Consider the following 288,358-nt stretch of genomic DNA (forward strand, 5'->3'; position numbering starts at 1 on the left):
TCTTTCTTTACTTTGGAACCGGAATTCGTTACATCAACACATAATCAATGATGAACGTCGTTTAGAGATATGTAAATATATAATTATTTATGCTTTTGAGTTTTTAAAGGGAAATTCTGGAAACTCCGGCAGTAACTTTTAGGCTGGAAAGTAATCAAGATGCTCTTCGTTATTAGGTCAAATTTGGGGTCTCTCCTCCCACCAAAATCCTCTTGTTGAACTGAATTCTATATGTCAAAGGGTCTCAATCCTTATTATATTTTAATGTGTTTAAAAACAAAAAACCTCTATACACCTATTTTGTGTTCGCAGTCATGTGCCAGTTTACTCTTAATGGAGGCAGGGGGGCCAGAGGAGATCTCTGGCAGACTCTGCTTCAGTGAATGACTATCACTGCTGTGTGAAGGCGCAGGAGCGGTTATTAGGATGACTGTCGGGTACCTAAACGCCCAACAGTGGTCCTGTATAAAAGTACCCCATGGGCTCATTTACACAGTGAAAATTGACCAGTTTTCACTGCGTGTGCGTATTAACCGTGTGGTTTTACACGCATGTTGCATCTATATTCACGGCACTTTTTTTTTTTCTTCACGCGTGCAAGAAGGCCCTATGTTTTTCCTTTTTTTCCACTGGCAACGTGTAAAAATGCAGTAAATACCCATGCATATTTCCTGCATTTTTATGCTATGCCATTAACTTGAATGGGCGATTTTGGTCCGTATATACAGACAAAGATAGGAAGTGCTGCGTTGTTGTTGTGTTTTTCTACGCCCTTAATAAAACGCACGTCTGAATACACGAATGCAAATCAATGGTGTTGCATGCAGTCCGTAAAAATAAAAAAATATGGACAAAATACGCCCATGCGAATGGACCCTAAGGGCTATACATTGGCACACATTCTCTGCAGCTCTGAACTGTGGAGCCATAGGAAGGATGTGCTGCTGTATGGTAAACTATACAACCACTTCTTTACGAAGTATCCCCTCCCAATCAAAGCAATGCTTCTAGGGGTGTATAGCTTCAGAATATATTGTCTTTAAGCTTCAGTACACAATTTGAGGCCTACGGAGGTACAGTAAGACCCGCTCCATACAACTTGGTGGTTGGCCATGTGCATGAGCTCCATCTCAACTGTTGATTAGGTTGGCCATATTTTAAACCCAATAAACAATTGGTTTTTTTTACTTTTTTTTTTTTTTCTGCATTTACTGTGTATTTTTTTATTTATTTATTCATTCTTAATACAATACTATGGATTGAGCTCGATAGTATGCTCTACTCTTTCGCTTTACTATGGTCTATGGGACTACAAATGCTTTTTCTCCTTTTATTCTTCCTATTATGAGCAATGTATTTGATGTTCGAAATCTTGTTCATCTCTCTGTACCAAAATGTACTCTAATATAGAAAGGATGGCGCATTCTACTGTATTGAACAAAGGCGGACCTTTTACAGAAGAACTCTTTGTGACTATATCATGGGCTGGACTAAAATGATTGTAGACGCTCTCCAGATGTACATGTAAAGCTATGAAAGAACACTGCCTATGATGTGGAAATGTGGGCGATATGTACTCATGGGGGTAACGTCCCTTGTGACTCGGGCCCTTACTTGAGCAGATGTGCTATGTACCAGTGAATTGATCAACCAATCAAACTCAAAATGTGCTTTCATATTGAAAATAAAGGGATGCGTCTCAAAGGGAATTGGGTCTGGTATGTCATTCATCTCAATATCTGAGAATTTGTATGCACTAACTTTATTGTTGGGCTTGAATCACACATGCCGGTTCAGGTGCCAATTTTGATGGAGTTATTTCTATCCAACACAGAAGTGGATTCTAAAACTCTGTCTTTTATATTTTCCCTTACTATTGGATCTACTCCTGGCCTAGGCCTCTGGCACACTGGCCTCTTGGCCCGGGGTACATGCACACGGGCTATTTAAAAAGTTGCACCCAAGATTCTTGGGTGCAACTTGCATTGACATGTGCTATTCTTGGCCGAAAATCAAAGAAGAATATGACATAATGCTTTTTTTTTTTCATTGACTATTCGAGTTTAAAAAAATAAAATAAAATCCAGTGTTCATATACCCATTCAAATGAATGGGTGCTGTTTTTTCATATCAATTTTTCGGTCTAAAAATCGGTCACAACTATCATCCATGTACTCATAGTCTGACAAAAACTCAGCAAGTGTGATTCTAGCTCCAAGCTACCGATCTGTACCCTGCCTAGCCATTTTCTTGCCTCTTCTGGTATCGACTCTAGTTTCCAACGACTATGGAAGGCCTTTTACTCAGTTGCCCAATGAACTTTGTATTTGTTTTGGTAAGACATAACTGCTGTTAAACTGTCTTTAATAAACTCTGATCTTAAATTCTTTGTCTGTGTAGTAAAGCATTGCAGCGATGGGTTACAGCACTGATGATTTGCCCAATAATGATTATCTTTTAACTTTCCATTAACTAGCAAAATAGTTCAGTTTTTAGCTAAAACTTTGTGTTCAGACATGATCATCGCACACTCATCAGGGCAATATCTAACCCAGGTAATGCCATGGTCACTGGTAGAGATGGAGTGCTAAGTCTTGCTCGCATCAGTGACACAACACACTTGCTAAGTCCTTGTTTTTGGATAAGCCAAAGGACAAATACTTTGCTTAGGTGCCCTTTATATGCTATGCATTTAAAACTTTTCACTTTTTATAATTTTTTTTTTTCCCCTATCCTCTCCACGGCAGCACCAGCTGAGACTATCTTCCCCTGCTAGGACAGGAACCTACCGAGAGGTTTAATGATTCCCCACCCCCCTCTTTACCTTTCTCTGTATTCTTCCCATCCTGTCAGAGGAAGGACAGCGCAGAGGTGCTGGGAGCTCTCTAGGCTAGGGTACCTGGCATGTGGATGATGGATCGGAGTGGCTGGGATAAGAAGCAATCCTTCCTTCCTGTGAGCATTTCCTTCGGTTGGCTGTGTCATGTGGGCAGCCCTCCCAGGCCAGTTTCCTTCCCACCCTGGCCCCTAGTAAAGAGGGTCTAAGTGTGGGAGCCATACCTCGCCTCCTGTGCCTGCTCGCCAAGTCCGTTTCTTCCTGCCTGCTCGGCGGCGCATGGTGGCCAGCCCGACGCTTCTGGGTTCCATCATCACATGTGTCGGGGACAGGGTTTGGTGGTCAGGTCACGTGACAGACGCTGGATGGGGGGAGGGGGTATGGGAGGCCATTTTCTGTTTGTGTGAAAGTAAGCCTGACCTAGGATGAGTGCTCCAGTGTCTGAAACCCCTGTCTAGGCTGCGACGTCCGGAGTTGTAAGTAGCCCGTGGGGCACCACAAACACAGGATATGTTTTGTAGCACAGTGGATTTACTGCCTTATGTTTTACCAGGCAGATATATCCACAGTGGGATCCTCTAAGGCTAAACCCAAAAACTGTGCTTCCTGCATGGAGACCTCCGCAGAAATATGCTAAAATACTGTGCAAGATCTGTATAGCCCAGCTGGTTAGAGAGGAGTCAGTGGGCTTTATGGAGATATTAAAATGGTGCGATATGAAGTCCGGTCGGCCCTAGCCTCTCATAGTGCGGCTCCCTCCTCTATATCCACTTCTCGGGCGATTAAGAGACCTCATAGCAAAGGCGTAGATTTGGATTCTGAAGAAAGCTTTAGGTTTTTAGAAGGTGATTTAGAAGGGACAACTATAGCTTCCTCAGATGAGGAGGAATATAAAAAATTTATTTTTAGCTCTGAGGATATAGGAGAGCAAATCAGAGCACACATAACAAATAGCGCCACCAATGGGGGCATCCAGGGCTAAACGCCGGAGAAGGGTGTATAGCCCGGAAGACTTCAAATTCTGAAAGGAGCTCAATTGGGACAGAGCTGGAAGATCCAGCGCCCGAAGAGTCCTCAGAGTAGGAAGATTATAAAAAAATACATATTCCATCAGGAAGACTTAGCAGAGCTCATTAAATCAGTCAGAGCCAAGCTCACGATGGAGGAACCCAGAGAGCCACGCATTATACAGGACGAAAATTTGGGGGGATTAGGGGAGAGACGCAGACATACCTTCCCAGTCCATAGCAACATTTCCAAGCTGATTCAGAAAGAATGGAAAAAGCCCGACACGGGATCCTTCTCCTCTAGAGGGGTTAAAAGGCGATACCCGTTTGAAGAAGAGGTGTGCGCAAGCTGGGAAGAAATACCCAGAGTGGATGTCCCGGTGGCCAAGGTGGCTAAAAGAACAACTCTGCCCTTCGAGGACGCCACGCAACTAAGAGACCCGATGGATCAGAAGGCGGAGGGCCTCCTGAGAAGATCTTGGGAAGCAGCAGCTAGTACACTCAGACCAGGGGTCGCAGCCACGTGTGTCGCCAGGGCCCTAGGAGTGTGACTGGAGCGGCTGGCACTCCATGTAACTAACAAAACACCAAGGGAGCAAGTTGTAAACTCTCTCCCTATCCTAAAGATGGCCACAAATTTTCTGGCGGATGCGACAGCCCTGTCCAATTTAACCAGAAGAGTTCTATGGCTAAAGTCCTGGTCAGGCTTCCATTCCATGGCCAGTTTCTCTTTGGCCTAGATCTCGACAAAATTCTCGAGAAAGCATCCGACAGGAAGAAGGGATTCCCGGAGGAGAAACAGCAGAAGGGGAAGACTTTTTTCAGGCAGCAGCCAGAGTCGTATAGGGGCAAGGGCAAGACAGGCCGCTCGAGTTACCCCAAGGGGGGTAGAGGGAGGAATTTCCTCTTCAACCCCCACCAGGGGGATCCAACAAAACAGAAACCCTGACGCCATCCCAGTAGGAGCGAGGCTGGGGAACTTTGCGAATCGACGGGCCACGATTTGCGAGGGCTCATGGATCCCAGAGACCCTACAGCAAGGATACCAAATCGAACTGGTGTTCCTTTTCAGGAGGAAATATGTTACCACGGGAGGGTCAGCGCAAAAACTATGCCCACTCCAACAGAGAGTTCGGGATCTACTACATTCAAACGCAGTATCCTTTGTACCTCAGAACGAAGAGACCCGGGGTCACTACTCCAGACTCTTCCTGATAAGGAAACCATGCAGGAAGTCGCGCATGATAATAAACTTAAAGCCCCTGAATGCCTTTATCAAATATCAGAAGTTCAAGATGGAGTCGATCTCCTCAACAGTAAGGTTGATACCAAAGGGAGCCTATATGGCGTCGATAGATCTAAAAGACTTTCATGTGCCGATCCACAGGGATTCTCAGAAGTATCTGAGGTTTGCACTAGACATGGGCAGAAGAACAAGTCATCTTCAGTTCAGATGCCTCCCCTTCGGGATTTCCTCAGCGCCCCGTATTTTTACAAAAATCATGGCAGAGGTAGCAGCTTACCTAAGGCAAAGATCAATCCTGATAATACCTTATCTGCACGACATTCTGATTGTAGCGGGGTCCAGAGAGCTCTTAGCAGAACACCTGGCGACGGTGCTCAATCTGCTCCAATTCCTAGGATGGATCATAAACTGGGAGAAATCCGGCTAAGATCCCAGCAGAGAAAAGATATTCCTGGGCATAGCGCTCGACTCAGAGACTCGATGCTCCATTCTTCGCGAGATAAAAGAACAGAAGATCCGTCAGCTAGTCAGGACCTTTCTACGGAGACGGTCATGTACAGTTCAGGAGGCCATGTCCCTCCTAGGAAGCCTGACATTGTGCATCCCGGGGGTAGCATGGGCCCAAGCACATACCAGACCCCTGCAGATCGCAGTCCTTTCAGCCTCGGACAGAATTCAGTCCTCAATAGGAGCAAAGATGCACATCAAAAACTCAGTGAAAATATCTCTGCGTTGGTGGACATCCCCAGTGAACCTGCGAAGGGGAGTCCACTGGATACAGAACCCAGCCACACACGTCACGACAGATGCAAGTGCCTGGGGGTGGGGGGCACACGTGGGAGACCAACTTCTACAGGGTCCCTGGTCGCAGGAGATATGAGGTCAATCCTCAAACTACAGAGAACTCCAGGCGGTTTGAAAGGCCCTCCAACACCTCTGAGACTCAGTAAGAGATCAGCACATAAAATTCCTGTCGGACAACACCACAGCGGTTGCCCATATTCGGCGCCAAGGGGGCACAAGGTCACCAGCCCTGCAGAGCACCTCGCAAAAAATCTCCCGCTGGCCAGAGGGCCGAGTCCTCTCAATCTCGGCAACACATCTAAAAGGATGCCTGAACCACAGGGCAGATTTTCTCAGCCGAAGATGTATAGACCCAGGGGAGTGGTCTCTATCTCAAGAGGCATTCAAAATCCTGACAGCTAGACCTGTTTGCAACCAAAGGTGAAAAACTGCCTCAGACCAGAGGACCGGCCAACAGCGGTGGAAGCCCTGAGCCAGGATTGGGGAAGAAAGCTGGTGTATACCTTTCCTCCAATACTGTTGATTCCAAGAGTGTTGCAATACTTCAGGTTTCCAGGAGTCTCCACGAGAGCACACGTGCATTCCCCCCCAAAAAAGAAAAAAAAAAAAAACATATATATATATATATTGGAACAAGTACTAGGAGAAATTTACGGGATAGAATTCCCTTAGGCCTCATGTCCACTGGGAAAATAAGAATTAAAATCCGCTTTCCTGCACGCGGATCCGCTCCCCATAGGAATGCATTGACCACCCGCGGGTAGATAAATACCCGCGGATGGTAATTAAAAAAATTCTGGAGCATGAAAAAAAATGGACATGCTCCATTTAGGTGCAGATCACGCGTGCGGGAGCTCGTAGAGCACATAGCTCAATTGATCTCCCGCATGATAAATAAAAGACAATTACAGTGCATCCGCACAGCATCCGCAGCCCAAATCCGCGTTACAAATCCGCAGCGGATCTGATTTTCCCCGTGGACATGAGGCCTTAGGAAAAATATAGGTTAAAATACCAGTTAGGTAAAGATTTAGGGTAAACTCCTACCCCAGCAATTCGTTAGAATCCACTGAGGAAGGTGGGAAAGGGGGGAGCTTTTTAACCTCTTGGTGTGTTCCTGTCCAATCAGGAGGAGGCTATCTCAGATGGTGCTGTCGTGGAGACTCCTGGAAACCCGATTATCGGGTAAGTATAATCACCTTTTTTGCTCACTAGCTTTTCATCAGTTCATTTTTGGCCCGGACCTTGACAAAATTTTGGAAAAGGCCTCAGATAAAAAAAAGGGGGTTTTAAGGAGGAGAGTCCTCAGACTGAAGTCCTTTTTTTTTTTTTTTTTGAGGCCCCAGACAACAGGACAGTTATTGGGGCAAAGGGAACTCGGGCCGCTGGAGCTACCCGAATGGGGGGGAAGGGAAAAATTTTTCTCCTCAATCATGCCCAGTTGGATTTCCAGGGGTGTAGGCAATGACGCCATTCCTGTGGGGGCGACGTTACAGGCATTTTCAGAAAATTGGTCCTTGTTAAGTACCATTTTACAGTGTATCTCTGTCTCCACAGTCCCTTCAGACCACCGTAGGCCTGCCTGCCCAGTTGGCCTTGTTACATCAGGGGGTGAGGGACTTAAAGTTCAGAGCTATAGCATCTGTATCCCAGTATCAACGAAGGACGGGGCATTATTCCCATTTGTTTCTGATTTTAAAAAAACAAAAACAAATGGAGATTCCAGATTAATTGTGAACCTAAAACCATAGAACAAATTTGTGAGATACAGAAGGTTCAGAATGGAAACGGTAGGGTCAGTAGTAAAATTGATCAAAAAGGGTGCCTTTATGGCAAGCAAGAATTTGAATTGCATATCCCCATTCACCCTGACACTCAGAAGTATTTCAGATTCCCATCTTCATGGGAGGAAAAGAGAGGCATTTTCAGTACAGGTGGCTCCCTTTCGGGATCTCTTCAGTGCCATGGATCTTCACAAAGGTGATGACAGAGGTGGTGTCTATTCTAAGAGAAAGATCTATTATGATCGTTTCTTATTTAGACGTCATCCTTTATAGTAGTAGACTACAGGGATCTACTATTATCCCATGTCGCTATCACCACCCAACTGCTTCAGCAACTGGGTTGGCTGATAAGCTGGGAAAAGTCCAATATGGAACCATGTCAACAGAAAAAATTTCTAGGAATTGAGCTAGATTCAGTCCTTCAAAGTTGTTTCCCCCCGTTTCTCAGAGGCAGGATCTTTGGCTACGGATCTCTCAATTCCTGAGGCAGAGCTCATGTACCATCAGGGCAGCCATGTCTCTTCTGGGAAAACTGATTGCCTGCATTCCAGCAGTGGCATGGGCCCAGCACCATTCCAGAGTTCCTCAGAAGTTTGTGCTGACTGTTTAGGACAGAAAACAACTTTCTTTAGACAAAGGTTGTGTTGACAAGCACGGTAAAAAGCTCTCTTCGCTGGTGGCTGTAAGAAATCAATTAAGCGGGAGGAGTAGAATAGTATTACTCGATTACGGATTTTTTAAAATGTACTGAAAAACTTATAAACCTTTTTGAATAGGATAAACTGCAAAAAACAAAATTTGTGCAATTATACAACATTCACGGTGCAGTAAAAATAATATATGAACTTTATTCTCTTAGTCAGTACAACTACCAAATTTTGTGTGGTGGTGTGTGTGTTTTTTTTGTTTGTTTGTTTTTGTTAAACAAATTGCTTTTTGTCACCATATTCTGAGACCCACAACCTAGCTGTAGGTTTTATTAGTACCATTTTGGGGTACATGTTTTTGATTGTTTTTTTTATTTTATTTTTATTTTCTTTAAGCTATCCAGGGATAATTGGAATAAAATGCAATTTTGGCATTTTGCACTTTTTTCCCAGTTTTTACTGTGCAAGATATATTTTTATAAATTTGTGTTATATTTTTGTATGGTTTGGACCTCTTAGGAACACAGTAATTCCTAATATGTGGATTTTTTTTTATTGTTGGGGAGATTTTTTTTCTTTAAGCTTTATTTTTCTTATTTAGATTTTATTTTAGTCTCCATAGGGGACTTGAACTTTCAAACATTGGATCACTTGTACTATATACTCCAAAGTTTCCATTCATATCAATAGGAAGTTTGCCTGTAATACCAAGCCGGGCCACTGCAGTGAAAATGGAGCAGTCTGCTTCCTGCAGAAAATAGTTTTGTGCACTGGACCAGCAAACAGCTGATCAGGGAGTTTGCATGCAGCAGACCCCTGCTGATCTACTGTTGATGGCCTATCCTAAGAATAGGCTATCAGTAGTTTACAACTGGACAACCCCTTTTTTTAAGAAAAATTTGTCTCTTAACTTGCTTTGAACTCAATGGAAGCTGCGTTGGCCACTACACCGGGGTTCGGAGCAGAGACTTCGGCTCTGACCTGAGAATAGGTCATCATTAGTATTTTCCCCAGAAAACTTGTCATAATTATTTATAGATGACTAGGCTGTCATTCACTTGGCCTTGGAAGGGTCAGATTTTACCGCTATAGATCTGACACTTTATCAGTGGCATAGTTCTGCACGCAGGTTTAGCTCCAGCCAATGGGGCAACTCGGCGTACGATAGCCCGATGCAGATTTTGCATCAAGAATTCATGGGTCCATTTTAGGGGAAGGTTTTGTGTCTAGAGATGAGCGAGCACCAAAATGCTCGGGTGCTCCTTGCTCGAGTCAAGCTTTCCGCGATGCTCGAGAGTTCGTTTCATTGAAGTCAATGGGCGACTCGAGCATTTTTGTATATTGCCGATGCTCGCTAAGGTTTTCATTTGTGCAAATCTTCAAAACCTATGAAAGTGATGGAAACGACACAGATACGGATAGGGCAGGCGAGGGGCAACATGCAGGGCTGCATCTCAGGTTCCCAGGTCTCACTATTAAGCCACAATAGCGGCAAGAGTGCCCCCCCCCCCTCCCAACAATTTTTACTTCGGACAAACCCTCATTAGCAAGGCACACCTTAGCTAAGCACCACACTACCTGTAACCAAGCACAATCACTGCCTGTGGGATACACTGCTGCCTCTTCCCCTGGGTTACATGCTACCCAACCCCCCCCCCCCCCCTCCCCGCACGACCCTGTGTCCGCAGCGCACGGAAAATTGCCCCTGCGCAGCATTCAGCTGCCCTCATGCCACACGCTGGCCTCATAGCGACACCACCCTTATGTCAATTTATAAGTGCGTCTGCCATGTGGAGGAACCAGAGCCATACACTGCAGAGGGTTGGCAGGGCCAGGCAGCGACCCTCTTCGAAAGGGGGAGAGGGGGCTATAGTCGACAGTGCTGTTGAGAATTGATAATAGATAGACCTTCCATCTTCATTCTAATCCTTTGCCACCTCCGTCAGGAGCTGCAAACGTGGGCATAAACGGGACTCCGCTGCCAGCCCAGCACTTCTACACATCTCCTCAATGCAGCAATACTCGGTGTGGGAAGTATGTGAGCGGGCCCCTGGGACAGCCTCGGTCCCAGCAAACACCTTGTGTGGCCCAAGGTGCTGCGAGTGACATAACAATGGGGACTCCATGTGTCCACACACTACTCATTCTGTTTGGGTGTCGGATACCTCATGGACAACGCAAGGGGTAAACTATCTGCACTCTGCACCCTACCCAAGTCTGTCAGTGTTTTGGGGACAGACAGGTACAACTCTGCTATGGCAAGTCTGCGTGCACCCACAGCTTGGGTGGCTAGCAGGAACACACAGACGGTACATAAAGAAATCCCATTGCAGTGCCCCGCATAGCTGATGTTACGTGAGAGGAAATACATGTTGGCCGCGGCCCACACGCCATGCTCTAGACATTCTGTTTTTTTCAAAAGTCCCAGGCAGGTAAAACTCCGCTATGGCAAGTCTGTGTGCACCCACAGCATGGGTGGTTAGCAGGAACACATAGACGGTACATAAAGAAATCCCATTGCAGTGCCCCGGATAGCTGAGATTACGTGAGAGGAAATACATGTTGGCTGCGGCCCACACGCCATGCCCTAGACATTCTGGTTTTTTGGGGGGGCCAGATAGGTAGAACACCGCGATGGGAAGACTTAGTGCACCCATAGTATACACAGACCCCTGTAATATTCCTGTAGCAAAGGTATAAGCTGACCCCAGTAACAGTTATGTTGCAGAAGTCTAGGGAGACCCCATTAACATTTCTGTAGTAACAGTATAGACAGACCCCAGTAACATCCTTGTGGCAGCAGTATAGGAAGACCCCTGTAAGATTTACGTTGCAGAAGTATAGGCAGAGCCCTGTAACATTCAAGTGGCAGCAGTATAGGCAGACCCCTGTAACATGTAACTGGCAGCAGTATAGGCAGACCCCTGTAACTTTCTTGCAGCAGAAGTATAGGCAGACAGGCAGACCCCAGTAAAATTTCTGTAGTAATAGTATAGGCCAACCTCTGAAACATTTGCATACCATGAGCGTAGGCGAAGGCCGGAAAAATTAGTTGGATAAGAGTGTAGGCGTGGGCCCTAAAAATTAGTATACCAAGAGTACAAGTGTACCTCTGAAAAATTTATCAACTGAGAGGGCAGGTGAAACCCATAACCATTTTTTTTTTTTAAACAATAAATTTTTATTGGCATTTTCAGAACATACATCTTATGCAACATAGACGATATAGATTGTACATCATGAATTATGAGCATTGTATGTTACAACTTTGTGTGGTAGGGGGCTGGGGGGTAGGGGAAGTAAGAGGAGAAAGGACGAGGGGGTGAAGGGAGGTCCGAAGGGAAGCATGAACTAAGTTTCAGGCAGGTACCATAAACATGCTAAGTGTTAGTCTGTTGGTTCAGCGTCCTGGAGTCGTACTAGATTGGCTTGGTGGGTTCCTAATGTGAATGTTTGATCAGAGAGAGAGGAGATTCTGTTAGGCACTGGAGTTGTATCAAAAGTTAAGCCCCCGAAGTTTAGAGAGTATCGGAGGAGGACAGAGAAGAGGGGGGGGGCAGTGAAAATTAGTGGATAGAAAGCTTGTTAGGGATTAGTCGAACCCCATCGGCATTTTCATTGTTTGGAACCACCCAATCCAGTCCTTTCGGAACTGGGCCAGGGAGTCCCTTTGATGAGCAATTAGTTTTTCGTGAACACAATTTGAGGAAACAAGGTCTTGCATTTCCTCAATAGAGGGTAGTATATTTGGATCTCCATTTCCTTGCAATGAGAATTCGAGAGGAGTGGAGTTTATGGCACACTATCACTCTATAGTTCCTAGGTATGTTTCCTATGCCCAATAAAAGCAGGGCTAGTTCTGGCTCAAGTTTCCCCGAGGTAGGGAGCAGAGCAGATATGCACTGCGAGACCTTGCTCTAATATTGGTGAAGGAGAGGGCAAGACCAAAATATGTGGGTTAATGATCCAATTCCCCCACATCCCCTCCAACAAAGGGGGGAAAGTTCACTTTTCATCTGCGATAGTCTCAGTGGGGAGCAATACCATCTTGTCAAGAGTTTTTGATACTGTTCCCAGTGTGAGGCGCAAGAGGTAGATTTGTGGGCCCATCTCATGGCCTCACACCACATTTCCTGTGAAAATTTTTTGTTCAGGTCTTTCTCCCAGTTCAGGAAAGTGATTGTTTTCTTAAAAGATTGTGTGCCAGATAAGCAGGTGTAGATTGATTTAGAGAGTTTTTTCTGTAGTGTTATGTTTGCATTTAATAAATCATTTAGAGGGTTTGGTAGCGTCGAGAAGGTAAGTTTGTGGGCTCTTAGGAAGTTACAGATTCATAAATAGGTAAAGTACTCCAGAGATGGGACTGTGAATTTTTCTTGTAGCTGAGGAAAGAGGATTAAACTGTTGCCCAGATACATGTCTGAGATCGTCATGGTTTCTCTGTGCGGCCAGTTGTTTAAACAAAGATCAGAGATTAAAAACTTTAGTGTGAGAAAGGGTAGTGGTATTTTTGTAGATGTGCTTGGGTCAAGGTTGGATCCTGGGGCTAATGCGTTCCAAGCTTTTAGTGTGACTTTTACTGAGGGGGGGGGGGGGTGATGTGGGGCTTCTTGAGGAATAATTGAGTTTGCTAGGAGATATGCCTTCCAATTGGTTATGCCCGTTAGGTTGGATTCGGTGGAAGCCCACGTTTTATCCGCCTCCATATTGCACCAGTGTTTGCTCTGATCAATTAGAAAAGTATTATGATAATTCCGAAGGTTAGGGAGACCCATACCACCGAATTTCAGAGGTCTGTTTAGAATAGAAAAAGCCACTCTAGGTCTCGCTCCTTTCCATATGAACTTGTTCATTTGTTGGTGGAGTGAGAGAAATATGGAGTTTGGGATGGGTACCGGGATGGTCCTAAAGAGGTATAAAACGCGAGGGAGAATAAGCATTTTGTACAAAATCACCCTGCCCATCCAGCTAGGCTCGAATTTGGCCAAGCGGTCTAGTTCTTTTTGTAGTATCATTTTTAGCGGGGAGAAATTTGCTGAAGGAAGGTCAGCAACTGATGGAGTTAGGAGTATGCCTCAATAAGGCAGGGAGGAAGGGCACCATTGGAATGGGAATGTAGATCTCAGGGATTTTTCGTCTGTTTTGGATAAGTTGATGCCCATCATTTGCGATTTCTTAGAGTTTGCTTTATAATAGGAAATGGCACTGAAGTGTTGTAAGGTAGACATCACCTGGGGGAGAGAGGTTTTCGGGTTTGTTAGTGTTAGTATTATGTAGTCGGCAAATAAGTTTATTTTATGCGTGTCTGTTCCTGTGGGAATGCCCTCAATGTGTGGATTGGACCTCACCGCCTCCGCCAATGGCTCCATCATCATTGAAAATACGAGAGGAGAGAGTGGACAGCCCTGGCGCATGCCGTTAGTGATCTGGAAAGGTTTAGATAATATACCGTTGCTTAGGAACGAACGGATGGAACAGTGTAGAGGGCCGCCACAGCCGCAAGAATCGGTCCGGAAAAGCCAAAACGTTCTAGCACACGTCTCATGTATCCCCAATGCACCCTATCGAATGCCTTCTCTGCATCCAAGGCAAGGAGCAGAGAAGCCATCCGTGTAGCGCCAACTCTGGCTATGAGGTTGATCAGACGTCTCGTTTCGTCCGGGGGCCTGGCGTCCTCTTGTGAATCCCACCTGATCGTTTTTAATAAGCTGGGGCAGGATAAGAAAAAGTCGGTTGGCTATTATTTTTGCATAGAGTTTGATATCCGTGTTTAGGAGAGATATAGGACGAAAGTTGCTTGTGGACTCGGGGGACTTGCCATCCTTGGGGATGGTAACTATGGTTGCTTTTAGGTTTTCGGGGGGGATTTTACCTGTTGACATTATGTGGTTGAAAAAGTCGCATACATGTGGGAGCAGAGCAGGAAGAAATAGTTTAAGGTATTCGTTCGAGAAACCATCGGGGCCTGGGGATTTCCCTCTTTTTAACGAACGGATAGTTTGTTCTACTTCTTGACTTCTTGTGGCATAATGGGTAGACACAGCTCTTGAGTTTGGTTTTGGGAAAGAGATGGGAGAGATAGTGTGGAAAGAAATGCATCAATTTCTAACTCGTTGGGTTGGGGGGTATCTTTGTCCTGGCTTAGATTGTAGAGTGAGTTGTAATAATTACTGAATTTGTCAGCGATTTCTTGTGGGCTGTAGATCTTTTTGTTTGTTGTCTGAGAGATTAGATAAGGAATTCTTGAGTTCGCTTTGTTTGCTTTAACTCTATTTGCCATTAGTTTACTCGCTTTGTTGTGTGAGTGATAGTGTTGCATTTTAAGTCTTTTTATGTGGATCTCGTGATCTATTGTAAGGTGCACTTGTAGTTCTATTCTTGCTTTTTTTAGGGGGAGTAGATTTCCCAGTGAAGGGTCTGCTTTGTGAATCGCGGCTAACGTGGAGACTTTTGTTAGAAGATCAAGTGTGGTTAAGTTACGTTGCTTATTGTAATGAGCTGTCTGTTGAATGAAAAGCCCCCTTGCAAATGCCTTATGTGCATTCCATAACGTTGAAGGACTGATGGAAGGGTGAGAGTTAAGAGCAAAGAATTCAGTAAGCAATTTCTCTGTGGAATTAGAATTATTTTTGAGGGACATAACGTAGGTGTTATTTCTCCAAATGAAGGTGTTTGAGGGTGAGTGGCATAGGCGGAGGGACAGTGAAATCGGGGCATGGTCTGACCAGGTGATGTCTCCTATTTCGCACTCTGTTACCATTGGTAAGAGCCATTTTGTTGTTAGAAACATGTCGATGTGGGAGTAAGTGTTGTGTCTGTGGGAGAAAAAGGGGTAGTCTCTCTCTGAAGCGTGTTTACACCTCCACACATTGTACAAATCTTCCTTTCGAAGCCACTCATCGAGATAAGGGGGAGCTCTGTTGCTTTTTGATGTAGAGTCCAAATCGGGACTGTGGACGGTATTAAAGTCCCCACATATTATAAGCTTGCCTTTGATTATATGCGAGATCTGTTTACATAGGTCGTTTAGAAAGGCAAGTTGTGCAGTATTTGGGGCGTAGGCATTCTCTATTGTGAAGGTCATGTTATTAATTATGCATACTAAAGCGACATATCTTCCCTTCTCGTCCAAAATTTCCTTCTGTAGCTGAAAAGCAACCGTTTTTTTTATTGCAACAAAAACGCCTGCTTTTTTCTTTGGAACGTTAGCGTAGAAGATATGAGGAAAATCCCTGTTAGTCAGTCTGGAAGAGTTATTTTTTTGAAAGTGGGATTCCTGAATGCAAACTACCTCCGCCTTTGATCTTTGGATTTCTCTCCATAAGAGAGATCTTTTAAATGGGCTGTTCAGGCCTTTTGCATTGAGGGACATAATCTTCAATGCCATCTGGGCTGTGGAGGAACTGCGCTAAGGAAACCGTGTCGTGGCCTCAACCTTTTCTCATAGCAAGAAATATCATATAGGTGTAACAAAGCTATACAATTTGTGAAAGATAAGCAGTTAGGTACCTTGTGGGGGGTAACAAACATTTGGAAAGAAAAAGATATAAACAGAAACATAATCGTGCAGTCAGACTGCGCAAACTTGGGGAAAGTCTGCAGAAATATGGTGGCATAACCTGTCCTTGTAGAGCTGGTAATCACCGACGTAGGTGTTTCAGGTTGCATCTCTCCACTCCTGCGCGATCTTGGGAGACTGGTTGTTTCTCTTGGCCGGGAGTTGGTCTGTTTGGGCTGGGCAGGGAATATTCCATTCTTCTAGAAGCTCAATTCCTTTATCCAGTGTGGCAATGACATGGGTTCTCCCATTCTTTGTGACGATAATTTTAGTTGGGAAGCCACATTTGTACCTGACATCGTGGTTTCGTAGTGCTGAGGTTATGGGGAAGAATTTCTTTCTTGCTGCTATTGTAGCTTGAGAAAGATCAGCGTAGAGTGTAATGTTCTGGAAAGGGGCAGGTAATGTAGAGATTTGTCTTGAGGCTCGCATAAGTTGCTCTTTGATATGGAAGAAGTGGATCCGTGCAATCGTATCTCGTGGGTAAGATGGAGGAACGGATTAAGCTCTTGGTAATCTGTGTGCCCGGTCTATTATAAGGTCCGAGGCAGAGCAATGTGGGATGACCGCTTGGATTAGGCTTTTCAGAAATGCAGCCAGTTCAGAGGGAGGTGTCGATTCAGGAATGCCTCTAAACTTAATGTTGTTTCTGCGATTTCTGTCCTCTATGTCTGTCACTTTGTTTCGCAGGAATTCTACTTCTTCTTCCAAATTGTTATGAGAGTCTACCAATGAGTTATGGGCTGTTGCAAATTCTCCCATTTTACGCTCTGTATGGTCCACTCTTTCTCCTAATTCATCCACAGTCACATTTATGCCTGCAAGACTGTTAGCGATGTCTCTTTGTATTGAGGTGTGAAGCACCAACATTGCTTCTTTCGTAAAAATCTCTGAAGCAGTGTGGTTTTGAGCTGGCATGTCTTTTAATGACGATTCGGTTGTGTGGTCAGAGTCAGGAGAGTAGCGAGCTCGTTGTTTTTGCGGGCCAGAAGAGTTTGATTTGTCCTCCATTATTTCCGGGCCAGTATGGGAGGTGCCATTTTGGCTCTTACGAGCTTGGTCTACGTGGTTTTTGGCGGGCGGAGGGGGCCCTTTTGTCAGGGGCCTGTCAGAGGGCGACATTCGTGAGGAAGCACGTGTATCTGTGGGGGCCACATTTATCTTCATCTCCCCACGGAGGTTTGGAGTGCTGAAAGCATCTTTGGTGCCCTTCTGGGTGGTGCCCTCTGCAATAATTGGGGCTTCAGCCCTTAGATCTGAGGAAGCATTAATAGCAGAGTGGGGGCTGATTTGAGGTGTGGGAAGATGGAGGGGCTCTTTAATAGCATAAGCCTGTGAGTCTGGTGGGGATAGCCCATGGATGTCTGATGCGGTGGGTGCTTGGTCACAAGGGCTCTGGTCTGGGGTAGAGCGTAGGAAGAGAGTTTCACCCACCTGTAAGTCCTGTGCCTTTCCCTGCTTGTCAGCGGCACTTGTAGTGAGCGGTGCAGGGGAGAGCACCGCGGTCGGCATCATGAGAGCAGGGGAGCTGCGGTGAGTATTAATCCATCCTCCGTACTCACTCCCATTCTGCAGCGCATTCGTCGGCGGGGAGGGCTCCAAGTTCCCGGACTGAGCGGTCTCCGGTAGTAGCAGTCAGGACGCTCTGTAGAGAGACTGCGATCAGAGAAGCAGGGGGAGTCCCGGGTTCTTGCCTAATGCGGTCGGCTGTGCTGTCAGCTCGGGTCGGGCTCGCAGGCAGTGCACTCGGGGAAGCGGAGGGAAGAATTTGTCTGCCCGTAGGTAGTTCAGGCAGGCTTCGTCCCCCGCAGCGGTTTGTGTCCCCTTCGGCAGTTCTCTCCTTGCCGTCCGAATGCTCCCGCCTCTTCTCCAAGCGCGGGAGCGCAGAGCCACCATCTTTCGGTTCTTCACCCCGGCTTCTTGTGGAGTAGAAGTCCGTTAGCTTTTTCGGGGATAAGTTCCTTACCCTTCTGGGCATGTCAGTATATGTTCGGCTTCTCCAGGAGTGGATAAATAGTCTTCAAGGCTGATTTTTTTGTTGCTTTTAGTAGTCGCTATACAGGTAAAGAGGAGAGCTGTACTAGGATGCGACCATCTAGCTCTCCTTCTTGGCCACGCCCCCCATAACCATTTTTTTTAAAGATACAGCTTACTTGTAATACTTGCTTAATTTGTAACAGAGCCTGTAGGCAGCCCTGTTTAAAAAATTGGTTCATGTAACAGTCTCAATACTTTTAAAACTTAGAAAAATTGTAAAAACATTGGTAGATGTAGATGAGCCTTTTGGGCCGCAGAAAAATTGGCCATTCAGCGCGATGAGATGTTGTTTTTGAAGGAGGAGTAGCAGGAGGAGGACTAATGTCAGAGACAGATTGACAAAGCTAAATGCCCCATTTTACCAGTGACCGAGAAGAGTGCTTTTATCTGCGGTTGCAGTGAAAAGAATCTTTAGGTTCCGCTGCTCTCCGCTGGTGGAGAAGAGAAGTCTGGGGAAATCCAGGCTTTGTTCATCTTTATGAATGTAAGCATGTCGGCACTGTCAGTTGCCAGGCGGGTACGCTTTTCCGTGATGATTCCCCCAGCTGCACTAAACACCCTCTCTGACAAGACACTAGCGGCAGGGCAAGCCAGCACCTCCAGGGCATACAGCGCAAGTTCATGCCACGTGTCTAGCTTTGACACCCAATATTTGTATGGAGCAGAGGCATCACGGAGGATGGTGGTACAATCGGCTGCGTACTCCATCACCATCTTTTTACAGTGCTCCCTCCGACTCCCCTGCCAGCGCTGAACATGCTGCCTGATCTCCGCGCCTCCCCTGCTACTTGGCCCTCGGAACTGCACCTTCTGCCGCTAGCGCTGTCAGATGGGAAGTTTACCATCAGTTTGTCCACCAGGGTCCTGTGATATTGCATCACTCTCGAACCCCTTTCCTCTTCGGGAGTGGAAAGGTTCTCCTTATACCGGGGGTCGGCTGAATGCTTCAGCTAGGAATAATGGAATAGGACCCCAGTTCTATTTTGTTGGTTTTCGGAACTGGGGCCATGATTAAGAGGGACGGCCGGGGGCATTCATATTGTGCCGCTAGAGGTGAAATTCTTGGACTGGCGCAAGACGGACCAAAGCGAAAGCATTTGCCAAGAATGTTTTCATTGTTGGAGGAGGAGGAGGAGGAGGGGGAGGGATTAGAGGAGGTGGCATAGACAGCCGCAGATACCAGAACCGAGGAAGGACCCGCAATTGTGGGTGTGGGTAGGACGTGTGCGGTCCCAGGCTCTAATATGATAAGGCAATCGCAGCACAACAGATGCATAGGAGAAATATACTCACTAGAGCTTAATGGGCTGATGGGTGCCAAGCTGAAAAATGGACGCAGACCTTACATCCAAAGTGAATCAGGATACACAACAATGTCATCAGCAGCATCCAGGGTTGTTTGGAAAGATGCATAAACTTCCTTGAGTTTTAAAACTTCACCTTTAATCCATTTCGCATAAAAGTACAGCAACGTTTCGACTGTGCAATATACAGTCTTTATCAAGCCAATGCATAAAAACATGGCTGCACACGCAGCCCTTAAATATCCCATCACCATGATTAACACCCAATAAAAATTGCCAATACTATCTAGAGTTATATTACCTGTGACCCCATAGGGGCCCTCCTGGACCGTGCAGCTGTATCCAATCCTTAGGTATCAGTGCCTCATGATGCCGGTCATGTCGTCATTAGTATGCGTATTCCGGATGTCCTGCCCCATAGACGTCTCTCCGTCACTCTGGGGGCGTTCCCCGCCCGTCAGCGACCTCACGTTGTACTCTAAATGAGCGGATCAATAAGTAAACGCCCACCGCATTGTCTATGCGGCGCGCTGACGTCACCGCTGAGCTCATTACGCTCGACCACCTATCTATCACGTTGCTCGTGCGCCGCGCCGGCTTCTCCGCTGAGTCTCCAGGGATACTCAGTGTGTGTGGACGTCAGCAGCGTCGTCTATGCGGCGCGCTGACGTCACCGCTGAGCTCACCGCGCTCTTCTACCCGCCTACCACGTTGCACTTGCGACGTGCCGGCGTCTCCACAGCGCCTCAGGAGATCATTAGCATACCACACACGTAATGACGTTGCATGTGTATGCTAATGTGGTACCGTTCTCACCATCTCCATTGTATTGGATTGCTATCCTGTATTAAACGGCATGTTAACCCCTAAACTGCCTCTATCAATAGTGTTGAAGGGCCCAGCAGCCCACAGGCTGTCCCTTATACCTGCTATTCATTTAATCCAAGGCACACATTCAACAACACTATGTGTTGCCAACCTATATATATATTTACTCCGCAGGGCTATGTTTATCCAGTTGTTGAGATCAATAGAGAATATACTTTACATATTTTATAGTTGTGCTTATTTTATATACTCACGTCTTTTATAACTTTCAGGTGCTAGATGCGTTTACATATTGATCCGCTCATTTAGAGTACAACGTGAGGTCGCTGACGGGCGGGGAACGCCCCCAGAGTGACGGAGAGACGTCTATGGGGCAGGACATCCGGAATACGCATACTAATGACGACATGACCGGCATCATGAGGCACTGATACCTAAGGATTGGATACAGCTGCACGGTCCAGGAGGGCCCCTATGGGGTCACAGGTAATATAACTCTAGATAGTATTGGCAATTTTTATTGGGTGTTAATCATGGTGATGGGATGTTTAAGGGCTGCATGTGCAGCCATGTTTTTATGCATTGGCTTGATAAAGACTGTATATTGCACAGTCGAAACGTTGCTGTACTTTTATGCGAAATGGATTAAAGGTGAAGTTTTAAAACTCAAGGAAGTTTATGCATCTTTCCAAACAACCCTGGATGCTGCTGATGACATTGTTGTGTATCCGGTCCCAGGCTCTGACTCAGTCCCAGCCTCCACCAAATTCACCCAATGTGCCGTCAGGGAGATATAGTGGCCCTGCCCACCAGTACTTGTCCACGTGACCGTGGTTAAGTGGACCTTCCCAGTAACCGCGTTGGTGAGGGCACGATTGATGTTGCGGGAGACGTGCTGGTGTAGGGCTGGGACGGCACACCGTGAAAAATAGTAGCATGGGACCGCCGCCGCCATCATGTTTTTGAAAGCCTCCATTTCCACAAGCCTGTACGGCAGCATCTCCAGGCTGATTAATTTGGCAATGTGCACGTTTAAAGCTTGAGCGTGCAGGGGCGTGGCGGCGTATTTGCGCTTGCGCTCCAAGGCATGCGCTAGCGACAGCTGGATGCTGCGCTGAGAGACATTACTGGATGGGGCTGAGGACAGCGGAGGTGAGGGTGTGGGTGCAGGCGGGGGGCGCTCTTGCCTGTGTCCTGAGAGCGGGGTTGGATCTGAGTGGCAGGTTGGGGCACAGGGGGAGAGGCAGTGGTGCCAACCGGAGGCGGTGAACGGCCTTCGGCTCACCTCGTGGGGTGCTTGGCCATCATATGCCTGCGCATGCTGTTGGTGGTGAGGCTGGTACTGGTGGCTCCCCGGCTGATCTTGGCGCGACACAGGTTGCACACCACTGTTCGTCGGTCATCCGCGCTCTCACTGAAAAACATCCACACCTTTGAAGACCTAGGCCTCTGCAGGGTGGCTTGGCGCAAGGGGGTGCTTTGGGAAACCGTTGGGGGAGTCTTTGCTCTGGCCCTGCCCCTACCCCAGGCCACCCCACTGCCTCCTCCAACCTGTCCTGCTGCTGCACTTGCCTCCCCCTTTGAAGACCTCTCCTCAGTTGGCTTAGCGAACCAGGTGGGGTCAGTCACCTCATCGTCCAGCGGCTCTTCCTCCGAATCCTCTGTGCGCTCCTCCCTTGGACTTACTGCCCTTACTACTACCTCACAGATAGAAAACTGTGTCTCATCATCATCATCATCGACCTCCTCACCCACTGAAAGCTCTTGAGACAGTTGCCGGAAGTCCCCAGCCTCATCACCCGGACCCCGTGAACTTTCCAAAGGTTGGGCATCGGTCACGACAAACTCCTCAGGTGGGAGAGGAACCATTTTTTCCCAATCAAGGCAGGGGTCCGAGAACAGTTCCCGGGAGTCTGTCTGTTCATCAAAATGTGTCATTTTCATGGAGTGAGGAGGCTGGGATGAAGGAGGAGCAGCAGCGAGAGGATTCAGAGTTGCAGCAGTGGACGGCGTAGAAGGCTGAGTGGTCAATACATTACTTGATGCATTTTCTGCCATCCACTACAGGAACTGCTCACACTGCTCATTTTGTAATAAAGGTCTACCACGTGGACCAATAAATTGTGATATGAAACTGGGGACCCCAGAAACTTGCCTCTCTCCTTATCCCGCATCAGCTGGCTGCGATTCACTTGGACCAGGAACTCGGCCTGTGCCCACACCCTCACTTGGACCTCCGCATCCTCACCCCCATCCACGGCCACGTCCTGTAGGCCTACCCCTACCCCTCAGCATGGTGTATTACCAATAGAGCAGACACAGAGCGGTCTCAATAATTATGCAATTAGTGGCGTGCAGTTGGAGGCTGACAGTGGTTATGTTACGCACACTGCAGTCTGAAAAAAATTAGACGCTAGGCTGCAAAAAGGTCTAGCTGGGTAATAGTGAGCCACTACAACAGTAATGCACACGCTCACAGGTAGCCCTAAGGAGGAGTGTTTTTTCTCTTTTTTTTTTTTTAAAAAAAAAAACAGCCGTCTAGATATCGTGTATATGTTTTTCCTTTTATCAGCAGCTGTGGGCGTATGGTGTGCGTGAAGTTGACGGGACGCACAGAGCGGTGTAAAAAATTAGGCAATTATTTGCCTGCACTTTGAGGCTGACAGCGGTTATGTTACACACACTGTAGGCCAAAAAAATTATACGCTAGGCTGCAGAAAGGCCTAGCTGGCTAATACTGAGCCACTACAACTCCTAACAGCCACGCAGTAAACTGCACACTCGCACAGGTAGCCCTAAGGAGGATTTTTTTTTCAGATGTTTTTGAAAAAACCAGGAGCCTAGATAGCGTGTATATGTCTTTCCCTCTATCAGTGGCTGTGGCCGTACGCTGTGCGTGAAGTTGACGGGACGCACAGAGCGGTGTAAAAAATTAGGCAATTATTTGCCTGCACTTAGAGGCTGACAGCGGTTAAGTAACGCACACTGTAGGCCAAAAAAATTATACGCTAGGCTGCAGAAAGGCCTAGCTGGCTAATAGTGAGCCACTACAACTCCTAGCAGCCACACAGTAAACTGCACACGTGCACAGGTAGCCCTAAGCAGGAGCTTTTTTGGGGTACTTGTTGACAGGATTCTACACTACCACTGTCCCTGCCTGACCAGTACTGCCCCTATACTCTGTATAATTGGCTGCAGAATGAGAACGCAATAGTCTGCAGAGCCCAAGATGGAAAAAAAAATGTGCAAAACTGCTCCCAGCTGCCACAACAGTAATGCACACGGTCAGATGTGGCCCTAAGAAGGACCATTGGGGTATTTGTTGACAGGATTCTACACTACCATTGTCCCTGCCTCACCAGTACTGCCCCTATACTCTGTATAATTGACTGCAGACTAAGAACGCTATAGCTGTAATAGCCTGCAGAGCCTGAGATGACAAAAAAAAAATTGGGGTTCAAAACTGCTCCCAGCTGCCACAACAGTAATGCACACGGTCAGATGTGGCCCTAAGAAGGACCATTGGGGTATTTGTTGACAGGATTCTACACTACCACTGTCCCTGCCTCACCAGTACTGCCCCTATACTCTGTATAATTGACTGCAGACTAAGAACGCTATAGCTGTAATAGCCTGCAGAGCCTGAGATGACAAAAAAAAATTTTGGCTTCAAAACTGCTCCCAGCAGCCACAACAGTAATGCACACAGTCAGATGTGGCCCTAAGAAGGACGGTTGGGGTTCCTGAAGACGCTAACACTCTCCCTATAGCAGGAACAGCACTTTCCCTGATCTCTCCCAGCGTGTGTCTGAGCCGAGTAGCGGGCGGAACTGCTTTATATACTCGGCGGTCACTTGATCTCGCCAGCCACTCACTGCAGGAGGGTGGGATAGGGCTGGAACATCACAGGAGGAAGTTGTAATGCCTTCCCTGCATGTCTATTGGCCAAAAAATGGAGCAAAACATGCAGCGAAGGAAATGGAATTGACTTGAGTACCGTGTGGTGCTCATCTCGAGTAACGAGCCTCTCAAGTACCCTAATACTCGAGCGAGCATCAAGCTCGGATGAGTACATTCGCTCATCTCTATTTGTGTCCTATTTCATAGCATTTTAATGGAATGCTAAAATAGCATGTATTTGGGTACGGAATTGGCAGGGAAATTACGGTGCGTGAATGGGACCATGGTATACACATTCTAAATTCAAATCTGATGTATCAGGTAATCTGCTATTGGGAGGCTGAGGTTTGCTTGCAATAAACTTATAAGATAGATAACAACCTTTACCCAAGAACGTGTGAAAGAAGCAGGAACTATACTAGTGAACAGCAGGGGGCAGTCCATACAAGACTATTAAGATGCCACAATGTGGCAGAGTGACGCAGCAGACCAACACAAGTGAAAAACTGAACTGAAATCTACTCCACCTAAACCAGAAAAGTGGTTAGGGTGAAGTAATAGGAAATATATCTCACTGCAAAAGTGGTTACCACACAAACAGGCAAAAATAGCTGCATGAAAATGGTTGACTTTATTCTATTAGGATCGATAAAAGGGTTATCCAGCCTTTAAAAATTGATAGCCTACCCTTAGGATAGGCCATGAGTATCTAATCAGTGGGGGGTTCGCTGCTCGGACCCCTGCAAATCAGCTGATAGAAAGGGCCACTTGGTCATACAAGATCTGCAGCCTCAATGTTTACATTGGAGGGAACCGCTATCTTTATAGTGGCCATAGTGAGTACTGCAAGCTTGTCCCATTCCCTTCAATGCTGACACAAGGACCGTGGCCCCCTTCAATCAACTGATCGCCAGGGGTACTGAGTGGCGGATCCCCACAATCAGAAATTGATGGCCTATCCAGGATAAGCCATCAATTTTTATAGGCTGGATAACCCTTTTAACCTTTTAGATTGCTTTCAGATAGGACAGAAAATTCCGCCACACACACATTCTAAGCAAAAAAAAAACAAGATATGAATTTTGGGGCACTTTTGTGTATGGCGCCACGTAAAAGCAACCTTTGAATAGTCTTGCACAACTTTTTGTGGCAGTTTTTTTTTGCTGTTATTTGGGGGGGGGGGGGGTTTAGCCTAACCCAGAAGTGGATGCAAAAAGTATGGGGAATATATCTACATCTACCCGCTCAATTAATTTCTAACGGCCAAAACGCATACCTGAAGGTCTGCAAAGCAGACACGGTCGCCATAGGCACGATCGCCATAAGGCAGGCACAATCGCCACCGGAACAATCGCCGTAGGGCAGGTGCAATGGCCTTAAGCCCTAAAGATATGCAGTCAGCCAGACAATAATGAGGTGGAGGAGCAGCTTGTTCCTGGCAGGCTAATATGCATATGCATCGCCTTATGGCGATCGTGCCTATGGCGACCGTGTCTGCTTTGCAGACCTTCAGGTATTGTATTTTTGGCTTTTTCAGTGAATACACTCAATTAATTTCTGGTTTAGGGTACATAGTACATATGCATGGCCTTTTTTTCCATTCAATTTTCGGACCCAAAAATTGGACAGAAATAGGACCCATTTACTTGAATGGATGTATGCACGCAGGCTTTTTTTTTTTTTTTACTTGGACTGATAACACTGGATCGCAATAAAAAAAAATGCTGTCTGCTACTTGGGGTATTTCATGTGTCTTATTGTTAGGGCTGGCCAGGGCAGATGGACAGGGAAACCTACGCCAACCCTCTCCTGTGTCCCTACCTACTTGCCCCCCCTGGGTAAAACCCCAGGGCGACAACTGGGCGACGGTCCCTACACTGAACTAGTGTCAGGAACGTCAGGAAAGAGGGACAGGGAACCAGGCTAGTGGGAACCCAAATAGCAGACAGAGACAACAGAGCAACCAAGGAGTAGTAACAACAGGCCAGGTCAAAACCAATAATCACATACGCAGTACAGAGGGGATAAACAAAAGGCAAGTCAGAGTCAAGCAGAAGTCAAAGCACTAAATGTCAGGTCTATGATAACGAGTGTCAGCTGAACAGAAGCTAAACCAAACACTGGCAGGGAGGAACTGGCTGAGAGGGTATATATATGGAACTCCCCGCCCAGGGGGCAGGGAGAAATCACATGACCACCAGGGGAACTCATGAAACCGCTTCCCCCCGACGGCGTGCACCGAGCTGAGCACCGCATGGCTGACCAGCGCCCGGGCGCGCCTGCACATGATGCGGGACGCGCCGCTGACTACCGCGACCAATCACCAAAGTAGAGGAACCCCTGACAGAGACGCCAGCCCAGGCCCCTGCACACCTGGCGGTCCTGACACTTATACTAAACGGAGTATGTAGATTCCAAATCTGTAGTCAGATTATGTGTAGTGGCCCAGTACATGCTTTCCTGGGCCCCCTCCATAATGTCATACATGTAATGCCTTGTGTTGATGTACTGTGCAAAACTGTCTTGTCATTCTGTTATGTGTATTGCACAGCTGCAGCTTGTGATGGGGTAAGTGTCTGCAAAGCCTGGAGACTGTCTGTAAATGTATCAATTCTATCCTCTGTATAAGAGAGGATATAAATGTGAGTGCATGAGAGCGGTAAAGGAGTTCAGAGATCCACCTAGAGTCCATCTGACAGAGGAAAGCACAGAGGCACATGGGGGCACCTTCAGCCCTCATGTGTTGAAGATGAAGGAGGAAGAGAGATTTCCCAGAGTGTCTGTTTCCATGAAGTTGATGGAGCGAGTCCCCAGAGAGAGAGAGTGAGCAAATCAGTAAGACTTTCCCAAGGCCTAGTGCAGAGGTACTCCTTTCTAATTGTTTCAGACCCGCGTATCCTAAAGTCTGGGACCGCCAAGTGGAGGAACTCTATTCTCATTGTTTACACTCCCACGTCCTGAAGTCTGGGTCCTGCTGAGTGGAGGTACGCGCCTTTATTTAGTCACACACAGGTGGCCTGAAATCTGGGTCTGCCGTGTGGAGGTACTTTGTCTCATCTAATTTCTGCACTTTTCAAATTTTTGTCATTTGTGCCTTGTACTGCTGAAGTTTCAAGTAAAAGTTATTTCCAGGTCCTGACCATTCCTGGGGACCTGAGGTACTAGACTACTGTCTGTGGCTTGTTTGTTTCCCCGTCGATGTTTATACCGGGGGATACCGAAACGGTGGTGTCGTGCGTGACAATTGCAACCCCTATTCCCCATTTTTTTGGGCATCCCCATGCAGTGGGTGTCCAGAAGATGCCCAGCGCTGCCCTGGCCTTGGCTATGTGCATCCCTCCGGGAGGGAGCGTGGTAAGTGCTGTCGTGACAAGCCAGCATCTTGCTCTCCAAACTCCTCAGCATATGCCATGTGTCCAGGGACGACCTACGGGACGCTGAATATGCCTAGGACGTCAGGTTCTGAAGTTATACATGGTATCGTTGGCTATTCATACAGACACAATAAACTGATTTTATATGTTAGTTATCCAGCCACTGTACATAATTAAATTGTGCTTCAAAACTGTGAGAGATTACAAAACTTGTGTTCATTAACAAACATGTAAATAAAAAGTTCACTTGAATCTTTACGCTATGCACATACACTGTACAGAAGTGCTTTAGACACTTGCTTTTGCCCTTGTGTCTGTTGATCGCTGCAGAAAACAGCAGTAGTCGCCCATCATGTTGGGGTTAAAGTGGCCTTTTTGCCATGGTGGCGATATCCTGGTGGAATCCTTCCCCATGTTTATCACTCACGACACCCAACAAATCCAGATAAGAATGTAAGAAATTAATTTAGAGCGACATTTGGCAGCCGAGTTGCTGATACGCTCTAACATGTTGCTTACAAGTTCAGCGTGGTTCTTAGCCTAATGGTTGCCAAGAAAGTTTTGCACAACTAGCATAAATGCATCCCAAGCGGCAAGTTCAAGCGTGCTCAATTTGGATCTGAATGTCATCGTGCATTAATTCACAGATTTCTGGACCAAAAAAAATTGCTGCTTTTAGTGTGACTTCCTTTTTTTGGCTTTTTTCAAACTTGTCCTTTTAGATACTGGAAACCATTTCCATAATGGTTCAAGGCAATGTATATATAGTGTTCATGGAGTCATGAATTAAGATAACATTATCACAGACCAATTCCGATATACATACATATAAAACTCAAGGGTTAGGCAGCATTTTTGTAAATACAAGCAACATAAAACACAGGAGGAGATCAGTGGGTCCAAAAAGGATGGGGAAAAGAAAGGAAAGGCGGAAAAAAATGAGAGAGAGAGACCCGAAAGGAGCGGAAAAGAAAGGGAAAGGGTAGTGGAATAGGTTGTCTAACAAAGATCAATACTCCGAAGTTATCACGATGTCTCGTCAAAGTCAACAGGTTAGATTAGAAAATGGTGCGTTAGGGTGGAGTGGAGCCGCTAGAAAGCCAAACATTCAGTTCTGGTGAGGCTCGAAACTGAATCCATACAGCCCATGTAGAATAAAATTTAGTATGTTCCAGCTCATCTCTAGCACACAACTCCTGCATATATTGTAAATTGTCCAAAGACTCCAGCCACATCAACCTCGAGGGTGGGAGAAGTGGATTTCCACTTCCTGGGGATAATCTACTGTACAGCGAGTATAAAGAATCTCAATAGGGATCCCTTTGTTCGAGCCAAAGATCCTGGAATCAGGGACAGCGGGGCAAGTTCAGGTGTGAGCCTGATCAGACTTTTACAAACTGGTTCTCTCCACTCTTCAATCTCCTGCCAGAAGGAGTGTATTAGTGGACAGGACCATCACAGGTGTATAAAGGTCCCCCTGTCTTGCAGGCATCTCCAGCATGTATTCAGATACTAGGGGTAAACCCTTGCCAACCCTATCCGAGTTTTATACCACCTTGTCAGAATTTTGTAATTAAGTTCCTGCATTCTACTGGACATGTTCATTTTGTGTGTCACTATTTCTATTATGGTGCATAGCCATGCCAAAGTTTTTCCATTAGGCCCAGCTTAATGTGAAGTGGTGGAACGTACGTTTTCATTGGATCAACCATTGATGCATGTAGCACATTGTATCTGCCAACAGTGTGCTCAACTCTGGCCGCTGCCTCACTTTGTAATGATCGCTCATAATCAGGAGAAACAATTTTTTACTTGTTCTTATCTGAAAATCCAGCAACATTGGTCAAGCAGAAATGGCCGTCCGAGTGATGCGCTTTTGGTTTATGGCAAATCATAGGCACAGCAATCGGCATTGCCTTCCTCTTGCCATTGAGCCACTGTGTGAGGCCAGAGCAGCAGCTATGAGGTGCCCATCTTTTGCCTTGATCTCCAACTTTACATCCAAAATTTTCACTCTTTGTCAGGTTTTTGCGCTGAATGCATGTGCTGTATTTAAAACAAATGTAGCAAAAATTGTCTGGATGGTTAAGAGCTCCGCCTGCTCATCTATAGGCTAAAACAGACATACTAGCTATATAAGAAAATGGTATTGTCAACTAGAAGCTTGCACTTTGCCCATCTCGCATTATATAGGCCTAGTAACTGCTGACATCAGCTTACCAACATGCTCAGATGTGCCCAGAGGCTGCAGGAACCCGCTGTTGCCAGGATGTGTTGCAAACGAGGCGCTGGAAGACATGATGCAGGTAATGATGCAGCAATTATACTGTTGCCATGCATCAGTACTAGAGATGAGCGAACGTACTCGGTAAAGCACTACTCGTCTGAGTAATGTGCTTTATCCGAGTACCTCCCCGCTTGTCCTGAAAGATTCGGGGAGCGCCGCAGAGCAGGGAGCTGCAGGGGAGAGCGGGGAGGAACGGAGGGGAAATCTCTCTCTCCTTCTCTCCCGCCCGCTCTCCCCTGCTCCCCGCCGCAACTCACCTGTCAGCAGCGGCGCTCCCCGAATCTTTCAGGACGAGCGGCGAGATACTCGGATAAAGCACATTACTCGGACGAGTAGTGCTTTACCGAGTACGTTCGATCATCTCTAATCAGTACATGAGCTCATCCAGCAAGGTGTCACCAAACTGTAGATGTGCTAGACAAATTCATATTCAGCATACTCTATTTCATGTGAATAACATGTTTTTCTCCCAGTAGCAAAATCTTTATTTATTGTAATCTGTAAAATAAATTTGCAGAATGTCCTACTCTTCTGTGATTTCGGACAAGAGCTGTGTTCAGCACATTGGACAGCTCCTGGACAGGAAGTCTGAGTGCTGTCCGAGGCAAGTTGTGTCCAAGAATCTCAGGCGCAACTTTTATATCGCCACTGTGCATATACCCTTATGCTGCCTGCAGACGGCCAGGTCGGATCCCGTTGCGAGAATACTCGCAGTGGGATGCGGACCCGTGCCCCTGTAGACACCTGTGGCTCACCTTGCTCCCGGCGTCTCCTCTTCTCTGTGATGTGCCGGCTGAACAAATGCGGTTGGTCGCAGAGGTGCCATAGCTGGCTCAACTTCCATTGAAATCAATGAGAGCTGAAGTGGCTATTACACTTCTATGTTCAACCCCGAAGTCAGAGGTGGAAGTGTAATTTCAATGGGAGTGACTCTAGCTAGGGCACTTCCACTGCCATTCCCTATGACACACGTCCGGCCCGCTGCATTTACAGAGGGCCACGCGATTAGCTCAGAGCCAGGGCCCCTGAGAGGCAGGTTCCAAGCTAATAACTATTAGTTTTTTGTTTGTGTTAAAATTGTTTTCTGGGCAATCTATAAAATGTTCAACCTTCTAGTTTATTGTCGCATGTGTCTTAACCCTTTAATGACCAGTAGAGATGAGCGAGCACCAAAATACTCGGGTGCTCGTTACTCGGGATGAAATTTTCGCGATGCTCGAGGGTTCGTTTCGAGTAACGAACCCCATTGAAGTCAATGGGCGACCCGAGCATTTTTGTATATCGCCGATGCTCGCTAAGGTTTCCATTTGTGAAAATCTGGGCAATTCAAGAAAGTGATGGGAACGACACAGCAACGGATAAGGCAGGCGAGGGGCTACATGTTGGGCTGCATCTCAAGTTCACAGGTCCCACTATTAAGCCACAATAGCGGCAAGAGTGGGCCCCCCCCTCCCAATAATTTTTACTTCTGAAAAGCCCTCATTAGCAATGCATACCTTAGCTAAGCACCACACTACCTCCAACAAAGCACAATCACTGCCTGCATGACACTCCGCTGCCACTTCTCCTGGGTTACATGCTGCCAAATCCCTCCCCCACGACCCAGTGTCCACAGCGCACACCAAACTGAGCCACACTCATGTCTATTTATAAGTGCGTCTGCCATGAGGAACCGCAGGCACACACTGCAGAGGGTTGGCACGGCTAGGCAGCGACCCTCTTTAAAAGGGGAGGGGCGATAGCCCACAATGCTGTACAGAAGCAATGAGAAATATAATCCTGTGCCACCGCCATCAGGAGCTGCACACGTGGGCATAGCAATGGGGAACCTATGTGCCACACACTATTCATTCTGTCAAGGTGTCTGCATGCCCCAGTCAGACCGCGTTTTTTTATAAATAGTCACAGGCAGGTACAACTGGGAATCCCCAACTCCGCAATGGGAATTCCGTGTGCACCCACAGCATGGGTGGCTCCCTGGAACCCACCGGCTGTACATAAATGTATCCCATTGCAGTGCCCTGGACAGCAGAGCTAACGTCAGATTAAATGCAGGTGGGCTTCGGCCCACACTGCATGCCCCAACCTGACCGGGCTTTTTAATTCATAGACACAGGCAGGTACAACTCCCTATTGTGAAGTCCCTGTGGACCGACAGCATGGGTGGGTGCCAGGAAGCCACCGGCGGCACATAAATATATCCCATAGCATTGCCCATCACAGCTGAGGTAATGTCATGTTTAATGCAGGTGGGCTTCGGCCCACACTGCATGCCCCAGTCAGACTGGGGTTCTTTAGAAGTGGACACATGTAGTTACAACTCCGTGTGGACCGACAGCATGGGTGGCTCCCTGGAACCCACCGGCGGTACATAAATATATCCCATTGCAGTACCCACCACAGCTGATGTAACGTCAGCTGTAATGCAGGTGGGCAAAAAATTAATTGGATTACACTGTAGGCGAGGGCCCCAAAAAATTGGTGTACCAACAGTACTAATGTACCTCAGAAAAATTGCCCTTGCCCAACCAAGAGGGCAGGTGAAACCCATTAATCGCTTTGGTTAATGTGGCTTATTTGGTAACTAGGCCTGGAGGCAGCCCAGTTAAAATGAAAAATTGGTTCAGGTGCAAGTTTCAACGCTTTAATGAGCATTGAAACGTATAAAAATTGTTTAGAAAAATTATATGACTGGGCCTAAGAAAAATTGCCCGTTCAGCGTGATTACGTGAGGTTTCAGGAGGAGGAGAAGGAGGAGGAGGAGGAATATTATACACAGATTGATGAAGCAAAAATGTCCCCGTTTTTGATGGTGATAGAGAACGATGCTTCCATCCGCGGGTGCAGCCTACGTATTGCTTAGGTATCGCTGCTATCCGCTGGTGAAGAAGAGAAGTCTGGGGAAATCCAGGCTTTGTTCATCTTGATGAGTGTAAGCCTGTCGGCACTGTCGGTTGACAGGCTGGTACGCTTATCCGTGATGATTCCCCCAGCCGCACTAAACACCCTCTCTGACAAGACGCTAGCCGCAGGACAAGCAAGCACTTCCAGGGCATACAGCGCAAGTTCAGGCCACATGTCCAGCTTTGACACCCAGCAGTTGTAGGGGGCAGAGGCGTCACCGAGGACGGTCGTGCGATCGGCTACGTACTCCCTCACCATCCTTTTACAGTGCTCCCGCCAACTCAGCCTTGACTGGGGAGCGGTGACACAGTCTTGCTGGGGAGCCATAAAGCTGGCAAAGGCCTTGGAGAATGTTCCCCTGCCTGCGCTGTACATGCTGCCTGATCTCTGCGCCTCACCTGCTACCTGGCCCTCGGAACTGCGCCTTCTGCCACTAGCGCTGTCGGATGGGAAGTTTACCATCAGCTTGTCCACCAGCGCCCTGTGGTATAGCATCATTCTCGAACCCCTTTCCTCTTCGGGAATGAGAGTGGAAAGGTTCTCCTTATACCGTGGGTCGAGCAGTGTGTACACCCAGTAATCCGTAGTGGCCAGAATGCGTGTAACGCGAGGGTCACGAGAAAGGCATTCTAACATGAAGTCAGCCATGTGTGCCAGGGTACCTGTACGCAACACATGGCTGTCCTCACTAGGAAGATCACTTTCAGGATCCTCCTCCTCCTCCTCCTCAGGCCATACACGCTGAAAGGATGACAGGCAAGCAGCATGGGTACCCTCAGCAGTGGGCCAAGCTGTCTCTTCCCCCTCCTCCTCATCCTCCTCATGCTCCTCCTCAACGCGCTGAGATATAGACAGGAGGGTGCTCTGACTATCCAGCGACATACTGTCTTCCCACGCCTCCATTTTCGAGTGCAAAGCGTCTGCCTTTATGCTTTGCAGGGAACTTCTCAAGAGGCATAGCAGAGGAATGGTGACGCTAATGATTGCAGCATCCCCGCTCACCATCTGGGTAGACTCCTCAAAGTTTCCAAGGACCTGGCAGATGTCTGCCAACCAGGCCCACTCTTCTGTAAAGAATTGAGGAGGCTGACTCCCACTACGCCGCCCATGTTGGAGTTGGTATTCCACTATAGCTCTACGCTGCTCATAGAGCCTGGCCAACATGTGGAGCGAGTTCCACTGTGTGGGCACGTCGCACAGCAGTCGGTGCACTGGCAGATTAAACCGATGTTGCAGTGTCCGCAGGGTGGCAGCTGACCCGGCGCACCTTTCCGAGCAGGTATGACAAGTGTGGGTAGCTTTTCAGAAAGCGCTGAACCACCAAATTAAAGACATGGGCCAGGCATGGCACGTGCGTGAGGCTGCCGAGCTGCAGAGCCGCCACCAGGTTACGGCCGTTGTCACACACGACCATGCCCGGTTGGAGGCTCAGCGGCTCAAGCCAGCGGTCGGTCTGCTCTGTCAGACCCTGCAGCAGTTCGTGGGCCGTGGGCCTCTTCTCTCCTAAGCTGAGTAGTTTCAGCACGGCCTGCTGACGCTTGCCCACCGCTGTGCTGCCACGCCGCGCGACACCGACTGCTGGCGACGTGCTGCTGCTGCTGACACATCTTGATTGCGAGACAGAGGTTGCGTTGGAGGAGGAGGAGGAGGGTTGTTTAGTGGAGGAAGCATACACCGCCGCAGATACCAGCAACGAGCTGGGGCCCGCAATTCTGGGGGTGGGTAGGACGTGAGCGGTCCCAGGCTCTGACTCTGTCCCAGCCTCCACTAAATTCACCCAATGTGCCGTCAGGGAGATATAGTGGCCCTGCCCGCCTGTGCTTGTCCACGTGTCCGTTGTTAAGTGGACCTTGGCAGTAACCGCGTTGGTGAGGGCGCGTACAATGTTGCGGGAGACGTGGTCGTGCAGGGCTGCGACGGCACATCGGGAAAAGTAGTGGCAACTGGGAACCGAGTAGCGCGGGGCCGCCATCATGCTTTTGAGAGCCTCCGTTTCCACAAGCCTATACGGCAGCATCTCCAGGCTGATCAATTTGGCAATGTGCACGTTTAATGCTTGAGCGTGTGGGTGCGTGGCGGCGTACTTGCGCTTGCGCTCAAACAGTGGTGCTAGCGACGTCTGGACGCTGCGCTGAGAGACATTGCTGGATGGGGCCGAGGACAGCGGAGGTGAGGGTGTGGGTGCAGGCCAGGAGACGGTAGTGCCTGTGTCCTCAGAGGGGGGTTGGATCTCAGTAGCAGGTTGGGGCACAGGGGGAGAGGCAGTGGTGCAAACCGGAGGCGGTGAACGGCCTTCGTCCCACCTTGTGGGGTGCTTGGCCATCATATGCCTGCGCATGCTGGTGGTGGTGGCTCCCCAGCTGATCTTGGCGCGACAAAGGTTGCACACCACTGTTCGTCGGTCGTCAGGTGTCTCTGTGAAAAACTGCCACACCGTAGAGCACCTTGACCTCTGCAGGGTGGCATGGCGCGAGGGGGCGCTTTGGGAAACAGTTGGTGGATTATTCGGTCTGGCCCTGCCTCTACCCCTGGCCACCGCACTGGCTCGGCCTGTGCCCACACCCTGACTTGGGCCTCCGCGTCCTCGCCCGCGTCCTCTAGGCCTACCCCTCAGCATGCTGTATTACCAGTAGTGCAGAAACAGAATGCTGTAATTAAATGTGCCACTTATTGGCCTGTGGTTGGAGGCTGACTTCGCTTACGGAACGCACAGCAGAGCCAGGAAATAATTTTGCGCAAGCCTGCTGTAACACTTAGCTGGCTGCGTATGAATTACGAGGACAACTACCCCCAGCACAGACCCAGTACACTGAGGACAGTCACAGGCAGCCCAAATAGATTTTTTTTCCCAAATGTTTTTGGAAAGGCCCACTGCCTATATTCAATAAATATGTCTTCTGTCCTTGCCTCACCACTACTGGCCCTGGAGTATGTAAAATAACTGCAGACTGTTGCACTGTGGACTGGAATACAGCAGTGACGTAACAGCCAACACAGAGCCAGGAAATAATTTTGCGCAATCCTGCTGTAACACTTAGCTGGCTGCGTATGAATTACGAGGACAACTACCCCCAGCACAGACCCAGTACACTGAGGACAGTCACAGGCAGCCCAAATAGATTTTTTTTCCCAAATGTTTTTGGAAAGGCCCACTGCCTATATTCAATAAATATGTCTTCTGTCCCTGCCTCACCTCTACTGGCCCTGGAGTATGTAAAATAACTGCAGACTGTTGCACTGTGGACTGTAATACAGCGGTGATGTAACAGCCAACACAGAGCCAGGAAATAATTTTGCGCAAGCCTGCTGTAACACTTAGCTGGCTGCGTATGAATTAGGAGGACAACTACCCCCAGCACAGACCCAGTACACTGAGGACAGTCACAGGCAACCCAAATAGATTTTTTTCCCCAAATGTTTTTGGAAAGGCCCACTGCCTATATTCAATAAATATGTCTTCTGTCCCTGCCTCACCACCACTACTGGCCCTGGACTATGTATAATTACTGCAGGGCGCAATGCTCTGCACGGCCGATATACAAAAAAAAAAAAAAGTGCAACACTGCAAAAAGCAGCCTGCACACTACTGCACACGGTTAGATGTGGCCCTAAGAAGGACCGTTGGGGTTCTTGAAGCCTAAAATACTCCTAACACTCTCCCTATAGCAACTCCAGCAAGACAGCACTTTCCCTGATCTCTGTCAGAACGCATCTGTGGCGAGCCGCGGGAGGGGCCGATTTATATACTCGGGTGACACCTGATCTCGCCAGCCACTCACTGCAGGGGGTGGTATAGGGCTTGAACGTCACAGGGGGAAGTTGTAATGCCATCCCTGTCTTTCTATTGGCCAGAAAAGCGCGCTAACGTCTCAGAGATAAAAGTGAAAGTAACTCGAACATCGCGTGTTACTCGTCACGAGTAACGAGCATCTCGAACGCGCTAATACTCGAACGAGTATCAAGCTCGGACGAGTACGTTCGCTCATCTCTACCAGCAATTCTTAGGATTTTCCCTTTCAGGATTTTTTTATTTCCACTTTTCAGTAGCCATAAAAATTTGATAAGCTGTCCACGGGGGCTTGTTTTTTAGCCGTACGAGCTATAATTTTAATGGTATCATTTAATGCACATACAATCTAGTGAAAAGTTTTTGGAAAACTTAAAGGGGTTGTCTCGCGAAAGCAAGTGGGGTTCAGCACTTCTGTATGGCCATATTAATGCACTTTGTAATATACATTGTGCATTAAATATGAGCCATACAGAAGTTATTCACTTTCCTGCTCCGTTGCTGGCGTCCCCGTCTCCATGGCTCCGTCTAATTTCGGGGCCTTCTTGCTTTTTTAGACGCGCTTGCGCAGAAGGGTCTTCTACCTTCTGGTCAGTCCGAGCACGAGCGATGTTCTGGCTCCGCCCCCTTCTACGCATCAATCAGGAGGCTGGAATCGGCAATGGACCGCACAGAGCCCACGGTGCACCATGGGAGAAGACCCGCGGTGCATCGTGGGTGAAGATCCCGGTGGCCATCTTGGAGAAGGAAGAAGTAGGAAGAAGGAAGAAGTCGCAGAGCGGGGATTCGGGTAAGTTATTTTTTTTTTATTTATTTTAACACATCCCTTTCGTTTGTCCTGCGCCAAACGGGGGGCCTATGCAAAAAAAAAAAAAAACGTTTCGGCGCGAGACAACCCCTTTAAGTGAGGTGAAAGGAAAAAACCTACAATTGCACCACTCTTTTTTGGGCTTTGCTTTTGCAGTGCTCATGGTGCAGCAAAAATGACGCGCTAACTTTGTTTTGTGGTGGGCACATATGCCACACTACCTAATTTATTCATCCAGAATGGGGTGTGTGAATAGCCCATAGGAGAGTCAAAATAGAATAAAAGATGCAAAAAGCCTCCAGCAACCATCTCCGAAATGTGAGACGAAATGCGTTTTAGTGTGACTACAACATGTTATATAAACAGTGATCGATGGCTGACAAAATTATAAACAGTTTTAGGGCTTCTTGATTAAAAACAGACATTGACTTACTATATTCATTTAGAAAAGGCCATCTAAGGCCGCCTGCAGACGAGCGGGTCGGATCCGGCAGCGAGAAATCTCGCCGCGCGATCCGACCCCAGAGCCTGCAGGGACGAGCGCGTACTCACCCGCGCCTGGCGGCCCCGGCTCTTTGATGTGCCGGCTGCCGCGCAGCCGGCGCATGCGCAGACCGGAGCCGGCGGCCAGGTGAGTGCGTGCCCCGCAGGAAATTAGAACATGCCGCGGTTTGTTTGCCGCGCGAGATTTCGTGCGGCCAAACCGCGGCCGTCTGCATAGGAGTGCGTATTGTAATGCACTCCTATGCAGACTTTCAGCGGCGGAAATCCCGCGGGAAATCCCGCGGTGGGATTTCCGCTCGTCTGCAGGCGGCCTAATTCTAAGAAAAAATGTGTGTAAAAAATGGCATAAATATATAAAATTACTAATGAAGTGTCCAGTCATTAAGGTCTTGCTGGTTTTAAAGTGTTTGAAGGCAAGGCAAAGCTAACAATAGGAAAATGGCAACACTAGGATGCTAATGATTATGAGGCTTGGTGTCCCCAACTAAAGGCCCATCAACATGTAACAATTGTTACTTAAAATTTGCTCAAATGAACGAAAATGCACAATAATCGTGTAAACGTGAGCCATTGTGCACTGTTCGTTCATTTTTCATTTGTCGCTTACTTTCAGCCAGCATAAAAATCGTTGGCTTGTTCACTTCTCATTACATTTAAACACTTTCCGCTCAGTGTTTCACATAGGAATGCGAAGCAGTGAACAATTCTCAACAATGACCTGTCTGTCTAAGCATTTATCACGTCTAGGCTTGTTCGAGAATTATCGTGGGCATCCAAGGTCATAACTATAGGGGATGCAGTTACACCCGGGCTCAGGAGCCTTAGGGGGCCCACAAGCTCTCTCCCTCCATATTGGGAGCCCAGTACTATGAATAAAGCATTATAGTTGGGGACCCTGTTACATGTTTTGCATTGGGGCCCAGGAGCTTAAAGTTACGCCGCTGCACTGGACGATTGTCATTTGCACAAGCGAACGAGTGAGTGACATCATCATCGGCTCATGCAGCCTGTTTAGGCAGGCAGATCATTGTAGACTCGTTCAATGAGAATCGTTCACCTCTCGTTCAGTAATTCACATTCCCTATACTAACAGTTTATTGAGAAGTGTTTAACCCCTTAGTGACCGATGATATGCCTTTTGACGGCCTACGGCGTCTGGGTATGTATGGAAGGAGATCATCGTTGCTGTCAGCGGCAACAGCTCAGATAAGCCGCAATGGATCATTGGAGCTGTTAACGTACATTTACGTCCTGGAGCGACCTCTCTTCATACAGCATGGGAGTCAGCTGTTTATTACAGCTGACACCCGCTGGCAATAGCCGCGATCGGCCGATCATGGCTATTAACCCTTTAAATGCCGCTGTCATTTAAATAACCGAACGATGTTTGGGGGTCCCGTACGGCAACCCCGCGGTGAGATCGTGGGAGATGTGCAGGTGTCATGGCAGCCGGGGGCCTTCTGAAAGGCTCCAGGGCTGCCTTAGCAGACTGCCTATCAAGCCATCCCTGTGGGGTGGCTTGATAGGCTGCCTGTCAAATTGCAGTATGACGTAATGCTGTAGCATTACGTCATACTGCAGGAGCGATCAAAGCATCGCATGTTGTAGTCCCCCAGGTGGACTTAAAAGTAAAGTGAAAAAAATATCAAAGTTTTTTTAATTGTAAAAAAAAAGTAATAAAAGTTTAAATCACCCCCCTTTTGCCATATCTATAATTAAAAAATCTAAGTAATAAATTAAAAATACGTATTTGGTATCGCCGCGTCCGTAAAAGTCCGATCTATCAAAGCAGCACATTATTTACCCTGCACGGTGAACGTTGTCTGAAAAAAAACATAATCTACAGGGCATCCCACAAATAATGAGCCTCACTCAACCACATCGACGGAAAAATAAAAAAGTTATTACGCGCACAAGATGACTGCAGAAAATAATTGAAAAAAATTAAATGTCTTTGAAAAAAAAATAGCACAGTAAAAAAAAACTATACAAGTTTGGTATCGTTGTAATCGTAGTGACCCATAGAATAAAGTTATCATGTCGTTTTTGTTGCAGTTTGTGCACCGTAGAAAGAAAATGCACTGAAGAATGGCAGAATGTCGGGTTTTGTTTCATTTTACTCCACTTAGAATTTTTTACAAGTTTTTCAGTACATTATATGGTACTTTAAATAGCACCATTGAAAACTTCAATTTGTCCCACAAAAAACAAGCCTTCATACAGCGATGTCGATGGATAAATAAAGGAGTTACGGGGGGGGGGGGGATGAAAATGGGGGGAAAGAAAGGGTCCGCGTCATTAAGGGGTTAAATGCCCCGAATGATGTTTGGGGGTCCCATACGGCCCCTTCGATGAGATCGCAGCGAGCTGTACGGGTGTCATGGCAGCCTATCAAGCCATGCCAGTGGGGTGGCTTGATAGATTGCCTGCCCGATAGCAGTATGATGTAATGCTATGGCATTACATCATACTGCAGGAGCGATCAAAGCATCGTCAATTGTTGTCCCCTCTGGGGACTAAAACAAAAAGTAAAAATAAGATCAATAAAGTTTTACTAATTATTAAAAAAAAACTTTTGCCATATTTATAATAAAAGAATCTAAATGATAAAACAAAAATACATATTTGGTATTGCCGCATCTGTAAAAGTCTGTTCTACTAAAGTAATACTTATTAATTACCCCGCACGATGACCATTGTCAGAAAAAAAATAAAGAACAACAGAAATGCTTATTTGATCACCCTATCTCCAAGGAAAAATGCAATAAAAAGCGATCAAAAAGTTGTATGTACTCCAAAATTGTACCAATGCAAACTACAGGATATTGCGCAAAAAATGAGCCCTTGCACAACTATGTCAATAGAAAAATTAAAAAGGCTATTGCGTGCAGAATATGGCGGCAGAAAATAATTTTAAAAAATTAAATCTTTGAAAAACAAATACAAGTAGTGCAGCAAAAAAAAAAAACCATATAAGTTTGGCATTGTAGTAATCGTACTGACCTATAGAATAAAGTTATTAGGTCATTTTTGTTGTAGTTTGTGTGCCGTAGAAACAAGACGCACTAAAAGATGGTGGAATTTGATTTTTTTTCCATTTCTCTCTAATTTTTAAAAGTTTTTCTGTACATTATATGGTACATTAAATAGCACCATTGGAAAATTCAACTGGTTCAGCAAAAAACAAGCCTTCATAGAGTGAAGTCAATGGATAAATTAAAGGAGTTATGATTTTTTAAAAGGGGAGAGGAAAAAACGAAAAAAGCGTAGTCACTAAGAGGTTTAACGGAACGACAAGTGAACAAGGATACGATTATTCTTAGTCCTGTAGAAGCTGAATAATGACCAAGAAGTGATCGATTCTCGTTTGTCGCTCAGCCATTGGCTTGGGTCTATACTGAACGATTATCGTTCACTTTTGTTTGTTTGAATGATTTTTTGAACGACAACCGTTCCATCTAGATGCATCTTCACAGGGCCTCGCGCCAACTAACCTCACGCTCTACAAGGTTGTGTCCTTTGTGGTTTGCAAAGCTTTTCCTGTAATGATCTACTGATACTAGATATGCAAATTCAGCTCAGTTCACACCTCGTTTTTCCATCCTGGTTGTTATATCTGAACACTAATTTTTTACAGGAAACGTTTTATGAGCAGCAGTTTGTTTGTATTTTAAGGACTTGCCGTATCTGTATACATCTGCTTGTGATTGGTTCTCTTTTCAAACTTCTTGAAAGTTTTTCAGAAAAAGCCCGCCTGCACACGGGCATATTTACACTGCGGAATCCAGAGCAGGCGTCCGCCTCCAAGTTCGACAGCAAATACCGCCCATAGCATGCTATGGAAAAGTGATACGTCCTGCACACGAGCGGAAACCAATTTTGATTTTTTTTTCACTCGCGGTGGAAAAATCGCATCATGCTTTATTTTTGTGGGGACAGCTTCCGTTCAAGTCAATGTAAACCGTCTGGCCCACGGCCTGTCCGCAATTAATATTGCGAACAGATCGCGGATTTCGCATCATTGCCTAGCGACAGAGCATGAAATCTGTACTGTGCATATTCAATGTCGAGCCGACCGGATCGTATGCAGCGCAGATAAGAGGAAAAGAAGACAGGTATGCAGGATCACTGGCCAGGCACAGGGTTGGATTCCGGTGCGGGATGACGCATATGGAATCCAGCCCGGTCGGATGCAGCTGGCCTAAGAGAGCAAAATAAATTAGTACACCATTTTCAAAAGTGGTAATTTAAAATAGGAGGTTAAGTGAAAACAGGAAAAACAAAAATGGCCAAAATGCGCGGTCTAACAGGATACTTGTACTGTAGAATCTCGTTGCCATGGACTTGTATTTAGCGAAAAGAAGGATTTTGCCAGGATACATTTTTTCAGCAGAACAGAAAAATAAGATTCCAGCGAGGTGCACACTAGTTGTAAGGCAAGTTGTACCTGAGGCACATGCGTCTGTGTGCTGTCTGATATACGTGGGCTCTGCACATTGACACGTATTGCCATGCCCTATTTTTCATCCATTAAACAGGCAGGAATAGTACATGTCATGCGTTTATCTAAAGTGGATGACACAAGGAAATAGGGAGGTGAGTATAGAAAAGAATGTCAGCCCTGATGACTTTATCCCGTGACAGATCCCCTTTAAACACAACAAAGGCCCCAATGAAAAACCTATGGATCGTTATAACACGATAGCCAAATGTGATGTGATCAGGCCCAAACAAAATGCTAAAAATATGTTTCAAACTCTACAAGAATTACCTAGCTCAGTGGTGGCAAACCTCTGGCACACAGAGCCCTCCCTGCTGGCATGCGCCATGATCAGCTGCTCACTACTTGTGAATACCGGCAGGGGCCACGGCTCCCCAGTATTCTTGTATTATGTCTCCACCAGAAGTTAGGGGTGGTGACATACTACAGGAGTTTGACATGTTGTAACGCCCCCTGCCTCTGATAGGCGGGGGGCGTGTGTGGCCTTAGGTGGGGAAGCGTCGGCGGCAAAGGAATCGCGGCATCACGTTAGCCTCGGGTGGTACCACGATGACAGCCAGCAGCAGATGGAGTAGAGAGATCAGCGGCAGGAAGACAGGCAGCAGTGGCGGACAGAGCAGAGAGTTCAGCGGCAGCACAACACGGAGCACCGGCGGCAGCAGCAGGGATATCTGGAGGGAGCGGCGCCGGCAGCAGGAGAGCAGGACACGGAGCGGTTGCAGCACAGACTGTGGGGCTGCTGTGGGGTGTCACTATTACTCTGGGGGCCGCTGTGGGGTGTCACTATTACACTGGGGGCCGCTATGGGGTGTCACTATTATACTGGGGGCCGCTGTGGTTTGTCACTACTATACTGGAGCAGCTGTGGGGTGTCACTATTATTGCTGGGGGCGTCACTATTACGACTGGGGTATGTTTACATGCGGCAGAAATGGGCAGGACTGTTTCAAAATAGACAGGGTGCAGATTTTGACTGCTTTTTGGATTTGGAAATGCTGCAGAATTTTCCACAGAAATTTTTGCTGAGGACATTCTGCAGCATTTCCGCATCCAAAAAGCAGTCCAAATCTGCACCCTGTCTATTTTGAAGCGGCCCTGTCCTTTTTTAGAATAACGGAGGTAAAAGCATACGTCATGATAAGCCCCATCCCCTGACATGTTGGCACTTTGCAATCAATAAGTTGGTTTTGGGTTGCAGTTTGGGCACTTGGTCTCTTAAAGATTTGCCATCACTGACCTAGCTCATTCATTGATTCATGGGGACGACTACAATCATAAACGAATTGCTATCCTTCTCTCAACAGTTCTCTTTCCCCGCATTCACAGCAATTTTATACAAGCCTAGATAACCTCTTCAATCCAGACCAGACCCCAAAATTATTTCTAACCCCAAAAATTCGATCCAAACAAGACTTCATAATTCACATTTCAAATCAGACCCCATATTCTCCCTCTCTCTCTCGCTATTTGCAATAATTTTATACAGACTGTATAACCCATCGATACCAGACCCAAAATTATTCCTGATCCCAAAATTTGATCCACACCCAGACCAGATCCAATAATTCAAGACCCAGACCAGGCCGCATATCACACAAAATTCGGACCACAGACTCCATAGTTCATTAATAAATGTAGGATAGCTGGGAGTCTGACTACTTACATCCCCAGGTATCATAAGAATGGTGCATGCCCAAGTCCCCTCGGATAATAAAGTGGTGGTGCGCATGTGTGACCATTGCTCCATTCACTTCTATAGGACTCAGCCATGCAAAGTGTTCAACCATCTCCATCGAGTACCACCATAGTGACAAAGTGGTTGTTGCACATACTCACCACTCTCTTGAGGGACTCAGGGGTACATTGGGGGTCCCACCGGTTGGTCCTTCAATGAGATAATTGTTTTGGGTGGAACAGTGCTTTTAAAGACACTTTGAGGGATAAAGTGTCTGTTAGTGCTAAATGTAAAAACTATGTGGGCGGTAGTGAAAGGTTAACTAGGGGCATCTTTCACATGCACTTTTAGAAATAACTCAGCATGTGCTAGTGTGTACAATCATCTTTAATTTCGGGGACTTCTTAGTGAATGTAATAGCACCCACAGAGTTCTTTCCCATAGAGCATCTAATAGATGCCTCTACTTAAAAGGGTTGTCTTCTAAAAACAGCTCTTGTCCATATAACGGGCTTTTACTCTTCATAAACTATCCTCAAGATAAGGGTCCGATTTCAATGGTAGTGAGGCCATCTATGATAGTTCCAGCCCTGAAACTGATGACAGTGTCAGGCCCCGCTGCACTAACAGTGGGCTGGAGGATTAGTTGATCAGCGGGAATCCCGAGGGGCAGTCTCTTTCCGATCCACTATTGATGACCTATCCTTAAAAAGGGCATCAATAGTAAAAGCCTGGAATACTCCTTTAAGTGAAGCTATACTGTTCCTCTGATTTTATATGATGGGATACAGAGGGGGTTTCGTTGGGCTTTATGAATCCATACAGTCTCCATGAAGATGGTTCTGCTTAAAATTATGTAGAAAACATCTTTAAGTACTAAAGAAAATCTAATGCAACCCAAAAAGAAGAACTATCTCTAGATGATGCATAGTCTAGTGACTACTCTTAAATTTTTTCATTTCACAGCAGTTCATGTGACTTTGGTTTCCGTTATTTCCTTCCGCAGGATCTAAAATAACCTCTAGAAGGGAGAAACATGCAGTTCTGCTTCAGAATGTGCCATGCTAACCACATGAGCACCTCGCTCGTCAGCTAAGCGGCCAAGCCCCATGTAAGATCCTACAGATGCCCACATTGGCACTTGCTCCCCGTAATTCTTTCAGTGCACGGTACTTGTCTTGCTGACCTTTGCAGTGAGATTCTTCACTAACTTCTCTGCACAATTTCCTGCTATTGTTGTAAGGTTAACTTTGTGGCTTTTGCTGACGAGCACCAATTCTGCATCCTAAGGTGATTTACTGCAATGACACCACTTCTTCATTCATTCCTGTGGCCCCAAGCCTCTCAAGTGGAACCCAAGATGGTGTGCTCTCAGTTATGTGCGGTAAGTGACTCTCTTGTGTCTTTTGGGGTTTTCTAGCCCACAAGCAAATGAATGAATCAAAGGAGTTGCACTATTAAACTATCCGAACTTTATATGTAGGTCACTGCAGGTGTTATTTGAAGTGTAACCACCAGCTTGTTTGTTACCGCTAGTTCTTTAATGGCAGAAAGAATTCAGAAGGAATTTGTTCTTAAACTTAAGATGATGCGATTTTCGCTCTCTCTAGCAGTGCAAAAAAATATATGAGATCTCCAACAAACCCAAATCCATGCACTACAGTATTGCTGAATGTACTCACCTCAGATTTGGCTTACACGTGTCTCTCGGCTTAGTAACCCGCACCACTTGTTATTTCTAATCATTTTCATACATACCGGAGTTGTCTCTTCTGTAAAGCTGTTAACCTCATATACTTTATTTTTAAGGACAGTTAGGTTAAAAAGCTTTCCTAGGTTCCTAAACTTCATTGCTGCCTAGATATGCAGGGATACAATCCTTTGATCTAATATCAGTAAGGATAGGGAAATATGCCATTAGGAAAAGTTCACATTGGGTTATGGGATGCATATAAATGCCTACTAAAAGTTTTTATGGCATTTTTAGTGCCAATTTTTAAATTTTCTTCTGTGTGTGCATTTTTACTTTCATTGTTTAAGGCTGGTTTTAGACAAACATATTTAGATACGTCCATTTTATGAATCCGTATTACAGACATGTTACAGATGACATTACAACCATATGTCGTATTTCATCAGTATTTGTCTTTGCATGTTTTATTTTTTACTGGGCAAATATTGATCTGTATTTGCCCAATAGAAAATACACTCTCTGTCAAAAAAAATCAGGCACCTAGAAGGAGTTGTCGTTTTGCTGCAAAACTCGGCATGCAGTTACATCTCAGACAAATAGGCAAATGATAAGATTTGTGGTGAGATTAGATGAACGGTTTTGCCACAGGGGGACCTAAAAGTGGCTTATAAAAGACTCTCAGAGGCTCCTTGTGTGTAGTGACCTCTTTTTCTGCTTGTGTAGAGCTTATTGGCCACTAGACACCTCTACGACACAATCGAAGAGATTTCACCCAGTTAACAGAGGGGGGCGCATTATTAGAATGCGAGAGTCTGGGTGGTCGTATCAATGAACTGTCCACCGCCTGGGCTGTTCTGGCTTCACTGCTAGGAAGTGTTGGGACCATTGGATGTGTGAAAGAACACAAGGCGACCAGGCTGAGGATGCCTTCAATAGATCACCTGTAGAGAGGATCGTCTGATCGTCTAACAAACACCAGCAGCTACAACTGTTTCATTGTCTGCCATCCAGAGACATGTGGCAGCATCGTTACAGGCTCCTGTGTCTTCTGGAACCACTTTCAGGCACTTGGATTAAGGACATTTGGTCTCATGGTGTCCATTATGTGTACTGCCTTTGACACCCACCATCATCTCCATTTGCAGTGCTGTCATGAGTGGAATCAGGTTTTATTCAGCGACATATCCAGGTTTAGTTTGGGGGCTGATGACGGCTGTGTTTGTGTCTGGAGACCTCAGGGTGAGCGCCTCAATCCTGCCTTTGCTGTGGAGCGGCACACTGCCCCCACTGCGGGTGTGATGGTCTGGGGGTACATCGCATACGTCAGTCGGTCACCCCTAGTAGTGGTACGAAGGACAATGACAGCTCAGCGATATGTTCAGGACATCCTGCAGCCACAAGTGTTCCTCTCATGGCGGCTTCCAAAAGGCATCCAGCAGGATAATGCTCAGCCGAACACACAAAGGAGTCACAGGAGCCTCCACAACATTGTCACACTTCCATGGCTGCCCGTTTGCCAGATTTATCGCCAATAAAACATGTATGGGACCATCTGGGATGCTAACTTCGAAAGCCTACGAGTTTGCACGATCTAAAGGCTCAGTTACAGCAGATGTGGAGCAATATGTTGCAGGATACAACACGAAACCCGTATATCTCCATGCTCACCCGTATCACATCTTGTATCCAAGCTAGAGGTGGTACAACAGGGTACTAGAGCCTCCATGCCCACCTGTATCACATCTTGTATCCAAGCTAGAGGCGGTACAACAGGGTACTAGAGCCTCCATGCCTGCCTGTATCACATCTTGTATCCAAGCTAGAGGCGGTGCAACAGGGTTCTAAAGCCTCCATGCCTGCCTGTATCACATCTTGTATCCAAGCTAGAGGTGGTACAACAGGGTACTAGAGCCTCCATACCAATTTATATCACATCTTGCATCCAAGCTAGAGGTGGTGCAATAGGGTACCAGAGCCTCCATGCCCACCTGTATCACATCTTGTATCCAAGCTATAGGCTGTACAACAGGGTACTAGAGCCTCCATGCCTGCCCACCTGTATCACATCTTGTATCCAAGCTAGGGGTGGTACAACAGGGTACTTAAGCCTCCATGCTCGTATCACGTCTTGTATCCAAGCTAGAGGCGGTACAACGGGGTACTAGAGCCTCCATGACTGCCTGTATCACATCTTGTATCTAAGCTAGAGGCGGTACAACAGTGTACTAGAGCCTCCATGCCCACTTGTATCACATCTTGTATCCAAGCTAGAGTTGGTACAACATGGTACCAGAGCCTCCATGCCCGCCTGTATCACATCTTGTATCCAAGCTAGAGGCGGTGCAACAGGGTACTAGAGCCTCCATGCCCACTCGTATCACATCTTGTATCCAAGCTAGAGGTAGTACAACAGGGTACTAGAGCCTCCATGCCCATTTGTATCACATCTTGCATCCAAGCTAGAGGTGGTACAATAGGGTACCAGAGCCTCCATGCCCACCTGTATCACATCTTGTATCCAAGCTAGAGGCTGTACAACAGGGTACTAGAGCCTCCATGCCTGCCCGTATCACATCTTGTATCCAAGCTAGGGGCGGTACAACAGGGTACTTAAGCCTCCATGCTTGTATCACGTCTTGTATCCAAGCTAGAGGCGGTACAACAGGGTACTAGAGCCTCCCTCAAGTATGCAGTTTTCCACAATAAATTATCCTTTTGCTGTAATATTGTAATCACTCCTGTATATCAACGTTACAATCACATGCAAAGTTTCATTAGATTCTGACAACTATTTCTAGATGCTTGATTTTTCTTTAAATTGAGTATAATAGCATTATTAGCTCCATATTACAGTCCCTAAAACACAAACCAAATGTGGAGCTAATATACAGTAGGCTTGTCTAAAACTGGCCTAAGGCAGATTAACAAGCCTATAGAAGTCTATGGAGAAATAAACCGAGCATGCTGTATTTTGTAAAAAAAAAATCCTACTGACCACAAAAACACCCAACAAGAACACTACATATGTTGCACAAAGGACATAAAAGCTGTGTGGATCAAGTCTTAAAATACTTCTCTAAAGAAAGCAAGTGTTGCCAATATCCATTATTATGGAATCCAGACAACACAGAGGAGGATCACCATCTCTGGACCCCTTATGTGCCACTACAGAGAGCCACTTTGTAAGAGCGACTTCGACTCGACTGGTTTCAGCCTGTCCATTAATTTTTTGAGGACGAATAATGAAATCTGTCTTGTCACGGCCCACCAGCTTCCAAACGAAGGAAAACCGTCCCTTTAAAAATCTAGCAAAGGTGGTCAACGCACCATGTAAAAGCTTCAATGGTAGTTCTGTTGACCATCACCTAGCTTTCCAAGAAAGCAATATAACTGATAAATGAGCTTAATAATGGTGCGACAGAGGAGGGATCATATTTAATGATCTTTGTATTTTATGGGGAGATTCTAGACCAGTTTTCTCACCGTGACATATGGGAAGTTCTTGGTTCATTACAGCTAAATGCAGTATTTCAGAATGACAGTAAAGATAATCTGTAATCTTCTTTGATAATAATTGTCTTCAAACATGCACTGATTATCAGCACGGATGCTTATTATCAATCAGATGTGAAATTTATTGGGATGGGGCAAATTAATATTAAAACAGGGCCCTTGGAAAAAGGTGTTTTCGCTAATGAGCTCTTAGCCATGAGTGGTCTCTCAGTCCCCACCTTCCCACATGTGCAGCACACGGCTCAGTACACTCAGCCAACCTATGGATCAATATAATAAATTGGCTAGTTTAAACTACTAAGGACCACTTGTCTGTGTGTATGTATTTAAGTGCTTCTTATACTCCACCCCTGGTGATGTCATCGCTCTGCCCCCTGTTGATGTCATCGAAGGTCCTACAACTTATATAAAACACAGAGCCTGACCGACAGAAGAACAACAAAGTTAGGGCTCTTGAAAAAGGGAGGACAAAAATAACAAAATGAGAATACAACTAAGCTGTTATTATCTCAGACACAACTCAGCGGTCCTGACAGAAGACACCAACCTATCACCACCACAGAGATCTGGTGAGCTAAAGGACCTGTGGAGACATCACTGCTGTTTGTCTTGCCTTGTGTGGGAATCAAGATGGATGTAGTAGAGCTGTGTGTGTGATGTGTAGGGATCATAATGGATGTACCATATAGCAGAGCTGTGTGTGTGATGTGCTGTGTGTGTAATGTGTGGGGATCAGGATGGATGTAGTAGAGCTGTGTGTAATGTGTGGGGATCATAAGAGATGTACTATGTAGCAGAGCTGTGTGTGTGATTGCTGTGTGTGTAATGTGTGGGGATCAGGATGGATGTAGTAGAGCTGTGTGTGGGGATCATAATGGATATACCATGTAGCACAGCTGTGTATACCAGAAACATTGGTACTATAATTTCCTAACAATTACTAGTCTATTTATGTAGATGGAGACTGGCTGAGGTTACATTTAGGTGCACTGACTGGCCACCTGGTATTCTCGAGTTCTGTCTTTTTTGATGACGCATCTTACACCTTCTTTCTGTTGCCTGCAGCCTGGCATTGTGGGAACTTGTATGCCCAGCTCAGAGTTGAGAGGACCACTAGCCAAGGCAAGAACAATGCAGTAGGAAATAATATACACTTTATGACAAAAAAAATAATGCACCCAGATAGAAATATCGAATTGCATGTTCTGTCTCAGTCAGATATATAAATGACTACAGCTATAGCCTGATTAGACATTGGGTCTTGCCACCAGAAGCCGTGAAAGTGTTTCCCCTGTTGCTCAATAAAATGGCTCTCAGAGGCTACTTTTGTGTAGTGCACCTCTTGTTTAGAGATCATTGTCCACTAGACATGCCTTTACAATGCACTCAAAGACATTTGCCCACTTAACAGACTTTGAGTGGGGGTGCATTATAGGAATGAGAGAACCAGAAGGGATGGTCATTTCGACGAATTGTCCACCATGTAGGCTGTTCTGACCAAGCTAGCGAACAGGCTTTGGAAGGCCCAACAGACCACCAGTGGAGAGGATCGTTTGATCCATCAACAAGCATGAACAGATACAATAGTTTTGTAGTTCACCATCCAGACACAGGTGGCACCTTCATTACAGAACCCTGTCTCTGCCTGGACCATTTCCAGAGTAGCGGTTTCAGGCACTCGGTTGGAGCCTAGGTGTTATAGCTGCCGGTCTGGAGAGTAGTCTGGGAAAAGCCAAGAGTCAGCAATGGGAAGTCTCAATTTGCAGTACAGATCAATGAGGCGGGTAGCATAGTCAGAAGGGAAGCCATGGGTCAGCAACGGGAGGTCTCAGTTTGCAGTACAGAAGGATGAGGTGGCTAGCTTAGTCAGAAGGGAAGCCAGGGGTCAGCAAGGGAGGTCTCAATAGGATCTCAGGGGAGCAAGTAGAAGTAGAGCTTGATCAGGGCTATAAGCAAAATAATCATGCAATGAAAAAGGTCCCGGGCTCGAGTCCTGACACCAGTCCTCTCCTTCCAAGATGGCCACTGGACATCCCAGGAGCCGGCTTACCCAGGTACCTAAGGTAAAATTCCCTCTTCAGCTGACGGGTATGAAGGTTGGAGGCTGGGTCCCAAGAATTCTTCTCTGGGTCATATCCCTTCCACTGGACCGGTACTGCAGCCTCCCTCTATGTGTTTTGGAGTCCAGTATCTGGTCCACCAGGAACTCCTCTTCACCCTGGACCATCACAGGTAGAGGAGGTGGTTGGCTTCATCCAGGGAAAGTGTTCTCCTTGAATGGCCTGAGTAGTGACACACAGAACACCAGATGGATCCTAAGTCTGCCAGGGAGTTTTAGGCAGAAGGCGACCTGGCCCACTTTTGTGGAAACCTGAAAAGACCCAATAAATTTTTGCCCCAATTTGGGAGCAGGTATGTGAGCCTTTAGGTTCTTGGTTGACAACAATACTCTATCACCAACCTGGAAGATAGTGGCCGATTGACGGTGTGTGTCGCTGCTGTCTTGTAGGCACCCTGGGCTTCTTCAGTTTCCTTTGGGTTTCAACCAACACCGTCAGTCTGTGATTGACAGTCAGGACAGGAGTGCTGATAGGAAAGCCTGGAATAAAAACAGGATGTATCCCATAGTTAGCATAGAATGGGCTCTGGGTGGTTAAGCTGTGTTGGGCATTGTTGTAGGTGAACTCTGCTGTTAATTAAATAATCTATTCAATCATCCTGGAGATGGGAGATGAAGCAGCAGAGATACTGCTCCAGAGTCTGGTTTGTTCTCTCTGTCTGACTGTTTAGACTGAGGATGAAAGGCAGAGGAGAGATTCACGGTAGTTCCCAGGGCAATGCAGAAGTGTTTCCAGAACTTTGAGGTGAACTGAACCCCTCTGTCCGAAACCACATCAGCAGGAATTCCATGTAGTCGGAAAACTTGCCCGATCATTAAAGGGGTTGTCTCGCGGCAGCAAGTGGGTCTATACACTTCTGTATGGCCATATTAATGCACTTTGTAATATACATCGTGCATTAAATATGAGCCATACAGAAGTTATTCACTTACCTGCTCCGTTGCTAACGTCCTCGTTGCCATGGTTCCGTCTAATTTCGGGGTCTTCTTGCTTCTTTAGACGCGCTTGCGCAGATCCGTCTTCTCCCTTCGGCTCCGCTCGGCAGCATCGGCGATTTGGCTCCGCCCCCTTGTACGCGTCATCGCGTAGCTCCGCCCCATGATGTGTGCCGGTTCCAGCCTCCTGATTGGCTGGAATCGGCACGTGATGGGGGCGGAGCTACGCGATGACACGTACAAGGGGCGGAGCCAAAACGCCGATGCTTCCAAGACCAGCCGAAGGGAGAAGATCCATCTGCGCAAGCGCGTCTAAAAAAGCAAGAAGACACCGAAGTTAGACGGAACCATGGCAACGGGGACGCTAGCAACGGAGCAGGTAAGTGAATAACTTCTGTATGGCCAATATTTAATGCACGATGTATATTACAAAGTGCATTAATATGGCCATACAGAAGTGCATAACCCCACATGCTGCCGCGAGACAACCCCTTTAACTCCGTGGTCTGCTCAACGGTGACATTCTTCTTGTCACTGGTAAACAAGGTTGGCTGAATATGGAAATAAATCCAGTATTGATTTAGGAAACCTTGGTATTGGCGACGCTCTCCTGAAAATTTCACTGGTAGTGGCATGCGGACATCTGGCACTGAATTGTGCATCTCCAAGAGTTGCCTCTGTTAACCCTTCAATCTCTCGTTGCATAGCAGCGACCCTTTCCCGGTAGGAGGCACAAAATTCCTGGAGCTCTATGACTTGTTTTTAATCATGGCCACTATGGACTCCATTTTGGGCGTGGTTATTTTGTAGCAGTTTCAGGCACTGGATTGGAGCATCAGGTGTCATAGCCGCCAGTCTGGACAGTAGTCAGGAAAGAGCCAAGAGTCAGCAATGGGAGGTCTCAGTTTGCAGTACAGATGGATGAGGCGGGTAGCAGAGTCAGAAACTGCCAGAGCAGAATCTCTAAGAGATAAAGGCCAGGCAGCAGGGTTGCTACTGGAAAAAAGTGTGCGTTCCCTCTCCTACTAAGTAATTTAAAAAAATTAATATTTAAATTCCTATCATCCCTCCTTCCATAGGGAATTAAAATTCCCCGCATGCCCTGACAGCTGCAGACCTTAAGGATCCATTGAGAGTTGCAGTTTTTGCCTGCGGAATGAGGGGTCCAACAATTTCTGCCTGCGTCATTCTCCATATACTTCAGAGGAGAGCAGCCACCTGTCCATGGAAGTATATGGAGAATTGTGAACAAGGGTCAGGCAAATTTTGTATGCAGCTGTACAGTGGGCCCCAAGAATTAATTTTACTGGTGGGCCCTAGGCGCCACATTCCTACACTGGCCAGTCTCCATACCCTAACACTCACTGAGAGATTGTACTATGATTTCCACTTTGGATCTTATCATTATACATCGTATGCCTCTTATACAATATTGTAATAAGACAAACTGGCACTGCCATCACTAAAACTCAGTATGGAAGGTCAGTATCAGTCCAGAGGTGGTCACAGACCACTCCTGCTGGACATTATCTGATCGTTGCAGTGTACCTCCTGTATCATGAGATCTCTGTTCGCACAGTTGTTATATCCTTCTGTTGAAGGTCATGTCAAGGTTTCCACTACTTTTAACAGCATGAATGGCTCAGGATGTGGGCATTAGCCTTGCTGTCAAAATGATAGAGACTTCAAAGAAACCCCAACTTACTCGAAGATCAGTGGGCTCCATTAGGGGCTGCTTAAAGGGGTTGTCCCGCGAAACAAAGTGGGTCTATACACTTCTGTATGGCCATATTAATGCACTTTGTAATGTACATTGTGCATTAATTATGAGCCATACAGAAGTTATCAGAAATTTTTCACTTACCTGTTCCGTTGCTAGCGTCCTCGTTTCCATGGAGCCGTCTAATTTTCAGCGTCTAATCGCCAGATTAGACGCGCTTGCGCAGTCCGGGTCTTCTTCTTTTCTCAATGGGGCCGCTCGTGCCGGAGAGCGGCTCCGTGTAGCTCCGCCCCGTCACGTGCCGATTCCAGCCAATCAGGAGGCTGGAATCGGCAATGGACCGCACAGAAGCCCTGCGGTCCACCGAGGGAGAAGATCCCGGCGGCCATCTTCAGCAGGTAAGTAAGAAGTCACCGGAGCGCGGGGATTCAGGTAAGCGCTGTCTGGTGTTCTTGTTTAACCCCTGCATCGGGGTTGTCTCGTGCCAAACGGGGGGGCTGTTGAAAAAAAAAAAAAACGTTTCGGCGCGGGACAACCCCTTTAAATAATTTAAAGAGACTCTATCACCATCTTTTTCCACTTCTCTCTGAGGGCAACAAGTAGTGACAGGCACTATGATTACATTTTATCAGTAGCAGCACATGCATAGAGGACTACAGGAAGTAGTCCTGGACATTCATGAGCTGCAGGCTAGTCCTGGCCACCATGCCCTCCAGTGGCATGATTGACTGATGTCTGCCTATTACTGTGCATAGAGAGAGAGCTGCCAATCATTGGCTGGGAGCAAGGGTATGGCTAGCTGCAGCTCATGAATATGCAGAACTACTTCTATGTGTGGCTGCTACTAATAAAATGGAAGTTTCTCCTAAACTACTGCACAGGTACATACATCAGGCATATCACTTTAATCAGATGGTGACAGGTTTGCTTTAAATACAGTGGATCTGGCAAAATGTCATGGATTCAATTATATTTGGAGTAAAGCTTGCTACATACGCGGTGTGTACTAGATGTCTTTGACAGCTGACACCTGGCCACGACAGCCAGGATCAGAGATTGTTCTGATCCCGGATGTTCAACTATTTAGATGCCACGGTCAGTACTGACAGCAGCATTTAAATAAACTGATAGAGGGAGGTGGCTCCCTCTGTCTCTTGAACACCTCTCCTCTCACACTAAGATTGCAGAGTGTTGTTTGGCTACCATGGCAGCGTAGGGCCTGCCATGGAATTCTTTCTGTTAAAGGGATTTTCTGCCCAATTTTCAACTAATGATCAATCATCTGGATAGGTCATCAGTAGTTGATGACCAGGAGTCCATAGCTTGGGACCCCGTCCATCAGCTGATCGTTTGGCGTGCTCTCCAGTACAATGTGATAACTGAGCTGCTTTTCCCCTTCCTGCTCCTTTTACTGACATCCTGTCCTGGACAGGAAGTGGTATAGCAGCACTGCACTCCCATTGATTTCAATAGGATTGAAGCCGACACCCCGACTTCTTCCCCTGTCCACTGATAACAATGACCAGCCTACTGTACAAGACAATAGTCTGGATGCCCAGCTGATGGATGGAGGTTCCAAGCAGTAGACCCCCATCTATAAACTACTGATGACTAGAGATGAGTGAGCATGCTCGTTTAAGGCTGCTACTCGATCAAATAGTAGTCTTATCGAGTAACTGTGTACTCGCCCGAGCAGCATGCAGGGGGGGGGGGGTGTCAGGGGAGTGCAGGAGGGAGCAGGGGGAGAGTGAGAAAGATCTCTCTCTCCCCCTCCGCACCCCCCGCATGCTGCTTGGGCGAGTACACAGTTACTCGATGAGACTGCTACTCGATCGAGTAGCAGCCTTAAACGAGCGTGCTCGCTCATCTCTGCTGATGACCTATCCAGTAGCTACGATTAAAGGTGCTGGATGGCACTGGAGACGCATCAGCAGGTTTAAAGAATTACATTGTAAGTTTAAGATCGTTTTTGGTCTATATAACCTTATACTTTTTTTAGAAGCATGTCAAATTAAAGTTTAGTGTTTTATAAGTTTTTCACATTTTTGCACAGTTCATGCACAGATGATCGCTCTAAATGATGAGCTTTTATGGCCAAGAGAAATGCTGACTTGTACATGTCTCAATTATAATAAAGCATTACGCAGTATGCATTAAAGTCATTGGGAAGCCTGAGTAGTAGACATATATACAGGGTCTACCAGAGAGCGGAGCTTCATTCTAATAGTTGACTATTTCAGACCCTCTCTGTTACTATTCATATGCTATAACAGGGCAGGGGGTTCTGGCTAACTGCCTTTTGGGAACCACAATAACGGCTATCAGCTGGTTAGAAAGCATAGAAGGTTTCAGAAAATCTTTCAGACATTGCCCCCCCCCCCCCCCCCCCAAAAAGGGAGTTAACATGTGAAATTAGTGTATAACACTATCTAAGCATGGTGCTGGGATCCAAGGTTCAAAGCTCCCCAAGGACAACATCTGAACAGAGTTTGTAAGTTGTTCCTGTATTTCTTTTTCTTAATAAATGTATGTGTTATATAAGGGGATTATTATAAAGAAACAGACAAAGGGAGAACATACAAACTCTATGTAGATATTGACCTTGGTTAGATTTGAACCTATGACTCTAACACTGCACAGCAACAGTGCTAACCACTGAGCCACCCTCTGTTTTCAGTGAATTCAATCAAGATGGACCACCAAGGTTCGGGTTTGCGCCAAATCGAACTTTTAGCAAAGTTCTACTGGTTTGGTTTGCCCAACACTAGTCCTTATCTCTATTTTGTTAACAGAAACTCACATCTGGACAGTCAATTTATCAGCCCCTTGAATGTAGCTATCGGCTCCTGAGCGAATCTGTACAATAAAAGACTGGAGTCCATTGGTTACAAGTGATCTATGATTGATGTGATCTATCAGCAGGACTGTGGAAGGAGTCCTTGACTTGACCATCTCATGGATACAGAACACTTTCATGGGATTATTAGCTGGTCAAGAGCTATACAAAAGAGTTCCACAAACCTCCCTGTAGTCACCTCTGTAATTGGAAAAGGGTTTGGAAATGGAAAGAGATTAATTAAAGCAGATAAACATTTTAATAACTGGCCATCAAAAAGTGAAATTTCAAATAATCATCAATGATCACATGCTTTTGTATCATAAATGTAATGCTTCCTATTACAAGACCTCATCAGTAATCGTGCAAGCAATAGATGTAAAGTCTTCATTAGACGAAAGAAGTTACTTTATTGTCCCCATGCATAGACTATGCTGCAATGTTTCGACCAGCATGATTGATAAAGACCACACTCTGGTCGAAACGTTGCAGCATATTCTATGTATGGAGACAATAAAGTAACTTCTTTTATCTAATGAAGACTTTATGAGTTCCTGAGTGCTGCTCTACATCCCACTAAAACCCACTTCTGGAGCGTGCACCAACCTTGCTTCCCCACGGATGGTATTAGGCTGTACTGATGACAATTGCTGCTTTCTCATCAGTAATCATATCACAATAAAATAACTACAGACTACAGCTAGCATTACTAGTTAGCGATGTGTCTATCATATATCTCACAAATATCCCATTTCCAGATTACTTGTGTATTAGGCCGGGCTAACGCAAGCATATGGTCTCAGCGTTTTATGTGTGCGGGTTTTGCATGTAATACACTGTATCAATCTGCCAAAGGCTGCCATGTTGCCGCTCACACAAATTGTGTGAATTACGCACGCAAGAAAAGTCACAGCATATTCAATCTTGGCGCATATTATACATGCATACACACCAAGATAGTGCATGGCAATTGGCGTCACGCAGCAAGAATACTATGTGATTGTGTACCTGCTGCATGCTACGTGCGTGCCTCTCGCAGTAAATAATGCTCATGTGAGCCCGGCCCTATTCTTCAATATAGAACATGGATGAGTTGTGGTCACCTTTTGTCACATTGTTTAATTTCTGATTTTTAGTAACGACTTTTGTCATTCTTTTATTTACTTGCATAGTAGGTGGTAAAAAAGTACCCTATGAATGCCTCTCTACATAGCAGATTGGCTATTCGTGCCACAAAATCTCAACTTTCTTCTTTGCTTCAGCAGGACATCTACTGATGATATGGCCATTGTGTCCTTTTGGTGCTTACTGATATACATGTACGCTTTATTACACTGGAGATATATTGCTGATGGAGCAAAACATTTCTCGCCAAGTGGCTGCCAGCTGGTAAGTATGGCTATGTCATGCTGGATGAATGAAAGTCTAGATACAATTTCACGATTATTTCAGTTCAGTGTATGGCACCAACCATGCTCGTAAGGTCTGTGCTGCTCTGGTTTCGAACCATTCACTTCTGTGAGGGTTGTGCCAAAAGTAATGCAAAAGTGTTCAGAACATTTTTTTATTAAATAAGATAGGATATTCAAATTGCTCATGTTTCCCAGGAATGTCATGCCTATGTTTTAGGGGATGTGGAGGGGAGGGTACCTTTCTACACATCTGGTGGAACTGCCCCAGGCTCCGTAGGTTTTGGATTCAGGTATATTACTAATCTATCGTTACAAAAATCTTCCTGGGAAGCTTTATTGGGCAAACGTATCCCTAACATCTCCAGACACATACATAAATTGATATCTTATTGCTTCCAAGCTGCGTGTATAGCAATTGCTCGCTCCTAGAGGAAAACATCAGCTAGCATTGATTTCATTAAAACAAAATTATTATGGATTATGGTCAATGAGAAACTGGCAGCTATCCTTACAGACCGTGAAACGGTATATGAGAAAACCTGGTCATCATGGCACAAATACTCGATCACTATGCGTCTTTGGAACCCAACAGCCAGATCTTCGTGGGGAATCTAACTTACCATCAAGTATATCCTTTACCTCCCCAACGAACTTATGAGGTACATATTATTGGAGCTAGTCAACAGAAGAGTTTATTTACTTTTCCAACACAAGTGCACCAATATGACGAGCAACAAGCACAGCCTAACTGCCTTCACCACCCCGATCTTCTCCTTATGTGTTTTCCCCATTTTTTTTTTCGTCTTCCCCCAACTGTCACTTCTGTTTCTGGTCTATTTAGGCTGATTCTATTTTATTTTATTAAGGCGTTAAGCTATTAAAGGAACAGAACCTTGAATATTACTTTATTTTACTTTGTAAGAGTTAATATCTGAAATGTAAGTTTTGGGCATTTTGGTCAACTCTGTAATCCCCTGACTGTATACATGAATGTAACGTTGAAAGTCATGATTATGTTTTTGACCTTTTCAAAATTATTTAAAACAATTTGTTAACCAAATTGCTCATGTTAGTAGAGAAACTCTTCCTCTATGCCAAGCTACAACCTAACATAGTTTCCATCACAATCAAAGCTATTGCGCCATCATTAAACCCAACTCATGAATCCTCTCTGAAAAATTTCACATAATAAAAAGATAGTAGCATAGTAATATAGTATATATAGTATGTAAGGCCGAAAAAAGATATATGTCCATCCAGTTCAGCCTATTATCCCCCAATGATGATGTAAACATGTACAAGGCTTGTATGCCTTTCTTGAGCGATACAATATTATATATTCACTTATATTATATTATAGTCACTTATGACTTAAGAAGGGTTGTTGATGCAGGGATTATCCTGATTGACAGATTGGAGTCAGGAAGGAATTTTTCTTCCTTAAATGGGGAAAATTGACTTCTACCTTTTTTTTGCCTTCCTCCAGATCAACAGAGGGGAGGGGAAGGGAGATAACAGGCTGAACTGGATGGCCATATGTCTTTTTTCAGCCTTACATACTATGTTACTGTTGTACCCACTTCTTCACAGCCACTTTCATCTTGTCTGTGTCACCAAATTGCTGTCCCTAAAGACTGTCCTTCAATGGAACGAACAGGTGATAGTACCAACGACAGTAAAGTCTGTAAATTCAAGAGTGCACTGCTCAGTTTTCATACCATTCCCTTCTACGAGGGTCATACCGAAAGTAATGCAAAAGTGGTCAGAGCATTTTTATTAAATTACATAGATGGTTCAAATTGCACGTTAGTAGAGGAACTCTTCCTCTATACAAAGATACAACTCAACATAGTCTCCATCACAATCAAAGCATTTGCGCCATCATTAAATCCAACCCAACTCATGAACCCCACTCATGAATCCTCTCTCACAAAATTTAAGGTGTACACCCACTTCTTCACAAACACTTCCACCTTGTCTGTGTCATCAAATCGTTGTTCCCAAAGATTGTCCTTCATTGGAACAAACAGGTGGAAGTTGTACGGCACCAGAACCAGGCTGTATGGTGTATAAGGGATCACCAACCAGCCCAATTTGCTTATCATCTGGTTTGTTGACAGACGTGTGTGGTCGCACATAATCATACATTGTCATGGTGATTGTGGATCCTTTTCAGATTCTTGTTGGTTCTCTTCCTTCTTATGGCTTCTCTAAAGCCTGGTTTAGACTCAACGATTATCGCTCAAAAAATCTTTTGAGAGTTTTTTGAATGATTGTGTGCTTTTTTACAACTCAAGGTGATCGCTCAAACGTTGAGCGTTCACCTTGCGCTCCGAGTGGGAAATGCAGAAGTCAAGCGGGGCCACTTGTCTTCTGCATCCAGCTGTTCCCCGTTCGAAGTGCTCGGCTATTATACAGCTGAGCGCTACGAGCGGGGGATGCAGAAGACAGGCGGGGTCACTTGTCTTCTACATCCAACTGCTCCCCGCTCGGAGCGCCTGGCTGTTATACAGCTGAGCGCTCCAAGCGGGGGATGAAGAACACAGCTGGACAGCTGTGTTCTTCATACCCCGCCTGTCTTCAGGGAGCGGGATACAGCTGAAACAATAGTATCAGCTGTATCCCGCTCTGAATTCCTGATAACTGATCACTGATCTTTCAGCATGCTGAAAGATCAGCGATCAGAGACGGCTTAACGAAAACTGCACAATGTCAGTGCAGTTACACACAACGATTATCGCTCAAAAGATGGCTTTGAGCGATTTTTGAGCGAAACTCGTTGTGTCTAAAAGGGTCTTAAGCTTACTGAGGTACTTGTCATCCCAAAAAACAGTGACCATGACTTTCTGTGCTGATCCTTGACTCTTGAACTTCTTAGGCCTAGATCAGCACACACTTCTACTCTTTCTTCTCTCTTTGAAGTTGGGCGTCAACTGCCGAGGTACTCACTTTGCACAAACTTTCTGATACCTTAAGATTTCCACCATCCTTTGTATGGCATTGTGATCAAAGTCAAGTTGATCAGCATTCCCACGGATTGTGACTCATTTCTCCACACTAATCAATTTATCCACTCGTTGACAATTCATTTCAGTGGGCATAGTTGATGGTCTCCATAGTTGATGGTCTCCAGCTGTGTGCTTTGTCTTCATTGCTGTTTTTCTCTGCTTTAACTTACTTGATCTCTCAGTGCATTGCTCAATGGTGTCATCTGCATAAACACTATGTAGCTTTCTGTGGAAGTTGAACAGCCTGCACCCTTTCTTCATCAATAACTTAATGATGAAAGAACTTATTGTTTCTACATGAAATAAACATGCACACTAGGTCAAATGGGAATGTTTATGGGGGAGTAATTAGAAATTGCTGTCTAATGTGCGTAGCAGTTTTTCTTTCTAATTAATTTTTTTGCTTTTATGCATACATCATATAATATGTTGACTTTACTCTAGGTCTCCAAAGTGGCACACTGCAGATATTTACAGCTCACATCAATTCCTCAAGACCTTCCATCTGATATACAAGAACTGCTGGTAGATCACAACAATGTGAAAAGTCTAGATGAAGAATCTTTGCTGCGATATCCTGAGCTTAACAATTTGAGCTTAAAATCCAACCATTTGGGTCATAAAGACTTGAATGCTTTTATGGACACTTCAAAGCCGGAGTCACTATCACTACAGAACAACACTATTTTCACAAAATATACTCTGATATCTTTGGCTTTGAGATCTGCCTTATCTCTGAGGTGGTTGGATCTTTCTAGAAATGCTATCAATGAGGACATGCTAACTACATTCCTTCCAAATTTGACGTCCCTGGAATACCTGAATTTGGACCACAATGTTATCATGCGTTTGGATAAATCCTCCTTTAAAGGCTTGAGGAACTTGAAAGAGCTGAGCCTTCAGAGGAACTACATTTATGAAATTGAGATAGGAACATTTGACAACCTTGTGAACCTGAAAACTCTGAACCTTGCTTTCAACCTACTACCATGTATTGTGGACTTTGGGCTAACAAAGCTACAAATGCTCAATCTCAGCTACAACCAAATCGAATGGTTCTTTTCACGGGAAGATGATATTGAATTTCAGCTACAGAAATTAGACATTTCTCACAACCAATTGTTGTTTTTTCCATTTTTGCCTCAGAACCACAATTTACACACATTGCTGCTATCTGACAACAAAATGAAGTTTTATAGCAAGCACTTTGATAAAAATTCTTCCTTTGCAGATTTCCTCATACTCGGAAACAATCAATCCCAAATTACCACTGTTTACCTGTGGGATAATTTCACCCTAAGTAATCTCTCCAACTTAAATGTTTTGGATATTAGCAGAAACCAATTTGATTATTTGCCGGCCAACTTTCTTCCTGCCATGACATCTATGTCTTATCTAAAACTGAATTGGAACTGCTTAGAAACATTTGATTTATCAAGTAAACACATTACAAGCAATCTTACTTTTCTGGATCTCAGTAATAGTAGACTGTCAGAGATAAGCTTCGAAGAGCCCAGCTCCAACCTTCATCAGCTACGCTACCTTAACCTCAGCCAGAATAGACTACAAGAGCTGCCCAGACAAATTTTCAGCACCATGAACAGTCTAAGCACCTTGGATCTGAGCTATAATTTGATCTCTCTATGTTCTACGTCAACAAGTATTGTAGGTCACCAAAACTGTGTGGACCTTAGGAATACACAATCCCTTGAGTACCTTCGCTTGTCAGGCTGTGGGTTACAATTGGACAAGCAAGATATTTTCCTTGGAACTACATTAACACATCTGGATGTTTCATACAACCAACTTAAAAGCATTGACTTTTTGCAAAATAGCGCCAACATGCTAAAATGTCTTTCTCTTCGGAATAGCTTATACTCTGTGAACAACATCGATTTCTCTAAATTCCAGAGCTTGACTTCGCTTGACATATCAGAAAATAACATCACTACATTTCCCAGGTCATTGATGGATCTCAATCTTCAGTGCTTAGATCTCCATGAAAACAAACTAACCTCAATACCAATATCCAGTCCTTACCAACCTCTCGTAAGGAGCCTTAATACCATTTACCTAAGTAGAAACTCATTTGACTGCTGTAAGTTGAGCTGGTATGACATACTTACTACATCCAATAGTATCAACATCCCTGATGTCAAGCAGATCACTTGTAATTTCTCCCACAACTATATGTCTGTGCAGGAGCTTCCAGAGTCGGTTATTCATAGTTGCCATTGGAGAAATGGAGGCACTTTGTTGTCGCTGGTCCTTTCTCTTCCAACTTGTTTGACTTTGTTAGTGGCTTTTATCTTGTTGTTTCTTCTGTTTAAACAACCACTGCTTAAAAAGTTTAAAAAACATTTCAGGACGTCCTCAAGCTACTAAGATTTAAAAGTGGATGTAGCATGAGCGGCCAAGATGGTGCTGACTTTGAGTGGTGCTCTTTGTTAGCTACAAGGAAAAATGGGGAGCATGAGTAGTGCATTTACTGTATGTAGCATTTACAATAGTAAGCTCATTTTTTAGAATATTGTAAGGTTATAGATGGCAACCCTTTTACTGCAGATATGTGTATTTGAAATAAATGAATATTAGATTGTCGAAAATCTGAGGTATTAATGAGATTAGATTGGGATCTACCAAGCTGTTGATAAATGTCATAGCTTAAAACACTGTACCAAGGTAAAATTTGCATGTAAATCACATGTCTTCATCTTCTATACATTTGGTTTAAAGGGAAAGTACAAGAGAACCGATCAATCAGTTTACTTGTGAGTCCCTACACTAACATCAATGAAAAACACAAAAAAAGGAACATAGGCTTACAAAAAAATTACAACAAATGGCCATTTACTTACAAATGTACTAATACAAGAGGCCAGGTAGAAGCACCACATCCCTCAACATGCAGACAGCCATGATGAACTGATGAACAATCGATCACACACTTTCCTTATATTGAGGGGGGTGGCTGCTTAGTACTATTCTTGCACATATATAAAGAATATACAGGGAATCAGACCACACAGTACGTGTAGTGCAACATGCAGGCTCACAACCTGTTAGTGATGCCATATTTCAATCCAGCAGACTGCCCTGCACCTCATTGGTGACCCACGCTGGCACTGGCACCGCAACCTGGGCTCCCCTAGTGTTCAAAGCCACACTGCATGTTACTGATATGTACCAAAAAGTACAGATAAATACGAGGTATTGGTTAATATTTTGGCCAAAAAACACAAGCTCACAAGCCCTCATCAAGGGTCCACAGACAACAGAGACTTAAGTGCAGGAATTTCGAAGAGACAGAGATAGCCAATCTCACGTTACACCCACCTATTGAAAAACAAAGCAGTACTGCCAAGTACCTACCAGGAAAGCCAAACCTGCGTAAACCACAACACACATCATCACATCATCATGCTATGTTCATCATCACATCCCATACATCATCCGCCTCTCTGCATAAGGAAAGGATGATAGTGCGCATGTGCTTTACCCTGGCATAGCAACATTCCACAAGCACATATATGAAATCCAGGTAATTCAAAAGAGTTTTCTTACATTTTCTCGAAAATGTATATGTCAAACCATTTGTTACTCAGCTTTCCTATGTTTCAGGCCTTTCCTACCCTCATGGTCATGTAACAGAAATGTTTACGTGTGTGGGCTCATAGCCTGCACGTCTCAATGGTTTAATCAGAAAAACAAGTGTTAAATTTGAATATCTTGCTAAGCTCATATGATCGAGTGATAAACAGACCAACACAACGCCATGCAGAGTGTCGGAAAACAAACTAATTAGAAAAGAGGAACTGTTCATGTATTTAATAAACTAACTCCAAAATAGAACAGCAGAGAACAAAAGGCATACACAGACCCCCAGTTGTTAAGAGACTACTGCGGATGGGGTACATGAAATGGAAGGCCAAGGGGTATGTTCACACACGGCACATTTGTTGCAGAAATTCCTGTTACTAACCCATTTTATGCTGCATTCAGGGGTCATGGGTCTAATTTCTATACAGGGAAGCTCCAATCGTGAAAGAGCAAGTGGCCAATCAGTGTACATTGCATTGCTGAAAATGTCCGTGATGTCCTAATGTGCGGTTTGTTCACAGGCTGTCAGTGGAAAAATGTATATTCTACATTGTAACTTTAAGCATTCTAGCTAGGTATTTGGTCATATGTATGGTTGCTCTGAGATTGTGCCATGTGGCTCTATGATTACCGCCATGTTATATAACAAGGTTGCTTACAGCAGTTTGTAGCAGTAAATATACTAAAAGGTGAAGAGTAGAGCTTGCTATTAAGCTGCACTATCTCAGAGACACGTAGCATGCAGAACAGCGCCGCATTACCCTAGGTAGCGTGCAGTGAGCTTTGAAAAGGGCTCTGGGACTGTAAGAGAACTGTGCACACTTTACTGCCAGGGAAGCAGCCTTGAAAAATTGCAACTGGTGTAAGACCATATTCTCTGAGAGACCAGTAAGTCATTCCCAGAAGGAAACCTGTGGGTGGTTGTGTACCACTGCCCAGTGAATCTACAGAAGATATCCTGTTTGACCTAATCAGTGCTGACTACCCAGTTTGCTGCCCTAAGAGTGTATGTTGGGTGGGCATGCATGGAACCAGGTTGAGTTCTGTGGCGGGCATACTGAGGCCTGCTAGTGTGTGAAGAGCCACACTGAAGATGGGAGGCAATAGAGAGTTCTTGTAAGTAGAGAATCACCTAACACACCTGTGATTCAGACTGTGTACTGAGGTACAACTGCAGCAGAATAAGAGCAAGGGACTGTATAGTTAAAACTGCAAGTTGGAGAAAATCACTAAGGGTAGGAGGGAGTTAGAGGTCCCTAAGTATTGCGGCCCGGTCATACACGGGTGAGTGAAATCAATAGGTTCTTTTCCCATGTGAGTTCCGTCCATATCACAATCAGATGGAACTCAAATGTGAAGATTGTTTGTATGAATACAACCTTAGCCAATTGACAGTTTTGCCATATTTAAAATTCAGGTTATGCTCCACTGGGGCATTATATTTTGTCTCAAAATACAGAATTTGGAATCCAGCTTATGTATTTTTGTTTGGTTCCTGGGGACATGCTGGCTGCAGAGGCAGACTGAAACTAATCAGGTCTTCGGCTGAGCTGATTTCAGAACATAGAACGAGCACAGCAGCTTGGAAATAATTATATTACACTCATTGTCAAAAAAGCACCTAGAAGGAGTTGTTGGAGTCAAATGATACGTTCTGTGTGCGATTGTTACGTTGATATAAGTAAGTGATTTATTGCAGAAAACTGAACACTTGAAGGGAGGCTCTAGTACCCTGTTGTACCGCCTTTAGCTTGGATACAAGATGTGATACAGGCAGGCATGGAAGCTCTAGTACCCTGTTGTACCACCTCTAGCTTGGATACAAAATGTGATAGGGGGGCATGGAGGCTCTAGTACCCTGCTGTACCTCCTCCAGCTTGGATACAAGATGTGATACAGGCGGGCATGGAGGCTCTAATACCCTGTAATACCGCCTCCAGCATGGATACAAGATATGATTTATTGCGGAAAACTGAACACTTGAAGGGAGGCTCTAGTTGAGCCTCCCTCTAGCTTGGATACAAGATGTGATACAGGCGGGCATGGAGGCTCTAGTACAATGTTGGGCTGCCTCTAGGTTTGATAAGATGTGATATGGGCAGGCATAGAGGCTCTAGTACCCTGTTGTACCACGTCTAGCATGGATACAAGATGTGATATGAGTGGGCATGGAGGCTCTAGTACCCTGTTGAGCCGTCCCCAGCATGGATACAAGATGTGATATGGGAGACACAGAAGGTTCTAATACCCTGTTACACCTCCTGTAGCTTGGATACAAGATGTGATACAGGTGGGCATGGAGGCACACAGGTTCTGTATGGTATCCTGTGGCAAATAGGTCACATTTGCTGTAACTGAGCTTCTTGATCGTGCAAACGCATAGGCTGTCAAAATTGATGTCCCAAATGGTCCCATAATAATAATAATAATAATAATCTTTATTTGTATAGCGCCAACATATTCCGCAGCGCTTACATAGACAGGGGGGAATACAGAAAGACAAAATACAAACATTACAGAACCACGGTTACATGGTAATCAGTTGATGGAAACAATAGGGGTGAGGGTCCTGCTCCAACGAGCTTACATACTACAAGTAATAGGGTGATACAGAGGGTAAAGGGGCTGGAGATGTGCACAGTATGGCGAGGTGGAGAGTGAGCGATGCTATACACATAGACAATGGTCAGACATTTAGCCGTGTGACGGCAGAAACGGTGTGACTGCAGGAGCGGTTTATGATGGCTAGCAGGGATTGCAGTCAGTAGGTCAGGGAGCATGTTATCAGGCGGAGTACAGAGAGGTTTGTTTAGGGAATGCGGTATGCCTCCCTGAAGAGGTGCGTTTTTAGAGCACGCCTGAAGTTCTGCGAGTCCTGGATTGCTCGGGTAGCCTTTGGTAGTGCGTTCCAGAGGACCGGTGCTGCTCTGGAGAAGTCTTGGAGGCGGGAATGAGAAGTTCGAATTAAAGGGGCGCTCAGTCTGGTTTCATTAGCAGAGCGGAGAGCCCGGGCTGGTTGATGGATTGAGATGAGGGAGGCGATATAGGGGGGTGCTGCACTGTGGAGGGCTTTGTGGATGAAGGTAGCGAGTTTGAATTGAATTCTGTATTTAACGGGCAGCCAGTGCAGTGACCGGCACAGGACAGAGGCGTCCGAGTAGCGGCTGGACAGGAAGATGAGCCTGGCTGCGGCATTCAGGATGGACTGGAGAGGGTAGAGTCTGGTGCAGGGGAGGCCGATCAGCAACGAGTTGCAATAATCGAGCCGGGAGTGGATGAGGGCGACAATAAGCGTTTTTAACGTCTCCACAGTGAGAAAAGAGCGGATTCTTGCGATGTTCTTGAGGTGCAGCTGACATGTTCGGGCCAGAGATTGGATGTAGGGGGCAAAAGAGAGATCAGAGTCAAATATGACCCCAAGGCAGCGGGCGTGTTGTCTAGGAGTTATGGTGGCGCCACACACTGAGATGGAGATGTCAGGAGGAGGTCGGTTAGTTGTTGTATTGGTGATAACTCTGGTGACCGGGCTGCCATGGAAGTGTGGTAATGTTGTGGGGACATTCCTGTGACACCCTTGTGTGTGCGGCCGAGCATTATCCTAATGTAAAATACCTCTTGGAAGCCGCAATGAGAGGAACACATGTGGCTGCAGGATGTCCTGAACATATCGCTAAGCTGTCATTGTCCCTCCTACCACAACTAGAGGTGAACGACTATCATATGCGATGGCCCCCAGACCATCACACCAGCAGTGGGGGCAGTGTGCCGCTCCACAGAAAAGGCAGGATTGAGGTGTTCACCCCTAGATCTCCAGACATAAACACGTCTATCTTCAGCGCTCAAACTAAACCTGGAGTTGTCGCTGAAAACTACCCGATTCCACTCTGTAGCAAACCAGTTTTGTCGTTCATGACACCACTGCAAACGGAGGCGATAGTGGGTGTCAAAGGCAGTACATGTAATGGGCACCGTGAGACCAAATGTCCTTCAGTCAAGAGGCTTGAAATGGTTCTGATAGATACAGAGCTCTGTAACAATGGTGCCACCTGTTTCTGGAAAGCGGACAAAGTAACAGTTGAAACTGCTGATGCTTGTCAAGTGAGCAGAAGATCCTCCCTCTCTACTGGTGGTCTATCGAAGGCGTCCTAAGCTCAGTTGCCTTGTGTGCATGCCCTCATGCATCCACTGGCCCCAACACCTTCTACCAGTTTGGTTAGAACAGACCAGGTGGCGGGTAATTCATTGATACTACCATCCAGCTTCTTACATTTCAATACTGCGCCCCCCTCAAACTCTGTTAACTGGGAGAAATCCCTTTGTTTGCGCCGTAGAGGCGTCTAGTGGGCAACAAGCTCTACACAGACCGAAAAAGAGGTCACTACACACAAGGAGCCTTTGGCAGTCTTTTTATGGGCCAGGGGTGGAACCACTTTTTAGGGCCTAAGGTGGCAAGACCGTTCATCTAATCACCCCACAACTCTAATCATCTGCATACAATTCCTCCTAGGGGCACGGTTTTTTGACAGAGTGTATTATGCTGCTTTCTGCTGCTGTATTAGGCCGCCTGCAGACGGCTGGGTCAGATCCGGCTGCGAGAATTCTCGCAGCAGGACCCGACCCGAGCCCCTGCAGAGAGCAGCGCAGAACTCACCCGCTCCTGCAGCTCCGGCTCTTTCATGTGCCGGCTGCCGGGCGGCCGGGTAGTGACGTTTCTGTGCGGGGCCCTGTGAGCCCCACACAGAAATAGAGCATGCCGCGGTTTGTTTTCTGCGCGGGATTTCACGCAGACAAACTGCGGCCGTCTGCATAGGATTGCGTATTATAATGCAATCCTATTCAGGCGTGTACGGACGGAACTTCTGCGGGGAATCCCGCCACGGAATTCCCGCCCATCTGCAGGGGGCCTTAATCAGATTTTTATCAAGATAAATGTGGACGGAGAAGCTCAGAATCTCCATAAGATAAATGTGGAACGGTTTATATGATACAAAATTGTCGGTTGTTTGAATGAAGATGGAAGATAAAAGCATTCGGCATTCCCTGAAGCTTGTTACACATAGCAAGAGCAAATGTTTAAGGTGTTAAACGTAAAATTTCATATAAATTCTAGTTTTAGGTCAAAGATGAAATGTCAAGTGTAGAATGAACTTCGGCTTCTCGGTATCTGAAATATCCTTACTATGAAGTTTCAGTTCTTTGAGTGATCTGCGGGTGTTCATCTGAGCAATTTAGCAGGAAACCACACAACAAGTAACTATCTCAGAATCTTTCTCACCTCTGTACCAGCTCATAAACATAGCTGTCACTATGACATTAACACTTGCTAGTGGATTGTCTTTAACAGTTTAGCTGACAACATCATACCCTCAAAGTCAGTAATGTACAGTACTGTGCAAAGGTTTAGGCAGCCGTGGAAAAAGGTGCTGCAAAGTAAGAATGCTTTCAGAAATAGAAGTGTGAATAGTTTATTTTGTCAATTAAGAAAATGTAAAGTGAACGAACAAAAGAGAAATCTAAATCATATTGATATTTGTGTGACCGCCCTTTGTCTTCAAAACAACATCAAATCTTCTAGGTACACTTGCACACAGTTTTTGAAGGAACTCGGCAAGGATGTTGTTCTAAACATCTTAGAGAATTAAAGGGGTTGTCCCGCGCCGAAACGGGTTTTTTTTTTTTTTCAACCCCCCCCCCCCCCCCCCCCCCGTTCGGCGCGAGACAACCCCGATGCAGGGACCTAAAGAAAAATCCGCACAGCGCTTACCTGAATCCCCGCGCTTCGGTGACTTCATACTTACCGGCTGAAGATGGCCGCCGGCATCTTCTCCCTCCGTGGACCGCAGGGCTTCTGTGCGGTCCATTGCCGATTCCAGCCTCCTGATTGGCTGGAATCGGCACGTGACGGGGCGGAGCTACACCGAGCCCCATTGAGAAGAGCAGAAGACCCGGACTGCGCAAGCGCGTCTAATTTGGCCATTAGACGGCGAAAATTAGACGGCAACCATGGAGACGAGGACGCCAGCAACGGAGCAGGTAAGTGAAAAACTTTTTATAACTTCTGTATGGCTCATAATTAATGCACAATGTACATTACAAAGTGCATTAATATGGCCATACAGAAGTGTATAGACCCACTTGCTGCCGCGGGACAACCCCTTTAACCACAGACCTTCTGCCGATGTCGGCTTGCTCGAATCCTTCTGTCTCTTCATGTAATCCCAGACAGACTGGATGATGATGAGATCAGGGCTCTGTGGGGCCCTATCATCACTTCCAGGACTCCTTGTTCTTCTTTACACTTTTCATGTACCCAATTACCCCACAGCAAAACTGCACTGTCTGGGTTTTGCAATGTAGTTATTAGATGCACGGTTTTAACAGGAGGAAAATGTAACGTGTGAACCCAGCCTAACTCCATCCCAGTCTTCATATCAGTACACACTTCATTTTATGCTTCTGTCGGAGGTATATGTTGGAAGAATACATTGATCCCTCAAGTACAATACTTTGAACATACAACAGTCTTTCTGGTGACATTGTAATTTGAAACCATTCAACATACAATATCCAGCCAACCAGCATAGACATGTCACCATTAAAGAACCTGATGACTGGTGAAGGCAATAGCAATGGCACCCCCCCCCCCCTCCCATTACTGATGTGCATGCACTGAGCTGTCTATTAGCGCCTCTCCACAGTACAGTGTGGTATTACATGTTTTCTACTTTCCTTTACCTCCTTTTGCCCAGGTGAGGGCTGCTCCATGTTATTTTTCTGCTACACTGTACACTATACCGGACCCTGAAGAAGCTGCTGTCCTCACCATAGATAGTGATTTACAGCTTCCAGCAGCTCTATCTGGTCATTATATGTAAGGACTTGTTTTATTTGTACTAGTTATCAGCTTAAAGGAGATGTCCCGAGGCAGCAAGTGGGGGTATACACTTCTGTATGGCCATAATAATGCACTTTGTAATGTACATTGTGCATTAATTATGAGCCATACAGAAGTTATAAAAAGTTTTATACTTACCTGCTCCGTTGCTAGCGTCCTCGTCTCCATGGAGCCGACTAATTTTTGGCCTCCGATGGCCAAATTAGCCGCGCTTGCGCAGTCCGGGTCTTCTGCAGTCTTCTATGGGGCTCCGTGTAGCTCCGTGTAGCTCCGCCCCGTCACGTGCCGATTCCAGCCAATCAGGAGGCTGGAATCGGCAGTGGACCGCACAGAAGAGCTGCGGTCCACGGAGGAAGAGGCCATCTTCAGCGGTGAGTAGAGAAGTCACCGGAGCGCGGGGATTAAGGTAAGCGCTCCGGTGAGCTTTCTTTACCTCCCTGCATCGGGGTTGTCTCGCGCCGAACGGGGGGGGGGTTGAAAAAAAAAAAAACCCGTTTCGGCGCGGGACAACCCCTTTAATTTAATTTTCTTTAATCTGTCTTTTGCAGTACTTTTGCCTGACATTTTGTGGCTTTGGAACCAATTACGTGTTCCATAGAGTTATGGTCTTGGCATACAATATTTTTAAGATACAATAGTCACTGGACTCAATTAATATTGCATGTTGCAGGACCACTGGATAGGTAAAGAATAGCATACATTGATTATTGTTTTTTTTATTGTAAAAAGTAAAAAAAAAAGTATATCACATTGTATAGATATATTTTTAGTGTTTCACTCTGCACAGGAATAGTTGACTGTGCAAAAGGGCATTTTTTGGCAAATTCTGGGTAGAAGAGGGCCTATGAACATCTTTAGCAACTCTGGTGGACCTTTCTCAACGCAAATGCTGAACATGTAAAAAATTAAATGTGAATAGAGCCTAAGGGTACCTTTATATGGGAATACTATTGGACACATAAGTGCACGATATCTGTACCACGGACTACCACCCGACTATTGCTGCTGTGCTTTCCACAGGAGTGATAGTGATTCTGTAGATGGAGACGGAGCGGGCTGGGGATTGTTCTGGCCGCCTGCCTCTATTCACAGTAAACAGGAGCCACTCAACCACTGAGCAAGAATTTAGGTGATAATTGCCCCATGTAAGGTTCCATTTATACGGGATGAATGAAGGGCAAACGATGCCCGACAGTCATCCGTGTGTCTGTGCTCCTGTGAGCTGAGTCGCTCACGGAGCGTCCAGCAAGCGGGCAGGGCAGTGTCCATTGACATAACACTGCGGCCGTTCACTACTGAACGGACACTATTTACACTGAACGATGAGCTTATCGTCTACTGTTTATGCAGCAGATCAGATCATCGTGCAAATGATGTTAATTAGCTGCTAATGGATATTAGCAGCTAATTAACATCATTAGTACCTAAAGGCCCATTTAAGCCCAACGATTCTTGCTCAAAAATCGCTCAAAGCTGTCTTTTGAGCGAGAATCGTTGGGTCTAACTGCACGGACATCATGCAGTTTTCGTTAACGAGTTGTTCATCATGCTCTGAAAGAGAACGATGAACCTTATCAGTGCCGCGTGCTGAGTTCTCAGTGGGATACCGCTGATACTATTGTTTCAGCTGGTATCCCGCTCGGAGAACACAGCCAAAGTACGAAGAAGACAAGCGGTCTAGCTGTCTTCTGCATACCCCACTGTTTATCAGCTGAGCACTCTGTAAACACAGCCGGAGTATAGGATGCCGACACCCCTGCAGTGATTTTCGGGGAAGGGCTTTAACTTTAAGCCCTTCCCTGAAAAATCATCCCTAGCTGGTGTAAAAAATTAAAAAATATAGATACTCACCTCTCCACCGCTGCTGGGGCTCAGCCGCATGTAGCCGGGTCTTCTCCCTGCACTGTTCTGAAGTTCTTTCATTGGGTGGATTTAAAATCCCCACCTGCTGAAAGAGCTGTACCTGATTGGCTGAGCGGTCAGCCAATCACAGGCAGCGCTCAGCCATTCAATTAATGACAGCTGAGCGCTGTCTATGATTGGTCACACCACTCAGCCAATCACAGGCAGCACTCAACCATTCAATGAATGACAACTGAGCGCTCCTGTGATTCATCACACCACTCAGCCAATCACAGGCAGCCATTCATTGGATTCAATTACAGGCAGCTATGGATGATTTTCAGGGTAGGGCGTATATTTAAAGCCCTTCCCTGAAAAATCACTGCGGGGTCACTTGTCTTCTGCATACCGAGTGAGCCTTCATTATGCAAAGTAAACACTCAAAACTGTCACTCACACTGCCATTTGAGCGACTTTTGAGCGATAATCGTTGTGTCTAAATTAGGCATTATGCAAAATGTTAGCTCAAAGCTGTCAGTTTCTGACAAATTTCGAGCGATCATCTTTGTGTGTAAATAGACGTTAAGACACTTTACTTTGATTTGATTGGCCAGTGGTGCCCACATGAGCAGCACTGGCCAGTCAGAGTAGAATGTAGTGTCTTAGACTACCAATGTATACTAATGCACAGTGTGCATCATGTAGTCAGAGAAGTGGTGTGGTCATGTTTTTTATGAGCAGGACCAGAGGGTCGTTCTCAGATTTTTAGTTTTTCTTCCTGTCAAGCAAAAGGCTTTATGCACCAGGCAGAAGGTACATCAGGACCAGGAAAAGTGAGAAGGCAGCTGTAGCACTGAGCAGGCAGGCTATCCGCTCTCGGGGCAAAGTCTACAGAACTGACAGACAGGGCAGGGTAGGAGTTATGGCAGGAGGAGTTCTGGAGAGTGGAGTCTAGATCTGGCTATTCCAGTGCTCCAGGCTCCATCCGAGCTTCAACCTTTGCACCAGCCACCCTTCCCCCAAACTACACCTCTGGCTGCCTTGCATACTTTTTGGCTGGGCCTCGGCCTCCCTGACTTCTATCCTAACAAAACCCATGGCACATGCCTTACCTGCCCCCCCCCCCCCACCTTTTCCCCCCCATACCCACCTACATCCCTGCTTGAGCCAATTCTCCACTACCCTTCTTTGCCACAGTGCACTTCTGCTGGAGACCAGGATTCTGCACAGGTTCTTGTCACCTAGTAACAAAGCTATGGGACCAACCTGGACTGAATCCCCTCTCTCCATGGACCATGCGATATGTATGCCTCTGCGATATGTATGAACTATAATAATTTGGGAGGTATAATGCTACTGAATATCTTCAGTATACACCACCAAATATTCTAGTACTACTTGCAACTATTTTGACTGAATTGAAGATAATCCATGGAAGCAGAGGTAACTTACTACTGTAACAGTAAAGGCACCCACACATCTGAGACAGATAAAAGCCAAGCCCCCCCCCCCCCCACAGGAGATGATTGCAGGTTGGGTTCTGAAGGGCATCTGAGACTGAAATGGGGGCATCTGTGCTGGTTACATTACAGTAGTGGGTGGCTACCAGAAAAACCCCAGTCTTTGTTAATTCTTGAACTTTCTGTCATCTCTGAAGTTTCTTCGACTGTTTCTCGGTACTATGGTGAGTGAATTACAGTTATATTTGCATTGGAAAGTACATTCATAAGTGTAGTGTTGCCTGCCAGATGAAATCTATCACCAAACTATTAGATAAACTACTGAAATGTCCAAAATGCTTCATGGCCTTATAGACAGCTATGGTCCCTTTATTATGGATCCATACAACTTGGGAGATTTGTATGGATCCAGGCATAAATGCCAACAGAAGTCTTGATTGCCAATCCCCTAATTTCTCTCTAAACCAGAAAGACCTTTAACTCAGCAAGTTATCATGATACACAAAAATAAATAGAAAAGAACCTTAGCAGTCCTACGTATGTATGTGAACGTTAAAGAAAAATAAACATATGAAATTATGGTTTTCTATAGGGGATTCTTAGCATTATAATTGTGACTTTTAAAACAATAATTTTGAAAAAAAATCCGCTGTCGTGGACTGCAACATCAAGAAGAGGAAGTGTAAGTGTTGTAATGGATTTTCTTCCTAAAAAAACTATGTAAGCTTACCATGACAGAACACTACCGTGGAATTTTATGGTATTTTAGGGTTCTGAATTAGTAACTTTGTGCTCATTCTGGGTAAATCTGTAATATGGTCATACAATGCTCCATACATACCAGGTATTTACTCCACTGAGTTCAATGACCACACTCTCTACTTGAAGAGTAACTAAACTCTTTGGGTGGGGTTAACATATGATTTGAAGATACTTTGTATTATGCATCTTTAGACGATTTTGCTTAACCCCTTAAGGAACAGGGTGTTAAGTCCTAAAGGACCAGACATTTTTAGGGATTTTACCCAAGTGGTGGTTTTACTGCCCTATCTTTTTTTTAAAAAGCTTCAGCCTTCTCCCCTGTGTCCTCACTGAATGAAGCTGTGTGGGCTGCAACGATCTTTGGCCCGCTCTGCCTCCACTCACTTGATAGACTATCGCCCCCATGTAAGGCAAAGAAGCAATAGTTGCTGGAACGGCTGTTGGATGCTAATGCGCCCGACAGTCATACCGTGTACAAAGACCTTTCATTTGTTTTAAAACAGCTGATAAACTTTTCTCAACTGAGCATTTAAGAGCTATTGCAGACTAAGCAGTGAGTATGGGTGTGTGGTATCTCCATACACAAGGGAGCTCTGTTAACTTTGTACAGAGGAGCCCTCTTATCAGCTGCTTCACACTCCTGTGACAGAGTATGTTAAAATCATGTGTAAAACTCAACCCCCTCCCCCCACTCCCCCCAAAAAAGTTTAGTTACTCTTTAATTAAACTGCCCATTCAGATTATGTCTGTGGTCATTTTAATAACATAATTGACTTGGCTGTGGTCTTTTTTTTTTTGCATAGTTGGCTGATTCTTCCTCTTTTACTTGAAAGCAGCCAATTCCTCTCCCCTTACCATACAATAAAATGTTTGTTCTGAATACAGTCATGTGCTCACTGTTATTCAACTTCATATCACCTGATTACCCAAATTATTTTTCTATTACCAAAAATGATTAAAGGAGATGTCCCGCGCCGAAACGGGTTTTTTTTTTTTTAAACCCCCCCCCCGTTCGGCGCGAGACAACCCCGATGCAGGGGTTAAAAAAACCCCCCGCACAGCGCTTACCTGAATCCCGGCGGTCCGGTGACTTCAATACTTACCGCTGAAGATGGCCGCCGGGATCCTCTATCTTCGTGGACCGCAGCTCTTCTGTGCGGTCCACTGCCGATTCCAGCCTCCTGATTGGCTGGAATCGGCACGTGACGGGGCGGAGCTACACGGAGCTACACAGAGCCCCATAGAGAACAGCAGAAGACCCGGACTGCGCAAGCGCGGCTAATTTGGCCATCGGAGGCCAAAAATTAGTCGGCACCATGGAGACGAGGACGCTAGCAACGGAGCAGGTAAGTAAAAAACTTTTTATAACTTCTGTATGGCTCATAATTAATGCACAATGTATATTACAAAGTGCATTATTATGGCCATACAGAAGTGTATAGACCCACTTGCTGCCTCGGGACATCTCCTTTAATCTGGTAGTAATTCGGCCTTAATTACGTACGACCCATGTGGTCACAGGGCTCCGGCCACCAGCTTGTAGGGGGAAGCAACAGGTGCATGTAGGCTGAAGACAATCACTTTCTCAGGTCTGCCTAGCCAAATTATCTTCTTCCATGTTGCAATGTTAAATGGAGCTATACGACTCAAGGCTGTGTCTCCTCCCCTTTGATGTTCCAAGGCACCCCTGTAACATAATAACTTAGTCATGCTACTGTATTTATGCTATGAGCTTGGTTCTGGTGCTGAAATTGGGTTGTGCTGTATTTATGTTATGAATTTGGTTCTGGTGCTGTATTTATATTTTAATCTCAGTTCTGGTACACTGTTTAGTTACTGAACTGTTCTGGTGTGGGTATGCCGCTTTCTTGTTGATTTCTGCACAAAAGGAAGGTATTCTTGTATCTTGTCACCACCGGAAGTGTGGGTGGTGACAAGATACTGTCTGCTTAACAGGCTGGCCACGTCCTCTTCTCAGGTCCTGCAAGTCACTAAGACTGGCTTACCCTGGGCTCAAGCGGCTTCCCCGGCAGCACAGCGCCTTCTTCTCCCTGGACTGGGTAGCGGCAGAGCGGCTTCCCCGACTGACGGAGGGGGACGGGGAGCCTGTTCAGAAGGCAGCAGGGGAGCAAAGCTCCAGTGGCTTCCCCGCCAGCACATCACCCTCTTCTCCCTGGACTGGGCAGCGTCGGCAGAGCAGCTTCCCCGACTAACTGAGTGAGTGACCTAGGGGGATGGGGAGCCTGTGCAGAAGGCTGCAGGGGAGCGCATAAACAAAGTGAGCGGGGGAGTGGCAGGACAACGCTGGGTGACAGTGGGTGGGGGTGACGGGGAGGCAGTGCAGAAGGCTGCAGGGGAGCAGGGATAGAGCATCAGCGGGGGATCGGCAGAAGCATATCGCTGGGTGACAGTGGGTGAGGGGAGGGGGAGGCTGGAGGGGAACTGGGACAGCGCTGGGTAACAGTGTAACTGGCATGGAGGGTTAGGGTGATGGGTCATTTCAGTCTTGAGGTTATATTATTTGCGGTATATCATTCCATGTTAATGAAGCCAGCTCTGACATGGAAGGATTAACAGCTACTAATGTAATCCCTAACACTGAAACAGCCCCTTAGCCTAAGCCGCCATCCCAACATGAATTTAATCCCCACGCTGCTAGGACCTTTGAGGGTTTGGCTGCACACAGCCAATCAGCAGCATGTGGGCGTGCACTGGGAGGATAGAGCCCATCACTAGCTCTCCACCCTTTCTGCTGGTGGTGACAAGACACAATAATACCCAAGAGGAATACAGGCAGACTGCTTATCAGTGCAAAATACAGTACTGAGTGGAGGACAAAGGAGCCTCTTAAAAAAGAAGTTACAGGTCTGTGAGACCCAGAAATCTCGCTTGTTTGTAGGTGACCAGATATTTATTTTCCACCATAATTTGCAAATAAATTCGTTAAAAATCAGACAATATGATTTTATGGATGTGTTTTCTCATGTTGTCTCTCATAGTTGAGGTCTACCTATGATGTCAATTACAGACCTCTCATCTTTTTAAGTGGGAGAACTGGTACAATTGGTATCTGACTAAATACTTTTTTTCCCCACCGTATATTGTTTCTTTCTTATGAAAAAAGGGGTGGGTGCACTAAAAAAATTTAAGCACAAGGTGACATCTAACCTAAGGCCAGCAATGATAGCAGCAGTCTTCACCCACCAGCTCAGGGACAACTGAGAATTAGAAATGCAAACTGCAGAGGGAGAAACTGTTGGCAAATCCATGTCCAAGTCATATAATGGACAAAAGTAGTGTTATTTCTCAAGTGCACACACATGGCGGCTTATTCTAAAAAGGTCATCTGAAAAGACAGGTATGCTGTGAATTTAGGTAACAAGATAGTTTAAAGAGCCACTCTGGCAAAAACACATTTCTCCATCCCTGCCCTCCTCGCCTGAATGCCTGTCACATTCTAAAGGTCTCCTTTGATTATTGCAGTCAATTCCACGCAGTGCAACCTCCTATCTGATACTTATTAGGCACCATTGTGATGTTACTTGCACTTTCAATCCCATGATGCATAAGCACAACATTACATATGCAGCTACAGAATGTACCATGCCTGCTGCAGGTAAAACACTGACATTAGATTTTGTATTTACTTAAATAATCTACAAACCATAAGTATACAGTCAACAGGATAAGCTGTGTTCTCCTATATTATACCTGTGTGACAGATGTGTAATATTCATCAGTAACGGTCACAAGAGTGTCTGTGTCCCCCTCTAGAAGTTTCTGTGGTACAGTCTATGCAATAGCATCACACAGGCTGATAAACAGGCTGATAAACTGATTAGAAACTGAACACATAACCCCAAGTAGATCTGAACAGGTCAGAATTGAGATTACATGACCATCTGAGGAAAAAGAGGCCAGCAGTTTCAGACAGAAAGGAATAACTAACCAAGGTAACACTAGCTCACTTATATATACTTGGGGGATATATAATGAATGACAAAAAAAACAATCACCAGAGTGGCCCTTTAAGTAATTCTTAATGTATAAGCCGCAGCAAAGCTAATGAACTGTGTTATGCCTAGTGTAGGACCATAGGTCCAGTGAATAAGAGATTCTTTGGTGCTCTTTGAACCTGTGTGATTGTCCTCAGTAAGAGAAACGAAGTAGCCTTGTCGATATGATACCTTTTAATGGTTAACAAAGAGACATGATGTTATAGCGAGCTTTCAAACCTACTTAAGTTTCTTCCTAAGGCTAAGGCCGCCTGTCCACGGGCGTTGCGTTATAACACAAGCAGATTTCCGTCACGGGAGAACACTTAAAGTCACCGCTCGTGTACATCAGGCTGCGCTTTCCATAGTTATCCTATGGAAAGCATTTCATGCGTTACCCACGTGCAGATTGTCACTGCGGATAACGCAATGAAGAACTGCCTGTGGACAGGAGGCCTAAATGGAATAGATCCAAAGAATCATACATGTATACATACACACATGTGAAAAGGCACAAACATGGTGTGATTCATTAGCACTTAAAAACAATTCCAGAACAGGATGAGTAGAGGAGTAAATACTTACCATAATTGGTCCATTGATAAGGATGCAAAAGTTTTTTGCTGTCTCTAAATTGGTGTTAGGAGGTCACCAGGCCTGTGTGTTATCTCTGCTATAGAATTATCATGTTCTCCACTGATGCATGAAGCCACTTGCAATGCTGATTCCTGTCTAGAGAGTGTCAAAGATGGTTATAAACTTGTACTCACAGATTCTTCTATGACGTTGGAATTTGAAGTTGCCTTTTAATATAGTAAGTTCCATGTGTTCTATGTTGTGTCCGTGACTCAAAAAATGCTCAGCCACAGGTAATTCAGTCTTTCCTTCTTTAATTGTGTGGCGGTGAGACCTCATCCTCCCTTTTAGTTTTTGTCCTGTTTCTCCAATATAAAGACCCCCCCAACGGGACATTTACTGCACAGGATCGGGTACACAACATTGGACAGGGAACATGTGAATGTCCTTTTCCTATGTATGTGCATATATATATATTTCTTTGGATATACTCAATTAAGCCTGAGGAAGAGCCTTAAAGGGGTTGTCTTGCGAAATCAAGTGGGGTTATACACTTCTGTATGGCCATATTAATGCACTTTGTAATATACATCGTGCATTAAATATGAGCCATACAGAAGTTATTCACTTACCTGCTCCGTTGCTAGCGTCCTCGTCTCCATGGTTCCGTCTAAATTCGCTGGCGGCTTGCTTTTTTAGACGCGCTTGCGCAGTCCGGTCTTCTGCTCTGAGCACGAGCCGCTTCAGTGTGCTCGCCGCTACAGCTCTTCTGCGCATGCGCAGACGAGCTGTATCTTCTCGGGAGCGTGCTGGAGCGGCCATTCTGCTACCATCCTCTCTTAGAGGAAGGTGCAGAGCCGCCCAGCCGTGCCGAGAAGCCGCCCAGCCGCCCAGCAGAGCCGCCCAGCCTAGCCGCCCAGGTAAGTGATGGGTGACGGACTGACGGGGGTGACGCGTGACTGACTGCCGCTGTGGCCCCGGAGCCTACCGCTGTGGCCCCGGAGCCTACCGCTGGGCCCCGGGGCCTACCGCTGGGGAGCCGGGGCCTACCGCTGGGGAGCCGGGGCCTACCGCTGGGGAGCCGGGGCCTACCGCTGGGGAGCCGGGGCGTAGCGCTGGGGAGCCGGGGCTAGCGCGGGGAAGCCGGGGCTAGCGCGGGGGGAGCCGGGGCCTAGCGCCGGTTACCTGCTGCCTGGCGGTGGGTGACTGGTCGGCCGCGTTCAATCCCGGGGTCCGGTCGGCGGCTGCAGGGGCGTCTGGTTGTCAGGTAGACACAGCTGGTAGCGTCTCGGGAGCGCGCACGTCGGGCTACAGCAAGCGACGGGAAAAGAGCCGGCGGCCATCTTTAGGAAACTTTTTATAAGTTGCTGAAACGCTGGAACTGTAAGTACAAACCAGCTAGAAAAGTCATTTACAGGGGGGCTTAGTAATGTATGCTTAATTAGGGGGACTGGGCGAAAAAAAAATTTCACTGCTTCCTCGAGACAACCCCTTTAAGTGAGTTTGAAAGCTCGCTATAACATCATGTATTTTTGTTAGCCATACAAAGGTAACATATCTACCAGATTACTTGGTTTCTCTTGCTGGGAACAATCCCATTTTGCTCTACTGTCTAACACGATACCAAACTTTTTTCTTTGAACCTATGTCATGCATCGCCCCCTATTGGCTCTATACTAAGCATAACACAGTGTCAAAGTTTTGTCTAGTGTGCTCCTTTAAATGAACGTGCCCCTAATGGCTGGATTGCACAGCACTATAACATTACATGTCCATATCACACTGTTTAAGTACAACATTTCACCAAACATAAAGGAAGCTTAAAGTGAACAAAAGGGATTGATAGCCATCAAGAAAGTAAAAGGAGGGGGATCTTCGTGCCCATCACTTCCTCTTTTAGCGCAGTTCTCCAAACTCTGTATGTTTCCTCAGAGGAAATCAGTTGATGATGGATAAGAAAGAAGCAGATCTGCACGTCAGCGGCTTCCTGTTCAGCACTTCTTCTTTCTCAGGGGAAATCAAGTGTTCATGGCCACTCTTGGATTGCTCAAGAAAATTCAACAGAAGAATATGTTCAATTTAGCTGCTATTTTCTAGTAGTAGATTTTGCACAGCTAGTGAAACACATGTATCTGCTGCATTAGTCTGCTTCAGTGTAGTACTATATATAGTTTTCATATGCATGATGTCATATGGGTGATGTCATTAGTTTTTTAATATATTTTCAATTTCTCTCTATAAAAGGTCCTGTGTCATAAATTGAAACCATGGCACGGTCCTAGATCCGCAGCACGATGGATATCATAGTACCCATGGGCCCTATTGAGACACGCTGCATTTTGCTAAAATATCCATCATTATTACTACCGTCAGATGTAACAGAATCTGTAATGACATGTTGCCACCATTACTAATCTGCTGTCTTGCTATTCAGGAAACAAACATATAAGTAAAAAATAAAAAACATTTTTAATTACGGTGATACAAAATTAGAGACAAAAAAAAATATTGGGTGGGTTTCGAAGACAAAACAAAAATACATATATGTGTAGAAAGTGGCTAGCATAAAAATATGCAGTACTCACCCGTTAAATGGTTCCTAGACCAGCACAGCCACCCAAGTACCGACCACTCCAGTCCCAGAAGCTCCAGCAATGGGCACATGCCGTTCATTGTCAACATGACTGCTGCATATAATCACTGGCTTCGCTGGTGATACTGCCATTAAAATCATGTGATTGCTGCAGCCAATGAACAGCATGTGATCACTCCATGATATGGTGGCAGGGACGGGGGCAGCTGCATTGGAAGGGAGGACTGTTTAATCGGCTCGTACTGCTAAAATTTTATTTAAATAAATTTCCTTGCCCATAATTTTTTTTCTTTTTAGTTTCAGAAAACCCCCTTAAAGGGATCTGTCAGCTTTAAAATACTGTCCAAACTGCAGGCATCACATTATGGAGCAGGAGGAGCTGAGCAGATTGATATATAATTATATGGGAAAAGATTCAGAACTTGTATTTTATACATTTAAACCTTTGCTCATTCAGAGCGGAACAGTCCAATGGGCGGAGCTATCAGTTAGTGACAGTAACCTCTGTATGTACAGTTATGCACAGCTGTCAGTCACTGATAGCTCCGCCCACTGGACTGTTCAGCTCTGAATGTGCAGTGGCTTAAAGGAGATGTCTCGAGGAAGCAGTGATTTTTTTTTTTTGCCCAGTCCCCCTAATTAAACATACATTACTAATTACCCCTGTAAATTACTTTTCTAGCTGGTTCGTACTTACCGTTCCAGCGTTTCAGTAACTTATAAAAGTTTCCCCAAGATGGCCGCCGGCTCTTTCCCCGTCGCTCGCTGCAGCCCGACGTGCGCGCTCCCGAGACGCTGCCAGCTGTGTCTCCATGGCAACCGGACGCCCCGCAGCCGCCGACCAGACGCCCCGCAGCCGCCGACCAGACGCCCCGCAGCCGCCGACCAGACGCCTCGCAGCCGCCGACCAGACGCCTCGCAGCCGCCGACCAGACGCCTCGCAGCCGCCCCGCACCGCCAGGCAGCAGGTAACCGGCGCTAGCCCCCGGCTCCCCAGCGCTACGCTCCCGGCTCCCCAGCGCTAGACCCTCAGCCCAGGTGAAGGCCCCGGAGCCCAGCGCTGGGCTCCGGGGCCTTCACCTGTCAGTGAACATCACCCCCGGCCTAGCGGCAGCCCCCCCATCGCAGCGGCCGCCCCCCCCCCCCCCCGGCCTAGCGGCAGCCCCCCCATCGCAGCGGCAGCCCCCCCCGGCCTAGCGACAGCCCCCCCCCATCGCAGCGACAGCCCCCCCGGCCCATCACTTACCTGGACAGCTGGACGGCAGGACAGCTGGGCGGCTTCTCCGGCAGCTCGGCAGCTCTGCACCTTCCTCTAACAGAGGAAGGTACAGAATGGCCGCTCCAGCGCGCTCCCGAGCAGTGACAGCTCATCTGCGCATGCGCAGAAGAGCTGTAGCGGGGAGCACACTGAAGCGGCTCGTGCTGAATGGAGAAGACCGGACTGCGCAAGCGCGTCTAAAAAAGCAAGCTGCCGGCGAATTTAGACGGAACCATGGAGACGAGGACGCTAGCAACGGAGCAGGTAAGTGAATAACTTCTGTATGGCTCATATTTAATGCACGATGTATATTACAAAGTGCATTAATATGGTCATACGGAAGTGTATAACCCCACTTTGTTTCGCGAGACCACCCCTTTAAATGAATAAAACACACATTATACTGAGTCTTTCCCCATAAAACTATATAACAATCCGCTCAGCTCTTCCTGCTCTATAAATGATGCCTGCGGTTTAGACAGCGTGTTCCAGCTGACAGATCCCTTTAATACACCTATACAGACTGATGTTATACATGGCCTTCAATCAATTATACCATTCTACAGTCATGATCCATAGGAATACAATATATTGCACATATGTGATTGCACTTTCAATTTTATAGACTTTCTTTGTAATCTTCGCCGAGGAGTGCATATAGATGCATCCTCTCACCATGCAGGTAGCTGACTGCCAAATGGAGGAGCCAATAACACCTGTGCAGGACACCGATAAGACAACCACTCACACTACCTCTTGATAATGAGGGGGGGTGGATGCTTGGTGCTTGGGAGTTTACACCAAGCATCCACCCCCCTCATTATCAGGAGGCAGTGTGAGTGGGTGTTTTATCGGTGCCCTCACAGGTGTTATTGGCTCCTCCATTTGGTAGTCAGCTACCTGCATGGTGAGAGGATGCATCTATATGCACTCCTCAGTCAGTAAGTAACGGCCATTTTTCTGTGATTGTTTTTAATTCTTGATTTCCCCTTCTGTGATGCCGTCTTTGTAATCTTAAAGTAATGCAAAAATAAAATGCATAGAAACTTAAAGGGGTTGTCCCGCGGCAGCAAGTGGGTCTATACACTTCTGTATGGCCATAATAATGCACTTTGTAATGTACATTGTGCATTAATTATGAGCCATACAGAAGTTATAAAAAGTTTTATACTTACCTGCTCCGTTGCTGGCGTCCTCGTCTCCATGGAGCCGACTAATTTTCGCCCTCCGATGGCCAAATTAGCCGCGCTTGCGCAGTCCGGGTCTTCTGCAGTCTTCTATGGGGCCGCTCGTGTAGAATGCCGGCTCCGTGTAGCTCCGCCCCGTCACGTGCCGATTCCAGCCAATCAGGAGGCTGGAATCGGCAATGGACCGCACAGAAGCCCTGCGGTCCACGGAGACAGAGGATCCCGGCGGCCATCTTCAGCAGGTAAGTATGAAGACGCCGGACCGCCGGGATTCAGGTAAGCGCTGTGCGGGTTGTTTTTTTAACCCCTGCATCGGGGTTGTCTCGCGCCGAACGGGGGGGGGGGTTAAAAAAAAAAAAACGTTTCGGCGCGGGACAACCCCTTTAAATTTTGGGTGACTTGCATGTACAATTGTAAGCAGCAGACAGTATGACAAATAATAATTAACATAAAATCATTTTGCACTTGGTCTTATGCACTGAAGCGTCTGATTATAATGGAAGCCAAAACCCTCAGTGGATCCATCATACAACGAACACCGTGGATCATATTGACTTGAGTCCATATCGGGACTATCAGGTTCTGCCGAGGTGTCTTTTAGTTCTGACGAGAGAACTAGCATTTCATGCAATGCTATTTTTCCTATCAAGAACAATGGAATCTATGGCTAAGTCTTTAATGGACCCTTCAACATGGATCGTAGCCTAAATGTAATGTGGTAAATAGAATGCAGCATACTATTAATGGTCCTAGTCCTCTTCATCGTTTCTGCATACTCAGTAGTCTACTCTATGCAACGAGAGGCTGCGTTAAGGGCACACATCCGGGAAACGGGAGGGAACGTAAGAAAGAAGATTATATCTCGGAACTGATTGCCCCTTTTATTAAACATCAATTACTTTAGTTCGTGGGCTTATTGGAGCTGCCAGGATTCTTGCAAAGAATTGTTGTGCCATCCCACTTATCAGTCCATAGTGTTGTCTCCGGTCAGAAACCGTCCTCCAATTCATCATCCCAACCACAACTTTCTACGACTCCATCCTGAGGAAAATCCACCTCTACGTTGTACTCAAAGTCCGGGTCATCTTTTTTCTTTCTGTTCTTTTCAAAAAGTTCATTCATGATGCTCTTCCTCTTGGCAAGTTCCCTGTCATCCAGTTTGTTGAGATCTTCATCAGGATCGATCGTTTCTTCCCTCCGGATGGTATTGAGGCTGACGTCTAGACTCTCACCGTTTAGATGGGCCTTAAGTAACCTATAAAATCTTACCAGCTGCTCCAAGGATACACCTTCCAAGTACTGCCGATGCCGAGGATTGTTCTGGAGCTGCTCAGCTGCTCGGCTGCAATCTATGAACACAGCAAATCAGCAACTCATTAGGCCAGTGGGAGTTCTAGTATTACAAAAACACTCCTATGAAACTTTTTTCTTTTCATTCAAGAGTATTTAACATCATATAGATTTTTTTGGCAAACGCTATTTTTACCGTACATCATTCTTTATCATAAAATAAACATTTATCATCATAAAGCACCCAACCATTTTTCTTGTGTGCAGCACCGATTAATACTGCAAACTGCTATTTTTTGTTAGAAGGACGAAAAAACTTTTCACTGCCACCTATAGGTAGATTAAAAGCAGGAAGATTGTCTTCAAAGCTATAGTTAGGTAGCGAGAAAAAGAAAACTGTTTCTCTAGTGCCATCTAGTGTCTCATTGGTAAAGCAGCTTGGACTTAATGGCGCTTAAAAAAATTTTTTTTTACAGCTAAATTAATAATTTTTATACATTTATATACTCAAGAGGCTACTAAAGGCATTGTGAATATCTGTATAATATAAAATATGTAACAAAAATACATAGTGATTAGAGATGAGCGAGCGTACTCGTTAAGGCAAATTACTCGAGCGAGTATTGCCATTTTCGAGTACATGCCCGTTTGTGCCAAAAGATTCGGGAGCCGGCGGGGGGCGCAACTCACCGCTCACCCCCACCGGCCCCTGAATCTTTTGGCACGAGCGGGCATGTACTCGAAAATGGCAATACTCGCTCGAGTAATTTGCCTTAGTGAGTACGCTCGCTCATCTCTAATAGTGATGGTGGGGGCTAAAAAAAAAAGCACCCTTTGATCCTGGTTCCAGAAAAGAAGTTGGCGGATGCTAGTGAGTGATGTCCGCCTGCTCCATTTATACAGATGGTTACAGCTATCAGCAGAGTCTTAGATCATCATTCTCTCCCCATATTGCCACTGGAGGGGAACGGTAGTCCAAAAATACTTTGCTAGGACTACCGCTGGTATTATAGCAGTAACAGCCACTGATGTGATCACAGGCAAAAGGTTGTTATGGCTGAACTAGTCAGAGCTAAATAAAATGTATCTACATACATTACCTGAGAATTTGGAAAAGTTCCTGATGGGCATAATGCGTTGTCTGTGTTTCCCTTCTTCCTGCTCATACACTAAGATAATGGCGGGTGGCTCAAACCGGACTCCACATTTTTTAGCCTTGTAACTCATGATATCCAATCAAAATAAGAAAGTCATCAGCACGTTAGCACCTTGAAGATAAAGAACAAAGAGACTTAAGATGTGCACTCAGATTTCTTCACAAATGTTTGAGACAGATGGTAAAACCTCCTGATTCAAGGACATCAATGTGAATTCTTCATTTACTCTCTATGGAAAGTTGAACAACTTTATAAATAGTCTTCATTAAAAATGTCCTACTATTTTTGTGCTGCAGTGCATGTCCAATTCCAGTACATAGCTGGCTGTGCTGCTTCTGAGGCCTTAGTCAGACGGGTGTTTTTTTGCGCGATTTGCGCATGCGCATGCGTCCGGCGATTTTTTAAAACCATTGCTTTGCAATGGTATCGGACACATGAGCGTTTTTTATGCGCTCGTCCGCTAAATTATAGAACAGAAATCGCAGATCGCACCTATCTGCGATCTGCGATTCCTGTTCTCTTCTCTATATGCGCTCAATGGGGCCAGCGGCAGCAGCGCCGACCCCATTGAGAACATATAGAAGACAAATCCTTCTTCTCTGCCACAGCTGTAACAGCTGTGGCAGAGAAGAACGATGTTTGCCCATTGAATTCAATGGAGCCGGCAATACAGCAGGTTCCACTGAAAGCAATGGGCTGCCGGCGTGCGCGGGATGAATTGTCGGGAAGGGCTTAAATATATAAGTCCTTCCCTGCAATTCATCCAGAAAAGTGTTAAAATAAAAAATATATATATACTCACCTGCTCCCGGCAGCCGGAGTTCCGTGCGGCCGTCCTGCAGTGGGTGTGAAGGGGGTGTGAGTCAGACCTGCCCCCTGATTGGACTTTTGGCGCTGCGCAGGTTATATGCCCGTCTGGCTAATAAACGTGACGGTCACTCTTGGTAGCGATACAGTCAGTAGGAGAGTCACCTTCCATCAGCAGTCCGCTACCTGTGCTGCCCCACCTGTCCTGATACTACAACTCCCATCATGTCACAGACTGCAGCCCCTTGATTTACATTGTATCAGTGACACGAATATTAATAAAGCCTGCACCCAAACACACCCTTCCACTGCAGAAGCCATTTCTACATATAAGTAACTCATGTATTGTATCACTCACCTGGAGCAGCAGAGGGGCGGGCGTTACCTCGGCAACCAACTACCAAGCCCCTCCTTCCTCTATTGAAGGCTGCCCTGTCCTGCCTGTAAGTGACAGAAACCTAACGACCATAAAGAAGAACTATTTTGACTCGCTATTGGTATAAAATAAATAATGTTACAGCCGCTTCACAATTAAATATTGGGAAAATATTTCATATTTATTTCGATTAGGCACTTTAATGTGCCTCAATAAAGGGTCCTTCAGAGGACCCCCGTGGAACGCGGAAGAGATCCTAGTGGATTAAAGGACCTCTGGTGACGTCACGCCCATGTGACTAGTGAATGTCACATGACCTACTGCTATCAAACCTCCTTGCATCCACTCCATTCTAGCCTCTACTCTTCCCTGAACGCTCGTCACGTCCGGCGCCGTCATGTACGCAGTATTTCCGGAGCGAGGGATGGAGGCGGATGGGACTTACGAGCAGGGCTTCGTGGGGATCCGCTTCTGTCAGGAATGGTGAGAGCTGGAGCTCTGCCGGGAAAATGATAAACGAGGGTCAAGGGACTGGTGTGGAACTACAAGTCCCAGTGGGCAGGACATGTGGAGGGTCCTGCACAGGGTCTATCCTCGGGTGTAATAGCTTACTGTATGCAATATCACACTGGACCGTCGGGGAATAGTATGGTGGAATTGATTAGGCGCCGCTTCTCACTTTGTTGAACCGCTGATCTTTTACTCACTTTAAAAATAAATGTGAAACTATTTCTGTATATTATCCAGTCAGAGCGGAGCGGCGCCCAGCGAGATCCCACTTGGGGTTGCTGGTATCCACTCAAAAGCAGATCTCGCACAGCGGATGTAAAGCCAGGACATGGGTGTGCGGAGAGGAGGCTGTGCCGCTGCCGTCCGGCTGGGGTTCCAGTCTCTACTCTTACATATGAGGTGCATTGTGGGTAATGCTGTCTGCATACGGTTCCATATGCGGCCACAGACCGACGGTTTACACAAAACCGTATAGACTTGATTTATACCAGCGGACAGCAATCTGGGACATAAACGTTTAACCCCTTCCCGCCACAGTCCATTTCCTTAGGCTGGGTTCATACAGGGCGGATTTGCTGTGGAATTTCCCTGCGGCTGCTAAATCTGGGATTAGCCAGCCATGTGGACGAGATTTGTCAAAAACTTTGTGCACACGGGACGGCCAATCCGCCAAAGCCGACACTGCGTCGCAGATTACCTGCCTGCGGCATGTATACATTTTTTTCCCCCGTTGCGGCCGTGCTTTTTTTTTCCTCTATGGAAATGCCGGCCGCAACGGAAAAAGGCATGTGGCCAAGCCGCTCCAAAACCCGCGGGTAGGTGCCACGGTTTCCTGGCGGAAATATTGCGGTTTTTCGCTGGGGCAAAACTGCGAGATTTCCGCCAGGAATACGTCCCGTGGGAAGCAGTCACTCTCCCTGTTAAATTGCTGCATGAGGGTTTGTTTTTTGTACGATGAGTTGTATTTCTAAAAGGTACCATTTAATGTACCATGTGATGTGCTGGAAAAGAGGAATAGCAAAAAAAATTGCATTTGCACGATTTACGCAAACAAATTAGCTGTCTGTTGCCATTTTTTGATCACATAACTTTTCAGCGATTGGATTGTATATGGACTCATTTTTTGCGCTATTGCCTGTAGCTTTTATTACTACCGCTTTGGAGTAAATATGAGTTTTGCATGTCTTTTTATTTAAGTTTTTGTTAGATGTTGGGTGACTAAAAAAGTGCAATTCTGGCATTATAGAAATTTCTTTAACCGTGTTTACCGTTCGGGAATACCGTAATAGTAATTTACTTTAATACGTTGGACTGTTGACCCAATGATAACACATTTTTAAATTTGTTGATGAGAGCTGGGAATTCCTCCCCCCCCCCCCCCCCCCCCTCCTTTTTTTTTTTTCTCTCAATTCCTTTTACATTTTTAATAAAACTTTTTTTAACTGAAGTCCAACAGGTTATCATAACTTGTGATGGTTTGATTGCTTATACCAGTGGTAGCGAACCTGTGGCACACAGAGCCCTCCCTGCTGGCACGCACCACTGACGGCGGCTCACCATCTTAGTGAATACAGGCAGGGGCTGCAGCTCCCCTGCCGGCATTCGCTTAGCGGCGCTGATCCCGGCGCACACTGTGACGTCAATGTGCAGCCGGGATCTTCCTCCCCCCGTGGGGGTCGCCATTAATGCTGGTGTATGTTTACACGTGACAGAAATGCTGCAGAATATCTTCAGCGGAAAGTTCCATGGAAAATTCTGCAGCGTTTATGCATCTAAAAAGCAGTCAAAATTTGCACGCTGTCTATTCTTAAGCGGCCCTGTAAAAATCATACGTCGTGTTAAGCCCTGCCCCCTGACATGTTGGCACTTTGCAGTAAATAAGTGGGTTTTGGGTTGTAGTTTGGGCACTCAGTCTCTAAAAGGTTCGCCATCACTGGCTTATACAGTATAATGCAATACTGCAGTATTGCATTATATTGTACTATGACAGGCAGCCAATCGAGATGGCTAAATGTTCATGGCAGCCCTGGGTGCCTTTGAAGGACCCCAAGCTGCCATGACAACATAACTGCAATTCACAGACCCTTCCAATCACATTAAGGCCTTATGCACACAGCTGTGATGGGCTCCGCAAGCGGAATACCGCAGCGGAGTCCGTCACGGCACCCCCCCCAAAAAACCCCATACTCTCTTCCGGATCCGCTGCTTGAAATCCCGCATGACGCTCCGGCGCGCATGCGCAGTACAGCAGAAGTATAGCGTGATGGGCGGCTTCCATTGACTACAATGGTGCCGTCCGTGCGTATACCCGCAGCAAATAGGACAAGCGGCGGGTAATTTCATGCTGCGGAATTCCGCAGCATGTACACTGAGCTATTCGGTTCAATAGAGCCTAATAGCTGCAGTAAAACGCCCCGGATTTCCGACACATTTTACGCGTCGTTAATCCGGCCGTGGGCATTAGGCCTAAAGGTTTAATAGGCACGATTAGGTGTCAGCTAATGCATAGTGTAGCTGCAGTGTAAAAAAAAAAAGCCTAAGATATGTAACAGCCAAACCCACTGATTATCTGATGTGTATGGGGGTCTTACGACGTTGCTCCTACGGCAGATGTCAGGGGGAGATAAGGATCAGGTAGTTGAATTTGGACTGCCTGATCCTTTTGTTCTTGCTGCCTATAAGCATCTGGAGGTTGGTATTTCTGCTCTGTACATTTAAGGCGCTGAGCATGTTTGCATGTGTATGTGGGGGTCAGACCAGAGTGCTGTCGTTTGGTGACAGCTATCTGAAATGAGTGAGAAGCTTAAGAGGGAACCTGTCAGCAAGTTTGAGCCCCATAGACTACATTATGGGGCTGAAATGTAAGTGAACGAGGGGAGTGCGGGATGCTGTGTCTTATAGTCACTGGGTCCCCGCAAAATTGGCGCTTAAAGTCGGCGAAAGAGTCACGCTGTGTGCGTGTGCCAACTTCATGGGGACACCGTGCTGGAATGGGGGACCTAGTGCATATGAAACGCTGCTCCCCGTTCTGACATTTTAGACCTATAACCTATAAAGTTTATGAGGCTCATAGATGAGAGGTCAACTTTAAAGGGCATTTAAACCCTTGCAGTATTGCTGACCTTTCCTCAGGATAGGTAATCAGTTGATCGGCTGGGATCTATCCGGCAGTTAGCTGATCTCACTGAAGTAGAACTGGATATCTGCATTGGGGTCACAGCTGGAAGTGCAATGGAAGGTATGGCTCCTATTGATTTCAACGAGGGGAAAGCCTTCTATGGTATGTCCAGCTCTGACCCCAATGCAGATGGAGCTGTCAACATCTGACCCGCTGCAGTGAGTGCGGGGACTGAGATTAACTGATCGCTGTGGGGGTCCTGAACAGGAGACCCCCACAGCGATCAACTACTGATCTATCTTGAGGATAGGACATCACTATTGTAAGGGGTTAAATGCCCGGAATGCCTCTAAGTTTCTTAAAGTCACCTGAGTATTATGTTCAATTCTTCAGTAAATGTTTTCAAAATGTGTCTTTGTTTTCCCCTCAGTAACAACATGTTGTATCCTAAAGAAGACAAAGAGAACCGGATTCTGCTTTACGCGGTGAGTTCTGCCGTCCACCGGCCTCTCCTCTATATATTCTATATGTACCTCCTGGTTTTTACTGCCAAATTCACAGCACTGTAGGTAGTTGTAGCTGTGGGAGACTCCAGAATGGGGCTTAAGGGATTGTCTCCCCTCCATTGATCCCTTTAATATGGGATCTGCTGATCACTATGGATCTGGCTATTCCCACCGCCTGCAAACAGTGGATTTAGCCCCAGGAAGCCATAGCTGGCCAGACGGCACATGTAGTATTACGCTCTGTCATGAATGCCATACAAAGTAGCACAGCGTGACTCCCTGACAACATGTCCGCATCATTACATGTATGTTTATTTCCAGTGTCGAAACTGTGACTACCAGCAGGAGGCGGATAACAGCTGCATATATGTGAATAAGATCACGCATGAAGTAGAGTGAGTATACGCACATCCTCTGCTAGAGGAGACCACGTGGGAGACTTATGGCCACTAGGAAAAACGGAGGAGATTGGAAACAATAAGAAACATTTCCCAGTCCTCCGCTGCGGCTTTCAGCTACTTCTCGCTACTTCCTTCAAGGTGTTTTTGACACAAAAATGCCTCATATCTGCAGGGATATTACATGTTCCCCAGCGTGATATTGGGCCGAGTTTCTCAGCCAGATATTGCACTCGCCCATGTGAGCCTTTTGCTGTGTGTGAACATACCTTCATACACAGCCCAGCTCTGACCACAACCTCTGGGATCAGAGAACTCCGATAAGGGGTAAACGTGCCCCTGGCTGCTTTGGAAAGTACTCCAGAGCATTGTATATGCCATCAAGGGATCGCAGGTGCTAGTCCGTTTAATGGGTCTTAAACACATGTAAAATGTCATTATTCTGCCCCGTGCATATAAACTGCGTTTACTTTACAAAGGCATTAAATATCAAATAAGCTATACATATCTGAAATGGTAGAATTAAGGTAAGGCATCAACAGCGTAAAAAGATAATTGAAAACAACTGAGAATTGCTCTTTTAGGCTGCAGGAACGCTGCGAGACGCACAAACTCGCGAACATGAACTCCATTCTTTTGAATGGACTTATTCACATGAACGATCTTTCACCTCAGTGATGCTGCGAGGTTAAAAATCTCCGCATGTGCTATTTTTATTTTTTTTCACGCTCTTTTGGAATGCCTTGCCTGGCATCCCACGTGGCTCTTGCATGCCGTGCGTTATGATGTTTCCTATTGAAATTAATGGGAAATGCTTGTGTTCCTCTGATGCCACTGAGGATCGCGACTTCACAAAAGTGATTTGAGGCGGTTTTGAATAAACTCCTTACATTTGCGTGTGAAACGCACGTTGGCAAGCACAATATCGAGCAGAGTTTTTCGGCCCGTGTGAATGTAGCCCTATGGTTAGCAGTATGGCCCCTGGTCTGGTTGTGGTGACTACTTTTCACTACCTGTCTTATGTTCTTGTTCCCAGTGAGCTGACTCAGATCATTGCAGACGTGTCTCAAGACCCCACACTGCCCCGTACAGAAGACCATCCCTGCGCCAAGTAAGTGATACCATCCCAGTGGGCAGATCTCCCCGCAGTCTCCCACATTCCGTCCACTATATCTTCTGTCCTTTCTCTTACAGGTGCGGACACAAAGAAGCCGTGTTCTTCCAGTCTCACAGTGCGCGAGCTGAGGTACTCATCCGGTTTATTTTCATTCTCATTAAAGGGATTGTCCCTCAAAAGTGTCAGATCCAGCCCATAACTATAATTTTTTTGGATTTACACTTACTAAAGAATAGTTTCTATTCCCAGATATTCGGGGGTTAAGGGCCCTTTTACACAGGATGATTGTCGTCCACTGTAAAGGCTGCAGCGACTGAACAACAAATGACAATTCGTACGCATCATATCGTTGGTCGTACAGTTTGTGCCGGCATAACTGTTAAACAACAATCAGCCTTTGTAGACAGGCAGTCATTCATCTATGAACGACTGCCTGTTCACTGTGAATGAAGGCGGGTGGCCAGAAGATCTCGTCCGGCTTCACCTCCGTTCAGTGAGTGATCATCGCTTGGACAAAGGCACGACATTGTGCCGTGTAAAAGGACCCTTAAAATAGCGCCACCCACTGTCTTCTTTTCTCTCCCTTTTGGTATGTGGAGTGATCCTTGGTCGTGGTGAGTAGAATGAATTTGAGCAATAATTGTCCTGTGTAAATGCCCAAAACATCGTTCACTATTGGTTACAGCGTTGTATTGTGGGCTTGTCGTGTCTGAATTCTTCCCCGCATAGAAAAGCTCACTTTTAGGACCCAAAAATATAAATTCATAAAAATTAACTTTTAATAAATATTGCTTAAAAACCTTATGGACACACAAACAACAACAACAAAAAAAAATAAAAAATCCACTATCGGGTAGGGAATGTGAAATTGTATCATACAGTAACACTTCAAGATCAGTATCGATCTTGGACGTTTTCTTTATTATGTCTTTTACGTCCAAAAGATAGCTCTTTTTTGGGGGGGGTTTCTTGGTTTTAATGTTCCAAAAAACCTATGCATTTTTTCCGAACCTGAACATGATGTCGTAATCAGCCGGAATCTACATGCAACTCATATAGTCCAATGTATAATAGACATGAGATGTTTTTATGTACAGAAGGTGAAGCGCTGAGTGAGAAGCGTGTGGTCCAGAGGGGCCGTCAGCGCTCGGGCAGTCATTTAGATGATGGTCGCCCTGTCTAAATGGGACATTACTGTAAAGAAGAGAGACAAATCATGAAACTGGATAGAAACAGCAGGGGGCGCTATAACAACATTAGTCGTCGGACATCTGAGGACAGAAACCTTTGTAGTATTTATAATAATAATAATAATAGTCTTTATTTGTATAGCGCCAACTTATTCCGCAGCGCTGTCAGGCATGGATAAATGCAAAACGCAACAATTGCAACAAATACAATGTGAGATACATTGGGTTAGACACAAATGGGTTGAGGGTGGTACAGGAGGTGCAGGGGGTGGGGAACACAGGCAATAGGAAATTTTATGTACAGATCATTTATCAGAAGGCAAACAGGGTGGGGCACCATAGGGAGGGGCGAGGAACTAGGTCAGGGGATTTGGTATGCTTCCCTGAAGAGGTGCGTTTTTAAGGCACGTCTGAAATTTCGTGCATCAGGAATTGTCCGGATGCCTTGGGGTAGAGCATTCCAGAGGATGGGTGCTGCTCTGATAAAGTTCTGCAGTGGATGGGCAGCCAATGCAGCGACTGGCATAATGCAGAGGTGTCTGAATAACGACTGGATAGAAAAATGAGTCTAGCTGCTGCATTTAGTATGGATTGGAGCGGAGCGAGTCTAGTGCGGGGGAGGCCAATGAGTAGCGAGTTGCAGTAGTCAAGCCGGGAGTGGATGAGGGCAACCACGAGCGTCTTTAGCGTGTCTGTGGTTAGGAACGGACGTATTTTAGCAATATTTCTGAGGTGCATGTGGCATGTTTGGGCCAGAGATTGGATATGGGGGGCAAAGGAGAGGTCAGAGTCCAGTGTAACCCCAAGGCATCGGGCATGCCGTCTGGGGGTTATGATGGTGCCAGACACTGGAATGCAGATGTTTAGGGGAGGTCGGTTAGAAGGTGGAAAGTCAAGGAGGTCAGTTTTAGAGAGGTTTAGTTTGAGAAAAAGGGAGGACATAGTGTTAGAGACAGCGGACAGACAGTCGGTGATATTTTGGAGGAATGGTCCAGAGATCTCACGAGAGGAGGTGTATAGTTGGGTGTCATCAGCGTAGAGATGGTATTGGAGGCCAAATTTGTGGACGGTTTGTCCAATTGGGGCAGTATAGATAGAGAAGAGGAGGGGACCAAGGACCGAGCCCTGGGGTACCCCGACAGCGAGAGGTAGTGGAGCAGAGATAGAACCAGCAAAGGAAACACTGAAAGAGCGGTCAGAGAGGTAGGAAGAGAACCAGGAGAGAGCAGTATCCTTTAGACCAATAGAGTGGAGCATAGTGAGAAGGAGGTTATGGTCGACGGTGTCAAATGCAGCAGACAGGTCAAGGAGGATTAGTAGAGAGTAATCACCTCTCGACTTTGCAGTCATCAGGTCATTTGTTACTTTTGTAAGGGCAGTTTCGGTCGAGTGTAGAGAGCGGAAACCAGACTGGAGGGGGTCGAGGAGCGAGTTGTCAGAGAGAAAGCGAGTAAGCCGAGAGTAGACCAGGCGTTCCAGTAATTTGGAGATGAAGGGGAGGTTTGAGACGGGTCGGTAGTTGGCAGCATTAGTCGGGTCCAGGGTTGGTTTTTAAGCAGAGGGGATATAATGGAGTGTTTGAATGAGGAGGGGAAAGTGCCAGAGGTTAGGGAGAGGTTGCAGATTGTAATGAGGTGAGGAATGAGAGCTGGGGAAAGGGACCGGAGGAGGTGAGAGGGGAGAGGGTCGCTAGCGCAGGTGGTGGCCGGTCTGGATTTAACAGAGCAATATTTTTCATGAGACAACCGCTTTAAGCTGCAATCCAGAGTTCGTGGTGTGCGGACATCACTGGGGTATCCCAAGCTGTTGTGTGAGCCGCGCGAGAGGAGCTGGTCATACTTGGACCTACTACAGATCCTAGTGGAAGAAGGGGAGCCATGTAATGCTTCAGGAGAGAAGCCCCTGATGTTTAAATAGCCCCACTGTATGTCAGAGTCACTTACACCATAGAGCTACAGCGCCAGGTAGAGGACATTTGCGTCTTTAATATGGTTACTGTTCCTTATGTTAAACAGCATGTAAGCAAAGACTGATCAAGGCTATATCTCAACACAAAATTGTCATCCATCTACCAGTGCCCCCAGGGGGCTATGTGTGCCATACCATCATAATGTAATCCATCCATGTACAAACCCCTTCCCTAGGGACCTATGTGCCATACCATTGTGTAACCCATCCATGTACCAACCCCTTCCCTAGGGACCTATGTGCCATACCATTGTGTAACCCATCCAAGTACCAACCCCTTCCCCCAGGGGCCTATGTGCCATACTATTGTGTAACCCACCCATGTGTCAGCCTCCCCTCCCAGGGGCCTATGTGCCATACCATCATGTAGCACATCCATGCCTTTCTATTCAAGTACACTATTGTTTCAATTCAGGACCCCAGTACTGAGATCTAGCGTTGGGCCAGACTTTGAATCTCCCTGTATAAGGCAGATACGGTTGTATGGCGAAGCCTTTAAAATTAACTATTTTGTTCTCCTTCTAGGACGCCATGAGGCTGTATTATGTTTGCACTGCCCCCCACTGCGGCCATCGCTGGACAGAGTGATTTACTGACAGTTTTATAGTTCTGCTTCTTTTGTAGGTTTTTATTTTTAAATAAATTAATGTTTTGCTATTTTTTGGCTTTTTTTCTGTGTTGGGTCCTGATTTACTGTTAGGAGTTTACTGGATGTAATTCTCAAACTAGTAATTCATGGTCTTCAAGGTTGTATGCTCTGTCATCTGGTGGGGACAGGATTTGGGAGGTAATATGGAGTAGAACTTGGATCTCTCCTCCAAGGACCCCTGATCCTCTTCTAATGTGTTTGGGTGCATGTCAAGGACATGCAAGGTCTGAGTAACTGCAGTGGGCAATGTAAAGCCGTAGTCCTTGCAGCGGTGCTGACGGTAGGCATAATTCTGTAATACACCGTGGATCTGTCGTAGATGAGACTCCAGTGAGCTGCGCTGCGTGAAGGACTTGGCTATCAACGTCCACAAGATCCTGTGACCACCGTTAATATTGGGTGTAGCTTTGTGAATAATGAACAGGGCCTATTCCTGCGGTTTTGTTTTTTTGTTTGTTTTTTTATCAAAGAGAAATTAAGAAAAAAAAGTTCTTAAAAAGACTTCATAACTCATTTTAGCTGAAAGAGTCATTGTGCACTTTTTAATCCGCTGGTCATCCTGGCATGGACCTTGAGTATGGAAGGTGGTATAGAAGATCATGCATCACAACGATTAGGCTGCCAGGAGTTGTAGTTCCTCAGCAGCATTTTGTTCCCTGAAATACTATGGGTTATCTGTTATTTTTGAGACCTCCACCTGGTTGGAGGAATCCGGAAGAGCCAGTCAAACAGAGCTGAAGCTGCTGGGGTGAGATTCTCTGGATGGGATAAGATTCTCTGGATGGGAGATACTAGGATCTATATGGTCCTTTTATTGGCTTCTAATACTTTGAATCTCCCAGAAGTTTGCATGTGAAGCTGAGACAATGCCTCTTCCATCAGACGGACACACAAGGGAGGGGAGGGGGTTACGAGACGGGACAGTTCACTTTCAAAAGGAGTTTTCTATTCTGTAGTAATTCACTATATTGACTATACAGGTGTGCTATTACCTGTTCTTCAAAATGACAGATCCAGCTGAGTGTGGATTTATAGCCGCATTTAAATGTCCCAGTTGGTGGTCATCTCCCTGATGCATGGCCTGTTTGCCTAAGCCAACTGCTTGTTCAAGTCTCCTAAAATGCTTTTTTCACGTTGGTGCACTGAGTGAAATGAAATAGTTTTTTAATGTCCACAGTATAGGGATCGGTGGGGATCTCACCGCTGTGGATGGGGGAGAACATGTTGTTCTGGTTAAAACCCCTCAACGCTTATATCAATGCAAAAAATGAACAGTTTATGCCAAAAAAATAGCTTGGTGCTTAAGGCCTCATGTCTACGGCAGGGGTGGATTCTGTGCAGAGAATCCGGCACTGCCTGTGGCCAGTAAGCCCTGCTTTCCCTGGCAGCGGCGTCTGCATGGATCCCTCAGCTTCCGGGTTCGCTGTACTCCGCATGGTCCTAGCCCTCGGACACGCGCAGTAGTTTTTTTTAAATCTGCTTTCCCGCAGATCTGCAGCACATCCAGTGTCGGCTGTGGATTGGACAACTCCCATTGACTTCTATAGGAGCCATCGGTGGGGAAACCGCACAAAAATGTAGCATGCTATTTGTCTATCCGGACCAAAAGATTTTAATCCATTTGTGGACGCCCAAGTATCTCTATGGGCGGCTTCATTTGCGGATCTCCCATTACGGTGCCCCAAACCAAATTTGCCCATGGGCATTGGGACGAACAGCGACAACACGAGTGGTATTAAGGGGTTAAAACATCTCAACTGAAGAATAAAAAACACTTCTCATAGCTCTTGATAAAGAAACCTGAATGGCAACTTGGAATTAGTCCCTTTAGAGGTTTCCTGCTCCCTCTATGATCCATTCGTACCTTCTCGTGTACTCGGTGCAAGCAGAATATCGCATCCTCGTTCTCCCAGGCCATGCACAGAGCACTGCATCCCAGTCCACTCAGAGCTCCTCACGGACCATTGCCTCCCACTACTCCTAGGTCATACAGAGCATTGCATCCCGGTACTCTCAGAATGTCTAGGTCGTACAAAGCGTGGCGGATTTATGCCATCTCCCTTATTTGATGAAGGGCAATAACCCTGAAACAGCTGTATGTACATGGAGTCTGGCTTTGCTTGTAATTCCCAGTCATTGTTACAAGGCTTGTATAAAAACGCTGACTGTGGCTTGAAGGAATGCTGTCTTCCAATAGGTGGCACTGTGGAGGATTTATTCCATCTCCCTTATTAGCTCATCCCTGCCGCTGCCCTTCACAAGACTTACACAGCACCTCCCAGCATAGCCCCTCCCACACTGGTCACATGGCTGTGACGTCATCGCAGGTCCTTTAGCCCACTAGCATGTACGAGGCGAGGCGGAAGTGGCTGCAGGATGAGCGGAAGATGTCAGTAGGTAGACATTACCTTATGTAGCAGGAAGGAAACTGGTAGCAGCAGCACATAAATGTAACCAGAAGTAAAGAAGTTGTCGTTTGTTTCTTGTTAGTCTAAAGACTAAAAGGAAAATCTGTCTGTTGCCCATAGCAACCAATCACAGCGCAGCTCTTATTTCCCAAGAGCAGAATACAGAATGATAGCTGCATTGTGATTGGTTGCTTCACACCTGCCCCCAAACAAAAGGGCCACCATTGCCCACTGCCACCATGAGGCCCCTGACCCCCCCCCCCCCCCCAACACTTGTTATCTTTTTGTACACATGAAAATCACAATTTCACAGAAGCGATACGATTTTTTTAAGCAAAAACGCTTTGTCTCACATGCGAAATCACAAGTTTGCCAGTGTGATATTGGTCCGTGTTTCTGGACCACGCTCGATGTTTGGTGGAGTGAGTCAACCTCCATGGGAAAATAAAGGGCAATGTACCTGCCGGGTTCTCCCCACACTCTTCTTCATGAACTGGAGGTGCATCATTGAGTGGTACTGCCCCCTGCTGGTTACACGGATTATACGTATCTCCCCTAAGGCTGCTCTCACAGGCAGTTTTTACAATGTTTAACAGCCACTAAAAACGCTGCACTAAGCCTCCATTCATTCCAAGGGGCTTCTCAGATGTGTGTTTTAGAGCAGCATTTATAACACGCGGTACAACAAAAGCTGTCTGTTCTATTTTTGGGTGTTGCAGCTGCAGCTCATTTTTGACGCCCTGCATGGCCCATTGAAATAAATGGGGTGCGTTAAAAATGCTGTACGCCCTTGGGAAGGCGGAAAAGACTGGTGGTGACATCAGCTTGCTTTGCCTGCATTGTTAATACACAAAATACGCAAACACTCAGAAAAATGTTGCGTTTCTACAAAAGCTTGCATGAGAGGAGCGCTGATAATTGGTGGTGAATTACATCCAGGACCAGCTGGTGTTGTTGAGGGGCTATGCCATATTAGGAAACACGCCATTTGGGAAATGTCGCGCTTACTACACTGTAATTAGAAGCTTAGTGGTAAAAGTGTCACAGTGGAAAAATAAAATAATAAATCTGCCAACTTATGCTACAGCGCTTTTAGGTAACTTATTTATTACCCCCCCAGCAAGCTGGATACTCATTTTACAGTCCTCAGAAGGATGAGCCGGCTACCTGAACCATTCAGGGATTGAACCCACAACCTTCAGGTCGTGAGTGAGAACTTAGAACTGCCTACTGCTGCCTTAACACGAGGCACAAGTGTATGTGATGTAAATCAGAACTTCTTCCTAAATGCTCATTGAACCAGTTTTCCTTCTTACAGATTGACATGCTGAGATCGGCAGATGCCTCCACCTTCTTAGTGCTGAGCAGTCTCTTCTGGTTCGGGATTAGGACAGGTAAAAAATACTGATTTGACATTATAATAGCAGTCCTGCAAATATTGTGTGTCATTTCATGGTTCGGCTCATTATATTTTTGTGCACCTAGCATTGTCTGCACTGTGATATACGTCAGACGGCCGGGTCGGATCCCGCTGTGAGAATTCTCACAGCGGGACCCGACCCGAGCCCCTGCAGGGACCAGTGCGGCAGTCACCTGCTCCCGCGGCTCCGGCTCTGTGATGTGCCGGCTGCCGCTTAGCCGGCGCATGTGCAGAGCGGAGCCAGCGGCCGGGGAGCGACATTTCTCTGCGGGGCTCTATGAGCCCTGCACAGAAATAGAGCACGCCGCTATTTGTTTTCCGCGCGGCCGTCTGTACAGGATTGCGTTTTCCAACACAATCCTATGGCAGCTTCTACGGGCGGAAATTCTGCAGGAAATCCCGCCGCAGAATTTCTGCCCGTGTACAGGGGGCCTTAAACAGATGGGTGGGATTTTGTCCCGTTTTCACTAGCGGGATTCTTGCACATGATTACTGCAGGCAAGAAAATATAAGACGTGCCCTATCTTTGTCGCACGCAGTTAACACTAAGATTTCCCACTTTTTTCCCCGAACTTGTGCGCACTAGCATAAAGTTTGAATAGTCAAAAAAAAACACAGGTTTATGCGCTAATATGTTCCTTAGAGCCGAACATATTAGCGCATGCACCCTTCTGTTTTTGCCCTTAGGCTGATGAGGGACGAGCACATTCTGGTCGCACTTATGTGCCTGTAATACTCACTAGTGTCCCAAACTCCAAGCATCATAAACTCCTATGACTCTCTTTTATCACTGCACTTATCACGCGCACAAATCGTGAGTATTTGCGTGTGCCAATAAACGCGCAACGAGGCTCTCAGGTGTTAAATGGCCAGTTAGTTTAATGGGTTCTTTCCCTGAGATGAGCGGGCGCTGTTTGCCCTGGTCGTGGATCGCTGCTGCTAGTTGCTCACTTACTACAGTTAGTTATGGTTGCTACAGAATTTCATCTGCTTCATCTAATGTTTCAAAATCTTTATTTTCAGCTGCAGAAACGTCCTGCCCCGCAGTAACGGTTAGCAGAGGCATCTTGAAAAGTGGATTTCACAGGTACAAATAGATTTAACCATAGGAAAGGGTTAAGGCCGCTCTCACACGTGCGTCCACAAAACCACAGCGTTTTACTGTGATTTCGCACTGCATTTTCGAACGCATTCTACGGCGTTTTTAACCCACCGCATCATTGTGATGGGTGATGAGGTGCGTTAATAAGCGCTAAAACACATGAAAATAGAGCAGACTTCAAGCTATATGAGAGCGGCCTAAGGTCACTTATTTGTTCTAGTATGGGGACTAGTTGTCTTTTGCTGTTATCACTACAATTAGAATCTCAGTACTGTAACATTCCAGTGTTTATTATGCCTATACTGTGACTTCGCTGCACCATGACATCACTATGTTTATCATTTTTGTACTGTCACATCACTATATATTATATTACATGACACCAATCTATTTATTATGCCAGTACTTGGACATCCCTGGGTTTATTATCCTTGTATAACATCAGTATGTTTATTGTCCCTTTTCGGTGAAATCGCTGTGTTTATTATTCCTCTACTGTGACATTGATTGACACTGCGGACGGGCCACAGAATCCGCGGGAAGAGTAGGAGATTACAAAACAATGTTGATACAAAAGTTAAATAACTCAGACAGACCCTTTATGTTACACCTCTGCTTAAAATACAACTGACATAGAAAGTCCCTTTACTCGTGATTGTAGGGATCTGGTAACCAGAGTGAAGCTTCACAGTTCTGCAGAGCAGATAGACGGCTGCAGCATATTACTCCAGGAGACTATCCCATCCGGGCTGTTTCTGGATCCCTATCAGCTATCTTCTCTGAGACAGCACAATCTAACAGAGGTAAGATCCTGAAATATCCCATCAGACGGCATTCTTGGCATTGACTCCAAGGGGTGTTCCAAAAGTTAAAAAAGCTCATTACTGACTAGTTAAAGGGAACCTGTCCAGTACTTTATGCTGTCCTCACTTAACCCCTTGAGTGGCACGCCCGGAAAATTTCCGGGACGAGCTCCACTGCTCATAGCAACATAGCCCGGAAGATTTCCGGGCTATGTATCACTATGGGAGCTGCAGAGCACAATGCCACAAGCGGTGACACTGTGCTCTGCCTGCACAGACCCACACAGAGCAGTGCAAGGGCTTTGAAAAACCAGCAGAAGATATTGCCGACATGTCGGCAATGTCCTGCTTTGTTTACAGGTTGCCATAGAGACCATCGGCTTGTCAGAAGCAAGCCGATGGTCTCTGTGGCAGGGAGAGCTGGTTGTTAGCTGTCAGAGGACAGCTAGGTACCAGCTCTTACAGCAGAGATCAGAGAAAACCTCCGATCTCTGCTGTGTTAACCCTTTACATGCTGCAGTCTATGTGACTGCAGCATGTAAAGGGTTGTCACTGCAGCATGTAAAGGGCTGTCACCATCGGACCCCCGGAATGTGATCAGGGGTCCTGATGGGTCCCTGTGGAAGTCCCCTAAAGGGACAAAAAAAAAAAAAAATTTTAAAAATTAAAAAAAAAAAAAAGTAAAAAAATTATTAAAACAATTAAAAAAAACACTTGTCTCCCTTTACTTTGTAAAAAATCAAAAATACAATCACACATGTGGTATCCGTGTGCGTCGTAATGACCCAGAGAAGGAAGTTAATACATTATTTAACCCCTTAATGACATGGCCCCTTTTTTTCTTTTTTTCCTCCCCCCTGTTTAAAAAATCACAACTTGTCCCGCAAAAAACAAGCCCTCACATGGCCATGTCAATGGAAAAATGAAAAAGTTATGGCTCTTGAGACGCAACTGCAAAACTAGTTGAAATTCAATGATTAGACCATTTTAAAAAACCTGCCCTGGTGGGCACGACAGGGTGGTAGAAAACCTGCCACTCAAGGGGTTAAGGCGGTATAATGTAGTTTCAGTGACACTCATTTCTGCGCCTGTCACTTATTGGGCAAAGCTCTGTAGTTTTTCTGAACGTGCATACTCATCCGGCAGCTTCCTGCACAGGATAGGCCACTGGAGCCGCCTTTTAATATCCGATACTTTATTCTATCTATTGCTGAGGTCATATTGGTTATACTCCTGCCTATATTTAAGCAGTATGCCACCGTGTCCAAATAATACCAAATTTGCTGCCTTGTAGAATTCAGCACTGCTGGAAAAAAAGATAAATATTGTGAATTAATGTCTTTTTTTAAGGTCATTTTGCTGAATGCAGTGGATTTAGAAGCCCCAGAGTATCTGTCCACAGAACTGAATGCACTGGTGTATACAAGACGCGACCAGTCGTGTGATGATTGCTTCATCTCCTCAGTGCCGATCCATGCTAGATACCACCGCCCGTCTGCACAAGTCAGTGAAGCCTCCATTGTGCTGTCCAGTCCTCAACTGCTCGTTCGCTGCAGGAAAGGTATATTCAGTAGTAAGGTGTACAGGTCTGCATACACCTTCAGTAGCCGTCGCTGAACACTTGTTTGTTTGGCAACTATTTCTTCAAGCCCCCCCATACTCATGCACTCTCTGTTAGACGGAGCATTCATGTGTTATACGTGGAGAAAAGCCACAGTCAGACATCTTGTGTGTTGCTAATGTGTTTCAAGCACTTTTAGTGTTTTTTTTATTTTGTAACATTTAAATCATGCATTGTTTTTTTTTCTGGCACTTTTCAAGTCTTAAGCATATGAGAAAAGTGCCAGAAAAAACATCACACAGTACTTGGAGCATTCTGCGTTTTGAAAAAAAAAGTACCACTGACCCTACAAAAATCCGTGTCCAGTAGAAATCTGGAAGAGCAATAAGCCAATAATAATTTTCTGGTCTTCTCCATGATTGGTTGGAGATTTAAGGTATACTGCCCAAGTATCATTCAGAAAAGTTGCTGAAGGGCACGGACAATAGGCGTTCATTTACTCTTACACGGAGCGCTTGTTGTTCATTAGTTGTTTGCCATCATATCGGTCATAGGGGAATCTTCCTGCAAGCTCAAGTTTGAATGACTATGACTTTACATCAGATGACTTTTGATCAATCAACAGTAGGAAATGCATTAATATTTACCCCCAGTACATACATGTTTTTGTTAGGTGACGATCTGGATCATATAACCACACCAATGCCATGCAAATCACTCAGGATAATGTTCTTCCTAATCTTCTTCTTTTTCCATCTAATTATTATTTTTCTTTTTTTCTACTTTTTTTTAATTACATGCATAGACTTCCTTTTGAACGGCTGCTTGGATTACCCTTTAGTTGAAGCTCCTTGTGGACCTACTGATGGAATAAGATGCCAGTGGATGGCCTTACCTTACACTGAGGTGTGTGCTAATCTTTGTGTTCCCCATATATCTTCTTGCCTTGAGTGATCTGTAGTATTTTTGAAAGAATAAAAAAGGGGAAGGAGTCCCTAAACATGAAGAAAACTTTTATTTTAAAGAGTGTGAGCTCAAATAATGATTCTCTAGTATATGATCTTTTCAGTCATTTATTTAAGCATTAGGAATATTCTCAGGGGTCTCGTGTGGCGCAGTGTTAAGGCAGCAGTATGCAGTCCTAAGCTCTCGCTAACAGCCTGAAGGTTGTGGATTCAGGTAGCTGGCTCAAAGTTGACTCAGCCTTCCATCCTTCTGAGGTTGGTAAAATGAGTACTCAGCTTGCTGGAGGGTAATAAATAAATTACCTGAAAACGCTAGTTGGTAGAATAAGTTGGTTCCCTTCTATTGACACAGATTTGCTACTCTTTTTTTCTGAGAAAATGGTCTGCCGGCATTTTCAGGGAAGCCTACAAAAATCCCTGAAAATCAATCCTATCTGGTGTAAAAAATATATATACTCACCTCTCCCCCGCTGCCGGGGCTCAGGTGCGTCTAGCTGCTTGGGTCTTGCGTCTGATCGTCTGAACACTCAGCCGATCACCGGCAGCGATCAGCCATTCATTGAATGACAGCTGAGCGCTGCCTGTGATTGGTCACAGTGCTCAGCCAATCACAGGCAGCGCTCGGCCTTATATTCAAAGCCCTTCCCCGAAAATCACTGCAGGGTGGCCAGCAGCAGTGACCCCAATTAAATCAATCGGAGAGCTTTGTGATCCTTTGCTACAGCTGTGGCAGGAGATTTTTTTACTCCCCACACGGAGTCCCCTTGTCACTAAACGGGGTGACAGTGCTGTCACAGTGTTCAGTGATGAGGCGACTCCCCGCAGGGAATATTGACACGCACCATGGACCTATGGTGCATGCATGTCCTATCTTTTACAGGTGTGCACGTTTGCATGCCTGTAAAACAAGGACATGTGAACACACCATAGGGAACCAATGGTTCTAATAGACGCGTGGTTATGTACCACGTAGTTATCATAGGCAGTTTCAGACCTTACAAAAGCCTCCAGGTCCATTGTGGAGATGCTGTGCAGGGCATCCAACCACTGAGAGGCTGAGAGGAGACTTAATAGCTGTCTACAAATATCTGAAGGGCTGTCATAGTGCAGAGGGATCAGCTCTATTCTCATTTGTACAGGGAAAGACTAGAAGTTCTCCTTCAATGGAAGTGTTCAAGCAGAGGCTGGACAAATATCTGTCTGGGATAATTTAGTGAATCCTGCACTGAGCAGAATTGACCCTGGAGATCCCTTCCAACTCTACAATTCTATGTCATACACCGTCGCCTTCTTCCTCTGCCTCGTCTTCACCCACAGCCTCCCATTCCGCAATCCCCTCAAGGAACAGTCTTCCAAAGTCTCCGCCACAGTAGACACTCTCATAGAGGCAATTACGGAGACGCTCCATGTGAAAGACCAAAATTGCTCTGCCACTGCAGACTCCTTCTCCTTCTGACATGCAAGATGTTCACATGACATGATCCCTACTCATGCGGATTTTGAGGTCGTGTCCAAAGTGTAGTCAGCTCTGGATAAACATTTCATCAGGACTAAGTGCCTGGATTAAATAGTGGGCTTCCTCACCAACGGTGGATGCTTCTGTGTCTCGCCTATTTAAACGCACTACCCTGCCCCTAGCAGATGCATCATCTTTTAAGTACCAGCACAATAAATAGCTGGAATCCTTCGTTAAGTCATCTTTCAAGGTGACCCGGTCAGCCCTCTTCCCTCTCTTTGCTTTATTCCGGGTCAATAGGGTCACATCTGAATGGGTGAAATAACTACGCCGAAGCATCCTATCCGGTGCTCCCCCAGTAAGAGTTAACTGAGCTTGCTCTTCAGCTGTTTCATGCAGGCAAGTTCTTCTGTGAAGCCTCTCTGGATGCTGCCAGGCTTCTGTCTCGTTCCCCTGCGTTTTCTGTGACAATTAACTGCACCTCTGAAGTGGTGGTCCACAGACATCACCTCCAAAAGGTCTCTAACCAGCCCACCTTTTACCGGAACTCGCCTCTTTGGCAGCCGCCTGGATGAAATTATTTCAGAGGCGACAGGCGAAAAAAGCCCCTATCTTCCGCAATGTAGGACCACTCGTCAATACAGTGGCAAGTAGAACCCTAATTTTCGTTCCTTTCATCACTCCAGCCCACGGCTTTGGATGTCGCGTCCATCCCCTCGGGAACACAAAAAATGTGAATCCTTCAAGCCGCGCGTATTTTGGCATTCCTAGGTCACAAGCAACTAACCCCTTTTCGGCAAAGTCCTTGGCATGAAGGGCAGTCCACACCCTAGTCATCCAGGGTGGGGGGCAAGCTCCTGCTTTTCAAAGACCTCTAACATTATTTTTCCATCAATGGTGGTGTTTGAGGTTTTTTTTTTTTTTACTCGACGACTCGTATTTTTTGGTACTATTTGGTGATCAACATAGTTTTTTGATCGTTTTCTATTCCAATTTTTGTGAGGTAAGATATACATAGCCAAGGAAGAAAGGTGGGATTTTGGCTTTTTATGTTTTTTTCACCCTTTTTAAATTTGTCAAACCACGAGACTTGAATGTTGCTACGTTTGATTGTTAGTAGACCTGGTGGCCATCTTCAAGCCTCTGTGTGCCTCACACTCACTCATCCCCATAGCATCTATAGGTGGGCCACAGAAAAGTAGCCCAGCACCACACTCTTATGAAAGCTATCTAGTAGAAAATCTGTCTTTGTTGCCAATAGCAACCAATCACAGCGCAGCTTTCATTTCTTATTCCACTGAGGTTAAATTAAAGCTGTGATTGGTTGTTATGGGCAACAAAGACTTTCTTTTAGACAGCTTTCATGATAGTGTGGTGTCGGGCTAATTTTCCATGCCCAACATTCTCGAATATATAATAATGAAGAGGAGCGCCTAGCTGGGCAGGCAGAAAGAGACAGTGAAGAGCCAATGAAAGTGAAGAACGAGCTGCAAGGTTATAGCAATTGGCTCCCGAGCATACCTATAATTATATATAATATAAATATATATATAAGGAGAGATAGATATAAGCCCATTCCAAGTATCAGTTGCCATCTTGGAACGGGCTTTCTACTAGTTTACTAATACATGGCACATTTTGGTCCTTTGGCTGGGTATGTTGCTGCACCTCAGCCCCATTCACTTGAATGCCAGATACAATGTAAGGACAGATATGGAAAAAATAAAACTGACCCTTCATTCTAATATCAAAGAACTTCTTTAACCAGATTTCATTAAAATTTGGGTTAGAAGATATTCACCCAGGCCTGTATCCATGTCTGTTCTAGATTTGGATTTCTTAGAAGTTTCTAAGACTAATGATACTTTTTCTTCTAAACAGGCTAGTGAGAAACTTGTTCTCCAGGTGCCAGTGGGCAATATACGACATGGACCGGCCGTGGGCATTATTACTGTCGCAGTCACACTGTTTTGTACTGGATTGATACTCACATCCGTGTACAAGCACAAAAGGTTTACAGATAGCATGTAACTTCTCCCATAGGTGCTGAATGCAGACAATGGTGTTATGAGAGACTTTATATCCTGAATAAAATGTATAATTAAAGCTGTTCTGTCAGCCTCAGTTATTTATTTACCACCAAAATACATTGGGCTCATACACAAGAGGAAAGAATGGGTCCATGGGGTGGGATAGATAGATAATCAGATAGATTGGAATAAGCCAGAGGTCCCCAACCTTTTGTATCTTGGGAGCCACAATCATCCTTGAGTGATGGTCAGGAGCCACATTCAAGTCAAAAATGGGAGAAAGAAATTTTTAGACTAGGGCTACACAGCAAATTTGGGTGTGACATGCGTCACATGACTAAGGTTGGCACTATGGCCTTGCTCCATCACATCTTAATGTAAGTGAATGCGGTCACATTGCGACTCGCACATTGCCGTGACATAACAGCTGCAAAAAATTAATCATTTAGTCGTTGGGTCACGTTAACCGCCTTCATTTATGTTAGAAATGATGTTTGTTATGAGATGTTCTAGAGCCATAGTCCCAGTTTTGGCCATGTGAAGTGTCGTGCCCAAAGTTGCTAATGGCAAGGTAGCTAGGATATGTCTGCAATAATGTCCATTACCAATACATTAACAGATAGCTCAGGACTCCAATGGCGAGCCACATAGCAAGCGGTTGTGAACCACTGATCTAATCTAATAATGAGATTATTGCCCATGCGCACAATACAGTGAGGCATTTGTTGGTTTTAAAGGCTTTTCTTCTTTATGATGGAAATACATCTCCACCAGAATACCATAAATATGAAAACCATTGTCTGCAGAATTCAGTGAACGGAGCTTCTCACCAGACACAACTGCATGGATGAGAGTGGGGCGGTGTCGTGTACGAACACAAAGGAGGTTCGGTGCTCCACTGCGGACTGTGAACCTGTCCTTCTGCTTATTTGTGAGATCAGACTCGCACTCGTCACACAATGATTGGCACACATTAAGGTTATATACAGCCAGCTTACCGATAAGAACAAAGGCGTGGGATCCCCTCATTTTCACTATTGGGTTTTCCAGCATTTACACCCCCCCACTAATCCCTATTTTATGGCACATCTAACCTATATGTTATAAAATTAAATCCGTTTACAATGCAAGACATAAGTTCACAAATAATTATCTTTTAGTGCAATTTTACTGTTTGTGCAAAACATGTCCCCCTTAAAGGGGTTGTCCCGAGAAAGCAAGTGGGGGTAAGCACTTCTGTATGGCCATATTAATGCACTTTGTAATACATCGTGCATTAAATATGAGCCATACAGAAGTTATTCACTTACCTGCTCCGTTGCTGGCATCCCCGTCGCCATGGTGCCGTCTAATTTCAGCGTCTAATCTCCTGATTAGACGCGCTTGCGCAGAAGGGTCTTCTCCCTTCTCTTGGGTCTCGGCACGAGCTGAGTTCTGTCTCCGCCCCCTTCTACGCGTCATCGCGTAGCTCCGCCCCGTCACGTGTGCCGATTCCAGCCAATCAGGAGGCTGGAATCGGCAATGGACCGCACAGAGCCCACGGTGCACCATGGGAGAAGACCCGCGGTGCATCGTGGGTAAAGATCCCGGCGGCCATCTTGCTAAGGTAAGGAAGAAGTCGCCGCAGCGCGGGGATTCGGGTAAGTACTAAACGTTTTTTTTTTTAACACATGCATTGGGTTTGTCTTGCGCCGAACGGGGGGGCCTATTGAATAAAAAAAAAAACCGTTTTGGCGCGGGACAACCCCTTTAAGGACCAGACACTTTTTAGGGATTTTACCCATGTGATGGTTTTACTGTCCAATTTTTTTTCCTTTAGCTACCAAAATGATTTTTGCTGTGTTTTTTTTCCCGTGACATACAGGGCTATTTTTTAATATCTTTTTCACTGCCTTTTTTTTCCGTTTTTTAGTTTTATTGGGGGTAGAAAGCTAGAAAAATGATTTTTTAAAATATTTATATTTATTTTATTTTAGTGTACATAAAAAAGTAATATCAGAATGGGTTCCTCTATTTGTTTTGGACGTTTTGATATATAATATGTGTGGTTTTGGTTTGCGGCCGATATACATCTGTGTGAATTAAGGCCAAATTAGACCCAACGATTCTCGCTAAAAGCCATGTAAATGCACGGACATCGTGCAGTTTTCGTGCACGAGTCGTTCCTCACTCAATTCTAGTTTTCTTGAATTTAGCAATGAACTCTTATCAGCAATGCAGGCTGTTATTGAAGTCGGCAGGGCTGATAAGATTCTTTCAGCTCGTGTCCCGCTGGTAGTTCACAGCGGGGCGTGAGCTGTAATCGCTTATGCAGAACAGCTGTAATGTGACTGGCAAGCCCCAAGGTAGAGGATAGTAGTAATATGAGGGATTTAGACTGCAGTCATCATATAATTCTTGTGCTACATAGGGCAACTGCCAGATATTGGTAGGTGCTGTGTGAAGTCAGATACAGAGTCTAGCATGGAGACATTTGCACCTTCTATAGAGGGGGGTAATAGGACTATCATGCACTGCTTGAATTGCGGCATGTAGCCATAACACGTGCCTTCTGTAAAAGACGATAAGTTGGCGACCCGATGACCTACCTAACAGTAGGTGCCCCAGTGAATGGTTAATGAGGGGGCTAGAGACTCGCCGTTACGATTGATGCAGAATAGCCCAGCACCACAATTGTTGCTCCTAATGAGGAGGTGTCGTGTGGCTGCTGCTGTGTGCCATCATTGTATAGACATGAGGGTCACGGAATGGCTCGAAATCTGTAATGCTTGCCAAAGCAAACTGTAAAATAGAGTGTAACGGAAATACTCCACGGACATGTGTGCTCATTAACTGATACGGGAACAGATGGCATGACCTATGGAATGCGCAAAGCGACCGCTGCTTGCAACTTTAACTATGTAGATATGTCAGTTACAGAATTTGACATTAATGCTCGCTATAGCTGTGTATTCAGGTAAGGCCTTCACACGAGTGCTGTTTTAGCACAATATAAGCACAGAAAAGATTGCCCTATACTGCCCTAAAGATGGCGTGAACAGGTGAATTCCAGCTATTTTAATTAGCCCGTTCACACGATCGCAGGTGCGTGTGATCCAGCTCCCATAGGAGTCTATGGAAAGCATGTACCAAAGATAGGTCAGGTCCTATCTTTTCTCGCACCACGGACTTTAGATGCGAGTTTTGCATCCTATCTTTGATTGGTGCAAGGATTTAGCGCGTCTAAAATTCCTTTGTGTGAACGCTTCCATAGGAAACCATTGGTTCTTATAGAAAACGCCCTTTTTACGCGCCTTTAATGCGCTAAAACAGCACTCATATGCACGAGGCCTAAAACAGATGCAGGAAGCCACATACACACCTATAGAAGGGAAAGTGGCGCAGCAGATGCACTGCCTGACCTGTTGGCGTGACAGATGCGGAGTGTGGCAGTACTGCTCTTACCCTCCTCTCAAAGGGGGAATCAGACCGCTAATGCTTGCCGGAATTGCAATGTGCTAAATCTGGAGAGGAAAGAGGTGGACCCAGCTGCAAATACCGGAAGAAAAAGTGCTGCGTGGCTGCCGACGATCAATGGTAAACCATCATGTTACTGTGTATGATTGATAGTCTCTTTCAATAACCCCTTGGCGACATCCAGCATACATGTATGGAGGGCTCAGCAGACAAGCCTACTCCATATACAGCTAGTGTAAGCTGTCCTTGACACCTGGCTACATTAGCCTTGATATGAGGTCACTTTGATCGAGGCTGAAAGCCATTTAAAGGGGTTGTTCAACTTAGTCTTAAAAAACTACTACTCCAGGGAACAGCACAGCGGCTCCTGCAGCCCTCCCAGTATGTATTGACTGCAGAAGTCAGGTGACTGTGGCAGCCAATCTGAGGCCGCAGCATCACTGATCTCCTGGCATCATGGTGCCCAGCATGTGAGCGCTGATGCCAGGAGAATGGATGGTGGCCTCTGGCTGCAGCCATCCGCTGACTTCCTCTGTGAAGACAGGCAAGTATTGCTTCTTTTGTTATTTTATGGCATGGCCAGCTGTTTTTAATTTTTCTTTTCAAGTCAGGCACCCCCTTTAAATGCAACTGTTGATTCTGGCAAAGGCATTTAAATGTCCCTAACTGGCATTTAATTGTCCCGAATGGCACCTCTGCAGTGAGATTGCAAGGTGCCCTTCAGATGTTATGGCATCCTGTAGCCTTGTGAAAGAAGGCCTCAAGGGCTACAGTGAATTTCTGCCTATTAAGACGTTCCTGTGATACAATATACTGCGATACTGAAGTATTCCATTATACTGTATAAAAGATCAAACAACCCCAGGTTCAAGTCCCCTAAGGAGACTAAAAAAAAAGAGGAAAAATAATTGAAATAAGGTTTTTAAAAAACTTCATGTTTACCCCCTGCATTTTTCTATATTTATAATGAAAAAAAAATCAGAACCAAAAAAAAAACATATCTGGTATTGCCACTTCTTTAACCCCTTAGTGATTGCCCATACGCCCTTTGACAACAGTCACTTAGGCCTCCTTCCCACGAACGGATTTACGCCGCGTAAATTCGCGGCAAAAATCCACTGCGTTGCCCCCTGCTATTAGGTTCTATTGAACCTAATAGCTCAATGCTCACAATGCGGAATTCCACCACGGAATTCCGCACCGTGAAATCTCCCGTCCTCACCCGCGGCATGCTCTATTTGCCGCGGGTGTACGCGCTGACGGCTTCCATTGCAGTCAATGGAAGCCGTCCGTTCACGCTATCTCCCGCTGCAATCAGCGGAAGATAGCGTGAAAAAACGCTTCCCCGCCTACCGCCGCGCGTCATATGACGCGGCCGGCGCGTCACGTGACACGGCCGGCCACGTCATGTGACGCGGTGGGCGTGTCACATGACGCAACGGCGGTGGGCGGGGAAGCGTCTTCACGCTATCTTCCGCTGGTAAGTATGGGGTCTCTGGGGGGCGCCGTGACGGGCTTCACTGCGGAATATTACGCGGCGGAGCCCGTCACGCTCGTGTGAAGCCGGCCTTATGGGCTTTATTCTGATGTGGCGCCTTTTTACGGATAAACCTCTGCTACCCGCTGTGATCAGTATAATCGCGAGGTTCCAATGGGTTGCCATGGCACCAAGAGGCTTGAATATGGCAAGGTATTTAGTATAGCAGAAAAAAAAGTTTAAAAAAAGTTAGTGGATTATTTAACCCTTCAAGGACACAGACCTTTTTTTCCCCATTTTCGAATTTTCCTCCTCCCATTTAAAAAATTGTTACTCTTTTAGGCCTCGTTCAGACAATGGCTTTTTTGCGCTGCTCGAATGAGAGAATGTTAGGCAAGTAAAACAGCACACCTAACAAAGATAGGACATGTGAGTGCAGGTCGCATGTAGCTCCATGGTGCGCAAAAAAGATAGGACCTGTTCTAGCTTTGGTGCAAGCTGCGCAGGAGTTTCTATGGTAGCAGGAGTCGATGAAAACTCCTGTGCAGGAAAAGAAGATTTGTACCGACCGAGGGAATACCCTGCTGCTTACGGCAGGACATTTACAACCTGCTGCCCAGAAGCACATTCTAAATGTCCTGCTGTAAATTCCTGTTAGTCCCCTCGAGGATGAGAGAACTCCCTGAGGGATCCCTTAACCCCTTCCCGCTGCAGGGCGTAAGTTTACATCCTGGCAGCCTGGTACTTCCCGCAACAGGACGTAAACTTACGTCCTGGAGATAGTGCGGGATCACATATGATCGCGCGCTATCCCGCAGCGGGAGCCGGCTGTCAGTCATAGCTGGCGTCCCGCTGCAACAGCGGGGGGACATCGGAGATGCACCCCCGCTGTTAACCCCTTCCCTGCCGCGATCTAAGTAGATCGCGGCAGGGAAAGAGTTCACAGAGGGAGCGCGGCTCCCTCTGTGTCTCCGGCCGGAACTCGCGATGTCATCGCGAGAGCCCGGCCTGTCACCATGGCAACAGGACGCCAGACACCGGCGTCCTGTATTGCCTATGCCTATGATCGCTGTATAAGCGATAAGGCATGGCAGAGCAGTAGCTCTGCCATGCCTTATGACAGCGATCATAGGCACAGTGCTGCAAGTCCCTCAGAGGGACACAAATTATGTAAAAAAAAGAAAAGAAAAATGTAAAAAAAAGAAAAATGTAAAAAAAAAATGTAAAAAAAACCCTTTTTATGCTTTTTTTCAGATTAGCATAAAAAAAGGTAAAAAAAAAATTAAACCCCACATATTTGGTATTGTCGCGTCCGTAACGACGCGTACAATAAGTTGCATATGCTTTTGACTGTGCACGCAAAAAAAACGCTAAAAAAACGCTAAAACACTTCAGGCAAAATGCTAATTTTTAGCATTTTGCCTCACTAAAAACGCAATAAAAGTGATCAAAAAAGCCGTATGTACCCCAAAATGGTATCAGTAAAAACTACAGCTCGTCTCGCAAAAAATAAGCCGTCATAGAGCTCCATACATCGAAAAATAAAAGTTATAGGACTTTGAATGCAGCAATTTAGAATAGAAAAAAGATTTCCAAAAAAAGGGTTTTTATTGCAGAAAAGTGGGAAAACCTAAAAAAAATGTAAGAATTTTGGTATCGTTGTAACCGTACCGACCCACAGAAAAAATGGAATGTCTCATTTATGCTGCATGATTAACGCTGTACAAAAAAAAAATAAAAATCTATGGCAGAATTGATGCGTTTTCTCTCCCTGCTATCATAAAAAAAAAATAAGTTTTACAATATAATCTATGTACCCAAAAGTGGCACAGATAAAAACTACAGTTCGCCACGCAAAAAACAAGCCCTAAAACGGCTGCGTCGACGGAGAAATAAAAAAGTTATGACTTTTGATAAATGGAGAAGAAAATCCGCCAAAAATTGTTGCGTCCTTAAGCCCAAAATAAGCCATGTCATGAAGGGGTTAAGCAGTGGGTTCTGGGCAATTCCCAAGGGAATTCCCTACATCAGGGAGAAAGGGGGGGGGGGGCGTTTCAGGGCTTCTCTGAGAGCATGGGAGGAGGGGGCAGGGCTACAGGGATCCACCCTCTAGTAACGCCCCTCTAGCCACACCCTCTCTCGTTCCCATAGCCCGCTCTCTCTGCTATGTGTTAATGCCCCATAGCCCCGCTCTCTCTCTCCCTGCTATGTGTTAATCCTACATAGCCTCTCTCTCTCTCTCTCTCTCTGCTATGTGTTAATCCCCCATAGCCCCACTCTCTCTCCCTGCTATGGGGAAATCCTGAAGCCCTGCAGGGCTTTCTCTCTCTCTCTTCTTGTAGCAGCTACGCTTTTTAAAGCGCAGTTGCTCTAGTTAATGGGCACAGAAGCTTCATACGCAAAAGCTCGGGTCTTCTGCGCATGAAACATTGCCTATTCACACGATGTTTAGAGCAGTGTAGGTACGCTTTCTTTGCTTGTCTGAACGAGCCCTTATTTATAAATTGCTGTCGCTGTTTGAGGGCTTGTTTTTTGCGGGACGAGTTGTATTTTTCAATAGCACTCTTTAATGTACCATATAATGTACTGAAAAACTTTTTACAAATTCTAAGTTGAGTGCAATGAAGAGAAAACGAAATTCTGCCATCTTTGGGTTCGTCTTGTTTCTACAGCGCACAAACTGCAACAAAAATGACATGATAAGTTTATTAGATGGGTCAGTACGATTACTGCTATACTAAATATATTGGTTTTTTTTTTGCTGTAGTACTTTTATTTTTTTCAAAGATATTTAATTTTTTTATTCTTTTCTGCTGCCATCTTCTGACAGCCATAACTTTTTATTTTTCTGTAGACACGGTTTTGCGAGGGCTCATTGCTTGCGGGACGTCCTTTAGTTTCTATAGGTACAATTTTTGAATACAAACGACTTTTTGATCGCTTTTTATTATATTTCTTCTTGGAGACAGGGTGACAAAAAAAGTGCAATTCTTGCGTTATTTTTTTTTCTGACCACGTTTATCGTGCAGTAAACGAACAGACTTTTACGGATGCAGCGATACCAAATATGTATTTTTTGTTTTATTATTTAGGTTATAAATATGGCAAAATTTGGCAAAAAAAGTTTTTTAAACTTTTATCACCTTTCATTTTTTTAATAATTAGTAGAACTTTTTAAAACTAATTTTTATAAATTTTTTAGCCTCCAGAGGGGACAAGAACCTGCGATGCTTTGATTGCTCCTGTAGTATGATGTAATACCATAGTCATACTGAGCCCCAGAATAAAGTTAGCGGGTCATTTTGCTGCATTCTGTAAGCTGTAAAAGACCCCCTCTCATCGCCCCCAAAAAAGATACAATTGTGGTTTTTTTTTTTGCCATCTCACTTCACTTTTCATTATATTTTATGGAAAATTAAATAGCACCATCTAAAGATACAAACTATCCAGCAAAAAAACGAGCAACATTTTTCTAAAAATATTTTTGTAAAGTTATATTTTAAAAGTGAAAGAAAAAAAAATTAATGTCCTTGCCCTTTAAGGGTTAATACCTAGACAGCCTGTCAGTGTGGCCGTGCCATTAGACCACCCTGAAGCACCCCTACCACCACCACCGTACAGCCGGAGACAGGTTCTAGTCCTCCCTGCGGTCACACGGGACGAGCAGCAGGGGGCGCTCACTGAGGAAGCAGCAGACTGCCGCCGTGAGCATATATTTATATTCCACAACACTTCTGCTCGATTCAACCCAAACAACCAATCACTGTGAATCAGCCAACCCAAACAACCAATCACTGTGATTCAGCCCACCCAAACAACCAATCACTGTGAATCAGCCAACCCGAACAACCAATCAGGTTGTGAATGGAGCAGAAGTGCTGTGGAATATAGATATATGCCCTAGGGGAAGAGGAGGAGGTGTGGCAACCCGGAAGCGGAAAGGGTGAGGAGAAGGAGGGTCCGTGCAGCGAGAGAAGGGTCTGAGTTGAACGCAGGAGGGAGCCGGCACCGGCGGGGAGTTCAGGCCGCAGCGCTACAGTACAACGCCCGGTAATTACCGCCTTACTACTACAGTTCTCAGTGCCGCCTGCAGGGGGCGCGGGGTGGCGGGAGCGCACTGCCGGTTACCGGGGTGACGTAGGAGGAAGACACGTGTGATCTCACAGACTGCACTGATAGCAGGGTCATGTGACGCTTCTCCTTCCACAGAAGCCAATGGGAGTGTGTGTATATAGGCAGCACTGTATATACAGGACCGGTCCCGTGTGTTGCCCTTGGATACGGCGCTCTCCGGCCTGCATCTTTGTATTGTTGTTATCCCCGTCCCTGACCGCTGTGTGACAGCCAGGCTGCCTCAACAATGGCGCGGTGCTTACCGCCCCTCGCCGTGATGTTATTGGCCCCCAGCCGGGCAGATGTGCTTGTTTTGGGGGGTATTTTTGGACTTAGAAGTGGTGTTCGGTAGGAGATCGGCTCCCCGGCTGGTGCTGATCTATCCGTTCGCGGTTGTTGTCCAAGAAGTGACGGCGTTCGCTCGCGTTGAGGCTGTGTTTACGTCGGCGAGGGCGATATCATCCGAAAAAAGAAGTCTGATATTGCGGATGTTTGCCTTCTGTCTTTTTTTCCCCCAAGCCTACGTAATACATTTAGTGCTAAAAACATGCAATTTGCATCAATTTACTTGCGGTGAAAAAAAGAATTGCGAATGGCTCCAATAGTATATAAAACCCCACATCTCACGCGTTCACAAATCACATAGCGTGCGGGCGCGATCTGACTTGGCAATAACAGTCACAAGTTGGCGTCAGATGGGTCTATTAAACACAGTGGTGACAGATTATCCACAAGGCCCCCCCCCCCCCCAATGCTCCCGTAGGAAAGCGCGGGCGATTCGCGCCATGGAATCGCCCCAATAAAGGAAATGTTGCAATATCTTCAGAAGAACTCACTCTTAAGAGAAAAATCTGCCATGTAAATCAAACTCATTTGAAAATATTGGGTTAAGTCAATGCGCAAATTGTGTGAGAGTCTCACCGGCGCATTATTGTCCCCGTGTGACTCCCCTAGAGGAGTCCTCGTATAACTCGCCGTTCTGCACTTCTCTCACCTCCGGGTTTGAATTGCGGATTCTGCAACCAGCGAGGGCGATCCGCCGTAAAACGCTGGCATTGAAAGGCATATGTTATCGACTTTTCCTTCACACTCGCCAATACGAATTGCGTATGCCGTAAGCGGAAAAGGAAATCGCAACGTGCTGTATTTTACTGTTGAATCCACGCAGACGGCCTCCATGGATGTTTATGAAGGTGTCCGACCCGCGGCCCATAGGCGAGCCTCCGCGGTCATCCACAATACAGTAAGGGGCTGTAACCAGGGACACCGGCCGGTTCACAGCTGGCATCCAACCCGCTTGTGTGACCCTAAGGCTGCATTCACACAGGGCGGATTTGCCGCGGTTCTGCCGCAGCAGATCCGCCCGCGGCCGCTAAACTCGGGATTAGCCAGCCATGGGGACGAGATTTCTCAAAAACCTCATCCACACGGGACGGCTAATCCGCTGCGGTAAATCCGGCTGAAACCGCGGCTGCGGTCTCAAAAGATGCAGCATGTCTATTTTCTTTTTTTTAAATTTACTACGGGAGCGCCGGCCGCAACGGAAAAACATGCGGCCGGGTTGCTTCAAAGCCGCTGCGGCCAAACCGCTAGATTTCCGATGGGAATCCGCCCCGTGTGAACCCAGCCTAAAGTGGGCCGATTCGCAGTGGAATGTCCGTGGAATTTTCAAAATCTCATCCACTTTACTGCTACTGTAAATACCGCAGAATTTCCATGTGGCATTCCTGCCCGTCTGCGCGGTCACCCCCCGCCCCTCGGGATCACTTGTAATCAGGCACTACATTAACACTGCTGACACCGGAAGCCACTAATTAATCATGTTGTGATGATGCTGGGATTTATCAGGCCACCAGAGAGCAGTCGGTTGTTGAGGGTAATGCACTGGAAGCGGGAAAAATGGTCCGAGGTCAGGATCTGAGTGACTGCAACAGGGGCAAACTTGTGATAACTAGACGACTGCGTCAGAGCATCTCCGAAACAGCAAATCGTGTGGGGGGGTTCCTGGTATGCAGCCGTTAGTTCTTACCAAAAGTAGTCCCAGAAGGCCAATTAATGAACTGGCGACAGGTTGCGGGACCGGCTCAGTGATGTGCAGGGCAGTCGGGTCTGATCCCGCAGAAGGGATCCTCCAGCTCCAATTGCTGGCTTTTATAGGAAGGTGGCAGAACTCACAGGGCATCGCAGCTTGCTGTGTATGGGGCTGACTCCTCTCCGTCACAGAAAATACCTACAATGGACATCAGAACTAGACCGTAGAGAAATGGGAGGTGTGCCAGGTCCGTGAGTCAACCACCAGGATAAACCATGAGAAGAGCACAAGCTGGCAGATGTGGTGTGACGCTGCAGGCAATGTTCTCCTGGGAAGTCTTTGGTCCTGCATTCATGTACCACCTGCCTAAACATGGTACAGACAAAGTACTCCCTACATGACAGCCGTGTCCCTAATGTCAACAGCCTCCATGTGTCTTACCACCCGCAGGACCGCAACGGACCACAAGGTGATGACTTGTCCTCCAGATCTGACCTGATTGGTCATCTGTGGGATGTGCTGGACATGCGTCTGAACCATGGAGGCCACATCTCACAACGTAGGGCCATTGTACAGGGGTGATCGTTCCTGTGCTTCTACACAGGAATGATCATCCCTCGGTAAATGGAGCGGGCTGGGGATTGTTAGGGGCCGTAAATGTTGACAGATGGGTGACCGCCCAATTGCCTGATTATATGGGTTGATCATTGTTCATCATTTGTTGTTCAGCTGGGGGGTGCCTTTACACCGGGTTGTGGGAATCTGACGATTATTATTGGCCTGTGTAAAAGGCCCTCAAGCATTTTCACGCCATCTTTGGCGCTCTGTCCCTCCCTTCCGTCTCAGGTTTTCATCTATGCAGAAAGCTAGATGGGGACAGAGCCATGGTGTTTACCATGAGACGGGTCCCCCTCGGTCATGCCTGCAGTTGTTGCCGTTCGTGAATTATATAGACGTCCGTATTGAAGGCATGGAAGGATTTCTTGAGTCACGATTTGCAGTAACTAATATTGTGTCCTTGGGTTCTCCAAGCTACAGAAATGCAGACGACCGATGCCAATCAGCGGTGAAGGCATGACGACGGAGTACATAGACCTCTTCATTCCAGTCCAGGAGCTATAGGAGCCTGTAAACCTGCAGGGCCCCGTTTATCGTATGAACCCCATCTCTGTTCTGTCTCTGCAGCCGCGGCACCATTTGTTTTCCCGTTCTTTTAGTCATTCTTCAACAGCAGCCGTGTCCGCAGGGTGTAAAATCAACACCAGCGCTCCCCGATTATGTGACGACTCAGCAGATTACATTCTGCTAATGTATTGGACCCGACCTAGTCTGCAATGCAAAATTAGTCTGACGGGGGGGGGGGGGGGGGGGGGAGAGGGGTTAACTCTTTGTGTGTATTATGTAAAACACAATGGCAGGGAATTTATTGCAACACAGTTGTATCATTTTTTTTTGGGCTTACACTTCAACTTGTGTTGATTTAGAGAGTTTGAGGTGGTGGCACTCCTGCATCGGGGGTCCCATGCTCTGATCAGGAGCAGGAAACTGGAATCCCCACGGTCGAACAGCGCCATCGTATGACGGAACCGAACAGCGCTCACTGACTCAAATGGGATCCGTTTTGGTTTCTGCTTAGCTGTTCAGCATTTAACTGGACGGAAGTTCTGCATGCAGCGCTGCTTCTTCCTGAATCTGAGACGGGACCTCAGTGTAAATTCATGCAGTTTGCTGTGAAGATCAGATTAAATTTCTAGACATCTTGAATGGAGGCTCTTAGTACCCTGTTGTACCACCTCTAGCTTGGATACAAGATGTGATATGGGTGGTCATGGAGGCTCTAGTACGCTATTGTACCGCCTCTAGCTTGGATACAAGATGTGATACGGGCGGCATGGAGGCTCTAGTACCCTGTTGTACCGCCTCTAGCTTGGATACAAGATGTGATATGGGCAGGCATGGAGGCTCTAGTACGCTATTGTACCGCCTCTAGCTTGGATACAAGATGTGATACAGGCAGGCACGGAGGCTCTAGTACCCTGTTGTACTGCCTCTAGCTTGGATACAAGATGTGATACAGGCGAGCATGGAGGCTCTACTACCTTGTTATACCGCCTCTAGCTTGGATACAAGATGTGATATGGGCGGCATGGAGGCATACAGGTTCCTTATTAGATCCTTCCCCTAGCACTACTCACATCTATGACTAGCGTGCACCTAGCCTAAGGGCTCACGTCCACGGGCGGGTTTGAATTCTAGGATCTTGGGTGGGGGACCCATGTGGATGATCTGGAGTTCAAGCTGCCCATAGGCAATTCATGGGCACACCCAGCTTAATTTTGCGGGCCATAATTAAAGCATGCTGCGTTTTGCTGCGGGACCTGCGGAGACTGCTTCCATTGAAGTCAATAGAAGCCGTCCGATCTGCGGCACAGCAGGAACTATCACTCCGGGTGTGCTGCGAGTCCCACTGGAAAGCAGGAGATTTAAAAAATAAAAATCTCCACAGCGCACGTGCAGTGGGGGTGTGCCGGCCGGCACAGAGGAGACACCGGACGACCCGCACGCGTCCAGAATGTCCTCATGCTGCGGGCAGGGTGGGATCCGTCGGTGGGGCTCCCGCCCACAGAACCTGACCTGCCCCCGTTGACATGAGGCCTAAAAGAGACTTCCATTAAAAGACTTGATATAAAACCTGTTTATATGATGTGATCTCAGAAAGGCCTCTTCATCTGAATTGTGACCCGTGTATGATCATTCTCTATTGAGGAAAAACGGGTTTTACGGAAATCTCCAAACGCCTTTTTTTTTTTTTTTAAATTAGGCCGGCTGCAGATGGCTGGGTCGGATCCCGCTGCGAGAATTCTTCAGTCTTTGCTATGCGCCAGCTGACGCCCAGCCGCCACATGCGCGGAGCCTGCCTGTCACCACTAACGTTTCTGTGCGGACCTCTGTGAGACCCGCACAGAAATAGAGCTTGCCGCGATTTGTTTTCCCTGTGTGTTTTCACGCGGACAAATCGCGGCTGTGTGCATAAGATTGCGTTTTCTAATGCAATCCTATGCGGGCACGGACGGAAATTCAGCGGGAAAGCCTGCCACAGAATTTCCACCTGTGTGCAGGGGGCCTTAAGTAGAGTATTTTTTTTCTGAGACTGTATTTTTGATACTAATTGGCTACAAGTTTTATTTATTTATTTATTTATTTATTTTCCTTTTGCGTTTTTTCTGAAGAGCAATTAGTACAGAATGTGCTCCTGTCCACTTGCGTTTTTTTTTTCGGTCCGTTGCAATTTTTAACATAGGAACTGTCAGTTGCATATGTGTCCTTATTTTTCTCTTAATGCACCCATGAATGTCAATGGAAATTAACGGAAAAGGCGCGAAAAAGCCGCGGAAAATGCGCCAAAAACGCGCAGAAAACGCTGCATTTTTCACGCACGAAAATCGCAAACGCCAGTGGGTAGGCACCCTAAGGGCGGCTTCACACAGACATATTTGCGCCCAAATTTTATTAAGCCGCCCTAAAACGGTGCAAAAATGTTTTTCTTTAGTCTTGTTGACCCTTGTAGAAAAGAGTAGTCTTCAGTAAAAGGAATCCGAAGTCCACAGATGATTCCTACAGCGATGTCATCTGGCGATGTGCAGCCGCTCTTCTCAGGTCTTCTGTTAGTGATTTTCTTTTGTCCTCTACACCAGGGGTCCCCAACTCCAGTCCTCGGGGACCACCAACAGGTCAGGTTTTCAGGATCTCCTATGGTAAGAACCCCTGTGGCAATGTCTGAGGCACTGACAATAATTACATCACCTGTGCAACACTGAGGAAATCCTGAAAACATGACCTGTTGGGGGTCCCTGAGGACTGGAGTTGGGGAACACTGGTCTACACAACCCATCTATGTTCTGATCTTCAGGCTTCAGTGGATTGTTTATCCTTTTTTCTTTCTTTTAATTCCTTGTAATATGCATTCAAAATAAGACATGTTTCAGTCACAGAGGCCTACAGGATGCACCGACTAATCAGTATTCCATATAACTCACCTGGAACTGATCACTGAGGAGACGGCCTACAGGATACAGCATGGTGGACAGAAGTTCAGGAACTTAGCAGGTTGCAGCATTTCCAGCTTCCTTCCAAGTCCTGCCTCTCCCCCAGTCGTCCTGCTCTGTTGGCACATCATGTAGCATGGCAGCACTCTCCCTATACACAATCTACACTCCGTCAAAGAAATTGCGCCGCTAGAAGAAGTTGTCGTTTTGCTGCAGAACCCGGCATGCAGTTCCATCTCAGGCAGATATGCAAATGATTAGAGTTGTGGTTAGATGAACGGTCTTGTCATCTGAGGACCTATAAAAAGGCTCCTTGCGTGTAGTGACCTCTTTCCCGCTTGCGTAGAGCTTGTTGGCCATTAGACGCCTCGCCGACGTAATCAAAGAGATGTCGCCCCATTATCAGGGTCTGAGAGGTGCCCATTATTGGCATGCGATAAGCTGGATGGTTGTATGGACGAATTGCCACCACATGGGCTGTTCTAACTAGACTGTTAGGAGCTGTTGGGACCAGTGGATGCATGAGGGCACAGAAGGCGACTAGGCTCAGGACCCCCGACAGACCACCAGTAGAGAAGAGCGTCTGATCATCCAACCAGCTCCAACTGTTTTGTTGTCCGCCATCCAGAGACAGGGGGCACCATTGTTACACTCCTGTGTCTCTTAGAACCATTTCCAGGCACTTGCATGAAGGACATTTGGTCTGACGGTGCCCATTACATGCTCTGCCTTTGACACCCTCCCACCATCGCCTCCATTTATGTTGTGACTAATAAAACAAAATCCAGGTTTATTTGGGCACTAATAATGACTGTTCGTGTCTGGAGACCTGGGGGTGAGTGCTTTAATCCTGCCTTTACTGGTGTGATGGTCTGGGGGGGACATCATATGACAGTCGGTCACCCCTAGTAGTGGTATGAGGGACAATGACAGCTCAGCGATATGTCCCGGACATCCTGCAGCCACATGTGTTCCTCTCATGGCGGCTTCCAGCAGGATAATGCTCGGCCGTGCACACACAAGGGGGTCACAGATTTATCACCAATAGACCATTTATGGGACCATCTGGGACGCCCACCCATATCACGTCTTGTGTCCTAGCTAGAGTTGGTACAACAGGGTATTAGAGCCTCTATAACGCCGATCCCTCCGCCTTCTACAGCGCATCTGAATGCAGTCCTCAGGTTTGGATTTCGTGAGACTGCCCCATTGTGGGGACTTGCTCATCACAACTTGCCTATATTTACTTACATTAGGTTACGATGTACGTGTCCTAAGAAACCAAGCCTGTTTGAAAAATTAGCTGTTCATTAAGTCACATTTTTTTTTCTACATTGTCACATTCCTAGAGCCAGAACTTTAAACATTTTTTTTTTCTTCTTTCTTTTTTTTAACAATTTGCTTTTGTGTCGTTGCATTCCATGAGCCATAACATAATTCCATAAGAGCTTGTTCTGCGGAACGAGCTCTATTCTTCACTAATCCCGTTTTTGGAAATGTAACATTTTTGATAACTTTTAAAAAAAAAAAATTTTTTTTTAATTTTATTTATAGGCAAGTTTAACAATTTGCAATTCTGGCATGATTACGTCAATACTAGATTTTTTATTATTTTTTTTTTTTTACACGCATGCTGCTAGGAGACATGTAAAGGAACTTAAAAAAAAGTCTCATACCCATAGTAATTGCATATGAAACACATCCATAAAGGACAATAGGTCTCCTACCTGGAAAAATAGAACATAGACCTTCTGCACACGGGTGTAAATTCTGGGGGATTTCTGAATTTTCGCCCATGCACGCTGCTATAGGATTGCATTAGATAAATAAATCTTATGCAGACAGCCGCAATTTGACCGCATGAAAACAAATCACGGCATGTCCTATTTCTGTGCGGGTCTCGCAGAGGCCCGCACAGAATTACACTAGTGACGCATCGGCTCAGCTCTGCGCATGCGCCGGCTGGGCAGCAGCCAGCACATAGAGCGGTGAGACACTGGGAGGAGGTGAGCCGCAGGGGTGACTGCAGGGACACGGCTTGCATCCCGCTGTGAGAATTCTCCCAGCAGGATCCGACCCGGCCGTCTGTAGGAGGCCTACTGTTTGTGTTTAACGTGTAACCATACACATTAAACACAAGTGTGAGTGGGACAATGAGAAGCCATGTACTTTCGTTGATGCCACGAGCGTAATTCGCAACAACAATCCATTCGTGTAACCGGCCTTTGAGAAGGCTCTGCAAGTACTTGAATGTGTTCAGGCCACCGTCTACTCTGTACACACAAGGCTAGGGCTACTAGTAGCCAGTCTTGCTACAAAAACACCACTGTCCCTAGGAATGCATTGAGTAGCTTGAAAAACACCAAATTACTGCACTTGACAGAGTTGACTTTTTTTTTTTTTTTTTTCTTTAATCGTAACTTGCTGGGATTTTTCATAAAGTAGTAGCAACTTTTCTCCTTCGTAGAGTATAATGGAATTGCTTGGAAATCTCTCGGAAACGGCTCGGGAAGGTTTTAATTACTCTATAGGAAAAAGTCTTGCTACAAAAAAAGTCTAGCTGTCGCCTAAGGCTATGTTTAAAGGACATGTGTACCTTCTTTAAACACTCCACCCGTGCCTGTAGCCGGGGATCTCGCTGGGCTCGTCTTTGTGCAGCTCTTTGACTCTATTGGCGCTGGCTTGTTTCTGCATGTCTGGCACATTCTGCAGCACATTCCACCTGCTCTTACAATCTCCTTGCCTGCAGGCTCAGTCGTATTTGGAGAAGACTGAACTGTTTTTGCAGACGCACAAGGGCGAAATGAGTTTTATTCCCTACCACGTTCTCATTCTGCTGCTAGATGCATCAGATCACAGTGGGGAACACGCAGGTTTATCACACTGGCAGTTACCTTGTACACACAATGTACCGCATTCTCAGTATTGCAGATATTACTGTGATGAGGGCAGAGATAGAAACAGAGGATTGACGGCAGAAAATGACCAGTTGGCTCATCTACTCTGCCCTTACGTTCTTTCCTCTCTTACGATACATATATGCTTATCCCAGGCAGCTTGCATTCATTTACTGGGGGGTTTTACAACCACATTATCTGCTGGAAGTATGTTGCAAGCATCTACTACTCTCAGGCCGGCCTCACAAGAAGGTTAGTGCCTCCCATGGACACACAGCAAGTACGCAATGACATTTGTATTTGCTGCATGCCGCCAATCCCCATACACTACCTTGGTGTGAGTGGGCCAATACAAGTCAATGGGCTATTGGCATTACATGTTGTGCGCAATGACAATACGCCCGTGTGAGACCGGTCTCGGTTAAGTATTTTCTGACCTCTGATTTCTTGCTAGTGATCCCTGCTGTTTGCAAAGCGGAATGAAAACCTTGACCTGTCTGCTCTGCTGGATTACTAATGCAAATGGAATGCTAATGTAGTCCGGCGACTACTGAAGCTGGTGATACTTCACCCGTCTTGGGCAGATCTTCTCGTAGTGTGCGGGATGTTGTGTTTTCTTTGAGCTTTAAAGAATTTTCTGAGATCGGAGTAAAGGTTGTCATTCCTGTTTGAGCACAAACAGAGGATCAGCACAACCGCATGAGCCCTTGGAAGCGGTACAGGGTACTGCGCCGCGGGGAACAAAGGGCTCGCTGATGTACCTGAGGGACAACTTCTGGGGTTGTTTACTCCTGTTCTTGGGTTGTCTCCTATTGCAGATCAGCCCCCATGATGTGAATGAGACCCTTTATATGATAAAGCAGACCCTTTTAAAGTGGTGGGTCAAGTCTAAAAGTTAGGCTGGAGCACCACTAATTACAAAGTAAGGGCATAGCCTATCAGGCCCCAACTGATCTCAAAAATTGAAGAAGCTTCAGCTGACGCCAACCCAGACTTTTTTTCCTACTCTTTGGTGCCTTAGCCATGCACTGTGCAGAGGAAATGCAGCAGAGTTACAACCAAGGGCATGGGACCAGTTGCAGATTCCCCGCACAACCAAGTGATCAGGGCGCCGCTGTGCAGGGACCGGCTGTCAAATATGGCATTTACTATTCCGGACGGATCCTCCTCTTCCTGTGACGAAGTGTACGAGGCCAGCATTCTGATTCCTGCACGGCAATGTATGTTACACGTCATTAGTGACGTAGTGTTCACTGCCTAGCAGGGACTGCCGATTCCTATGTCGGGCTACTGCCGCAACTGCGTAGGCGCGCTGTCCCGCCTCGAGTGTTCATATATAGATATATAGAGATGAGCAAGCATACTCGTCCCAGTTTGATGCTCGTTCAAGTATTAGCATACTCGACGGTGCTCGTTACTCAAGCGAGTACCACGCCGTGTTCGACCCCCCCCCCCCCCCCCCCCCCCCTCCTCCCTGCATTACCACTTCCTGCTGTGCCGTGCCAGCGTATGCACGTCCACAGCAGTATGTGGTAGAGGGAGAAAAGCAAGCTCGACACCCGCTGCAGGCACAGCTTGTGTTGATTTCAATGCGAGCTGCACTTGCAGTTACAAACTCCAGCCACTACACAGAGGTCGGCGCAGAGAATTCCACTCCGACCCCTTTGTAATTGCAGCACTGTCCGCGGGCACAATCAGCTCATCTGTCAGACCCCAGCCAAACTACTATTGATGACCTATCCTCAGGGCAGGTCATCAATAGTATTCTCCCTGGACCTATCCTCTTTCTGCTTGTACTGTTTAGTCGCGGTTTAACATGCACCTATACATTTATATTGGGAAGTGCTGACTTTTTCCTCTTTCTTTTGTGCGGACTGTCCCCGGAGTGCTGACAATACCAGGCAGTGCAGGAACGCTCCCTATTGACAAGGGGAATGGGAACGCCTAATTTTCAATATAGCCAGAAAGAATAACAGAGGACCGGCACAATGGAGTTTTTGTGTTTAAAAGAAAAAAACAAAAACCCTGCATGCTGCAGTAGTGCAGTGATCTCTACCCAAAATGTGCCCTATAAGCCTGGCTTCCTCGTCTTCTGCACCATCGTCCGGCTGATAACTCTTGGCATTCATGTAAGTTGGGTAAGAAAGTGAATCTCCATATGCAGTTCCCTCTGCTCCCCTAATTGAGGTCTGGTGTGTTCCTGCTGTGCGATCCTCTGGATATAACGTGTGATGATTTGCTTAGCGGATATTCCAGACTATTTATTTTTTAGTAGTTGATGGATGGGGGTTCGCACCAAAGGAGCCCCTTTTCATGAGCTGATCATCTAGCCCCGCTGTGTAGTATAGTGGGCTGGACACTATCTGGCCATTGTATGACTTGTATCTTGCATTTTCACCAGTTTTTCCCTTTTGTGGGTTATGTCTGATTTTCAGTTCTCTCTGAGCTGCTAGGAGTAGGGTGCTGCTGCTCAGTCTTTTATATACTGCACATGGGGGGACAATAGCAGATTCTGCTCCCTAACTCTCCACAGCACACAGAGGTTCAAAGTCAGCGTGGATTAGAAACGTGCTGAGTAGCATAGATGTGATTTCAGTAGCTGCAAACCACTTGCCTGATGCAGTGTCTGTGTGAGGCTGCTCTCGCCCTCCCCACTTCTATGGGCAGCATGAGTCATCACACACACACCTTGTTATGTTTTGTTCTCTGTTACTAGAGATGGACTTGGCATGACAACAGGAAGTTGGCATAATAGAAGGAAGGGAGACCCATAGTGGCCAGCACGAAAATTGTCATTTTAGGTTAATAAAGTGATCTGCATTTTTGTTATTTGTCACCTTGGGTATCACATAAGCCGAGCTTTTCTCAAAGTGCGGTGGGCGTTTAAAGAGTAACTGCACTTTTAAGAAACTTCTGACACGTCAAAAGTTTTGATCAACGGTGGTGGTCTGGGTGCTGAGACCCCCGACTGCTAAGTGAAATGAAGGAGCAGAAGCGCTCAAGCAATGTCATTGTTCCTTGTTGGTAGCTGAAGATGGATAGACTAGACTTCTACGCATCTGTCTTCTGATGCCGAGAAGAGCCAACAAGGAACAACGGCAGCCCAAGAGGTACATGGCTTCACTTCCGTGACCAGCAGGGGCGACGGCACCAAGACCACCACTGGTCAAAACTTGTGACCTGTCAAGTTCTTTTTCCTTTTATGTTGCAGTTACTGTTATAAACATACACGATATAGTCTTTATATTGGGTAGAGCTGAGTGAAGTGCTGTCCTGGTCGTCAAACACCTACAGATACATGATGGAAAATGTGTACAAGGCTTTATTCAATGTAAAGCTTTATTTAAACGTCGTGCACCATGTATACTTCTAAAGGATTTCCTGCAATGCGAAGGGCGTAATCCACGTATAAGACATAATTTGGTGTGCCATATTTGAATTCTCCCTTCTATGAGTGGGGAGGGCATTTGCCTTTAAGGGGGTTCTCCCAAACTACACTGTTGCTGAACCATCCTGAGAAATGGCTCAGCAATAGTTGATTGGCAGGAGTCTGCTTGCAATCCCCGCCGGTCAGCTGATTGAAGTGACAGCCGCACTGTCACTTCAGTCCATACCAGGGACAGTGCCGTACATTGTATAGTGGCTGTGCCTGGTATTGCAACTCGCTCGCATTCTCTTTGAATGGGACTGAGCTGCTGTCAGGCAATATCATGCCACTGACCTGAGATGAGGCCGCAGCTCTCACCCTAGTGTCGTGGACTTTTCAATCAGCTGATCGGTGATAGTTTAGTCCCAGAAAACCCCTTTTAATTTAGCTCTGAAAGCCCGTATACATGATCAGCCGGTGATATGGATATACCACTTCCTTCAATGATTGCCAGATGCTTCTGAAACAGATCTTGCAGCGAGCACCTTCAGTTTATAACTGGGCCGAATTGATAAGACAATTCCTATAAAAGTTAATTTTGTTGAGCAGGACTGATATATCATGTAATATACTCTGTGAAGGCGCTGCCTGTAGCCGTGTATCACACCCCGCACATACCAGAGGCGGGCAGTGCCAGGCACATGTGAGCCTCTACAGCCGGCGGGGAGTCATTTATTACATTCTCCTATCCGTTACTGTTATGAACTGAGTGATGACTATTGTGACGCCCGTTCAGAAGTGCCGTATACAGGGATGCCCTGGTATAGCTGTCGTATCCCATCTGCGCACGTTACCTGGCTGCTGGCGAGCGCACAAGCTGCTTTCATCACGCTGTAATCTGACTACCTGTAACAGGGCGGGGCGCTTGGAATTTGGCCTTTTACACAATCCCAGTGTTTGTTCCTACAGACGGCGATTATACCAGCGACTCCGAGAGATGGGAAACGCTGAGACACATTTATCTATTACATTACTTGATACGGCCGCCATTGCAGCACTAGTTTATATTTAGCAGAAGGCCGAGATGGACAAGTTGTCGGAAGCGGCCGTTCATCAACCTGCGCGAATGGGAGCGCTTCATCCATATTTTACATGCATTGTTGCTAAAGGGTTGGCGCCAGTGACTGCCAGGATAAGTGATTGGCACAATCTTTATGCAGAACTTTAGAGCATTCAGTGCATCGTCAGGCCGGGTTCACACAGCGCACGTTTACCGCGTATTACATATGCAGGCTCTCAAATACATTGCCTTATGCTGTTTTGTTCACATTTGCGTGCATACATTGCGTAATACGCAAGCGCATGTTCTATTTTGCTGGGTATTACACACGAGAGCCCATTATTCTCTATGGGCGGCGTATATACGTACCCTTGCGAAGCAACAGTGCTGGAAATTTTAGGCTGGGGTCACACAGGGCGGATTTGCCGCGGTTTTGCCGCGGATTGCCGTTGCATATCCGCACTGCGGCAAAACCGCTGCGTTTGCAGTGCAATGCAGCACAAATGAGATTTGCCAAAAAGCTGTTCTCACAGGACGGATTTTTTCCGCAGAGCCGCAGTGCGAAAATGCAACTGCGTCGCGGTTTTAAAAGATGCAGCATGTTCATTCTTTGGTCGTTTCCGCAGCGCTTTTTTGTCCATAGACCTCTAAGGACGCAGCCAAAACCGCACCAAATACGCGACAAAAGTAAAAAAGTGCTGCGGAAAAAAACGCTTGCGGATTTTTCCGCACGAAAATCTGCAGCAAAATCCGCAAGCCCAAATTAACCTTTGAAGCGGTTTTGCCGCAGAAGCAGTTCTTCTGCGTCAAAACCGCAACGGAAAACCCGCAGCAAAACCGCAACAAATCCGCCTTGTGTGACCCTAGCCTTAAACATAGAACAAAACGGAAGACTGTGCATGATGGCGTGCGTGAGATACTGTCATGTGTAGTGCAATATCTCTGCCATTCGCGGCGATAGCCCGGCTCCATAGCGGTAAAACCCTGCGTGTCATCCACATGAATCCTATGGAAAACACATCTTAGCGTACACTAGGTTGCCGTACGGCGGCATACGTGCGGCACTGCTGTAATACAGACCTGCGGGGTCTCTGCGTAGGACCTGGGATAACTGGCTGATGGGTGGCAGTCTGGCCCTGGAGCACCTCGCCCAACGGGTATCTCAAGCATCCCCAATGACTGGAGCATTCATTTCAGTGGGGCTGCTAGTGATGGCCAAATGCTTATACACTCATCCCTGGCAGATCCATGGAAATGAATAAGAGCAGCAGCGTACGTGCTTAACCACTACTTCATTCATTTCGGGCCCCCCATTCTTGTGTCAGTGGGCAGACCCTACCAGTCAGCTAGCTATTCCCTCTACTGTGTTTAAGGGGTAACTTTTTTTTCTATTTTGTGGGAACAACCTGACCTAAGTATTAGCCACGTAAAACTTCAGCCAGGTTCATACGTTTTGTTTGCGTTGCAGCCCAGATCGCACTGACGTGGTTTTCAGGTTTTGCAGCCAAGTGATACTTTACGGTAATGCTGAGAATACATTCCCCTCCTGTACTTCCTTCTATGCTGAAAGTGTAAATCTACCAACAAATGAGGAAGAAGAAAATGAAAAAAGTAAGTTTGTCCTGCAGGTTCCTGCACGACCGGGTCTAACACAACTCATGAGCGTGTGCAAATAGGAGGCGCACTAATCCACAGCAACAACAGAAGCTCTCCAACTTCTGTCTGCTCAGCCCGACGGCTGGATAGCATAATGGACACGAGTGCAAGCTCTGCAGTTCTCTGCCCTCGTGGCATCGGGCAGCCAAGTGTCGTTTGTAACTTTAGTGTATTTGTAATCCCTGGTATGTGCTAACGGTCTGCCATGGGAACAGGAGCTGCTATGTAATAGTCTTGCAGTTGGTCATTAACGAGTGGAGCGGTTCCTGATTGGGGTGACGTAGGAGGAGCCTCGTCATCTGGAAGTCTAATTATGTGTTTTACAGGGAGCGTTAGTGGTTCTCCAGTAGGAAATCCTGCACGGAACTTCCTCTTCTACACATTCTTAGTCTGTGGAGGCCGGTATCCTTTTTCCTGTTGTACTTCTGTGTAATGACTTCACTGGTACACAGATGAAGAACGCTGTTTGTACACCCGCACTGGGAAACTGCGGCTCTATCCTCGTATCCGAAACTTGTACTAAAGAGTGATGCTTCAGGTAGGACGCCGCAAAGAAGGCTGCTATGTGCCAGCCTGCCAGGGCAAAGATGTGGCTGCTTGGCTTTAGCAGAAATGATGGGGGTAGTAGTATGTTGGGACATGGAAGTTTAATCACTACAGATGGTGGGGTAGTCTGATATACTTCAATATAGGAAATGATTGCTCTCACGGGAGCGGTGTGATACAGCGAACCGCGTATGGGTGCACACAGCAGAAGACTGAGTGCCCACAATCCCCCCACGCTATCTTGGCGTGCATAATATGCGCCCAGATGGTGCATGCCGCTATCTTTTATTTATCTTTTTTATTTTCTCCCGCAGTATGATGTAATGTAAGAATTGTACCGCCTATTACGTACGCAAAACGTGCAGTAAAATGCGCTCTGTGAGAGCCCTTATAATACAGTACACGGCTGAGCGAATCAGGATGTAGAAATGTCACAGCTTGTCTTTTGCTTGCTACGAGGATACTTTGTTTATGTAAGGATGTGTTTAAAGATGGTTTTCTGAGGTTTTTTTTTTACTTGACACTGGTAGGTGACGTTATAAAATAATTGCTCACCTTGTAGCTGTCCCGCCGCCGCAGCGTCATTGCTCCGGACATGAAGCTGTGCGGGTCCAGTGATTGGCTGCATCGGTCATGTGAAGGACAAACGTGATGTCATCACTGCAGGAACTTCGAGAACTGAGAGCCAGAGACTGAAGGGACCGTAGAGGGTCCGGTAGTAAAGGGGTTTTCCTAAAAATACACAAATGGTAGAGCATGATTAAAAATAGAAAAACAAAGTCCACCTGGCTACTCTGCCCCCTGCCGATACTGCAAACTACAGTAGAGATGTGTTTATACACACATGTGACCGCAGGCCTCGGCGGTCTTGAGCAGTATATGGAACTGATTGTGAGATGGTGATTGGTTGCAGCCGCAGCCAGTGGAAACAAAGGGGGACATTCATATAGCTTTTTACAGTTAGGTTGCAGAATATTGTGCAAGGCTTGCTTGCACAATAATTTAGTGCTTTTGGGGGGAGGGGGGGGGGCATTGGCCAGCAGGAGAATGGAGCGCTATGACTTATTTTTAAGTGCGCCTGTACATTTGTTAGCGGCGGTGCCCGGTATTACGGCTCCATCCTGTTCACTTGGATGGGACCAAGCTCCAGAATGACCGTGTGAGGAGGCTGCAGTACTGGGGTCCCTTCAAACATGTGATTGGCAGCGGTGTTGTGTGTCTGCCCCCCATAAATCTGATATTGATTATCTATCCTAAGAAGATGTCAGCAGCATCTGAGTGATGGAAAACCCTTTAATGTAGTGATATACTATGGATTTTTTAAAATTTGAAGCCCTTATATTTCTACCAACTTTGACTCCCAAAACTTACAAAGTCCTGCCAGAATACTGCTGTGTGAAAGGGACCCTATTGAGAAGTCCTAAAAAATGTCTGAAATGCTCGGTGCCGTATCCTGTGGCCTTTTATTAAGGGGCAGGTATCTGTGAAGTGAGACTCCCGCAGTCCGCCCGCTGGCCGGCGTGGGGCTAGTCTCACAATCCGATGTGGAGTCCCTGCAGACCTGTAATGCCGCGGCCGCTGACTATGGCTGCTCTGCTGGAGGTGATGTGGAAGTTGTGTTGAGACATGAAGCTGTCGTCATTGCAGGATTTCCTGCGCACATCTGAGCCCGGAGCTGCGATGTAGAAGCAGTTTGCAGGCCGCTCTGTTTCCACGTGTTCCTCGCTATACGGATGTGTCCAGCTGCTCAGCATGGAGCCACTAGGAAGGATGTGAAGCCTTGTTCCAGTTTTTAGGAAAGGAACGTCCATTCATAATTTATTTAAAGAGCCGAAGAAGCTCTGCAAGCGAAAGGGAATCTAGAAACAGCAATTATCCAATGTTGGTGAAAATATCCCATCCATGTGCATACGGAAAGCGCGCGGACTGCATACGGAAAGCGCGCGGACTGCATACGGAAAGCGCGCGGACTGCATACGGAAAGCGCGCGGACTGCATACGGAAAGCGCGCGGACTCAGTGACAAATAAAAATGGCCGATTTCCCTATTCATGATATCCCTTGTGCTGCATTTCTCACAGATCATTGCCAAGCAATGGTAGAAAATACTGGGCCTCCTGGTATTCTTTAGAAAGAAGACACAAGTGAAAAAAAGGGTGCACGTAATGCATATAGAGACAAAATGGACATCTGTGAACGGAGGCTGGCGGGGGCGAAAGATCTCCACAGCGCACTGCCTCCAGTGCGCAATTGTATAAAAGCGTGTGACTGATCGCTGCGACGACTGTTGGGCGATTAAGCGATCGCTAGTTGTGCTGTAAAAGGGCCGTAAGCCAGAGCAACATCTTGGCGTCTGGGCAGATAGATGTGCCATGAACCTTGACTGATGTACACGTAGGAGTCAGTTGCCATCTGATTTTTTTTGACTCTCTGACTCTCCACCGACCAAGGAACAGTGCAACTCTTTTATTTTACGTTCTTCCCGTCAACATAGATGGATCCCGTTAATAACTGTGGGATCGGTCATCTGATCTAGCGCCCTCTTGTGGCTTGTATGTTGCTGCGGACTTCATCTACTATAGTGAGGGAAGTGACATTGCGCAGTAGTCGCCAGGCACTTTTGTTCCAGCTCACTGAAACAAAGCGAGTAGCGAGTAACTTCTCATTCCGTGTAAGACCAGGGTCACACCGGCAGATTTGTATTGCGAATTCCACGATCACCGTCCGATTCTGCGGAAAAATGTGGGCATTGAAAGGCATGCATTTTCGCTTTTCTTTTACACTCGCAGATATGAATTACGTATTCCGCGAGCGCAAGAAAAATCGCTGCATGCTGTCTTGCTGCGGAATCTGCCCGGAAATGCAGACCTAACAAAACTGTACGGCAGGTGACCGACTGTGAGCCTCCATGGTCCTCCGCAGTACAGGTAATGGAGGTGTGCAGGGTCACTAGCTAGGCTCATAGCCGGAATCCGCTTCAGGCCTCCCAACCTAAACGGGAGAGTTGTTCGGTCATTAAACAACGGCCTGTTCGCAGTAAATGAGGTAGGTGGCTGGGAGATCTCCGGCGCGCTCCACCTCCATATACCAAATGACTATCGCTCCTGTGTAGGGAATGATGTGTCATTAGGACGGCTGTCGGGCACTGATGCGCCTGGCAGTCGTCCTCTGTAAAGGTACCTTTTGGGTGGCCACGGCTATACTGGGGGTCATGGAGTTAGTGGATTATTGCAGCATTCTGTGTATTCAACAGAATCATAATAACGAAGACTGGTATGGACACTTAATTCTGCACCATTCAGAGCTGCCTTCCTACCTGCTGCTTCACTGCCTGCAGGTCCTTTCCCCTTGGGACTAGTCAGTCCTTATGCACATGATCTGCTAGATAGGACACCTATAGGAATGAATGGGGCTGGGAGTCCGTGTCCGGCGCACCAGAGGACTTGCATATATTTGCTTTCTGGTGTCATCTCCTTTTTACTGAACAGTACGGCGTCAGTCCTCGCAGGATCCCGGCTGTCCGTATGGCTGCCGCCTCTTCTGTATACATGAGCTCCACCAGAGAACAATGACTGCTTTTCTCAGAGGATAACAGAATTGGCAACAACATAATTGGAAAGTGTTCTGTCCAAAAGACAGACGAGGCGGGCACTACACCTAACACCACAATAACGTCAGGCGGGCAGAGTATACACCAGCGCGGCTCTCGGATCCCGGTGCGCGAGGGCTCAGGGTTGATATATGAAGTAAATGAGCAGTAATCGTAAATGGTCAATGGCTTATTTTATTTTAGGGCTCCTTCACGCAATACACTGTACTAACCTGCCATAGGCTCCCATGCTGCCAATCTCACACACACTGCGCAAAATACACGTGTAATAAAGATCGCAGCATGTTCTAGGCGCGTTTATACACACGCTTACCCACCAAGAGAGTGCATGGCAATCGGTGGCCGCACTAAGTACAAAATGTCATTGCATACTCTGTGTGCCATGTGACTGTCACATGCAGGTGGCACGCAGCGAATTATGCTTGTGTGCAGCTTACTCACTTTTATACAGATTAGCCCACTGAGGAATCATGTTACATGCTGATCATAGAGAGGAGGATGGAGCAGCTACAGAGCGAGAGAAGCAGAGACGCTGCTGCAGAAAGTGTCTTATCCCCATTTCTGGATTGACATCTACACTGCTCAGTCCTGCTGTACACTGTCCTTCTACTGCTTCTGAGGATGTGCTACGTGGAGAAGAGCAGAATCTCTGGTTTCTCAATGTGCAGCGTGTGTGTGACGGCATAGCAGCAGTTTCCACCCAGTTCAGGGAAAACTGACAATTGGATATGACCAGTTTTCTGCTCTGCAGGCTGCATAAGTACGGGGTGCATTTCATATGTTGCTGACCGTCAGAAATGACATGTACGCTTTAAAGAATCTGCTGCGAACTCCCTTATGCCAGATACCACAGACTGAATGCAGAGGTCTTGTAGAGTCAACGGGGCGGAGTAATTGTGACTACTCAAGGGGTATGTACACAATAACGTGTGTGTGTGTGTGTCATTCCAGATCAAACATGGACCCTGGAATGACTGCTCTTCATGGTTGTCTGGTGACTTCTACTGGGTCCATTCTTCAAAGCGGTGTGAAGGGTTCCCAGACGTTGGTGACTAATGCCACGTCATGAGCCGCCACTACTTCTCTTATGCAATTGTTCCTCTTCTCGCTCCATTTGCTCACATTTACTTCCCCAGTGGCCAGAAATCAGGGTGTTGGAAGAGGAGGAATTTGCAGGTGTGAAGTTCTGCAAGGACTTGCTTTTCTGAGTCAGGCTTACTAGTTCATTCGTGATAGCGGCTGGGGCTCAGTGTGACAATGGGAACTTTCCCAACTGCTGCTGGAGTGGGGGGGGGGGGGGGGGGGGGGAGAGCATCTGGGAGCCCTTCACAGTACTGCAGCAGATTGGTGAGCCGTCTACAAATCATGTCCTACAAGGCCAACACAATTCTGGGATGTATTAATCACGTGAGGTCATTGTCCCCCTCTACTCTTCCTTAGGGCTCCGGCACACTTGCGTTTTTCATGCACGTTTTTTTTTCACGCGATTGTCAGTGGGACTTTCTAATGTTAAAAATGCAGCGCACAAAAATTGCAAAGCACAAACTTGTGATGCGTCTTTAACATTAGAAAGTCCCATTGTCAAATCGCGTGAAAAAAAAAAAAGTGCAAGAAAAACGCAAGTATGCAGGAGCCCTTAGTCAGACCTCATCTCGAATACTGTGTCCAGTTCTGGGTACCCCACTTTAAAAAAGACACAGACAAACTGGAGCAAGTTCAGAGAAGAGTTCGGCTGCCTGTCCACGGGCGGGTGGGAATTGCATTTCCCGAGGTGATAATCTGGCCGCGGGGAACACAGTGAACGCTTTCCGTAGCGTTGCTATGGTGAGCGCAGCCCCCCTGTCCACGAGCGGAGAATCATTGCGATTCTCGGCTCTATGCCAGCAAATCACAGCATGCGATTTACCGCAATTTTCTGCGGTCCTCCGCAGTCAGTCTATCTGCCAGCTCCTGCTCTTGGGCGGAGGATCCCGTGGTGGAGATCCACCACAGGATACCGCAATGCCCGTGGACAGGCGGCCTTACCAAGATGGTGAGCGGTCTACAAATCATGTCCTATGAGGAACAGTTAAAGGATCTGGGAATGTTTAGGTTGCAAAAAAGAAGGCTGAGAGGAGACTTAATAGCTGCCTACAAATATCTGAAGTGCTGTTACAGTGCAGAGGGATCAGCCCTATTCTCATCTGCTCAAGGAAAGACTAGAAGCAATGGGATGAAACTGAAAGGAATTAGACACAAATTAGATATTAGAAAAAACATTCGGACAGTGAGGGTGATCAATGAGTGGAACAGGTTACCATGGGAGGTGGTGAGTTCTCCCTCAATGAAAGTGTTCAAACAAAGGCAGGACAAACATCTGTCTGGGATGATTTGGTGAATCCTGCACTGATTAGGGGGTTGGACCAGATGACCCTGGAGGTCCCTTCCAACTGCCATTCTAGGATTAACCCCATTTTTTTCCATTATGGGCTAACGACCTAATGTGCACTAAGTATATGTCTCACTGGTGTATGTGTCTTACTGGTGGGCCCTCTGCGTGCCAGTCCAGTTTATTTTGGGGGTTAGCTTTACAGCTACATGCAAATATTAACCCTTTCCAATCCACTGTCTGACGTCTGAAGACATTCTGATTGAAGCCTGTACAGCTCCAATGTCAGAAGACGTCCGGCAGGGTATTCTTACTGTACATTACTAGCCGCTCTGTTGTCGGGGACCTCTCCAGCATTTCCCATACCGCAGTACTGGCTCTAGCCAGCAGATGGCGCCATTGTATAATGGCAGGGAGAGAGAGCCCCCCAGGGAAACCCTGAATCCAAAATTGGATTGCAAAGGGTTAAAGGGGTATTCTGGCGTGGGACATTCTTTTCAGTTTTCACTCATCCACTGGATGGGTGAAAACTGATAATCAGTGAGGTCTGACTGCTGGGACCCCCACTGATCCTGAGAATGGCAGACCTGTGCCCCCCCACCACCATAATTGTACAGTTCAGGATCCATTCTCCCGTTTCTGTAGTGTAGTGGGGATAGAGCCGCTGGTCGCACATGTGCAGCTGTCCATTCCTCTCGATGGTGCAGCCCACTGAGCACTGTGCTTGGCTGGTTTTGTCAGTCCGTTGAAATGAATGGAGAGGTAGGGGGGCAATTATAATGGGAGCTCTCCTGCCTCTAAAAATGACAATAAGCTGGTTCAACTCTCATTCTTATACCCTATCACGTTTGTACTTCCTCTTTAGACATGACACTCAAAAATGGGCGCCACTGATTAGCATTCCCAATCACCATAGAGATGGGTTCCCCATTTTATTCCTGCCATTTTGATATATAACATGAATAGTCTTGAATTACAGTGTGGTCGGTTGTGGGTCTTTTTTTTAAATGCATTTTTCTTCTATATTTTTCTTTACTTTGTATATTTTTTTTAACATCTATGTCCCCCATGATAACATATAACCTTGGGGGACATCCACACACTTTTTTTTCTTTTCTTCTTTTTTCCACCTTTGCAGTTCTCTGACTCATTGAGTGCTGTGTAGACCACGAAAGAGAAGACTGAAGTGGTTATAAACCGCCTCTGTCTCCTCCTTGGGGTCGTCCTCTATCTGAACACTAGATTGCATGAGCTGTAAACCCACGTGGGGCAGTACATTTACAGGGGCGTGGGTTTAAAGGCCAGGATCAAGTCATTGGCTTGGTCATAATCGGGTTCAAGGAGCTACTTTCAGTAGTTTTTGGTGCGTAATTTTTTTTTTTTTTAAAGATATTTAGCAGCTCCACCCCACGTTTTGGCTCTGACAAAAAAATGTCCTGTTGGTATATTTTTGGTATATGTGTATTACTGTATTAGATGCATGATGTATTGGACATATAGTTGTAAACGGTCCATAGAACTGTTCTAATGTACAGGCCGACATGAGTGAACAGGGCGTTACTGAAAAATACAGGGTTGGCCGCAGAAAAGTAGGCCGCTCACCTGAAAGCTGTCTAAGGCCCAATGTCCAGGGGCGGATCGGATTCCGCATGTGGGAGCCCAGAGCCGAGGGCACTGCATACCTGTTTTTTTCCTTACTGTGGGTGTGTCCGAACGTGCCGGCCACCATACATGCGCAGTGGAGTGTCTTTTTTTTTGTTTGTTTGTTTTTATTTGTTTTTTAAACTCTTGCTTTCCTGCGGAATCCGCAATGTTAATTGCGGACGAGCTGCGGATCAGACGGCTTCTGTTGACTTCAATGGGAGCAGTCTGTCCGGGACCCGCACTGAAATGGAGCGTGCTGAGATTTGTTTTCCGGGCCAAAATAAATCATGCTTTAATTCAGCTGCGGGTGGCCCTGCTTCCCTATGGGCACCTGTGGACATTGGGCCTAAGAGAAAGTCTTTGCCCACAGTAATACACACCAAGGTAGGACATGCTGCGGGTTTTTTAATGCAAAAGTCAGGAGAAAAATACCCAGCTGTGAACGAACCAATTGTAGTTCTCCGCACATTACGCGGCGTATCTACGTTCGTGAGTACTAACACTGGGCAGTAAGAATTACAATTGATGCCTGATCTGTTGCACGACAAATGCTCCATCGGGTTTGGATTTCGAAGAGAAACTTATTCCGCCGAAACTGGCGCCATCTGCAACTGAGAGACAGATGTGAGCAATTGGTATAAACGAGAAAAAAGCTCTATATGAGGGTGCATTCACACGGAAGGGGAGAAGCTGTGGTTTCCGCTGCGAGTGCAATGCATTTTGCAAGGAGAATATATTGCATCTCTGCAACATGTGTGTTTTTTTTTTTTTGTTGTTGTTTTTTTTGTGTTTTTTGTTAACTTCTTTTTTTTTTTTTCTCCCACGCATGTTTTTCATAGGCATGAAAACCGCATGCTATTTCAATAGGATTTTTTTTCTGCCATTGGAAATAATGACAATTCTGACATAGAATCTCCCAAAAGTAGGACATGCTGCGATTTTTCAATCTTGGACTATCTGTCGTAAAGAAAAATTGCTCTTGTGAATAAATATGTCGAAAGCGATGTTTTGTTTTGTTTTTCCCCACTCTCAATATCTGACTATATTGCAATCACTCAAATATCGCATGTGAGTGCGCCCTCAAGAGGTCTTTGGTGGTTTCAGCATTTGTTGTGGGCTGCATTTCCTCCTTCCTACGGTCTATATGTTTATGGGCGTTCAGGTAGATGCTGTAAACGTCTCAAGTATGTTCTATAAGCGCTGCTGATCATTAATACTGCTGATTCTGAGGACATAAACTTTAATTGTTAATCAGTGAATCGTTAAACCTGGATCAGAGCATTACATTTGTATAAACACATTAGGGGACATTACGGAAGCATATAATATATATTTTCTCTTTCTAGGTCTCACCCAGCTGCAGCAACCATGTCTGATAATGGAGAGCTCGAAGATAAACCTCCAGCCCCCCCAGTACGGATGAGCAGCGCCGTCTTCAGCTCCGGGACAAAAGATCCACTGTCGAGCAATCACAGCCTGAAGCCTCTTCCCTTGATCCCCGAAGAGAGAAAATCCTCTAGAAGCAAAATTATATCCATGTTCTCTAATGAAAAAGGTGAGTGAACGTTGGCACATAAACTTCCGTCAACCACTTTATTTTTAACCTTTCAATCACTTTTAGCACTAGTTAAAAGATCACAAACCGTCCTTTTTTGATTTTACCAGGAAAAGCTGTGACCGGCCATTCTTTTCTGGATACAGGGGAAACCTAGTGTTGCATGGTGACCATTCAGGCGAATGGGGTCCCATGTAATACATGAGCGGTAGTTGCTCTTAAAGGTCAGCTCTCCTCCCGGATGATTGAGGCAGTTTCCAGCAGTGTACCCCCTCTATAATGGAAAGTGTAATATGGTCAGTTTTTTGTCTTAATGAGACACTCCTTTTTTAGGCCTGCTTCACACGGGCGACAGTCGCGCAATTTTCTCAGAATGCGACTGCTAATGTGAAGGAACCCATGGGCTTCACATACATGCCATTTGTAGCAATGTTTTGTAGCATGCGACATTGCGAGACAAAAACCTTGTGGGTTTCGTGTTATGTGACTTGCGAGGTTTTGTAGCCCATGTTTCCTATGGAGCCTTGACAGTAGGAAATCCTACTGTCAAGGCCATAACCTAAGCCCTAGCTGCAGGGGGGGAAAAACGTATACATCACCTTAGAAGCGCTGACCGGGGCTCCGCTGCAGCTTCTTCCCAATCCCCGACACTGTTCTTCATCTCTTCTGGCCAGGGATTGAAAAATCCCCGCCTCCTGGAAGCGCTGCCTCTGATTGGCAGACACTTAGCCAATCAGAGCCAGCGCTTGATGAACTAATCACAGTCATTCATTGAGCGCTGTTGGTAGTATAATTTCCTAATAATTACTAGTCAGTATAAAAACCATAGCTGGATTGCTGGCTTATCGTTCAGTGTAAATGCTCTATTTGAAGCGCTGAGCAAGAAGCCCGCGATCCAGCAGTATAGTCTTGTCAGTTTAAACGCTATGCACAAGTGCTAACGACCTAAGCGGTGACATCCGTGCTGGTGGAGTCGTTTACCCGACTGTTGTCTCGTGTAAAACGAACATTAGGCTGTTTAGATAGAAGCATTACTGCCCTGCAAACCACAGGAGGGGCTACAAAGACAGATTTCTTTTAGACCGCTTTCGTAAGAGTTTGGTGCAGGATACTTTTCTGTGGCCGTCCCTGTAGATGCTATGGTGATGATGAGTAAGTGTGAGGCATAGCGTGTAGTTGCATAATGCATACATATGAGGGCAGAGCTGTTTTGATGGCCTGACATGGTGCGGTTTGTATATAATATCATTGGGGTTGCTGTCCTGGGATCGGCTTTCTACTAGTTTGTCATAAATCCTTCACCCCCCCCATCAATTCTTTCTTCCCTGCATTGTTACTCTGGCTGTGCAATAATATCATTGTACGCGAGACCTTAATTGCTACCTTATTAATCAGTTGAGGTTTGACTTCACTTTTGGGCTCTTGACTGAACAGTGTAGATATAGGTGAAGATTAGTGATGAGCGAGCATACTTGCTCGAGCGAGCATTGCCCTTAGCGAGTACCTGCCCGCTCGAGAGAAAAGGTTCGGCTCCTGGCGCGGGGGAGCGGTGAGTTGCGGCAGTCAGCGGGTGGGGGGGGGGGAGGAGAGGGAGAGAGAGATCTCCCCGCTCTCCCCCGCAGCTCCCTGCCCGCCGCCGGCAGCCTAAACTTTTCTTCCGAGCGGGCAGGTACTCACTAAGGGCAATGCTCGCTCGAGCAATTGCCCTTAGCGAGTATGCTCGCTCATCACTAGTGAAGATGCGTGGAAACTATAGATCACTGTGTACAGCATGGATATCTAATATTAAAGCATTTATTTTCTACTGGTGAATAACATTTGAATTTATGGAATTTTGTGCGTGTTTTCATTTATTTCAGTAATTCATTTTGGGATGGATATCTGATCAGTCTTTTGAAAGAGTCTGCAATAATGTACTACTTTGTCTTATGACAGTGGGAAAGAAGAAGGAACGTCCCGAGATCTCCCCGCCCTCCGACTTTGAACACACTATACACGTGGGCTTTGATGCGGTGACTGGAGAGTTTACTGTAAGTTAAATCATGACAATCAAGTAGAATCTAATATAGAAATGTACTGAACACAGAACTGGTACAGTATTTCATGCTTACAAAAGGGACATAACTGGCTTATTCTGCTTACAAGGAAAGACAATGGTGTATCATGCTGTGTTCTGCCCTAAATAGTTTGGCCTGGTCAGTTGGAGGCCATTTGCTACAGCGGTATGCAAATGCTAAACTCTAAAAATCCCATTTAAAGAGTACCCAAGTCTTCAACGAGTTTTCTAAAATACACCAGGTTCTCCTTACCCACTTATTTGCTGCTGCCTTGCACCCTGTTTCAGGTCCAGGTTCTGATTTCAAAGTGGTCTTCTCCAGTTTTCTGTTGCTCTGCTGTTTTCAATCCAGGATGAGGAGTGTACCAAGCCTGGCATTCTGCAACTAGTTCCCTGTCCTGACTTCCTTGCCATTCCCATGCAGCATTGCACTTTCTCTAGTGCAGGCAGCAGGGGAAACAGTATCTGAATGCCCACGCATCTGCTTTCAAAGGACAATCTGGCATTTAGACACATTCTGGCCAAATTATTATTAAACCGAGTAATATGTGCACACCCACACACTGTAAGAGTAGGAGAGGCAGAGACTGGAGATCCTTATCACAATGTCTGCAGATCTGTCAGCTTGCAGCCTATAAAGTGCACAGGAGTTGCATGTGAAGATGGCTCCTCCACCTGCTGCTATGGAAACATCACTGTGTCCTTGTTACTGCAGAAGCTCTGTACCTCTAGTGGCAGCCACTTTGAATGTGATTTACAGTGGTAGTGTAGGTATATTACAGAAATGATGAGACTAACGAGCTGCTAGATGAGCATAAGGCCAAATTCACATGAGCGTCTGCGTATTTGCGCTCGCAACTGCATTTTTGCGGTACAGCTGAATGGGGGAGAGCGCACACAGCAGGTTGAGAAGAGCCACGCTGTCTGTGCACAGAAACTTCATAGGGACACAGCGCTGGAACGGGGCACCCAGTGAATATTAAACTCCGCTCCCCATTCTCTCACTTTTGAGCCCTATGACATAGTTTACAGGGCTCAAACGTGATGACACGTTCCTTTAAGTAAACGTGGCCTGGCGGGGACCTTTTTGAAAGGAGTGAGCATAGGTTAGTCCTTTTACAGCATTGCAGATGTTTAGAAAAAAAATTATCCCTGACCGACCCTTTTTTTTTTTTTTTTTTTTTACACTACTTTCTTCCATATGCCACATCCTCAGGACTGGCGTACATTTATGCCCATTTTTGCACAGTAAAAATCTATTTGATGATTACTTTGGGACATTTTAACACCCCTGTTAATTGCATCTGTTTCTAAACCCTTCAAAACTGTCAAAGGTGCAAAAAAAAAAAATCCAAAGCCACGTAAATTTGGCTCCCACTCTGTACTTGGTTTAATTTCTGTTTTCTAATTGTTCCCCTAGTTTTTACACATAGATAAGGTTCAGTTCGCCATATAATGAAGGGTCATAGCACGCTATTCCAAATACAATTAACCATGTGGTTTTGTGCAGGGAATGCCAGAGCAATGGGCACGGCTGCTTCAGACCTCAAACATCACTAAGCTCGAACAGAAAAAGAACCCCCAAGCTGTGCTGGATGTGCTGAAATTCTATGACTCAAAGGACACAGCAAAGCAGAAATACCTGAGCTTCTCGGCACCAGGTAAACTATTTGCACAGCATATACAAAATGTTAACCACTTTGCCGTATATCCAAATGAGTAGCTTTCAAAATTAAAGGGAACCTGTCATGTCCCCACAGCTCCATAAACTAAGGTGCTGTTAGTGACCTAACGGTTAGCCAGGTGAGGCATTTTTATGCTTGCCCGCGATTTGGTGGTGGCCCCCTCTTGAAGTCTGCGCATGGCATGAATATCTGTCTTGTGTGCGCACTTTCTCATACAAGTCTATGGGAGGTTGCGTTCATGGGACTCTTAAGGGTCAGATTTCTGTGCCGCACGCAGACTTAAAGGGGTTGTCCGCCGCCCAAACTGACTTCCCCCCCTTCCCCCCCCCCCCCCATTAATGCCCTGTGGAGTAGAAGCATCACACACAACAGTCTTTCCCATAAAAATCGATATTCTGCTCACCTTTTTATTCCTTTTCTTCCCTTTATAAAGTTTGCCTGAAGAATTTTCCAAAGATGGCGCCGCTGGGTAGTTCCCATGATGCACTGCTGCCTCTCTCTCCTCAGTGCGCGCTCCCGATGACACCGGTCACATGACTGGAGGACCGGCGTCATAATGCAGACGCATGCTTCACTGCTTTGAATGGAGCCGGCAGCCGTCCGGCCCCATTCAGAGCAATGAGAGGGCAGGGAGAGCAGTGCGATCTCCTGCTAGAGCTGTGACAGCTGTTAGCAGGAGATTCCTTCATCTCCCCGGCATGTCCCCTCATCACTGGCAACAGTGTCAGAGTGTCCAGTAATAAGGGGACATGATGAGGAGATGAAGGAATCCCCTGCTACAGCTGTCAGAGCAGTAGGAGCAGATCGTGATCTCTAGCAGCACTTTCAATAGCAGAGAATCGCGATCCTTTGCTATTGAAAGTGAAAGTAGCACCAAGCATGACACACACATGCCCCCTCCACAGTGTCCCCCCCCCCCCCCCCCCCCCGCAAGCCACCAGCTGACAGCTCCGACCAGCAGCATCCCCCCCCCCCCCCCGGCTGACAGCTCCGACCAGCAGCTCTCCCACCTTCACCCTCACCCCCATCCCGGGACTACTGACTGACAGGTCTGTCACCCCTACACCTCCCCACCCCCACCCCCACCCCTGACTACTGACAGCTCGCAGCACCCCTCCCCCGTGAGAGACCGGCACTCCACTCCCCCTCCTCCACTCCCCTTACCGGTCAGCTGAAGATCCCGCGGCCGCGCGTCCCCTGCAGGCAGACCAGAGCTTCCTGAAGCAGCCGGCAGAAGAAGATCTACTGCGCATGCGCGGAGTAGAAGAAGCGTGTCCCCGTGCAGAGAACACCTGGAGCTGGCCCGACAAGAAGAGGACAAGAGACTTGTCGGAACCAATGTCAACCGAGAACCCCAAAAGGTAAGTGAATAACTTCTGTTTACCTAATTTACAATGCACAATGTATATTACAAAGTGCATTGTATTGGGCAAACAGAAGTAATGAGATTCATTCTTTATGGCCGGACAACCCCTTTTAAGAGTGGAACGTCGTGGGAGCAGATGTGAAATACAAAATGCCTCATCTGGCTCCCTGTCGCGTTCCTTAACAGCACCGTAATTTAGCTTATGGTGCTGTGGGGACATGGCAGGTTCCCTTTAAACAACATATAGTATTCATTATGCATTTTCCATGTGTGACTTCGCTTTACATAATAGTTTTGCTTGTCTTTTATTCAGATAAAGATGGTCTCCCTTCTGGCATATCACCTGCAGTAAGTATCTGTTTTCTTTGTTTACATAGCTGATCCCATTATATAGTATAGACTTAAGAGGTTTACCGTATTTTCCGCCGTTTAAGGCGTCCTCCAACTGTCGACTTATACACCGGTAATACGGTGTAGGGGAAAAAAATCAATATTCTCCTCCCGCGGTGCTGCTGCAGGCTGTCGCTCCCTCCTCTTTGCTGATAGAGCATTGAATGACTGTGATTGGCTAACGTAGCGCCAGCTTTCATTGGCTAACTAAGTGTGGCGTCAGCCAATCAGCGCACTAGCTTTCTGAAGGCAGGGCATTCAAGCTCCGCCTCTAGAAAGCAATGCTCTGTCGGCGAGGAGGAGGGAGCGATAGCCTGCAGAAGTGCTGCGGAAGGTGATTATTGTTTTTTTTTCTTTTTTTCTACAGCTTATACCTGGCGTATAAGACGACCCCCCCCCCCCCCCCCCCGACTTTATAGAAGATTCTCCTGGGTTAAAAGGTCGTCTTATACGCCGGAAAATACGATACATACACTTATGAACACAAAAAAAATAACACTGCGTTTGCTTAATTCAGCGTTTCGGAAAAAAAGTTGTAAATGGTCTACATTAAAAACTCCCCACCATTTTTGCTGCCGTAGAGCCTGTGTAACTCCTTCACAGATGGCTGTAGTGCTGCTTCACACATAGATTTGACAACACACTGCTGCTGACTGTTTGCTCTGTCCCTACTTCTGTTTTAAGTGGCCATACACATTATACAACAGAAAATTGATAGCCAAGCTGTGTTGATGTAAAGTTTGCTCACCAGGTGATCATTTGTTCAATCAGTTTAGTCCATATTGGTCTTTACAGTCTTTCAAACTGTCCAACTGCATCAATAAACATGTAAGAAGGACAAACGATCTTTCTGCAAAGGTTCCTTCTTGGAAAGATGATTTGGGGATTGGTGAAAAAAAGTTTAAAAATTTCTTTGCAGGTGATAAGTCTGTAAACTGTTAGCTAAAACGATCGTTGTTATAGACTATGGATAGCTTTAAAAATTATTTTTTTTCTTTATTTTTACATAAATGCATGTATTTGGCCTTGGTTCCCCTCTGTTCTCCTCTCCTGCATTGACTGACTGTCTTCCTATTGAGTCTTAAGGCCCATTTACACCAGCTGATGATTGCTCAAACTACAGTTTGAGTGACAGCTTTGAGCGATCATTTTGCATAAACTTTTAAGTAGCTGCTCAGCTACTTAAGAGCAATTAAGTGTGCAAATGAAGCCTTTGCTGAATGCAGTTAATAGCCCAAAGGGCTCTTATCTGCATTCAGTTCTTTTGTTCTCCAGGGGGAAACGATGCTATCAGCACTCCCCCGTGGAGAACTGCTGATAAGGCCAAAGGACGATTTTTGGGTTGGACTGAATTTAATGATCAACCAGCAGTGTCCAAAGAGCGCACGATGGGCGCACATTTAGATGCACAGATTGTCGCTAAAACGATTGCCTTTTAAAGGTTTTTTTTTTTTTTTTTTAAAGCGATTATCGGCTTCTGTAAATGGGCTCTTAGACTGCAGTTTCTACGTACACTGATATGTAGAAGCTGCAAAATACGAACTGTGCAAAATTCTTAATCGAACTATATTGCAAAAAAGATTGTTAGCCTAAAATACATGCATTTAAGCAAAGAAAAAATGTTGCCCCCCCCCCCCCCCCCCTCCAAAGATATTCATAGTCTTTACATTTCACCCAACGAATGATGAGGTTGGTGGTACACATCAGCTTCTGTCAGCACAAGAAAGAAGAGATCCCTCATGGGCTGTAGAAGGAGATATCAGTACAGGAACGCAACTATGCTGATGCATGAGCTAGTGAAGACAGCAGCATCCAGGACACACAGACCTCACATCCAGTGTGCATTACTGGGAGGGATAGGGGGAAAGTCTGAGATGAGTAGCTTGTTGGGGTCTGAAAATAAATAAAGATTGCAGCTTTAATTTAGTGGCTACTAAAAATATTGCACTTCATATGTAATTGTTTTTTCCAGAGCGTCATCCCGACGGCCCCATTACATATGGAGGTTGCCCTCTGACCCAGGTAGGGACAGGAAGAGTTTAAAAGCACCTCCCTTTCCACCCATGCTTCAGTGTCTTCCTGTCCCTACGGTGGGACAGAGGAGCAGCTCCAGAGCTGCAGGAGATAGGAAGCTGCGGAGGCAAGAAGACTTACCGCAAAGAAACACTTACCGCACGCTGTGCGGCCCCCCTGGAGGGGTAGAGGTCGGGGCCGCACACTCAAGAGTCCCTGCATCCCCGACCTGCGCTGCCGACGGAGCCGTCAGTCGCCCAGTAGCGCTGGTCTCCCTCGCGCGGATCGCATGTTCGGGCCGCCGCTGCTGTGATGGGATAGTTCCTCCTGGCAGGGGAACGGCAGCGGCGGCCTCCCTGGACCTCGGGCGCATAGCGGTGACGTCATCCGGCGTGGTGACGTCACGCGCACAACGTAGGGGGCGTGGCTACCGGCGAAAACCCGGAAATGGCGCCAAATTTGAAAATCCTCCCCATAAAAGCAGGCTAAACTCCATGGAGGTTCCTGCTGACTGCCAGACAAGTGTATGTGAGTATGTCTACCCGCGACAGCTCAGCACGTGAGGGAGAGATTGACACCCTACCAACTGTAAGTAGGCTATACGCCAAAACATGCGCAAATGGTCACTTGTACAGCGGATGCATATATGTTCCCTTTCTTGTCTCCCCTCTCCCCCACTTTCATGGGTAGATGGATAAGGAGGGTCCAAAGAAAATGGACCCGAGGAAAAAATCGAAAAAATGCGTCCTCTGCAACAAAAGGCTCGAGGAGAGCTATAAAAAACCCCTATGCGAGGAGTGAGTGTATTACCGCAAGTAATGCTCCTGAATCCAACGCTTGCACTGCTATAACAGTGAATTGCTCTGCCTTCACAGATGCACGGGGAAAATTCTCGCAGAGGAGAAAGCAGCATTCAAATCCGATATCCGCTGCATGATAAGGGAAGAGCTGCAGGCTTCCATGGCGTCCCTTCCCCAGGCCCAGCCAGGTCCGTCACGGGTCCCTAAAAGACCTAGACAGACCGAGTCGGCGAGTTCGATCTCCGGTGAATCGCTGGAGCTCCTATCCGAAGGGGAATTAGAGGACCCACCGGTTCCCATAGAAGACGAGAAGAAATATTACTTCTCATCAAACGACATTGCGCACCTCATCAAGGCGGTGAGGGAAACAATGCAAATTGAGGAAGATAACCCGCCGAGAACAATCCAGGATGAGATGTTTGGCGGCCTCCGATCTAGAAGAAAGATCATGTTCCCAGTCAACCAGACGCTGCAGCAAGTGATCATAGATGAATGGCAGGAACCGGAAAAAAGGATCACTGTTCCAAAAGAGATCCGAAACCGGCTCGCATTCGCTACCGAGGACGTCCGCCTGTACAGGGAAACCCCCAAGGTGGACATCCAGATCGCAAAAGTGGCCAAGAAAACCCTCTTGCCCTTCGAGGACACCTCCCAGCTATCCGATCCGATGGATAAAAAAATCGACGGATTAATGAAGAAAGCCTGGGAGGCAACATCCCTCACCATCGAGGCTAACATAGCCTCAACCTCAGTGGCTAGATCCATGGCGCTCTGGCTAAACAGGCTAGAAGCCTCCATAAAGGATCGGGCCCCCAGAGAGGAGTTGGCCAGCTGTCTCCCCCTCTTAAAAATGGCTACCGCCTTCCTGGCTGACGCATCAGCGGAAACGGTAAGATACGGGGCAAAAACCGGAGTCCTCAGCAACTCAGCGAGAAGGGCACTATGGCTGAAGACTTGGGCCGCAGACATTACATCCAAAAATAAGCTCTGCGCCATCCCCTTCCAAGGGGAATATATGTTTGGGCCCGTCCTGGACAAAATCCTGGAAAAAGTCGGCGACAAGAGTAAAACCCTGCCTGACAGACAACCTTTCAGGAAACCATCCTTCCCGAAGAGGATGCGCCAGCCTCCTCCCGAAGTTAAAGGGAAAGGGAAGACTGGAAGATGGTCGTACCCCAAGGGAGGTCGGGGTAAGGAAGTCCAACCCTCCCCTGAACAAACAGGGGGTAGATTAGCGGGCTATCTAAGCCAGTGGCAAGGGGTAACGTCTAACCCCTGGGTACTCCGAATAATCGAAGCAGGGTACCAAATTGAATTCCACTCGCTACCCCCTAGGAGATTCCTTATAACCTCCCCGGGGTCCCTACAGGAACAAGGGAACCTCATAAAAGGCGTTCAGGAACTTAAGGACCTAGGGGTCATTACACAAGTCCCCGATTACGAAAGGGGTGAGGGATTCTATTCCCCCCTATTTCTAATAAAAAAACCGAATGGTTCCATTAGGACTACATTTAATCTTAAAGCCCTAAATCAATTTATCTCGTACAAAAAATTCAAGATGGAAACAGTAAGATCCATCGTCCCACTAATAGATCGAGATAGTGTAATGTGCACCATAGATCTTAAAGATGCATATTACCATGTCCCAATAACGGCAGCCCATCACAAGTACCTGAGGTTTGCTCTGCGGGAGGGAGACAAGATCCAACATTACCAATTCACGGCCCTTCCATTCGGAATCTCCACCGCCCCTCGGGTATTCACGAAAATCGTTATAGAGATGGTAGCCTACTTCAGGCGGAATCAGATCCGCATATTTCCGTATCTGGATGACTTTTTGTTGGTGTCAAGGACGGAGAAGACCATGCGTATAGACCTATCCATGGTCTTATCCACCCTAAACAGTTTAGGGTGGATAGTGAACAAGCAGAAGTCCGACTTGAACCCTGGTACACAAAAGGTGTACCTGGGAGTATTACTAGACTCCCACATCCAGGAATCCCGGCTTCCATCATCTAGGAAGGAAGACCTCACCCAAAGAGTAAAATCCTTCTGTCAGGCTACGGCGGTTTCCATTAGAGAAACAATGAAGGTGCTGGGCATCCTGACGGCTTGCATTCAGATAGTCCCATGGGCACAGGCCCATACCCGGCAATTACAAGGATTTATCCTTGCCAACTGGGACAAACGGCAGACATCCCTGGATAAGAAGGTGAGCCTGTCCGTCCGAGTCAAAGAGTCCCTACGCTGGTGGACCTCACAGAGGAACCTAAGCAAAGGTACCTCTTGGTCACAAGAATCTACCGTACCCATCACAACAGATGCCAGCAAAACGGGATGGGGAGCCCAAGTAGCCGACCAAAATCTACAGGGGATTTGGGACCCCCAAGTAGCTAAACGCTCATCCAATTTCAGAGAACTAAGGGCAATCTGGGAAGCCCTTCAGGCGGCAGAACCCCTTATAAAAGGAAGGCATGTCAAAATCCTAACCGATAATATGACAGCTCTGTCATTTGTTCGTCACCAGGGGGGAACGCGACACCCGCACCTGCAACGACTGGCAACAGAGATACTCCGCTGGGCGGAATCCAACGTGCTGTCCCTCTCAGCGATCCACTTAAAAGGGTCCACAAACGTCGCTGCCGACTTCCTGAGCAGACAGAGCATCCATCCAGGAGAATGGGGACTGAATCAGCGAGTCTTCGACCAACTAATCTGCCAGTGGGGAGAACCGCAGATAGACCTGTTCGCCACGAAGAGAAATTCAAAGTGCCAGGACTTTTACTCGCTGAACCCCAGAGACAATCCACGCGGGGTAGACGCCCTGTCCCAAAGCTGGGACATGGACCTAGCCTACGCCTTTCCTCCCTTCCCACTGATCCCCCGCACCCTCAGGAAAATCCAAACCAGCCGGGCGTCAGTCATACTAGTTGCCCCTATGTGGGACAAAAGGCCCTGGTATCCCCTGCTAAAAGCCTTGGCGATCCAGGGTCCATTCCTACTACCAGCCGTAGAAGATCTTCTCCTCCAGGGCCCACTAACATACCCAGGGGTCGAGAAATTGAAGCTAGCAGCATGGATGCTGAAAGCATGATACTGCGTGGGAAGGGACTCTCCCATAATGTAATTACTACCCTAACAAAAAGCCGTAAACCTATCACGATAGCCATCTACGATAGGATATGGAAAAAATTCACAGAGTTCTGTAAAATAGAGCCAGGGAAAATCCCAGGAATTGACATTCCCGTAATCCTGGAATTTTTGCAGGCAGGCCTAGAAAAAGGCCTTAGTCCTAGAACCCTTAAAGTCCATACAGCAGCACTAGGGTCCTATCTAGATTTTCCCTTGGCAGAACACCGCTGGGTGCGTAGGTTTCTCAAAGGGGCAGAACGGCTTCGACCCTTTGTTAGAGAAACCTTTCCTACCTGGGACCTAAATATAGTCTTAACTAGCTTTTGCCAATCCCCCTTCGAACCCCTCTCACAACTCTCCTTGAGGCTGCTCACACTAAAAGTTACCCTTTTAGTTGCCATAACATCGGCTCGGAGAATAGGGGAATTGCAAGCATTACAATGTATTGAACCATACATGGTAATACAAGACGACAGGATTACCTTCAAACTAGACCCAGCCTTCCTTCCGAAGGTAGTGTCAAAATTTCATAGGGAGCAGACGATCACTCTGCCCTCCTTCTGTCAAAATCCCCGTAACGAGAAAGAGAGAGAATTTCATAACCTAGACGTTAGGAGAGCTGTTCTAGCGTACCTAGAGGCCACCCGCTCTTTCCGTAAAAATAATAACCTCTTCATTCAATTTCAGGGGCCGGCAAAAGGAAAGACGGCAACTAAGAGCACCATCGCGAGGTGGATCAAGACCGCCATCCAAGAGGCATATAAAGCCAGGGGTCTCGACCCTCCGGGAAAAATTAGAGCCCACTCCACTCGCTCTCTTTCCTCCTCTTGGGCAGAAAAAGGCCAGGCGTCTGCCGAGCAGATCTGCAAGGCGGCGACCTGGTCGAGTATACATACATTTACCCGACATTACAGGGTTAACGTCCAGTCGGACAAAGACCTGAGTTACGGACGTAAAGTCCTTCAGGCAGTAGTCCCACCCTAGGGCCACGTATAATTTGGTATACTCCATATGTAATGGGGCCGTCGGGATGACGCTCTGGAAGGACACGGATTACTTACCGGTAGTCCCTTTTCCAGGAGTCATCACGACGGCCCATAGTTCCCTCCCCTTTAAGAATAATTTATGTTCTTCAAATGTAAATATGACCGAATAAAGGTAAAATTTGGTTTAGTAAACATTGTCCACCGTAATGATTTATAAGTCACTGAAGCATGGGTGGAAAGGGAGGTGCTTTTAAACTCTTCCTGTCCCTACCTGGGTCAGAGGGCAACCTCCATATGTAATGGGGCCGTCGTGATGACTCCTGGAAAAGGGACTACCGGTAAGTAATCCGTGTCCTTCAATGCCATGGGGGTTTTGTCTTTTATTGTTGCTTTTTGTTTCTCCTAGCCACATGCTAAAGGATCTGAGCCTACAAGAGCAGCAACCGATGATGACGATGATGATGATCCTACTCCTCCAGTTATTGCTCCACGACCTGAACATACAAAATCGGTAGGCAAACTTGCAGACCAGTCTAATTTGATCATTTTTAGGCAGTGAGCAATTTATATATAGAGAGAATTGTTACTTAAAATACGCATTGCAGAGCCTGAGAGCGTTGATGCAAGGCTTGCTTTATTCTTTCTCCATTCTGCTGAACAATTGGCATCTTTTCAATGTTATGCAATTACTGAGAAAGTCCGCATCCTGTCAGGCAGTTAAGCACCAATCCATTGTACTTTGTTAATTAGTATGCTGATTTGTTAATTAGAGGGAATGGCTCTCTTAAGGCCCATTTACATTTAACGATTAGCGCTCAAAATTCGTTAAAACGATAGCTTTTGAGCAAAAATTGTTGTGTAAATGCTACCATCGTGCACTTTTCGTCTGAACGATGATTTTTAGGTGAGCTTAAAAGCCATCCTTCAGACTGCGTGCTGTGTTCTTCACCTGAGCAGGAGATTACATTGTATAATCTCTGCAGCCCATGTGAGAAAACAAGACAGCAGGCTGTTATCTCCACGGGAGCTAGAGATTACAATGTATTCTTAGCAGCCCATGGCTGAACAATGGAGCTAATTGCAGAGCTAAGACCACCTCCTGAGTCCTGCAACAGCTACGGGAGGCTCATTTGCAGCAAATGAAGCTGATAAAGTACTAACAGGCATTAGTGTCCATTAGTACTTTATGAAAGATTATCTTTGCGTGTAGATGGGCCTGTGCAGACACAGGAATATATAATGCATATAGCTCAATGTGGAATGTCAGAAAAAAATCCGCGCTCAAAACGGAGTAAACTAAGGACAAGTTCACACGTGGGTAATGATTAGGTATAACACTTACTTGAAAGGAGGGGGTATGATGTACAGATGCCCCCTCCTCAGAGTGTCCTCCACAAAGTATAGAGCTATGCTCCAAGGTGCATAGTATTAATCCAGAAGTTGTAGTCAAACGAAACTTTTTAATAAGGCAACGCGTTTCGGTGCAAAACAAGGCACCTTTCTCAAGCCATACATATAAAACGAATATACAATACATACATTTATACATGATAAAAGAAAAAGACATACCCTTCCCATGCTTGTCAGTGCCGTGTGTCCGGCGTCCCAGGGGGTGGGCGTGCATTGATGACGTCAACAGCATCATGTGATGTGGGGGCGGTACTCTGTGACGTGTGTAGCGTAACAATGAATCACGATCTCTAGATAGGACTTCCTTGGGGCTAAATTAAAGTGATACTGGTGAGTCTACTATTGCAATCTATATTTATATAAAAAGAAACACCCGATGGCACCGGCATTGTCCGGTTGCCGGGCGGAGGGGGAGGAGCCTAATGACGCGTTCAGCGTCACTGTATCACGTGATGTGCCTCTTACAGCAGTGCTGAGGGAGGGGGGGTGAGGTTTCATGACGTGTGGAGTAACCTAATCGTGAAGCACACGCCTCCGATGGTAAAACACCTATATACTAGTTGTATTCCTGCAAAACCAGTATATTTAGATGTAAATCGCATGCCCCAGCCGCTTGAATATTAAAAGTGGGGGCCACACAACAATACTATGTGATTCAATAATAGGAAGAAGGTGTATATTGAAGCATCATTTAAGACTTCTATTTAATCTGTAACAACTAGTAAAGGTGGCATGCAGTGTTCTAAACTAACGGGCAGCTTGTTGTTGCCTAGGAGACTATCATGCAATGCCGGCCGTACCAACTATTAAAGGTGGTGTCCTGTGTTATAAGCCGACGGACAGCTTGTTGTTGCCAATGGCAACTGACATGCAATGCCGGCCGTAACAACTGTTAAAGGTGGCGTCCTGTGTTATAGACTAAACGAGCAGCTTGTTATTAAAATAAAATAATGGCTATAAATAATGCATTATATAAGTAAAAACATATAAATGTTTGCTCACATGTAAAAAAAAAAAAATAAAAAAAAAAAAAAAATATATATATATATATATATATATATATATAAATGTTTGCTCACAAGTTGAAAAATATATATAAAAACACATGCATAATTACTGCATAATTGGGATGTATCCTTACAATTGTTAACAATTAGTATATATATAAATATATAAATAATCTAACATATAACATGATATAAAATAGTCTAAAAATGCATGTAATCAACATCTAGAATTTCTAAAATTTCATAGAAAGGGGCCCCTACCACTGGTTAAATCTTCTCTAAGACTTCATTGAGGCTGTTAGGTGTTAGGCCTCATGTCCACGGGGAAAATCGGGCCCGCTACGGATTCTACATGGAGAATCTGCAGCGGGTCCCTCCTGCCCCGCGGACATGAGCGCTTAAAATAGGAATTTAAAAGAATTAACTCACCCGCAGCAGGCCGGGAAGGTCTTCTCTTCCTCACGGCCGGATCTTCTTTTTCGGCCGGCGGATGAACTCGTCACGCCGGCGGCACGTCGCCGACGTGCCGCGCGCATGCGCCGGGCACATCCGCCGAGCCGAAGCAAGAGAGATCCGGCCGTGAGGAAGAGAAGACCTTCCCGGTCCGCTGCGGGTGAGTAAATTCTTTTAAATTCCTATTTTCAGCGCTCATGTCCGCGGGGCAGGAGGGACCCGCTGCAGATTCTCCATGTAGAATCCGTAGCGGGCCTGATTTTTCCCCGTGGACATGAGGCCTAACACCTAGACCCGCACGAAAATGGAGCATGGTCCAGATTTTTTCATGCTCCATTTTTTTAAAAATCCCTTTTATTGACCATCCGCGGGTATTTATCTACCCGCGGGTGGTCAATGCATCCCTATGGGGTGCGGATCCACGCGCGGGAGAAGAGTTAAAATCCGCTGCGGATTTTAATTTTTCTTTTGCCCGTGGACATGAGGCCTTAATGTTTTTAGTTTGAAAATCCAGTACATTTCTCTGGTTTTTAGATGTGTAGCTGAACCTATTTTGATCTTCTCCAGTGGTGTAACTCTGAGGCCTGAAGGGTCCTTATCATGTTTCTCTAAAAAGTGTCTTGACACGCTATGCTTCAAAAAGCCATTAAGGATGTTACAGCGGTGTTTATTATGGTGCGGCCTACATACCTGAGACCACAAGGGCATTCAAGAAGGTATATAATATAAGAGTTACTACAATTAAGAAAAGAACCGATCTTATATGGGGGTTTATCCGGATTAATCAGGATTTCTCTCCTCGCATGCATGATGGACTGACAGCATTTACAGCGGGAATGGCCACATTTATACGACCCCTTCAGAGTGTTTGTATTTAGAAATTTGGGTTTTTCAGTATTAGGTCCTTTCTTTCTATATGGACAAAATGGAGCTACCATATTTTTTTATTGTTCTATTTCTCCGGAAGGTGATACATGGATTAATAGGAAGGATCTTCTGAAGGAAGGGGTCTTCCTTTAGAAGGTTCCAATGTTTGTAAAGAGTTTTCCGTATGAGGCTATGCTGTCTATTGTACTTGGTAATAAATCTGATCGTTTTGTTACCCTTCTCATCCGTTTTCCCCTCCATGTTGTTCTTCTCTTTTCCATTTTTTGTTTGTGCATTATATACGCGAGCTTTTTCATACGCTGCTTCAACGAGACTCGTTGGATATCCTTTCTCTCTGAAGCGCCTCTTCAGGATTACTGATTGTTTTTCAAAATCTTCCGTTCTAGTGCAGTTTCTCTTGACCCTTATAAACTGTCCAAAGGGGATGTTATTTTTCCAAATCTTGGCATGACAGCTCTTATAATCCAGATAACTGTTCATGTCGGTTTTTTTGAAATGTGTGGTCGTCTGGATTTGGTCATCATTAATGGAGATGTCGATATCAAGGAAAGTAGCGGAGATTTCACTGAAATTGGCCGTAAATTGTAAACCGCTTTTGTTATTATTTAATTGGGAAATGAACTGTACTAGGTCTAACTCCTTCCCCTTGCATATAAAAATGATATCTATAAAGCGTTGGTAAAACGGGATGTTGCGTTTGTCTATATTCTCTTCGAAGGCCCCCATGAACAGATTCGCGTACGCCGGCGCAAATTTGGTACCCATGGCGGTCCCCCTTTCTTGGATGTAGAACTGTCTGTTGAACGTAAAATAATTATGATCCAAAATAAACTTAATACCCTCCAGAATAAAATCCTTCTGTCTGGTGGGCATTTGATCTTCTTTGGCGAGAAATGAACCTACTGCTGCCAGTCCTGCCTCGTGTGGGATGTTGGAATAAAGTGATGTGACATCTAAGGTGCAGAGGATATAGCCTGGTTTCCACGAAAACTTTTTCAATTTTTCTAAAAAATCCCCCGTGTCTTTCAAATAAGCGGGTAAAGTTATCACTATTTTCTGTAATATATGGTCGATATATTCAGATAGATTGCACGTCAGGGACCCTATCCCTGATATTATGGGTCTTCCTGGTGGTCTTGTTTTATCCTTATGCACTTTTGGCAAGAAATAAAAGTAAGGCACTTCGGGTTGTTTGGTTAGTAAAAAATATTTCTCATCTTTAGTCAGACATTTTCTTTCAAAAGCGTCCTCCACCAGGTTTTTTTTAGCTCTGTTGCGAACTTCTGTGTCGGATCCACATCGAGTTTTCGATAGTATCTTCCATCACTCAAGATACGTTTTGCCTCTATATTATAATAATCGCGGTCCATTATCACAATAGATCCCCCTTTATCTGCACTTTTTATAACGATCTCATTGTTACTCGCCAATTTATTGATAGATTCTGTGACTTTTCTATCTCCCCATGGCGTTACTCTCTTTAGTTCGCAGATATCAGTTAGATCCCCCAACACTTTATGGTAATATGTATCCAAAAAATTACCCTTACTTGTTGTTGGGTAAAAATTATTTTTAGGTTTAAAATTAGTATGGATTAAATCTACAGGGTCATCTACGTCTTTTTGCAAATTGGTAGTGGTATCCGTGCTGTTAAATTTCTTAATTTCGAAATGACGGGCTATAGTGAGTTTTCTTATAAATTGGTTCAGATCGACATATAATTCAAATAATTTTGCATTGGTCATGGGGCTAAATGAGAGACCTTTCGCTAGGGTCTCTAATTCCCTTCTGGTGAGCAAATATTTAGAGATATTAAAAATTCCATGTTGTTGTTCTTCTTCCGTCGTTATTTTCTGATCGGGATGTTTCCTCTCTGTTTTTTGGCGCTGTTTTTTGCCTCCTCTCCTGCCCCTTCTCCTTTTTGTAGTCCTTTTGGGCTGACATGTTGGGTCCGAGACGTCTGGTAGAATTGTGTGATCCTTGTTCTCGGAACTGGAATTGGTTTCGTAGTTCTGGAGACTAAACTCCTCGTTGTCATGGGGCTTGGCTTTTTGGGTAGCTCCTTGACACATCTCTTTGGGGCTACAGTCTCCTCTATCCCTGGTGTTCGGGGAATTGTCTTCATTTGTATCAGATCTAATCCTGAACCCGAATTGGCTGTTTGACTTATACCAATATTGAGCCCTTCCTGGGTTGCACATATTTCCCCTATGATTTTCTGGGGGACCAGTTCGTGGGTTCGGGAGTTCCGGGGGGATACTGGTCCTTGCCCTAAAAAAGACGGTGGAGATGATCCCGTAGAGGATCCCAATAGGTTCATCTCCAGGGTTTGGGGGGAAATAATGGAATCATTGGCGATGTTATTTGTAACTGTTGTATTCTCAATCGGCCTCTGTTTTTCTGTGTTTAAAGTCGACCTTACATTAGGTCCTCTGGAGTTGGTTCGATTGGGAAACGTGGTCCACTCCCTCCTTCTATTATATTGATTTTTTATAATTGTTTCTATAATTGTTATATGAAGGATGATAATTATGAGAATAACCCCAATGGTTATTCTGAAATCTATAGGGTCTCCTTTCAGGGCCCCCATAATTAATACTCCTGAATCTAAACGTATTGTTGAACCTATTCGGGTAATTCACGTTGTTCCTCATGCCACGACGGGAGTTGTAGTTATTGTTATTCCACCCCTGATATTGAGGGCCATTCATGTGGTAATTTTTATGCGAATATTCATTATATTGGTAATTTCTTTCATGACTGTTTGGGAACATTCTATGATTGTAGAACGTTCTAGGTCTAAAATGGGCATTAACATTAGGTAAAATCTCTTCACCTTGGGGATCATTTCCCTGTTGGAGTCCAGATACTTGGGGGTGTCTCTGTATATCATCCCCGGATGCTTGTTCGGGTTGACCACCCTCTGTTGATGTTTCACTCCCATTATATTTTCTGCTGCTAAATTTAGCCGCCTTATATTCCCATGGAAATTTTTTTTCTGAGGAGAAATCTAACATATCCCTTTGGAACTTCTCTATCTTACGTATAATTATTTTACTCTCCATGTTATTCGTGTATTTCAATGCATATTCAAAATCCTCCTCATTACAATGTGTTGCCAGAGTATACAAGTCTACGAGGCTTTCCAAACCGAGTAGCCTACGTTTAGCAAGAATTTTTTCTAAAATGAGGTCAGAAAACATGATTAACATAAGTTTCCATTCTCCAACAAATGTTTCATCATTGGGGAAAGCTGGTTGAGTCCCAACTCTTAAGCCCCTAGGGGCCATCTTATTTTCTTTGTATAATACCAAAAACAGCCAATCTATCGCATGTCTCCAGAGTGTCTCTATATAGTTCCTTAATTTAAACCTCAATAAATGCCGTTCTGGAGAATGTTGCATTTGGCCTGATTCCCACGACCAATCATCACAGAAGGTGAGGGGAATAGTGTCAAATGAAATGGTTGTCTCCTTACCAAGGGCTTCCTGTAGGGAGCCCTTAATTCTTGCAGGGAGGGATTCCCATTCCCTCATTAATAAATCCATGACCCGGTCGCTGTACTCTCAAAAAAATCCACCGACATTCACCAAATACAGTTGAAGATCGTAGTGTATACTGAAAATCAAAGAATAGTAGAGAGCGCCACAGGTAGATCCAATCCACACTTGCTGGAATATGCGGATGCACACACGATGCGTCTTCTCCCCAGTACTCCAATCCTCTGAATCAAAGGAGAGCTGCAGATGCAAACTGGGGGGGTCTGAGACCAGAACTCCCCCAGAACTCCGTCACAGAGTACCGCCCCCACATCACATGATGCTGTTGATGTCATCAATGCACGCCCACCCCCTGGGACGCCGGACACACGGCACTGACAAGCATGGGAAGGGTATGTCTTTTTCTTTTATCTTTTATCATGTATAAATGTATGTATTGTATATTCGTTTTATATGTATGGCTTGAGAAAGGTGCCTTGTTTTGCACCGAAACGCGTTGCCTTATTAAAAAGTTTCGTTTGACTACAACTTCTGGATTAATACTATGCACCTTGGAGCATAGCTCTATACTTTGTGGAGGACACTCTGAGGAGGGGGCATCTGTACATCATACCCCCCTCCTTCCAAGTAAGTGTTATACCTAATCATTACCCACGTGCGAACTTGTCCTTAGTTTACTCCGTTTTGAGCGCGGATTTTTTTCTGACATTCCATTTTATGTTATATCTGGGGGAGTTCTGGTCTCAGACCCCCCCAGTTTGCATCTGCAGCTCTCCTTTGATTCAGAGGATTGGAGTACTGGGGAGAAGACGCATCGTGTGTGCATCCGCATATTCCAGCAAGTGTGGATTGGATCTACCTGTGGCGCTCTCTACTATTCTTTGATTTTCAGTATAGCTCAATGTGCATGCTGTCTGTAAAATTAATACTTATCTTTTTACATTTTGAAAAATGCAATACACTAGGTAGAAAATACATAAAACAAAGCCCTCATGACCACAGGCAGGTCTGATTCCGCATGCGGTAACCCGTAACCGAATCCGACCCTGCTGGCAGTAGCGACCATGCGTAACCCACGTTATCTTTCTTTTTCTGTACTGCGGTCTCGACTGCGGGTGGTCTGTACGGCTCGCCGTCGGACTTGCGCAGTACAGATTTTTTTTTTTAAGCTGAATCCGCAGCACGTCCACACTATCAATTGTAGACGGGCCACGGGTCGGACGGCTTCCATTGACTTCAATGGAAACAGTCCATGGGGGGACATGCGCTAAAATGTAGCATGCTAAGATTTTTCATCTGTGAGCGGATGGGTTTCTGCTCGTGTGCATGAAGAATTGTTTTCCCTTGGCATGCTATAGAGGGTTACTGCTGCGGAATCCCAAGCAGAACACCGCTCCGGATTCTGCTGCAAAAGTCCGCTCGGTGGACATTGGGCCAAAAGCTCGGGCAAAGAAAATCTTTATACCGGTTTAAAAGTTTAGGCTCTAACACCTGACATTTAAAGAGTTAAGAGTATTTGCAACTAAATCATCTATGGAATATCTGCATGATATTCCATAAATGTCTGTTAGATGGGGCTCCTACCACTTATCTTGAGAACAGAGGTCCTATGGACTTCAGTAGAGAGCCATGTGCAAGTGCAGCCAGTTCGCTGCTGAAGTCAATGCTGCTGCTTTACTAAGATCATGGTGTCATTGTGTGCGACTGATACAAGAAGAGATGTTTCTACTGCCACGTGACGTCCGCTCCAAGGGCTGCAGAGTGTTAGGGCATTTTGCACTGCTTAGAGGAGAAAGAAGGCCTGACACTGGCTTTTTTTATTTTTTTTATTTATTTTTTTTTAGATGTACACGCGATCTGTAATTGACCCAATACCTCCCCCTGCTGGAGATGTCGACAGCGCAGCAAGGAATGCAGACAAACAGAAAAAGAAGACAAAGATGAGTGATGATGAGATAATGGAGAAGCTTCGTAAGTTACATTACTTCATTTACTGTGCACTTTCGTACTGAATCCAAAGGGAAGAGCAGTATAAAAGGGGATTCTTGCACCCGTCCATCCTCTTAGATAAATGTGATTGCCCTTATTCGGCTTGTTGATTCCTGGCACCTGCCTCCTTCCAATGCTTCCCTCAAAGTAATTTATTTTCCCGTTTTATAGGGTAGGGACCATATAACTTTCTAATAGACATCAGTTTAAAATAGTGTAAATCGCATCTCTATAGATCAGTAAAACCCGTCCATGTAGTACAGCATGCTATCGCCTAGAATGGAGTCATGGGTAACCCATCCATGGACTAGCATTCGTAGGACTGAACATACTATGGGTCACATCGTCACAATTAGTCAATTCCCTGTCTCTTCCCATTTGTCATGCCAGCACCCTTTGGATGATTCTTGTCTGTCTTGCATGATAACATGATTCTGGCTGGCAGAGCATACAAAGCTGTTATTTTGGGTTACCTATAGTTACCATTGGTTGTACATTACTGCTTACTGGTGTCCTGCAGTTATGCATCCATAATATGAGTGTCCCGGCCTGACTACGGGCATCCTGACCCAAAATTCAAGCATCATGGGAATCTATGGATCTTGGAATCTATGATGCTTGAGTTTGGGTCAGAATACCCTTGGTCAGGTTGGGACACCCATCTGTATTATGGATACATGATTGCTGATGAAATACGCTGGTGTGACACCAGCCTAAGCCATATTTTTGCATTTAGTAGTGATGCACACTTTTGTGTTCTGGCCAACATTAAAAAGGTTACATACTAAGTGTTCTCACTTGTAGAAAGTTCCTTGTTCCCATTTGTAAGTAAATCTGCATAAAAAGAAGCGGACTGTAAATGTGTTTTCTCAACAACCTTTTTCTTGAATTTTGTACAGGAACCATAGTGAGCATAGGTGACCCTAAGAAGAAGTATACGAGATACGAAAAGATTGGACAGGGGTGAGTATCCTCACTTCATTAAAGGGGTTTTCCTGTTTCAGACATCGACAGGATGGGCTGGAAATGTCTTATTGCTGGGGCTCACACCTCTTGGGACTCCCATTATTCCGATGAGCGGGAGTCTAAAGGGCTGAACTGCCACTTAATTACATTTTTTTTAAGGCCTCTGCCCCCCCCCCCCCTTTTTTCTAGTAATTAAAAAAATTAAAAAAAAGGAGAAAAACTTTCACCTAATTTTACTTTATTTTGTTCTCTAAAGGTGGGTTTACACGGGACGAATGTCGGGCAACCATTGTGTGTCCTCGCTTCTGTGCTCCTGCACAGGAGCTAGCAGAGCTGGCTCACTCACGGAGCGGCCAGCAGGGGGGCGGGGCAGCTGCAGGAGAGTTCTCTCTTCTTGCTCCCCTGTCCCTCTCCATTGACATAACATAGCGGTCGTTCAATACTGAACTGCCACTTTTTACACTGAGCGATGTTATGTCAATGGAGAGGGGCGGGGGAGCGCAAGGAGTGAAATCTCCTGCAGCCTTCCTACTGTAAGCCAGCGATACTAGCTCCCATGTAGCAGCACAGCAGCTAGTATGTGCAGGGACGAGTTTTGGGCATCGTTTGCCTGACAGTCATCCCATCTAAAATGGCCTTAAGGAGACTGGATTTTGCAAACATTTTTATTGCTTATACAATATATTGCATTTCTGAATAGTTCCTGCAGCCGAGTGTCTGCTATCAAACACAGAAGATACTTGCTGTGTATTGTCTGGCTCTACTTCCGAGCCCACTCCATACAATCCCCATGGACATCTGCCATAAATGTCTGGCAGGTGTCACCAATGGGTTAAGTAGCCTACTCCATTTACAGCAGATCATTGCACTGTCATAGGCCAAATACAGACTAATTGCTCCATGGCACCTTCGTTACATTTTGCTTTTTTTTTTCTTATTTAGTGCCTCAGGAACTGTCTTTACTGCCATTGATGTAGCCACTGGTCAAGAGGTAAGAGTTAACCCTTGGCTTAAAAGAAAGGCTAATCTTATTTCTACAGCCTAATTCTCCAGCGCTGGGCAGTGCAATCTGACTTTTGTCCCTTTTTTTTAAATTTTTTTTTTATTTTTTATTCCCCCCCCCCCCCCCAAATTTTGAAATTTTGTTATAAGCAAACAGATTGATTATTTTTTTTTCTTTTACAGGTTGCCATCAAACAAATAAACCTCCAGAAGCAGCCGAAAAAGGAACTGATCATAAATGAAATTCTTGTAATGAAAGAGCTGAAGAACCCAAATATTGTAAACTTCCTGGACAGGTAAAAAATCTTTTAGGGCCCACATGTGAGAAACATGCATTTAAAAATGCCTGGATTTTTAAGCATACCCTTAAATTTTTTAACACATTGCCCATTTCGAAGTTTTAAATTTCAATCCTTGTTTTTTCCTATGAAGGCATTTGATCACAAAGTATACATTGCGCATATTAAAATGTACAACTATTCATTTCCTTCCATTGACTGCAATATTATAAAGAAAATATATGTTTCTATACTTTTCTGTCCCCCCCAAAAAAGCATAGGCTATGATTTTCAATTCCACAAGGAAAAAAAACCCAAACCGTATGCCTTCTAAACCTAGTCAAACGTATACATTGTTTGACTACGTTTAGCCCACTATATAGTCTAAGGGTTAAATTCTACTTTTTTTTTTTCTAGCCATTTTTTGGAGTAAAAAGGTATGAGATTCATGGATTACCACATGACTGTGTGGAGGGACCCTTTTACTCTTCCATGTGCATTTTGCAGATTGTTATACATGTACTTTAAAATGCTAATGTAACTTGCTGGGCCTCGTGTGGCGCTGATTGTTAAGGCAGCAGAAGATGCTGGCTCTTTTGAGATCATCTGCCGGGAACAGGTATAGTCTTTTTGTGCGGCGCAGAATGCTAAGGCAGCAGAAATGCAGCCCTAAGCTCTCGCTCACAACCTGAAGGTTACTGACTCAATCCCCGCATGTTTCAGATAGCCGGCTCAAGGTTGACTCTGCCTTCCGAGGTCGGTAAAATGAGTAACCCCCTTGGTGGGGGGTAATAAATGACCTGAAAGCGCTGCGGAATAAGTTGGTGCTATACAAATAACAAGATTTGCTATTCTAAATGTATATGTACTTGATTGTCTTATCCTGTCATGAACACTTTGAAACTTGCCATCCGATATTCATGTGATAAATGAACATTGTCTGAAATGTTAAATCATGTGAATGACCTGCGAGTCTTCCCTTGTCTTCAACTATAAACCTTGCTAAATGCACTTCCCTGCTCGTGTGTCTTTCACAGCTCACTTACCTACCCAGAAGTAACTGTAGTAGGATATAACAGGATGTCTAATGAACTTGTATTGTAGACGCATGCTACTTGTTAAGTTGCGTTTGTCCCTCTGTTGCACCATTAAACCTTTGCGGTCTCCTACTGTGCATCTCTTGCAGCTTCCTGGTGGGGGATGAACTCTTTGTTGTTATGGAGTACCTGGCGGGCGGCTCACTCACGGATGTTGTAACAGAAACCTGCATGGATGAAGCCCAGATAGCTGCTGTATGTCGAGAGGTAAGTACCACTGTGTGTAAGCCCACCATAACCTTGTGCCAGGCCTCATAGCCCACTTGGAACTTTTTTAAACTGTATCTGGAAGATCGGTGTACAGTAGTAAATCTAGTAAGCATCTGAACAAATGTATGTTCCTTCCCCTACTGTATAATTAAAGGGGTTGTCCCGCGCCGAAACGGGTTTTTTTTTTTTTCAACCCCCCCCCCCCCCCGTTCGGCGCGAGACAACCCCGATGTAGGGAAGTAAAGAAAGTTTACCGGAGCGCTTACCTTAATCCCCGCGCTCCGGTGACTTCAATACTTACCGCTGAAGATGGCCGCCGGGATCCTCTGTCTTCGTGGACCGCAGCTCTTCTGTGCGGTCCACTGCCGATTCCAGCCTCCTGATTGGCTGGAATCGGCACGTGACGGGGCGGAGCTACACGGAGCCGCTCTCTGGCACGAGCGGCTCCATAGAAGACTGCTGAAGACCCGGACTGCGCAAGCGCGGCTAATTTGGCCATCGGAGGCCAAAAATTAGTCGGCACCATGGAGACGAGGACGCTAGCAACGGAGCAGGTAAGTAAAAAACTTTTTATAACTTCTGTATGGCTCATAATTAATGCACAATGTATATTACAAAGTGCATTATTATGGCCATACAGAAGTGTATAGACCCACTTGCTGCCTCGGGACAACCCCTTTAATAGACTTGAAGTGATACATGTAAGTGAACTAATCCGAGATGAGAATACCCACCTGTAGGTCGCAGTACTGGCTGGGATTACTGAAGCTGCTGAAGTGGCTCTTTCTGTAACTCCAGCGGTCATTCTTTGCTCTCTTTCTATCTACGTAATACAGAGAGACTTTTTCATCACTGTATATTGGACATGCTTAGGCCAAATAAAAAGAAAAATCTTTACTACAAAATTATTATTTTTTTCTCTCTACTGAAACAGAAAAGGTTTTTTTTTTTCCTTTTTGAAAATTGTATTTGCTTCTGGTTTTAGTGTTTGCAAGCTCTGGAATTCCTGCACGCCAACCAGGTTATTCACCGAGACATCAAGAGTGATAACGTACTTCTAGGAATGGATGGCTCCGTCAAACTAAGTGAGTGTATCGTAGGGTTATTATATACTTTCACTCTTCGCTGTCGTTACCGAGAGGTAAAATGGAATTTTAAGTTTTTTTTTTTTTCTTTTAGTCATTTGCACTAGGCACATGTGAATTGTATGCTACTTGGACACTATATACGGTGGTATATGGATAGGAATAGTTAAAGGAAGCCAAGCATTTGAATTGACTATGAATTGCAGCAGGTGATCTATTGAGTATATTTTTAATGGTGTTTGGAAGAGGTAAATTAGGCCATGAGGTTGACATTACTAAAGTCACGCAGTTTCTGCCAATTACATTCAGCAGGATGGTTATACAGTTTTTCCTTGAAATGCATAATTGTATCCTTTTCAATACAGTTGCAGCTGTGGTTTTCTGATTGACTGAATGTATGCCAAATGGACACCCTCTTGGTATAGGTCTAACTGCTACAGCCTATCATTCGGCTAATTTTATGGGTCTCTGAAGGAAGTATCTTTTGTGAGTTTAGGTCTCTGTACCAGACCATTATTTTGCTTGAGGATGTTTTCAGTCTGTAGAGCAAAAAACAAGGTGATTCCTGGGCCTCTAGTGGGCTACCTGTATTTTATTGTCCACTGCTCAGAAAAATTAAGGAAACCCTTAAAGGAGTTTTGTCATAAAAAAAAAAAAAAATTATCTAAACTTACCTATTCCTTCCCTGTCAGTCTCCTTATCACATCTTCTCCTGGTTGAACTTCGCCAGTGCCCCAGATCAGCTCACTGCAGACTGGGCCCAGCTTGTTATGAGGGCTGCTTATCACAAATTCCTTCCTGCTGGGTCAGTGAAGGTCACATCCCTGTGCTGTAGCTTCACTGCCTAGGAAGGAATTATAATCCATTTCAGAGACAGCTCGCATGAGCAATCTCTGAAGAAGATGGGCAGTCCTCCTGCTGGCCTGTGAGCTGTGATGTAACGTACATTGGAAGACTTCCAACCAAATGTACGTAACCTCACAGGAAGGAGAAGAATCGGCCAGCTGGAGCTGAAGTGAGCCCCGGACTGCAGGAGACAGGAGAAGATAGGGGAGGTGAAGATCTTGTAAGTAGACTGATGGGGGAGGAATAGATAAGTATAGCATTTATCTTTTTTAGTGACAGAACCCCTTTAAGTGTCCTAGTATTACTCCAAGTCATTTACCCTTCAGGCATAGCAATGTAGCCAGTTAGGATGCCCATACATGGCAGCACTTCTTCTCTGCAAAATGCAGACGGAGTTGCACTGATTGCGGCCGGCACTTGGACTGGTCACTACTGCGAATCCAGCTGCTTCTCTGCCTCCATTTTACAGAGGAGAAGCGCTACTGTGTAGTAGTAGCGTTAGGAGGCATAAGAGGTTGTGAATCGATTTCACCTGTTTTGAGCAAATGAAAGTGACAACAGGTTCACCAGAGAAGCAACAGCAAAAGAGCCCCCAAAAGAAATGATTTTGCAGCTGATGGCCAAAGATCATTACTCTCTTCCTATCCTTCCTGACCGATTCTTCTCTAGTGTGTTTTGCTAGTGGCCATATCCCTACCGGTAGCATGAGGCGCTACCTGTAGCCCAAACAGGTTGTCCAAGTAGTCCTGTTCCTCCAGGATGCCACATGCATATGTGCTGTAGCAAGAAGGTTTGCCGTGTCTCCCACCGCAATCTCAAGAGCATGGAGCAATGCCTAGACATGAGCCATTACACAAGAAGAGCTGGAAGAGGGCCATAGAAGGGCATCTAACTAACCTCAGGACCTGTATCCACTCCTTTGTGCAAGGAGGAGCACTGCCAAAGCCCTAAAAAAAATATCACAGGCTACTAGACTGAATATGTCTGACCAGACTGTTAGAAACCTACTCCATGACTGTGGCATCAGGGCTCAACATCCTGTAGTTAGACCTGTTCTAAGAGCATAGCACTGTGCAGCATTCACCAGAATTGCCAGGTATGCCACTGGCGCCCCTTCCTTTTTACCAACTAGAGCAGGCTCAACATTGAGTACATATGAGTCCATGGTAAGCATTATTATGGCCTGTGTTTTATATGTTCGCTTACTCTTTTTGAACACTGTATTATATAAGCAATCAAAGGATCACAAAGTAAAGTCCCCCAGTGGGACAAGTTAAAAAAAAAAAAAAAAAAAAAAGAAAGTTTACCAAAAATAACTTAAAGGAGTTGTCCGGCCACACAGGGTAAAAATTTTTATAATGCTGCTGCTTTCCTTTCAGTAAGGATAGTAACAGACAGCATACAGGGGCTCAAACCGGCCGGCAGATCAGCTGCAATGTCAGTTTCTTACCTTAGAATCTGATCTTCACTGCAGCTTTCAAAGATGGCGCCTCTGTGCTGCCTTCCCACAATGCTCTGCGCTCTCCCTCTTCTGTGTGCGCGCTCCCGATGGTAGTAAGAGACATGAAAAGGCAGGATTTCCCTCAGCTCACGTCCTAGCCCCGCCCACGACACGCCCACCTCTATCGAACTGCTCTACAGTCTCTCCCTGCCCAGGCCCCGCCCCCTGCTGCATACTATAATCAGAGGGGGTGTGGCCAGGGGAGACTGCGTTATACACATGTCAGGATAAAATCCTGGTATGAGTGTAAATAGCAGCACAGTGTAGATAGTGAATGGAGAGGGGCAGGGGAGAGCCCAGAGAGAACTCTCCTGCAGCCCCCCACTGCAAGGCTACCTACTGCCCCCCCACCCTGCTAAAGTGAAACAAAACATTTCCCCACACACACACACCCCCATAGTGCCCCTCCCACAGCGACCCCCCCCCCCCTAACAATGACCCTTCCCCCCCCCCCCCCCCCACAGTGCACTCTCCCACAGTGCCCCCCTAATGATCCCCCACAGTGCCACAAACAGTGCCCTCTACAGTACCCCCTACACATGCCCCCCAGTGTCACCTCTACAGTGCCCTCCAAAGTAGCCCCCCTCATTCCCCCCAACCACAGCATTCTCCACAGTCCCCCCTCAACAGTGCCCCCCCCCACAGTATTCCCCCCCCCACAGTGCCCTCCGCAGTACCCCCCCCTACACATGCCACCCCCCAGAGTCCCCCCCACTGCACTCCAAAGTAGCCCCCCTCCACATGCCCCCCCATCCACAGCGTCACTGTATAGGGATACAGTGCCCCCCCTGTGACCTCCCCCCACAGAGTCCCCCTTTACAGTGCCCACACACAAGTACACTAACAGCACCCCCCCTCCCCCCTCCCCCTGGGATTTCTGACAGCCGGGTCTCCTGACATTGCGCGCGCACACACACACACACACACACATCACTACCCCCCCCCCCCCCCCCCCCCCGGGACTTCTGACAGCCACTTGCACACATCCATCCATCCATCCATCCCCCCCCCCCCCGCCCCCCCCCACGAGAGCCCGCCCCTCCTCTCATTCTTACCTTGGAGTTGAAGAGCCAGCAGCCACGCCTCCCCTGCAGAGCTGAGCTTCCCAGGCTGAAATTCTTCTGCACATGTGCAGAGCTGTGCTGGAGAGGCGCGTCCCCGGTCGTCCCGACAAGAAGAGGACAAGAGACTTGTCGGAACCAGGAACCATGGCAACCGAGGAGCAACACGGGGGGGGGGGCAACCCTAAAGGTAAGTGAATAACTTCTGTTTGCCTAATTTACAATGCACAATGTATATTACAAAGTGCATTGTATTGGGCAAACAGAAGTAATGAGACCTAATGTTTATGGCCGGACAACCCCTTTAATCCTTTTTTAATTTCTTAATGTTTTATTATGGGAAAAAAATAAAAGAATTAAAGCTATATTATAAGCATCTGTAACAACTCAGCCTATCAAATTAGTATGATTAGCCAGCATAGAGAAAAGTAAAAGAAGAAAACCTGTGCCAGAATAGCTGTTTTTTTGATCATTTTGCCTCCCATAGACTAGAATAAAAAAATAATTTTTGCTCTAAAACGGTATCCATGAAAACCAAAAAGTCATCTTGTGAAAAACAAACCCTTGTACAGCTACATCTATGGTAAATTAGGGAACCTAGGAATGTTATGTGTCTTGGAATGCAGTGACGGAAAAAAACTTTATTGTGCAAAAGTAGTTAAAATACAAAGTCCTGTGTACTGCAAAATGATGTCACTAAATACAATTCGTCTCATAAAACAGGCCCTCAAACTGGTAAGTTAACAGAAATGTTATGGCTTTCAGAATGTGGTGGTGAAATAAAACAAAGCAGAAAATGGTGCTGCATTCTTAAAGCCCAAACTAGGTTGCATCCTTAAAGGGGTTGTCCAGTTACAAACTATTGGTGGCCTATCTACAAGATAGGCCATCAACAATAAACTGGTGGGCTCCACAGCCCCAAGAACATTGCCAATCTGGTGTGCGCCAAGCTGATTTCTGTAGGAAGCAAACAGCTCTATTCTCACTGCAGTGGCCGAGCTTAGTATTACAAGCAATTCGATACCTGGCCACTTCTTTTTGCAATTAGCTGAATGCACAAGCCCACTGGCCCATAAAACAGGTGACCCCCTAGGATTCTGGGCAGTGGACCCTTGCTGATCTGCTATTCATAGCCTGTCCTGCACATAAGCCCATCAATAGTGTCCAACTGGACAAACGGTTTAAGTGGGTTTAAACGTAATTGTAAACAAAATGATTTTCTAAGCTTCACATTTGCTCAATCTCCTCCTGTGGGGTTTCTTACTGCATTTCAGAAGTTATCAGATTTTGTTTCCTTGCTTATTGAAAAGGGATAATTATGACTGTAAAAAGCAAAGTGCCGATTTGATGATGGTGAAAGTACCATCATTTTTATTGTTGAAGTACATTGCCCTTACTACCCAGCAGTCCTATTTCAATGAGTATTTAAATAACCTGGAAACCTTTTCTTGTTTTGTCTTCAGCTGACTTTGGTTTCTGTGCTCAGATCACTCCTGAGCAGAACAAGCGTAGCACCATGGTGGGCACACCATACTGGATGGCACCTGAGGTGGTAACCAGAAAAGCGTATGGTCCCAAAGTAGACATCTGGTCACTTGGTATTATGGCTATTGAAATGGTAGAAGGAGAACCTCCTTATCTCAATGAGAACCCCCTTAGGGTAAGTACTTTGTTTTGCACCCCAAAAGTGAAGCAAATGGTTCATTTATTTGTATCTCTAGTAGTATTGGGCTCGTGCTCCTGTGAAGTTAAGGACCATACAACTTGCTTCATGGTGCATGCCGAGGTAGCTGCCTGACTACATGCTCAGGATTTAGTTCGCCCAAAGATATCAAAAGGGTTTTCTTTAAATGTGTACTGATTTATCAGAATTGTCCCATACAATTCTGATTATGTGTATATATTAAGCCCTTGAAGACCAGACAGAGTATCTCAGTCCTAAAAGACCAAACACTTTTTTGCTGTATCTTTTTTTCTTTCTTTTATGTAAACATAAACTGTCTTTCCTTTTTGTGCAGAGTACATGAATAAGTTAACCATTTTGTTTTGGATGTCTTGATATATAATTTGCATAATCTCGAATTACAGGGTTGTATATACATTTTTATTTTTTTCACAATCTATGTCCTCCTTTTTTTAATTCCACACTTTTCCACTTACTGGCGTATCCATTGTATGTACACTATCATTAATTTTAAAGTGCCGTTAATTCCTGTACAGATGAGAACAAGGATTTCTATACATCACACTTTTAAAACAATAGAAAAAATGTTTACTAAATGACATAGAAATTGATAGAGGAAAGGAGGAGGTCTCTGTCGGTGGGGGCTAACCGCCTACAAGGGAAGAGGAAAGGAGACAGTAGGCGAGGGGAGATACTGCTCATGTTATGGTTGCAGCAGAGGTACACTAGGTTTTGGGGTTCTTTTTGAAGCTTTCAAAGATGGGTTGGAGAGTCTGATGTGTTGGGATAGCAAGTTCCAGAGTATAGGTGATGCACAGGAGAAATCCTGGAGAAGATTGTAACGAGAAGAGCAGAGATGGTCTTGCGAAGAACAGAAATTATATGTGAGGAGGTACAAAGATATTAAGGGGATTGGCAGAGCGAAGGGGCAGGGGAGTACTAATGTGGATTAGCAAGGCATCCGAGCTGAAGATTGATTGGAGGGGCAAAGAGCATTGGATGGGAGTCCGCAGTGAAGAAAGTTGTAGTACACTTGATAGAGATAATGACCACCTGCGCTGGCATTTTTGTTAGTTTAGGATTGAGGAAAGATCGTATCTGAGGAATGTTTTGAGGGGGTGGCAAGGGCTTGTATGTGTTTAAAGGAGAGGATGGAGCCAAATGATACACAGACAGCGGACTTGTATGATTGGCAGAAAAATTGAGCCATTGATTTGTGATTGATAAGTTTCATTTTCTTCATATTGAGTTAGAAGGCAGATGGAGGATATGACCGATAGACACTGAAGGACTCTGGATTGAAGCAGGGCAATGTCTGGACCAGAGAGTTAGGTTTAATAAAGGTGGCACTGAAAGCCATGCGATTCCATGAGCTATTCTAGACCAAATAAATCTAAACTGAGAAGGGTAGGCATCCTAAGGCAAAGGGTTGAAGGACACTAACATAGCCAGAATGCCTTGTGCGAATTGGAGGCATTACATTTTCTGTCACTGAAGTACGAGGAGCTCCAGGAGAAGTCCAAGTGATGTCAAGGGAGGAGAAGACTTTGTAATGGGAGGGAATGTTCAACCATGTCGAGGGCAGAGGAGAAAGGTCTAGGAGAAGGAGCATAGAATAATGTTTTGAGGCTTTAGCAGATCGTTGACAAACTTTGTTAGAATGGTTTTAGTATGGTGGTGGGGTCAGAAGTCAGATCACATTTCCAAATTATATTCGTTACCTTTTTAGTATTTTTGTTTTTCCAGGGACAGCAAAAAATTGCTGCCTCTACAGTTCCTTCTGGGATAATGACCCCAGTTGACTGCTCAATAGTAAAATGTCTACTGTAGGTGGACTTGTCATTCAGGAGTCTGGCAAGGTGTTGTGAGGTTTATTCCTCAGAAAGATGGAGAGGAACAGAAACTGGATTTCACAAAATGTGACAGACTACTTATCTTGTGCTTTAAAAATAATTCTTAGGACTCACACATGCATATTTTGGCTGCGTATTTCTTACTCATTGATTTTACATTAAACCATTCAGACCTGCGTTTTTCACATGCACATATTGCACACTTGAAAGGAAATCTTGGCATGCCCTATTTTAGCCCTGTACATGCATTTTTGCTGCGTATTAGACACATAAAAGATACACTGGCAAAATACGCTTGTGTGAATGACCCTAAAGGTCTTAGTTTTCTTTTGTTGTTTTTTTTTGTTTTTGTTTTTTTTTAGGTAGGAATGCTTAACATTCAGTATTGTATTGTAAAATTTAGCTCTAAATACACAAAAAATTGCTGGCGTTTCAAATCCTGGGAGAAGCGACTAAAGTTTTTATATTTCTACTTTCTCCATTCTCCTGCTTCAGGCTTTGTATCTGATTGCTACTAATGGCACCCCAGAACTGCAGAACCCTGAAAAACTTTCTCCGCTTTTCCGAGATTTCCTCAATCGTTCTTTGGAGATGGATGTAGAAAAGAGAGGATCAGCAAGAGATCTCCTACAGGTCAGTAAAATAAACGTTTCAGATTAAGCAAAATGCTCTATTGGGGAGAAAACTGTTTTTACTAGCATTTACTGTATTTTTGGTGGAGGGGGGGGAAAAAATCTGATCTTGACAACGCTGGATAAGAGTGATCCAGTTTAGATCAGAATCTCAATTTCTGTTAATAACTAAAAAAACAAATTAATATATAAACAATGTATTGAACCACAGGACTGTACAAAGAATCACTAGTGTGATATATTTTTTCTTTCTTACAGCATCCATTCTTGAAGCTTGCAAAACCACTGTCCAGCCTGACTCCTCTGATCCTGGCTGCAAAGGAAGCTATGAAAGGCAACCGCTAACATGCAGTCAAGACCTTCTTCCAGTATGCCCTCTGCCCTGATAACCTTCCTAACATTTTATGAGTGCCACTCCTCCTCTGCTCATCGGCAGCCGAGACGAGGATCAACAAGACCATCGTCAGTGACACAGATCAGAGATTCATGTTCTCTCCTTGTCGTAGCAGTGGAAGTACTGAAAGAGAGGAAGTGGCGTCCCCATGCTGTGCATCTTTCTTCCTGAAAAGGAGGATAAAACTTTTTGTGGCCTTTTCAAATCCCCATCTTTTTGGGATTTCGACTGCATTATGGGAATAATTTTGTATGTCTACACCCTCTGAAGATGTCTGCTCTTGTTTTCTGGCCTTTTCTTGATACTTGAATAACACTCATGCCAGTGCCAGAGCTTTTATCTCTTGCTGGCTCCTTTTTTATATTCTATTCACTGACCCCTGTGCCTGGATTCACCACTGTCTTGTACTTGGGGGTCAATGTGCCTGTGTTGCTTACATAAGAGGGCAACTCAAGTCACCAGTGACGTTCACTGATGCTCCATGTCACAGCTGTTCGAGTTTATAATGTGCAAGGCATATCGTTGGCGGGGAGGTTCATTGAAAACGTCTTAACTAGTACTTAATTGTTGATTTTTGCAGTAGGGAAAGGGCTAAGAATGTGAGGACTATCCTTGCCTGTGCCATGTTATTTCAAGAGCTCATTAATTCTTCCACAACTGTGGCCTTTTCTGTAATTACTTTGGACACTTCTATGTAATCTGAAAGTGCTCTTAACATCAGACATGAGGAAAAATCCTAAGCAATTTGATATATTACTCAAAATCCTTCTGAAGTGTTGCAATGTTCTCTTAAGTGAAGTCGTGCCAAAGTTACAACCATTTTCTATGCAGGTCATTTGTGGGGGTTTTGTATAATCCATTTGATACAGTAGTTTTGGGGTAACCTTAAGAAAAAGATGTAAGCATTGACTAAATTTAAGTGCCTACGATGGGTAAGTTTAGTTTTTTTTGTTTTTTTTTGTTTTTCTTTTTACTATTGGACTACAGAATCTCCAGAGCGTCATAAACTTCTCTGGAATAGGGCAACTGCCCTTGAGAAAATGTTGATGTCTTTTCCCACGCTCCCACCCTTCTTTTTTTTTATAGTGAATTATGATTGGCCCCTGATTTCGCCATCTCAAGTTTCTACTGAAATGTTGCATTGTAAAAGGGGCTATGTTTGAGTTGGAGCTTGAGCCAAAAGTCCATATTCTTCAGTGCAACTACAGTTACCATACAACCATTTTTGTTTAGAAGGTTTTACATGTCTGAATCCCTTCAGTGTTTGTAATCCATTGGACAAAAGGGAATTCTAGTATCTCGCTATAAGGCAGCAATTATATGTCGTGATCCTCGTATTGTTTTTCTTGTTCCACCTCCCAAGCGGGAAGCTGGACTTGCGTCCTCAGACATTTCATTGAAGTATTGTTGACCCTGCCAACATCAACAGTGTCCTCTAATGAAAAAAAAAAAACAGTAGCATTATCATAAGATGTGCCTTTAACTTTGGCCAAGAGCCTAGTAATACAGTTCTGAGTTTCCACTGTGGCGGTTGTATGCTCTCTAAACATATCGACTGCTGGTATTTCATTATTCCAGTGTTGTAGATTACCTTGCTTGGTCGTCTTATGCTGCTGCCAAGGAAATGATCTATTCTTCTAAAGTTCTTCTGTTCTTCTACTAGTTTGCACTGCACAACTATTATCTATACTAACCACAAAAAAATGCAAGGTTCTTGGCACATATTTTGATCAAAACATGTGAACCCATCTGTTAGAGCTAGGTCTAATAAACTCCGCCTGGATGTAGCAGACGGGCCCACCTGCTTTGAGCAAAATATGTGCAAAGAACCTTTTGCAGTTAGTATAAACAATGCTAGTATTAAATGCGTATGAGTGCTGAGTCATGCGTTTGTTACTGGAACTGTTTGTTACAGCCATGGCTTATGTGCACCTTCACGTTTAATTTTTTTCGTTGCAAGTGCTGACTTTTTTTCTTTTTTTGTTTGCACTGTCGGCGCCAAAACTCTTAGCAGGTGCCACTTTTTCACAAACCGATTTTTCACAGAATAGCTGTAACATCACAGAAATCCTTTCCTTAAAATGTGGAAGTAGGTATGATGACGGATTTTGATACCTGTATGTGGTGAAAGTTTTTAATTTTGTGTTGAACCAACATTTTGGAGAATCCAAAATTAGTCTATGGTGGTGTTGAAGCTGTCTACAAATCTATAAAGAAGCGAGCTTTCAGTGGCCTCTATGGCTAGTTGATGTATGATCATGCCAGTACTGAAAGAGTTCACTTAGCTTGACCAGATCGCAGTTTTTTGTTTTTTTACCTTGGTTGGGGGATGTTCCAAGACTGGCAGCGGTCTCTAGAGTATTGGTTTATCTAACCCCAGTATTTATAATGAGCTGGTACACTTCTAAAATATGACGTACAGAACCCATGGTGCTGCTAAGTGTGTGGACCAAGGGCTTCACAAACCATAAAAACATAGTGATTTTCTATTAGGAGTGTTTAAATGTAGCTCTGCTCTGCATATGGTTCTCGCAATGCAGTTATCATTGGTTGGTTAAGTCCCCCCTCCCACCTTAGGAATTCTACACGGATCATTGATCGAAAGTAGATTGTTGTTCATTTTCTGAAGGGCTTTGTACTGGGAGTCATTTGATATGTCCATATTCTCAGTACACTTGTTGGTATTAATGTGGCGCCGGCCAGCAGTCTGATTACTGCCTAGTATAGAGGTTGCCACATTTGACGAATCATACTGTATCAGAGTTATGTGTGAAGATGGCTGTAATAAATGTTTCAACCTTAAATAATTCTTTGAAATGCGTGTACATAGCTAGGATCTAGAGGTTGAATAAGTGAATGTTGTGTCCTTTTGAGTTTTTGTCAGAGATTGCATTAACCAAAACATAGGGCATTTCTAATGATTTTTTTTCTTTGCCTTGACAATACCTTGGTTCCTTATTAACATTTGTTAGACTTGAAGGGAGATCTTATTTTTACAATATACACAGGGTTTTGAAAGAAGGTGGTTTATAAAGCATTATGATCGTCCTAGAAGACACAGATGCAGAACAACTATTTGAAAGCTGAAGGTCTTCAGGAACCAACAATTGGCTGCAAACACACATGGCACTCCAAAAAAGGTTCCTGCAACTTCTAAACCAAGAAAGACTTCAGATTGCTAAAAGTCGCAAAGGGATTGTCTCCCTGGTTGAAGTTGCTTGAGTTTTCATCGTGGGACTCGTCAGTGGTCTCATGGATGGAAGAGTGTGATCTCCATTCAAATTGAATCCTAGATACTTGCCTCTGTATTCTTTATCTATCTTCTCCTCCCTGTAGCTTTTGCATGCAGATGTTATATATTTTTGTGGTTCCGTTCTCCGCAGTTCCTCCTTTTTCTGTCTTGTTTAATTTATCCATCTTTTTATTTAATTAATTTTTACGGCAATAACTACTGAATCATTTGTGTGCGTCAACTTTGCTTGGAATAAACATTTTATTTTAGAAGTGTTGGTCTTGTTGTTCCTGCTACTTGATAGGCTGATTGTGTTTGGTGCACAGACGTGTGTTGTTTTTTTTTTTTGTTTCCTATGGCCAGGTATTAGCACTGAATGAAAACCTACAGCAGATACACAACTCTCCATCCTAAGATCACCGCCTTGTTGTCCATTAAACTCTTCCTTTTTTTTTTTCTTTCATACAATCAAGCATTTTTGCTTCTACATATCGGGCATCTTGTATTTTAGAATTCATCTGGATTGTCTTCTCTTACAATACACCACAGATCCCATGATTTACTCACAGTGGCAGAAAAAGTCCTCGTAAACTACAAATCATTGAAAAGAACTAAAATTTAACTTTCATTAAATACTAATATAAAATCAGGCGTGTACACTATACTGCATCCTCTATGGAAGCATCTACTATAGAGTCATACATAAGACTCGAACCTATGGATATTCGTTCGGAGTCATAAGGTATAGATTACAGCTGGCTGACTCATCAGAATAGAAATTCATCTCGTAGTGTTCTCCAGAGAGTTGTAGGAAGGGTAAATAATGAGACAACACTAAGAGGTCACATGAGGAAAATAAAAAAAAAAATGTATTATAGTCACTTCATTTTATTTAGCTAAGGAAATCCTATATCGAATCATATTGTATGACTCTGAACGAATATCCATAGGTTCTTATGTATGACTCTATAGTAGATACATCTATATAGGATGCAGTATAGTGTACGTGCCTGATTTTTATATTGGTATTTAATAAGTTACATTTTAGTTCTTTTCGGTGATAGATCCTATGATGCCTCAGCATAGCATCAAACGAGGAAGGGTACCTGTGCCTGATTGATCAACCTGCGGAGGTCAATATTTTCTTTCAAAATATATTTATTGAGATTTTCCAATATAAACCTACAACATACAGTAGAAAATTGTGCTGATAAACTATGTTGTTAGAATCCTATCCGTTCTAGAACTTAAGAGGAAAAAAAGGGAACACAGATTCCCCCCCGGGCTATGGGTCTCCAACAGACTTGCAACAAAGTCTTCTCAGAACTCAAAAGAGCAGGAAAGAAGACTGAAAGGAAAAGCCCTGGAAGAGACCTGACTGAATTAGATTCAAAGAAACCATAAACCGTGAAAACTATATAGGGCTGTGAGTAGGACTCTGTGGGCCTTGGTATTGCTGTTGGATAGGTCACCATCCGATCTCATGAATAACGATCCGATCTCGTGAATAAGGCAACTCTAAGCAAATCTGAACATAGACAACAGATCAAAACACATCGAGCAAGCCCTTAAAAAAAAAAAAAAAAATCATGAGCAATCGGAGGATTCTCCAGCCGGTGTACTGGACAAATAAGAGTCCTCTGAAACATGTAAAATTTCCTTAAAATACAAGTCTGTATACAGAAAATGAAAAGATATTTTCCAACTATTTTAACAGTTTTAGTTAAAACTAAAAGGTTGAGAGAAAGGAAAAACAAAAGAAGAAATAAAAGGGAAAAGAAAGAGAAATTGGACAATGAACAGAAAGGGCCATACACAAGGGGGGGGGGTGTGTGTGTGTGTGTGTGTGTGTGTGTGTGTGTGTGTGTGTGTGTGTGGGGGGGGGGGGGGTGGGGGGGGGGGGGGGGGTGAAGGTCATGGCAGTATAACATCATGGTGCCATAAGGCATCCAGGGATCCCGTGTTAGGCTTCAGATCAAGCCTTCCTCTAGCCACCTAAGAAAGGCCGGGGAGTCTCTGAAATCATCCTACAGCGCCCATATACAGTAGAAGCCTGAGTGTCCAGACCCTGAGTCAGACCTCCTGAGCTTCTCCATATATTCAATATAATCCAGAGCTTCAACCCAAGCATCTCTCGGAACTGCTCCCGCCCGCTTCAAGTATTTGGGAACAGTGAGGCGCATGGCCATTTATAAAATGACTCAGTAGGCTCTTCTTGGCCCTCGTGACAGGACCTGGAAATACAGAGAGGAGGGGCCATTTCTGGTGATGGATTCAGAGGAGTTCTGCTGACTGCCTCAAACAGGCGGGCTATATCATCCCAAAAAAAGGCTATAAGAGGGCAGGTCCACCATATATAATGCATAGTGCCTACAGCAGAGACGCATCTCCAGCAGTCATTTGTCACCTCAGGGAAAATTCTGTGGAGTTTGTCCTGGGTCCTATACCACTGCGTCACTATCTTGTAGTTCAGTTACTGGGCTTTAGCAGATATTGATAGCTTATGAGACAAGGTATAGGCCTTGGTCTAGAGCTCTCCCAAGGGCCTCCTCCTAATGCACCTCCCACGGCGGTCTCAACATGTGCCGTCTTGCGTATCAACAACCCATACAGCAGAGAGGTTTTGTGAGTCGGGGCATTCGGCGTTACACATAACCCCTCAAAGGGGGTGAGATCTGCCATCAGTCTGCGTTGGGAGCCAACGGAGTTTATGAAGTTTGATTTGGAGATACTGCATCCATGCCCCTGGTTTTGGACTGGATCCCTTTCCCAATTCAGTCATTGAGCGAATACCATTCGGGCCCATCGCCTCTTTGGCTCTTGGAAAGACACAGTTCAGCATGAAGGAAAGGCGTGTTAGTATAGCTGTGGCTTGGATCTGCAGGTTCCCTACTAGTGGTGTCGTCAGCCCAGGGATCGTCACCACCCGTTCCCCCTCGAACCAAACGTCTCCAGGCCTGCAAGAGGTTTTGCATAAGAGGCGATATATTTGTCTCCCTCCAAACTGCCTCAATACGACACCCAAAAGGCTCCTCCCATGTAAAACTGGTTCTGGTCTCTCTCCAGGGCCACCCACGACTTTGCAGATGCATGATGAAAAATATCCAAAATGCAGCTACCAACCACCGCTCTGTGGTATAATTCAATATTCAGAAGGCCCGCCCCTCCCCAGTCTTTGGGTCGCGTCAGGGTCTTCTAGCCTAGCCTAGCCTAGCCTAGGGACAGAGCCACTCCAAACAAACCTGACCATTGACCTCCGAAAGCGAGTGAAGAAATATCTGGGCAAATCCCAGGGTAAAGTCTGGAAGGTGTACAAAATTCTAGGCAGGATGTTCAATTTTGAAGAATTGATCCTACCAAACCAGGACAGGTAGATTTTTGGACCACTGCTCCAGCTCCGAATCCAGAGTCGACAAGAAAGGTCTATAATTTAGTTCATAAATCTGGGAAGGGTCAGAGGGGATTTGCACTCCTAGGTATTTTAGGGCTTTCTCCCTCCATTGGAAGGAAAGGTTTCCCTTAACTCCTTGATTTCCAAGGGCGGTAGAGTAACATTGAGTATTTCAGATTTTTGTGAATCTTAAAGTTGCTTAATTTCCCATAACTGGCCAGCTCTCACAACACTACCGGAAGACCAACCCGAGGGTTCGAGACATAAATTAGGTCATCAGCAAATATGGATAGTTTGTTCTCTATCACTGCATCTCACCCCCCACAAATCGGGGTTTCCCCTCAGGGCATTTGTCAAGGGTTCCATTGCTAGAATATAGAGCAACGGGGATAGGAGACACCCCTGTCTAGTTCCATTTTTATTCCTGAAGGGCTCTGATAAAAGACCATTTACCCTGATCCGAGCAGACGGTGAGCTATATAGTGCCATGATCCAGGAAAGGACCCTAGGGCCCAAGCCCACTTCCCTGAGTCTTGCCTCCAGGAAGCTCCAGCTCACCCTGTCAAATGGTTTTTCTGCGTCCACCGCCAATAGACACGGGAGAGCTGGAGCTGCGAGCTTTGTTTATCAGAGATAGTGTTTTGATTGTGTTGTCGCGGGCTTCTCTGCCCGGGACAAACCCAACCTGGTCCTCATGAATGAGTTGTGGGATGAGGGGGTTAAGTCTGTTAGCTATCAGTTTGGAGAATATTTTGAGATCGCTGTTGATAAGGGAAATGGGCCTGTAGCTGTTGCAAGATAGAGGGTCCTTTCCTGGCTTCAAGATCACCACAATGTGGGCCTGAAGTGCCTGGGGCGGGGACCAACATAAGCGTGGCCTTTTTTTTGCCACAAGACTTGCAGAACCTAGGGGTGAACCCATCAGGCCTCGGGCTTTTCCCCACCTTTAGGTCAGCTAAGACCCGGAGCGTCTCCGAGGGAGTGAAGTCACTCCCTAAAGCCTCCGCCTCATTTGTTTGGATAGTTTTAGTGAGATGTTGTATGTAACGAGACATGTTATCAGTCGGGGTATTTTTTCCTGTCTCTCCAGGACCTGGTATGTCATAGAGTTTGGAGTAATATGTTCTAAACACCTCTAGGATCTCCCCTGGTGTGTAGGCTACCAATCCAGACAAGGTGTTGATGGAGAGGATATTAGACTGGGCCATGCGAGGGTGGTGCGCCCTCGCGAGCCACCTCCCACTCTTATTACCATATTCGTAATAACCTGCCCGAAGTCTGTCTCTGAGGTGTAGGGTTTTTTGTTCTAGGATGGAAAGAATCTCATGTCTAATTTTGGAGATTTCAGTCTGCAAGACAGCCAAACTTTTCTTTTTATTTGCGGTTTCTCGGGTCTCTAAAGACTGTAGCAACCGCGCCAGGTTTAAGGATGTTTTTTAATTTTCAAGCCATGGGATATAAAGACCCCTCTTAAGACACACTTCAATGTTTCCCACTTGATGGGAGCTGGAGTAGGGTCCAACTCGTGAGTCTCCCTAAATCTGTCAATCGCTTTGGAAATGTCTGCCATACAGGCTTGATCTTTTAACAGATTGTCATTCAATTTCCAGTTATACCCTCCCCGAGTCCGTCACCTGGGCCTCAACTCTCCGTATACGAAAGTGTGATCGTAACATATAAAGTTACCCAGGGAACACTTCAGGTCCTCCTCCAAAAGGCTGTGTGAGTCAAAAATGTCATTGATTCTGCTGTATGTGTTGTGGACAGATGAGTGGCAACTGTAATCCTTCATGGAGGAGTGCAGGGTTCTCCACAGGTCTACTACAGGGAGACTCCCCAATAATCTTTTTAAGTTTCTGGGTGGCTGCGAAGGATACGGAAGAGCGGCCCGAGGACCTATCCAGGTGTGGGGCCATAGCCATAATAAAGTCTCCTCCCACGATGAGAGTTGAGTCCACGGCGAACTCCCGACTGTCTCTGGAGAACTCTGGAACCAAAGGGGACCCGCTCCTGTTTGGGGAAATAAAAGTTAGCCAGGGTGTATGTAGCATCGTATAACTTTATTCTAATAAAGATATATCTACCCCCCCCTCATCTCTCGACTGCCAAGACCATTGGTTTAAAAGATTTGTGGAAAGCGATGTAGACCCCGCACACTTTGCGAGTTGGATGAGGCGCATGATACCATAATGGATAGTACCTGTTATGACAACTCGGGGTGCCAGCAGATATAAAGTGAGTTTCTTGAAAAAAAAACAAAAACATCTGGATGTGTTTCTTGTGGAAACTGTATAGGATCTGGTTCCTTTTATTTGGAATGTTAAGGCCTCTAGCGTTATAAGAACTTACTGTAATTGACGCCAAATTATTCTGCATCTGGAGTAAATGTCCCTGACCTTAAGGTAGCCATGGCAAGACCCGCTAAGGAAGAGGGAGGGTGGAGGGGAAGGAGGGGTGGGGATCGACTCAACAGACAAAGACTGCAAAATATAGGAGGGAGGGGGAAGAAAAGGGGAGTAGAAAAATATAGAAATAAAGTACACCAAAAAGGTCAATGTGGGGCTTAAGTGGGCCCTTCCTGAAGGAAAGCAAGGAAACACAAAAACAAAGAAAAAAATGTCATAACACGAATTAAGCTAATTGGCGACAAACGTCGGTGCAACATCCAGTGTTGCTGACATCGTGCGGACGTAGTTGAAGCCGGAATAAGGAGGGTCCTGCTCCACCCCCTGGCCCCGGCTAAAACTAATGCACCCATTTGGGTGTTTGGCTATAGTGAGGGCTTCTGTGGGCTAAAAAGGAGAAGAAAAAAAAGGATGGGGGTGGGGGGGGGATAGAAGGGAAAGGGAAGAGCCACTATAGATGGCGGGGTTCTAATTATTCTTGCCACCTCTCCTCTCTCCAGGTCTACGGCCCTCCCCCGCCCCCAGGAAAGATCCAGTGGGTATGGGGCAGGTCCACAGACCCTAGACGTGACACAAAACTCACAATCAGAAGTCATGCAGGCTCTATATCAGCCATGGAAATCAGCAGAGTAAACGTGCATTTTTTAAGTCCTGTCGGTGAACAGCTGCAAAAAAAGGGGTGAGAAAAAGTTATGCACGCAAGTGTACGCAAAGAGGGGACAGTGGAGGCGGACGATATCAGGTCTTGGGGTCTTCCCGAAGGGTCCTTCCCCCCCCCCCCCTGGTGTTGATGTTTGCTTGTGGGGCCGATCTGGCACCACTCAGCTCTAGGGGGTGTTGGAGCTGGGGCAGCCAACTTGAGCCAATCTGGTAAGCAGATCATGGGTAGTTCGAACTAGGTGAGAAGTTTTGGAAGATCGCTCAAGTGTCTAAATATTGCTGTGACGCCATCTCTTCCTGCCAGAAGTTGGAAGGGGTACCAACTTCCTAGGGAATATTCTTATCCTTTAATGCGCCAAGCAAAGGTCTGAGGGCTCTACGGAGCTGAAGGGTCCCTCTTGACAAGTCGGGCAGCACTGTAAGAATAGAGTCCTTGTACCTGATAGGACCCTCTTCCCTGATTTTCCTCATTAAATCTTCTTTATCTTTATAAAAATAAATCCTGCAAATGACATAACGGGGGCGAGTAGGGTCCGCATTTTAGGTCCCAGCGATCTATGGATTCTGTCTATTTCTACTGGGTTATCGGCTGGTCTTCTGAGTAAGTCCCCAAAAAACTGCTTCGCCCAACGCTCTAATTTTGATGGTTCTAACTTCTCTGCCCCCTGATGCGGATAATGTTACATCTCTTTTGATTCTCTGTGTCCTCTAGCTGTGTCAGGATGTTGGAGATTTGAATGGAGTGGTCTTGCAAGATGCGATCATGCTCGTTAATGTGTGAGTGAATTTGAGTTTGCAATTTCTCTGACTCCACTACTCTGTGGCCAAGGTGTCTGATTTCCGCTTGTAGCGCTTCGATGGCTTGCATCTGTGAGCTTGACGCTTTTGTTAGTAGGGCATCACTCTCCTCTGATAGGGATAGCTCACAGATGCACCTTCCAGTCCCAACCATCTCCGTCTGCATCCCCATCTCCCCTCTTCTGCGGGCTGACATGCCCAGTTAGGTTAGGAGTTGTAGGTCTGGTGGAGGGCGAGAAGGATCCCAGCCGTCCTGCCTGGGACTGGGGGGGGTATCCGCGCACGGGGATCCGCAGGAGAGTTCCCCCCCCCCCCTCCTGGCTAGATTGTTGGTTCTGTGTAAGGCTATCCGGTTCTCTGTTGGAAGCCTGCACTGTATGTGTGATGTTGCCCATCCCCCCTCCCATCTCCAGGCTGAGCTGTATGTGCTCCATCTTCCTGCCCCTGGCTGTACTCAGGTGAGCAAGCTTAGAGGGCTGGGTGGGGGAGGGGGCCCACTGATCCTCCGCACTGAGGGCCGAGGAGCTGCAGGGTGGGTCTGAGAGGTGTTGCTGAGTCTCAGTCTGTGCCACTGTCTCCCTCATGGCGATGGTGGCAGTGGGCGGGGCTAATCTTTTGTGGCCTCTTTGGGGACTCTCTGCTCTCTTAGGAGAGGGGACCCCACTCACCTGGCATTCTGCAGGGCCCTTGGTAACTGCCTGATGCAGGGAGTCTGGCGGGGATGTTGTCAGGTCAGAGCCTGTGAGGTGCAGAGCCAGCACCCCTGTGCTGATGACTGTCGTGAGCAGGGCTAATTGCAGGTGGTTGCGCTGGGTCCTCTGAGCTCTCTGAGGCTGCTATGAGGTGTCCCTGCTCAGCCGAGGGTCCAGAGAGCCATGAGCAGCCTCCTGTAGCGGCGGATGGGCTGGCCCAACAGAGAATGGGAGCTGGGAAGCCGAGTCTCTGCCCCCTGATTCCGGCAGCGGCGCTATCTTGGTTCCTCCAGAGGGACTTCTCTTCTTGGGCTGGAGCCCGAAATAAGTGTCCATGGGGCCCGAATGACTGCGATCCAGGGTCCCCTGCGCTCTAGACCTTCTGCTGTGTCCCCTGGAGTGAGCCACTAGAAGCCCTGGAAGCAGGATAGAAGCCGGGTTTGGCGGGAGCTTCAGTCCTCTGCGTCCTATCTTCTCATACTTCAAGCCACTCCCCCGGAGGTCTATATTTTACTAAATATGCTATGTAGTAGTATAGAGACTGAACTCTGATCTTCTACATTGTAAGGCCGGTTTCACACAAGCCTATTACATCTACATTTATGCTTCCGTAATATGGACCAGTGTCCCATCCTGACCAGAACTTATAGCATCATAGTTTCCTACAATGCTCTTGAGTTCAGGTCAGTAGACCCACAGTTGGGCCATGACACTTGTCCGTAGTATGGACACATAAATTTGTCTGCAATACACTTGTGTGAAATTTAATCCGATTAACATCAGTAATTGTGATAGGAGTCTTTCTTCCAGTCGCCAACTGTGGAGAACCTGTGTGGACTAGACCATATAATTGACTATGCATGTCATCAAAACCTGACTGCTGACAATAGTCTCAATGTAGTGGATCTGATATCTAGAGGCAGTAAGAAAAAGAACACTAAAGGTCCTTTTACATTTGTTGATATCCGGCATTTGAGGAGCTTCGATCATCAAGAGTGGTGCTCTTTACATGGCCTTTTACACTGGCCCATTCGAATGACGGTAATAAAAGAGAATAGGGGAACGAATGACTGTTTTATACAGTTGGCAACGTGTGTAGATGTGCTGCCGAAGAACGATGAATACTCCGACTGCACAAAATATAACAAAGAACAAGTGTTCATTGGCTGATCACTGCCCTATTTATCTGGGGCCGTGATCTAGTGGACGAGCATTCTAACAAATGTTCAATGAAAACAAAGATCTCGTACCGTGTTAGCCAGTAGAGCGAAATGTGATTGTTCCCAGCAAGAGAAACCAAGTAATCTTGTAGATATAATACCTTTTAATGGCTATCATGTATTTTTGTTAGCCATTAAAAGGTATCGTATCTACAAGATTACTTGGTTTCTCTTGCTGGGAACAATAACAAATGTTCATGCTCTATCATTTGGCATAAAAGGCTTCAATGCATGGAAACGTTTAGAGCTTTAGTTTTCCTTTTAAGGATCCTCGGCCCTCAGTGCGGAGGATCAGTTCCTAACATGTTGACAATGCATGCCATGTTAACTGTAGTCTAGCAGTACAGGAGATTAGAAGATGAACACATTGCGGATTGTGACTGCCGCTAATGAAGTGACACACGTTGTTCATGTTGGATATCCTATATCTGAAAATTTAAAACTGCATTGGAACATGTAAAAGTCTTGACAGCAGTTGCCCAAAGAAGAGTTTGACTTGTATTTACACATGTGACCCGCACAAAACAAATGTAAGCAGATGCAAAGGGCCTGACACTTTAGAATTGCTCTAGGGTTTATGAGAAGAAGTCAGACCAGATGATAGACGAGGCAGATGGTGCCACTTTGGGCTGGGAGTGTTAAAAAAAAACAGAAAACTGCACCTATTCTAGATCTCTAAGGTGCAACAAGCTTTGGCCCACTATACACTTTGCTGTTTTAATACTGCTTTTTCTGCACACTTCTTCTGGTGAAATCGGACGTGGAACCTACAAAAGGGGAATTTGGAAACTGAGTCTAATCCCAAATGGTGCTCATTCTGGTTTGTTTGACGGTTCTGAGGCTGGGAACATGTAATATCAAGCCTTTCTAGTACCTAATCATAGATGTAATTGCATGAGGAATACTTCTCACAGGCCGACGGCTTCTGGCACAGTGCGCCAATGTGTATGCTTGGGAACTAGGCTGTGGTTGAAGCATTTAGATTGAGCTTGTGGTGATTTATCCCAGCCTCGGACATCAATCAAGCCAGAATGGGTGTGCTCAGGAAGTGGGGTCAGGACTCTTCAAGTGAGTGACTCCACCTCCATGACTCCAACCGATAAATTTACATAGAGCGTGTTCAGAGTTCTTGTACACAATGCAGCAGTAAATAATAAAAATTATGATTAGAATGCTTAACAGTGGGAGGCAATGGGGGTGGGGGGTCATGTTAGAGTTGTAAAAGCTACTGCTATGCTCCTGTTATTACTTGTATATCACTACATTTAAAAATTGTGTTTGTGTTCACACACCGATGTGGACATAATGGATACCAAGTGATGTATTTTGCCTTCAATGCTGGATTGTTAAAGGAGCACAGTGATGGTGTACCAGTACGAATATATCTGTCTATGTAAAGGAGGAAAGACGTTCTGCAGTCCCCTACTTGAAGAATGTGGAGGAGGGGGCCTATAATATCGGGACCAAGCACTGTTCCATTTTGAAAGTTTGATGCAAACCACAAGTCCCATGTTCACGTGCCCTGCTGGAGGTGAGCGTAGATGAAGAAGAGCACATGGTGGAGGTTGCATCCCCTTGACTTTTTGGCAGATGTGGAGTTCAGGAGTCCTAGCAAAGCACTGCTGCAGCCGGGTCCTGAGACCAGTTGGGCCAGAAGTAATGCAAGGACTAAAGCGAGTGTTCACTGGGGCAACAGTGAGCAGCTAATGGCCACAGGTGAACTTAGTGGCTAAGAGCATAGGAGGTGAGGGAATCTACCTGCTGGCCATAGCTAGAAATGATAAGCTAGGGCTGCAATGATGACTAGGCCGCAAACCAGGCTAGGTGCTAGAAGAAGCTGAGAGACCTCAGTAAGGGTGGTTTCACATCTGCGTCAGTACCTTCAGCAGGAGGTTTCATCACAGATGTGGCTGAAAATACTGGAAGAAAAAGTGTTACATACAGCACCTTTTCTTTTGTCCAAACGCTGGGTGGAGAGTAGGCAGACCCCATTATATTCAATGGGGTCTGCTTAGTGCTGACTGGTTTTATCTAGAGATGGAGCTGTTTGGCTGTGGGGATTCCCCTTTCCAGCTTCCTGAATGGAGCAGAAACGTGGAATCCCCAGGGCAGATGTAAAAGCATCCTTACACACTGTAGCCCATACACATAATGATGTGGATAGCACTCCAAAAAATGGATGGTAAGTTGAGATAAACGTGGAAGGCACTCACCTGGTGTGGACCGCCCGGCAGCTGATAGCAGTCCACACCGCCGGTCCGAGTTAGCCTTGGGTAGATTAGTTGTCAAATACACCAGATCCCTGCGAATGTCTTCAAAATGCAGGAAGAACATTTCAAGAAAAGCCAGGGATAACAGAATACTTTGGTCGTTTAAATGGAGAATATGATGAAGTAAAATAAAATGCCCGTGTTGCAGGTGAATAAACGGTCCAAAATAAATCACTTGCGTGTTTATTGTGTTTAGTCTATTTTATTGTTCTGTTGTACCTGAATAAAAGAAGAGGAACAACAAACTGATTCCTACAACCTAACTTTGGATTATTATGGGCTACCCTGAATTTTAAAGGAGTCTTGCCTACCCAGCGGATTCCCCTAGGAAGTGTTAGATTTATTTATGATCGTCTATTTACCAGGAGCTCAGGGATTTTATTGTATTTCATCATAGACTCTGCTGTGATGGCCCATTAATATGCCAACAATAATTTTTCAAATGACTGAAAGATTTAGCGATTATTTTTGCATAAAGTGTTGATTGCCATTAACACTTTATCATCTTCATTTGCACGTAAAAAGGCCTCCAGGAGCTGTTTGCAGAGCTCAGCATGTGATTAATCACACGCCCAGCTGTGCAAGGGGCTGCAATGTTATCTGCCGACTCCCGCGGAAATAACTGCTTGTGGTCTACTGAGAGACACTTTATCTGTGTCTGAACGATGGATTTTAAGTTCACCTTAAAATCATCATTCAAACGAAAAGTGCACGATGTCCACATTTACATGTAATGATTATCTCTCATTTTCAGTCACTTGATCAAATTTTTAAGCGATAATCGTTATGTGTAAATGGGCCTTACCTATGCAGATTTTGCCACAGATTTGTTGCATGTTTTGGTGCCGAATTATGGCAAAATGTGTCGTGGGAACATACCATTATATAAATTATTCTGCTGTGCCCCTTCCTGCACTCCTCTACACTTCTACCCTGTTTTCCCGAAAATAAGACGCGTCTTATATTAATTTTTGCTCCCAAATATGCGCTACGTCTTATTTTCAGGGGGTGTCTTATTTCGCCGCGGCAAATCCGTCTGTGGCTGCTAATCCCTCAATTGGCCAGCTTTGTGGACGAAATTTCTCAGAAATCTCGTCCACATGGGACAGCAAATCTGTCACGGCAAAGCTGGGAGAAGCCGGTGTTGTGGTGCGGATACACCGGCCACCGAAACGGAAAAGCGTGCAGCCAGGTCGCTTCAAAACAAGTGTCTAAGTGCCGTGGGTTTTGAAGCAGCGCTTTCCCGGCGGAAATCTCGCTGTTTATCGCTGTGCCCAAACTGCGAGATTTCCACTGGAAATACGCTCTGTGAGAACCCAGCCTTAAGAATCACACACAGGTTGCTTGACTCACACACAGAGCCATAAAAAAATAAGGGCTGTAAAGTAACGTACCTGTCTGCAGACAGAAGTTCCTGTACCACTTGTAAGCAGGGATGGTATTGCAGCTTCCGGCCACCAGGGGGAGCTCATCACAGCAGACATGTACAACAGGAACAGAACGTACAGTATGGACTTTTCCAGCCAGCAAGTGGAGCTCACAACAGCACACTCATACAGCACAGCAGACTGTCTGCAGATCTACCTATACATCTGGAGGTAGGACACAACGGGGATGGCAGCAGGGGACAGGTCTCTTGACTTGCCTGCACACTTTACTATGCCTTACTATCGTAGGTGCCTTATATTTGGGTCTTCTGCAAATTTCAGGGGGTGCCTTATTTTCGGGGGAAACACGGTAAGTTTCAGACATTAAGTAGTTCCTGAACATTGCCGTACATGAATGGTGCAAGGATGGCCGAGGCGTATCAGCCACGCTATTCACATGGAAGCGAGCGTTCACAGTCCCTGTGATTACATCAGGGGATTCCGTGGCTGCTGCAGAAAACAGCACTGAATGGAACACCGGTCACTGCCACTAGTGAAACGAATCCCATTTTGGTGCCCGGTTTACAAGGTTTCCATTATATTTGGAGTACAGAATAATGCAGTCGACTATATTCTCCTATACTCAAATATAATGGAAACAAGCAGAACTCTTGTAAAACGGGCAGCAAAGAGCTGTCCATTTCATAATGCAAGTGAATGGTTCCGTCACTGTGCTGTATACCGCAGCTAATACCCGACATAATTGCACACCATAGTAAATAACACTGTGAACGGCATTTTGTAGTAACGTCCAAGATCCTGCCCGTTTAACCCTTCAATGCCACTATCAATACTGACTGTCACATCTAAGGGTGTCATACGCTGCTTCCTTTATCAACCACTGCCTGCCCAATGATCTGATCATGGGGTGCTAATGAGATTCTTCCTGGGACATACCAGTGATTTGCTGGGCTGTCATTAACAATTCTCTATTAGGCCCTTTTATAATGACAAGTAATAAAGTATTGAAAAACAGATAAATGAGGATACTTGGCTTCTACCTCCGTGTTTGTTTTTTCTTCCTGTGGGACAACATTGCAGGATAATAGGCTTAACTAATTGGACATGTGTCTTTTTTAGGTTTGATAGAAGCCTCTCCGGTCCCTGCACAGTATGATGTAATGCCATAGCATTACATCATACTGTGCAGAACAGATTGTTCGCATCTTGCGAAGTTCGTAACTCGAACGTTCGCAAGTCGCGGACTATCTGTACATGATAAAAAAAGACAAACTGGTGGACTGCACATGACAGCATGTGTAAGATATGCTGTCATGCGCAGTACAATTTTGCTGCCATACACGGCAGTACACCGGGCCCCGCCAACTTCACAGCGGTAAAACACTGCGTGACCCATGCAGCGTTTTACCTTTACAGCCATGTGAGCCCGGCTGTAAATTCTATTTTTCTATACAAACTGGGAGAGTCCGAGACCTGTCAGGCTAGACAATCTGGGCGGGGAGAAGCCAGTGGAGTCCTGCCCCAACGACATCGGCAGCATAAACCTGATGACAGACTCTTTAAAACTTCTTTTTCACAAAAATATGGACCGTGTCTAACTTATATACTTGATTTGCTTTCTCTATTTGCATATTCAATGCCGACCGGAAAATTCACATTTACATCATAGCCCAACAACAGGAAGTTCATGCTAAGCAATATGAAGAACAGAAACATGCCATTTCCAATGGGACTTTCTAAGGGCTCCTGCTCACGGGTAGATATTTGCTGTGGAATGTGCGGTGGGCGTCCGCACCGTGGATCCGCAGCAAATACCGCCCATAGCATGCTATGGGAAATTGATTCTTCCTGCACTCTTGTGGAAACCAATTGCGGAGGGCGCATTCGCCGAACAGATGAAAACAAAAGTGACAAGGTACGCGCAGACACCGCTGCTCCCAGGGCAAGATTCCGCTGCGGGATTCCGCTGTGTGCAGGAGCTCTGAAGATAACATTCAGTGTATGAAGGTGGGCTATTTCGATTACATACGGCATATAAAGAATAGTTTTTGGAACTTGTCTTTGTTATGTCTAGAATAAGAATTATGGCTGGGTTCACACGGGGCGGAAATCTTGCCGAATGACCTGCAAGATTTCCGTAGCGGAAAGCCAGCTTCAAAACCCACGTGGTTCGGCGCAAGTTTGAAGCGGCTTGTCTGCCTATATTCCGCTGCGGGAATCTCTCTCCATAGAGAGGAGAGAGCCCACAATGGAAACGGCGATATAATTGACATGTCACGGATTTTAATTCAGCGCTGCATGTCAGTTTCAGTGCGGACTGCCCGCAGTGTGTGGACAAGAGTTTTACAACTCTTGTCCACCTTGCTGCTTAGGCTCGGGTATAAGATTGCAGGCGGAATTTCTGTGCCAAAAGTCTGCATGGAATTTCTGCTGTAATTCTGCCCCGTGTGAACCCAGCCATATAGTCGTTTTTTCTTTCTTTTTTTTTCTTATTTGTTTGCTTTAAATTGGGGTCCAGAAACTTCATCTGTAGCCTTTTGTACCCTGACCCTGTTAAAGGATCGTCTGTGAAAATGGCCATGAAGAACAGATGGCTAAATGAGAAGTGCTCCACCTAAAAGAAAGGTAATCATTTATTTGTCTACAGTATTTTGCAGCGCTGTACGGATATTGTCCTCACTCACATCTGTTCCTGTCTCTAATGGAATCACAATCTAAATGCCTGATCTCAGAGACACACAGGGGGTAAATTCATATGAAGCCAATTTACCAATGTAATTTAGGAGTGCCTGTAGGAAACTAATGCAAACATGCAGAAAACATACAAACTCCATGCAGATGTTGTCCTTGGTTGGATTTGGACATAGATCACATATCTCCTCTCCTCTATATATGGAGTGGGTGTGGCCAACCTGCAGCTCATGAATATGCAGAACTAGTTCTGTGTCTGGCTGCTACTAATAAAAGGTAAGTTTTATTACAGACATATCACTGAAATCAGTGTGACAGGCACTACCTTATGGTGCTCTCAGTAAGGACTGCAAAAACATGATGACAGAGTCTTTTAGACCTGGAAGCCTCCTTTAAAAAGCTTCATTTACTTACAGAGATATTGCTAATTTTTTGCAAAAACTGATGCTGGTAGTGCAGCCATGTTGGTTGTCAACTTTACATTACAGTGTGATAGTTTCTTAAACACTGATTAGGGAACACATGACGAGAACATCATTCTTCCTCTTTAGAAGTCACTGGTCAGACAACATATGGAATATTTTGGACAGTTTTGGGCATCGGTACTTAAAGGGGTTGTCCTGCGCCGAAACGGGTTTGTTTTTTTTTCAATAGCCCCCCCGTTCGGCGCGAGACAAACCCGATGCAGGTGTTGAAAAAAACAACCGGATAGTACTTACCCGAATCCCCGCGCTCCGGTGACTTCTTACTTACCTTGCGAAGATGGCCGCCGGGATCTTCACCCTCGGTGGGCCGCAGGTCTTCTGTGCGGTCCATTGCCGATTCCAGCCTCCTGATTGGCTGGAATCGGCACACGTGACAGGGCGGAGCTACGAGGAGCGGCTCTCCAGCACGAGCAGCCCCATTCAACACGGAGAAGATCGGACTGCGCAAGCGCGTCTAATCGGGCGATTAGACGCTGAAAATTAGACGGCACCATGGAGACGAGGACGCTAGCAACAGAACAGGTAAGTGAATAACTTCTGTATGGCTCATAATTAATGCACAATGTACATTACAAAGTGCATTAATATGGCCATACAGAAGTGTATACCCCAACTTTGTTTCGCCGGACAACCCCTTTAAGAAAGACATATCAGAGCTTGAGTGAGTACAAAGTCGGGCAAGTAAAGTAATAAATGGAATGGGTGGACTACAATACCCAGAGAGGCTATCAAAATTGGGATTATTTCGTTTAGAAAAAGGACGGCTAATTGGTGACTTAATATGTATGTATAGATATGTCAGGGGTCAATACAGAGATCCCTCCCATCATCTATTTATACCCAGGACTGTGATGGAAACAAGGAGGTGCCCTCTATGTCTAGAGGAAAGAAGGTTTCTACACTGACACAGAAGGGGGTTCTTTACTGTAAGAGCAGTGAGACTATGGTGATGGCGAACTCTATAAGAGTTCAAGAGGGGCCTAAGCGCCTTTCTTGAGTGTAACAATATTATATGTTATAATAAATAATTACTTCAGAAGGGATTCTTGATCTAGGAATTATTCCAATTGCCAGATTGGAGTCTGGAAGGAATTTGTGAAAATTGCCTTCTACACTGTTGTTTTTTTTTGTCTTCCTCTGGATCAACATTAGGGGGTAATAGGTTGAACTGGATGGAGATATGTCTTTTTTCGGCCTTACATACTGTAATGATTCTAAAACTGATTTTGCTAGCATCTTCGATTCATAATGTGTTAAATTATTGTGAAACTAATCCAATGGTGACACAAACAACATCGCTGCACTTCCTGTTACTTTTGCCAAAATGATCACCTCTGTTAAACAGATTAGTGTCAATATTTCTGGAACTCACTGATGCGCTAACTTCTGATATTTACAAATATATGGACAATGCTTGGTTTTTAATAAAAAATTCTCTTAAATCTTGCAATTTCTAAAAATATTGACCCCTTAATAGCTCCTTACAGCGTTGAGAGTAGCTGATTAATATAAAGCTGCCTAAAGTGTAATGACTGCTGCTTTATTTATGTTAGAAAACTCAATGAAGTGTTGTGTAGCACAACTGTACTGGTTCCCACGTGTGTCCTTGATGCGGCCAGTAGCAGATTGGGCCACGTTTACAACACTAAACTCTGTATAAGTGCGGAATAATTTCTTCTTAAGTTTCCTCTTTCACTGTCACCCCCTTTCCTACCACCATGGCTGGGCTAAACATATCAGTAGGCTTCTTTTTCTCAGTCATCTGCTTGTCTCAACTTACTCGTTGGATAAGTAAGAAACTGCTTCCGGCCAGGATTTACCGATGCACTGTCAGCGAGTTTGCCAGTTTTCTGCAACTATGTGCCTGTTATATGGAAATCCGCATGCTGGTAGAGATTGGTATGTGGGGTGGCGGATATGGCTTGGATGTTGTGTCTACTCTCCTCTTTCTGCTCTTTTTAGCTCATGGATTCACTTTTGATGGGGCTTCTGCCAACTCATCAGTCTCTCTTCAGGAGTTCTTACTGAAGGATAGCCCATTAGTAGACACCATACTTAAGTTAGTGGCTCAGGTTGGAGGCATGGAAGCAGCAAGGTTCTTAACCCGACAGTACTGGAGACTGGAGCTGACAGAATTTCACACAATCCAAATGATGATGTTGGACGATTGCAGTTCCTCCTTGCAAACTACCGTGGCCCAAGGAACTTTTGTGGAAGCACTGAGTGCCTTCAGCTATCACATAATGCTACTTCACTTCCAAAACACAAGATTGTTCTTCAGGGTGCCTATAAGTGCCCTGACCATCACTTTACTGGCATATGCAGGTAAGTAGACATATAGAGTCCTTTATTTAGGGCTCACACACACGGGCATATGTTTGCTGCATATTAGACAAATACAAATGTAACATGTGTATGTACTGCATTCTTCAAACACCTGTAGCCTATAATGGGCGTATTACGCTCGTAATAAACACCAAAATAAGCCATACTGCAATTTTTTTTTTTTTCACGCACGTAAGAAAAATGTAGGTCTGAATGGCCCAAAGTAAAGCAATAAGCTTTTAGCACTCCATTTTACACACATAACATGCAGTAAACGTATGCCCGTGTCAGTGAGTCCTAAGTCAGATTAATTCTGTGTCTGCAGTGATTAAAATGTTGACCATGAAAGAAGCAAATCTGATCAAAAGTAGCACAATGCCTCATTTTTTGTATTTTTTGAACAGCAGGCTATTTATATTGGGTCCTAGCTCAGGGATGGAAGCCTATTCAGATATAGTTTGAGCTTAACCTGGCCGCTCACTGTTTGGATAAGTCTCTTCCAACTATTGGGTGAAGGTGGGGTGAGTTATAGGTAGGCAATGTGATTTTTGTGTCTAAGAAAAGTTTATTTGTTCCTATGAGCTTTTTGTAAAATATAATGGAAAATTACTTCCATTTCGAAAAAAGTTTGCTTTTGTGGTGAGGACATCGAAAAATATATGATTTTGAATTTCGAATGTTTCAAAGACATACATAGTGAGAAAAAAATTACTTACAATTATGAGCCAAAGTCATTATACAATGCAGAGTATGTTCATAGAGTTCCAAATGAATGAAAATGCCTGGTTATTTTCGATTCACGATTGTGTACTTCGATACTTTCACGTACCAGCCCCCAGATTTAGTCGCCCATCATATTCTCGTTGTATTGTCTTTGTATTGGTTGTGATTGGTTCATCGAGTGCTGGCTGTAATTGGCTAAGCATCAGCAAATCACAGCCAGCGCTTCCAGGAGGCGGGGATTTTTAAATCCCCGGCCAGGAGAGATGAAGAGAAACATTGTCAGGGATCGAGAGGAAGCTGCCGCAGCGTCAGACAGCACTTGTAGGGTGATGTAAACTGTTAGTTTAATCTTTTCCTGCAGTTAGGCCTTGGTTTAGGCTTTGACAGTAGGATTTTCTACTGTGAAAGTTGCATCGCACTGCATAAAAATCGCGTTTTTGTGCAATGCGATGCAACAGGGAGGAAGGCTCCAAAGGGAAACATGGGCTACAAAACCTCACCAGTCGCTGGCATATCGCCGGACCCACAAGGTTATTGTGTCGATTTGTTGCATGCTACAAAACATTGCATGTGTGAATTAACCCATAGGAAAGCATGAGCTTCTCATACATGCGATTTGTAGCATCTCGACAAAATCACGAGACTTTGCCGCCCGTGTGAATGAGGCCTTAGGCTGCTTTCACAAGCTACAAAATCGCGCAATTTTGTATCGATACAACATTGCTACAAAACGTATGTATGTGAAGCCCATGGTTTCCAATGGGTTCCTTCACATGAGATGTTTTGTCTGTTGCTAGAAAAAGAAATAACAGCATGCTGTATACTGCCGCGATTTGTGATGTTTTGTATCCCATGTTTCCCTATGGAGCCTTCATTTTTGTTGCATTGCATCGCACAAAATCAACGTTTTTGTGCGATGCAACTTTAAGATTAGAAATCCTATTCTCTTTCTCCTGAAAAAAATCGCAGTAAAAGTCCCTACAAAGTCGCTCGAGAAAATCGCAACTATAACGCTATAAAATCTTGGGAAAAAAGCTACGATATCGCAGCGTTTTTGTAGTGCCGATATCACTGTCGCTCGTGTGAAAGAGACCCCATAGAGGCAAAACTACTTTTTTCATGGAGGATCTAGGTGTCTTTTGAAGTATATAAATTATAGTAACCTGGCCAGATAATTAAAAAAAACACATACAATTCATCAATATACAGCAATAATACATAGAGCAATCAGTTTCATCAATCAATTCATCCAACCGGCTTATTGGGAAGACCTACAAAATGTGTAAGTATTGCAAATAATATATATGAAGCAGGAGATGAATTGCAAGGGAGGAAGTTTAATCAAAGCATGGAGGTCCTTAACTACACTAGCCTATAACTGATATGTCCATCCACCTGTTTCTATATAGCACCAGTCAGAAAAAAATGTATATGTATATATCTATAGATACTGTATAATTCTTGTTATAACTTGTGTAGCCAGATAGTGCATAGTTCATAAAGGTTCACGAGACGTGGAGACCCCACTGACAGAAGCCTCTGCCCTGTATCACGCAGGTAATAAGTACAAAATCTGCACCAATGGCGTGCTTTTTGACGCGTAAATGCTGCGAATTTTGCTGTGTAACATCTGCAGCATCTCCGCTACAAGTGAATGCATCCTTGGATTTTAGTTTTTCACTGGAAGTACACCTTTAAGTGGTGAAAGAATTAATTCACCTAATGACTATAGTATTATTCATTCATCTATTTGTTGTATTGTGGTTACTTTCCTTAGGTGGTCCATATACTGCAGCTTACATCAACCCAGTTCTGGCCTACGCCTTGACGTTTAATTGCCCTGGCAAGACACTGCTGGAATACTCGATTGTTTATGTTGCTGGTGCTTTAATTGGTGAGTGGAAGATTTTAGAAAAGGTAAACATTTTTACAACAAAGTCTATAGGGTGCATGAATATACTCAAAGTTAGGCTTCATTCACACGGGCGCAACGATTTTCGTCTGGCTGTGTCACGCCCACAGCGCAGCTGACAATCGTGTGAACAAGAGGCAGCCGTGACCAGGTCATGGCTGCAACTCCCGTTTTAACGCCTGTTCAGATGGCCGAGGCAGTGGCACATATACACCACAGCCAAGGGATACCGTCGGCCAGGGCGGTGGGAGTTTAGCTCTGCTAAACTCCCACCCCCTTCCCGACTTACGACAAGAGGAGGGACGGGAGTTTAACACAGCTAATCCCTCCCCGTCTCCGCTTCAGCCTATGAGAGCTGCTGGCAAGGGGAAGGAGGCGTGACTTTAGCACACTAGCTCCCGCCCCCTCCTATTGCAGACAGCTGGCAATTGGCAAAGAGCAGGAGAGAAGGAGGAGGGAGTTTAGCAGTCACACTTCTAAACTCCCTCCCACCTCCCTTCTACGGCAGCTAACATAGGCTCCCATAGGAGTTCTAGAACTATCTTTTCTGGCCAGCATAAAAATGTCCAGCTAGAATGCGCACCATATGCGCTATCATTGCCGGCTGCCCGTTTTTAGTCATCTGGAATACGCCCATCTGAACTGAAGCGTGTGAAACCAATGCATCAGATGGGTAGCTTATATCGGTCAGCTGTGATAACACGGCCTGTATACGCTCGTGTGAAAGAGCCCTAAAAGAAAGATATATTTTGACAATTACAGTATTTTTTAGTTATCCAACTAGATCACCATGAATGCTGTTTATTTGACAATTAGATAATAATCATTACATATTGAATGGCTAGGTTTTATTTATTAAAGTGACCCTCCGGTTTTGGTACAAAATTTTGTGCTAGGACATACATTGCCTTCAGTTCTTCTTTGTCATCCCTCTATTCTGCTTGTTCGAGGTCCCATTTTCAGTCTTCCAATACGGCCGAAAATCTTCAGACTACCTAATGCCCACTGTGTTAGACTACCAATGCACTATACCTGTTCTCTGATTGGCCAGAGCTCGTTATGTGACCAATAGCGGCCAATCAGATAGCAGTGCACAGTGTGCATTAGGTAGTTAGAAAATTGTAGCAGCCATCTTAAATAGCAGAAAAAGGGTCCCAGAACAGATGAAGCAGAGGGACAGAAGTCAATAGGTGGAGTGCAAATGCCTGCTCAATATGCAAGGTGATACGTAATATGCTGCGTAATTCCGCCGGAAAAAGAACTCATCTAGAACTCATTAAACAAATTAGCAATTTCAAGCGCTGCATCTTTGTTTGCCACGTGAGCATGCCCTGCATGCAGAAAAAGTACAGCAAAATACACTGATACATGTGCAAAAAAGAGGGTACTTGACTTTGCATTTACATTCACTTGCAGTAACTGGTAAATCACATTGACTTGAGATATTTGACGACTTGGCATTGCATTAGTAGACATTGCATTGAAACACTTTCTCAGGGGGGCTGTGGCAACATATACCGGTAGCAGTACAACACTTCCAGCTTTTATCCCTGGCTTTGACTAATTCTTTGCAGACAAATTACTGACTTGCTGACTTGCTGACTTGTTCCTTTCCTGTACTCCTCTTCTCTGTCTTTCCTCTGTCTGTCTCATCTGCTAAAACTCCAGCACCAATTCTCTGGTTAGGTACTCACACTTAGATGTTCTCCTTGTAACTCCATGATTAGGCTCCAGAACTAGACTACTTCTCAGAAGACTTTGTGTAGATGTTCGCTTTGTAACTCCCCAGTCTCTGGCTGTCTTCTCTCAGCTATCTCCAAAACTGAGCGCCAGGACTAGACTGTCTAACCACACCCAAGTGCTAGCTTTTATACCTCTCCACTGACCAATCTGGGCTAGAGGAAATTCTCTCTACCCAATCCCAGGGCTAGCTAGAGGTGATTGACAAGACACAGAGCAGGTTAGGTTACATTCTGCAAAGTCATTCAAAAGTTAGCTAGAGAGACATCAGACATTGACCTTTTGGGGACCTGTCTAGGCCAATACACATAACCAGACACAGTTTAACAGACATATACACATACACTTCATTTGAGGTAGTTGTGGGGGCTCCTAACTCTGGACCACTACAGTGGCGCACACAAATATGCATATGCTCGTGTGAAGGTATTGTGAGGCTCTGGATCTCCAAGCAATGATATTAAACTACTTGAAGACCAGCAATGGTAACTGAGTTTCTAGAGATGATTAACAATGTTGAAGGCAAAACTTCTGGATCAGCAGAGATTTACATTAACCTAGTTGACCTCCAAGCATGGACTCTAAATCAGTGGTCACACAGCCCAGGGTACTGCTGGGAAACAGAACATTACAGAACAATAAGAATGCAGGAACATCTATAAGTACATGTACAGTTTATTGCTTGGATACTCTCAGGCCTCATGTCCATAGGCAGGTCGTATTCCGTGTGGGGAATCCTGCATGGAACCTAGCCCTGCCCACGGCCAGTGACCCATGCTTACCTATGTTTTCCCGGCAGTTGTGTCCGCGTGGATCTCTCCATTTCTGGGGTTGGTGTACTGCGCTTGGTCTTCACAGCTCGCTGTCAGACATGCGCAGTCCATTTTTTTTCTTTTAAATCTGCTTTTCCACGGGATCCGCGGAACGTCCTCAGTATCAGCTGTGGACATGCTGTGGATCGGACGGCTTCCTTTGACTTCATTGGAAGGTGTCAGTGCAGGATCCGCTCAAAAATGGAGCATGCTCCGATTTGTTTTCCGGACCAAAAAGTCCGCAAAACAAATCCACATGCCTAAATTAATTTGCGGGTGTCCCGCAAATCAAACCCACCCGTGGACATGAGGCCTAAGGCTAGGTCCACATAATATTATTTCAGCAAATGCTCCCAACATAGATGTCTAAAAATCTCAGACTTCTATTAGCCAGATGTTTGCCAAAATATTGTCATTTTGGCAAATATCTGGTCAATATATTTACTATCAGTGTACCTCAAAGGAACTCAACAGCAGATGTATGTTTGTATGTCTATACAGTGGCATATGGCACTTTTTAAATGTAAAACCTTCAGAAGTTCGAGAAATTTCCCCCCAAGTTTGGCATTGCTGCATTTGTGGATTACTTCCAAAATTACTCAACGATTTTGTTTTCTGCAAATAATACACTTGAGATGATTTACAAGAATAAAGATTCCACTTCCATATCTTGTCTGACCACGGCCATTTTTATACTCCACTTCAATACTTTATGTGATTCTCTCCTAGGAATGGTTTTGGCCATCTTCCTCTATAGGGGAAACATCCCTCGTCTTTTCCAAAAGAACCTTCTCTACAACCAGAAGAGCAAATTCAGAACCCCAAAGACAAAAAGTGTGCAGTCTGCAGTTTCAAAAAATGCTCTACCTTCACCAAAAGGCTCGGAGAAAAAAAGGAAGAAGGTCACAAAAGAAAAAAAGAGTAGTTAATCCTACCAAAGTATGAAACCTGTTACTAAATGCACCGCATTTCACATATAGGAACAAAATAGGAATAAATCTCATATCTACCTGTTATGCAGTTCTGTGCATGTGGATAGTAATTAGAATATTTCATGCAGCATGGATAATGCAATACTCAAAAGCAAGACATGTTGAGCTACAATACTCAGTCATCAGCTAACAAAGCTTGAGGATGGCTGCAGATGTAAAGTTTGGAGCTCTAGAACCCCGTGCAGATATTGTAAATTAGTGTAATGATCTCACACTCTGTATGGCTGTCTAGCATTCTGATGTGCAGTATGCAATCACTCCTCTTCACTTCCCATTCACAGTACTTATGTTCTCTTATGGGACAGAGAACCCCCAAACCTCTAGATACCTACAGCCACACTATAAACCTTTTGTAGTTTAGCTATAGTCAACTTACATTCATGACAATGTAATAAGATGGTTACATTCAGTGTTTGCAAGAGGAGCTTTCCTGGTGCATACAGTGAACGGAAAGTGAAAACAGGATGTGACCAGACTCTAAGACCTCCACAGACATAATACCTTATGTAAAGGCCCATTTACAAGCAAATCTCTTAAAAGATTGAAAGTTTTATCGATCGTATTGCATAAAGTACTAATGGACACTAATGCCCATTAGTACTTTATTAGCTTCATTTGATGTAAATGAGCCTCCAGGAGCTGCTTGCAGAACTCAGCAGGTGGTATAAGCTCTGCAATTAGCTCCATTGTCCTGGCAGGGGCTGCTAAGAGAATACAATGTGATCTGTAGTTCCCGTGGAGATAACAGCCTGTGGTCTGTTTTCTGTAACAGGCTGCAGACAGAATACAATGTAATCTCCTGCTCTCCTGGAGAACACAGCTTGGGGTTTGAATGATAGTTTTTAAGCTCCCCTAAAAATCATTGTTCAGACGAAAAGTGCACGATGGTAGCATTTACTCGCAACGATTATCACTCATATACCATAGTTTTAACAAATTTTGAGCGATAATCATTGCTTGTAAATGGGCCTTAATTTGTTGAGTTTTCTTATATCCCATGCCTGATGTATAGCTTACGTGACATGTTCTTCAAGGGGTATTCCCATCTCAGGAATCCTATTTTAATGTGTTCAAAAATCACAAAAAAACGCACTCACCCATAAGATGTTTATTTCAAAAATGCTCTGTTCTCCAGATATTGCAGATATTGATTCCTCTGTCTTCTGGTTGTTTACTGCTTGTTGCCAGGGAGACAGGCCATCTCTTCTAACCATACGACAGAGGAATCAATATCTGCAATATCTGGAGACTTGAGCATTTTGGGAATAGACATCTTATGGCTGAGTGCATTGGTTTTTTTATTTTGAACAGATTGAAAAAGGATTCCCGAGATAGGAATACCCCTTCAAGAAAAGGAAGTACAATAATAGTCTCTACTGTTTGTCATCTGTTAGCAAAAATGTCATTATCCATTTCACCCTTCTAATAAAATGGTCACTTCAAACATAAATTTATGTATCACATTATGAAAATCTCATCATTTGTCTTTTGCTTTTTATAAAGGAGGCCCAGATATTAGTGTGTAGCAACCAATCACTCAGCCCCTTTAACTTTCCTATATACTTTAGGCTGGATTCACACGAACGTATATCGGCTCGGTTTTCACGCCCAGCCGATATACGTCGTCTCTCTCTGCCTTGGGGGGAGCCTGGAAGAGCCAGGAGCAGTGCTTTGAGCTCCCGCCCCCTCTCTGCCCCTCTGCACTGTTTGCAATGGGGAGAGGCAGGATGGAGGCGGGGCTAATTCTCAACACTTAGCCCCGCCCCGTCCTGCTTCCTTTCATTGCAAACATTGCAGAGGGGCGGAGAGGGGGTGAAGAGGGGGCGGGAGCTCAGTTCCTGCTCCTGGCTCTTGCATCCTCCCCCCCCCCTGCAGATGAGGACGACGTATATCGGCTCGGCGTGAAAACCGAGCCGATATACGTTTGTGTGAATCCAGCCTCAGGAAAATAGAGGTAGTAATCTGGTAAACATAAGAAATCAATACTCATTTGCGCAATTTTTTATATATCATCTCTGTATATTTAGTTATTTTGCCCCATGACTGGGAGTTAACAGATACGTGTCATCTGGATGTTCCTATATTAGAATAAATGTCCAGGTGATCAACTTATCTTTGCAGGTAGGTCTACCCAATCCCCCAGGGGAAAAAAAAAACATCCCTCTTTTATCTATTCCATACAACCCTTGTCATTGAACAAAATATAAGTTAAATCCAACCTGATTGAACAAGTGTTTCAGTCCCCTAGAATAAAATCTGTTACACTTGAGTCATTGAACTGTGGGCAAACTGTGAAACCTACAGTGTGAAGGATGGGGCGGCGGAGTTTTTCTGTTCAGAAGCAGCCATTTTTTGCAAAAGCGATTGAGCCCCATAGCCACGTTGTTTATTGCGTATGAATGCTGTAGTAGAGCAGTACACAGAAGGGCCTGTAGAGGGCTGCAGACAGGACTTCTGAAGAGATAAGGTTAACACCTGATGGGTGTGGCAAGAATTGGTTGCATAAAAGTCAGTTCCTGCCAGAAGCAAGGGGGAAGTTACAGCTCAGGTGAGCTGGAAGGGCTGAAAGCCTGGGGTCCAGTGTGGACCAATGGAAGTGGTGGAGATGCCGCGTCAGGAACTGGGAGCCTGATCCGTGCGGACCAGTTTTGGGTCAGTCACACATCTGACGGAGGAAGACGCCCTCTAGACACCCTGGGCATGGTAGTGTCGGTGACCCAGTGGGTGGTGAACCCAAGATTACACATGGACTGTGTTTGTATGCTGTTTGCTGTGAAATAAAGGCTGTCAGGAACCAGAACTAAATGAATCCATGTCTCTGGAGCATTTCTACATGTGTGGTGCTCCATTTTTATGTATGAGAGGTCAGCGATCCACAGGCAAGTGACCCCAACGTGCCACAATGCCTTCTCAAGAACGGATGAGAGAAGTGTCACTTTGTTATTGCTTCACCTTGCTGAGAAAGTAACTGTACAGTTCCAAGAAGCTCATTCAAGAGTCACAAAGTATGTCCGAACTTTCCATTCTGACTGTTTTTCTAGCTAAAGAAAAAACGTGACATAATTAAAGTTTGCCCCCCCCCCCCAACTTCTGATTAAATGCTATATTCTTGAATGCTCAGATTATGTCCTATTACCACGTAATATCAAAAATTAATGTAGAAACCAATACAATATATTGGTTCTATAAACCTCTGTATGGGTCTTTGCTAGAGATGAGCGAGTATACTCGGTGAAGGCAATTGCTCTAGCAAGCATTGCCTTTATCGAGTACCTGCCCGCTCGAGATGAAAGGTTCGGGTGCCGGCGCGGGGGAGCGGTGAGTAGCGGCTGTCAGCAGGAGGGAGCCGGGGGGAGAGAGGGATCTCCCCTCCGTTCCGCTCCGCTCTCCCCCGCAGCTCCCTACCCGCCGCCGACACCCGAACCTTTCATCTCAAGCGGGCAGGTACTCGCTAAAGGCAATGCTCGCTCGAGCAATTGCCTTTAGCGAGTATACTCGCTCATCTCTAGTCTTTGCCTTAAATGGTTGTCTCCTGAACACAAGTCTGATTTCTTTAAACCCGGGCAATGAGCTGTTGTAGTAACGATTCCTTCACACAGACAATTTTTCTGTGCGATTTTCTGTGCAAGTTGGTCCTAAATCGTATGGAAATAGAACATATTCATTTTAATGGCGCTTTTCACATGGGCTTTTTTTTTACTTGCACTGTGCAGCCCAGTAAAGAAAGGCCATGCAAATATCCCCATTTAATTGAATATGTTCTATTTCCATGCAATTTTGGACCAATTTTTTCATAGTATTTCCTATATTGTAGCGATTTTCATATGAGAATTAACCACTCAAGCCTATAAGTGCATTTAAATAAACAGATTACACTCTCATAATGTGAATGTGATCTATTTTTTATGCATGTGACCATGGGAACCATGAATGTAAAAAAAAAGAGAATCAGGAAGCAATTTTTTTTTACGTGTGTGAAAAAAGCATACAAAACACATAAAAATTGCTAAAACACAGGAGAATCTCACAAAAATCGCACATTGGACCTATTTTTTAGTAGCAAAAAAAATTGTCCGTGTGCATACAGGCTTAAAGAAAATCATAGGCAGCCACACTTTCCACCTCCATTAGGTTATTTGCACACGGACGATATTTCTGCTCGATCTATGCACCGAAAAATGTGTCCAAAAATTGGACAGAAATAGCACCCTTTTGTTTGAATGGATGTATAGGAAATTGACTTTTTTTTTATTATTAACTCTGACGGAAAGTCAGATTGCTTCCCATTTAAATCAACAGTCATATACCGTATGTAAGGCCTCCGTCACACTTTCTATGTGCGAGTTGCATCTGAGAGTCTTAGGTGCAACTTGTATCGGACAGCACAAAGATACCAGTCCGCCTGCTGTCCGAATTTCCCACAAGCAAAACATTGACATGCGTTAGCACAGGGGTGTCAAACTCATTTTCACCGAGGGCCGCATCAGGCTTCAAAGGGCCGATTGTAAGGCCACCTGCAGACGGCCGGGTCAAATCCCACTGTGAGAATTCTCGCAGTGGGACCCGACCCGCGCCCCTGCAGGAACCAGCGCGGTACTTACCTGCTCCTGCGGCTCCAGCTCTGTGATGTGCCGGCTGCCGGCGATGCGCAGAGCGGAGCCAGCGGCCGGGGAGTGACATTTCTGTGCGGGGCTCTGTGAGCCCCACACAGAAATAGAGCATGCCGCGGTTTATTTTCTGCACGAGATTTCGTGTGGACAAATCACAGCTGTCTGCATAGGATTGAGTTTTCTAACGCAATCCTATGGCAGCTTTCACAGGAGGAAATTCTGCGGGAAATCCCGCCACGGAATTTCCACCCGTGTGCATGGGCCGCGCAAATACGTGGTGAATGCGCAGGAAACCTATGTATTCACTGCATATTTGCGCACCATTTCAATGGGCCCACGTGCGTTCATTTTTGCAAACGCAAATATACAGGCCTAAGCAATTTTCGATAGCGCAAATACGCAGCATATTTGTGCGACCGAAATACAATTACACCCGTGTGAATGAGACCTAATAGTGACCCTGATAGTGGCCCCAGTAAAAATAATGACCCCCACAGTGGCCCAATTAGTAATATTAACCTCCTCAGTAGTAATACCCCCATAGCAACGTTTACCCCCCCCCTCAGTAATAATAAGCTCCCCTCAGTAATAGTAATAAGCCCCCCCAGCAACAATAAGAAGCCCCCCAGCAACAATAAGAAGCCCCCCCAGCAACAATAAGAAGCCCCCCCAGTAACAATAAGAAGCCCCCAGCAACAATAAGAAGCCCACCCCCAGTAACAATAATAAGCCCCTCCTCCCAGTAATAATAATAATAATAGGCCCCACTCCCAGTAATAAGCCCCCCCTCAGTAATGACCCCCCCAGTAATAATCCCCCTCAGTAATATATAAGCCCCCCCAGTAATGACCCCCCCAGTAATAAGCCCCCTCAGTAACAATACCCCACCCCCAGTAATGACCCCTCCCCAAGTAATAAGCCCTTTCAGTAACAATAATAAGCGCAACCCATATACTTAACTCTTCCCTGCTGTCAGCGCCGCTCCTCCTCTTCTCACGCTGATTCCTAGTAATAAGCCCCCCTCAGTAATGAGCCCCTCCCTCAGCAACAATAAGAAAAGCCCCCCCCCTCAGCAACAATAAGAAAAGCCCCCCCTCAGTGACAATAAGAAAAGCCCCCCCTCAGCAACAATAAGAAAAGCCCCCCCCAGCAACAATAAGAAAAGCCCCCCCCAGTAACAATAATGAGCCCCCCCCCAGCAACAATAATAAGCCCCCCAAGCAACAATAATAGGCCCCCCCAGCAACAATAATAAGCCCCCCCAGCAACAATAATAAGCCCCTCCAGTAACAATAATAAGCCCCCTCAATAATGACCCCCCCAGTAATATGCCCCCTCAGTAACAATAATAAGCCCCCCCAGTAATAAGCCCCCTCAGTAACAATAATACCCTCCCCCAGTAATTACCCCTCCCCAAGTAATAAGCCCTTTCAATAACAATAAGCGCCCCCCAACCCATATACTTACCTCCTCCCTGCTGTCAGCGCCGCTCCTCCTCTTCTCACGCTGATTCCCGGATGCACACTGACATCAGTGTGTAGCCCGGCACGCTTCCTCCCCGAGTCCTCTCCTGCGGAACTGAAGAGCAGGGGACTCGGGGAGGAGGATCCTGGCTGCACACTGACGTCAGTGTGCGCCGGGATCAGCGCTGCCGGCGTGATTACCAGCGGGGAGCTGCGGCACCCCAGCTGGTAATTGCTGCAGTGGTGAGCGGTGTCGGCACGCCGCGGGCCACATAACACAAGGTAGCGGGCCTTGTGTTTGACACATGTGCGTTAGGATGTCATAATTCTCATTCATCACATGGACAAGATTATGTAATGCAATGAGGTTTTTCACATGGACCGTCGGTCCTTGTGAAAAATGTCAGTGTTCATGTCCTCATAGCCCTATAATAGGTCCATGTGTTGTCTGTGGATTAACATGATCAGCACACAGCCTCAAACAACTAGTATGCTGGGGAGTTTAGGCATAGATCTGCTTGGTTTTACAGAGAGGGGGTCCCAAGTGAGGAGCCCTTCTCTATGACAGCCATATGACTTTATAGGGCATTTGGACATGGGTTGTCCTGATGGGACAACCAATTTAGATGGCTCAAAATACAGTACAGAGATATAGCTTATGTGACAATAACTTGTTGATATAGGATCCTTCAAGAAAATATTCTGTATTATGCTTTTTAAAAAAAAAAAAAAAACTAAGCGTTTTTTAGAATCTGAGTATAAAAACAGACAAAACAACAGTCCTCTAAAGGAACACAACAGCTGTGTTATCAGCAGTAGGCCCAGTTCACATTTTGATTGCATACAAAAAAGTCCTACATGCAAAGACTGCATCCAAACACAGAGTGTGACTGAGCTTCAAACGCTGGCTATGAGAACGAAAGAAGTTACTGTCAATAGCACCAGTATGTTCCAAGTTTTATAATGCTTGCGACATATTGCTCCTGGTTGGATCAAGGAGCCCATTTTCTTTATTTGAGATCGCTTCAGATTTTTTTTGTCTGGTAGTCTTATTTGTTTTAATTATTTCTACCTGATTTTGCTTGTTATATAACAGTTTTGAATACTGAAGCTCTGGGGTGACCATCCGGTAACATAACAGCCTCTCAGTCTTATTGAGTCCTGGCTTCAGGTTGTAACCAAGAATTCTAGATAGTCCCGCCTGATATGGTTTCAGAAGGGTGTCATTTACTTTCTTTGGGTCTACTTGACCTTGTAGACAGATTTCAGATTGTGCAATCCTCCTCCTCCGAAGTTCCTGCACCTCACGCTGCATCCTGTCTTGTCCAAACATGTCTACCTTTTCCCAGAAGGACTTGTTGAAGTAAACATATAGCTGCCAGTCAAGCTGGTTCCAAGTTTTGATTTTCTCTTGTGTCATCTCAGAAAGGATTTTTCGACTTGTTGCATTCCTGTTGTTTAGTGGAAAAGACAAAATATCATCAAAACTCCAGCAAAGGGCATCTTTTAAAAGAATTAATGACTCATCGAAGTACTCTGTGATCAGGACCAGGTTGAACATGGTTCCTACAGCATTCTGGGTCAGCTTGAAATGTTTGGGAGTTTCCGGCTCATTTTGGTCTAAGCCAAGATCAAAGGCTATGAGGTTTTTGCCATAATGGCGATTTCCAGTTTTTCGTGTGTAATATTTGTAAGAATTGTTCAAGTATTCCTCTAAACTGCTAGCTTTGGCAAAAACCTCTAAGGACTTGTAATATGAAAACGACGACTCCATGAGAGACACTGGATTCCGCATTATGGTAAAATAAAATGTGTCATTGGGCATTATCTTTTCCACCTGTAAAATAGATTAGTGTTAGTAGAGATTGTGTTGGTATTAATTCACAAGAGATTCTCTAGGACAGGGGTCCCCAACCGGCGGGCCGTTGGGTGTTTAGCGCCGGTCCGCGGCACCGCCGGGAACTTTTACTCTAAACACAAGGCCCGCGGGCCGAATCCGGCCCGCTGCCTTGTGCTATGTGGCCCGCGGCGTGCCGACGCCGCTGACCACCGAAGCGATTACCAGCGAGGGCGCCGCAGCTCCCCGCTGGTAATCGCGCTGATGCCGGCGCACACTGACGTCTGTGCAGCCAGGATTCTCTTCCCCGAGTCCCCTGCTCATTAGTTCCGCAGGAGAGGACTCGGGGAGGAAGCGTTCCGGGCTGACGTCAGGGCAAGCAGACAGAGAGCGACAGCAGGGAGGAGGTAAGTGTATGGGTTGGGGAGCTGCCTATTACGGGGGGGGGGGGGCTACTTATTACAGGGGAAGGGGCTGCCAATTACTGGGAGGGCTGGTTATTACTGGGGGCTACTTATTACAGGGGAAGGGGCTGCCTATTACTGGGGGGGGGGGGGGGGCTGGTTATTACTGGGGGCTACTTATTACAGGGGAAGGGGCTGCCTATTACTGGGGGGCTGGTTATTACTGGGGGGTGGGGGCTACTTATTACAGGCGAAGGGGCTGCCTATTACTGGGGGGGCTACTTACTACTGGGGGACCTGCTTATTACAGGGGGGACCTGCTTATTACTGGGGGGTTGCTTACTGGGGGGGAGGGCTACTTATTACAGGGGAAGGGGCTGCTTATTACTGGGGGGGGCTGGTTATTACTGGGGGGGGGCTACTTATTACAGGGGAAGGGGCTGCCGATTACTGGGGGGGCTGCCTATTACAGGGGGGGGGGCTGCCTATTACTGGGGGGGGGGACCTGCTTATTACTGGAGGGGTTGCTTACTGGGGGGGCTGCTTATTACAGGGGAAGGGGCTGCCTATTACTGGGGGGGGGGGGGTGCCTATTACTGGCTGGGGGGACCTGCTTATTACTGGGGGGAACCTGCTTATTACTGGGGGGGGCTGCTTATTACTGGGGGGGGTGTTCTTATTACAGGGGAATGGGGTTGCTTATTACTGGGGGGGCTGGTTATTACTGGGGGGGACCTGGTTATTACTGGGGGGGGGACCTGCTTATTACTGGGGGGGATTGCTTACTGGGGGGGCTGCTTATTACTGGGGTGGGCTGGGGGCTACTTATTACAGGGGAAGGGGCTGCTTATTACTGGGGAGGCTGCCTATTACTGGGGAGGCTGCCTATTACTGGGGGGGGGGCTGCCGCCTAGTACTTGGGGGGGGCTGCCTATTACTTGGGGGGGGTGGGGCGCTGCCTATTACTGGGGGTGGGGCGCTGCCTATTACTGGGGGGGGGGGACCTGCTTATTACTGGGGGGGGGACCTGCTTATTACTGGGAGGGGACCTGCTTATTACTGGGGGGGGGGGGACCTGCTTATTACAGGGGGAGGGGCTGCTAATTACTGAGAGGTGGGGGCTGTCTATTACTGAGGGATGGGGGCTGTCTATTACTGGGGGGGAGATAAATTATATGCTGCCCTATGTGTGTGCTGGGGGGGGGGAGATTATACACTGCCCTATGTGTGTACTGCCAGGACATTCTAATGTCATAACTAAATAAGAATGCACTAAACTCCAACCCCCTTCATAACCCCGCCCCTATAACAAAACCCCGCCCATGTCCCGCCCAACCCTGCCGGGCCTTGTAAAAATGGTCTTGCTTGAAGCCGGTCCCTGGTGCCAAAAAGGTTGGGAACCACTGCTCTAGGATATACACACATGGGGTAGTATGTTCCCCATGTGAATGTGTCCTAAAACACAAGTTGTTGGGGTTCCTTGTTGACTAGAGCAAGTTGTTGGGGTTCCTTGTTGTACTTGCATTAAGTCCTTTACCTAAATGGAGTTAAAAGACTTCTGCCATTTTATTGTGCCTTTTAGTTATGTGCTTATGTCAGAAACCAAAAGTTCTTTTGAGTTGTTTTTGTTATTGTCTGTGGTGTCAAAGGAGTTGTCCCACCACAGAGAGTTTTTCCCTATCCACATCATAGATGATACCTGGCGGATTGGTGGTGGTTTGACTGAGAATGCAGCCCTGGTGCGTCCTGAAGTAAGAGCAGCGGAAGCAACGCATGCACACCTCCATTCACTTCAGTGGGTCCATTTAAATGTGGATGGGGGATAACGTGCTGTGGTCGGAATACTCCAATTGAATACTCAAACTGGTAATAAAGTATGGGAACAGGTCCCTCATTTTGGATTACAGGGTGCATACGACGACGGTTTTGGTTGGCGTCGGCTTTCGGTTATTTTCTTTTTTATTTATATGTTTTTATTTTATTCTGTAATTTTGTTTTACTTATTTATGTAATTTTATTTTATACTATCATATACGACATCTAGGGGACATTCACATGTTTGTTTTTTTTATTTGACATTTTTCCACTGTAGCTGGAACATCCATAGGAGCCCCAGTTACAGGGGAAAACATACCCTGTAGTGACAAGAGTCACTGACAGAGTTGATCTGGGTCTGCAAGGACTCTGCAGCTCTGCTGTGCCAGAGAATCCTGTCGGTCACGTGACTGCCGGCTCACGTTATGGAAGTTATACTTTCACTTCTTGGTACATAGCGCTCGTTGAGCACTATGTACTAAGAAAAGGGAAAGACAGAAGTGGTTAAAACCACTCCTTCCTTCTCCTTTGGATTCTCAGCTGTGACTAACAGCTGTCAATCCATCCTGCTTCTGCTTGATAGCAGAAGTAGGGGCTTTAATCCTGTGCCATATTTTTACTATTAGCCGGGATTAAAGCCCAGGAACAAGCACCGTAAATTTACAGCGCTTGATCCTTAATAGCTTCATAAATGCCCAAGCACAGGAGAACAAAACAACTTTGTTTTCTAGACTATTATGTCTAATTAGAGAGCAAGAAATCGGAATTGTACAAAATATACTGTGTGATGAGTAAAACTAAATTCTTCACTGATTTACTTTACCCTAGCTTCTAAATTCCAGGTTGCTTTACACATCAGCTTCTGTCTTTGTGCATACAGTACAATGCACATGTGGAACCATATATGAATAATTATCAGTAGTTGTACATGTCTATAGCAAGGGGCGTAGCTAGCGTGGACAGGTGAAGCATGTGCCCTGGGTGCAATTGAGACTGAGTTGGAGGGGGCACCAGCCTAGCAATTTAAGCCCCTACAGTTCACCTAGAACAGAGTTGGTTCTGCATTACAGTTTTGCTCAAACTGAGCTTCTTCTAATTCTAACAGATGTAGCTCCAGTTCTGTCAGTGCTACCTCCAGGCATTTAGTATCATTTTAAAGCCAGAATTCTTGACTTTAGCACTTATAGAATTGGAGCTACAGTTGTTTGAAGTGAAGGCAGGTTGGGGGCGGCAGGCAGATTTTTTGTTTTACCTCGGATTAGGGAAAGCCAAGCTACTTCTCTGCTATAGTCGTTCATTTGTCAGCTTTACCATAGATTGAGAGTGAGCATACCTCGGTGAGTTGGAAGCGCATGTGATGACACATTATATCAAAATGACGCCAATTTTTCATTGCAAAGTCTTGCACAAAGTAAGCCTTGAAATCGTTGGGATAAAAAAACTGTGAGACATTATGAATTGGTAGTGCAAACGTTAAGTTTTGTGATTCACCAAACCGGAAGAGAATATTCATGATGGTACTACTCGCTGTTTTATGGGTTTTCAGGAAGAATATATGTGTGTGAGGGCGGCAGGATTTATCCTCTATTATTTCCACTTTAGAGGGGCTCTCATGATCCTCCAAAAGCTTCTGTATAACACTAACATTCTTCGCATTCTTCCTATACGCAGAGAATGACGGATAAGCATTCGTAGGGCACCTGGAAATAAAAAGCGTATTTTAGCAGCTCCTTCTACGATGGCTATGAAACACTCTGGGTTGTTTGTGAATGTTGGCCAATTTTGAGATATTTGTTTTAATATAGATGTGGAATGGACACAGAACTGAGCCCCGTTGCGTGGAGGGTCTTTCATTCGCACATCAGCAACTTATATTTGTGCAAATATGCTCGTGTGAAGCAGCCCTAAGGTGGGTTTCAAATGGAATGATTCATCGTTCACACGAGCGAATGATGACAGAATTCGCTCGTCCAGCCGGTTTAAGATAAATCGTTCGCTCGCAAATTGTTTAGTCCTTCACTGTATCAGTGAATGAGAAGCACTGAATGATTGGTATTTAAACCGAATGAGCCAATGATGATTTTCATGCTTGCATGAAAAGAACGATGAACGATAAGCGTATCTATGCGTGCGTTTACGCTATGGGCATTATGTTTCTGTGCACGCGTGCCCTGCGTATTTGCACGCTTAGAAAAACATACAAGTATGCTCTCATTGATTTCAAGGTTAACCCATTTCCAATCCACTATCTGACGTCTTAAGACATTATGATTTAAGGCTGTACAGCTCCGATGTTGGAAGACATCCGTCGGGGTTCTCTAACTGTATATTGCCAGCCTCTCTGTTGTCGGAGCCTATCCAACATGTCACCTCATGCAGTACTGGCTTTAGCCAGCATATAGCGCCATTGTATAACGGCAGAAAAAGAGTAAGCCCCCTAGGAAAACCAGGATACAAATTGGATTGGAAAGGGTTAATATGTGCTATTTTCGTGTGCAATATGCAAGAAATAGGACATGCTGCAGGGTTATTTTTTGCGTAACTGAAATGCGCATACAAAGAATGCACATTTTACTGAAGCCATTGAAATCAATGGGGTGCATATTGTGTGCGCAGATTTTGCACGCATAATACGCCATGCAAATACGTTTGTGTGAGTAAACCCTTATAGTAAAGAAGTTACTATTCAGTGTGAGTTCAGATTTTGGAGTGTGGATTTTGTGTGTGTTACAACCACCAGCCAGGGTGGACTTTATATTGACCATTATCAATTGAGGGTGCACACATATTATTGCAGGTCACCATTCATAAAGGGGCTGTTTGATTATACATGCTGATTCCAGTTATAGAAAATTGTTCACATTATTAGTAATTGTGAGTGTACAAGTTCAGGGTTCGTTCATGCGCGCATATTTACGCAGTGTATTCTGCATGCAAATTTTGCATGTGTAATACACAGTGAATGGAACCCATTGGTTTCAATGGGTTCATTCACATGAGTGTGACATGACCTATCTTGTGCGAATGAATGGGCTTGTGTAAATGCGCACAACCTATGTAAAAAAAACTGTATTTGTTGTGCATATACGCATAAAATCAATGTGATGTTATGTGAATTTTTCGGCTTGTGTAAATGCAGTGTATTTTGCACAGAAATATACGAAAGAGCAGGTGAAATACGTAGCTGAAAGCGCATTTCATTTGCACAAACATGCGGCGTATTTATGCGGCCAAAGTGCGCTTACATCTGTGTGAGCCTGGCCTAAGAGGCTGCTGCGACAGACAGGGCCCAGTGTTAGAACAGGAAGAGCACTGGTAGTAAGTGAGGCTACAGAGGGCACATTATTACTTTCTGGAGTCACAGGGTGGGCACTAGTAATATAAGGGTGGTTGTATTAGGGGCAGGGTAGGGAGAGTGTGCAAAGAGGACTCGTGGCTAGAAGTAGTCTTCATGGCGGATTGGAACCACATAAGGAAAACTAAAGCAGATGGCTCCAAACAGTGAAGACTGGATCAATGGAGGTAACTGCACTGTAATTACTATCACTGTACCACTGGTTCTGGTGATTATATGGTGACTGCATTTTTATACCAGAGCTGATCCCCTGTATCTAAGCCTGCTGTGTTATTAAAGTCATCTTACAATGTGTAAAAAATTATATATAATTTTTTGGGGGGGAGGAGGATGGGGGCCCAGACACTTTCTCTGCACTCTCTGTCCGCCCATGGTGTATGTGACTCAGAGGGACCAGTTCATCGTCATGACCCCTGTGACACAGAGACCTCCCATCAGGATAGCATTTATTCTATTGTTTATATGTAAAACAAAATAATAGTCGTGCAATTCTGATATCTTTTAAATGAATAACTGAAATGAAACAAATGTTAAACGGTAAGCTTCCGAGACTACTTACATGGGCTATTGTATCGTAGTGTTTGTGGATCCACTGTGTCGTCCTGCCACGTGGAACAACCCGGCAGGAGAGACAGCTGACACCAAGGTGAAGAATGGGCAAAATGCGGGAACTCAGTACAAGGACGAGGATGGGCCTTACCCTGAGCTCAGATGAACTAGGTGTCCCTGTTCTGAAGATACTCCTGAAGGTGGAGAGATCCAGGCCGCTTTACCTGACCCTAATTCCTAGACCTCCCTACCTACCTGGTGAGGCTGGGAATCCAGGGTCAGGTGCACCAATATGCAGGGGAGGACGTAAGGTGGAAACCGGAGATTTTCCTGTGTAGGGATTACAGATACAGGAAATAGCATACAAACAAAACCCAGCAGCAAAACATACAGGGAACCGGGAAGACACAAAGACACGGCATAAACTAGTAAAGGATACACAGAGAACTGAATACAGACGAGAAGACTGTACCAGCAGCTTGAATGCAGTCCTACAGGAAATGACAACATCAGAGCACCCTGGGAAAGGTCTAAGGGTTTTAAATAGGAGGATGCTTGCAAATCACCTCCAGCAGGATGAAGAAGCCAGATACAGTAACCCTGCAAATACTGAAATAAAGTGAATCAGACTCAGGAGGTAGGACAACGCCCACATCTGCCAGACCTGACAGCTATCTGGGGGTTTAAATTCTTTACCGGCACCTGCATCAGTGGTAAAAGAAAGAGGGGCTGCTTTAATTACTATAATGAGCTGCAAGCCTGCCCCTCACCTATGACATCACTGACACCGGAGGCCTGCCATACCTTGTGACTCCTTGTCAGAACACAGCTGGAAGTGCCTGGTTCGACTCAGCGTTTGACAGTAAGGAATTTAAATCTCCGGATAACCCCTTTAAGTCTTTTTATCAGGTCAGCTTGAAAGCTTGCTGTTTACCATCATCTTTTTTATTTCAGGTAGCCATTAAAAGGTATCAGACGATTTTGTTTCTCTTATTGAGAGCAATCAGACTTTCTTTTTTTTCAACCAGATAACACGTTACTATTTTTTCCTTTTTTTCTAGTCTTTAATAATACATCCTACTAGAACTAAAACCATAAAAGTGCAGGATGACAATTCGCTTATCATAGAGCAAGCTATGAAACTATATGCAAAATGTACATTTGCCACCTACACATAAACCATTAGATTCTGCTTGGGTTTAAACTACTCACGTTATGGGTTTGTGCAGATTCAAAACCACAAAGGAAATAATTCCCATAATTCCAATGACTGTAAACACAATATAGAAGTTCCTTAGATATCCGATTTTCCTGCAGATAAGATAAAAAGTTAATGGAATGCCTTAAGGGTGATAAGTGACCCTATGCAGGGAAAGTAGTTGTAATGGTGACTAATAGGGTTTAGGTCTCTATGTTACTCTGAGTTTGGGTCGGTAAAACTCATGGCCGGGCTGCCACCGGCAAAAAGAAGAACGTTTTTAGTTAACTTCCTTTCCGTTAGCTTTCAGTTTTTTTCTCACGGAACAAACAGCGCTTCTGCTACTTAACATTTTGTGCTCCAGCGTCATCTTCTCATGTTCTTGCGGTGGTTGTGTTGCTAGGTGATTATGCGCGCAACGGATGTCACTAACAAATATAATCCAACTTCCATCCCAAGTGACTATTGCCCATCATGGACTGCCTTGGACTTGTGACCCCCCCCCAGCAAGTTGTATTGGTTAACTCTCTGTGTTTAGTGGCTACACTAAGCCATTTTCTGGACTCCATCAAAGGCTGTTTTCAGACAAGCGTATTATGGACACATTTCTGCGTACATTATATAACTAATAGGCACGAGCAGCACTCTTTTGTAATCTTGCAGTGAAGCAGGACTGTTTGCTCAGGTATGCACGCGACTAACAGGAATCCGGATCCAAGGATTCCAAATAGATACAGGAAAAAAACAGTTCGTGGCAGCATATAAGGATGCAATAAAATCAAGCCTTTATTTTACCTCCATAGTAAAAGCAGCTTTTACTATGGAGGTAAAATAAAGGCTTGATTTTATTGCATCCTTATATGCTGCCACGAACTGCTTTTTTCCTGCGTACATTATATAGATGTGTGTCCCAGCCCGGCCATGAGTTTTACCGACCCAAACTCCAAGTAACATAGAGACCTATAATGCTCGGAGTTCGGATCAGTAAACCACGCCATCAGGCTGGGACACAAGTCCATAATATGGACGCAGAAATGCGCCTGTAATATGCTCATCTGAAACTGGCCTAAGCCAAATGTATAGCCACGTCTAGTATCTACTGTCTCGCCACAAGGACTGTAACAGTACCCCTGGTCTAAAAAGCTACCATGATTTTGATTTATTATTGAGAATTATATGATTGTAATTGATTAGATACATTAGATTTAATTACTATGTGACCTGCCAGGAGCACAGCTACCACAGCCACATGGGGTGCGACCGGATGCAGAGAAGAAGAGGGCACGTCCAGATCCCTTAGGGAGTGGTGCTTCCAACTGGATCCACATCCTCAGTCACCATTCATATCTGTGCTGGAAGCATCGTTTGGAGCCTTTGACAAAGATCAGCATGGCACCTGTGATGAAATAGTACAGCATGCTGCACTATTTTGCCCAGGACGTTTTCGGATGGCATGCTGGAGGCCAAATTGACCCAATTATACTCAGTGGAGTCTGTCGGGTGCTGTTCAAATCCACAATGTGCTGGATCCAGTGGTTCCAGTATTTTTGTTCCCCAATTCCAAGAACGGAAATCAGACTGCAGACTGATTTTTATGTCAACAAAAAAAGCTCAAATAGGCCCTAATTCTTTTCTTCTGCGACTCTTAAGAAAAACGGACAGAAAACAAACTGCACATGGATGGCATCTAAGCACAGTTCATTTATTTTGTATCCTCATTGACTAGAATGAGTGAGTCAGATCCACATCAGGGCGCTGGTTATTTTATCATTTATTTTCTTTCTTTTCTGTTTTGGACTCTAGTTAGGGTTTTTAGCTGCCTGTCATCATTATTTAGCGAGATAGGCATGGGGAATATGGGAATCAACCTGAAACAAAGATCCTTTAGCACTGACCACTACCTACCAGTGGGTCTATTCTAGATTACTGACACAGTTCACTTACTGAAAAAGGAAGGTTTTCTGCATCTGAGATAATCCTGCTCTATATTTAATCATCCTGGAACGGGAGTCAGTAAACAATTGGGGTCCAGACACTATGGGTTCATTCATGCATTGGTGAGCTGCGCGATTGTTGCATAGCCCCATATAGAAAGCCAAAAGAGACTAATGTGCCATTTAATGGCACTATTGCATTTCTATTGGGAAAACTAAGTACTCATAAAGAAGAAAGTGGAAACTGACTTGTTATTTGTATAGCGCCAACTTATTCCGTAGCGCTTCCAGGTAACTTATTTTTTACCACCCAGCAAGCTGGGTACTTACTTTACTATCTCACAGGGATGGAACGCTGAGTCAACCTTGAACCCACAACCTTCAGGTCATGCTGCTGCTGCCTTAATGCTCTGCGCCACATGAGGCCCCTTTTGTTGATCAGTCAGTCTCTGATCAACTGACGGACCACTTTTACATCTGAGGTCAATCTTTTGGTTCCTGATGATCTATGGCCTCCAGATGAAACGCGTAGGACAGCTTAACATTCCCTCTGAATGAAGCATTGTAATATTTTGGACCGATTGACATGACTGGGTACAACGGAGTCGTGTGCTGTAGCCTATTACCCCCCTTTTAACCCCCACTTATCTAAAATAACCACCGACAACTTCGTTTTGGATTAATTTTTTGGCCACAGCAGCCAATTTATTATAACATAACAATACAATATAAATAACACTTTTTAATCCTAATCCTAAACTATTTTGGAGAGATCCTTGGAGCTCCCAACTAAGACTATCTGTCGCCTCACCAACCAAGGAAAAATAGGTGTAACTGTCTCCCGTCTCCTAAAAAACCTGAATTGGGAGACCCTATTTTCCTAAACCACTCCTCCCGAATCTAATAACCTGACTCAGGAGACTCGCCACTTCGCCTCGAGTCGCTTACCTCCCGACCCCGGGGCTATCTAGCCATACCCCGGCTAGCAACACCAACCACTTTTTCAGGGAACCCCCTGTCAAACCAAGAGGCGCCAGAGACACACCAACACTTAATCCGAACCGGAGGGGGGAGGAGGTAACTCTACTACCCCTGCCTCCCCCCCTACCCCCTCGTAAATTGACTCCAAGGACCCCTCCTTAACCGCTGCTATGACAATACGACTACCCTCCTCCCCCTTTCTCTTAGGGCGAGCGGGTGGGACTCTTCTCTCCATCCGGCTCCAGGTCCTTCTTCTTCCCCTGCTGCTCCCGGAATGACTCCTCCCCTTCCTTTCGCGCCCTTTTCTCTACCCATAATCCTTCACACCCCCTTTCTTACCCCCCCCTTTTACCTTCCTTGACTCAGTACAACGGAGTCATCTGCTGTAGCCTATTACCCCCCTTTTAACCCCCACTTATCTAAAATAACCACCGACAACTTCTTTTTGGATTAATTTTTTGGCCACAGCAGCCAATTTATTATAACATAACAATATAACATAAATAACACTTTTTAATCCTAATCCTAAACTATTTTGGAGAGATCCTTGGAGCTCCCAGCTAAGACTATCTGTCGCCTCACCAACCAAGGAAAAATCCCGTCTCCTAAAAAACCTGACTCGGGAGACCCTATTTTCCTAAACCACGCCTCCCGTCTCTAATAACCTGACTCAGGAGACTCGCCACTTCGCCTCGAGTCGCCTACCTCCCGACCCCGGGGCTATCTAGCCATACCCTGGCTAGCAACACCAACCACTTTTTCAGGGAACCCCCTGTCAAACCAAGTGGCGACAGACCCACCTACACTTAATCCGAACCGGAGGGGGGAGGAGGTAACTCTACTACCCCTGCCTCCCCCCCCCTCGTAAATTGACTCCAAGGACCCCTCCTTAACCGCCACAGCCAGCATGGCTTGAGCCCTCAAGCCTGCGCCGCCCTCCACAAGACCAAGGCACGCTCAACTCCCTCCTGCACTGCCTCTAGCCACAAATCTAGCCCGATTTCATTTAGATGAACCCCATCCTGTCTCCAATAATTCCCAGTGCCAGCCTCCAAGTCTATGTGTCGCACTGCTACACCCCCGTTCCTACCGACAAAGTGCGAAACCTCTCTGTTAAGTTTTATTCTTGCTTTGTCCAAACCCTTTGCTGACCGTACGAACTTCCAAATCTGTCTTGGTACAATCTCGGACCAAACCACTACCATTTTACGATGCGACGCTAATAATCTCAGGATATCATACCTGATATCTCTCAATAAGTCCCTGAATGGCCTCTTCCCCAAATCATTACCCCCAGCGTGTATCACGACTATGTCCGGGGCCCTGTCTAGGCTCACCATCCTCTCAAATTCGTGTAAGACCTTGCACCAAGACATCCCTCTAATTCCCATCCATCTCAACACCGCCTCAGATCTAGGGAACCTCAACTGCCTCCCATCTTGCCTAACGCTGGCTCTCTCCGCCCCCCAATACACATAAGAGTGGCCCATAATCCAGACTAACGCCGATTGTGGACCTGCAACGAAAGAAGAAACAATATTTACAAACTCCCCTTTTAAACTACCCCCGCCCACAAACTTTTACAACAACTGAGGGCGCACATACAATTTATACCTCCCTGATTGCCACCTGCCAATCCTCCTGATCGAATCACCCGATAACCCTTGCACCGTTGCCTCTGTAGCTGCCACCACTCTGAACGAGTGAGTCCCGAACTGTGAGCCAACCAAGCCCAACTTCTTCAGCGCCTTCTTAAAGATTGCTGCAAACTGGAAGCGTGACAAAAACTGCCCCCCTTCGTGCTGCAGTAAAGGACCTAACCTCTTGCCCGTTACCCTAGTATAATTTTCCCACACCTTCACGGGGCACATTATTGCCCCATGAACCCTTCCCAACCTGACCAACTGTCCCCGCCCTACCTGATCTGTTTTTGATCGGCGAATGAACAACTCTAAATGGTCATCAACTTCCCATACATCTCCCGCCTGTAAGCCTCCCCCAACCGATTTACTGGGAGAAACCAACTCCCCCACCCTTAATGCCCCAAAAAAGGCCAACGAAAATGCTAACCTGAATAACAATTTTTCAAATAATACCCCACAAATGCCCTCCAGTACCTCCCCAATCTTCTCTAATAACTCAAACGAAACTGGCCTACGTGAATCAATCCTCTCTTTTCCTTTCTTAAAACCTTTTAAAGCTTGCTTCACTAAAAAATTCTTAGTTATATCCCCCAAACCCCTTAACTTGCACCCAAACGCTACCCCCACCATAAACCGATTAACACGCGACACCGAAATGTTATCCTGCTCTACCTTTCCTAACCAACTCAATAATGCCCCCACTCTATCTTCCTCCGACTCTCCTGCCTTAAGGTGTCCTACCCAACCTTCCCACTCCTGCCAAGCTGCGATGTAGGCAGCTCTAATACCCTGAGCCAGTGACCTCTCAATCAGGTGCCGCACTGCTCGCTTACCACACTCCAAAGATGAGACGGGCACATCCTCCCTCGATCCTCCGCCTCGGGGGCCAGGGTCCTGAATCGCTCCCACTGAAACCGAGAAAGAGCATCCGCGATTGAATTCTCAATCCCTGGTACGTGCACCGCCGCTATCCAAATATTCAACTTCAAGGCTTCCAATACCAGGTGGCATAACAAATTCACCACAGCGGGGGAGGAAGCAGTCAGGGAATTAATCACCTGTACCACCCCCATATTGTCGCAATGGAACCTCACCTTCATGTTCTGAAGGCGAGCGCCCCAAAGCGCAACGGCCACCACTATTGGAAACAATTCCAACAACACCAGATTCTTTGTCAAACCTTCCACCTTCCATCTCTCTGGCCATTCACCAGCGCACCATTGCCCTTGGCAATATGCTCCAAATCCTGCACTCCCTGCCGCGTCCGTGAATAGCTCATAGTCCACGTTCTCGCTCACCTCCGAGATGATCATGGACCTCCCATTGTATTTATTTAAAAAAGACGACCAAACCGCCAAGTCCTCTTTTACATTCCTCCCCAATCTGATGTAGTGATGCGGGGCTTGAACCCCCGCCGTGGCCGATGCCATTCTTCGACAAAAAATTCGCCCCATAGGCATTATCCTGCAAGCGAAATTCAACTTGCCCAATAATGACTGAAGCCCTTTTAACGTAATTTTTCGCAAACTCCGGGCCCTTTCCACCTCGTTTTTTAAATCCTGCAACTTATCCTCCGGTAATTAGCACACCATCGCCTCTGTATCGATCAAGATACCCAAAAACTGGAGGGAAGTTGTGGGTCCCTCTGTCTTATCAGGGGCCAATGGCACCCCAAACCGCTCAGCGACCCACTGTAATGTTCCTAGCAAAGTCGCACACACTGGCGACTCCCCTGGTCCAATACACAGGAAGTCATCAAGGTAGTGAATTACTGACTGCAACTTTGCAGTGTCTTTCACTACCCATTCCAGAAATGTGCTGAAGGCTTCAAAGTATGCACACGAGATTGAGCATCCCATGGGCAAACACCTATCAGCGAAATACTTTCCTTGCCAAAAACAACCCAGCAAGCGAATGCTGCCCGGGGCAACTGGCAAAAGGCGAAATGCCGACTCAATGTCAGCCTTCGCTAACATCGCCCCTCTCCCGTACCTTCTCACCCAGCGTACCGCCGCGTCGAACGATGTGTAAACCACCGAACAGAGCTCAGGGTCTATGCCATCGTTTACTGACGCCCCTTTTGGATAGGAAAGATGGTGGATTAACCAAAACTTGTTCGGTTACCTCTTGGGGACTACCCCAAGGGGAGACACCACGAAATCCGGGAAGGGAGGCTCCTGAAAGGGACCTGCCATCCTACCTAAGCTAATTTCTTTTGCGAGTTTTTCCGAAACCACCTCCGGATTCCTCATGGCCGAGAGTAAATTCCTTGTCGAGAATGGAATTTCGTGTAACGGGGGCGGATTATGAAAACCATCCCGAAAACCCTCCAATAGTAATTTAGCCTTTTCCTTGTCAGGATACCTATTTAGGAACCTGACCATCTCTTCCAGTCTCACCGGCGTCATCCCTTTTTCCAATCCCCCCTGGGGCTTTTCCCTTCCCTTTCTTGAAGCATTTGGATGCTCCGTGTGACCCGGCATTACAATGGGAGCAGATATGCTTAAATCTGCAACCTGGCCCAAATTTGCATTGGCCCTCATTAAATTGCCAACACAAACCGACTCTGTTACCCCCCGACTGACCCCCCTGGTTTCCTCCGTGCGCGGTAGAGGCCAGGCCTGATGGCCCGGCTCCCCCGTGAAAAGGCTGCCCATAGCGGCTTGGTGCCATAACCCGAAGCCATAGACCAATGTCCTTTTGGTCCCATCGGATTGACGGCCTTATCGCCTTTCGTTGCCTAAATTGCTCATCGTATCTTAATCAGGTTTGACCCCCGTATACACGATACGCCTCGCCTATTGAGTCTAAATAACAGAAAAGGCCCGAGCAGTTATCCGGCGCCTTCTCTCCTATCACACTTGCCAAGATGGCGAACGCCTGCAACCAGTTATTGAAAGTCTGAGGAATTAAACGCCACCTGCGTTTCTCTTCCTCCTCCTTCTTGTACTCCGTTCTTTTGCCTTTGTCTAAATTAAATTTTTCCAAAGGCAAGAGGGAGAATATCTTCTCCCTAACCTCCTTTTTTAGATGGGCCCTTAAGGGGCCCTCGAAGCACACATACACTTCCCCTTTTGCCCTATCATCCAACCGCACCGCTTCCCCATCTTTTTCTGTTTGTACCGCTACCGCCACCCCCGACGCCGACTCCTTTGCCCCTACCGAGCTTCCACCCAGAGTACTTACCCTACTGGATGATGTTGGCAGTGAACTACTCCAGGCCGCAACCGGCAACGGTCCAATGCCTGGCCCCCCAGTACCCCTTGCCTGTTCTCCCCCAGTCCCCCCGGCGGGGGCTCCCATCAGCGAGCCCTCCCTACCAGACGATGCACTACCCGGCGTGCTATACGCCAAAACAGGCAAACCGGCAGGCCCCATCTCCTGCCTCCACAAAAATTCCCACATACAACCTAACAGTGCCCTCATCTCGCTGCCCCCCCCCCATGCGCACCGGAAAAGCCGACCGCACCACTACCTATTCCCAAATTTCCCCCGGCGGGCACAGATCTAGCAACCAAATTGTAAGTGTTTTGTAAAGTAGGTAACTCACCGGGCTGCGCAGGTGCTGTGGGCCCACCAGCCGCCGATCCGTCTTCCTGGCGTCTCGACCTGGAATCCATCCATGTCCCGCTCGGTCTGTCCGATTCCTCTGCCGACTGCCGCCTCTCTGCCACGAGCGCAGCCGCCCCGCTGGAACTCAAAAAGCCAGCATTAGGAACATCTCCCGGACCAGCCTGATGCTGTCCCCCTCTGTGCTCGATCCTCTGCTCCCCACCCCGCTCCCTGGCCTCCTGGCCAGCCCCCCCACTGAGTCCACACTGCTCCTCACCTGCAGCTCTGGACCCCCTGCTAACTACTTCTCCGGATCCTCCCGACGAGCTGGGGCAGGGGCGCTCCTCTCTGCTACACTCAACGCTGGAACGGCCCCCCCCTCTAACTGCTCCTGGAGCCGACTGTGCAGCCGCAGGCCCCGCCCCCCTTCCAGCACGGGCACCTGAGCTGCACGCTGCGCTACGCCGCCGGGCAGGATTCCTCCCAGCCCTAGCCCCCCCCGCCTGCCGTTGCGGGGGGTAACCCGGCTGGAGGTACCATAACTGGGCTCCTTGTGCGGCGCCAACGCACAGGTGCGTGCTCGGGGCTAAGCCTCTCGGGCGCACGCGCCCGACGCGGCCTCCTCTCTCTCTCCGGAGCTGCCGCCGCTCCCTCCTCTCCCTCACATGCCAACCTCTCCAGCCACCCGATGCCTCTCTCAGCCGCCGCCGCCCGGATCCGCTCCAGCAACGCCTCCATTCTACCCCGGTACCGTCCTCTTCAGGCTCTTCCTACTCGCTTCACCCTCCGGTCTTCTCCTGGACAATCTTCTTCCTCCGGTCTTCTCCCGTAAGTCTTCTTCCTCTGGTCTTCTCCCCTTGGTTTTCTCCCGCTGCGCTTCTCTTTTCTCCCGCTGAACTTCACTTTTCTCTCACTGGTCTTCACTCTTCTCTCCGTCTGGCTCCAGGTCCTTCTTCTTCCTCTGCTGCTCCCGGAATGACTCCTCCCCTTCCTTTCGCGCTCTTTTCTCTACCCATAATCCTTCACTCCCCCTTTCTTACCCCCCTTCCTTTTACCTCATACTCTCCTATTTACTTTTAAAATTATTAACCCCTTCCTCCACGTTAACCCCGTCATGTCCGCCTCTACCTATGGCCCTGCGGGCTCAGGTTCCGGCCTTCCTTTCTTTTTGAATGCAGTATCCTAATAAATTCCTTTTTTTCTTTGGATATTTACTAAATGCTGAGAACCATTCACATATGAGTTTCTCGGCCTAACTGCTGTTACGGTATCCTACCCGATGATACGCCAGCCCGGGTTGCCCTAGAACTTACCCGCAACCCCTGTCCCTGCCTACTTGCCTCTACTCCTGGCTAGCCCCAGGCGGGCAACTGGGCGGCAGTCCCTACTCTCGCTAAGGACCGAGGAGGGATGCTGGCATACCAAGATGGAACAGGGTAGAATACCGACAAGAAGGGCAGATGAACAAACCAACAGAAAATACAAGCAGACCGAGGCGAATGGGATAACCTGGCAGATATAGCAAAAGCTGAAAAACAAGAGACTGACAGAGGCAGGATGCTAGAACACTGAACAGAAACCAATAACTGGCAGTGAATGGACCTCACTGTCAGCCTTATAAACAGAAGCCTCTGCCCAGGGACGGAGAGAGGGAGGAGACTACCTCCCAGCAGAATCCCATAACTAGGGGCTCGTGCATAGAGCTGCACTCACAGGCGCGGCATGTCGGCTTCCGGACCCAAGAGCGCGCGCACCGCGCCGACCAGCCACCCGCGCCCCCGGCAGCCGCCACATGGTAAGAACTGCACTATGAGCTATCCTGCATCAAATGGCTCTCGACTAATATACTTATAATTACAATCTCTGATAGGATGCTATGATAAAACTACTGTTTCACTAGATTCAGAGACCTACATCAACAAGGTCTCTTACATCCATCTAGGACAGTGATGGCGAACCTTTTAGAGACTGAGTGCCCAAACTGCAACCTAAACCCACTTATTTATCGCAAAGTGCCAACACGTCAGGGGGCGGGGCTTATCATGACGTATGATTTTACCCCTGTCGTTCTAAAAAGCACAGCGCCGCTTCAAAATAGACAGGGAGCACATTTTGACTGCTTTTTGGATGCGAAAATACTGCAGAATGTCCTCAGTGGAAATTTCTGTGGAAAATTCTGCAGCATTTCCGCATCCAAAAAGTAGTCAAAATCTGCACCCTCTCTATTTTGAAACAGCCCTGCCCATGTCCGCCACCTGTAAACATACCCCAGCGGTAATAGTGACACCCCCCAGCAGCCCCAGCGGTAATAGTGACCCCCCCACTGCGATAATAGTGACCCCCACATCACAGCGGCCCCAGCGGTAATAGCGACCCCCACTCCACAGCGGCCCCAGCGGTAATAGTGACCCCCAGCGGTAATAATGACACCCCCCCAGCAGCCCCAGCAATAATAGTCACCCCCACATCACAGCGGCCCCAGCAGTGATATTGAACCCCACCCCACAGCAGCCCCAGCGGTGAAAGTGACCCCCACCCCACAGCGGCCCCAGCGGTGATAGTGACCCCCACAGCGGCCCCAGCGGTAATAGTGACCCCCACCCCACAGCGTCCCCAGCGGTAATAGTGACCCCCACCCCACAGCGTCCCCAGAGATAATAGTGACCCACCCCACTCCACAGCGGCCCCCAGTGCATTGGGGACACCCCACAGTGGCCCCAGTGGCAATAGTGACCCACCCACCAGCGGCCCCCAGTGCAGTAGTGACACCCCCCAGCGGCCCCCAGTGGAGTAGTGACACCCCACAGCGGCCCCCCAGTGCAGTAGTGACACCCCACAGCGGCCCCCCCAGTGCAGTAGTGACACCCCACAGTGCCCCTACGGAGACCCACATACTTACCTCCTCCTTCTCCTGGAAGCTCAGCTCCTCTTCTGGTCAGCCATGGTCCCGGCATGCATATTAACTTTTTCTTCCCCACTTCTGCCACAATAGGTAATTCCCAGCAACCTGATTGGTTGTTTGGTGAATCAGCCAATCCAAACAACCAATCAGGTTGCTGGGAATTGCTGATTGCGGCAGAAGTGGGGAAGAAAGAGTTAATATGCTCCCAGCACACACTCTGACTTCAGTGTGCTGGGGCAGGGGGGAGGGGGGAGGGGGATTCCAGCTGCACACTGAAGTCAGTGTGTGCCGGGATCAGCGCGGCTAGCAGTGCCATTTGTGAATGCAGGCAGGGGAGCCACGGCCCCTGCTGGTATTCACAAGTGGTGAGCGGCCGATGGGGCGCGTGCCAGTAGGGAGGGCTCTGCGTGCCATAGGTTCGCCATCACTGATCTAGGACATACACCTCCCTAAACAGTGATTTTTTGGCTTCTAAGTATATTGATTGCACAATGGTGATCTCATCATTATATAGTTTTTAAGATATATCCAATTAATTGCAAAGTGTGTTCATGTGTTCGTCCTAGTTACCCTATTTGTGTTTTTATATATATCAAGAAATAAAGAGTATTTTAGTTAGTCCAGTCTATGAAGGGCATGAAATAATCTAATATTATTAGTGTTTCTAAGCAGCTTAAATTTCCTGCTGCCCCTTAAAGTGGAATATCATGATAATGCAGCCAACAAAAAGGGTTGTGCACCCTGCCCTAAAACATGTAAATTTGTCAATATTTAGTTTTTTAGAAATATCCCATCCTTTGTACTTCACTTTCAGGCAGTCTCTAACCTAATCTCACTACTCAAAGTCAGAAAATTCTACACATTACTTTGAAAAGCAACAATATCACATATAGATTTACTTATTTTTCTACTATATCACTTTCAGTAAATTGGCTGCAATGTTTTGGCTGCCTTGATTAACACTTCAATGTGTACTCAGTTTCTACTGCTTTATAGCTTAACTTTGTACATTGAGAATGACCTCTATAATAGCTGCACATTTTGCCAGAAATAACCAGATAATTTCCCCTCTTAAATATTAATCTTAGATAAAAAGGCAGATACCTGGACTGCTTTATTACACTACAATGGATAATGTTATCTAGATCTTTTCATTCTCAAAGTCATGATCCTTAATTTGAAGGAGAAAAATTCCCAAGCTGCAAGATGAATGATGATTTCACAATGCTGAATGATGATGATGATTGATATCACATTAATTTGTATTAACAATGATGATACTACTAAGCATTATAGTAAAACCATTTTTTACCTCTCCAGATATATATCTTTTTCTAACTTGTCAGGGGTTCTTCATCAGTGGGTTTTAAATGGCCACTTACAAAAGGGGGTGCGTTATGTTACGATCGTGTGGGCAAACTAAGCACGGGCCCCACGCGATCGTGACCAAAGGACGGATACACACGAATTTCAGGCAACTGGCTCTGAACTACAGGGGAAAGGTGACATGGCCCTATCTAAGTGGGAACAACGCCCCAATAAAGGGCGGCCCAGCGGTCTTCGGATCTGGGCTCTAGCTGCTCCTAGGAACCATGCACCAGAACAGGATACATACACATGCTACATGACAGGGACAGAACAACAGGACACACAGAGCCAGAAAACACAGCATACAGCAGCCAAAATGCAACCACTAATAGCAGATATTAAGCTATATATAAATACCAGGTATTAGTTGACATTTTATACAAAACATGGAAGCTAGCGGGCCACTTCACGGCTTCTGGATAGTCCAGCAGCACCAGACACAGTTCACACAGCAAGCTACAACAGGGCAGGACACAGATCACAGGTCACACAGCAAGCTGACACAAAACTGACAAAAAATAAATGTACAAATGGACATGAACCAACAAGACACCAAACACGCAGCAAGCTGCAACACAGAAGTAACATGACTGCTCACTCTGGAAACCAGACAGACACTGAACGGGAGCTGGGTTTATATGTGAGCAAAGCCCCTGGGGATTGGCTAGCAAAAGATCACCACACCCAGCTAGCACAAGTTATTCACCACCTGTGGGCTGTGCTGCTAGAAACCTAGTACTACAGGTCCCAGCAGCACAACCTAACACTTTGGTTACTCCATCTGTTGCATTGTACCCTATATCCTGCATCGCTATACCATCACCTGCAACCATATCACATTATATCACAGATATCACTGGAAGGACGATACAGTACTTCAAAAATTAAAGGGCTTCAGTCATTAGGCTCTTGTTGCCCAAACTATGGGCAGCATGAACCTGGGACAGGGATGCCTATTGCCCTCACAGATGTTTTATTCTGAAACAGTATAAATTGGTATATGTGACTTCACTGTGTTGCTTGCGGCCAGAGCAGTTTAGGGGACCTGACAGGTTCTAATGATCTTCTGATGTGCCCATGATAATCGGAGCCCTCTGGGTCTCCATTGTAATGTCTATAACAGGGCCCCTCCTACTATCACATGTAATATATTATAGTGGTCTCTTCATATGTTGCACATGTTCTTTTGGTCCCCCTTAGGCCCTTTTACATTGAACGATAATCATTCATATTCTGGCTGGATCGTGATAATCTGAACACTTATTGTGCAGTGAAAAGACTGGCAGCAACTTGACGACGAATGATAATTTGTTTGTCTTCAGTTTCTGCAGGCATAAATATCAATTGGCGATTGGCCTGTGTAAACAGGCAGTTGTTATTCTATGAACGAAGGCCTGTTTACTATGAATGGCGGTAGACGGCTGGAGCATTCTCAGTCCCGCTCCGCCTTCATTCACTGAGTGATCCTCACTCCTGTGTGAAAGCACAGCAGCAATCAACGCCTGACAATCGTTCCATGTAGAAGAAGCCTTCGGCTTTAATCTCTGCATCCCACTATAGTTACCTCCCCGGATGTGTCACTGATATAAGAAGATCAGTAAAGCCAGTACAGGGCCGGATTAGGGGCCCAGAGGGCCTTAAAGGGGTTGTCCCGTGAAACAAAGTGGGGGTAAGCACTTCTGTATGGCCATATTAATGCACTTTGTAATATACATCGTGCATTAATTATGAGCCATACAGAAGTTATTCACTTACCTGTTCCGTTGCTGGCGTCCCCGTCTCCATGGTGCCGTCTAATCTTCAGCGTCTAATCGCCCGATTAGACACGCTTGCGCAGTCCGGTCTTCTCCTTTGCTGAATGGGGCCGCTCGTGCCGGAGAGCGGCTCCTCGTAGCTCCGCCCCGTCACGTGTGCCGATTCCAGCCAATCAGGAGGCTGGAATCGGCAATGGACCGCACAGAAGCCCTGCGGTCCACCGAGGGTGAAGATCCCGGCGGCCATCTTCACAAGGTAAGTATGAAGACGCCGGACCGCGGGGATTCGGGTAAGTACTATCTGTTTTTTTATTTTTATCCCTGCATCGGGTTTGTCTTGCGCTGAACAGGGGGGCTATTGAAAAAAAAAAAAAAACGTTTCGGCGCGGGACAACCCCTTTAAGGAGCAGTCCTACATGATGGGGGGCTAGGGGTCAGGAGAAGAGGAAAGGCTTAAGGCAGAGTTAGGTGGAGAAAGGGGGAGTTGGTTATAGAAAAGGGGGAAGAGAGGGGTTGGTGGAGAAAGAGATATAGTAATTAGGGGGAGTGAGGTGATATAAGGGGGGGTTTGAGCGGGAGCACCATTTTAGCGAGAAGAAAAGTAAAAGATAGTTCTGCCCACCGTCCCTTTTTAGAGAGCTTGTAAATTTATTATAGAAAGCCAGGGAATACAGAAGGTCGGGTTGTTATGGGAATCTGTGTTTTTTTCCTATGATAGCAGTCGGTGGTGGGTCCTTGGAGGTGAACTTTTATATTGGGTGGAGGGAGTGTGGTGGTTATGGCCTCACCTTTAAGACTTCCCCCTCTTTTTTTCAATGTTGTTGGGTCTGGTGCTTTTGGTGAGGCCAGGGAAGGGATCTCGGGTGGCCTGGATCATATTTGATATTCTAGTCTCCCATTGGGGGGGGAGGCTAGTGGTATCTCCGAACCGGGTGTACGGTTGAAGGCAAGGTTCAGTTTTATGTGTTTAAGCACAAGACCTTTGTGGCTCCAAGGACCTCCCATCCATATATAAAAGTGTTTTTGATATGTTTGGCTATTTGTTTAAATGAAATGGCTGCTGTGGCCAAAATATCTCAAAGTAATATGGTCTCAGTATATTTATTGGTGGGGATACAGTGATATGGTGGGATGGGTCACAGCGGATGTGACTCTAGCATACGCAGGTCATGGGATCTTGGACCATAATTTAGTACCTGTACACATAGATCACCCAAATTCATCGGGCACTGCTCAGTTATATGTTGCTAAAAATCTAAAATTCTAAGCATAGGTCTATAGAGGGAACATATAAAACATGCAGCCCTGCAACTGTGTTATTGGAATGTTCATGCTTGAAAAGGGCTTTTTCCAGTATGATATTAGGGAATTACTGTCTATGCAGTTTTTTTATGTATCATTGTAGGTTGACTAAGTAATGCAAAATAACTGAAATGAGTTGTTAGATTTTGGGTAATTTGGATTTTTGCAAATGCAATATGAATGATTCACACACTGAAATTACTGCTTCCTATGAAAAAGCTGGGCTTGATTTCAAAGACCGAATGTGTATAACCTTCATTCACTGTATATTTGTTCACTTGATATCATGTATCATTTTCAACATTCCTATAGAATAATAATACAGTATGAAGTCCAACAACAGAAAGTACTACAAAATACAAAATAAATGCAGGTATGGTTTTATATATGCTGCTAAAATATATATTCATCCTAAACCTGTACAAACTCATTTATAAGATGCTATTGTTTCCTTCTGTACTTACCAGTACCGGCATCTCAGAAAGAATGACATGCTTAAAGAAATCCAGATTTTCACGACACTCAACAGCAAATCCGTATTATCCTTTGTGTGCAGCAGGGATCACTGCATCATCTCCTTAAATTAGTAAATTCCTGATAGGCAATTTAGTTCTCAACCTGTTCTTTCCTTGGATCTTACCAATTGAGTCTTTCCCTGCATTGACTTTGGCTGGTGTACATCTCTGTGCACTCTGTGCATAAACCACTCCTCCTGTAGTACATGTGAATACCTCAAATTCTTTAATACGTTATTACGTCAGGTGCAAAGATAAGGTAAACACTCAATGTATTTGCTAAAGGGAAAATATCAGGCTTAGAGCAGCAGAAGGAAACTTAGTGGCTATGGATTTTTTTTAAGTTACTAGAAATTGAATTTACGATTGTTTTGGGTCTGCAATATCAGAGGGTGCATATTTGGCTTCTTTTTCTGTGAGTTATGTCTTTGTACATTTTTTCTCTCACCTCTGTGATTTTATTTAGCTGTTAGTGAGATAATGTAGGTTCTGACGTACGAGTGGTGGCCTTGCCGCGGCCGGTCAGCTTACGTGTTTTGGCCAAAATGCAAACTAACACCCGCATTTATCAGTGGGTTTTTTGCATGCAGTTTTCTATAGATGCAGGGGGAGCCAAGGATGTCATGCCAGTGTGGCACACTGTGGCAATACAGGGCAATCCACTGCTTTGCAAGTAGGGGTTGTATTTCTGTATTGTGTGGTGCAACTATCTTTGGCTAGCATCCTTGGTATTAGTTATATGTGCAGACTATATTGTCTGCAGTCATGCCTCCCCTAATTTGGGTTGAGGTGAATGTCTGCTCATTAGTCTGCATATTTGGCTTCTTTTTTTGTGAGTTTTCTGTAAGTTGCCTCTTTGTATATTTTTTCTCTTACCTCTATGATTTTATATTTTTTGGGTGGGGTCAATTTCCTCACATTTATCTTTATAGATTGTTTGCTTGAAGATCGAGTATTGATACATCTGTCAGAACAATAGGTATGCACCCACCATTTTGCAAACTGATTTGGCTTGAAGCTGCTCCTGAGGCCACTAAAAAATTTGGGACACTGAATTTTCACCTTTTAACCCCATTAATTGGGATCTAGTCTTTGCTGCAGAGACCCCCAGGCTATTATCCCAGGTAGTGTCGGTGTTGTGGCAGCTGACAAACTGGTCAGGTTAACCTTAGTGCGGAACCGGATAAGCAGGCAGAGATGTGGTTGTGATACAAATCCAAGGAATTTTTGCATAACAATAAGACAAGCCAATGGTCAGCAGACAGATATAGCATGGTCCAGAAACAAGCCAAGGTAAGGCATAGAGAAGACAGAAAAGCTGATCAGAACAGGCACGGGTCAAACAAGGGTGTGCACACTGTTCCTTTGAGAGAGAGTCCAGCTACACACGCGCACCCTATGGATGGCAGGAAAGTGACAGCTGCTGCACTGTATGCACTGGGGACAAATAATTCAAGAATTGCTCAGGGTCACACCTGGCTAATAGACAAACAAAGTAATAGATGAACAAAGTTGCCACAAGGCAAACAAAAGCCTGCTGGGTATGAACCCCACTGAAGTAAAACATAACAATTATTATATAAGTGGAATAAAACAAGTATGAGAATATTAAAATTACAAGACTCTTGAGGGGCGTGGCCAAGCAAGCAGCGGGAAAAGTCGTGGTGAGGAGAGCTCCGCCATAAAACGAGCTTTTTAAGCCCAAAACCACCTGTAATCCCCTCGGGAGAGATCCAGAAGGCAAAGGACCGTCGCCACGAGAGCAAGACGAACATTTTGAGCCATTTTGGGGAGTAAGCGGAACCCGGGTGAGGAGAGGCCTACCTGCTGGAAAGAAGCCGCGGACAAGAGCGGCCTGAGGGAGACCCAGAGAAGGCAGGGAACAAGAGCTGCAGACGAGGTGAGACCGGGGAGCCCTGCCGCAGCGGAGAGAGTGCCGCTGGCCGGGAAACACCAGAGGAAGAACAACACCTGGCGGAAGAGAAGAGGCCCAGGGCGGGACGCTGCAGTGACCGGATGAAGCGGGCCCCAGAAGGCAGCCACGATCAGAAGACATTCCCTGCGCCACCGGGGATCCCCGCGGCCCCTGGGTTGCCGACCTGTAGCGCCGATTACTACAAGCAATAGGAGGGGGATTCCGCTGCACCTCCTCTCCTCCTCAGCCGGAAGACCCCAGACACCCAAAGGACTGCGGTGAGTGCAGCACAGCCCCCCCCCCACTTGCGCTTCCCAGGGTCGATAGCACGAGACTGTGGTGACCCAAGAACGACTGCCAGGCTACTGCCGACCCTAGGCAGGAAAATCCCCCCCCCCCCACAGACCAGATTGCTCCCCCCCTCCCCTCCCTATTGGTGGTGGAGATAAGCGGAGACCCTGAGGGGGGAAGACCACAAGCAAAACAAGACAGGGGGAAAGTAGGAGAATAAGGAACAAGGACTTCCATAAATATAAAAAACAAAAAGGAGTTCTAAAAGAGCACCCCTCCTCTCGACATACCGCCCAGAAGCAGCAGACACCCCACTGCAGATCACAGCACCAGCTTGAACAATTCAACACCATTATCACTTACAAAATCTTAGAAGGACATAGAGCCCTAATTTTTCTTGAGGGGCAAACCGTAACTCTCTACTCCAACTAAACATCACAGCAGGCACTACCTCTGCAAACATAGGTGGTCATTCAAGTTCTACCCAGTTTATGCTGTGAAACTAACAATGCAAAATCCAGTGAACGCATACTCAGAGGTTATATGCCACTGTATTAGCCCCCGACTGGCTGGCAGCACGTGATAACTTCAAGCAGCAACACCTAACTTTACAAACAAACTGTTCTTCTCTACTACAACAATTAGTCTATTATGCCAAAGCACAGGAAAAACTCAAAAACAGCCACACCCCATAACCCACCTGAAACAGTCCCAGAAATTTTTCGCTCCCAACAATCCACAGACATAGAAGATCAAGACCAGAACCACCCCTCCGCCTCCCAAAATAGCTATTCATCTTCCCGAAATCCCCCTCGAAACAACCCTGGCCTCATAAATATTAACATTAATGACCTATATGAAAATATCCAACAGGTCTTCCAAAAAGAACTACATGAAGCCATTTCTGATTTTTCCAAACAAACACAAGAACTTAGCCAACAGGTGGATGAAGTGGAAAACAAAACAGACGAAATCATTGAGACAATGGATTCTGATAGAAACCAAATCAAAGAGAACCAAGAAAAAATAGATCAACTAGAACTTAAACTCGAAGATTTAGAAAATAAATCAAGAACAGTGAACTTACATATTAGAGGATTACCCAAACGTTTTGTATCACTTAAAAAAGCAGCACTGAACATCTTCCAAGCCCTACTACCACAAGCAGACCTGAACCTCTTTAGAATGGACAGAATCCATAGAGCCCTAAATAAACCCCGTAATCCAAACCAACCCAGGGACATTATCTTAAAACTCCACTACCCAGAGGCCCAAGACATGATCCTAGCGGCCGCCAGAAATGTCTCCCCACTCACAGGCACAGAGCAAGGAGTTCAGATGTTTGCGGACCTAGCCCTATCCACCCTTGAACGCAGGAGACGACTATGATCTATCACACTGGCACTACAAAAGGCACAACTACGATACCGCTGGGGCTTCGCGTTTATGCTGTCCTTTAAAATAGAAAACCAAGAACACATCATCCATACACTATCTGAGGGGCAAGAAATACTTTGAGCCGCAAATATCCCACTCGATGACCTCCCAACCCCAAGACAACAACCCCTACTTTCTCAACACCCAGCAAGGCTCTGGGATAGCAGACGCCAGAGGTCCCGCCCGCCGCCTTCTCAAGATGCCACATAAGGAAGACCCAGAACACCTCGACATCCCATCAAACTGTAATGTATAATCTATTTGGACTTCCTCTGGGACACTATCTTCTTTGCATTACCTCCCTATTCTCCAGAGAATGCGCTGAAGACGTGCCCGACCGTACGATAATTATAAAGTTAAAGTAGTTACAATGTTGCAACCCTTGTGACCCATAGGTCACTGTTCGCTCTACATAAGATCACTGCCGCCATCACGGACACTATGCTGTCTGACTGGCACATGCGATTTAGGTCGGTCCCCTACAAGGACCTTCCTCGCATCTTAAATGTTTCTCTGTTTAAAGTTAATAGAAAAGTCATAAGTAATGTTTATTTGACAGTTTTTTCCTATGCAGGGTATTACGTTCAGTCTCCAACAATACATCCCAATCTCCAGAAAAATCTTGAGGCCCCTCCATGTAGGAATAGGCCCAACCACCCCCCTTCTGACATCAGCAGAATAACTAACCCAAAACATTATGTGTAGAATATTGAGTCACAATGTCCGAGATCTTAACTCCCCGAGTAAGCGGAGAAAAGCTTTCATTGACTACACAAGACATAAACCCGATATCTTTTGCATACAGGAGTCCCATTTCTCAACATCGTCCACCCCAAAATATTTTAGCCCACACTACCAAGCAAATTACCACTCAAGATATGTCACCAAAAGCAGGGGGTATCCAACTTCCTACGCAACTCCCTCCCCTTCAAACTGACTAAATCCCTATATGACGACCAGGGGCGGTATCTAATCCTAATAAGAGAACTATACAATGATAAACTCTGTATTGTAAATACCTACGCACCAAATGACAACCCAATAGAATTCTTTCTAATAATCTGTGATATCCTCACCACTTTAGACTATACCAGAATTATATGGTGCGGAGACTTCAATTTTACTCTTGACCCTAAAAATTGACTCCACCTCTCCAGTACCCCCACTGAGAGATAAAAACCTGAGGAAGAGGCTAAAAGAAGCATTCCAATTACTATCACTATCAGACACCTGGAGAGAATTCAATCAACGCAAAATAGGTTTCACCTACTTCTCCCCAGCTCATAAACACCACTATAGATTGGACTGGATCCTCACAAACTCCCTAACCCTCCCACTATTGTCCTTTTCATGTCATATAGTAAACAGATGGTCAGATCACGACGCAGTCGTATCCGAATTTTTATTTACCCCCCAAACGAGAATCCCATATACATTGAGGTTAAGTGAAGCTCTCCTCACCAATCCAACACTAACTACCACTATACAACAGAAAGTTGAAGAATATTTCCATCACAATAGCCCTGACGATACGGAGGCAGATATCTGTTGGCTAGCACACAAACCTGTGATCCGAGGCATCCTGATCTCCTTGGCATCACAACAAAAAAAAGAGAGAATCAAAGCCCAAACTAGCCTAAAACATAAAATCCAAAAATTAGAATTAGCATATATCCAACGCCCCTCACTTTACCTGAGAAAGGCCATCCAAGACGCCAGACTAGAATTAAATGCGATACTGCTCCACAAGATGGAAAAGGCGCTTGCCTGGACCCAAGCAACATATTTCCAATATGCAAATAAACCTGACAGACTATTAGCAAAAAAACTCTGAGAAAAACAATCTATTAACACAATCCATAAAATTCAACTTAGGCACGGCCACCTCACCTCTAACCCTGATAAAATATAAAAAGTCTTCCAACAATACTATCAGTAACTATATAAAAACCCGCAAGCTCCCTCAGAGATCCACACCACCAGCTTCTTGTCCCAACTTAAACTTCCCCACATAACAGAACCAAGTTTGATAGATCTAAACTCCAATATAAATGAGGAAGATGTTGACTGGGCGATCAAACGCTTAAAACAGAGCAAGGCCCCAGGACCGGATGGATTCACATCCCTACATTTCAAAAAATCCGATACTGAAACCCTACCTTGTTAGACTTTTCAATCACATTCTCCATAAAGGCCACATCCACCCTGATTTCCTACAAGCTCTGATCACTGCCATCCCCAAACCAGGAAAAGACCATACCCTTCCCTCTAATTACAGACCTATCTCCCTCCTCAATATTGATTTAAAACTTTTTACTTCTATAATAGCTAACAGGCTTAATAGACTATTGCCCTCCCTAATACACAGAGACCAAGTGGGCTTCATCCCAGGCAGGCAAGCCCCTGATAATGTAAGAAAAATACTAAATCTTATTCATATCGCAAACACTTCCAAAGCCTCCATGTCAGTCCTGGCATTAGATATAGAGAAGGCCTTCGATTCCCTATCGTGGCCCTATCTTCACTTGGTTCTCCGTAAACTGGGGTTCACTGGTCTCTTTTTAAATGTAATTTCGGCCCTCTATTCCAATCCCTCCGCATATCTTAAAATTCCGTCAACCCACCCATCCCCAATCCAAATTCTGAGAGGCACCCGCCAAGGCTGCCCACTATCACCAGCACTATTTGCATTAGCAATGGAACCATTGGCCATTGCCATCCAGGAAAACCCCAACATCATGGGACTGCTAGTGGGAAAGACCAACCATAAACTCAGCCTATTCGCTGACGACCTACTTTTAACCCTAACCAATCCACTTACCTCACTGCCCAACCTACTTACCCTTCTAGAGAAATTCAGTCTCATCTCAGGCCTCAAAATTAACCAGTCAAAATCTGAAATTCTATATTGCAACACCCCCCCACATACACAGAAACTAATGGAACTTAATTTCCAATTTAAAACCCAACACCACTATTTACCATATCTAGGAATTAAGCTCACAAATTCAATAGACTCCCTTTACAAGTGGAATTATGTACCACTCTTCCGTCAATTAAGTCTAGACCTAGCCAGGTGGGATTGCCCTTACCTTTCGTGGATCGGACACAACCATAGTATGAAAATGACGTTACTCCCAAAACGGCTTTATTTGTTTAGAACACTCCCTATACCCATCCCCACCCCAGATCTCCGGGCTTTTAAAAAAAAATCTTTGCTTTCATCTGGGCACATAAACGTCCCAGAATCTCCAAACCCATTATGTGCTTGCATAAAAAATATGGGGGCCTCTCAGTCCCATGCATTTTAAAATATTATAAAGCAGCCCGACTGGCGCAAATCCCACCTACCTACGCTGGATCTCAAGCCCCATTGTGGACCTCCATTGAAGAGAATCAATTCTCTTCATGTAAGTGGCCCTCTCTACTTTGGACAAAAACACCCCTCCCGCCTAACCTCAGAAAATACGCACCATACTCATTCTTCTCCATCTTGCTATGGAGACAGACTAGATTCAAATTGAACCATCAATCCCCCCCCATCTCCTCTCACCCCCCTACTTTATAACCCAGACTTTCCCCCCGGGATGGATGCGACACAATTCACGTGGTGGCAAATAAATGGTTTGACGTCTCTATATGATTTTCTGATACACAGTAAACTTATCTCAACATCCTCTTTTATTAGTCACCATAGACCTCCGCCAGTGGAATGGTGGAGAATGATACAAGTATTCCATTATTGGTCTTCAATCATGCCCTCATCGATCAAGGTGGAACCGAATGGTTTGGAGGCCGTATGTAAATTTACCCCTACACACCCAGGTACCCTATCCCATTTTACAACATGCTAAATAGAACACTCCAGGACTCCAAGCTCCCCTTTATGATACAGTGGAAAGAAGACTTACATTCTAACCTAACATTGGACTGTTGGCACAACTGCTGTGAGACTCTGAGTAAAAATAGCTGGCAAGTCTCTTTGACAGAGACATCCTTAAAAGTATTACACAGAGCCTACCTGGTACCAGTGATACTACACACTATATATCCAGAGATCTCCAACCTATGCTTCCGTGGATGTAACGACATAGGCTCACATCATAACATATGGTGGACATGCCCAATTGTACAAACTTATTGGAAAAGAGTCTCCCATCTTATTTCCACGGTAGTCGGGATAAGCCCTGGATCCAATCTTTACGTTCTACTGCTGGGTAATAAACCTACAGGAATACGCAACTCCCCCCTTTAAATTACTACAATATATCACCATGGCAGCCCGTATTGTAATAGCAAAGCAATGGCGAAAACCAACAATCCCATTTGAACCTCTCATAGCCCGCATAAATAAAACCCTTTTAACCCCTTTCAATCCAATTTTGGATTCAGGGTTTCCTAAAAGGCTTTCTCTTTTTGCTGTTATACTACGGTGCCATCTACTGGCTAAAGCCAGTGTGTGTGTGCCAGAGAGGCTCCGACAGCGGAGTGGCTGGTAACAGACGGTAAGAATACCCTGTCGGACATCTTCTGACATTGGAGCCGTAGAAGCTTTAATCAGAATGTAGGAAGACATCAGACAGTGGATTGGAAAGGGTTAAACGAAAAACTAATAGCTATACCACAAGACAAATTCCTACAATTTGAAAAGGTCTGGAACCCCTGGATAACTTACACTAATGTTACCAACCTTCATTATGCCGTAAATCTATAAGAAGATAGAAAACCGACACTAAACCTGGAGAATGAGACTGATATCTAAATAACCTTTTACCCTAAATGGAGATATAGATATTTTCCATCTATCTGTAAATTATATGGAGAAATCTTGATTATTCCCTACGAACACCCAACAATCAATATGTTCACCCTGTTCATTGTTTTTCCTCTTTCTTTCTCTTTCTTTTTTTCCTTATCTTTGTTATTTCTAATCTAAAATCTCTGCACTCCAACAAAAGTATAATTTACCCCCCAAATTGAGTATTTAAATTCAATAAAGCCTTTTGAAACATAAAATTACAAGACTCTTGTAGCTCCTATAGACTAAAGTATTCATCGATCATAGATCATGCTATAATGGTATAGAAATTGGGAAGTCACCAAGCTGACTCCTATCATGCTAGAATGTGGGGGGATTGAATGCCACCCACAATCGCCCATATGCATATACAGAAAAGCAGTCAAGTTCTGAGCTAAAATATAGCCGCCCGACATGTTTCGTGTAACTAGGCGGCATCAGGGGGAAAAGGGTCTGTAATGAAAACAGCACTGCAATGACAGCCCTTAAATGATAAATAGCCGGCATAAACAATCCAACCTCCAATGGGATTACATAGTTTCATACAATAAGGAGACATTATTCGTGCTTGCCATTCATAATAGACAGCACAGTCCACCAATTGTAATCATTCCCTCAAGTCCAATCCAAGAGCACCCCTGGAGCATGCTCAGTGATCATTGGGTGTATTAGAGGCCAGCATAGGGCAGCAAACATGTTCAGCAGAGCAAAAGCTACACTTAGAAAAAAAAACATATATAGAGATAAATAAAGTCTCTACCAGCCAGTCAGATACAATAATAGACGCCGAGTCAGAGTTAGCAAAGGGATTAGTACAGCAAGCACTCCCATGGAAAAGTATATTAGATATTCTCAAGCCATTGTGAGCAGAAGAACAAATACAACACACAGTTATGAGGGCGGCATTAAAAATAATAGTATACATATAGATTATTTTAACTTTTAAAGAAAAGCATTTAAATCCATCTCCTTAAAGGCTGTCAGAGAGGTGCTTAAACAAGAATCAAGGTGCAAACACAAATCATTATAGTACAATATAGTAGAGTGTATGGGGATAAGAAATAATTAAGCCTATCAGATGAAAGCAGAAAAGGAAAAACCCTCAATCAGTCCAGTAGGGCTCCTGCTGTTTAGTTTGAATATCAATTTAGCCTTTTTTTCTAATCAATTTCAAATCTAAGTTCCAACCTCATGGCCCACGTTTCAGGAGTCACATAAATAAGATGGTAGAGAAGTGACAAAGGGTCTCAACGCAGTATCAATATAGATGCTAGCTCTTTGAGTGAGATCCTCACCCGATACAATAGGTCTGCCAGGAACAGTTATAGTCTTTTTGTGTGCGCAGAATGTTAAGGCAGCTGAAATGCAGTCCTAAGCTCTCGCTCATGACCTGAAGGTTGCGAGTTCAATTCCTTTCAGGTTGCCGACTGAAGGTTGACTCAGCTTTCCATCCTTTCGAGGGTAAAATGAGTACCCAGTTTGGTGGTGGTGGTGGTGGTGGGGGGGGGGTAATAAATAAATTATTTGAAAGCACTGTAGAATAAGTTGGCACTATACACATAACAAGATTTATTTATATTATTTGTATTTAATTTAGGTAGCGCATAAAAAGTTTCTATGGTAGGATTAGGGTTGAAGATAAATTTAAACTCCTCAATGGATAACAATCGTGCCTACCTGGCTGCCAACAAGGTCTCACGAAAATCCAAGAGAAATTGTTCCCTAGGGTCCCAGGGGAGGAGTCTATAGAACTGTTTGTCTACCAGCAGTTTTTCTACCATAATCTTATAATCATGTTGGCCCATGATGACAATATTCTGGCCTTATCAGAGGGCTTAATGACTACCTCGTATTATTGTGTAAATCCTCCAATGACAGTCTTTCATCCATTCAGAAATTATAGTGTGCTAAGTTCCTTCTCGGTTAGATTTTCATAATCTCGTCAACAGCAAGGTGGGTGAAGGTATCTATGCTATTGAATTGTGCCAAAGTGGGAGTACATTTAGACTTTGGATGCAGATTCATAAAGAAAGTAGAGCTCTCACCAATGCCAAATCCGCTTTCATCAAGTAGTTCCTCTAGTAACCGCAGGTTCATATTATTTGTGGAAAAAGGAAGATCCTGGCCACCTGTTTTCATGGTGTGAAATTTATGAAGGGCTAGTTTCTTAGAGCACAATGTAATATCATTGACCCATTCAAAATGTGAGAAAGCTGTCATGGGGGTGAAAGACAGGCCCCTTCTCAGAACTCTCATCTCAACTTCATTCAGACTGTAGAAAGAGAGATTCACTATCTGTAAGTCATTGTGGTGGCTAGCATTGTCATTTACTTGTGTGGTTACTGTATGTTGTATCCCTGTCTTTCATGGTCCCTCATTTGCATTGACAGCAGGACCTTAGAAAATAGTAGCCACCAAAGGAAGATAGGTGTTTATCACTGTACAAGAGTCTAGTGCCTTTGTGGGGATAGGAATGGAATCCATTTGTGGTTGTGTAATTCCTGATGTCAGGATAATAGATTGTGCATACAATTGTGATAAAGAAGTAATAGTATCTCCTTGTGTATTGGATATTCTTATATTTGGTTGGTCAGTAGAGATGAGCGAGCACCAAAATGCTCGGGTGCTCGTTGCTCGAGCCCAACTTTTCGTAATGCTTGAGAGCTCGTTTCGAGTAATGAACCCCATTGAAGTCAATGGGGGACTTGAGCATTTTTGTATGGGCATAGGTGATAACTTGTGAAACACCAGAAAACATCAGAAAGTCATGGAAACACCACAGAAACAGATAGGGAACAGCATAGGTAGCATACATGGCTGCATCTGAGGCTCCCAAGTTCCACTATTAAGCCAAAATGGGGGCAAGAGCCTGACGGTCACCCCCCTAACATTTTACTTGGGACAAACCCTCATTAGCAAGGCACGCGCGCTGGCACATCTTAGCTAAGCACCACACTATCTGCAACCAAGGACAATCACTGCCTGCGGGTGACACTGCAGCCTCTTTTTCTGGATTACATGCTGGCATTGCTGTACAACCCTCCGCACGACCCTGCATCTATAGCACACACAAAATTTTCCCTGCGGAGCGTTCAGCTGGCTTCATGCCACACGCTCGCTTGATAGCTACACCACCCTCATGTCTATTTATAAGTGCGTACTGGATGAGGAGGAACCGGAGGCACACACTGCAGAGGGTTGGCACGGCAAGGCAGCGACCCTCATTGAAAGTGTGGGCAATAGCCCACAATGCTGTTGAGAATTGATGATAAATTGACGTAGATCATCATTCCAATCCCGTGCCACCTCCGTCACAAAATTGTCAGGAGTCGAAAACGTGGGCATAAAGGGGACTCAGGTGCCAGCACTTCTACACATCTCCACAATGCAGCAATACTCTGTGTGGGAAGCACGTGAGCAGGCCCTGGGTCAGGCTCAGTCCCAGCCTCCACCTTGTGTGACCCAAGGTGGTGCGAGTTACATAGCAATGGGAAATCCATGTGTCCCCACACAATTCATTCTGTGTAGGTGTCAGATAGCTCAACACCGCAATGGGAAGTCTTTGAGTTCTTGGGCTCGCCTATGCTGTCGGTGCACAAAGATGGTATTACACAGGAAGAAATCAGAGTGCCCAAACATGGCAGAATTTCACCCTGCCAAGGACCTCGGCCTTGGCCCACATTTCTGCCCAAGTCAGTCAGTGTATTTGTGCCAGACAGGTAAAACACTGCGATGGGAAGTCTTTGTGCACCCACAGCATAGGTGAGCCCCTGCAACCCAAGGAAAGTATTACACATGAAGAAATCAGAGTGCCCAAACATGGCAGAGTTTCACCCCACCAAGGACCTCGGCCGCGGTCCACATTTCTGCCCAATTCATTCTTTGTATGTGTCAGATAGCTGAACAATGCAATGGGGAAGCCTTCATGCACCCACAGTATAGACGAGCCCCTGGAATCCAGGGACAGTATTAAACAGGAAGAAAAGAGAGTGCCCAAACATGGCAGAGTTTCACCCCGCCCAGGACCTCGGCCTCGGCCCACATTTCTGTCCAATTCATGCTTTGTATGTGTCAGATAGCTGAACAATGCAATGGGAAAACCATTGTGCACCCACAGCATAGGAGAGCCCATGAAACTCAAAGACAGTATTACACCTAAAGAAATCAGAGTGCCCAAACATGGCAGTTTCACCGCACCCAGGACCTCGGCCCACACTTCTGCCCTAGTCATTCATTGTATTTGTGCCAGATAGGTAAAACACCGCAATGGGAAAGCTGTCTGCACCCTAGCCAAGTAAGTCAATGTATTTCTGCCAGACAGGTAAAACAATGCAATGGGAAGTCTTTGTGCACCCAAGCATAGGTGAGCCCATGAAACTCAAAGACGGTATTACACATAAAGAAATCAGAGCGCTCAAACAAAGCAGTTTCACCCTGCCAAGGACCTCGGCCTCGGTTCACATCCTCAGTAATCATGGGCATAAAGCAGACTTGGATCCTAGTACAGCTGTGAACATCACTTTAAATCAGTTATGATTGCTTTCATCGCTCCAAAGACTGGATGAACCACAAAGACGTTCCACAGGCCAAACCTGGTGCAGTTGATTATTACCCTCAGGACCTTGGCCTCTGCCCACACCCTCATTAATAGTGGGCCTCAAGCGGACTCGGATGCTAGTGCAGCTGTGAACGTCTCATTAATGCAGTAACGCTCCTTTGGTTTGGTCCAAACCCCTGTCTCAGATAACTGTGGTAACACAAAAGAAAATACATGTTGCCCAGTGCTGATCCCCAGACCTCAAGTAGGAGAAGGAGGTGGCATAATAAGACCGAGGAACCATGACTGAGGTAGGACCTGCAATACTCTGTGTGGGAAGTACGTGAGCGGGCCCTGGGTCAGGCTCGGGCCCAGCCTCCACCTTGTGTGACCCAAGGTGCTGTGAGTTAAATAGTTATGGGAAATCCATGTGTCCCCACACACTTTATTCTGTGTATGTGTCAGGCAACTGAACACAGCAATGGGAAACCTTTGTGCACCCACAGTATAGGCAGACCCCAGTAACATTTCTGTAGCTAGAGTATAGGTAAACCCCAGTAACATTTATGTAGCAAAAGTATAGGCGGACCCCTGTAACATTTCTGTAGCAAGAGTATAGGCGGACCCCTGTAACATTTTTGTAGCAAGAGTATAGGCGGACCCCTGTAACATTTCTGTAGCAAGAGTATAGGCGTACCCCTGTAACATTTCTGTAACAAGAGTATAGGCAGACCCCTGTAACATTTCTGTAGCAAGAGTATAGGCGAACCCCTGTAACATTTCTGTAGCAAGAGTATAGGCAGACCCCTGTAACATTTCTGTAGCAAGAGTATAGGTGGACCCCTGTAACATTTCTGTAGCAAAAGTATAGGCGGACCCCTGTAACATTTCTGTAGCAAGAGTATAGACGGACCCCTGTAACATTTATGTAGCAAGAGTATAGGCAGACCCCAGTAACATTTATGTAGCAAGAGTATAGGCGGACCCCTGTAACATTTCTGTAGCAAGAGTGTAGGCGAACCCCTGAAACATTGGTGTACCAAGAGTATAGGCGAACACCTGAAAAAATTTGGTTACCAAGAGTATAGGCGAAGGCCGGAAAAATTAGTTAGATAGCAGTATAGGCAAGGCCCTGCAAAATTGGTGTACCAGGAGAATAAATGTACCTCTGAAAAATTGCTCAACCGCGAGGGCAGGTGAAACCCATAAACATTTTTTAAAGATACAGCTCGCTGTTGCTTAATTTGTGACAGAGCCTGGAGGCAGCCCTGTGAAAAAAAATTGGTTTCTGTTAAAGTATAAATATTTTTGAAACGTTGAAAAATTGTAAAAAACTTTTAAAGCCTTTTGGGCCGCAGAAAAATTGGCAGTTCAGCGTGATGACATGCTGTTTTAGGAGAAGGAGAGTGATTGACGAAGCTAATTCTCCCTTTTTTGTGGTGATAGAGTATGCGTTTTTCTTCGGGTTCAGCGAAAAGAATCATTAGGTTCCGCTGCTTTCCGCCGGTGGAGAAAAAAAGTCTGGGGAAATCCAGCCTTTGTTCATCTTTATGAGTGTAAGCATGTCGGCCCTGGCAGTTGAAAGGCTGCACTAAACACCCTTTCTGACAAGACGCTAGCGGCAGGGCAGGCCAGCACCTCCAGGGTGTACAGCGCAAGTTCGTGCCACGTGTCCAGCTTTGACACCCAATAGTTGTATGGAGCAGAGGCATTATGGAGGACAGTGGTAGGATCAGCTATGTACTCCCTCACCATCTTTTTACAGTGCTCCCTCCGACTCAGCCTTAACTGGGGAGTGGTGACACAGTCTTGTTGGGGAGCCATAAAGCTGGCAAAGGCCTTAAAGAGTGTTCCCCTGCCTGCGCTGGACATGCTGCCTGATCCCCACACCTCCCCTGCTACTTGGCCCTCGGAACTGCGTCTTCTGCCACAAGCGCTGTCAGATGGGAACTTTAGCATCATTTTTTCCACCAGGGCCCTGTGGTATTGCATCACTCTCGTACCCCCTTTCCTCTTCGGGAATGAAAGTGGAAAGGTTCTCCTTATACCGTGGGTCTAGAATGGTGTACACCCAGTAATCCATGTTGGCCAGAATGTGTCTAACGCGAGGGTCACGGGAAGGGCAGCCTAACATGACGTCAGCCATGTGTGCCAGGGTACCAGTACGCAGCACATCGATGTCCTCACTAGGAGGATAACTTTCAGGATCCTCCTCCTCCTCTTCAGCCCATACACGCTGAACAGATGGGAGGCAAGCAGCATGGGTACCCTCTGCAATGTGGCCAGCTGTCTCTTCCCCCTCCTCCTCCTCCTCCAAAATGCGCTGAGATATAGACATGAGGGTGGTCTGTCATCCCCGTCTCCTGTTCCAACCGCAAAGCATCGGCCTTTATGTTTAGCAGCAAACTTCTCAGCAGGCAAAGCAGCAGGATGGTAACGCTTATGATGGCTGCATCGCCGCTCACTATCTGGATAGACTCCTCAAAGTTTCCGAGGACCTGGCAGATGTCTGCCATCCATGCCCACTCCTCAGTAAAGAATTGCAGAGGCTGACTACCACTCCGCCGCCCATGTTGCAGCTGGTATTCCCCTATTGCTCTATGCTGCTCCGAAAGCCTGGCCAACATGTGCAGCGTAGAATTCCAGCATGTGGGCACGTCAGCAGTCAGTGCTCTGGCAGCTGAAACCGATGTTGCAGGGTCCTCAGGGTGGCAGAGTCCGTGGTGGACTTGTAGAAATGTGCGCAGACGCGGCGCACCTTGCCGAGCAGGTCAGAAAAGTGGGGGTAGTTTTTCAGAAACCGCTGAACCACCAGATTGAAGACGTTGGCCAGGCATGGCACGTGTGTGAGGCTGCCCAGCTGCAGAGCTGCCAACAGGTTACGGCCGTTATCACACAAGACCATGCCCGGTTGGAGGCTCAGCGGCGAAAACTAGAGGTCGGTCTGTTCTGTCAGACCCTGCAACAGCTCGGGGGCCATGTGCCTCTTGTCACCTAAGCTGATTAGTTTTAGCACGGCTTGCTGACGCTTGCCCATCGCTGTGCTGCCGGGCCGCCCGCTACCGACTGCTGGTGACGTGCTCACACTTCTTAATTGAGAGATAGACGTGGGGGGGGAGGAGGGGGAGGGTTTGGAGGAGGAGGCAGATACCAGCACCGAGGTAGGACCCGCTATTCTGGGTAGGACGTGAGCGGTCCCAGGCTCTGACTCAGTCCCCGCCTCCACCAAGTTCACCCAATGTGCCGTCAGGGAGATATAGTGGCCCTGCCCGTCAGTACTTGTCCATGTGTCCGTGGTTAAGTGGACCTTCCCAGTAACGGCGTTGGTGAGGGCACGATTTATGTTGCGGGAGACGTGCTGATGTAGGGCGGCGATGGCACACCGAGAAAAATAGTGGTGACTAGGGACCGAGTAGTGTGGAACCGCCGCCGCCATCATGTTTTTGAAAGCCTCCATTTCTGCAAGCCTGTACTGCAGCATCTCCAGGCTGATTAATTTGGCAATGTGCACGTTTAAAGCTTGTGCATGCGGGTGGGTGGTGGCATATTTGCGCTTTTGCTCCAACGCTTGTGTTAGTGACAGCTGAACGCTACACTGAGAGACATTGCTGGATGGAGTGGAGGACGGTGGAGGTGAGAGTGTGAATGCAGGCCGGGAGGCGCTCGTGCCTGTGTCCTTTGAGGGGGATTGGATGTGAGTGGCAGGTTGGGGCACAGGGGAAGAGGCAGTGGTGTGACCCGGAGGTGGTGAATGCCCTCTGTTCCACCTTGTGGTGTGCTTGGCCATCATATGCCTGCGCATGCTGGTGGTGGTCAGGCTGGTAGTGGTGGCTCCCCAGTTGATCTTGTTGTGACACAGGTTGCACACCACTGTTCGTCGGTCATCTGCACTCTCACTAAAAAACATCCAAACTTTTGAACTCCTAGCCCTCTGCACAGAGGCTTGCCGCGACGGGGTGCTTTGGGAAACAGTTGGGGGATTCTTCGCTCTGACCCTGCCTCTACCCCTGGCCACTCCAATGCCTCTTCCAACCTGTCCTGCTGCTGCACTTGCCTCCCCCTCTGAAGTCCTGTCCTCAGTAGGCTTAGCAAACCAGGTGGGGTTAGTCACCTCATCGTCCAGCAGCTCTTCCTCCCAATCCTCTGTGCGCTCCTTCCTCGGACTTACGGCCCTTACTACTACCTCACTGACAGACAACTGTGTCTCATCATCCTCATCCACAAAAAGCTCTTGAGACAGTTGCCGGAAGTCCCTAGCCTCATCACCTGGACTCTGGAAACTTTCCAAAGGTTGGGCATCGGTCATGACAAACTCCTCAGCTGAGAGAGGAACCATTTTTTCCCACTCATGGCAGGGACCCAAGAACAGTTCCTGGGAGTTTGCCAGCTCAGAATATGTCATTTTCATGGAGTGAGGAGGCTGGGAGGAAGAAGGAGCAGCAGCGAGAGGAACTCGGCCTGTGCCCACACCCTCATTGGACGTCCCTTACCCCTACTCCTCATCATGGTGGATTAAGAATAGAGCAGGGCCCAAATAAATTACCCCACTGTACAGCACTGACAACTGTGGCTTAATTCACCGCACACACAGACTTGTAGATTGTGGAGGCTCTATGCTGTGACTTGAAAAAATTAACCGGCTGTCTTGCGCTGATACCTAGGGGTAATTTACCGCTCCCAGAGACTTGTAGATAATAGAGGCTGTATGGAGTGGGAGAAGACTCTAAAGCCAGTGGATAGTGCTGGTAACTGCGGCTATCTCAACCCCCTCAAGGAAAGGGTATTGGGAGACGCTCTGCACAGCGGCAGAGCTGAAATACTTTGCAGTGGCATAGAAAATATTAGAGTACTGTTTCACGGTGAGACCTCGGTGTTATGCACTGCCTGCTGAGAACAGGCCTAAATGCGTGATACAAAAGTTGGTGTAACTGAATTACTTTGCAGTAGCCTAGGAAATTTTAGAGTGCAGTTTCACGGTGAGAGCTCGTAAGGCACTGCAGGCTGAGAACGCTATAACTGAAAGGCTGGGAACAGGCCTAGATGCGTAATACAAAAGTTGGTGCACTACTGCTCCCAGCCAGCCACAACTATAATGCACACGGTGAGATGTCGCCCTAAGAAGGACCGTTGGGGTTCTTGCACAGAGGATCAAGAGGACTGTAAAACTTTCCCTATATAGGCAGCTCTGTCCCTAAACTCTGCGCAATGCACTGCAGACACAGAACGCTATAGCTAAAATGGCCTCCACAGACCGAGATGCTTAAAAAAAAATATTGGTGCACTACTGCTCCAAGCCAGCCACAACTATAATGCACACGATGAGGAGTAGCCCTAAGAAGGACCGTTGGGGTTCTTGAAGACTGGATCCTACTCTAACACTTCCCTATATCAGCAGCAGCACTTTCCCTAACTTCTGCCAGCATGCATCTGAGGCGAGCCGCGGGCGGGACAGGTTTAAGTACTCGGTGGTCACCTGATCAGCCCAGCCACTTACTACTGTGGGGTGGGATAGGGCTGGCACGTCACAGCAGGAAGTGGTAATGCCTTCCCCACATGTCTATTGGCTAGAAAATGGCTTTAAACATGCGGGGAAGGAAATGCAATTGACTCGAGTACCGCGTGGTGATTGTCTCGAGTAACGGGCATCTCGAGTACCCTAATGCTCGGACGAGTGTGCTCGCTCATCTCTATTGGTCAGTGCTAACAGATGGTACTGACCACCAGATAGCACAGGAATGTGGATAGATGGACTTAGGAACTCAATGAATTCAATGGAAACAACGTGTTCTGTTGGGACTTATACTTATGAGTGTTAGACACAGTAGAAGATTGGTTATCTGATTGTTCCCATAAAGAACCAGATCTTTTAGTGTATGTATTTAGGTACAATATTGTTGTCAATTATTCTTAATTTTAGTCTTAGTCTGTCCCACCGAGTTGGAATGTCCCTCCTCAGTCTCAGAGAAATCTGACTCAGAAATAAATGTATTTTTATTTTGCTGTTGGTGGATATTATTCCTCAAGTATAATTTGCCCAATTCAAAATCTCTGGAGTCTCTAATAAATTTACGGTGCTTTTTCTCTTTGATGTCTCCTTTCAAGGTATCAATAGTCTTTTTAATTTTTGTTCCAGAATTGAGTACATATTGTATCATGCGCAGAGAATTCTCTGTCAGATCCTGTTCCAAACCTTTAATAATGTTTGTGTGAATTAGGGGTAATATTGATTCTCAATCGTCTATAAATAATTCCCTGTTGGAGGTATGTCCCAAAACTCACAATCTCCAAGCAACACTTTACATATTGCTTTAAACAGGTTTTTAAAAGCCATATGTACATGTAACTGGTCACTGGCAAGTGGTGTATTGGATTGAGGGTATGTGAGGGAAAAACCTGCCATATGTTATTAGGTCCCAGGGATGGAAGCAAGGATGGGGATATACAATAATGGATGGGTATAATATATATGTTATTGTATACACTAAGGGCTAGTTAAGCTTGTAGCACCTATATAAATTATGGAGCAAATAATTCAAGAATTGCCCACGGTAACACCATGCTATTAAATTGACAGATGAACAAAGTTGCCACAGGGCAACCAAATAGCCTTTTGGTTATGACCCCCACAAAAGTAAAGCATAAATGTATTATATAAGTATAGTAAAACACCTATGAGGATATTAAAGGAGATGTCTCGAGGAAGCAGTTAAATTTTTTTTTTGCCCAGTCCCCCCCATTAAGTACACATTACTAAGCCCCCCTGTAAATGACATTTCTAGCTGGTTCGTACTTACCGTTCCAGCGTTTCAGCAACTTATAAAGTTTTCTCAAGATGGCCGCCGGCTCTTTCCCCGTCGCTCGCTGCAGCCCGACGTGCGCGCTCCCGAGACGCCGCCAGCTGTGTCTCCATGGCAACCGGACGCATCGCAGCCGCCGACCAGACGCCCCGCAGCCGCCGACCAGACGCCCACCGCCAGGCAGCAGGTAAGGCGCTAGCCCCCGGCTCCCCAGCGCTAGACCCTCAGCCCAGGTGAAGGCCCCGGAGCCCAGCGCTAGGTTCCGGAGCCCAGCGCTAGGTTCCGGAGCCCAGCGCTAGTTCCCCCGGCCTAGCGGCAGCCCCCCCCGGCCTAGCGACAGCCCCCCCCCCGGCCTAGCGACAGCCCCCCCCGGCCTAGCGGCAGCCCCCCCCGGCCTAGCGCTAGTTCCCCCATCACAGCGGCAGCCCCCCCGGCCTAGCGCTAGTTCCCCCATCGCAGCGACAGCCCCCCCCGGCGCAGCGCTAGTTCCCCCCCGACCCATCACTTACCTGGGACGCTTCTCGGGGCTGCTGGGCTGGGCTTCTCCGCTGGGCAGCTCCAGTTTCTGCACCTTCCTCTAACAGAGGAAGGTGCAGAATGGCCGCTGCAGCGCGCTCCCGAGCAGTGACAGCTCGTCTGCGCATGCGCAGAAGAGCTGTAGCGGGGAGCACACTGAAGCGGCTCGTGCTGAATAGAGAAGACCGGACTGCGCAAGCGCGTCTAAAAAAGCAAGCTGCCAGCGAATTTAGACGGAACCATGGAGACGAGGACGCTAGCAACGGAGCAGGTAAGTGGAATAACTTCTGTATGGCTCATATTTAATGCACAATGTACATTACAAAGTGCATTAATATGGCCATACGGAAGTGTATAACCCCACTTGGTTTCGCGAGACCACCCCTTTAAATCTTGCAGCTTCTATAGACTTCATGGAGGGGAATTTATAATATTGTATACTTTTCCCAGGGTACTAATACCTCTGCTAACACTGACTTGGCATCTATTATAAATGTACTTTAGGACAGCGCTCCACTAGGCAAATAAGGCAATAATGAAGATATAGATGTATGAATCAGGACTTACCTGGTGTTTATTGGGGCCCCTGGTACGTCTATAGCAAATCCTGCAGAGGTATTCTAGTCGTTCCTAGATCCCGATAGGACTCGGGAGAGCTGCCGGGTTTCTGTGTCCAACTTTTATGCGGGACCCACGATGTTAGCAATCAACCATGAAGAAAAAAATAATGCCCCGTGCTCGCAAGGTTTAGCAATCAACCAAGAAGAAAAAGCGCCCAGCGCTGGATTTTTGCTAAGTGTAGCTTTTGCTTTACTGAATATGTCTACTGCCTTAGGCTGGTACACCCAATGCTTACTGAGCATGCTCCAATGGTGCTTCTGAATTAGGCATGAGAACATTCCTCCCCGGAGGACATTGACTCCTCCGGGGAGGGAGCTCTTGATCTGCATCAAAAATTGGTTCAACAGTGCGATCGCCAGGAACAGATCATGGCTTATTTGTACAATCTGGTCCACATTCCAAAATCCGTAACAGGAACCCTCTGCCTGAGGACGTAGTGATGGCGAACTCACGAAGGCTTCATGTCCACTGGCGGATCAGATTCCGCATTCGAGAGCCTGCAGCGCAATCCGACCCTGCTGTGGCTGGCGACCCTGCGTACCCATTTGGGTCTTCTTTATTCTCTACTGTGGATGTGTGCGGAAGCCGGGTGGCATACATGCGCAGTAGAGGTTTTTTTTTTTCAAACTCCTGCTTTCCCGCAGACGGGCCGCGGATCGGACAGCTTCCATTGCCTTCAAAGCAAATCAAAACCACCCATGGACAATTGGGCCTAAAACAGTTCAAGAGAGGCCTGAATGCGTTTCTTGAGCAATATAATACTATATGTTATAGTCACTTATGACTTCAGAAGGGTTGGTGATTATTCAGGCAGGAATTTTTTTTCCATAAATGGGGAAAATTGGCTTTTACCTCATTGTTTCTTTTTGCCTTCTTCTGGATTAACATTGGGGGGATATATGTCTTTTTTGGGCCTTACATACTATGTTATTGACAAAGATCTTTCAGGATAATTGCCTAACAATTTCTCAATCTAGAGGAAAATAAAATACAAAGTCTAATTAAAATAGGAGGGAAAAGACAAAGATCCTATTAATTCAGATTTTTTGCTTGCTTAAAGTAATTTCCAGTTTTGACAAACTTTGTTAATTTGCAATATCATGTCTCCTCCAGTTAAGACAAAATTTTGTCTTAAGAATGGAGGGGAAGTGATAATACCTGCTGTTGGTCTTCTGCGCTGATAATCCTCTGATCTGCAGCTTCTGGGTCTCATTTTCTTCAGACTACCTAATCCTCATAGTGCATTAGTAGTGTTAGACTACCAATACTTGCTCTCTGATTGTCCAACACTGCACACGTGATCAATGCTGGCCAATCGGATGTGTAGTGCACAATCTGCATTACGTACAGTAGTTATGTAAGGAGTAGAGATGAGCAAACGTACTTGTCCAAGCTTGATGCTCGTTCAAGCATTAGGGTGCTCGAGATGCTCGTTACTCGAGACAAGCACCACGCGGTACTCAAGTCAATTCTATTTCCTTCCCTGCATGTTTAGCGCCATTTTCTGGCCAATAGACATGCAGGGAAGGCATTACAACTTCCTCCTGTGACTTTCCAGCCCTATCCCACCCCCTCTGCAGTGAGTGGCTGGTAAGATCAAGTGACCGCCAAGTATTTAAAGCGGTCCCGCCCGCTGCTCGCCTCAGACACACGCTGGCAGAGATTAGGGAGAGTGCTGTTCCTGTTGTTCCTGCTATAGGGAGAGTGGTAGGCTACTGTTTGCATCTTCAAGAACCCCAACGGTCCTTCTTAGGGCCACATCTGACCGTGTGCATTACTGTTGTGGCTGCTGGGAGCAGTTTTGCGCACATTTTTTTTTTCATCCCTGGCTGTGCAGGCTATTGCGTTCTCAGTCTGCAGTCAATTATACAGATTATAGGGGCAGTACTGGTGAGGCAGGGACAGTGGTAGTGTAGAATCCTGTCAACAAGTACCCCAACGGTCCTTCTTTGGGCTACCCGTGACTGTGTGCATTTTACTGCGTGGCCGCTGGGAGTTGTAGTGGCTCACTATTACCCAGCTAGGCCTTTTTGCAGCCTAGCGTATAATTTTTTGCGGACTGCAGTGTGCGTTACATAACCGCTGTGATCCTCCAACTGCAGGCCCATAATTACCTAATTTTTTACACCGCTCTGTGCGTCCCATCAACTTAACGCACAGCGTGCGTCGACAGCCCCTGATAGAGGGAAAGACATATACATGCTATCTAGGCTGTTGGCTTTTTCAAAAAAAATTGAAAAAAAGCTCCTTCTTAGGGCTACCTGTGACCGTGTGCATTTTACTGCATGGCCGCTGGGAGTTGTAGTGGCTCGCTATTACCCAGCTAGGCCTTTTTGCAGCCTAGCGTATAATTTTTTGCGGACTGCAGTGTGCAGTGATCCTCCAACTGCAGGCCAATAATTGCCTAATTTTTTACACTGCTCTGTGTCTGCTCTATTCGTAATACACCATGCTGAGGGGTAGAGGTAGGGCTCAAGGACGTGGACGTGGATGCGGGCGAGGACGTGGAGGTCCAAGTGAGGGTGTGGGCACAGGCCGAGTTCCTGGTCCAGGTGAATCGCAGCCGGCTGCTGCGGGATTAGGAGAGAGGCAAGTTTCTGGGGTCCCCAGCTTCATATCACAATTTATGGGTTCACGTGGTAGACCTTTATTACAAACAGAGCAGTGTGAGCAGGTCCTGTCGTGGATAGCAGAAAATGCATCCAGCAATGTATCGACCACCCAGTCTTCTACGCCGTCCACTGCTGCAACTCTGAATCCTCTCGCTGCTGCTCCTCCTTCCTCCCAGCCTCCTCACTCCATGAAAATGACACATTCTGATGAGCAGACAGACTCCCAGGAACTGTTCTTAGGCCCCTGCCTTGACTGGGAAAAAATGGTTCCTCTCTCACCTGAGGGGTTTGTTGTGACCAATGCCCAACCTTTGGAAAGTTCCCGGGGTCCTGGTGATGAGGCTGGGGACTTCCAGCAACTGTCTCAAGGGCTTTCAGTGGATGAGGAGGTCGATGATGATGAGACACAGTTGTCTATCTGTGAGGTAGTAGTAAGGGCAGTAAGTCCGAGGGAGGAGCGCACAGAGGATTCGGAGGAAGAGCAGCTGGACGATGAGGTGACTGACTCCACCAGGTTCGCTAACCCAACTGAGGAGAGGTCTTCAGAGGGGGAGGCAAGTGTAGCAGCAGGACAGGTTGGAAGAGGAAGTGGGGTGGCCAGGGGTAGAGGCAGGGCCAGAGCGAAGACTCCCCCAACTGTTTCCCAAAGCACCCCCTCGCGCCAAGCCACCCTGCAGAGGCCTAGGTCTTCAAAGGTGTGGATGTTTTTCAGTGAGAGTGGGACGACCGACGAACAGTAGTGTGCAACCTGTGTCGCGCCAAGATCAGCCGGGGAGCCACCAGTACCAGCCTCACCACCACCAGCATGCACAGGCATATGATGGTCAAGCACCCCACAAAGTGGGACGAGGGCCGTTCACCGCCTCTGGGTCACACCACTTCCTCTCCCCCTGTGCCCCAACCTGCCACTCAGATCCAACCCCTCTCTCAGGACACAGGCACGAGCGTCTCCTGGCCTGCACCCACACCCTCACCTCCTCTGTTCTTGGCCCCATCCAGCAATGACTCTCAGTGCAGCATCCAGCTGTCGCTAGAGCAAGCGTTGGAGCGCAAGCGCAAATACGCCGCCACGCACCCGCACACTCAAGCATTTAACGTGCACATTGCCAAGTTGATCAGCCTGGAGATGCTGCCGTACAGGCTTGTGGAAACGGAGGCTTTCAAAAATATGATGGCGGCGGCGGTCCCACGCTACTCGGTCCCCAGTCGCCACTATTTTTCCCGGTGTGCCATCCCAGCCCTACACCAGCATGTCTCCCGCAACATCAATTGTGCCCTCACCAACGCCGTTACTGGGAAGGTCCACTTAACCACGGACACGTGGACAAGTACTGTCAGGCAGGGCCACTATATCTCCCTGACGGCACATTGGGTGAATTTGGTGGAGGCTGGGACCGAGTCAGAGCCTGAGACCGCACACGTCCTACCCACACCCAGAATTGCAGGTCCTTCCTCGGTTCTGGTATCTGTGGCGGTCTATGCCACCTCCTCTAAACCCTCCCCCTCCTACGCAACCTCTACCTCTCAATTAAGAAATGTGAGCAGCACGTCGCCAGCAGTCAGTGTGGCGCGGCAGCACAGCGGTGGGCAAGCGTCAGCAGGCCGTGCTGAAACTACTCAGCCTAGGTGACAAGAGACACATGGCCCCCGAGCTGTTGCAGGGTCTGACTGAGCAGACCAACCTCTGGCTTTTGCCGCTGATCCTGCAACCGGGCATGCTCTTGTGTGACAACGGCCGTAACCTGGTGGCGGCTCTGCAGCTCGGCAGCCTCACGCACGTGCCATGCCTGGCCCACGTCTTCAATCTGGTGGTTCAGCGGTTTCTGAAAAACTACCCCCACTTGTCAGACCTGCTCGGCAAGGTGTGCCACGTCTGCGCACATTTCCGCAAGCCCACCACGGACGCTGCCACCATGAGGACCCTGCAACATCGGTTTAATCTGCCAGAGCACTGACTGCTGTGCGATGTGCCCACGCGCTGGAATTCTACGCTCCACATGTTGGCCAGGCTGTATGAGCAGCGTAGAGCAATAGTGGAATACCAACTCAAATCACAGAAGATCCCTAAAACAATAATTATTTAAATTCTGTTAAAAAACGTTGGGCTAGAAACAATCACTAAACAGTGGAGACACAACAAAAACAAACAACAAAAAATAGTGATAAACAAGACACATGTGCTCATAGACATCACAATGTGATAATAAAAGGGAGTTCGAAGGGAGACTTTACTTGGTAGTCCCTGATGTTTGACATGTAATTATAATAATATAGGAACATCCCATTTAGAGGAATATATATGGGTAGAAAAGTAGAAAACAGAATACTGCCAGTGTCTCAGAAACTGATTTGACGTAGATCTGGGATATTTGATAATTTTATAATTCGGTGTGATGTATTACACTCGCTTTCCCAGTTTCCTTCTTATTCAGTTAGTACACTGTCAAAGCAATTTCTACCCTTGTATAATTAGCCTAAATTAAATAAACAGACAGATTAGACCCTAATAGGGTTGATGTGAAAAGATCTTAATTTGTGAGAGTTCACCGAGTCAGGATATTTTATAATTTGTTCAAAACTTGTGATTAGTACGCTGTTCAGGGTTCAATGCATTTCAGTCAGACCCAAGACTTTTCAAGAACCGGTTGGTCGGTAATCTAAAGTAAGTTCATAAGCCTATCAACGTAATACTAATGACAGACGTGTGACTCATAACATCAGAGTAGATACATCCCGATGAAGAATTGTGTCTAACGTGTCTTAATGTTAACAAACGTTAGAATTGAGCATCCGGGGTGTGATTGTCTCCCACGGGTTTGCTCAATCGGTCAAATGAAGGCTCCCTATGTCACGGTTAATGATATCTCCAATGTTATGGGGAAATTAATCATCCCAAAATGGAGTTGTATGACCCGCCTGTAAATAGCTTGAGGTTGGTCTGAGCGACCTAATAAGGTCGCTGACTCAATCTTGGAGCGTTTATCCTAACTCCATAGTCCAGCTATCCAGACCAGAGTCTCAGCGCTTGTAACGGGGACAATACCCCTTAGGTTAGCTCTGCAGCTACAGAAAGTTTTAATGGCTTGCTAATATAACTGACTAAAGCCTAGGTCAAACAAGTGACCACATAACTGAGCTTTCTTAGTCTAACTATGAACGCTAAGGAGGGAGCAATTCCCTATTTTAGGCTAAGTATAGGTATACAGTGGTGTAGCCTCCTGCCCTGATGGTGGGTAGGTGGCCATCTAACTGAATCTGAAGCTGTCTCCTGTTATATAGCAGCTGATCTTTGAGAGTCCCACCCAGCTTGGGTACGAACTACCAATCAGGAGTTCCGATATAATTAGCCATGTGCAAAGGTGGGCTGTCCTTATCCCAAGTTGATCCTTTTATAAAAGTCCTAATGATAGCCAGTTACACATTGGTGCTTTATAAACGGTACCCAGCTCATAACAGTCGTTATTACATTGATCCCCTTACATCTTCGCTATTGATATCATACCCGATCGCTAAGTATATCCCAAGATGAATTGGGATTACTGGCTTACGTCATCAATATGCAGCATGCGTCGCTTAGGATGCATCAGGTATTGGGGGAGGTGCCGGATAGTGGGGTGGAGGATGTCAACCACTCTCCACTGTTGGCACATCCGACACTCAACCTCGAATAGTCCCACTGACGTCAGACGCATAGCGTCAGGTTATCCTCCTGTATCATGTGATGTAATGACATCACAAGCACGCATGCGCGTCACGAAGGGGAGGTACAAGAAGTAACACAGTCATACGAGCGTCATGGGGGGCGGCGCTTGATGACAGAGGGATGTCCGCTGATACGGCGCCTGAGTGTCAAAAGAAAATGTCTAGACACTGTATATCGGGCGCCATTTTGTAGAAGACCATGGGGGATATATAGACATAAGTTGATGTCAATCTAGGTACAGGTATATGAAACACAGCGATCCCATACAAGAGATATCTAATGATGACAGGGTGATAAATCTTCCACATAAGTGAATAGTATTGGCTGGGAAAATGTATATAATATATTAGGACTTATAGGATAGATGATGTCAACAAGTCAAGGTAAGTATCTGGAATCATAAATGTCGCAATTCCAGCATGATCATAGATTATTAGGACTTGTAAGATAGATGATATCAACAATTCAGGATAAGTATCTAGGATCATAAATGTTGCAATTCCAGCATTGTCATAGGTTAGCAATGGGGAGGATATTATTCAAATATAAGAATAGGAGTTACCAGCCCAATCAAATACTCGATGTAACATAGATGACAGTGTCCCTGAGGTAGAGAATGAGCGAAAAGTTTACATACACACCATAAAGTAAGATAATTGGAAAAATGGATTTATACAAATCCTCGGGGTACTGCAGCAGAGCAGTGGACGGCATATTCATTTAATGAAGCTGTTGAATAAGAGAACCTCATTCAGGCCTTGAGGATGCATGGTTTTGAGTCTGTATATCCATTCTGCTTCTTTTTGCAGAAGCCTTTTATCCACGTCTCCTCGTCTCCCATAGGTTCTAACTCGTTCTAGGCATTGGAATTTTAGTTTTGAAATATCACCACCATGTTCCAATCGCATATGGTTGGGTAGCCTCTTTCCTGTTGATGCTTCCCAGATGGCCTTGTATACGTCTCCGCAGCTGTTGCGTTGTCTTCCCCACATAATTTTTGGGGCAAGTACATGTGGCCATATAAATCACGTTGTTGGTTTTGCAATTTATATAATCGCGCATCCAAAAAGTGGTGTTAGTAACTGCACTTGTAAAGGTGGGGCCTCTCAAGATGGAATCGCATACCGAGCAATCTCCACACGCAAACATCCCCTTCATCTCTTTCTTATTCAGCCACATAGTTTCGGGTTGACGAGGGGGTAGATGATTATGAATGAGTCTATCCCTCAGATTTCTACCCCGACGAAATGTAATTGATGGGGTATCTGTAATGAAATCACGGATATCCTCGTCATCCCTCAAAATTCCCCAGTATCATTGAAGCACGTTCTTAATTGACCTGGCCCCGGTATCGTAGGTGCCTATTATGCGGATGGTCTCTGAAACATCCTTCTTCTGGGGGACTAACAGTGCTGCTCGGTGCTTGCTCTGTGCATGATGGAAGGCCTCATCTATTAATTCCTTGGGATGATTCCTCTGAAGGAATCTATTTCCAAGTGCCTGACTCTCAGACAAAAAGTACGTCTCATTAGAGCAATTCCTCCTAATTCTGAGGAATTGGCCCTTTGGTATGCCGCGTCGAAGAGGTGCTGGGTGAAAACTCTCCCAGGAAAGTAGACTGTTTGTGGCAGCCTTTTTTCTACAGAGGGTGGTAGTAAGGCTGCCATCGGTGGTTTTTTTTATTTTAATATCCAGAAATGATATTTCATCATTCTGTATTTCCGATGTCACTTTTAGGCCTAGCTTATTAACATTCAGATGGTCTATGAACATGTTAAAAGAGTTGTCATCATCGGTCCACAAAATGGGGATATCATCAATGTATCTTAGCCACAACAAAACCTTATCTGTCCATATGTGGTTGGCCTCAGAGAATACCAGTTTTTCCTCCCACCAGCCCAAATACAGGTTGGCATAGGTGGGGGCACAAGGGGTCCCCATCGCTGTACCCCTGAGCTGGTGGAAGTACTGGCCATTGAACAGAAAGAAGTTGTGTGTCAATATGAATCTCAACAATTTAACCACAAAGATGTTGTGTTCCTCAAATTGTGTCGCTCGCTGCTGGAGATAGAATTCCACTGCCCAAATCCTCTCCTCGTGGGGGATTGAACTGTATAAGGCCTCTAAGTCGAGGCTTGCCAACCGTACGTGAGGATCTACCTGTAGTCCGTCCAAATGTCTAAGGACGTCCATAGTGTCCCTCACGTATGAAGGAAGAGATGTTACAAAGTCTCTTAAGATTTTATCAAGGTATACACTTGCATTTTGTGTGACAGAGTTAATACCTGAGACGATGGGATGTCCTTTTACAGGATTTAATCCTTTATGGACTTTGGGCAGGGCATAGAAAGTGGCGATCCGGGGGTGGCGAGATGACATAAATTTAAACTGTTTGTCATCTATGACTTTTGTTCGTAGGCCATCCGTTAAGATTTTTTTCTAGTGTCCTCTGGTAAGGTATAGATGGATCATACCCTAGAGTGTGGTAGGTGTTTTTGTCTCCCAGCAAATCTTTACACATTTTAATATAGACTGTCCGATTGAGGATGACGATATTACCCCCTTATCGAAGGGTTTTATAATGATGTCTGGATCAGAATCAAGCGAGTTCAAAGCTCGCAAATGGGAAGCAGACACGTTGGAATGTTTTCAGACTCTAGGAGGGTATTTTTCCAAATCCGCCAGCACCATCTTTTCAAATACATCTATAAGTGGCGCATGTACTGGAGAGGGATTAGAAGTACTAATTGATCTCAAGTCTGTAAGTGGACCCACATCAGGTTTACTGAGATTTTAAGATTCCAGACTTTCCAAAAGTTCAAGTCTCGGGAGGTCACTGACTTCAAGGCCAAGTTCTGCAGCCTTCTTTCTATTCTGTGTTGCGAATAATTTTTTCCAATGTAATTTGCGCAAGAAGAGGGAGATGTCCTTTGTCCACACGAATTGGTTGTATCTAGTCATGGGGACAAAGGACAATCCCCTCTCCAAGACGCCAGTTTCCTCAAGGGTGAGGTCACGTTGTGACAGATTCACTATCTGCATTTTATCATACTAGGAGAGATACTTGCTGGTCCCAAATTTCCTGTTTGGCAGCCAGAAGTGTGGGCTGTTTGTTCAAATTCCCTTTCTATCGAAGAGGAATGGACCTGACTTCATGGGAGATTGGCCGGTATTGAGCAAAATGAGTTTAGCGTCATTAATTCTGTTCTTTCTGGTCCCTGAGGAGGTATTGGCCAAAAGGTTGGCCTAAAAAACCTTTTTCTGGAGACCTCCTGCTTCTTCCTCTTTGTCATGGCCTGCCTTGTCCTCTTCTTTTACCAGGGCCCACACGATTTCTCCTACTTGTGTCGAGTTCCGTTTGTTCACAATCGGACGAGCTAATGTCAGTGTCTGACCTAAACTTTTCCCCATACGCTCTACCCTCTTTAAAGTCACTTAAATCCCTTGCGAATTGAAAGTGCTTCCTTTCTTTAATAAATGCCGTGTAGTTTTCAATATTAGGTTGGAGGAGTTTTTCTTTTTGTTGATATTCAGGATCAGTGGAGAAAGTTTTTGTTTTCTCAATTGCCTCTGTTAAGAGGCGTGTATTTTTTTCAAATGTTAATTTCTCTTCCTCAAGAAGAAGTTTGATCAACCTCAGAGATCCTTCAGTGACCTCTTTCTCCCACTTTTTAAAAAAATCTGTATTGCAGCATCTAAGAGGGGGTAGTATAGATGAACACAAGCCTCTTGGAATGATCTGGTGCTCAAGATACTTGGTTAGTCCTGTTTCTCCCACCAAGATCTAGTGTATTCACGATAGGCCGTGGTGAGATATTTGAATGAATTTTTTATGGAGGTATGGTGTGTCTGAGGATTAAATTCTCTATCAGAGAACACTGTGCTGGCTTCAGTGAGCCAACTAGCAGTATCTAGGCTATTCGATAGGAAACCTGCCATAACAAGTTTAAGGAAAAAAATCACAGAGGCAGAGGGAATTAATTTATATAAAAGTCCAAATCACAGAAGATCCCTAAAACAATAATTGTTTATTTAAATTCCATTAAAAAACGTTGGGCTAGAAACAAACAACAAAAAATAGTGATAAACAAGACACGTGTGCTCATAGACATCACAATGTGATAATAAAAGGGAGTTCGAAGGGAGACTTTACTTGGTAGTCCCTGATGTTTGACATGTAATTATAATAATATAGGAACATCCCATTTAGAGGAATATATATGGGTAGAAAAGTAGAAAACAGAATACTGCCAGTGTCTCAGAAACTGATTTGACGTAGATCTGGGATATTTGATAATTTTATAATTCGGTGTGATGTATTACACTCGCTTTCCCAGTTTCCTTCTTATTTGGTTAGTACACTGTCAAAGCAATTTCTACCCTTGTATAATTAGCCTAATTGAAATAAACAGACAGATTAGACCATAATAGGGTTGATGTGAAAAAAATCTCAATTTGTGGGAGATAATCACACCCCGGGATACTCAATTCTAATGTGTGTTAACATTAAGACACGTTAGACACCATTCTTCATCGGGATGTATCTACTCTGATGTTATGAGTCACACGTCTGTCATTAGTATTACGTTGATAGGCTTATGAACTTACTTTAGATTACCGACCAACCGGTTCTTGAAAAGTCTTGGGCCTGACTGAAATGCATTGAACCCTGAACAGCGTACTAATCACAAGTTTTGAACAAATTATAAAATATCCCGACTCGGTGAACTCTCACAAATGGCCTGTGGACGAGGAGGAGGAAGTGGATCCCGAAAGTGATCTTCCTAGTGAGGACAGCGATGTGTTGCGTACTGGTACCCTGGCACACATGGCTGACTTCATGTTAGGCTGCCTTTCTCGTGACCCTCGCGTTAGACGCATTCTGGCCACTACGGATTACTGGGTGTACACCCTTCTCGACCCCCGATATAAGGAGAACCTTTCCACTCACATTCCCGAAAAGGAAAGGGGTTCGAGAGTGATGCAATACCACAGAGCCCTGGTGGACCAACTGATGGTAAACTTCCCATCTGACAGAGCTAGCGGCAGAAGGCGCAGTTCTGAGGGCCAAGTAGCAGGGGAGGCGCGGAGATCAGGCAGCATGTTCAGCGCAGGAACACTCTCCAAGGTCTTTGCCAGCTTTATGGCTCCCAAGTCAAGGCTGAGTCAGAGGGAGCACTGTAAAAAGATGGTGAGGGAGTATATAGCCGATCGTACCACCGTCCTCCGTGATGCCTCTGCTCCATACAACTATTGGGTGTCAAAGCTGGACACGTGGCATGAACATGCGCTGTATGCCCTGGAGGTGCTGGCTTGCCCTGCCAATAGCGTCTTATCAGAGAGGGTGTTTAGTGCAGCTGGGGGAATCATCACAGACAAGCGTACCCGCCTGTCAACTGCCAGTGCCCACATGCTTACACTTATAAAGATGAACAAAGCCTGGTTTTCCCCAGACTTCTCTTCTCCACCGGCGGAGAGCAGTGGAACCTAAAGATTCTTTTCGCTGCAACCACAGATAAAAGCACTCTTCTCTATCACCGATAAAACAGGGCATTTAGTTTTGTCAATCTGTCTCTGACATTAGTCCTCCTCCTGCTACTCGTCCTCCAGAAACAACATGTCATCGCGCTGAACAGTCAATTTTTCTGCGGCCCAAAAGGCTCATCTACATCTACCAATGTTTTTACAATTTTTCTAAGTTTCAAAAGTATTGAGACTGTAACATGAACCAATTTTTCCAACAGGGTTGCCTCCAGGCTCTGTTACAAATTAAGCAACAGTGAGCTGTATCTTTAAAAAAATGTTTATGGGTTTCACCTGCCCTCTCGGTTGATAAGTTTTTCAGAAGTACACTTGTACTCTTGGTACACTAATTTTTGGGGCCCACGCCTACACTCTTATCCATCTAATTTTTCCGGCCTTTGTCTACGCTCATGGTATCCCAATGTTTCAGAGGTTGGCCTATACTATTACTACAGAAATTTTACTGGGGTCTGCCTGCCTGCCTATACTTCTGCTACAAGAAAGTTACAGGGGTCTGCCTATACTGCTGCCACTTGAATGTTACAGGGCTCTGGCTATACTTCTGCCACGTAAATCTTACAGGGGTCTTCCTATACTGTTGCCACAAGAATGTTACTGGGGTCTGCCTATACTGCTGCCGTGTTAATGTTACAGGGGTCTGCCTATACTTCTGCTACAGAAATGTCACAGGGATCTGTCTATAGTGTTACTACAGAAATGTTACAGGGGTCTGCATATACTTCTACTACAAAAATGTCACAGGGATCTGTCTATAGTGTTACTACAGAAATGTTACAGGGGTCTGCATATACTTCTGCTACAAAAATGTTATTGGGGTCTGCCTATACTGCTGCCACAAGGATATTACTGTGGTCTGCCAATACTGCTGCCGTGTTAATGTTACAGGGGTCTGCCTATACTTCTGCTACAGAAATGTCACAGGGATCTGTCTATAGTGTTACTACAGAAATGTTACAGGGGTCTGCATATACTTCTGCTACAAAAATGTTATTGGGGTCTGCCTATACTGCTGCCACCTAAATTTTACAGGGGTCTGCCTATACGTCTACTACAGAAATGGTGCTGGGGTCTGCCTATACTGCTACTACAGAACTGATACTTGGGTCTGCCTATACTGCTGCTGCAAGAATGTTACTGGGGTCTGCCTATACTTCTGCCACATAAATATTACAGGGGTTTGCCTATACTGCTGCCACAAGGATGTTACTGGGGTCTGTCTATACTTCAACAACAGAAATGGTGGTGGGGTCTGCCTATACTGCTGCTACAGAAATGATACTGGGGTCTGCCTATACTTCTGCCACGTAAATGTTTCAGGGGGTCTGCGTATACTTCTGCTACAAAAATGGTACTGGGGTCTGCCTATACTTCTTCCACATAAATGTTACAGGAGTCTGCCTATACTTCTGCTACAAGAATGTTACTGGGGTCTGCCTATACTTCTGCCACGTAAATGTTACAGGGGTCTGCTTATACTGCTGCTACAGAAATGTTACTGGGGTCTGCCTATACTTCTACTACAGACATGTTACAGGGGTCTGCCTATGCTTCTGCTGCATAAATGTTACAGGGGTCTGCTTATACTGCTGCTACACAAATGTTACAGGGGTCTGCCTATACTGCTGCTACATAAATGTTACTGGGGTCTGCCTATACTGTTACTACTGAAATGTTACAAATACTGGGCTCTGCCTATACTGCTGCTACTGAAATGTTACAGGGGTCTGCATATACTGCTGCTACTGAAATGTTACAAGGGTCTGCCAATACTGTTGCTACATAAATGTTACAGGGGTCTGCCTATACTTCTGCTAATGAAATGTTACTGGGGTCTGTCTATACTGTTACTACAGAAATGTTAATGGGGTCTCCCTAGACTTCTGCAACATAACTGTTACTGGGGTCAGCTTATACCTTTGCTACAGGAATATTACAGGGGTCTGTGTATACTATGGGTGCACTAAGTCTTCCCATTGCGGTGTTCTACCTATCTGGCCCCCCAAAAAACCTAGACTGACTAGGGCATGGATTGTGGGCCGAGGCCAACATGTATTTTCTCTCAGGTTACCACAGCTATCCAGGGCACTGCAATGGGATTTCTTTATGTACCGTCTGTGTGTTCCTGCTAGCCACCCATGCTGTGGGTGCACACAGACTTGCCCTAGCAGAGTTGTATCTGCCTGGCACTTGACTTCAATAGGGTTCGTTACTCGAAACGAACTCTTGAGCATCGCGGAAAGTTTGACTCGAGCAACGAGCAACCGAGCATTTTGGTGCTCGTTCATCTCTAGTAAGGAGGTATGGTTTATTACTGTTTAATGATAATATGATGTTGTTTTCTGTGTAGTAGACCTTTGGCTTTAGTAGGATGACCATGTACCTGGGTTTTATGGCAGAACAATGTGATAGATATTTGGTAATTAGACAGTGCTGGTACAGGGGCTGTTTGTATGGCTGACTTCAAGGCCTTGAAAGCCTGATACTTTTATTGGTTAGTTCTAGTGGGCCGTTCTTATGCGCCCCCAATAAGCAGTCATATAATGGCTGCTAAAGTACTGATGCATTTAGTATTCATTCTCAGCGGCATCCTACCAGGCCTAAATGCTTGTAAGGCCTGTATTCTAACAGATGTTTAGATCACTTACATCGTTTTTCTGCCCAAGAGAGAGACCATCTCTTCGAGACACCACTGTGGGTGTATGGCACAGAGGAGTAAGTCATCCACATACTGCAGAACATATTCAGATAGATAGTTGTCCCCAACAGAAAACCCCAAGCATATATGATATTGTCTAAATTAAAGGGGTTATCCCAAGATTTTAAATTAACCCCTATCCACATGAGAAGGGATAATTTGCAGATCAGTGGGGGTTTCACGGCTGAAACCACTGCTGATCTCGATAACAAGACTCTCTTGTCCCATTCTGGGTGACACTGCGGGAGTTGCTTCTCCTCCCGCAGTGATGTCAAAATGAATGGAGTGCTGGCCGAGCATAGCCGGTTAGCACTGCCTTCATTTCAATGGGGCTGAATGAAATAGCTGAGCGGGTGCCATTTAGCTATCACCGCAGTCTCATTAAAAGTGAATGGAGTGCTGGTGCACTTGTGGGACTGATGCTTCATTCAGTCTACTTCTTACTGCGGGGAGTGCAGTGACCCTGCGTTGAGGAGGATGGAGGACACAGGATCATCAGGAGGTCCCAGCAAGTTATCCCCTAACCTGTATATAAGAGATAACTTATAATCTTGGTACAACCCTATTAATGAAAATTAGCTTATTTATAACAAAGTGCTGTTGGAACATGCACAGTCGATAATACACTTTTCTGTTTATTCAATGGATGGATTGGTGAGGACAGGGAAAGTGTCTTATGTACATAACAAATCACCCTATATTTGAGAAGCCACACACTTGTATTGCACTCTATGTAATCTAAGCTGTAGGTATTAAACCGAACAAGGAACTACAAATATTGAACATGTACACAATAAGCGGACATGAAACAAAACATTGTTTCCTTTTCACATATGAATTCTTCAGTACTCCATATGAACTGTCGCTCCAGAAAAAAAAAAAAAAAACAAATAAACTTTTATCTAAGTTTAAGTAGCTCAGTACTAAAGCAAAACTACTCCTATCTATAGTACAGTAACATCGCATGGGCTCATCAATGGCCAAGGTCTTCCTCTTTCACTCCTACAAATGAACAAAAAAGTTGATTGCATACCCCACCTAATTATACATTTAGGAGAAAGTGAATAATGCTGCTTTCTCACTTGCATTAGGGCTCAGTTCAGGGTTTCCATCTTTTTTGCTCTGTTTTTGGAGAAGAGAAACTGAAATATAGCGGAAAACTGATATGTTTTTACCCAATTAATTTCAATGGGGGTTTGTAGTGACCCAGTACTGGCACTACTGGATAATATTAACATTAACATCTCATAATGTCACCATATGTATTTTATTGTATTTGATCATATGCCTGTATCCTTTTTGGCTGAGGAGGGGTTGAGCTAGAAGTTGCTAGAAAGTTCTGGTAGGGAAGGTGAAATAAGGTACTGCACCTCCTGTTGGAGGGCAGTTAGGCAGTGAGTGAGTCAGACAGTCAGTGTGTTGAGTAGGAGCAAAGTAGTGTAAAGTGATTTATTTGTTCCCACTCCGCTAATGCAGCGTACAGCACCTGAAGACTAGAGGGTTATTGCCAGCCCTAAAAGGAGCCTCAGCCTGTCTTTGTGTGTGAAGACCAACAGGACAAAAGCACACCAAGACGGAACTGAAAGTGAAGTCCAAGGCTTGAGTCATAAGCCAGTATTCATACAAGAGAAAAGCAGGGGCCTCCCAGACGATGTCACTCTGATTAGACTGTTAATAGTTATATACAAAGAGTTCCCTGGGCCTGTATATATATATATTTTTTTTTTTGGAGATACTGTGTGTGGTGTATCAGATTTGTACACTCCATAAAAGCAATGTGGTATAGTTTGGTTGTCATGTCATTCATTCTGTGCTTCAAACCATATCCTAGCCTTCTTGGTCCGTTAGGTAGCAGGAGATAGCTGTCCTAGGATTGGTGAATAAGCCCTCCACACAGGAAATTCCGCCTAATAGATAAGCTCACCGTGAAAAATCGCAGCATGCCGCGATTTGAATCGCACAAGCGGAGAATCACTATGATTCTCCACTCATGGATGTCGGGCTGCGCTTTCCATAGTTAGCATATGAAAGAGTGTCATGCGATGTCCGTGGGCGATTTATCGCCGCGGATCTTGCAATGAAAACTCGTCCGTGGGCAGGCAGCCTTACAGCGGAAACACATCGAGGCAGATTTTCCACATGTTTTCTGTAAGTCTGGGCAGGAATAGCTCGCCATTCCTAATGCAAGGCTGTTGTAAGAAGAGATTGTTGTAAAGATGGGCGTGAATGGCGGTGTCCTACTGTCGCTCCAGTTCGGCCCACAAGTGCTCGATCAGATGCATGAATAATTATTACAAAATGAGCAGCTTTTTATTTTACCCATTCCCTTCCCAGCATACCGATCGGCAAACTCAGTATTTGCATATTTGCTGATTTTCTGCAGTGTGCAAATACTTTAGTCATATAGTGTATTTTCCCAATTTTGGTGCTTTTAATAAATATACACAAATTATATCGGTCTATTTTTACCACCTAAATGAAGTACAATATGTAGCGAAAAAACAATGTCAGAATCACTTGTATATGCAAAACCTTTATGGAGTTATTCTATGTTAAAGTGTCAGATTTCCAAAATTTGGCTTGGTCCTAATGGGCAAAAGCAGGCCTGGTCACTAAAAACCCATTTACATGCAACGATTATTGCTCAAAATTCATAAAATCCATTGTCTGGCCGGAGAGCTGATAGCAGGAACCGCATTCTGTGTTTTCCACGGAGAGCGCTGATAACATTGTATTCAGCTTGCAGCGCCTCGGCAGAACAAAGCAACTGTATACAGAAAGCAGACCACCTGCTGTTCTCTGCATACAGCTCCTGGAGGCTAATTTACATGCAAATGAATGTAATAAGCTGCTAATAGGCATTAGAGATTATTAGCAGCTTGTGCAAAATGATCGCTCAAACTGTCATTCTCCCTATCTTTTGAATGAATTTTGAACTATCATCTTTGCGTGTAAATGGGCCTTAAGGGGTTAAAGAGTGTAAATGATCGGAAAAGAGCAGAAACACATAAGCCACAAGCAGGCTTATTTTATACTATCTAAAACTAGCCACAATCCCTTTAATGTGGGATCTTGAACTGATGATTTCTGCATGAGGCTCTATTATTGCCAGAAGCAACGAAATCACAATTGACCAGGGATATTGGTCTAAAGTTAGCTCAGTCTAATGATTTATCCAGTTTGGGTATTATGCAGCGTCCAAAGAGTGGGCCCACAGCCGAGGAGACAGCGGGATAGAGGAAGGCCTTGTCATGGGGCTCTACCATCTCCTCCCCTGGGGGTATCTCGGAACCCTATCAGGTTACTGCTGAGGAGATCAGGAGGAGGGTTGTAACTGGGGGTTACCTTAAGTCCAGTTGTCACTCATGACGCCACCGTTCTGTCCTCTGCGGCAGATCTCTCAGATATAATAAGGTAGTCCACACACAGGGTGACTTTCTGAACAAGGACCAGCAATGGTCGATTCTGTCCGTTTACTGAAAACTTCTGAATGTAGATCCACATAAACAGTCTATGTACAGAACATTTGAAAGTTGCATGAACATCACTCCTCTGAATCTCATGAAGGGTGGTAGCATTCAGTCAATACTCCCAACCGAGCTGACCAGGAAAAATGATAATGAGGCTGTGTTTTCTGCAAGTCAACAGATAGTAACTGGTGCACCTTAGTGGATAGTAGGGTGTAGCGTCCAGACCTCCTGTCTCACTCATTCACCTCATGCAGACACGCATCTACTTAAATGCAATCAACTTAACTTTGTAGACATCCTTCTGCACAATATCTTAAACATTAACGTTACTTTAACATTGTTGAGAAGGATACATATATATATCCTTGTAGGTAGAAAAGAAAACACTGGAATATATACATTTATATAGATATAGTTATGTGCCTTTCTTTTTATATGCATACTAACTTTATTCTCATATGTACTAACTCTATGAAAAACGTAATACTTCGCCTTATACCAGATATTCCAAAGGCCTTGCCAGGCGAAGACAAAATGTATTTTAAACACAGCAAAGAAGAACCAGACAAAAGGCCGTGTGCTTGGCTGTTTTTCCAGAGGCGCCGTAGCAAGATAACGACTGTTCAACTACGTACATAACTTTCACTGTCTCAGACCGGAAATCCGTACTTCCCATATATGGTTATGCTGTGAATTTGAGCCAATGAGCCCATCACCCATTTCTAGTGATGAGACCAAAGGGTATAAGATCTCATGTAATCTGTAATAAAGGGCGCAGCGCAGTTGTTTTTTCCCGTGTGAGGAGCTATACCAGACCTCCGTGTGTGGTGTCTCTTCTTTACCGCCGGCAGCGGGGCAAGTGGGGTGGGTCTGATTGGTGCTGTACTTAGAAATTTTCCCTGACAATTGGCGCAACCAACTGGGGCGACAAAACCGGAGCCGTGCAGCCCTGTCCATCCGGATCCACGCCACGGGGAAGCCGTCCTGCTGCAAATCGAGCCTGATCAACTCACAGAACTCCAGGTAAGACCGGCATATATTTATGTTGTGTTTTACACTGCCAGTCTTGCAGCAGGAGGGACTATCTGTGGTTTGTGACCGGACGGGTTGGGTTAAGAGTTCTACACGGTAACTCGTGGGCTTCGGGTTTGCCGTCACGGACCACTGACCGTGATATGCGCACCAATCGCTCACCCAGGAACTAGTCTGTAGTGTATTTGTACTTTGAAGTCCATAGCGTTTTAACGATAGTGAAGGTTGTTTGTTGTATCTGCAGAATTTTTTTTTCTCTTACTTTTCATTTGGTCTCACAGAAAAAGGAACCCTCGGTTGTTTTAGTTGTTAATGGTTTAGCTGAGGAGAGGGATGCACTCTGTGAGACAGGTCCCATAGAAGAAGGAACCCTCGGTTTTAGTTTAGTTAAGTTATTGATGGTTTAGCAGAGAGGGATACACTCTGTGAGATAGGTTCCACAGAAGAAGAGACCCTCGGTTTTAGTTTAGTTAAGTTGTTGATGGTTTAGCTGAGGAGAGGGATGCACTCTTTGGGACTGGTTCCATAGAAGAAGATGCCTTCGGTTGTTTTGCCATATATAAGGGGCTGACAATTCGGGTCAGAAGGATACACTCTATGGAGCGTGTTATTATTATCATTGTTGTTCTAATATGCGTAAGATCTTATTAAAGAAGACAGAGCCCCTCAAGGGCTGCCGCCGTGCAGATCAATTGGTGGAGGAGAGACAGGAGTTCCGATTTGTAAACTGTAAGAAAACTTATGAAAATGTGTAACAAGGACCCGCACGGTAGATTAGTTACATTGGCAGTTAGGTAGGGAGAAAGTGCTGAAGTAACAAGCAAAGTCGAGAGGAAGGTTACAAAACATGTGATTTGTTGGCAGAGAGAGAGAGAGAGGAAAAGGTGTATAATACTAGATATAGTAGATATAGATAATAGATATAGATGTATGTGTGTATATATGTATATATATATATGTGCAAATGGTTAACTGAGCTTGCTTTAAGTGGGAGAAGGGTTGTCTACTTAAAGCTGCAGTCTGTCTAGTTTTCAAGGTCAAGCGATAACAAAGCAGAGAGAATGCAATACTGACCCTGGAAAATGTCTTTGCTTGCTTAAAATGAATTGAAATGAATTTAATTAATTATACTGTCTTAGATTTCAGGAAATATAGCAATTTCTAAGGTATATTCTTACTGGGTTCTAAGGTCACAAATGGACACGTCTTGGTCTCTTTTTCATACAGGTGTAAGAAAGTTATATCCCACTCACATCCCATGGGGGCTTTTAAGAATACAGGGGTTGAAAATGAAAAACATGTTGCAAGGTCCCAGCATATGTGTTAATTATGAGTTCAAATGCAGGGAATAGTTAAACTAAAACAACTCTATTCAGTCTGTGTTTCATATTCGTAGAGAGATAACAGTTATTTTTGCAAAGGTGGGGGCTTTCAGACTTCACTTTTTGTTCAGGGTCAAATACAGAGAAAGAAAGACAAGGGGGGCAGAAAGATACCCACGCATTCTAAAATACTTCAGCGTTTAATATAGCATATAATAGTTTCAGTAAATAAGAAAGATAGAATGTCTCAGTCACTCAGCAAATTTTTTTTCACATAATTTGTCAAAAATAGCGCTCATTCACAATCTCATCTCAATAGAATCATGTACTTTATAACATTATAGCACTCACCTCAATGTTTTTCAACTGATGTATGTATGTTTGTCAAACTTTTTTTGTCTGTGAATCTGTATGGACTGGTACACTTTCAATAGGGGGTGACAGAGCAGACCTGAGCGCATGGATGGATGAGAGTTAATGACTGGGGATAAAAGTCCCCCCCCCCCCCCCCATGCATAAGACTTTACTTGTTTGAGATGTGGATGCTTAGACTGTTAAGCTTAAATGAAGGTTTGAAAAAAAGACGCAAGCGACCAGTATCGAAGGGGTGGAGCTAGATGATGTAAAGGACGTAATGTTTCATCCCTCTTGTCCACAAGGGAGGGGGTGAGGATCTTGAGCAGCTAGTAAAAGTTTTTTTGTTTTTTTTTTCTCTCTCAAATTTGATAAGACATTGCAGGCAGGATCAGATTAATACTGAATTTACTTAAAGCATATCACATTTCAAATATGAATAGATGTTTGTAGATTATTCTGCCCCGATGTAACTCATGTCTCTGTTATTGGTGCTAACATCTTACAGGCCTTATCTGCATCCAGCAAATCTTTTTACAATGTTGTACTACCTTGAACCCGGCTACTCTTCTTCCAATTGAGTACCCTGGTTCAAGGGGGGGGGGGGGAGGAGAAGGCATAGGTGATCTAGGTATTGCAAATCAGCCATTTTTAAATTTTTTGCAACAAGGTTCTGATCTTTTTGAAATAGAATATCAGCCTGATTGTCTAGCATTGATGCAACAAGAAAATTTAAGTTTTAAAAAGTTACTGAAAGCCCTTGTTAACAATGCATATTTTGAGTTGTTTTTTATAGATGGTACCAGGGGTGATTGACGACTCCACACTGGATATGCAGTGGTCACACAACAAGATGTCCTAAAAGCAGAATGCCTCCGCATGTCGCAGTACAAGAAGCGGAACAAAAAAAGCCCTCACTGAGGTGTGTGGAGTGGTAGAAGGTAAGACGGCAAACATTTACACTGACTCCCGGTATGCATTTGGCATAGCTCATGATTACGGCCCAACATGGAAGGCCAGACAGTTTTTTACCTCAGCAGGACAGCCAATTAAGAATGATGCAGCGGTGCAGTCTCATGGAGGCCCTACTTCTACCTGACAAAGTGGAAAGCTCACACCAATTCCTACACCGGAGAAACAAGAGGCAACACCCTCACAGACCACACAACAAAGGCAGCGGCCCTCAAGCCGTGGAAGAAAAGAAGAAAAGAAGAATTTAACAATAACTTTGGACTTTGACTAAACTTTGGACTTTGATAAAAACTTGGACTTTGACAAAAACTTTGGACTTTGATAAAAACTTTGGACTTTGATATGCTAAAGACTTTACAGTTACAAGCCAGCAAGGAAGAAAAGGAAAAATGGACTAAAAAGGGACGGTGTATGGCGAACAGTCAACAGCACTTGCCTACCACGATCCCTGTGCCCCATGATAGCCAGCTGACGCACGGAAAGACGCACCTCTCAAAGCAGCAATGATGTCAACGCTTGAAAGAGGACGGGTGGCTCCTGGGTTTTCTGTAGCTGCTGCATCATTTGTCCAATTTTGCATAATCTTTGCCGTAAGCAACAGGGCAGAAGTAAATTTGCCACATAACACTTGCCTAGACCACTCTACCCATTTCAGGGATTGCAAATTGGCTACACTCAGTTTCCACTTGTTGGGAAGCATGAATATGTGCTTGTTGTTGTTGATTTCTTTTCAGGTTGGAGACCTACTCTGTTACCAAGGTCAATAAGCAGGTAATCGCACAGGAGCTCATGAATGAGGTAATCCGCAGATACGGGGTACCGGAAGTGATTGAGTCAACAAAGGTACACACTTCACAGGTATAATGATGCAACACATCATGTCTGCTTTGGGTATATTTCAGGCTTTTCACACACCCTACCATCCACGGAGTTGTGGGAAAGTAGATACAAAAGGCAATGAAGAAAACGGGCAAATTTTAAATTGAGTGTCTTCCATTAGTTTTTCTTTTTCTCCGGAGGGTACATGCCACAGTATCAGAGTTTGGGGAATGATTTTCTTGTTAATTTTGTCATAAGTCTCTCCAAGGAATTGTCAATAATGCATTCTGCAGTCTCTGCTTTTCTCCCAGGTCCTACAGATGAGTGTCACAATCTGAAACCAGGTGACAGGGTCTATGTGAAAAAGTTTGAGAGAGAGACCCGGTTTAAAGGTCCTTACCAGATGTTGCTTACCACCCCAACTGCAGTCAAGCTCGAAGGAAAGCCCACTTGGATCCACACTTCTCACTGAAAAAACTCATGATCCTGCATATCCTTTACATGCTATAATGTGGTACAATTCCTCTAACACACACCTTTGACTACTGTATACTAGCCCCCTGTTTTAGGGATCAGAACAAATTAATACAATCAAATGTGCAATATGAAGACTACACTGAGGGTGAGAATCTAACACCGCATCGTGCTAAGAGAGAAGTTGACGCTCCAGGTGGTAACTTTGATCCATATATATACATAGATGCAATAGGAGTGCCAAGGGGGGTGCCAGATGAATTTAATTCTAGAGATCAGGTTAAAGCAGGTTTTGAGTCCTTATTTGCTATTGTCACTGTTAATAATAATGTAGATTGGATGAATTATATCTATTACAATCAGCAGAGGTTTGTAAACTACACCAGGCATGTTTTACAAGGGTTAGCTGACCAGTTAGGGCCCACTGCATCCATGGCGTTCCAAAATAGAGTGGCCCTGGATATGATTTTAGTAGAAAGAGGTGGGGTATGTAATTTTCTGTATGTGTATTATCCCTTTGATCAAAAAGAGTATGAGTAAGGGACTGGATAATGTGACACCAACGTTTCCCTTGTTTGAAAAAGATGAAGAGCCAGTTCCGATAATGCCAACCAGATACGTTACCAAAGAAAAGGAGAAATGTACTAGTACTGCGCCTGCCCCGGTCTCATAAGATGTATTGTCAGTGGACTTCCCATTTGCCTAGGGATAGTGCAGAAGACCTTAGGTTCCGGCGAGGGCACACCCTGTGGGGTGTTAACTTGTACAGATAGAGGGTATGGATGCCCGGAAATAAGCCCAGGGAATCCATGGCCTCTTTCTGAGGTCAGGTAGGGACCCCCCCCTCCTAGGAGTAGGGACTTACGGGCAGTGGAGAAACCCTGACGCAAGGGAAAGGTGACCGAGGAAGAGTGCAAGATCTGGTGCTTGATCTCCGTATTAAGTTTTTAGGGGGGTTTGAGAGGGATACATATATATATCCTTGTAGGTAGAAAAGAAAACACTGGAATATATACATTTATATAGATATAGTTATGTGCCTTTCTTTTTATATGCATACTAACTTTATTCTCATATGTACTAACTCTATGAAAAACTTAATACTTCGCCTTATACCAGATATTCCAAAGGCCTTGCCAGGCGAAGACAAAATGTATTTTAAACACAGCAAAGAAGAACCAGACAAAAGGCCGTGTGCTTGGCTGTTTTTCCAGAGGCGCCGTAGCAAGATAACGACTGTTCAACTACGTACATAACTTTCACTGTCTCAGGCCGGAAATCCGGACTTCCCATATATGGTAATGCTGTGAATTTGAGCCAATGAGCCCATCACCTATTTCTAGAGATGAGACCAAAGGGTATAAGATCTCATGTAATCTGTAATAAAGGGCGCAGCGCAGTTGTTTTTTCCCGTGTGAGGAGCTATACCAGACCTCCGTGTGTGGTGTCTCTTCTTTACCGCCGGCAGCGGGGCAAGTGGGGTGGGTCTGATTGGTGCTGTACTTAGAAATTTTCCCTGACATTGTGAACATGAAATAACACATTTCAAGCATTTTGCAATAATGTTAGAAGTGGGGACAGAATAATGTTAGAGTCCTTCTGGGCAATACGGGGCAAAAAGCAGAGTAGAGTCCCAAAAACAGTCTTAAAAAACAGGAATATATATAGAATCTCATTAACTGCAAGTTACTCTTTAAAAAAAACGCGTGACCATGTCCATTGCCACCAATATGTTCTATCTTTAGTAGGTGCGTTTTTATGCGCGTATATACGCGCGTATTTACGCCCGTGGGTTTTTACGCGCGTGTATACGCGCGTATTTATGCCCGTGTGACTAAGGCCTTAACAGACATAAGGGCTGGCTCCTCTACTCAAGAGTCTGTGGTATAGCCTGTGGATGTTGCAGTGGTTCCCCAAGAACAGATTCACATAGAGGAACACAATGAGGGGCTAGCACGCAGAAAGTTACTCACTTTAATGTCCTCACAAGTGTAGTCCTCCTCTGCGATGCATGGCTCAGAACAATCCCCTGATTGCCGCCACAGTGCAGTCAAGTCCTCTGATCCCATCTAAGAAGCTGGGTTCTGGGGTTCTTCAATTCTCTCCTCAGGTGGAGGTGTAGCGGGGGAAATATAAGGTAGCAACTCCAGTACCTCTGGTTCATCGCCCCAGTAAAATTGTGGCCTGGGTGGTGGATATCCAGCAGGAAGGCCTCTCACCACTCTTGTCTCCATCTCGCCAGCATATGTGCTCTTACTGGTCTGCTGGGTGGTTTCAGACGTCTCACTCATGAGCATTAGTAGCTTCTCCCCGGGGCGGTCTTCAGCACTATGCTGCTGTTCTGTGGTGGGGGTGTCCCCCCCTACTTTTCCCACAACCATGGTGGAACTTCATGGCGGGAAAGTTTCACGGGCTGGACTGTCTCTCGTTTTTCTAATTCTTGTTGGCTCAGAGGAACCACAACCTTGTCCTTTTTTAAATTTCCTTAGGCTCAGAGGGTTGGATGGATCTTGTCTTGGACTTCTTAAAGAATTCAGAGGACTTGAAACTGGAAACAACTTAACTTTCAATTTTCTCAGGCATGGGCATATATTGTCTTTCTTTTTTTTTTTTTAATAGAAATGTTTAAGTCTCTACTTTTATTAGTCCAACGCTCAATTGTTAGTATTTGGAACCGTTCAGCATTGCCTAGAGTCATTACACACAAGAGATAGTTCCATATTTTTTTTATTTCTTCCAACCTAAGTTACTTAAAAACAAAAAAAATGACTGAAATAAAAAATAAAGGAGCATTGAGTCCCATCAAGTCAGCCCATGTAGTGCCATAGGTGCACTACAGATTGTTCACTGCAGGCTCCTATGGAAGTACTTGGGTATAGGGAATGATTAATGTTAACGTGGAAAGCTGGTGAGATGTAATCAAATTGGTTCCCAAACATTAATAACCAACATTACCGGTTACAACTTATAAATAAAGGTGTGTTTGACAAAAATATAAAGTCCATGAATGCTCAGGGTATGTTATTTTACAGCATGCCAGGTCAGACATCACGACACGTTTACATGTACTTCTTCATCTCATCGTACAAGACTAGCACAAAAGCACCACCCATTCCTCTCAGGACATTGGACCAAGCACCCTTGAAGAAAGCCTTTGATCCTTCATCACGAGCGATCTTCCTCCAGCAGTCAATTGTGCCAGTGTACATGATGTCAGCTCCTTTCCTTCCGGACTGCATCATCATACGATGACGGACTGTGTCAAATAAGTAGGAGACAAAACCGGCCACGGCTATTACGAGCTGAGCGATCATCCAGCTTACGATGATGTGTGTGTTCTTAAGATCTGGAAGCATACCTTTAGCTGTGTCATAGATGCCAAAGTAGGCGGCTCTGTAGATGATGATGCCCCGGACAGACATATTGAGGCCCTGGTACAGGCCTTTAAGCCCATCAGATCTGAAAATCTTAACCAAGCAATTGCCAAGACCAGAGAATTCTCTATCAGCACCAGCTTTGCCACCATCGGCGGCTAGACGGGTTCTGGCAAAGTCAAACGGGTAGACAAAGCACAAGGAGGTGGCACCGGCAGCGCCTCCAGATGCCAGGTTTCCAGCAAAGTAACGCCAGAACTGGCTCCTCTTGTCAACACCGTCGGGGAAGATCTTCTTGTACTTGTCCTTGAAAGCAAAGTTCAGGGCCTGGGTTGGGAAATACCGGATGACATTGGCAAGGTTACCATGCCAGAAGGGCAAGAAACCTTGTTCTTTGGGGATACGGACAAGGCAGTCCATGATGCCTTTGTATTGCTTGTCTGCTGTGATTTGTTTGCTTGCATGTTGGACTTGTAGCAGCAGCTTGACTCTCTCGATAGGTGCTACAGCGGTCTTAGAGATAGCAACGGCCACACCGCCGGCCAAGAAGTCCTTGGCGAAGGAGACAGCTGCGTCGGTCATGGTGGTCGGCTGGGTGCGAGTGGCTCTTGCTGCTGCAGCGCTGAGCTTCTGAGGGCTGGGGCCATATATTGTCTTTCGTGGCTGGTAATGGTGGAGGCATTTCTTTTCCATTTTTGGGCAAAGGTGCAGAGGAATCATCCTGTTTGTGACACCAAAGCTCTGCTCTGCAGCGACAGCAGGGTATAGGAAGGCCTTCTCATGGGGCTCTACCATCTTCTCCCCTAGGTGTAGCTCGGGACCTGACCACATTCCTGATGGGGGAGATCACAGGGGTTGTAACCTGGGGTTACTTTAAGTCCAGTTTTCACTCGTTATGCCACTATTCCGTCCTCTGCGGCAGATCTCTCAGATGTAATAAAGTAGTCCACACATAGGGTAACTTTCTGAACAAGAATCGGGAACACTCACTCTCACTGCTCTTCTCACTAGAAAGTGGTTTGTGGTTTTCTCCATGCTCTGCAGAAGCACCGAGGACTCCTGGGTCGCAAGGACCCAGGCTGAGTATAGGGAAGTTGCTCGGCCTCCTCCATGCTCTCCACACAGAGCGATCTGTCCGGTGTCTGTGTGGCTCACTCACGACCTGTCAGATTTCACTCTTTCTCCCCGACTCACAGACTTGACCAGACTAGACTGACTCTACTCACCTTGCATTCTTGCAAACACATACATATCTCATCCTCACGAAATGATACACTGAATACGATACATTTTCTAGACAGGACAGAACATACCAGACATTAACCCTCTCACCTAAAAGATGAGTAAGGAGACTTATAATGCGATGCTAGTTCCTCTGTGAAATCTATGCAAATAAGAAAGATGGAAAAATACCTCTACAGCACCATCTATTGACCATCTAGAGGAGCTTATTCATCTTTTAAGTGTCCCCATACCCCTGATCTGCCACTTCTGGGTCTCGTTTTCTTCAGACTACCTAATCCTCATAGTGCATTAGTAGTGTTAGACAACCAATACTTGCTCTCTGATTGTCCAACACTGCACACGTGATCGATGCTGGCCAATCAGACAGTACTGCACAATCTGCATTAGGTAGTTATGTAAGGAGGTATGGTTCCTTTCTGTTTAATGATATGATGTTGTTTTCTGTGTAATAGAACTGTGGCTTTAGGAGGATGACCATGTACCTGGGTTTCGTGGCAGAACAATGTGATAGATTTTTGGTAATTAGGCAGTGCTGGTACAGGGGCTGTTTGTATGGCTGACTTCAAGCCCTTGCAAGCCTAATACTTTTCATTGGTTAGTTCTAGTGGGCTGTTCTTATGCCCCCCTAATAAGCAGTCATATAATGGCTGCTAAAGTACTGATGCATTTAATATCCATTCTCAGCAGCATCCTACCAGGCCTAGAAAAGCCCTAAAATGCTTTTAAGTAGTGAGGCAAGGTACTGCCTGTAAGGCTTGTATTCTAACAGATGAAGTTATCCCCTATCCACATGAGAAGGGATAATTTGCAGATCAGTGGGGGTTTCACGGCTGAAACCACTGCTGATCTCGATAACAAGACTCTCTTGTCCCATTCTGGGTGACACTGCGGGAGTTGCTTCTCCTCCCGCAGTGACGTCAGAATGAATGGCGTGCTGGCCGAGCGTAGCCAGTTAGCACTCCCTTCATTTCAATGGGGCTGAATGAAATAGCTGAGCGGGTGCCATTTAGCTATCACCGCAGTCCCATTGAAAGTGAATGGCGTGCTGGTGAACCTGTGGGACTGATGCTTCATTCAGTCTACTTCTTACTGCGTGGAGTGCAGTGACCCTGCAATGAGGGGGACGGGGGACACAGGATCATTAGGAGGTCCCAGCAAGTTATCCCCTAACCTGTATATAAGAGATAACTTATAATCTTGGTACAACGCTATTAATGAAAATTAGTTTGTTCATAACAAAGTGCTATCAGAACATGCACAGTCGATGATACACTTTTCTGTTTATTTAATTAATGGATTGGTGAGGACAGGGAAAGTGTCTTATGTACATAACAAATCACCCTATATTTGAGAAGCCACACACTTGTATTGCACTCTATGTAACCTAAGCTGTAGGTATTAAACCGAACAAGGATCTACAAATATTGAACATGTACACAATCAAACAATAAGGGGACATAAGACAAAACATTGTTTCCTTTTCACATATGAATTCTTCAGTACTCCATATGAACTGGCGCTCCAGAAAAACAAAAACTCCTACAAATGAACAAAAAAGTTGATTGCATAGTACAGTAACATCGCATGGGCTCATGAATGGCCAAGGTCCTTCTCTTACACTCCTACAAATGAACAAAAAAGTTGATTGCATACCCCACCTAATTATACATTTTGGAGAAAGTGAATAATGCTGCTTTCTCACTTGCATTAGGGCTCAGTTCAGGGTTTCCATCTTCTTTGCTGTTTTTGGAGAAGAGAAACTGAAATATAGTGGAAAACTGATATGTTTTTACCCAATTAATTTCAATGGGGGTTTGTAGTGACCCAGTACTGGCACTACTGGATAATATTAAAGGGGTTGTCCCGAGGCAGCAAGTGGGTCTATACACTTCTGCATGGCCATAATAATGCACTTTGTAATGTACATTGTGCATTAATTATGAGCCATACAGAAGTTATAAAAAGTTTTTTACTTACCTGCTCCGTTGCTAGCGTCCTCGTCTCCATGGTGCCGACTAATTTTTGGCCTCCGATGGCCAAATTAGCCGCGCTTGCGCAGTCCGGGTCTTCAGCAGTCTTCTATGGAGCCGCTCGTGCCAGAGAGCGGCTCCGTGTAGCTCCGCCCCGTCACGTGCCGATTCCAGCCAATCAGGAGGCTGGAATCGGCAATGGACCGCACAGAAGAGCTGCGGTCCATGAAGACAGAGGATCCCGGCGGCCATCTTCAGCAGGTGAGTATGAAGACGCCGGACCGCCGGGATTCAGGTAAGCGCTGTGCGGGTGGTTTTTTTAACCCCTGCATCGGGGTTGTCTCGCGCCGAACGGGGGGGGGGGGGGGGGTTAAAAAAAAAAAAACCCGTTTCGGCGCGGGACATCTCCTTTAACATTAACATCTCATAATGTCACCATATGTATTTTATTGTATTTGATCATATGCCTGTATTCTTTGTATCTCTGTCTGGCATTAGCATCTGGAAGGATCTTTTGCTATTGGTCAGCCACTCTGTGGTACTTGAGTCCTGATTGGCTGAGGAGGGGTTGAGCTAGAAGTTGCTAGAAAGTTCTGGTAGGGAAGGTGAAATAAGGTACTGCACCTCCTGTTGGAGGGCAGTTAGGCAGTGAGTGAGTCAGACAGTCAGTGTGTTGAGTAGGAGCAAAGTAGTGTAAAGTGATTTATTTGTTCCCACTCCGCTAATGCAGCGTACAGCACTTGAAGACTAGAGGATTATTGCCAGCCCTAAAAGGAGCCTCAGCCTATCTTTGTGTGTGAAGACCA

At 45.7% G+C, this 288,358-nt stretch overlaps 7 protein-coding genes and 1 pseudogene across 18 annotated transcripts; 5 read left to right on the forward strand and 3 right to left on the reverse strand.

Moving 5' to 3' along the window:
• The first annotated feature begins 44,796 nt into the window (after window positions 1-44,796).
• On the forward strand, window positions 44,797-63,633 carry NRROS (negative regulator of reactive oxygen species). 2 transcript variants are annotated; one of them, XM_066598122.1, is made up of 4 exons: window positions 44,797-44,901; window positions 45,081-45,174; window positions 57,870-57,996; window positions 61,472-63,633. In XM_066598122.1, the coding sequence occupies exons 3-4, from the start codon at window positions 57,889-57,891 to the stop codon at window positions 63,410-63,412; spliced, it is 2,049 nt and encodes a 682-aa protein (XP_066454219.1). In that variant the 5' UTR covers window positions 44,797-44,901; window positions 45,081-45,174; window positions 57,870-57,888; the 3' UTR covers window positions 63,413-63,633. The 2 variants fall into 2 exon arrangements, with proteins under 2 accessions (XP_066454219.1, XP_066454218.1); XM_066598121.1 differs by having other exon boundaries at window positions 57,873-57,996.
• A 21,931-nt stretch (window positions 63,634-85,564) lies between these two features.
• On the reverse strand, window positions 85,565-88,877 carry CEP19 (centrosomal protein 19). 2 transcript variants are annotated; one of them, XM_066589333.1, is made up of 3 exons: window positions 88,808-88,877; window positions 87,586-87,753; window positions 85,565-86,544 (listed from the first exon to the last, which is right to left on the reverse strand). In XM_066589333.1, the coding sequence occupies exons 2-3, from the start codon at window positions 87,710-87,712 to the stop codon at window positions 86,183-86,185; spliced, it is 489 nt and encodes a 162-aa protein (XP_066445430.1). In that variant the 5' UTR covers window positions 87,713-87,753; window positions 88,808-88,877; the 3' UTR covers window positions 85,565-86,182. The 2 variants fall into 2 exon arrangements, with proteins under 2 accessions (XP_066445430.1, XP_066445438.1); XM_066589341.1 differs by lacking the exon at window positions 88,808-88,877 and adding an exon at window positions 88,751-88,801.
• A 345-nt stretch (window positions 88,878-89,222) lies between these two features.
• POLR2I (RNA polymerase II subunit I) lies at window positions 89,223-98,289 on the forward strand. The gene is made up of 6 exons (XM_066598123.1): window positions 89,223-89,308; window positions 92,884-92,938; window positions 93,281-93,354; window positions 94,394-94,468; window positions 94,552-94,603; window positions 98,158-98,289. Exons 1-6 carry the CDS (start codon window positions 89,223-89,225, stop codon window positions 98,218-98,220), a joined length of 405 nt encoding a protein of 134 aa, XP_066454220.1. The 3' UTR covers window positions 98,221-98,289.
• Window positions 98,290-100,592: 2,303 nt separating this feature from the next.
• Window positions 100,593-110,096, forward strand: PIGX (phosphatidylinositol glycan anchor biosynthesis class X). 9 transcript variants are annotated; one of them, XM_066598126.1, is made up of 8 exons: window positions 100,637-100,678; window positions 101,810-101,894; window positions 102,008-102,083; window positions 103,133-103,196; window positions 103,873-104,014; window positions 105,365-105,575; window positions 106,381-106,481; window positions 109,878-110,096. In XM_066598126.1, the coding sequence occupies exons 3-8, from the start codon at window positions 102,014-102,016 to the stop codon at window positions 110,025-110,027; spliced, it is 738 nt and encodes a 245-aa protein (XP_066454223.1). In that variant the 5' UTR covers window positions 100,637-100,678; window positions 101,810-101,894; window positions 102,008-102,013; the 3' UTR covers window positions 110,028-110,096. The 9 variants fall into 9 exon arrangements, with proteins under 9 accessions (XP_066454222.1, XP_066454227.1, XP_066454223.1 ...); XM_066598127.1 differs by having other exon boundaries at window positions 100,637-100,674; XM_066598131.1 differs by having other exon boundaries at window positions 100,644-100,678; window positions 101,810-101,898.
• Window positions 110,097-118,885: 8,789 nt separating this feature from the next.
• On the forward strand, window positions 118,886-181,640 carry PAK2 (p21 (RAC1) activated kinase 2). 2 transcript variants are annotated; one of them, XM_066598134.1, is made up of 15 exons: window positions 118,886-119,009; window positions 143,644-143,852; window positions 145,788-145,882; window positions 147,419-147,569; window positions 149,273-149,307; window positions 156,687-156,791; window positions 165,383-165,509; window positions 166,427-166,490; window positions 167,436-167,484; window positions 167,679-167,791; window positions 168,960-169,077; window positions 170,066-170,165; window positions 175,037-175,233; window positions 177,606-177,743; window positions 178,001-181,640. In XM_066598134.1, exons 2-15 carry the CDS (start codon window positions 143,666-143,668, stop codon window positions 178,085-178,087), a joined length of 1,566 nt encoding a protein of 521 aa, XP_066454231.1. In that variant the 5' UTR covers window positions 118,886-119,009; window positions 143,644-143,665; the 3' UTR covers window positions 178,088-181,640. The 2 variants fall into 2 exon arrangements, with proteins under 2 accessions (XP_066454231.1, XP_066454232.1); XM_066598135.1 differs by lacking the exon at window positions 118,886-119,009 and adding an exon at window positions 134,567-134,668.
• Window positions 181,641-199,086: 17,446 nt separating this feature from the next.
• On the forward strand, window positions 199,087-205,809 carry LOC136623221 (aquaporin-12-like). Its single transcript, XM_066598162.1, has 3 exons — window positions 199,087-199,693; window positions 202,194-202,310; window positions 205,610-205,809. Exons 1-3 carry the CDS (start codon window positions 199,087-199,089, stop codon window positions 205,807-205,809), a joined length of 924 nt encoding a protein of 307 aa, XP_066454259.1.
• A 7,094-nt stretch (window positions 205,810-212,903) lies between these two features.
• LOC136623375 (galactose-3-O-sulfotransferase 2-like) lies at window positions 212,904-217,637 on the reverse strand. The gene is made up of 2 exons (XM_066598177.1): window positions 217,335-217,637; window positions 212,904-213,782 (listed from the first exon to the last, which is right to left on the reverse strand). The coding sequence occupies exons 1-2, from the start codon at window positions 217,512-217,514 to the stop codon at window positions 212,904-212,906; spliced, it is 1,059 nt and encodes a 352-aa protein (XP_066454274.1). The 5' UTR covers window positions 217,515-217,637.
• Window positions 217,638-283,582: 65,945 nt separating this feature from the next.
• On the reverse strand, window positions 283,583-284,976 carry LOC136622933 (ADP/ATP translocase 2 pseudogene; annotated as a pseudogene).
• Between the last annotated feature and the right edge of the window lie 3,382 nt (window positions 284,977-288,358).

This window comes from Eleutherodactylus coqui, chromosome 1 (genome assembly GCF_035609145.1).
Source record: "Eleutherodactylus coqui strain aEleCoq1 chromosome 1, aEleCoq1.hap1, whole genome shotgun sequence".
Classification (NCBI taxonomy): Eukaryota; Metazoa; Chordata; class Amphibia; order Anura; family Eleutherodactylidae; genus Eleutherodactylus; species Eleutherodactylus coqui.

What these genes read in the sequence shown, in the direction of transcription:
- LOC136623221 (XM_066598162.1), top strand. Translation starts at nt 199,087, where the DNA reads ATGGCTGGGCTAAACATATCAGTAGGCTTCTTTTTCTCAGTCATCTGC. An exon ending in CACTTTACTGGCATATGCAG is followed by an intron (nt 199,694 to 202,193) that starts GTAAGTAGACAT and finishes TACTTTCCTTAG; the next exon opens with GTGGTCCATATACTGCAGCT. An exon ending in TGTTGCTGGTGCTTTAATTG is followed by an intron (nt 202,311 to 205,609) that starts GTGAGTGGAAGA and finishes ATTCTCTCCTAG; the next exon opens with GAATGGTTTTGGCCATCTTC.
- CEP19 (XM_066589333.1), bottom strand. Translation starts at nt 87,712, where the DNA reads ATGAGTTACAAGGCTAAAAAATGTGGAGTCCGGTTTGAGCCACCCGCC. An exon ending in GAACTTTTCCAAATTCTCAG is followed by an intron (nt 86,545 to 87,585) that starts GTAATGTATGTA and finishes CTGTGTTCATAG; the next exon opens with ATTGCAGCCGAGCAGCTGAG.
- POLR2I (XM_066598123.1), top strand. Translation starts at nt 89,223, where the DNA reads ATGTACGCAGTATTTCCGGAGCGAGGGATGGAGGCGGATGGGACTTAC. An exon ending in ACCGGATTCTGCTTTACGCG is followed by an intron (nt 92,939 to 93,280) that starts GTGAGTTCTGCC and finishes GTTTATTTCCAG; the next exon opens with TGTCGAAACTGTGACTACCA. An exon ending in CTCACAGTGCGCGAGCTGAG is followed by an intron (nt 94,604 to 98,157) that starts GTACTCATCCGG and finishes TTCTCCTTCTAG; the next exon opens with GACGCCATGAGGCTGTATTA.
- NRROS (XM_066598122.1), top strand. Translation starts at nt 57,889, where the DNA reads ATGGCCATTGTGTCCTTTTGGTGCTTACTGATATACATGTACGCTTTA. An exon ending in CGCCAAGTGGCTGCCAGCTG is followed by an intron (nt 57,997 to 61,471) that starts GTAAGTATGGCT and finishes ACTTTACTCTAG; the next exon opens with GTCTCCAAAGTGGCACACTG.
- LOC136623375 (XM_066598177.1), bottom strand. Translation starts at nt 217,514, where the DNA reads ATGAATATTCTCTTCCGGTTTGGTGAATCACAAAACTTAACGTTTGCA. An exon ending in TGCGCTTCCAACTCACCGAG is followed by an intron (nt 213,783 to 217,334) that starts GTATGCTCACTC and finishes TCTATTTTACAG; the next exon opens with GTGGAAAAGATAATGCCCAA.
- PIGX (XM_066598125.1), top strand. Translation starts at nt 100,627, where the DNA reads ATGTACGAGGCGAGGCGGAAGTGGCTGCAGGATGAGCGGAAGATGTCA. An exon ending in GACAGCACAATCTAACAGAG is followed by an intron (nt 104,015 to 105,364) that starts GTAAGATCCTGA and finishes TCTTTTTTTAAG; the next exon opens with GTCATTTTGCTGAATGCAGT. An exon ending in TGGCCTTACCTTACACTGAG is followed by an intron (nt 106,482 to 109,877) that starts GTGTGTGCTAAT and finishes TCTTCTAAACAG; the next exon opens with GCTAGTGAGAAACTTGTTCT.
- PAK2 (XM_066598134.1), top strand. Translation starts at nt 143,666, where the DNA reads ATGTCTGATAATGGAGAGCTCGAAGATAAACCTCCAGCCCCCCCAGTA. An exon ending in ATGTAGCCACTGGTCAAGAG is followed by an intron (nt 167,485 to 167,678) that starts GTAAGAGTTAAC and finishes TTTCTTTTACAG; the next exon opens with GTTGCCATCAAACAAATAAA. An exon ending in TAGCTGCTGTATGTCGAGAG is followed by an intron (nt 169,078 to 170,065) that starts GTAAGTACCACT and finishes TTCTGGTTTTAG; the next exon opens with TGTTTGCAAGCTCTGGAATT.